The sequence below is a fragment of the Emys orbicularis genome, chromosome 2 (genome assembly GCF_028017835.1).
Source record: "Emys orbicularis isolate rEmyOrb1 chromosome 2, rEmyOrb1.hap1, whole genome shotgun sequence".
NCBI classification, from domain to species: Eukaryota; Metazoa; Chordata; order Testudines; family Emydidae; genus Emys; species Emys orbicularis.
This window is the reverse complement of record NC_088684.1, coordinates 264,608,762-264,848,302: the sequence shown is the minus strand read 5'-3', so window position 1 is coordinate 264,848,302 and position 239,541 is coordinate 264,608,762. Positions and strand designations below refer to the sequence as shown.

Genomic DNA, 239,541 nt, shown 5'->3' with positions numbered 1-239,541 from the left:
TGATCTCAGCTGGCCTCCACCGCCACCGAGGGGCTGGTGGGGGGATGTGCCTCAAATCAGAGAGAACCAACCTCGGGCTATTTCTATGCCTCCCTGATTCAGTTTATTCCTTTACGTGGGGCCCAGCCCCATGCCCACAGTGTCACGGAAACGCAGCTGGAAATGCACGGCCCTTTGTGTGTGGCTCCAGAGAGCGGCTAAAATGTGAGCCGTTTCTGAGCCTGCAATACAGCGAGGCGATAGCCGGAGACAAGGGCTGCAGGATTGTTAATCAGCGGCTCTATTAGCCCAGAAATGCCATCGGTTTGCAGACCGATGTGTCTATTCATCTCCCTTTGGTGACAACCCCCAGATCAGCTGGGTAGCCGCCAGCCAAGTCAATGATCTGGAAGGTGGATCGGTCTCGCTCCAGTTCATCACACCCCGTCTGTCTCCTCGGCTCCACGCAGAGGCTGCCGGGGTAAGTCAGTTCAGACTCAGCGCACACCCCATTGTCTGGGCCCGCCCGCGGAGCCGTCCAGAGCAAAGGCTCGCCGCCGTGCTGGGAAGCAGCACGTAGCCGGCCTTTGTGCGACGCCAAGCGAGGCGTCCAGTGGAGCGCGAGAGGCCCGGCGGGAGCCGAGTTACAGGCGTGCAGCTTCTCCGGCCTGGGCCCTGCCGGCCGCGCAGCCGTGCATCCCCCACGCCCTCCGGCCTTCGCAGGCCTGCAGGGGGGCGCCGAGACTGGAGCCGCCCAAGTCAAAGGAGTGGCTGCCTGTCAGCGCCCAGCGAGGTGTGGGGCAAGGGAGGAGGGCTCCACACTTCCCCGTACTGCTGCTGAGCACGGAGGGAATGAAGCCAGACGTTCACTGTGGGACTTGGTTGCCAGGGCCTTTGGCTCAGGATCCCCCTGTCGAAAAGCCACATGCAAACCAGCCTTCACTGGCGTCCTGCGGCTCAGCCTGCACCTGCGGGGCAAGAGGGAGCGCAAGCAAGGGTGTGTAGCCTTCATCTACCCCGGCCAGGCGCCGCCCGCCTCGGCTGGGATGGAGCAGAGCAAACCTCAGTCCGTACTGAGTATCACCGTCCCTCAGCCCCGCTAGGGTGGCTCGGGTGGCCGCACAGCTCCTCCCTCGTCCCCCCCTTTAAAACCCGCATGTCGAAGGGGCTCCGGGAAAGCGAGCCCTGCCCCCTGGCGCAGCTGCACCAAACAAAGCCGCGCCGGGAAGGCCATAATTGCCGTCATTCATCGCCCGCTGGAGCAGCGCCGAGCGGAGAGACGGGCCCAGGCAGCGCTGGCAAGTCCTGCGCTGTTCGGGTAAGAGGAGCAGCCCCGCTCCCGGGGGGGTTGTTTAGTCTGCGGTGGCCCCTGGTTTTGCAAGTGCCAGGGCCCTTCCTGTGCTCCTGGGCTGGGCGCCTTGTGAAGGAGAATGGGAGGCCAGCCTAGCGCGGAGATGGTGGCTCTCCACAGACCACGCTGGAAATCCCGCCTGGCCGCTGCGGGGCGCGGGCTGGTGGCTCTTCCCAGCGTGCTCCAGGCCTTGGTCTGCTCGAGCCCTGCGAGTTAGGTACAACGCTGAGTGGTCTCCTGTGCGCCGCTGGCGACCTAGGGTTGCACTTGCCAGCTGTCCGGTTTTCCACCAGAAAGGCAGTTGAAAAGGGACCGTGGTAGCGGTGCTGACTGGGCAGTTAGAAGTCCGGTCCCCGGGGCTAAGGCAGGCTCCCTACCTGCCCTGGCTCTGTGGGGTTCCCGGAAGCAGCGTCATATCCTCCCTCCAGTTCCTACGCCTAAGGGCAGCCAGGGGGCTCCAAACACTGCCCCTGCCCCGAGTGCCAGCTCCACAGCACCCATTGGCCAGGAATTGTGGGTGGTGCCTGCAGATGGGGCAGTGCGCAGAGTTGCCTGGCTGTGCCTCTGCTTAGGAGCCAGAGGGGGAAACATGACCCTGCTTCTGGGAGCTGCCTGAAGTAAGCATCACCCGGAGCCTGCACCCCTGACCCCCCCTCCTGCGCCCCAACTCCCTGCCCTAGCCCTGATTCCCCTCCTGCCCTCCAAACCTCTTGGACCCAGCCTGGAGTCTCCTCCTGCACCCCAAACCCTCATTCCCCCACCCTCATCCCCCATAGCCCTCACCCCCTCCTGCATCCCAACCCACTGCCTCAGCCTGGAGTCCTCTCCCACACCCTGAACTCCTCTTTTCTGGCCCCACCCCGGAACCCGCACACCCAGTCCAGAGCCCATACCCCCTCCCGCACCCCAACCCCCGCCTCAGGCCAGAGCCCCCTCCCGCACCCTGAACTCCTCATGTCTGGCCCCTCCCCAGAGGCTGCACCCCCAGCTGGAGCCCTCACCCCCTCCCGACACCAACCCCCTGAGCCAGCTCAGTGAAAATGAGTGAATGAGGGTGGGGAGAGCGAGTGACAGAGGGAGGGGAGATGGAGTGAGTGGGGGTGGGGCCTCAGAGAAGGGGCAGGGCCTCAGAGGAGGGGCAGGGTGGGGGGCAGGGCAAGGGTGTTTGGTTTTATGTGAGTAGAAAGTTGGCAACCTTACGCACGGAGCCAGCCTGTGCCTGCACTGAGTGGTTAGAGATGGGCTCTAACAGACCATGCCAAGGACCCAGCACAATAAAACCTCTGTCCCGCACAACCCAACACTTCTGTAACTCTGTGCGGTTATCATAACTTTGCGCCTTAGTGTTGACTGTCCAGGATAAGGACCGTGGCAAACAGGTACCTCTGAGACAGCGCAGAGCTCACAGCCTAGGGATGATCCGCCTTGTGGCAGCTTTTCGGGCATCTCCTTCTTTCCCCATCTCTTTCTAGGTACAGGCACTTGGGCAGTAAAAGTCCATCTTTAGGAGCGTCCTATGGAAAGCCTCTGTCACAGGCCTTCTTTTCCCTGCCCCTCTTGTTACACTAGCACCTTGCATGGCATTGCAGGTGTGAAATTGACAGCCACCAGCTGTTCTCTACATGGGCAATCAACACAGACATGCACCCTAGTTGTTTCCTGAAGTGTTCTCTAGAATCTTCTTGGGAACAGGCCGACCCGCGCTCTGTTCTAAGGTACATCTCAGGCCCAGCCTTTTAATCCTGCCAGCATGGTAGATAGTTTAAGCAACCCCCCTGTATGTAGGAGACTATGGACAGGGGAGAGGTAGGGTGAAATTGTGTTTAGTCTAAACTGCCCAACATCATGATTTTTCCATCCACAGAGCAAATCTTAGAGAGAACTGGAGTGCGAGCAGGATGGAGACGGTGCCAGGGCTAGAGGCTAAGGCTGATCCTTTGTTGATAGGCCTCACTCACCTAATACTCAGTTCAATGGAGGGTCTTACTGCATCTTGACTTGCACCCACTCCCCTTTTGGTAGACCCGGGTGTTAATCCAAGCAGCGGTGCTAACTAATAACATTCTAGGCGTTGGTCTCACTGAAATGCCTTCATCAGTTTAGAGAATAGCCTGACGAGAAAAGAAGGAATATCAGCCCTGTGGTTTCTTTCTGTGAAATAACAGATCTGCTCTGATCCCTTCCAATTTCCAGCTGATGCCCCCATGTAAGGCAATGTGGAGGAAATACCAAGCGGAGTTTCAATGTAAAGTGACTGCTCTTCTCTCCTCTCCTCCTTTCTCAATCCACCCCCGCCCACACACCCGTGATTGCACCTCTGCTAGGAGTAATTCAAATGCAGCCAAGCCTGTCCCTGACTTTTGTATTGTTGTTTATTTATTTTGCCATTGTAATAATGGAGAGAGCAATTTTAAGAGGACTTTAAAAATCAAACCCAATGTTTTCTAGCACATTGTACACTGCAGCAATTTAAACATGGTTTTTAATCTTTTAACTACTGTAAAAATACGAAGCACCAATTACATGTCTATGGAAAGAGGGCTAAATTAGAGTGCCAGAAGTGTCTAAAGATAGTTTGTGCAGAGCTCTACCCTGCTGGTTTTACTCCCACCAGTAATCACTGCAATGGGACACCTGGCCTGAGTAAGGGACCAGGATTCGGCTCTTACACTGCTCAGAATATTGGCCTGGTAAAATCTGCCATTCTTGCCTGGCAGCTTGGAACATGCAGCTGTTAATCACTGTCAATCACAAATGTGAATGTTCCAGTTATCTACATCCTTTCTCTAAAATAATTTCTTTAAAAATAGGAATTTGGGTGAAATTTTGAACAAAGTGGCGGCTACTTTGTACCCAATACACTTCTGGCGGAATTAAGAACGGTCTTTGCATTTTAGGCAGCAATAGACCAATCCACATTTTCCTAGCCACTTCTCAGTCTCTCTGAGATTAAGAGTCCTAAAAATCCAATGCAAATTTAAAAAGGAGAATAAAGCAAACAAGATTTAAGAGTTCAATGTTTAGCCACAAAGCTCAGAGGTAGAAGAGAGGGTTGTGGTTATATTACCCTGTATATAAACATTTCCAAGGTAAAGAATACACATCCTATATTGTCCTTTAAACACCTTCCCTCAGTAACTTTACTGTAGTTAAAGTCAATAAGAAAATAAATTGATATATAATATACTACCAAACAAAAATTTACATTTGTTTGTATTAAAGGGACACTTGAAACATGCAGATTTGGCCCCAAATTTAGGCATTGTAGACTTAAAACCAAAAGAAATTCTTCTTTGGAATTCTTAAAAAAAATCCAGTGAAGTAATTTGTTTTAAAAAAATCGTTTTGTGCTAGTGTGCTAGCATTGTGCGAGTGCATGGGAACCTGAAAACTCAATTGACTAGGAAATGACTATAAACAAAAGAGAAACTGACTAGTCTATTTTGTATAAGACGAGAGAAATGTAAAAAGGAAAACAATATACAGGAAGTACATTTGTTTTTAAAAATTATTTCAATTTTAGTAATCTAAAGTATATTAATAAGTAACATCAGCAAGATTCTTTTTAAATTTACAATTCTTAACTTGACAGTGTCCCTTTAAAACAGTTTTGGGCTGTAAACTACAATAATTCATATTCACTGTAAACCTGAAATATTAGAGATAATACAAAAAAAAGCATACGGTACAAAATCATAAAAAAAGATTATGCTAATAAAATCCAAATGGCAGCAGCAGCTAAAACTGCTGGATAAGGCGCCGGCGCTGAGAGGTTTTCCGTAGCAGTTTTCTGTAGTCATAGGGATTATCTTCAGTTTTGCTCTCGTCCAGGGGGCTCTCTGCAACCCTTGACCTAGGGATTAAATGCAGAAGCGCTTTAGAAATTAAAGTCAAAACATTTACTTCAGCAAATACTGCTAATCAACTGCTTAACCTTCACCCTCAGCAAAAACAGCTGCCTTCTCCAGGCCTCTCCCCACTCTGCAGAATAGAGCCGGCATCCCAGAGCAAATACATTTTAGCAGAACAGAGGAATGCTCAAAGAAAACATGTTTTTTCAAAAAAGGGAGGAATTATTAAGTACATAGTAAAAATGTCAGGATAACAGGGAAGGCTTTGGAGGTAATTCTTGCCTATTAGACATTGGATCAGATTGTCAGCTGGTGTAAATCAGGTAGCTCCATTGACATAAATGGAGCTACTCCTGTTCTATACCTGCTGAGGGTCTGTTCCACTGTTTCAGACTGGACACTGCAAAGGTCACAGTTTAGAACCCCGCTCATGGTTTTCAGGTGGCAAATTGCATTTTTGAAAGCTGGTCTTCCATTTAGACAGCAGACCTAATTAATTGAACTGAAGTCATTCCTATGTAATGTGATTAAACATAAAACCATTGTTTGGAAAGTATATATTATTTTGAAATAACTATTGAAATGTCTGGTGAGCTACACTTAGGGGTGCAGTGTAGAGTCCCAGATGGCAACAAACAAGTATAAGCGTTCACTTTCTCTAGGACTAAATCGTACTCGCCTTACTCACACAAGAATTCCAACTGAAGTGGCCACTGAATGTTGAACTGTAGTTGATACTTAAGTAATAAACCATGAACAGGGGGTAAATTCTGCTCTCAGTTACACACAGGAGATCTGGAGTTACTCCAGTTACTCCAATACCGTGACTGCAGATTAACATCAGAGCAGAGCATAATAAGGCATGCATTTTATGCCTTGCACCTGTTTCCACTGCATTCAGTGGCAAAATTCTCATTGATTTAAGTGAGAGCACAATCAGGCCCCTAGCCTAGTGGTGCATATCTCAAAAGCATTTTGAGTGAAGAGGCAAAAGGTCACATGCAATTAATGACCTGAAAAATCTATGTAGGGAGAAGGCTGATGAACCAGGTTTTCCCTTCAGGATTTTCCCTTGCTTGTCTGTCATACTGGTATCAAGCAGAGGCTGTAGGGCATGTGTTGGTTCAGTGCAATAGGAAAAAAAAGAAGTTGTCAAGAACCAGGTTTCTCAGCTCCAAAAGTCAGGCTAAAAGTCTGGCCTAGAGCCACACAATCCTAACTGAAACAGAAATTTAACTTTTAGATTTTGCTTTAGTTTGGCAAAAAGTTTGAGATCCAAAGATGTACAGCAAGGAGGTCTGTCCATCTTATCTAGAGCTGTGGAGGCAGAACAAAATTGGCAGGTTCTTCAGCAAAATGGTTGTATGGCTGAGATTGCCTTGCCAGAGTTCTGCTCCCCAAATTGTAAGCAGGCTGAAGACTGTTTGTACTGTCTTTGGACCTTATTTTGAAGAAAGGAATTTTTCAGCTAAGCATATATACATTTTTTTAATTCCTGAATTATTATTTTACAAGATTTCGTAAAAAATAATTAATTGATTTATAGCTAGTTTGAATGCATATACTGTACTTTTGTCTTCAGTATGAAATGTACAAAAATAAGTTTGCATCCATAACTTTTTAAAGTAGGTTACACAGCATTTCTTTTGTTCCTACTATTATTTGGTATTACTTACCCTTCAGTAATAGTTAAAGATGAATCTCTGAGCTCCACTGGTGGCCTCTTTTCTCTTGTGCTAGAATTACTATCATTTGAGATGGAATCACTTGATGAAATTTCTTGGTAATAGAAATCTTCTAAATCTAGCACCTTGCCCAGACTGTAAATACATAAAAGTTCTAAATCACCAATTCTGTTTTGCAACATTTTCCCAGCGAAAATAAAGTAATGAATCACAACCTTCATTTTCCTTATCAGCCAATATCTGAGGACTTTTGATATGTTGACTGTGGTAGAAAATTATATAAGCACAAAACTCTGGTCCTGGAAATGTAACTAATAAAAATGCAGATGGTTATAATTTTGAACTAATAATTTAGGGTTGAATCTACCAGCAAATATATAATCACATACCAAGTACTTTGTAGAATCAGCTTTTATATCTGTGCATGCATGAGTTGTGGCTGATTTTGTTAAGATGTATCAATGTGCACCTGCATATCTCAAGGCAGTTCTGAGATTTAGAGATCTAAGGTTACTGGACAGTTTTCAGCAATGCCATTCTTAATGATATAATTAAGACTCTGTTAGTACTTCCATTATAATCACCTGTTTTCAGGGATTTATTCTTTGACCACAAAAATGTACTCTAGGACACGATTTAATAGGCTGTGTTCAGCTAGTTCAAGAGATTCAAATTCAAGCTCTAGAATTTAGGGATATCAGTAGATTTGTGACACTCTCTGGAGGACTTTGGGCTTAGAAATGAATGGATTACATTGATCCATAAGTAACAAGAAGATAATCATCTGTGTATTTAACACTTTCAGATCATGGGTGACAAAGCAGAAAACTGCTAGGGAATTGGATTTTTCAGGCAATTTGCAAAGTGACACAGGGACTTTCTTTCAATGTCACCTATTTATATATCTTGCTCAGGCTATTTATTTATCTGAAAGTTATTACCCATTGGAAAGGTTTTGTAACATACAGTATATGAAATGAGTTGCCAACCTCAGTACACATCCTAGTGGCCAGGATGGTATTATTCAGCACTCTTCTTGCCAGTCTCAGCAGGTAGACAAAGGATTGAATGGACCTAGAGAGTAATTTCTCCAGGTCAAAAGTGTGTCATGTTATTGGGATGATATGGAAAAAATGCATGGCTTCTTCACAGGCTATTCCTATGCTGTGTACAGAGGCCTTTAGTTTCTAGAGCTGTCAGTCCATCCTCTAGCAAGCCCAAGAATTCTCTTTAAATAAGTTAATATTTAAGAAATGGAAATTTTGTGTAGAGAATATTAGAAAGGACTACTGGGCATCTAGCAGGCCGAAACTTACAGCATCTAGCAGAATGGGACGCTGTTACTGAAAGGGGCCTCAGATACTACTTTAATATAAATAATAATAACAAATAGTATATCAGTGTATTGCTGGAGATTGTATATATGAGAGAGAGCACGAACATTCTTTGCATGCATTGCTTCAGGATGCCTAAGGAAACACACTATTTGAAAACCACAAAGTTTAAAATGACTAGGAAAAAAAAGTCCTAAGGGTGACTTGAAAGATACTGGGCAGTATTCTTCTTTCACACCTAGTGTAAATCAGAAGTAATTCCATTGAATCCAGTAGCAATAGTGGTATAAAACTGGTATAAGTGAGAAGAAATTCAGGTCCAATGAATGAATTTCTTGTCCAGACATGAACTGGTCAAATAACTCACCAGAAGAGGAGCTGACTGGGAGAAACCCTATATTTGGAAATTTCCCAAGATCCAACTGGCACCACAAGCAGATCTGTGATCTAGAGTTGACAGTGTCATGTGGGGACACAGACATAAACCAGAAATGCATAATGGGGCCATTGAGTGAAGAGCTCAGCCTCAAAATACAAAAACTAAACTTACTGCTACACCAAATGGGTCATTCAACATGCAACGTAACTGGTGGCTGAAATACAGCTGAATGCAAGACTGAGCTTAAGCATGTGGTTGCATTTTATTGATTGTAAAGGTGTATGCAGTTCCTGCATGCTACCTTGTGGCTCAGTGTGGCACTGCAGGTGTGCACCACCTTAGTTTCCCCAAGTGGAGCAGCAATAGATTCACTTTAACTGCCCAGCCAAGAAGAAACCAACACATATTAACACAATACCATGTCCCGTTTTTAATCAGACTTCAGGACAGGAACCATTGTAACAAACAGTTCATCAGGACTGTAGATCAAGGCTCCCAAGCCGACAGTCTATGCCCAAGTCTGTGAGTCAGTTTAGGCTTGTCTCATAGTGCCTCAGAGAGTAACTACCACCCCATTGCAGCCTGCCTGGCTTCTATTCCCTCTCTCTCCCGTACTCCACTTCCTGTTCCTGTTTATATGGGTCAGCCCCCAGGGGGACAGGGCCTCCTTGATTATCCCCAGGCTGCAAGCTGTAGCCTCCAGCCTGACTCTTAAAGGGGAGTACCCTTTTTTACCATACATTCTCTCAAATATATATTTGCTGGTTTAGATATATTCTATATGAAGTTTGCATCCTGCAGCTTCAGCTGCAGATTGATGTTTCCAATCATGCGGGGTATTGAGTGTCTCGTGCAAGGTGTTGTGTCCCCATTTCCCACTGCCTTCAATGAGAGCTGAGGGCATTCAGCATCACACAGGACTGAGCCTTATGAATAGGCCACCGCCACCATGCTACTATATATCAAATAAAGGAACAGCTAAGGCCAGGTCTGCACTATAGACTTCTGCTGACAGAGGTACTTCGGTCTGGGGTGTGAAGAGATATGATCCCTGAGTCTGACCAGCAGAAGCCCTTATTCTAATTTTCTGGTAGAGCTTGTTTGCCTTACGGTGGGTGGTTTTACTATACCAGTACAAAGCACAGCTTTGCTGGTAAACCTGTGTCCACCCTAGGACTGCTTTGCCAGTATAGTCTACCAGTATTCCGATACTGGTGAAGTGCTCCTAGTATAGCTGTAGCCTAAGAAGCATATTCAGGAGTGCATGGTCACAGGGAAGCAGCACAAAAAGCATTAAGTACAGGTCCATATATGGGGCAAAGCTGTGGGTTTAATCTTTGCCAGAAGCTATGTGCTGAATATTTGCCAGAACCATAGAGAGATCTGCATATATATAGCTCCAAGAAAATATATGCATGTGGATATCCACCAAAGCATTTCAATTACACAGTGAGAAAAGCTTTACTATTGAATTGGCAGTGGGCATTTTGGTTTTCTTACTTCTTATGAATATATAAACTGTTTCTGTTTGTGGTTTTTATATTTCCAAGAGGTTGTTTCTCAGAAGGGGAGCACCATCCTTCCTTGGATTTTTGCTAATGAAGTGACTGGTTGCTCACCTGTTTTGAACTGGAATTTTAAGCACCCTCAATTATTTCTTTGATTTAGAAAGAATGGTCTTTGTGCTGGACTGTGTCTTCGTTTATTATTATAATGTATTTTGTTCTTTACAATGGTATAATTTTACCTTGCAAATCGTACCTCTCTGTGTACCATCAAATAACGATATCCTTTTCTTAACTCTTGGTTTTACTTTGTTGACAGTGCAGCTTAACACTGTTTCTGGAGCATTATAACAATTACCATGGGATAAGTAAATAGAGAAGAAAAAATTACCTGTTTTTTCTTGGTTTCCGTTTTTCTTCTTGGATTGATTTCTAAGAAAACATCAAGCAATTTTAAAAAAATGGCATCACTTTTTTTTAACACTGGAGCATTTTTACGCAAAGGTCCAATACATGGGCATGTTAAATATAAGACTTTCCTATAATTCTTACTAAGAAAAATATGCCTTGTATAATGGTAGAACATAATTTGTCAAGCAAAAAAAAAAAGTATGTGCTGTAGCAATTTTTAATAATCTTTGTGCTTGTTTATCTGTATAAGAAAATGCCGCTAGTACTGGTAACTATACTGTACACAAATAAAAGAAACTAATCAGAAGAAGGAGGGGAATATCAAACTTCCAAATCCTATATCTGCTTTAATAAAATTGACAAACACTGTCCAATTTAGGCAGACTTTTATATATGCTATGCCAGTTTATATGGATATTAGCTATTCACTGTGAGGAGGCCCAAACTCATTCTCAACAAATGGTTTTACAAAAGGCAGCTCATGCCAGCCCAACCTGATTTCTTTCTTTAAGAAAATAACTCGGGATTTTTTAGACAAAGGAAACGCAGTAGATCTAATCAACCTGGATTTCAGTAAGGCATTTGACACAGTTCCACATGGGAAATTATTAGTTCAACTGGAGAAGATGGGGATAAGGTGGATAAGGAACTGGTTAAAGGGGAGACTACAACAGGTCATACTGAAAGGTGAACTCACAGGTTGGGGGGAGGTTACTAATGGGGTTCCTCAGGGATCGGTCATTAATGACAGTGGCACATAAAGTCGGAGTGTGCCAGTAAAATTTGCGGATGACATAAAGTTGGGAGATATTGCATATAAGGAGGAGGTCCAGAATATCATACAAAAAGATCTGGATGACCTTGAAAACTGGAATAATAGAAATGGGATGAAATTTAATAGTGCAAGTTCATGAACTTAGGGACTAACAACAAGAATTTTTGCTGCAAGCTGGGGACATATCTGTTGGAAGGGACAGAGGAGGAGGAAGACCTGGGTGTATTGGTTGATCACAGGATGACTATGAGCTGCCAATGTGATGAGGCCGTGAAAGAGGCTAATGTAGTCCAAGGTCCATCAGGTGAGGTATTTCAGTAGAGATAAAGACATGTTATTACCATTATACAAGGCACTGGTGAAACCTCATCTTGACTACTGTGTGCAGTTCTGGTCTCCCGCATTTAAGAAAGATAAATTTAAAGCGGAACAGATGCAGAGAAGGGCTACTAGGAGGAAAACCTACGTCATGATAGGAGACTCAAGGAGTTTGGCTTGTTTAGCCTAACCAAAAGAAGGCTGAGGGGAGATATGATTGCTCTCTATAAATACATCAGAGGGATAAATACCAGGGAGGGAGAGGTGTTATTTAAGCTAAGCGCCGAAGTGGACACAAGAACAAAGGGATATAAACTGGCCATCAAGAAGTTTAGGTTTGAAATTAGATAAAGGTTTCTAACAATCAGAGGAGCGAAGTTCTGGAACAGCCTTCCAAGGGAAGCAGTGGGGACAAAAATCCAAAATGACTTCAAGACAGAGCTTGATAAGTTTATGGAGGGAATCGTATGATGAGACTGCCTATAATGGCATGTGGCCCATGTGACTGCTACTATCAAATATCCCCAATGGCCAGAGATGGGACGCTAGATGGGGAGGGCTCTGAGTTACTACAGAGAATTCTTTCCCAGGTGTCTGGCTGGTGGGTCTTGCCCAGATGTTCAGGGACCAACTGACCACCATATTTGGGGTCAGGAAGGAATTTTGCCCCAGTTCAGATTGGCAGAGACCCTCAGGTTTTTTCGCCTTTCTCTGCACCTTGGAGATGGATCACTTCCAGGTTTTAACTAGAGTAAATGGTGGATTCTTTGTAACCTGAAGTCTTTAAATCATGATTTGAGAACTTCAGTAACTCAGCCAGAGGTTATGGGTCTACTAAAGGAGTGGGTAGGTGAGGTTCTGTGGCCTGCAATGTGCAGGAGGTCAGACTAGGTGATCACGATTGTCCCGTCAGGCCTTGAAGTCCGAGTCTAAATTCAATGGGAGTTTTGTCACTGGCTTTACAGAAAAAACTGGACTGGGTCCATATATTATAAGCAGTGTACTCTGCTGAAATATGTTACCATTGGGATACATACCTTCCAAAGATGCAGAGGAGTGAGAGTTATTTGAGAATGTGAATAATTTCTAATCTATAATAGATTTCTCTCTTTTCAGAGAAAGCAATGCTATGCCGCAGCATTTAGAACAGCAAGACTCTTCAAAAGTAATATATTTTAAAGTTTAGAATGTACCTAATTTTGATCTTTCTTATACTGATATAAATCAATAGTAATTCCATGAAAGCTAGCGAATTACACTGGTTTAAAACCAGTGTGAAAAGAAAATCAGGATCCTTTCCTATAACCACCATATTTAGGGTACTGCAACTGATATAGCATAGATCAGTGGTGGGCAACCTGCAGCCCGTCAGGGTAATCCGCTGGCAGACCGCAAGACAGTTTGTTTACACTGACCGTCCACAGGCACGGCCGCCCGCAGCTCCCAGTGGCTGCGGTTCACCGTTCCTGGCCAATGGGAGCTGTGGGAAGCGGATTACCTTGACGGGCTGTGTGTGGCCCACACGCCCCAGGTTGCCCACCACTGGCATAGATTCTTGAGTTCATAACCAAGTACAAAAAGATAGCTTTCCTTTTAATGTGATAGGATGACTATAAATAAATATAGCTTACTAGCATTGTAAAAATCAATGGGCCATATTCTGCCCTCATTTACACCTGTGCAACACTCTGCACTTCTGTGGGGTTGCATGGAGATAAGTGAAGGCGGAATGTGGCTTGTTAATTAATTAATACTGAGAACACTGTGTGAGATATGTACCAGTTCGTGTTGTTGTTCCCACTTTTACAGATGGGGACTGTGAGGCAGAGTGAGTCAGAGCAAAATTTTCAAGGACATCCACCAATATTGTAGGTAGAGCTGGTTGGAAATCATTTTCAGTATTTCAATTATTTTTGTCCCAAGTTGAGAGGAAAAGCCCAAATTTCAAAATTTTTGCAGAACAAAATTATGGAAGAAAAAATGTTTGCTTGCGTTGAAAGATTTCATTCTCATATATTCAAAATGTTTCATTTAGATTTCAATCCTTTTTATTTTATATAGAAAACAAGTAAGTACACCTCTACCTTGATATAACGCTGTCCTCAGGAGCCAAAAAATCTTACCGTGTTATAGGTGAAACCACGTTATATCAAACTTGCTTTGATCCACTGGAGTGCGCAGCCCCACCCCCCTGGAGCACTACTTTACTGCGTTATATCCAAATTCGTGTTATATCGGGTCACGTTATATCGGGGTAGAGGTGTATATTTTGAAATGAAAAGTTGTTTCAAAACAAAACAATTACAACTTTTCATTCCAAACATGTCTAAAAGGGACATTTTCTAAATGTTTTCCCCCAATTATTTAAAATGAAATGTCATCAAAATGATAATGTGAAAAAATTTGGTTTAATCAAAATGACATTTTCTTTTGATGAAATTTTTCAACCAGCTCTAATTTTTGCATGCCCAGTTTGAGACACTTAGAGTGGGTCTACACTGCAGTTAGACACCTGTGGCTGGCCCATGCCAGCTGACTTGGGCTGTTTAATTGTGGTGTAGATGTTTGGGCTCAAACTGCAGCCTGAACTCTGGGACCTTCCCACCTTGCAGGGTCCTAGAGCCTGGGCTCCATCCAAGGCCCAAAGATCTAGACTGCTGGGCCTTAAACTTTGCCACTGTATCCAATGTCAGCAAGAGAGGCTCACTCACTCTTGAAAAATAAACAATTGACTGACAATAATGTTAATTCATATTTTGAAAACTACTACTGAAAACTAGGTTCAAAGATGCCCAGTTTTTGTTGATACCAAGTCAGACAAATAACAAATGAGTTTTCATAAAGTACCAAGATTCTTCACCTAACTGTTTGATCTTTGCTTTGTGGATACACTTTGCACCAATAACACATTTACTTTAAGATGTTAATTTCTTCACATAAAATTCCAAATACAGAATTCTGTGTTACGCTTTACATTTAAAAGTCCTAAACCTCACAAGACTTGTTTTCCAGGAAACAGGTCCTATTCAACATATGCCCATCTCTATTTCAAAATATGAATGTTTCAGTGATAACTTCTTTTATCCTGCTCCTTTGTAATAATTTCCACTGAGAGGGGACCAATTGTGACAGTCAGTTTAATCAACTGTACTCTTACCTGATGTTAAAATAGGCCAGTGAGATACATATGCCTCTAACAAATGTACTTAATTGCTCTCTTTATAGGAACCTTCTGAACTGCTTTTTAAATGTCCCTCTTTCTGCTCACCTGCTTGCCTTTTTCAGTGTTGAATGGCATTACAGTCAAGAGTGGAAAGCAGACACTGATATCTGAATTTGGACCAAAAGCTTTACATGGAGGCAGTCAAATCCATTAGTTTACTGAACTGCTTGTCTTCTCCAGTTCCTTCAAAACAGTGATCTGACATTTGGTAAAGGGAGCTGTATACCAACACTGCATATTTTAATATTTGCTCTCTAGGCAAGATCAGACTCTAAATATATTACAGTGATGGCAGTCATTATAAATACCTAGATAGACAGGTCACATAAATACTTCACCCACCTTGTCTGTCTGTCTAGGTAATATCTTATTACCTCACCCACCCTGTCTCTCTAACATCCTGGGACCAACATGGCTACAACACTGCATACAACAATAATAGAAAGAGTAAGTGTGAATCTTGGGTTGTCTGAAATCTGGCTATGGATTTGAATTTTGTGGCCCATCAGTTTTTACTGGAAGGGAGTGTCTTCTGCCCATTGTAAAGGATAGGCTGGACAAGATATGCCTGGCAGGTTTTGCCCACAAAAGTTAGTCAAGCTTACATGTATTAGAGTATAGTATGTGGAGTCTTCAGGATTATTTAAAGTTTTGGGTTTCCGCGGTCTCCTTGGGGGTCGCTGTAGGGGATGAAAGTCCTCTGATTTGGTGGCAACTGTAAAAAAGAGCGAGAGACACTCATGTTCATTTGTTCACAGAATGAGTGTGCGTCATAAATGTCTCTCTTGTTATGTTTTTATCTGACAATGAAAAAACACTTTCAGCTACTTTTAACACTTAAAAAAAAGTAAGTGTTTTGGACAGTTCCAGGACCATGCTTGGAAGAAATGTAGATCTGTTAAACCCACCTTCAACAATGCCCATGAACACAGATCACATAGAAATTGCCATGTTGGAACAGATCAATGGTCCATCTAGTATGGAACGCTCGTTCTGACACAGGCTAATGCTGGATGTTTCAAGGAAAGGTGCTGGGAGCCAATGATCAGGTATTTCTCTGTGCCCTTTGTCCTTTTCCCTGTCCTGTATGGAAACTTGTCCATTTAATTCCTTATAGCTAAGGCTGTGACTTTGTCACTGAGGTCACAGATTCCGTGACTTTCCATGATCCCCCTGACTTCTGCAGCGGCCGGTGTGGCTGGCTCCAGGGCTGCCTGAGCAGCTTAGACAGCCCCTGGGCCAATTGCACTGGCTGCCGCTGGGGCAGTCTCAGTCCACCGCCTCCCCCACCCCCCAGCAGCAGCAGGAGGAGTTTGGGTGGGGAGCTCAGGGCTGGGGGTTGGGGTGTGGGAGGGGGTGAGGGTTCTGGGTGGTGCTTACCTTGGGGGGACTCCTCAGAAGTGGCAACATGTCCCTCTCTTTCAGCTCCTAGCTCCGCGCGCTGCTTCTGCCCGCAGGCACCGTGCCCGCAGTTCCCGTTGGCCGCGGTTCCCGGTCAATGGGAGCTGCGGAGCTGGCAGTGCGTGGACCTAGGAGCTTAGGGAGGGACATGTCGTTGCTCCCAAGAAGCTGGGTAGGGAGCCTGCCAATCCCACCAACTCCCACCCCCCAGCACCTGCGGGGGGCCCCAGGATTCTCCCACCCGAGCACCCGCGGTGCCCCCTGGACCGCCCCCCCGAGCGCCGGCGCCCCCCCCCGGACCATCTCCCCTGAGCACCTGCACCCCTCCCTACACATCTGTGGCATCCCCCGGGCCACCCCCCAGCGCACTCGCGGCCCAGGCTGCCACCCTCCCAGCACCTGCAGCACCCCCCGGGCCATCCCCCCGCGAGCACCCCTCCCCCCCAGATTTAGTCAGGGATATAGTACAAGTCATGGACAGGTTACTTGCTGTGAATTTTTGTTTACTGCCTATGACCCGTCCATGACTTTTACTAAAAATACACATGACTAAAACATAGCCTTACTTCTAGCCACTGTTTAAGTGCTCAGATTTTTTAGTGTCCTAGTTGGGCGCATTTATCTGTAGATTCAACTGCAATCTCATCTTCCAATCTCCTTAATTATCTGTCACTTAATCTAGTATAATTGAAAATATAGCTAACGGGGATCTGGTTTATTTCACCTCACTGAACAATGGCTTTCCATTCCTTTATCACATACTAAAGTCACGGCTCCCTGTAGTTGTAGCCTGTACCTTACAGGCATTCGCAAGAAATTGAACATTGGTTGGCAAGTAGAAATCATGAGAATGAGAATCAGGCCTAATGTCTTTATTTGTGTTATGCACATTCCTCTTTTATATGAAACCAAACACCTCTAAAGACTTATTCACATATGCTACTGAAAAGCCAGTAACATATAAACATGTCCTCCACTGAATGAGATATTGCTAATGCCAGGAGTCCCATTTTTTACCTATTAAAAGGTTGATTCTTGAAGACAAGAAAAGAGCAGAATTTACACTTGTTAATGATTTTAAATGTAAGAAGTGAGCAACCCTGCATGAAAAAAAATGTTACTTCCAGAACTGTAAAAGCATAAGAAATATCATCAGACATTTATCTTATCTCATTCTCCAGTCTTTCCACCAATGTGAATATGACCAGAGCAACATGCGCCGTATTTAACGGAAAATATTACAGATAGAGCTGGTCAGAATATTTTTAACAAAATGTATTTTCATCAAAAGATGCTGTTTTGTCAAAACCAAAACTTTGCCAGGAGGGATCGGTTTTGACAAAGATTTTGATGGGAAGATTTCCGAGTTCCAGGGCACGGGAGAGACCTCTAAAATCAAAAACTGGCCCTTTTTGTTCCAAAAATGGACATTTTCCACACATTTCTGTTTCATGAAAACATTCAAAAGATTTTGTTTTCATTCCGATGCAGAATGAAACCAAATTTGTAAACATTGAAAGTTGTCATAAAACAGAATTGTCATCCCCTGGCCTGCTCTGATTTCAGAGTTAGATATTGGCATCTGAGCTACACTGGTTGGTAAATATGAAACAAAATAGAAAATAAAAGCTCTCTGGACATCCTGAAATTGCTTCATGAAAAGCACACAGCTTTTATATTGACTCTTCTGTACTGAAGGGTAGTAAGTATTAATACCCGTTGAGGTTCTGCACACCCAATCTAAACACTCACATGCACAATGTGCATCATGGAAGATTAATCCAAAAGCTATGTCAAGGCCAGATCATTTCCTTGGTTCTGTGCAAAGAAGAACCCTTTGTGGATCATAGTCTCTTCACATGGAAAGGGAGAGCCAGGCACCTCTACATCAGTGTTCCCTTTCCTTTAAACCCATGGAGGACTCTGTGGTTGTGGGGAACCAGGAGTATACAGGGAGTGGCTGAGGCAGGAGATGAGCCTCATCCCCCCTGTGCTCAGCATCAACACCAGAGGAAAGTTAATAAAGACAGTGACAGCTGTGGAGCTTCCTTCACACTGGGATGGCCCCAGGATAGGCACTGCTGAGGAGCCTGTAGCAGTGAAGCTGTGTTGGTGCCCTGTTAACAGGGAGCAGGGCAAAGCCAAGGGATAACGTGTGAGTACAGGATCTCTGCACTGATGGCATTGTGTCCCAGTATATCTTCAAGTCTGGCCGGGTTTTAGGCTGGGCCCCTGGTCTTCCCTGCCCCACAACAAAATAATTCAGAGGAAACTCCATGAGGGAAACTTCTGAGTTTCCTGGCCCATACATGGATATTGTACTTGGGGACAGAATCTGCCCCACAATGGCTTATTCACATTGCTAACTACTGAAAGTATATTCTGCTGCAATGGTAATCCATTGAAGTACTGCTGTTCTACCTGAAGTGAGTTTTGCCCATGAACCAGAGTGCTAACAACACTCAGGTGGGTAAGGAAGGAAAGAATACATTTTGTTCTCTAAGGGTATGTCTGCACTGAAATTAAAAACCTGGGGATGGCTCATGCCAGCTGACTTGGGCTCACAGGGCTTGGGCTGCGGGGACATCCGTGCTTGGGCTGCAGCCCTAACTCTGGGACCCTCCTTGCAGGGTCCTAGAGCCTGGGCTCCAGCCCAAGCTCAAATGTCTACACCGCAATTAAACAGCCCTTTAGTCTGACTCCCAAAAGCCTGAGTCACCTGGCATGGGCCAGGTATGGGTGTCTAATTGCAGTGTAGATATATCCTAATAGCTCCCAGAAACTTTTGTTTATTTTACTCTGGGGAAGTAAAATCTATTCTACCTACATCATAACACCTTTTTAATTAAGAATGTGGCACAAGTAGTTATAATGAGAAATGATCATCAGTGTTGGCGCCTGGAAAATTAGCTGTATACGTTTTTTGTTATGTGTGATAAATAAGGCTTGTAAAGGTCACTGGTATATTGAGGAGCCAGAAGGAATAATGTTAATTTAAACTGTAATAGGGTAATGATTCCATTTATTGTTTCAGCTTCTTATCTGAAATGCAAACTGCTCCTAATGTAATGAATGGATTATTATCTCAACATTTTACCTTTAAGAGAACAATGGTATTTTTCAAAGTCAGGGTATAGATAATTCACTTTAGACAATGAAATTTACATACAACTAATTCATTTTACTAAATTGAGATGAAATATGAATCATAGTTTCATTTAAACAGATATACTGGGCCTAATACAGATACATTCTACTTTACTGATTCTACTCTTGTTATGATGCTGGTTTTACACTGGGGCAATTCAATTGGCTTCTGTGGCGTTATGGTTGACTTACACAGAAGATAGAGTAGAGTCAATCCCATTGTATTTTATTTGCAAACACATCAGGAGTATAAATCAGAAATGATAACCTAAAATGATAAAAGTAGTTTAATTAACTATAATAAAAAAACTCTGTTATATGTTTTCAAAAATTGTATCTGAGTGATTGCTATGATCACATGAAAATCTGGAAAAAATGAACAAAAATGTGGAGCACTAGGAAAAGCCCAAGAAAGTAGATCTGTTGTTTTTATATTCACACAAGAGATCATTACCCTACCTGCTATCACATTATTCATTATCTTATCTGACACATCATCACTGTCAAAGACCTAAAGTATACTTTTCTTTCAGATGAAAACTATTCCAGTCGAAATTAGCTGAGAGAGTCACTCCTCTGCATAACTGCGCTGAAAATTACTCTTCCTACACTCAGAAAAATTATTTTAACAATCATAAGGTCTCAGTAAGACAACTTGCTTTGATTACTGAAAATTATATTGCTAACAAGAGCATCTTTTTACCTAGACCTAAATCATTTGGAAAAATCTGCCAACATAAATGTCTATATTATACTTTCCATATACATATCTAAATTTGACTTGCATGCCCTTGCTTCATGGATGAGATGAGGGTTCAATTGGTTCAGGTTACTTCCGCCTTCCTCCATTTTTTCCAACTCCTATAAATCTCCTGCGTCTGGAAATCTTTATTTCCTGGCTTTTCATCAAATGGAGCTCTCCTTCTATATATTCAGCCCCAATGGGATTAAGCACAATTCTTGCAAGTTCCAAGCAGCCTCTGCTAGCTCCACTACCAGCTGCTATAGACATTTTCTCTTTCAATACATCACTTCCTGTTACATACCACAGAGGCTAACTGTGCAATTATTATAATACCTTGGAGATGCAAACTGATAGGCCAAATTCTACTTTCAGTTACACTGGTGTAAATCTGAAGTCGATGGAGTAACTCCAGATTTGAGGAACACCAGTGTAACTGAGAGGAGAACTTGAGTAGTAGTAATTGAGATTAGGAGCCATAGCAGTGATGAAGTTGGTTTCAGGGGCTTTACATGCTGCAGTACGGACACTAGAAACTATGAAAAAAGAAGTTAGGGGGACTGAATTATTATTCTGGAGAACAGCAGGCCCTTTAAGATTATAACCCTAAAACTCTGAATTTCCCTTCTTTGTGAAGTTCCAAAGAAAGCCACAGATGTGTCTGGATTTATTTTTTGAATTATCCAAGATGTAACTCCATTGATTCACATGGAGTTACATCAGAGGTGAATTTAGCCCTACCCAGAATTTAGTTCACTTACCCAGAGAGTCAACTAGTGGTTAATAGATTTCTTTCTGCTCTTAGTTTTGTGTGTTCTTTTCTTATGAAATACAAATACTGTAGTTGGTATTTGTAATATGGGACAACTCATTATGCATAGAGTAATGAAATCTGCTTTTCATTAGTTGTCAATACTACCAGAGAACTTTTACTTACTAGGTTTTGGTTGGAAGGCAAATTAGATTCATAAACCTTAGAGAAGATGAATTTCTGTGTGCTTGTTTTCCAGACATTCAGCACACCATTGCAGTGGGTGATGAGACAGAAAGCAGGAGGAAAATCATCCCTTTCTATCAGGCCCATTAAACTTTGCTTCTAGAGTCTGTTACTCAGAAAAGGGTCTCTCATGGTGCCTGATCTCTCCATAGTAAATTACAAGATGGCATAATTTTGTCCAGGGTTTCACGTGCATCTAGGAGGAGCTGACCAGCTGGGCTTTATTTCTGCATATTTGAAAGGAAAAATAATACTTTATAGCTAATTTAAATATTTCTAAAGCACCTATCTCTCTGGTATTCAGGTGCTACTGGCACTCATATGGTACTTTTAATCTCCAGGTTTCATTACACTTTACAAAGATGGGTGAGCATTATTATCCCTATTTTACTGATGGGGTAACAGAGACACAGAAAGGTTAAGTGACTTGCTCAAGGTTACGTGACAGCAAGTCATTAGCACAGTCAGGAATAGAAGCTACATCTCCTGACTCTCCACTCTATACACCATGGCTGTTATGCAAACAGGCCACCATCAGTGACATACATGGATGTATCAGTAGGGAAAAAATTTAGTGGATAAGGAGAATTTAGAATAAAAAATGTTAATATTACATAAAACATTACATTTATTGAGATTCTACCATTAGGAATACAGCTGAACAGCTAAAAAAAATGATTCTGTTCAGACAGCATGAGTGCACACCATGAATACAATCACAATCAATAGTTAAAACAAGGAGGTTTTGCTTTAGTGACTTAGATTTTTTTTTTTTTTTTTTTTGGAACCTTAACAGTACCGTTCACTATAATCTATGCTCAGGAAGGCAAATCTTTTGTGCTTTATGGGCATGAAACACCCTATCAAAATTTATGTTTGTGCAAGTGATACTCAAATGTTTAAGAAGGACAAGTTTGGATTCCAAAAGTATGGCATAGATTTATATAGGATCAAGGTGGCAAATTCACTGATCGAGTATGTGAGCAGGATGGTTGGCAGTTAATGTTAAGAAATGTTTAACAGTTCTGTTAGGAAATTAAAGATATTAGAATCTACAATTTTGTTGTATTGTCTGGCACCAAGCAACCAAAACTAAACAGAGGTGAGAGAGTTAACTCAAAGGCCTTCCTACTTCATTACTTCGCCCTTATTCAGGCAAAGCACTGACTGACCAAAAAAAAAAAAAAAAAGAATATAGACTTCAGGATTTGGACCATCTACAGGCGCTGACTTTTGTTTTCGCTGGTGGGTGCTCCTTTCTGCCTCCTCAGCCCACACAAGCGGCAGGTGGCGGTTTGAGGGGGGGAAGAGGCCGAGCGGGGCTGGGGCTTTGGGGCGGAGCACAGGCAGAGCAGGGGCGGGGTCACAGTGAGGGCGCTGGGGCCCACAAAAGATTAATCTGGCCCTGCGGGTGCTAAGCATCCCCTATTTTTTTCGGTCGGTGCTTGAGCCCTGGAGCACCCACAGTGTCGGCACCTATGTTCACAGCTATTTGTACGTGTTCTGAGCAAGGCAGCAGGAATTCTCTAGAAATTGGGGTGAGCATCTGTGCATTAGTTTGAAATATTCAAGTACCAACTGCCGAAGTAAGAAAAGCTTGAAGAAGGTCAGTAAATATCACTCCCTCTGCAGGCTCAGCAGTAGCTGCAGATTCCTGGTGTATTGATATTTTGGCAGCGGTCCAGAACTGAGAGCTCAATCCTGCAATGGACTAAGTGCTGTCAACTTCTACTGACTTAAATGGGAGGTGAAGGTGCTGAGCCTCTTTCAGGATCATGCTCTGGGCATACCACATTTAGGACTAGCACAACATTAAATCCCTTGTAGAAACGAATGCCCTGTCTCTGAGCTGCTTGTAATCTGAGATCGGTGAAGCCCAGGATGGGATGGATGGGACAAAGTGGCTGTATACCACCTGTCTGGCCCTCTGGATTCTGTGCCCTGCCAGGGATCTGTCCAGTTCCCAGCATAAACTAGAGCTTCCAGAGGGTTGCTTTCAGGGCTGGTTCTAGGGGTGAGCGAGCAGGTGAGCTGTTGCTTGGGTGAGTGGGGGAACCAACAATGTTTTCCATCAGCAAAACAGCTAGGGTTGCTACTGGCTGCTTTAACTGACACTTGGCTGCCACAGCATCTAAAGGGCCTGTGAAGGGGCGCTAATCTCTGGAGCGCCTCCAAGTGGCAGGGTGTAGCACCACAGTCCTTTTATCACTCCTGGCTTGCCTGCAGGCGGATGTTGGTGTGTCTTCAGTGGGTTGGCCCTCTGGCTGAGTCACAAAGTCCTTCTGGGGTAGTAAAGAGTCCAATGAATAATCTATTTTGCCCTCACTACAGTCTTCAGCCCTGGCTCTGGGCCCATTGAATTCTGCCCTTTCTTCATGCTCCCAAATAAGTCCTGTCCCCTTCTTAGGGTTTCTGCCAATTTACCTGCGGCTGGTAGAGGAATCCAGGCCCACCCAACTCCAGGTTCCACCCCACGGACCCTCTAAACAGCAGCCAGATATGGCTCAATTCAATTAGTTCCTGCTTCTTCCCTGGGCCTCTTCCCACCTAGCCCCTTTTGGCTTTGCCTTTATCTCAGGATTAAGGGTCTTGGGTCCTCTTTCTGCAAACCCAGCTATGCAAAATACAGCCAGATACAAACTCTGGCTGTTCCTTGAGCTTCTGGCCAGAGCAGAGGACCCTTCCTCACACCTCTGGTCCCAACTAGGAACTGACCTTCTAGGCCACTCAACTTCTTTTATCTGGGCCTGCTGGGCTCTGATTGGTTGTCACTAGTCCTTCTGGCCCTTGGAGGATCAGGTCTCTCTAGCTTCCAAGATGGCTGCTTCAGTGAGGTCTCTCTAGGCAAGGTTGGAGGATCTACCTTTACTGCTCTTTTCCTCCCACCTCGCTGCTTTCTGGGGTCTGGTGTAGTAGGACTGCAGGGCCCCCTGTAGGGAGCTGCAAAGGCCAGGTACAGCCCATCACAGGACCATTACAGCAGCCAAAAAATGACTGGACAGCAGAAGGAGTTGGTTGCGTCACTTTCCCTAGCCATGCCCCTCTGCTGGAGGGTTGTTCGGAAGGGGACCGAGCAGGGCTGTTCTGCTGGCCCTATGCCATCTAGAGATTCCCCCTACATCTGGGTAACTCCCGAGAAGCTAGTTATACCTGCATTCTGACAGCTTAAAGCAGAAGGAACATAAGCCCAAATCAGGGCCAAAACACCTGAATCTTCACTCCCTTGCATACTGGGCTAGGTCCTCAGATGTATCAGAGCTCCTCATGCTTTGCCAGGACCAAGAGGGGGTAATCTGGAGTGGATCTTTTGCACCCATTTGAACTTCACCCTAAAAGTAGAAAATTCTTTAGTGGAGCTTTTGCATTTGATCTTCCATTTAGGTACTTGAGGTGATGGGCATCATCGTTTTCCTGGAAAGAGATATATTCTGTAAATCCTGCTAGTGAACAGCCTATGGAGACTGGTTCATTCCAGGAACCTTGCACGGATTGCCTCATGCCTTTTTGTAAAACTGGACCAAAGTTCTTTTACAGCCTATTTAAAAAACCTGCTGAAATAAGATTACTTTGGCCTTCTCGACACAGATGTATTTTGAAAAAAACTGCATATTTTGCATTTTTTTTATTAAATTGAACATACTTTAAAACCTTTTACATTGGCACAACCACATCAGCCAGTTCTCCTGCAGCCCCTTACCTTCTGTGATTAGTAGAAATCATTTTCTGCAAAGTATAAAAATGTTATCTTTGGAGCTGCTAAGCTGTCAAAATGAACAATGCCAGTCTATTCGTAGATAAAGGCAGACGCGTTCCTGTTTGGCATACAAAATGCAATTCTAGATTCATGCATACAGCTGTAAAATGACACATTAAACAAGTGATGTTGAGGAAAATGTGTACAATTATCATTTAAATCATCATAGTAATTATATAAATCTAAATGTCATCTGATTTAAAGACAAGCAAAGGGTCGGCAATCATTGCCATCCACTGATTAATGCCTTTATTGGGGACAGAACAGCAAGGGAGCCACTCAGTGTGAAAACTGCACTAAATAAAAATAAAATCATTGCTTCAAAATGAGTAGGAAAGAAGATGGCAAGGCTTCTTTCCGTATTATAAACAGTATATCACTTAGTGATAGACCATATATGTCTGGCCTAGTTAGCCATATTATAGATAGCTTAGTTTATTGGTTCTGATTTTTTTTTCTAGAGCTGCCCATGATTTTTATGAAGAAAAATTCAGAATTTAGTTTTAGGGATTGTTTCTAGATAACTGATGCTTGTGTGCAGTATCTTTGTTCTGTGGACATGAAGGTCACTACACACCAGAATGGGACACAATAATTCAACAAAAGAAGCAGGTGAAATAGGAGTACATTTCTTACTAATCTACAGTGCATTTTTACATACAGTACATTCAGAAAGAAAAAGTGCAAACCAATTGGTAATGTTTTGTATACAGTAAGTACTTAAATGGAAGCCCATATTTCCCATATGTATTCTGCATGCCCATTTCAGATAATATGCAGCTATAGTAAATGAACACTTATTGGGATGTACAGGGCTATTGTTAAGATACATATCTTACTGAAGCTAGTTCTGCTATGCCTAGATTCAAACTATTTGACTTTCAAGCTTTGTAATTACTCCAGTATTTTCTCTTATTTTAATATATTGCACACTCCTGTTTATGCCCGGCTGACACAGGAGCTTTGCTTGGTGTACAGGACAGGATTCCCAGTCTGCATAAAAACATTCCCCAAGCAAATCTGAACCCCCTCCTCCTCCCTCTCCCTGCTCTTCTCTTCATCACTATTCAAATGTAGCATTAATCATCCTTTAACAAACGTTCTAAGAACTGATGAGGGTTAATTCTCCCTCAAGATTGGAGCAGTATTGCATGGGGTGGAGCCCCGCTGGGCTGTGGAACTCCAGATGGGCTTCACACCAAAAGCACATCAGGTTCAGAAGAATTAATAGAATTTCATACATAATGGGTGAATAGAACTCCGGACTCCCTGGTCCCAGCTTTAGCCCAGTCAAGCTTCCTTTACGCTTATAAAACCACCCTTTGACACTTCATTGTCTGGCAGAAGCTATCTTTGTTAGCTTTATTGTGATTAGTAGCATCACTTAAGTAGGAACTGCTAGTTAGTAGGAACTGCTAGTGTCAACTACACAGAACATGCAAGTTTAGCATATACAATTGAACCTCTGAGTTACGAACACCACAGTTACGAACTAACTGGTCAACCACACACCGCATTTCGAACCAGAAATACGCAGTCAGATAGCAGCAGAAACAAACAAACAAACAAACAAACAAAAGAAAGAAAAAGCAAATACAGTACTGTGTTAAACGTAAACTACTAAAAATAAAGGGAAAGTTTAAAAAAAAGATTTGACAAGGTAAGGAAACTGTTTCAGTGCTTGTTTCATTTAAATTAAGATGGTTAAAAGCAGCATTTTTCTTCTGCATAGTAAAGTTTCAAAGCTGTATTAAGTCAATCTTCAGTTGTAAACTTTTGAAAGAACGATCGTAACGTTTTGTTCAGAGTTATGAACATTTCAGAGTTATGACTACAAAAGTAATTTTCCTCCTTTGGTATTCACCCCTTCTTGTCAACTGTTGAGAACAGGCCACTTCCAGGGCCGGCTCCAGGCACCAGCTCAGCAAATAGGTGCTTGGGGCGGCCAAGGGGAAGGGGCGGCACGTCAGGCTTTTCGCCGGCAATTTGGTGGCGGGTCCCTCGGTCCCTCTCTGAGGGAAGGACCTGCCGCCGAAGAAGAAAGCGGCATGGTGGAGCTGCTGCCGAAGTGCCGCCAATCGCGATCACGGCTGGTTTTTTTTTTTCTGCCGCTTGGGCGGCAAAAACCCTGGAGCCGGCTCTGGCCACTTCCACCTTAACTGAATTGGCCTTGTTAGCACTGACCCCCCAATTGGTAAGGCAACTCCCATCTTTTTATGTGCTGTAATATTTATACTGCTCACTGTATTTTTCACTCCATACATCTGATGAAGTGGGTTTTAGCCCACGAAAGCTTATGCCCAAATAAATTTGTTAGTCTCTAAGGTGCCACAAGGACTCCTTGTTGCTTTTTCTCCATTTCCAAGGTGTTTGTAAATCTGAGGTTGTATAGTACAAACAAATACTGCCAAACTCTGACCTAGTGCAAGTGGTTGCAATGCCAGTCAAGTTACCCTCTTGCTCCAGGTATTAATTTCACCCAGGATGCGTGCTTAGTGACATTATATAAAATAAACAAAATTGCACATAAAGGTAATTTCAATTACTGTAGCATTAAGGAAAGCAGTAACATAGGTACCTACAATGCAAAACATGTTTTGTGCAATATATTGTTCTGGTAATCAATAAAATCCTGGGTAGTCAGCTGACACACATCACAACGTGTTTATGGCATCTCTGAGACAAAGAGCCTCCTCTCAGAGTAACACTTCTCAATATGCTGCATCATTGTCCTCAATAAAAGGAGATACTTGTTTTACAATCAGCAGATATACTTTTTAGATCCCAGGAGTTTGATCTCCCCACTCAGTGATCTCCACACCATATTAGGTTAATCTTTTGTAAAATAAATTTAAAAAAAAATGTTGTTAAAAAAACCCACAACCAAGTGGCAAGGATTCCAAGGCTACAAGCATGGGTGGCGAGTATCAAAGGCCAGGGCAGGCTAAGCCTCCCCTAACCCAGGCCATGGCCTGCCCAGGTTCCACCTGAGGCCTCGCTTTCCTCTCCCTCTCCCCTGAAGCCGGCAGGGCCACAGTTCCAGCCGGTGGCCTGGAACTCGGGCCTACCAGTGGCTCGGCCCGGGAGCTGGGCTAGTGGCTGGGGCTGGCTGGTGGCCTGGTGCTGGGCCCGGCCGGGCTGGGGCTCCTCCGGGAGTGTGTGTGGGAGCCTGGGGGCTCCTCTGGCAGGGTTGGTGGGTTAGGCTCCCCGAAGGAGGGTTTCACCTGCCACCCATGGCTACAAGTTCATAACGATGGGCAGGACCTGGTGTGAAATGGACCAGGAATGCACCAGCAATGGGAGAGGGTTGAGTAGCAGCAGCTGAGCAGCTCTATACCATACCAGGATTCTCATAGGTAGGGAGAATCCTACGCTGGCTGGAGTCACCAGCTTTAAGACAGTTTTGTGACCCATAACAAAGCTACCTTAATGGCCTGGAGAATTGGGCCCTAAATTCATAGCTTTGATCAAAGTGTTGTGTGGTTGTGGGTGGTTAGCACTTATGGGTGGGTAACTTGTAAAGCAATTTTCAAACTTCTTTTACTGGGAAGTAGTCACTGTCTTCCAATCCTGTTGATTGGGGAAGGAGGGTATAGTTTGTTTAGAAACCCTCTTGGAGAAAGTGACAGGGGATTGGTTTGCTGGGGTTTCTCTTTAAAGGAGTAGAGCATTAACTGACATGTTAGTCAGCTGGCTAGGAGTTTATAGGCTAGAATGATCATTTGGTCTGACACGGTAGAAAATACGGTTTCATGTTTGATTAGGCTTAAGGGGCTGTCCATGGTCAGGAGAGCAACTGTGGCTGCGCTTTGCTTTACATTCTTGTTCTGTTCTCAGTAAACTTGTGCCCATTCTCCCAATTTTGCCCTTGAACTGCATCCACTTTAAATAGTATCTCCTCTCCACACGCTGCACTCACCTTGCCTATTTGCTGACCGTAGCAATTTAATCAAAATCCAAGCACAGGAAATCAAACTTCTTTTAGAATCTGACCGTTCTTCTGGAGAATTTGCATGAGCCCACTTGGAAAGGGCATAGCTTGACTATAAAGTATGAATTTCTCTATGTTTATGACCATGAGCTTACAGGCCTTTTATACCATTTTTGCTGTGTCTTGAATGTTTGAAAGGTATGTCTGGCACTTTTCCAAAGGCAGTTAATTGTGCCTTAGTCAAACACACAAGCAAACAAACAAAAAAAGCTTTTACACTTTAAGTAAAAAATAAATAAATTATGTTTTGTTTATGGATCAGAGCTCTCAGATGTATTATTCCTCAAACTATCACATTTGGTGCAAAAAAGGATCAAATGCTGGAATGTCAGAGGTGCCCACATTTGTCTGGAAAGTAGATAGAGGAAATAAATCCTCATTTTGTTAAAAACCACAGTACATTTTTTGGTGAGAAACAGATTTAATTTTATTTGGCAAAGGGCAAAATCATGGTCCTGATAAAATTAAATGGGACTTTTGCCTTTGACTTCAATAGCACCAGGGTCTGACTCAAAGAAATGTGTGACATTCTTTGCACCATGTTCAAAAGGAGGTGATGTAATACTTTTCACCCATCTTGCCGTAGAAAAAACATGGCATTTAAAGGGAAAGTAGAACCACAGATAAGGGCTGCATTATGAGGTTGTATGGACAGAAACCCAGGCCAGGCACGGGGAGTTTTTCAAAGGAACAAAGGGGAGTTAAGTGCCAAACTCCTATTGACTTTCAATGGGAATTGGGTGTCTAACTCCCCTTTGTCCCTTTGAAAGTCTCCTTCTGGACCTCTATCAGGTGTTAAGTATTGTAATTTTATTGGCTTCAGTGGAGCTACTCCAGATTTACACCAGTGTAATTGGATAGAATTTGGCCCATTTTGTAATTCACAGAAACATATTGGCATATATTTCCACCTGGGTTCACTTGAGTTTTTATCACTTTTAAATAAGAAGATCTTTTTCTAATTGGCAAAATAGGTCTTGTATTTTCCTCTCCCTGTCTCTCTTATCTATGTTCTGTAGGGAAATGTTTAAGAAGCATTTGCTATTTTCCAAAGAATGAGCCTTTAATACTATATTATCTAAGGAATTAGCCTCATACTGTCAAAAAATCAGTAAAATGTAATAAAGAAATCAGCATAAACCTGCTAATCATTAACATGTCTAAAATGAAAGTCCTGCCAAAATCCTGGAATGGAGTTTTCCATCTGATGTTTGCTCTCTCTTGCAGAAGTCAGTTGCAGAAGCATGCTGCCAGGAATAACTGGGGATTAACAAGGAGCAGCCTTTACACTTTACACTTACAAGGCCTGACTCTAATCTACACTGAGGTCCCTTTATTGCACTCTGGCAGTGTGAAAGGCCCTTAAAATGGGGGTAAAGTACATGCACATGTACTTTAAGGCCCCTTTCACATTGCCAGAGGTATGTAAAGGGGCCTAGGTGTACATGAGACTCACTTTCACAATATTATAGTGATGATAATGTAGTATGTTTTGAACACTGAAGGGCAAATTCTAAGCCTGGGCTATGGTCTGACCACTTGATGCACCAGGGTTAGAGGAAACCTTCCCACCAGGCTGGGGAACTACTCAGCAGAGCCAACCCTAACCCAAAAGACAAGAGTAGTCTCTACAGCTTCATATGCACCTCTCCATGTTGGGCAGGTCTTGGTGATCTGCATAGCAATCACACCCTTGACTTCACCCTGGCCCTTCCATTGTCTACCCCCATCTGTCCCACATGGGCTAGTATTCAGGGAGCCCTCTGAGGACCAGAGATTCATGGGGTGCTGAGGGTATGTAAGCACTGTGCCTCCCCCAAAGGCTGTCTCCTGTTGCACAGCAGAACTGCACCAGTTATCATGCAGCTGTAACTGATACGGGATTCAATTAATAAATAATTAAAGGGGAGGAATATAATTAATGCCAGTCCACATGGTTTTATGGAAAATAGGTCTTGTCAAACAAATCTGATTTTATTCTTTGATGAGGCAAAAAGTTTGGTAGAGGTAACTTTGTAGATGTAATAGACTTTGCTGAGGTTTTGACTTAGTACGACATGACATTATGATTACAAATTAGCACTATACAATCTCAACAGAGCACATGATCAATGGATTAGGAACTGGCTAGCTGACTGCTCACAAATCTCAATGAAGAATCATCATTGAATGGGAGAGTCCACAGGGATCGATTCTAGGCCTGACAATATTCAACATTTTTATCAATGATTCTGGAAGTAAATATAAAATAACTGCTGATAAAATCTACAGATGAAACAAAGCTGGTGGAGTGGTACATAACGATGAGGACAGGGAATCCACACTGAGTGAGCTAGATCACCTCGTAGCTGAGCTCATTCCACCAATATACATTAACATAATCAAATGTAAGGTCGTACATCTAGGAACAAGGAAGGGAGGTCATACTTACAGAATGGGGGACTGTCTCTTGGAAAGCTGTGACTCTTGTAAAGGATCTAAAGGTCATAGTGGACAACATGAGCTCCCAGTGTGAAGCTGTGGCAAAAAGGGCTAATGCAGGGGTTCTCAAACTGGGAGTCGGGACCCCTCGGGGGTCGCGAGGTTATTACATGGGGGGTCGCGAGCTGTCAGCCTCTATCCCAAACCCCACTTTGCCTCCAGCATTTATAATGGTGTTAAATATATTTTAAAATGTTTTTAATTTATAAGAGGGGGTCACACTCAGAGGCTTGCTATGTGAAAGGGATCACCAGTACAAAAGTTGAGCTAATGTGATCCTTGGATGTATAAATAGGAGAGTAGGAACTGATTTTACTTCTGGATATGGTATTGGGGAGACTGATACTGGAATAAAGCAACCAGTTCTGGTGTCCACATTTTTAAAAGGATGTTGAAAAATTGGAGAGGGAACAGAGAAGAGCCACAAAAGTGAGTCGAGAGCTGGAGAAAATGCCGTACATTGATGAAGGTCAGGAGTTGACTTGATTATGGTGTATAAGTACCTTAAATGGGGAGAAAATACTGGGTACTAAAGGGTTTTGTAATCTAACAGAAAGGCATATCAAGAGCCAATGTCTGGAAGCTGAAGCTGAAGTCAGAAGCCAGACAAATTCTCATTAGAAACAAGGCACTTATTTTTAACAGTGAAGGTGAACAACCATTGGAACAAACTACGAAGGGAAGTGATGGATTCTCCATCTCTTGATGACATCAAATCAAAACTGGATACCTTTCTGGAAGATGCTTTGGTCAAATACAGGTTATTGGGCTCAATGCTGGGGAAACGGGGCAAAGTTTTATGGCCTGTGTTATACAGGAGGTCCAAATAGAATATCTAGTGGTCCCTTCTAACCTTAAAATCTATGACTATGAATCCTTGTCATGGAACCCTCTGTGGCTGCAAGACTTGCCCCTGAGGGACATTAATGTTATTGATAAACATGAAGGTTGAATATTACCTGATTGACACACATGAGGAGAAAGTCGGCCATTTGTTTGTTTATCTTTGGACAGCATCACGGGCCTCAGCTGATGCGACAAAATCATTTCATTCAACTTTTGCTGCAGTGCCAAATAGTCTTCGGATAATTTTGATATCTAAAAAAAATAATACAAGATAGAGATCTCCATGTTTCCAGGTAAATCAAGGGTAAGAAACTGCAGATGGAACAATAAGGTAAACAGAGACTGGACAAACTGCTTTTATGCAGTACACTGCTTTTTTGAAAGCATGAAATAATTCCATCACAGCCCTGTGACAAACACTGCATGTGTAATAATAACTGATCCTGCAAACTGCTCCGTAGAGGCTCACGTCTGTGTCCATGCAGAGCCCCTTTGAAGTCAATGAGAGCAGGGTTCCAACTGTGCAGAACACGCACTAGGAACGGGTATGATAACCTTATTCAGCAAGGTGGTTAAGCATGTGCTTAACTTTAAACAGGCGAGTAAGGACTTCACTACTCTGCTGAATCAGGGCCTTAGTTGGCAAATGTCAGCATTTCAAAAAACCACTTATCTTGACTGGGGCTTCTGGTTTTAGGTTAAAATGGACAATGCCCACCCCCAACCCTGACAGTCTTTCCACTTGTAGCACAAATTGTAGATTTTTATATAATATCCATTAAAATACCTGAATTTTACAGAGTGAAATCTTGGTCTCACTGAAATCAACAGGAGCTTTGCCATTAAATTCCACGGGGCCAGGAGTTCATCCACAACATTTCAGGGAAATGTATTCGTATCAAACTATGCTGCTTCGCTGAAGCCGAACCATTTTGTGGCAATCTAGTGATTTCAATGACGTTTTCAACAGGAAGCTTCCTGAGGTTCAGGGTGGGCTCTGGTCACTTTTGACCAGAGAGAGTGACCTGAATAAAAAAAACCCTACCCCTTTTGATCCAAATCCAGATGTTTTGATACAGTTCATTTCATGAAAATGTCCAAAAGGGTTTGTTTTTTCTCCAATGCAGAACAAAACCAAATTCCAAAATCTTGGAAGTTGTCACGAAACGGAATTGTCATGCTCTGGCCAGCTCTAGTGTACATCATTGGAAAGTATTTGTAGAAGGAACTGGTGAACCCTAAGAATCCCTTGCATTCTGTGGGAGCTCATCTATGCAAGAACAGGGCTTGGAAGGGGGAAATTTTTTGATATAATTTAAGGAAAACAAATTTTAAACAGATTTACCCCCCCACCACACACACACACACACACACACACACACACACACACACACACACACACAAAATTCAACTACTAAGTAAGAGTTTGATTTGCCTAAAAACCCTGCCAGAATAAATTAATATCAAAATCTGTATAAACCCAACTCTTCAATTCCTGACCAGTGATTTAAATGCACAGAATAAAGTGATTTAAAATGTTGCTGACTGGCCTGAACAGAATGCCCCTTATTACAGTTAATTTCGGTGTTTTGTATGTTTTGAAGTAGTATGAGTCAGAGCATCCATTTTCAGTGAGCTATCATCTAATGCATTGCTCTTAGCACATTTCCTACAGTTATCAAGAAATATTTAGCTTAATAAGCTTCTTACCTGTCTTGAAAAGGCTGCCAAATCACAAGCCTCTTTTGCTGAGCCATCCTGTAGATTCTTATGGCCCTCGGCCTGAGGATTAGACCTTTCTCTATCTTTTGTTGTCTTGGAATCATTATTTTGAATATGTGCTACTTCCGTTGGCTCTCCACTAGCTCTCTCTTGACTTTTAGAAGGTAATTTCCCTTCTTTTCTGAGTTGCCCCCTTCTTCTGTAACCTCGATAATTACTCTGAATTACCACTGCTGCCTTGTCTTTGTCTTCTGAACCTTGTTTTTCTGGCTCAGCTTGCTTCTGTGAGCCTCTTACTGAGTCTTTCCTTATATTTCCTTTATTTTCACCAGGTATTATCCCTTCCTGTGTAAGATGTTTTCTCTCCAAGTGACTGTCATACTTATTCTGAACAACAACAGACAGTTGGTTTTGCTCATCTGTGCTGATTGTTTCCTGATGAGTCAAATCTCGGAGGCCTAGTTTTGTCATTTTTTTAGATGACTGCTTCAAAGAGGCCTGTTTTTTACCTTCCTTTGGATGCTGCCATGGAGGGTTTTGTTTCATAGAAGCACTCTCTCTTCTTGGAGGCATTTTCCTTTTTTCCTCTAGGTTCTGTCTGTCTGGGTGTCCAGGGTAGCTGCTCTGACTGAAAATAGCTGCCTTATCTTTTCTGTCTGTTTCAGCCTCAGCTTCCTGCGCTACATTTTGAACTGACTTTACTTCTGGTTTCAAGTTTTCCACTGGAGAAGATACTTGGTCTGCTAGTATTCTGTGTTGCTCCTTTATTTTTTTACACTCTCTGTAGCCTCTGTAGTTACTCTGAACAATAACAGCTGCTTCCTCTTCAGCTGCAGAAGGAGAGTTTGTTATCACAGCTGGGTTTTCTTCATTGTCTTGAGGTTGCTCATCTTTTTCTTTTTCAATAATGGAGGCTGCATTTTTAGTTTGTTCCTTCTTCAGAAGTGATTCCCTGTGTGAGACATATTGCATTTGGGAAATATTATAGCAGACAGATTACCACCTTACAATTTCCTGCAGCAATGTTTGTGTACTAAACGACAATTTGATCAATCAAAAATGAAAATAAAACAGCTAGAGCATCTAGCACAGATTAGGAATGGGGAATGAATATACATATTTGTGAACATGAATGATATTCTAAGTCTGGAAGAATATCCCCGTCAAATGGCCCAAGGGCAACGAGGGTGGCAATCTAGATGATAAAAGAGCAGGTGATAAAGGTTACAGAAGAAATCCACTGAAAGTGTACAGATAGTAAAAAAAGACAGGTATTTTCCTGCAGTGTACAAAAACCTCAGTAATTCACACAGTCCAAAACCCATTCCCCAAAGGAAAAACACTGCCCAAATAGCAATGCAAAAAGAATGTTCATGGATTTGGATCCAGGTCATAAAACTTCATATGGAAAATACTCCCTGACACCAGGGGAATAACTGGCACACTCCTTGGGCCTTCTTTGTCACCATCAGCTGAGGTTAAATGCCAAGCTAGGCCTTTCACCCGGTTCAACCCACTACCACTTGAAAGAGCTTGTGCAGTCCTTCCATAGCTCCTTTCTATCTACCTAAGGTACTTATATGGCTCCCCATTACCATAATATCTGAGTGCCTCCCTATCTTTAATGCATTTGTCCTCACAACACCCCCATTTTACAGATGGTGAACTAGGGTACAGAGAAACTAAGCAACTTGTCCAAGGTCAAACAAGAATCTGTGATGGAGCAGGGAATTGAACTTTGGTCTTCTGAGTCCCAGGACAGCACACTAACCACATCCTTCTACTTCTTTACCCAGCACTGTCTTTACTGGCTGTGAGTGGTCTCCCGAATGGTTTCCTTCTCCTATGGGTAAGACTACCAAACCTTTCTAGCGCCACCTCCCACTAGGCTCACTCATAATCACACCACAAAAGCAAAGCCTAAAAATGTAAAAAAGAAGAAGGCTTCTCAGAGGGGCATTTCAGAGGATGAATGCCTACTTGGCTGAGTTACACTGAGGAGGCCCAGAACAGCCTGTGAAAATACTGGCCATTCAACACAGTGTGCCTGGAAAGAGTCCTAAACTACTTTCATGAACAGAGTCTGTTTTATTGTTGGGTACCCATCTCAACATATGGATAAAAGGAAGCTTCCATGTTTCAGATTGTCAATTTCTTTCCATTTTTACTTTTATTTGATTCAGACAAGAAGTGTATGCAATGTATAGAAATGTCTCAAGAAGAGCTATTCCAAACACAGACCAGGACCTATCAGTAGTATCAGTTTATATTAAAATCACAGGTGGGCAAAATATTGCCAACTAATTTTTTTTTAACCCCATATTTGCCTCTTCTCCCTTTGTGACCTTCTTTTAAGGTCACAAAACTTAAGAAAAATGTTTACTGCCATCTTTTAAAATAAGCAAACAAACTAGACTCCTGGGGGAATTCTGTGTCACTGTGCATGTGCAGAATTCATATCCCCCGCAGATTTCTTTGCTTCCCCACAGAAAAATGACTTCTGATGGGGAAGCAAAGGGAAGCCGCAAAAGCAGTGACGTGCTTCTCCCTGGCAGCTCAGGCAGGTCGGTTCGGGTGCCTGGAGCAGCCAGTAAAAACATAAATCACCACCGAGGGGGGGATGGGCAGTCGTGCTTGTAAAATTCTGTCCCGCTCGCTCACTATTGTGGCACGATCGGCGTGGAAAGCCAAGGCTTCAGGGTGTTTCTGAGGAGGTAAGAGTGGGACAGGCTCTGTCTCCTCAAGCAGAGCATAATGTATACTCTTGGGGGAATTCTGTACCTCTGCGCAGTGCAGAATTTTGCAGAAATTAACGTGTGTGCAGAATTTCTTTTCCCCCACAGAAAAGGGCTGCAGTGCTACTAGCTGCCACTAGGAGCCACACATAGAAGACACTGCTGGGGGGAGGGAGAGGGAGCTAGAGGGATCTTGGCAGCTGCAGTCAGGGCCGGCTCCAGGCACCAGCTTACCAAGCAGGTGCTTGGGGCGGCCACTTCGGAGAGGGGCAGCACGTCCAGCTGTTCGGCGGCAATTTGGCGGACGGTCCCTCACTCCTGCTCGGAGTGAAGGACCTCCCGCCGAATTGCCGCCGCAGATCGCGATCGTGGCTTTTTTTGTTTGTTTGTTTGGCTGCTTGGGACGGCCAAAACCCTGGAGCCGGCCCTGGCTGCAGTTCTCAGCATGCCCTGAGGGAAAGAGAGGGCAGAGCACAGGAAACTCCATGCAAGCCTGGTACTGAGTATCAGTCTGTTTCTCCCCCTGGATCCTTGGGCTCTGGGGGGGAAAGAGTGCTGTTATCTGGGCTGGGGGAGGGCTATGGTTGGGCTCTGGGGGGGAGGGGTTTTGGGTGTATTGGCTGGGGGGGCATGGCTGGGCTCTGTGGGGGAGGGGTTGTGGTTGTCTGGTCCCCCAGCTGGGCTCTGGGGTTAGGGCAGAGAAACAGGAACTGGGCTGTCATAGAGGTTTCTTTCACTCTCTACTCCTGGGGGAATTTTTGTGTGTGTCTGTATTGTTACAGACATACTTGCTGACAGCTATTTTGAAATAAATTACCAAAATAGTTGAAACTGGCGTGATTACGTAGTGTTATTTTGACAAATAAAATTTGCAGAATTTTAAAATATTGTGCACAGAATTTTTAATTTTTTGGTGCAGAATGCCCCCAGGAGTAAAACTATTTGTGCTACACAGAAGCATCCAATTCTGCTTCATTTCCAGAGAATATTGCTGATTCTGACAATGTGTTTACTGAAGCAGGAGACATTTAAGTGATACAATAGAAGGAAAAGATCACTACCTTTTCTTTTTGAAGCTTTTCCTCTCCCTATATCCCCTGTAGTGAGATTGAATTGTTGTTGCTGCTTTGTTCGATGCATCTGTTATTTCTTTCCTTTTCTTTCTGATTAAGTATCCTCTTGCAACTAATACAAATTACAGTACAATACCATTTTAGACAACACCCAAGCTGTATTTCAAACTTTTAACAGAGTTAAATAAAAAAAAGCTGCAGAAGACAGGAACCTGGTAGTAGAGGCAAGGTGGGGAAAGCTGTGTTTTCAAGTGAGATTTTAAATGTGATGGCAAGTCAGTGAAGTGGAGGGATACAGGAAGTTTATTGAGATGACAGAAGCTACAGAGGAGAATGGTCTCACACCTGCAGTGGTGACATTATGTGAAGGATCATAGAAGGAGGCAATGGTAGAAGAACTAGGGAGTGGGGTAGGGAATGGAAGAAGCCAAATTCAGAATTGATATGTAAAGTGGTGTAAATTAGACTCCCCAGCACACATTTACTGATGTGTAAGTGAGTGTAATGGGTTCTAAGATGGTGTGAATTACATACCAAGGAGCCAAATTTCAGGTAGGGGTGGCCTATCTGCCTTAGTTACACCCCCCCATTAGCTGACTTTCTTGCTGCATTCCTCTCTCTGTGAGCTACATCAAGTTGCACTCCAGTAGATGTGCTGGGGGCCAGACTCAGAAGTGCTGTGTAACGGAGACAAATTATAGGTTGAAAAGTGGGTGTGAGTCTAAGGGGGTACAGCGTAGTCTAGAAAGGAATATAAATGGATTTAACATGTACTTTTAGGGGGCCCCAAAGACAGTGGAAATTACATGAACTTAGATTCTTTCTAGAATTTCTTAGGCTTTGTCTACACTAGCACTTTTGTCGGTAAAACTTTTGTTGGTCTGGGGTGTGAAAAAACCACCCCCCTGACCAAGATAAGTTTCACAGACAAAGCGCCGGTGTGGACAGTGCTATGTCGGCGGGAGATGCTCTAGTGCAGACATAGCTACCGCTGCTTGTTGGGGGTGGTTTAATTATGCCAGTGGGAGAGCTCTCTCCCGTTGGCATAGAGTGGCTACACAGGAGACCTTACAGCAATGCAGTTGCAGGGATACAACTGTGCTGCTGTAAGGTCTGTAGTGTAGACATAGCCTTAGACTTTCTGGGCCTGATTCTCCTCTCACTTACATAGGTTCAAATCAGGAGTAACTCCACTGAAGTCAAAGGAGTTATACCAGTGTAAATGTAAGTTTGGACAGCATCTGATCTGTTTCAAGTTACTTAGCTTCACCTGTGAAGTTAGCCCAGATCGTTGGGGTAGGATGGAGCATGTCCAAGGATGGTTTTCAAAACAAGGATGGCAATTTTGAACTGGATTTTGAAACAAATGGGGAGCAGAGCCACTAAAAGTGTGAGAGAATGGGCATCATATGATTTTGCTTCTTTTATGCTGAAGCCACACGTCAGGAAGAGAGAGTGGACACAAAGGAGAATTAAAGATATCATAAGATACAGTGCAGTGGTTAATCAACATGAACGAGCTGTTGCTACATTGTGGCGTTTGAGATTCCCTCTGCTGAGGAGGTAATCGGGGCATCTCAGATATCATCATGTTGGTAAATATTGACTTTCAATGGTGACCTCTTTGGATTTGATTCTGCTCTCAGACCAGTTTTACACTGGTAAAATTCCACTGACTGCAATTGAGTTACTCCTGAATATACACCACCTGAGATCAGTGTCAGGTTGCATACACACAAGTGATGCTGATCAAAATGACCAAGGGGGATAGGGTAGATAGAAAAAAGCAAAGGATCAAGAATTGAATCTTGGGAGATGTCACAGCAGAGATATCTTGGCAAAGAGGAAGAGAAGGAACATTTTGATAGGTAGGAACAGAGCTATGACAGAAGACAACCAGAGACATATGCATAGCTATAGATAAGACTCTTCTCTAAAGTAAATGTTATCTAATATGTAACAAACATATACAAAAATTTAAATGCAAGCAGATATATAGTGTGCATAGAGGTGAAAGTGGGCTGGTACGGCATACAGGCAAGAAGTGGCTGCCGCTATGGGCCCGTACGCAGCCGCCCCAGGGCCCGGCAATTTAAAAGGGCCTGGGGCTCCCGGCCACCACTACCGTGGCAGCGACCAGAGTCCCAGGACTTTTAAATCACCGCCGGAGCCCTGGGAGGTGCAGGCCGGGCAGCGCGGAAGGGCTGGCTGGGGGAGGCTGACCCTCCAGCCCGGCCCCTTCCGCCTGAGGCCCTGCCCCTTCTGGGGGCCTGGAGCTGGGACCCCGTACCGGTAAGTCTTTTATGTTATTTTCACCCCTGAGTGTGCATACATATATACAATATTTACAAGCAGAGATATGTGCATCAGATCGTTGGTGCAATCTGATGTAGCTCCACTGCAGTCAATGTAGCTTTATAGCAGCTGAGGATCTGGCCCACTACATTGAGTATAAGCAGATTGATAAAAACAGTGAATTAAAAGTCTAGAAAGCTAACAGTCCTTACCTGCTTGAAGTCTGGTAATAAATGTTTCCATTTTGTATTTATTTTTTCCATTTTCATATTCTTTACGAGCAACAAAGCCCCTGTAAACTAAAAAGAGGTGGGAAAATTTAAGCTCATCCATTAGGTGATATAGAAGAATATGAAAATAAAGAATTCTTCAAGGAATTATGGCATCAGAATTGAAGTATTCAAACATCATATCTTTCCAGGATGTTTCTACAAAGAAACACACTTTTGAATTGTCAGTCAGGTTTCCAAATTTATGACAAGGAAGCACAAACTGTATAAAATATGTAAAATCTGGGTCCTCCAGATTACAATTATATTGTAATTATAGAATCAATTAGTATATAAAAAATGTAGATGTTAGAACTTCCAAGAGGATGATGCTCAAAGTTATGCTAAAAGGAGACTGTTCAATTAGCGATTTCTCAATCAATAGCTTAATTAGTTTTATTATCCAAAGTGGTTAATACATTAATTTTTCACTGGTATATTATGTGACATTGTCAGAGTATGCTGGAATTTTAGGAATAAAATATTATTTATGTATTCACATTCCTTTGTTGTTAAAATTGCCTTTTAAAAGTAACATTGATAGACAACTGTAGTGAAGAGATTATTGTCATAACCTGATTAACCGATTTATTTTCATAAAAATACATAAAACATCAAACATAGAATGCTTTATCAAGTGCAACAGGTTTAAAAGAACAAAATGTAAGAAGCCATATTTCATCCATATGCACATTTATTCTAAAATGCTGTTGAGCTATTACCTGACTGTATTTTAATAGCACTTTCTTCCCTTTTCTCCTTTAATTTTTTGTATCTCTTTGAACCTAGCCACCCTCTGACATAGGCCTGAATCAAAACAATCCTGTCAACCGTCTCCTTTCTCATTAAATTCAACTGCTCCACATGATAGTATTTAAGGAACACCTTAAAGAGAGTAAACAAACAATGATACACAGAATTAATTAATATGGCCTAGACAGTCTTCTCACAGTGATTCATATATGTATATTAGGCTATTTAGCATCAACAGGAATTCTGTATGACCATCAGAGGAAGAACAAAGCCTTTAGTTCCATTGTTTAAATGATCATTTTTGAAGGTGACAAAGCTGAAATAATTCTGTAATTTGAGTTGGTAACACAAGTGGCCAAAACACTATTTGTATTTTCATTAGAAGATACTTTAATCTCCTCAGTGTTTTCCTGTGATGCATATTTCACAAAACTAACTCCAGTCTGTTAATGCTTTTGTCCAGTACCTTAAACCCATGCCATTTATTTATTTTTTAATTTGCTTTCAGGGAAGCCTACGCCATAGAAAAACAACCCCCAAAGCAAGACTGTCACAAGTGATACAAACATCAGGCCTGATTCTGCTCTCACATTGGAGTAAATCAGGAGTAACTCCATTGATGTTAATGGAGTTGTACTGGTGTGAAACCAGTTGCTGTAGGTAGGAGGAGAATCAGTCCCAGTGTATCTATTTTTTCAGGACTTTTCTGACCTCTCCTCTCTACTCCTTTTGTCATAGTCTCTGTCTGTCAGATCCTGTCTCAGTTACATTGGTGTACATCTGGAGTAACTCCATTTAAGTAAATAGTGGGATATAAATTTCCATACCTCCAGTTATTCTCCTTTCCCCATCCCCATTTTCTCCTTTGGTCCCACCTCACAACATGAGAGAGGTTGGGCGGGGAGGTGCATCCATGGATCCTTGCCCCAGCCTTCTTTAGAAAAACCTGCCCCAGCAATACCCCTCTGCCTTTGAGGAAGATCTTTCTTCTCTTCTCTGGTAGTCCCATTATGAATCCATTTCTGGTTCATTAGACAGGCGTGAACAAGAAGAGGTGTGGCCATGGAGAAAGGTGCCTCAGACAGGTGTCTCTGCACCTCAGACAGCTTCAGTTCTATGTCTCCCCCTCCCTTTGAATCTTCTGTTCTCCCTCCCCCCCCCCCGTTACCTTCAGAGAAGGGGAGACTTGAGGCTGAAGTTGTTTGAGGTATGGAGACACCAGCTTTTCTCCTATGGCACCTTCTCTGTCTAGCAAACCTCCTGTAGTTTCCCAGCAGGGAGGCCCTTTCTGACAAATCAGGCTAGAAAGGCTCAGGTGGGAGGGAGGCTGATAAATTCTACTGGTGCCATGGGGCAATAATGAGGGAGCAGATATTTATCTCCACCCTAATCAGAGGCTACTCAAGTCAATCTGCCACCCTACACAAATCTTCAGTGTGCTGCCCCCCTCCTCATAGGCCTAGGGCAGCAGATTTGGCCTGGCTGCCCCTCAGTCATGATAGAGGGGCAGCCAAGCCAAATTTGAATGAGTGGCATGTAATCCAGTGTAAAGAGTTGCAAAAGCACTCAAATTTGCTCCAGATACCCCCTCCATCATGATGAAAAGGTGACCGGCCAAATCTGCTGCCCTAGGCAGCTGCCTAGTTCATAGGTGCGGGAAGTAGGGGTACAGGGGTGCTGCAGCACCCCCAGGTTTTATGCAGGACCACTGGCCCTGCGCCCTGCTCCCCAGCCGCTGGCTCTGTGCATAAAACCTGGGGGTGTTTCCCGCGCCTATGACCTGCTCCCGGCCCTCCGCCCACACTCCGCTCCCCAACCCCTCATCTCACCTGGGGCTTGGGTCCTGGCCGCCAGCACCCCCACTACTAAATATATTCCAGCGCCACTGGCCTAGTTTGCTTATAGGTGGCCTCTGTCCATAACCAAATCTTCCCCCACTCTCTACATCTGAGATCATCTGCTGCTAACTCCTCTCCCCCCACTGAGGGATCAGGATTTCAGCCTAATTGTCAGTAAGGGGTGTCCAATGAAATAATTTTTTTATGCATGTGAATCAAAAGTAATTCCAGTGGAGTAACCGAGAGCAGAGTTTGCTTAATATCTTTACAAACACATAGTGAAATGTATGCAAAGTATGTGAAAATATTACTTTGGTTTTTCCAAGAACCCAGTTGTCAAGGTGGGCTTTTTCTAAGATAGCAGCACAGGTTTCAGGGCTGACTGGAGGATCATCATTTGTTTTGTAACAGATGAGGTAATACCTAAAAGACAAAAATATGATTATTACAGTAATATGGAATGACTGAAAAATGCAGATGCACGCCATTCATGTAAATGAAACCTAGTTTAAAATGTTTTTGTATGAAGCAATACATAATGTACTAAAAAGAAGAACATGCCAAAAATCACTGTGTGTTTATATACAGAAATTAGAAACACAGTTAAAGGTGCATGAGAGAGATCTTGTACACCCTGGAGGGTTTTTTAGTTCTATTAACATCACTACAGGACTGTAGTGAGCCGGTGTGGCACCCCTCCATCTCTGACAGGGCCGAGCTTCCTCCAACCCCAGCGTGGGCGGAGCCACCGGGTCCGAGGCCCGCCCCTCCGAGGTCACGGCCCCAACCCGGAAGTACAAAAGCCCGCCAGCAGAGCTCAGTGAGAGCCAGACCGCCAGAGAGAGCAGACGTCCCGGGCCGAGCTCCCGCTTGGGAGACAGCCGCAGGCCGCGAGCCGCCTGCTAACGCCCAGCACCGGTCAAGCCTCCCTCTTGCCAGGTACCCCGAGGAGGACTGGCCCAGCCTGCCCCGGACCCGTTACCCCGAGGAGGACTGGCCCAGCCTGCCCCGTGCCAGCTACCCTGAGGAGGACTGGCCCAGCTTGCCCCGGACCAGCTGCCCCGAGGAGGAGTCAAGCCTGCCCCGTGCCAGCTACCCTGGGGGAGAGCTGCCGGACCGGCCCCCAAGCCCCGCACCCGAGGAACCGATGCTCCTGGACTGGCCCGAACCCAGCATCGCCGCCGAGGTAAGCCCCGAGGGGGAATAAGGAAGTAGCCCGGGGATAGCCGACCCCGGTCAGGCTGCAGAGGCCTGTGAGCTGATGTCAGTGTGTTTCGGTCAGGATACCCCACTGACCGGCAGCGACAGTAACCGCTGCTAGGGCCCCGGGCTGGAACGCAGTGGAGTGGGTGGGCCTGCGTTCCCCCCTGCCACCCCGCACGGGTGGCAGGCTTCCCCTTCACCCGACGCTCAGGTAGGAGCCTGGGCTTACCTTAACCGCTTGTCTGCTCAGCCCCTGCACCAGAGGGCCTGAGTTCCTTAACTGCTGGAGTGCTCAACCCCTGCCCCAAAGGGCTTGAGCTGTGACTGTTTGTGCCCCGCCCTGACCCAGGGCCTGGGCCCCTTAACTGCAGGTTTGCTCAACCCCTGCCCCAAAAGGGCTTGAGCTGTGACTGTTTGTGCCCCGCCCTGACTCAGGGCCTGGGCCCCTTAACTGCTTGTCCGCTCAGCCCCTGCACCAGGGGGCCTGAGCTGTGACTGTTTGTGCCCCGCCCTGACCCAGGGCCTGGGCCCCTTAACGGATTGTTTGCTCAACCCCTGCCCCAAAAGGGCTTGAGCTGTGACTGGTTGTGCCCCGCCCTGACCCAGGGCCTGGGCCTGCTTAGACGGTTAGTTAGCGCTCAGCCCCTACCTAAGGGCCTGAGCTCCTGAACTGTGAGCCGCTCAGCCCTTGCGTAAAGGGACCTGAGGTTGGACTGTCTGCACTTTAGTGAGCCGGTGTGGCACCCCTCCATCTCGGAGGGTAGAGCCCCGGCTCAACCCTACTACAAGGACTCTCAGAAAACATGCTGTCTAGTGAGAGTCTTTGCCAATTCGTTGCCTTTACTACTTCTTTGCATGTTGTGGATAATACTTTTGTGACATTCTGTACCTTGGGGGAGCACCCGGTAACCCCCATATTCCTCATTTATATATAATTGTGATCTTGCATATAAAGCAGGCCTTGTGAGGTATCAGGGGGAAAGTTATGATCTGCTGAAGTCATTTTTCTACCCATATATGCACATCATTAATGCACATGAAATTATAAGAATTGTGTTGTATGGTTTTCACTAAAATATGCTGTAGGTTTTGAAGGTGCCCAGATACTAGCTCTACAGAGACAATGACCAGGGAGGTAACCAACACCCGGGTGGGTGCTGTTGAACAGACATCACCAGCTATTGTTCAGCAAGGGAGCTACAATGCAATGACTCAACTGCATGAGGCCACACCAGGGGAATTGCTCAGCCTTGCCTAGAGACTCAGCAGTGCCCACCAGACATGTCTGGACTTGTGTTCTACAAGCACATAGACTAAGGGTATAAAACAAAACACAGTGGCCACATGCTCGGCCTTTTCTCCTCCCCCACCTATGCTGCAAGCAACATGGACACTGAGAAGACTTAAGACTCCAACAGAGGAGACTGGCCCAGGTTTCAAGGGTCAAATCTGTGTACTATGAACTGCAATATACAATGGGGTGAGAAAAACTGCTTAATCTAGATGTTGCTCAGTCTAATAGGGTGGAGAGTTTAGACTGCATGCTTATATTTTATTTTATTTTGGTAACTAACTCTGACTTTTTGCCTATCACTTATAATCACTTAAAATCTATCTTTTGTGGTCAATAAATTTGTTTTACCGTTTATCTTTACCAGTGAGTTTGTCTGAAGTGTGTGATAGATCTGCTCAGGTTTTCAAAGGCTAGTGTATATCCACTTTCCATTGATGAAGTGGTGAACCAATGAATAAATCTGCATGGCTCATCTTGAGCAGTGCAAGACGGTATCTTCCTGAGGTTCAGTGCTGGGAGCTGGGGGGATTCGGCTGCTGCATCTCTTTGTGATTCTTGAGTGGCTCTGGGATCATTCATGCAATCTAGCTGGGTGTGGGGCTCCACATGCGGTTGTTCTGAGTGATAACAGCACTTGGAGGGGTTTGCTGCTGGTCACCAGCAAGGCATTGTGAGAGACAGCCCAGGCTGGAGTCAGTTAAAGGGGCACAGCGGCCCCACAGTCCCAGGCTGCACCCCGGGGATCCTGTCACACCCTTACATCAGTAACAAAGAACATGTCAATCATTTTTACAGTTGTTTTCTGTTTAAAGGTATTCTTTCAAATATTGAATTTTAATATCTCATACCCATGCCTCTGCCACCCCTAGCCTGGGGCCACAAAACTTCAGCTGGTGCAGAAGGTGGCTGCCTACTAACTCCTTGCTGGGAGCATACTGCATGTGTGTTGCAGAGACTATACTGGCTTACAGTTCTTTGCTGAATGCAATTTAAGGTGTTGGTCTGATCTATGAAGCCCTTTACAGTTTGGGTCCTGCATACCTTAGAGCAGTGGTTCTCAAACTTTTGTACTGGTGACCCCTTTCAAATAGCAAGCTTCTGAGTGTGACCCCCTTATAAATTAAAAACAAGTTTTATATATTTAACACCATTATAAATGCTGGATGCAAAGCGGGGTTTGGGGTGGAGGCTGACAGCTCGCAACCCCCCATATAACCCCCCGACCCTTAGTTTGAGAACCCGTGCCTTAGAGGAAGCCTCTCTCTCCTCCTGTTTTAATCGGCATTTGAGATCAGCAGAAATGCTCTAAGATGACAGTTCCCTGGATGCATTCAGCTGAAGACAGAGCATTCTTATGAGAGTGTGTAACCTTAGAATTTGCTCCTCCTTTGCTTCAACAGAGTCTCAGTTTGGCACATTGCAAAGACTATTTACCCAGGCTTTTTCTGAGGAGGTAGAAAGTAGTGTGCAGAATTGCAGGCTGTCTCTAAAATCAGTGAATAAATTCCATGTCCCTCAAGAAATCTGTGTAACTAGCACTGTCTTCTCTTTACCCCTCATCACACCCCATCTTTTGTTTGTTTGAATAGTCACCTAGATATCGCTTTAGATTTAGCTTTGGTAGTCTTTTTATTAAACTTACTCCATATATTTATTATCCTTTACATGCAAAAGCTTTAAATACAATAAAGTTTTCCTAGTTTTCTTAGTTTGAGAACAATTATGTGGACACTATGTGTGCCTCCTTCAAGCTTGGCTGTCTTCTTTTCTTGTCATTCAGCTCCTCTGTACACACAAAGCCTGGATTGCTCAGGTGTAAATGAGGGCAATATTTTGCCCACAGTATAATAAAAAAAGGAGAGACTGCTTATTGGCTTGGCTAATTTTCAGTCCACTTGACCTCCTTTCCCGTTTTCCCAGGTCTCTGACTGTAAGTCTCAATAAAAAACTGCCAGCTATTTAACAAAACTCCTTGTGCTTTGGGCCAGATCCTCCATGGGTGTAAATCAACCCAGCCTTGTTGAAATCAGTGGAGCGAGAGTGATTTACACCCATGGAGGATCTGGCTCACTATGCTCTCCGCTTCCCCCCTTTACACTAGCAGTAAAATCTTTAAAAGCAATAACCAAAGCCCCAGACACACCTTGTTCACTTGAAACTACTTTCAACAGCCTTCATCAAGCTGTGCTTTTCTGACACAGTCATGCCCCCCCGGTATGCTCTCCCGAAACAAACTTATCAAATCATCAGCTTGTTCTTCTGTGTCTCTGTCATCGGCTGTCTACTTCTAGTGCCTATTAGTTTTAAAAGCTTCTGTCAGAGTGGGTGTTATCTGCACAATTTCTTCTATTTTCCCCCTGTAAATCTAAGTTCTTATCCAGGAAAATGTCTGGCTTCTACATTTGTAAAAGAGAAATGCAAAATAACTGCTTAATCTCTTACAAGTGGAGACTTTACTTAACATTCTCCCAGTTATAACAAGGGTGAGACTAGTCTCTTAACAAATGAATATTACTTCTCAACTACACTTTAAAAAACAAAACCATGCATTTATGCACTTCTACCTTAATCTTTAATGTGCAATAACCAGATCATCATGTGCCTCTCTGCAAAGCTAGAGGCTGAACTAAGCTGGCTCTCAGTGGCTAGAGATACAGTAATGTGTTTTTGGAGGATGTCATCATTTGCTCCAAATTCTAAGATTTAATTTAAAATATTAAGTTTCTAGCCCTTATAGTTCTGGAGAAAACTTTCAGACTGAGCAGAGTGGTTTCTGCCTGAGTCTGCAATGAGCCTGAAACAATAGGTCAGAGATGTGTGATCTTTCCCTACAAATCAAAAAGATGTGTTACCCTCATGTCTGAAATATTCTGTCTGTCCAGTCTAGCATGTGATCTTTGACAAGGACTTGGTCTTTATCTTTGTTTTATACAGCTCCAAGCATGCTGATGACATTCAGCAAACATCAGACAACAATCATAGAAATACGCTCATATGTACATGTACTTACCGTTTTATGAAGTTAGCAAACAGTATGCGATGGGAATAACCCTGTCTCCGAATTCTTGCCGTCTCCAGAATTCCCGTATAGCGCAGCTGTACCAGTACCTTCTCTTTGTCATACTTGTGTGCCTGCCGATCATTGTTTGGCTTGATGCAACGGACAAAATGAGGCTGGCCAACCACCATCTTGGATAATAAATCCATCAGAGAATACTTCAAGAAAACGGAGAAACATTTTCTGTTGTGATACATAAAAGCCTCCTATTGTACAAGCACATCTGTGCATTTGAAATTTCATTTCACATGAGTGGTACTGTAGGTATAACTCCAAATCCATTTAAATTCTGCTAGTGGCTTAATTGTAGACAAATCAAGCTGAAATTCTAGTCTCTCTGACATCGACTATACTTGAGCCAAACATTACCTTCAGGCAAGCACGAATAACAAATTCCCAATCAGTATGTTCCCATAAATTGTAGTAATCTACAGTTCTAACAGCTAATTAAGCACCAGTTTTGTTTTTGGAAGCAGCAGTGTTTTTGATCACAGTTAAAAATACTCCAAAACAAAATGTGTATATTTTTTGCAAGTTTCTTTGATGGCCCATTGTGTTGCTATTGATGCTACTGAACTGCATGAGCCATGGCATGGTCCATATCGTTGAGACCTGGCAAGCCAAGTTCACCTAAGGGACATTGATTCTGACCACAGTTGTCAAAACAGAAAGGTATTAAATAAGAAATGCCGCTACAATATGAAATGAATGGTTGTATTGGGATGAGCAAATACTGCAGGATTGGGCCATCTATCGGGGAACTGAATCTCATTATTAGGAAATTAAAAAACATTTTTTTCTATGCTCCTGTATTTAATATTTATATAAAGTCCTCATTCATCTCTGAGACAGGAGCTGATGGAGGATACCAGGGAGTAAGAGGTCAAGCTAAGGATGGGAAGTTGAAGTGTGGCAAGAAAATAAATGTAATCCTTCCTTTGCTGGGGAGGGAATGAAGGTAACTAAACAGCCCCAAAGCACATCTGGCTAGGCCCATCTGATTCAGCATGTTCCTCTGGTTCTGTTATGGAACCACTGGGTGTAAGTAACTATAGCTGCTTTCCCCAGGAGGAACCTGTGGGGAGAGCAGTAGTGGAAACACCAGTTCACAATTCACATTGATCCTTTGCACTGCCCCCACCCAGCCTGTACCCCAGCCTGGCACAGGGAGGTTTGTAGCTTTCCATGCCAGCAGGGCTGAATCTGGACCTTGTGGTCCTGATGGGTTTCTACAGAATTGTTCCATTGCAGGATCCTATTAACACACAAATGAAGAGGCTACTTCCTAATTCAAAGTGACTCAAAGGAAAGTAGTAGCCAGGAGTAGTAAGACAGCTGTGTGATAGTAGGCTAGACACCCAACACCAGTGTAGGACTTCAAAGAGCATATATTCTGCAATAAAATCTGTATTTCCATTCTGGACAGATGCTGCACTGTGTGTATGGTGCTAAATTAACTATCAATAGCTTGGTGATGAAGCTCAGTCAGCTAGGACAAGATAATGAATAAGGAGATTTGCAGATGCATTTCTGAGTCATCTGTAGATTTTTGCATGCGAGTAAGGTAGCAGGATTCAGTCTGAATCCTCTTGTGCCTGCAATGGCAATCACGCTTTGGATAGCAGTTTCCACTGCACCACTGCTGTCAAGATTTAGCTAATCCCAATCCTTGTATCTGTTGCTAGATTTGCTGTATGCAGTGTATCATCAAACAATAACCCATACTCAATGGGGACCCCATCCTGAAAGAAATCTTTCCTGAACTCCCTCTTCTGGCCTTCAAACAACCCCCCAACCTCCAATAGCTCATCACCAGAAGAGGAGGTTACTCACCCTGTGCAGTAACTGACGTTCTTCGAGATGAGTGTCCCTGTGGGTGCTCCACTCCAGGTGTTTGTGCGTCCCTGCGCCTTCGCTCGGAGTTTTTTCGCAGCAGTACTCGTACTGGCCACACATGCGCAGAGGCTGCCCCGCTGTGAGTCTAGGATAATAGTGTGCATGCGTGGCCAATCTCCTCAGTTCCTTCTCTACAACGGAGGCTACCCCAACTCCAAAGTAGAGGGGAGGAGGGTAACCTCCTCTTCTTCTTCGAGAGATGTCCCTGTGGGTGCTCCACTCCAGGTGACTTAAAAGCCATGTGCCTCAAGGAGGTAGGGACTTCGGATCTGATAGGAATGCCGTAGATAGTACCGCCCTGCCCAAGCGTATATCAGATAGAGGGCCTTGAATAAGGGCATAGTGTTTAACAAATGTGTGTTCAGAGGACCAAGTGGCTCCTTTACAGATATCAGCCAGGGGAACTTTGCGTAAGAATGCAACAGAGGCAGCCAGAGATCTCGTGGAGTGCGTTCTGATGCCGTCTGGAGGTGTAACCTTCTTCATCTGATAGCACAGCCGGATGCATTGAGAAATCCAGCTTGAAAGTCTCTGGGTAGAAATAGGGGTACCTTTGGAACGCTCAGCGATCGAGACAAAAAGTTTAGGAGAATTTCTAAAGGGTTTGATTCTATCCAAATAGAAGGACAATGCCCTGCGGACATCTAGTGTATGCACTGAGGCTTCGAACGAGTGCGCATGTGGCTTCGGGAAAAAGGTCGGTAAGTGTATCGGCTCATTAATGTGGAATGACGAGTGTACCTTTGGAAGAAAACTGGGGTGTAACCTGAGGGTAACCTTGTCTTTGAAAAATAGCGTATATGGTGGGTCTGCCATAAGAGCTGCTATTTCTCCTGCCCGTCTGGCAGAGGTAATTGCCACTAAAAATGCTGTTTTCATCAAGAGGTGTAAAAGGGAGCACGTGGCTAGGGGTTCAAATGGTTGTTGAGTTAGGCAAGATAGTACTAGATGAAGGTCCCACAGGGTGGTAGGTGGTTTAATGTCTGGGTATAGGGTTTGGAGTCCCTTGAGGAAGCGCTTGGTGATAGGATGAGCAAATACAGAAGTGTCATCAATTTTGTCATGAAAAGTTGTAATAGCAGCTAAATGGACCCTGATGGAGCTGAAAGAAAGGCCGGATTGCTTAAGGTCCAATAGGTAGACAAGTATGAGCGGAAGAGATGCTGACGTGGGACCAAGTTGTTTAGCTGAACATCAGTGTGTGAATCGTTTCCACTTGCGTAGATAGGTGGTGCAAGTAGATTGTGTTCTGCTATGTAGGAGCACTCTTTGAACTTGTTCAGAGCCATCTAGTTCACTTTGGGAGAACCATGTAGGAACCATGCTTTGAGGTGAAGCATGGACAGGTTGGGGTGGAGAAAACGGCCGTGTTGTTGTGATAGGAGGTTCGGGATGAGAGGCAAGGGGATTGGTGGTCGAATCGACATTTTGGTGAGAAACGGAAACCACGGCTCTCTGGGCCATGACGGGGCAATTAGGATCACCTTGGCCCGATCTGTTCGTATTTTTATCAGGACCCTGTTGAGAACCGGTATTGGGGGAAATGCATAGAGTAAGTTTTGGTGCCATGGGATCATGAATGCGTCTCCCAGGGAATGTTTGCCTAGTCCTGCTCTGGAGCAAAAATTGGGACATTTCTTGTTTTTTGCAGTTGCAAAGAGGTCTATTGCTGGGTAGCCCCAAATGCGGAATACGTTGTGAATGGTGTGCTCGTTTATTTCCCATTCGTGATCCCAGGGGAAACGTCTGCTTAGTTCGTCCGCTGTGGTATTCATCACTCCGGGAAGATAGGCTGCTGATACCCGGATGTTGTTCGCAATGCACCAGTTCCAGAGTTTCATAGCCTCTGTGCACAGCGAATGGGATCGAGCTCCTCCCTGCCTGTTCACATAGAACATGCATGCAATATTGTCTGTCATTATGCGTACGTGTTGATTCTTGATTAGTGGCAGGAATTGACGGCACGCATTGCGAATGGCTCGAAGTTCTAGGACATTTATATGGAGAGAGGTCTCGGTTGAAGACCAAAGTCCCTGGACTGTGTGGTGAGACATGTGTGCACCCCAGCCTGTCAGAGATGCATCGGTCGTCAGTATGAGGGATGGAGCCTGCTGAAGAAAGGGGACTCCAGAGCAGAGGTTGGAGTGAATTGTCCACCACTGTAGGGAATCTTTGACTCGGACAGGTATGGGGAGAGTCTTGTTCAGAGGGTGCACATTCGGTCTGTACACCGTGGCCAACCACGCTTGGAAGCACCTCATGTATAGGCGTGCATTTTGGACCACAGAGGTGCACGAGGCCATGTGACCTAGTATTTGTAGGCAGTCTCGGACAGTCACCTGGGGACTGTTGCGAATCCTTGTGGCCAGTCGGCTTATAGAGTTGAAGCGGTCTGGTGGGAGAGATGCCAACCCCGTCCGGGAGTCGAGGTATGCCCCTATGAACTCCAGATGTTGGGTGGGGTATAATGTGGATTTGTTTTTGTTTATTTGCAGGCCTAAAGATAGGAAACAATCGATGGTAAGTCATATGGATCGGAGAGCTTCGTCGAACGTTGAAGCTTTGAGGAGGCAATCGTCTAGGTAAGGAAATATTACAACCCCTTGTTTTCTGAGGTAGGCTGTAACTACGGCTAGGATCTTGTAAAAAACACGGGGGGCCGTGGACAGTCCGAAGGGGAGAACCCTGTATTGGAAATGTGTGGAGCCGAGAGTAAAACGTAGGAACCGTCTGTGGGAGGGGTGTATAGTCACATGAAAATAGGCGTCCTGTAGGTCGAGGGCTGAAAACCAGTCGCCCTGCTCCAGCGCTGGGGTTATAGTGGTGAGAGTGACCATCTTGAACTTTTGCTTTTTGACAAATTTGTTGAGCCGCCTGAGGTCGAGGATTGGTCGCCATCCCCCATTTTTCTTCTCTGTTAAGAAATAATGGGAGTAAAAACCCTTCCCTCTGTGTCGTTCTGGCACAGTTTCTACTGCTCCCAGTTGAAGGAGATGCTGCACTTCTTGGAAGAGTAGTCGCTCGTGAGATGGGTCCCTGAAGAGGGACGGGGAGGGTGGGTGGGTGGGAGGGAGGGAGAGGAAGGGGATGGCGTATCCAATTGTAACTACCTCTATGACCCACTTGTCGGATGTAATTTTGTGCCATTGATGAGAGAATGGTCGTAGGCGGTGTCCAAAGATAGGTGTGCCGGCTGAAGTGGGAACGCTGTTTTCTAAACCCTCGACCAATGCTTCAAATCTGCCTATTAGTTGGAGGGGGTTGCGGCGCCCCTGTAGAGTTAGGACGACGACACTGGAATCTTGGTCTTTGGCTTTGTTGTTGTTGCTCCTGTGGTCTATAGGAGTGTTGTGTAAATGCGGGGTAGCGTGGACGTTGATAAGGTTGGTATCTATATTGTCGTCTTCTGGTTGCAGGTGGCTGGAGACCTAGGGACCGGAGGGTTGCCCTTGCGTCCTTCATCGAATGAAGCACGTCGTTCGTGGTGGAGGCAAAAAGTTTTTCCCCGTCAAAGGGAAGATCTTCAATGGTGCTCTGAACCTCTCAAGGAAAGAAAGAGGAGGAGAGTCATGAACCCCGTCGCATGACCACTGCTGTGGCGGTCGACCTTGCTGCAGTGTTAGCTACATCGAGGGCCGCTTGAAGAGCGGTACGTGATATGGTTTGTCCTTCGGAACCCAGAGCTGTGAATTGTTGTTTCTTCTGTTCTGGGATGTCATCAATAAAATCCATGAATTTATTATAGTTTTTGTGGTCATATTTTGCAAGGACTGCAGTATAATTAGCTATGCGAAATTGTAGCGTCGAGGATGCATATACTTTACGGCCAAAGAGGTCCAGGTATTTACTGTCCTTGTTGGCTGGAGTGGAGCGGGAGTACTGTTGTTTGGCCCTCTTGTTCGCTGCATCTACTACCAATGAGTTTGGCGCCGGATGGGTAAAAAGGAATTCAGAGCCCTTTGAAGGGATGAAGTACTTCCTGTCCGCTTGTTTACAGGTAGGTAGGCTTGTGGCTGGAGTCTGCCAGATGGATTTAGCGGGTTCTAAAAGGGCTACGTTGATTGGTAATGCCACTCTAGAGGAAGAAGAGGGCTGTAAGATGTCTGTTAGCTCATGCCGTTGTTCAGTGACTTCCTCCAAGTTAATTCTCAAGTCACTGGCAGCTCTTTTAAAGAGGTCTTGGAATTTTGCATAGTCATCCGACGGTGTTGGAGGAAGGGGAGTAAGGCTTCCTCAGGCGTTACGTCGGGCTCTGCTGGAATAGGAGCAGGACTCAGTTGCTCCTGGAAGTGTGACGGTGCTGCCTGGTATCTTGTGTCACTGGCAGGTCCGTCAGGTGGCGGTGCTAGACCGGTGTTGCGCCTGGTCGAGGTGCCGTAGCGCACGTGTTCTCGAGGGTACGATGCCCATGGTGCCCAACATTGCCATGGTGGTGGGTAGGGCATAGGTGGTGCCATCCAGGGGTTCACTCCCCATGGGGCAGGATCCTGAGAATAGGCTGAGGTAGTCTTTTTGTAACCTCTGTTGATTGGGGTCTGGGAGTCTTGATATGGAGAAAAAACTGCCTGTGGATCAGCTTCCTCCTCACTGGAGGAAGGTTGTTCAGATCCTGACTCAGGCATTGGAGAAAAACAGGCATTTATCAGGGGAGACTGCAGAATAGGTGATACCAATAGATCTGCTGTCTGAGTAAATTGAAAAGGTGAGGCTCCTGCGTGAGGTGAAAACTGTGGAGGAGGAGGTTGCCGTGAGGGAACATTCCTCTGAGCAGGGGTTTTGCTTTTGATATCCCTGTCAGTCTGTGCCGTGGCTGCCGGTGCCGTGGTCGGTGCCGGGGGGGCAACATTAGCCTGCAGAGGGTCAGGCAGGGCAGGAAATGTCGGCACCGCGTCCGTCGCGATGCCGAACGGTGCCATAAACGAGGCAGGCAACTGAAAGCCTGAAGCCTCGGCACCGGAGCTTCGCGCCGCCGCCGCATCCTGAGGTGGCTTCCGTGCGGTGCCTGAGGAGCCCGGCTCTTCAAAAGTGCTGAGGCGGGGAAGCATGGGCAGGGAAACTGTTGACCTGCCTGAAGAACTCTTGTGCCTCACCAACTTCTTTGTTGGAGAGGGCTGCCCCTTTTTTGTAGATTTCTTCAGTTTTTTTGAAGCAGGGGGGCTGTGGCGGGCAGCAGAGCCAGAGTCGGTGCCTGGGTCTGAAACTGACCCGATAGACTTTTGCAGGAGGAGCAGTTTCAGTTTAAGCTCCCTGTCCTTCCGTGCCCTGGAACTGAGTTTGCTACAGTGGGCACATTTTTGGGGAATGTGGGTTTCTCCCAAGCACTTTATACATTGAAAATGGCCATCAGAGAGCGGGATAGCATCCTTACACGTAGAGCAGCGCTTAAAGCCTGTGGAGCCAGGCATGGCCGAAGCGGCTGCAGCTGAGAGAATTTTTTTTTTTTTTTTAACAGATAAAAGAACTAATGAACTACACTAACAAGAACTGACAACAAACTAACTACTAGAATAGGTAATTGTAGCAAGAGTGAGGGATTTCCTAACGAGTCTGCTGAGCTCCGTCTCAGGCCGGGGACGGTAGAGAAGAAACTGAGGAGATTGGCCACGCATGCGCACTATTATCCTAGACTCACAGCGGGGCAGCCTCTGCGCATGCGTGGCCAGTACGAGTACTGCTGCGAAAAATCTCCGAGCGAAGGCGCAGGGACGCACCAACACCTGGAGTGGAGCACCCACAGGGACATCTCTCGAAGAAGAAGGAAGCTCCTCACAGACTAGGACTCCCAACTCAAAGCGGCACCAGATGCTGCCAGAACAACAGATGCAAAACCTGCAGACATATCTCCACTGCTACAATCAACACCCCCCACAATACACCTTTCAAGATCCATGGTCTTACACGTGCCTATCACACCATGTGGTGTGCCTCATCCAGTGCACGAAATGCTGCAATAACAACTATGTGGATGAAACCAGACAGTCACTGCTGTCACACAGGAAAATGATAAAAGACAAAAACCACTGTATCACCTGTGGGTGAACATGTCACAAAGCAATCACTTTGTATCTGATCTCTCTGTCATCTCCTCAAAGGAAACCTGCCCAACACTTTCAAAAGACAAACCTGGGAGCTTAAATTCATCACTTTGCTAGAAACTAAATATCATGGTCTTAATAAAGACATTGGAATTATGTCTTATTACAACAATCTGTAACCCACTAGTCCCCTTTTTTTGTCCTATGACTACAAGGGTGTTAATGGGCCACTTCACCTTGAATGGTCCCTTAGAATATGTTCAAACTACTTACTAAACTATCTCTTTGGCCTTGTATTTAGCTGTGACACTCTGAGGGCACATCTACACTTAAAATGCTGCATCAGTGCAGCTGCATTGCTGTAGCGCTTTAATGAAGATGCTCTAAGCTGATGGGAGAGAGAGCTCTCTCGTTGGTGTAGTAAATCCACCTATCCAAGAGGCGGTAGCTAGGTTGACAGGAGAAGCTCTCCTGCTAACATAGCGCTGTCCACACAAGCACTTATGTCAGTGTAATTTATGTGGCTCAGGTGTGTGGGTTTCTCACATCCCGAGTGAGTAGTTATACCGATATAGGGCTGTAGTGTAGACCCAGACCTCAGTACTTTTCCCAGACCTGAGACAGAGCTCTATGTAACTTGAAAGCTAGTGTCTCTCACCAACAGAAGTTGGTGCAATGAAATGTCTTGCTAGATTTGTTGTTAGTTCACAGAATCATAGAAATTAGAGTGGAAAAACTAGGTTCTCTATTACTCTCTGTCCAGAATGTTAAAAAATATCACCCTAAAAATATCATCCTAATATGGCACTAGCACATTATCTAGTTTATCTTCCTGTTAGTAATAGAAGGTGCTTTATTCTGTCTCCTAAACAAAGTGTCTGTTATTCTTTGCTATTCTTTACCCTGAAAGTAAATAAAATATTTTCATAAGAGACAGTAGCATAATCTGAGGCACCTTTATGTTTTTGCTAGAAGACGTGAATCAATGGGAGTTGGGAAAGCAGGATCAGGCCCCAAATTAGCCAGCTCAAAGTGCCATGCTGGAGGAATTAGCATAAAGGAAATATAACTGTACCTGTGGACTTTGGCAGAAGCTGTTTTCAAAGGTAGGTTCTTTATCAGCATTTGGAATATAGCATTTAAGAGCAAAACAACTTGGACTGCATTAACAGCATTTCATTGCAGTGATGCTTAAGGACTATGCGATTGATTATTTTCTTTTATGTTCGATTCTGCATACACTCGTCTTCAGCTCTGGAACATGCTTTACAATAGCAATGCTCTGCAGGGTATATGCATCACCGGCTGTGAATGCCCAGCTTGTTAGTCAATGTTAGGTATTTATACAGCCTCCATTACTGTAGTATCTGAACATCTCACATTTTTTAATGCATTATCCTCCCAACTCCCCTGGGAAATAGGGAAGTGCCATTATCTCCATTTTACACATGGGGAACTCAGGCACAGAGATTAAGTGAGGTCCTACAGGAAGTCTGTGGCAGAGCAGGGAACTGAACTGGGCTCACTCTCGCCCCTGGACTATCCTTGCTCTTTTGTTATTCTGGTGGCATAATGCCTGAGCGTTGCACTGAGGGATTAATACCTAATTGTGATTATTCACAGGATTTCATTTGTTTGCAAAAATTATTATGATTTTGTGACTCCGTGTCATTATAATCTGCAAAGGAAGGGAAGACTCATCATAGCAATGTTCTGTGGAGGGGCTGGAGAGCATGGCCACGTATACGGCAAGGGAATGGCACTGACAGAGGAGAAGCCAGGGAGGTTGATTCAGTGCATCTCCTCTGCAGCCTCATCACTGAAGTTCCTGTGGAGCACCCTGTGGAAATGAAATCTGCCATCCTCTGCTCAGACCCTGAAAGGGGTCCAATACCATGAGTCCCTGTTCTCCCTTGTGTTTGTCATCCTTGAGGAAAAGCAGTCCAGGGTGGCACAGGGAGGTGTAATTTACATCATCTTGCACCTGAAAGCGTGAAGTCTGGGCCTGTGAGTAATTCTACTCCATCAAATGAAACATGAACCATCACATTACTCTAATCTAGGCATGTATACTGCACTCATCACTGTGGTATCTATGAACTTCACGAACTCCAACTGCACCCCTATTGTCTTTGTGATTGGTTGTCGCTAAAATCACGCATGTGTGCACCTGGAGAGGAAAGTGGTTGCATTTTAAAAGCCGAAAAAAATGCTTACCTACCTTTTGTAACTGTTATTCTTCGAGATGTGTTGCTCATGTCAGTTCCAAGTAGGTGCGTACGCCCCGTTTGCATGATCGTTGGAAGGTTTTTCCCTAGCGGTACCCATCGGATTGGCTGTGGAGCCCCCTGGAGTGGCTCCTTCATGGCTGTGTATATGGGTCCCGACCCGCTGCCTCTTCCGTTCCTTCTTGCCGGATACTCTGACAGAGGGGAGGGGGGTGGGTCTTGGAATGGACACGAGCAACACATCTCAAAAAACAACAGTTACAAAAGGTAGGTAACCATTTTTTCTTCTTCAAGTGATTGCTCATGTCAATTCCAAGTAGGTGACTCCCAAGCAGTTCCCCGGAGGAGGGGTCGGTGTTCACCGAGTTGCAGACTGAAGCACTGCTCTACCAAACATGGCATTGTCTCTAGCTTGCTGCGTGATGGCGTAGTGCTACGTAAGGGTATGAATAGATGACCACGTCACCACCCTGCAGATGTCCTGACTGGGGATCTGCGCCAGGAATGCTGCAGATGAAGCTTGCGCTCTCATGGAGTGTGCAGTCAGTGTTGGGGCTGGAATCTTTGCCAGGTTGCCTGATAGAGGCCGTGATCCAAGAAGAGATTCATTGGGATGAGACTGGCAGACCTTTCATTCTCTCTGCAATGGCGATGAAGGGTTGTGTCGACTTCCTAAATGGCTTTGTCCGCTCAATGTAAAAAGCCAGCGCCTGTCTAACATCTAGGGAATGGAGCCGGCATTCCCTGTCATTAGCATGTGGCTTTGAGAAGAACAGTGGTAAAAAGATGTCCTGATTTGCATGAAATAACCTTAGGGAGAAAAGCCAGATGCAGCCGCAATTGTACCTTGTCCTTATAAAACACTGTATAAGGGGGCTCAGACGTTAAAGCTTTGAGCTCAGACACTCTTCTGGCAAACGTGATAGCCATGAGAAACACCACTTTCCAAGAGAGGTAAACCAGAGAACAAGTTGCTAGAGATTTGAAAGGGGGCCCCCCCCATGAGCCTTGAGAGGACCCGGTTAAGGTCCCATGGGGGGACCTGTTGCCGCACCCGGGGGTACAGTCTATCTAGCCCTTTAAGGAAGCGTCCAACCATGGGGTTAACAAATACTGACCGCCCCGCTGCGCCCGGGTGGAAAGCAGAAATATCTGCCAGGTGCACCTTGATTGACGAATCTGTCAGCCCTTGCTGCTTTAAGCAGAGTAAATAGTCCAGTATAAAGGGGACTGAGGACTGCAGCAGAGGGGTGCCCTTCTGTGCGGACCAAATAGAGAACCTTTTCCACTTGGCTAGATAAGTGGCATGAGTGGAGGGCTTTCTACTGCCAAGGAAAACCTCCCTAACCAAATTGGAGCACTGGAGCTTTAAAAGGTTTAGCCATGGATTTTCCATGCAGTGAGGTGGAGAGACGCCAGGCGTGGGTGCTGAAGGCGGCCATGGAACTGCGTGATGAGGTCTGGACTCATGGGCAAGGTCATGGGCGTGTCCACCAAGAGGTTCAACAATGTGGAGAACCAGTGTTGGCGGGGCCATGTCGGCGCTATGAGAATCAATGTAGCCTTGTCCTGCCGGGCCTTGAGGAGGACCTTGTGGATGAGAGGGAATGCATACAGCAGGTACCCCATCCACGAGAGGAGAAAGGCGTCCACTATTGAGCCAGTGCTGTGATTCAGGAAGGAGCAGAACTGCTGGCACTTCCTGTTGCCTTGTGTCGTGAGATCCCCACCTCAGGAAAATATTGCTGATGACGTCTGGTCAGAGGGACCATTCATTGCCATGGAAAGATCTGCTGAGGCAATCAGCCAGTTCATTTTGTGCCCCGGCAGATACGACGCCTCCAACTGTATTGAGTGGGCGATGCAAAAGTCCCACAACCTGAGGGCTTCCTGGCACAGGGGAGAGGAGTGAGCACCATCCTGTTTGTTTATATAGAACATCACTATTGTCTATCAACACTGATACACATTTGCCCTGAAGATGGGCCTGAAATGTCTGGCAAGCTAGATGCACCACCTGTGCTCCCTGACGTTGATGTGTAGTAATACCTCCGCTTGGGACCATGGGCCTTGTGTTCTGAGGTTGCCCAGGTGCACTCCCCACCCCAGTGCTGATGCATCCATGACTAGTGACAGCAACCGCTGAGGTTTGGAAAAAGGTACTCCCACACAGACTGTCTGTGGATCGAGCCACCACTGGAGGGACTCGAGAGCCCGGGGAAAAAGCATGACCAGACTGTCCAGATGGTCCTGGTTTGGTCTATACGCTTGGGCCAGCCACAGCTGGAGGGGACAGAGGCGCAGCCTTGCGTGCTGCACCACATAAGTGCATGCTGCCATATGCCCAAGTAATTTTAGGCAGTTTCTGGCTGTTGTGGTGGGGAACCGGTAGAGACCTTGTATGATGGCGCTCATGGCTAGAAAACGAGACTCAGGCAGGCACGCCTGGCCTGGGTGAAGTCCAGGAGGGCCCCGATGAATTCTATTCTTTGAGTGGGAGCCAGTGTTGACTTCGCCATGTTGAGGATGAGACTGAGATTGAGGAACATTGTACAGACCAGGTTCACGTGTTCCTCCACCTGGGCTCGGGTCTGGCCCTTGATGAGCCAATCGTCTAGGTACAGGAAGACTTGCACCTGACACTTTCGAAGGAAGGCCGCCACGACCGCCATGCACTTGATGAACACCCAAGGTGCTGCCGATAGGCCGAAGGGGAGGACCATGAACTGATAATACGCGCCGCTGACCACAAATCGCAGAAACCGTCTCTGGAAAGGGATTAGGGAGACGTGGAAGTACCCATCCTTCAAGTTGAGGGCAGCGTACCAGTCCCCCAGATCCAGAGAGGGAATGATGGAGGCCAGGGAGACCTTGTGGAACTTCAATTTCTTCATGAATTTGTTGAGGTTTCACAGGTCTAAAATGGGCCTGAGCCCACCTTTGACCTTGGGGATTAAGAAGTAACAGGAGTAGAATCCCCTGCCCCAAACTCCAGGGGAACCTCCTCTACCTCCCCACCCCAACTGTAGGAGTGTTTGCACCTCCTGCACTAGAAGTTGCTCGTGAGAAGGGTCCCTGAAGAGGGACGGAGAGAGTGGGTGGGAGGACAGGAGGGAGCAGAATTGGAGAGAATAACCCAATTCTACCATGCTCAGGACCCAATGGTCTGAGGTTATTTGAGCCCAGGCACGGTAGAAATGGGATAAACAGTTCACAAAGGGAGGGGAAGGATCCAGGTATTGAACTGGTGCTCCGTCTTGGGCACATCTTCAAAAGTTTGGCTTTGCGCTTGAGGGCTGCTTAGCTGAGCCCTGCCCTTGGCTGGAGGAGGCCTGAGATGAGCGCCTCCTATTACTTCTGCCCCGCTTCCTACTGTAGACCTGTCTAGGAGGGGCAGGGTAGAATCATTGGGCAGCCTGGCGCTTAAATGCCTTTCTTTGTGGGGCTGGTGTCTGCAGCCCCAAAGACTTGAGGGTCACCCGTGAGTCCTTAAGGCTATGCAGCCTTGAGTTTGTCTGCTCTGCAAAGAGGCTGGAGCAGTTGAAGAACAGGTCCTGAATTGTGTTCTGGACCTCATGCGGCAGTCTGAGACCTGTAGCCAAGAGCCGCGTTTCATAGCTATGGCCGTGCCCAGAGTGCGGGTGGCCGAGTCAGCTGAGTCCAGGGTGGCCTGAAGAGAGGTCCTGGCGACCTACTCCAGAACCGCCCCAAACTCTGAGCGGGAGTCAGCTGGCAGCAATTCCTGGAATTTGGCCAGAGAGCCGCAGGAATTATAAGCATAGGAGCTCAGGACCACTTGCTGATTTGCTATGCGAAGCTGGAGTCCCCCAGTGGAGTAGACTTTCCAACCAAAGAGGTCCAGCTATTTAGCATCCTTAGATTTGGGGGTAGGCTCTGGTTGCCCCTGGCACTCTTTGTGGTTCGCCGCCTCCACCACCAGGGTCTTGGGCTGTGGGTGGGTGAAGAGGTGCTTGTACCCTTTGGAAGGCACAAAGTGTTTGCACTCTATGCCCTTGGCTATTGGTGGGATAGAGGCGGGTGTGTGCCACAGCACCTTGGTGGTATTCTGTATGGTTCTGATGAGGGGCAGAACCACCCTCGAGGGCCCATCAGGGGCCAGAATATCCACCATGGGATCCGTATCCTCAGAGACCACCTCTGCCTGCAAGTTCAGGTTCTGGGCCACCCTCCTGAACAGGTCTTGATGGGCCCCAGTGTCCATAGCAGCCAGAGTGGTGGAGGTGCCTGCTACTGCCTCATCCAGGGAGGACGAGGACGATGCCCTCGGAGGCACAGGGTCCTCTTGCCCCTCTGGCTCGTGGGGATCTCCTTGCGCTGCTTGAGGTGTGCAGGAAATGGCAGCAGCTGCTTCGGTGCCACTGCCTGTTCTGGTTCTGACGTCCTCGTCAGTCTGGGCTTGTGCATCCCTAACCCGGGGAGGCACCTGTGCTACAGATGTGGCCGATGGTGGGATTTGCGCCTCCGATGTCACCAACAGGGCCATGGAATCTGGGCCTTGGACTTGGCGATAGGCCCACACGGTGTCCAGAAGGGCCACTGCGTCGGTCCCTGTCACTGCGGAGGCCAGGACATTACAGGCCCCGGCTGCCCTTTGTCTTGCCTAGGGTGGTGCTGGAACTGGTGCCGGGAGCGGGGCCAGCTCTGCCTGGAAACATAAGAGTCCGCCTCTGACTCTGAAGAGAAGTCCGAATCTGACAAGGGTGGGGCAGATCGAGATGGTGCCGGGGATCAGTGCCGTGGTGAAGGCGATCGGCACCACATCATAGTGGGCTTGCCCTTATGCCGGATTGGCGTCGGTGCCAAGGATGTTGCCAGTTCTGGAGCCGGAGCCTGAGCTGGCAAGTGTGCACCTGCCGGGGGAGTGGGAAACTGTGCCGTCATGGCGATCAACTCCCTGCCCGCCTTAAATGTGTCCGGTGTGGAGGGCGCATTCAAGTCCTCCTCCAAATCTTTCCGCCCCCTGTCAGCTCTCTTTTTCTTCTGTGGCACTGGTGATTGCAAGCGGTGCCTCACATTAGAGATGGTCCTCGGTGCTGGGGAATGGCAGTGCCGTGGCCCTTTGCATGAGTCCTTCCTCAGTGCCGAGGCTTCCCGTACCGAGACCTGGATGTTGTGCACCGAAGCGCCCGGTCGGACACCGCGTGGGGTGGGTGGGGTTGAACAGCTGACTCCATTAGAAGGAGCTTTAAGCGAAAGTCCTGCTCCGTCTTAGTTCTGGCCTTAAAACCCCTGCAGATTTTACACCTGTCGGACTGGTGTCCCTCCCCGAGACACTTTAGACAGGAACTGTGTGGGTCTCCCTTCGGCATGGCTTCAGGCAGGACCCGCACAGCTTGAAGCCCTGAGACCGAGGCATGCTCCAGTCCCCGGGACGGGAACAAAGTAGTGCGTGTGGGGGGGTAACCCTCAACTAAAACTTAGCTAACTACTACACTTATAACTAACTAAAACTTTCAAACTATTTACAGGGAGAAAAAGAGAGTCCACTACGGAGTCACTTGCTAACACAAGAGAGGAGCTGTTCCAACAACTGTCACTGGTGGTAAGAAGAAACTGAAGATGCAGCGGGTCAGCAGGAACCTATATACACGGCCATGAAGGTGCCACTCCAGAGGGCCCCACAGCCAACCCAACGGGTACCGCTAGGCACGCACACACCTAGTTGGAATTTACATGAGCAAGCACTCGAAGAAGAACAATAAATATTAATTCTACTCCAGCATAACATAAGAAAAGAGCTGGTGTCTTACTCTAAAATAAGAAGCGACTGTCTGTGTTTTCATATTGGTCGTCTCTCTTGGATGAGGTGTAGTATCTTCAGTTTCATTCTATACAGATCAAGAAAGAAAATGACACTTATCTTTACAGAGCCTGAGTTTATTTTGCAACAGCCCAACAAACTGCCCTTTAAAAGAACACCACTAATAAAAAGAAATATGTATTCTACACTGCAAAGGCTATTGAATAATCACTAGCAAAATCAAATTGTTGCACAAGCACGTTACACTACTTTGTCACATGCTACACACACACTCACACACACACAGACACACACACACACACACACTGAGGACACAGTTTGATAACTGAACATCCAGGTAACTGTCACAAATAATGTGATAAGAGGAGACAATTTATTTTTTATATCAAGGACTGCTGATGTCCTGAACATAATTTCAGCATCACTGTTATTTTGGTTATTCTCTACAGAACATGACCATACTCCACACAAATTAGAGAAAATATTTTTAATTTCTCCTTTTAACTATAATAGTAAAGTTAAGGAAATATTTTTTTCTGAAGTAGTTATAAAACTATAGTCAGATAGAAGGGAAATTGTAGGTTTTTACCTCACGGAAGGAATACGAATTGCACAACACAAAGATATCCAGCTAAACAGAAAAGAAAATAGGAGAGGGAGAAAAACCAAGGAAGGGGTTACTTGCTTACTTTCAGTAGCAATAACAACATTGCCTTTGTCTACTTTAAATGAGGGTTCAAAACACTGCCGTGAAATTAGGTTTCTTACCTTCGTACGATTGATTGATTTTTGGGGGGTCCACATCTGGTAGTTTATTGCACTTTTGCTTTTGGTATGTGCCAGGTTACCTAAGGAAAGATGAGAGGAGACAACCTGCTAAAACATTTATATTTCACTTACACTAAAAAAACACATTATCCAAGTACCTGGTGGTATGTCTATATAAACCCTTGCTCCTACGTGTCTCTTTATTTCCCTTCTAGCTTTTGGTACTGAACTTTGAGAAAGCCACAACCGTTCTGAGGAGATGAAACAAGGGCTCTATATTTCTTACTCTGCACTTACATGATCTGCTAAAGCAAACACAAAACAAAACACATCTGCCCCAATCAGGAAGCCACTCACTACAAACCTAATGCTCATAAGGCCCCTTCAGACTGCTGTAGCAGATAAAGTTGCCTTAGAGTAGGTGCAAATGTAATTTACATCCCTTTTAAGGCACTTTTCCACTGGCAGAATGATGCAAAGGGGTTTTAGTGTAAATGGAAACCAGTCCCTCTGGATCAAGCAAAATTCCCATTATGACTTCCAGAACTGGCTGCATTACAACAGTTTAAGCTGACACGGATCTTCTAAAGGAATATGGAAACGCCTTATGAACTTCTAGCAATTGCACTTTTGTGTTGATAGAATCAACCATTCTAGCAACCTGACATTGTTTTAGTTTCCAAAATGCTCTTTCTGGAGTCTGCAATGTACAAATTGTGCTCAGGAACTACAGTGGTGTGTGGACAAAACTTGGGTAGGCAGATACAAACAAAAGTAGATAATTCACTACTGGCTAGTGTGGATTATGTGACCATATCAAGTACTACTAAAGACCCCTTGACCTAACAATGTCAATAGATCTTTTTATTCTCTTTAAAACATTTTTTTAAAAAGCTCTCTCACTTTAAAAAATGGACCCACAATCCATATATGAATAACTCATATCCTGACAAAAGCCAAGGTCACAAAAACATTCAGAGATAAGTCTGCCACATCCTGATACTGCAAAGTTGTGCTTACAACACCGTCAGTCTCTGAACAGAGTGTAATCTTAAGGTCAATGGGCCCAGTTCTACTCCCAGATAGAGAGAGGCAACAGGAGTTGACTCAGAGGAGGTGCACCTTTGCACCTCAGTGGGTTCTGATGCCAGGATAAAATTGCACGTGAAGGATGTTGTGTCACAGTGAACTCTGAATTGTCCTGCTTCTATTGACTTCAAATAGAACTGACTTGCTGTTCTTATTCAGGCAAAATTCCTTCTGTAATCAATAAGAGTTTTGCCTAAGAAAAGACTTCAGGTTACTGTAAGATACAATAAAATTTAGAGCATTATCTGTAAGACCTTCCCTACTATTCAGTCTAGCTTTCCTGTTCAATTATAAATATAGCTCCCACATGATTGTACAGGTAACTGCAGGAGAAAACATATATATTTTCTGGCACAGGTGCATTGGAGCATATACAACACAATGTAAAAATATATCCTGTTTAAAAAATGACAGAACATACTCTGATCATTAGTTCCATGGCACAGTATAAAGAGATGACACGAGATGATATTGGGTTTCTAAACTGTAATTTTGGAGAAACTTACGTATTCTGTTTAGTTTCTAGCATTGGATGAAACCCACCACCGTTGTGTAATATCATTTGAGAGCCAGACAAAAACCAGGAGTGGTCAGTATTGAGAGGTTAGTTATCTGGATTAGAAAGCTCTGCCACAATTACTGGTACATTACCTGTTCTGGTAAGAGGATGGGTTACCAGCTGTCGAGTCAGATTGTTTTCTGATGACCGCAACAGCAGCACAATGTCAGCTGGCAAGGTATTTCTGTTTTTGGCTAAGAATCCACTTGCATTATAAAGAACCTGTTTAAAAAGTGCATTTATAGTTATGCAGCTTTTCTTTATGCATCAGATACTGCTTACTACTGTAGCTTCAGGACTTTCGGAACGGTAGCCTAGTTGTAAGTACTCTAAAATGTGGCCTGTAATATGTCAACAGACATAATAGCTTTTCAGTCATAAGGGGCAGTAATTCAGCCTTCTCTTTTGGCCACTGCTAGCTTTAATTTTTAATATGTAGAGACATTAAGATGATAATCATGAAAGAAAAATGTGAAGATGGTGACTAATCCCCGCAGGCGTCATTTGTTCTTCACAGTGTACAGGTATTTGCAGTACACTTAACATCTCTTCTTAGATGTTAATAGATTCTTAGAGATCTATTAACAGGGGAGATTTTCAAAGGCACCAGGGTCAGTTAAGTGCCCCGTTCTCATTGAAAAAAAATCAATGAGAGCTACGCATCTAACTCAGAGTTGTCTCTGAGAATCTCCCCCAACATTGATAAAACAACAACAAATACATTTACGTTCTCTTACCTTTCCTGCATAATGGTAAATCCCAAAGGTTAGGTCTACTCTTTTGGGTCTCCAAAAGTATTTTGACTTCAAGTTATCTTCAAATTTTTCTGTAAGCAGATACACAGTTTGTCTTACTGGAGTAATTGTACAAAAACAGCAATGAGTCCACAGCAGTTTGGATCAGGACTCAAGTAAGGAAACTAAACTGGCTTTTCAGGCAGATGCAGAAACAGACTCACATTTTTTAAAGAGAAGGAGAAAGAACCATCAGGATGGCTGTATGGCTAAGGCACTGGACAAGGACTCAGTGGTTCTTGTTTCAATTATTGGCTCTGCTACAGACTTTCTGTGTGACCTTGGACAAATCACTTAATCCCTCTTTGCTTTACTTCCCCATTTGTAAAATGAGGATAATAATCCTTTCTATTTTACAGGGATGTTGCGAGGATAAATTAATTGATGGTTTTGGAGGCACTCAGTGATAGGGATTATATAAGTACCAGGATAGACAAAGAGCTCATATTACAGCTGTTGTTTGGCTATAAAAAACACATGGCAGTATTTTTGGCTGTTTTGTTTTGTGGTGATCTGAGATCACACATAACCCTGATCCCACTCTTTATATTTGTGGGTAATGACTGAAGTAAGGGTTTGCCTACACTGAAACTAGAACAAAACTCACTAAATCAGTTGTAACTCACATCTTGAGTTATTTCAGTGCAAGTTTGTGTGCAGACATTCTTATTCCAAAATAAGAGGTGTAAATTACAACAGTTTAGGGATTTTGGTTCCAGTTTGTATGTAGACAAGCCCTGACACAGTATTTGCTTTGTTTTAACATGAGACAGTTTCTGTGCCTTTGTGCCAGATTCATAGCCATTACCTTATAGAGTTAGAACTTCTTGACAAGAGATGGGTCAGACCAAAGCCCCAGATCCAAACACCTCTTTAACCATAATAAAGGGGTATTTGCAATCTGATCCTAGATCTGGACCCAAATTGGTCCTTATCTCCAAAACCTTGGATCCGAACATTCCTGAATTGCGGAGTGTTCGAAATCTGGACCCATCTCTTGTGGCTCAGGCCCATCTCCTGCTTTTCATAAGAAGAAATATTAATTTCAGAGCTGGATCCAGTTCCCCTCTCCCTGAAATGTACGTGGGAAGCTGGAACATGTTCACACTGAAAACATAGCTAACGACCATAAAAATATACTTTAAACAGAACTTTAAAACTTATGCCTTCTAAGACCCTCTGAAGTATAACATACCTACCTACAAGTGTCCGATCAGTTGCTCGCGGGAATCGACTTTCCTCATCAAGGAGAGACAATAAACCCATTGGTTTCTGGAGGAACATATCTAAGAGAGGCCGGTTGTCCTCATACTCTATAACTCTTGCATCAACACCTTCATATAGGTATTCATTCTGTAACAGGTGATAATATGCATGTTTCACCCACAAACACAGAGACGTTTCAGAATATGATTCACAAACTGACAGCTGAGTGGAATCATAATCACATAGAATAAACAATACCCAAGGGGCGAATGCATCAGTGTTTTGTAAGAAAGAATGTCACTTTGAATGTTGCAACACACGGCAATGCTATAAGCTTTAATCTTGCGTGCCTCATGCTGTGTGTTTTGTAAAATCATATGCTTCCCATGTACACACAAGAACAAATAAACATAAACAAAGTCAAAGAGCTCAAGCTACCGCATTTGAGAGCAAGATAGAGACTTTATTGTCCTTCCACTGTTTACTCCACTAGTCTGTATTGTATTAAAATTGTTCTGAAGTCATTTGGGGGCTTCATTTATATTCCTACATTGCTTCATTATTCAGACCTATTGCCAGTACAATGGCCAAGATTTGTAAAAATGACTAGTCATCTTGAGACACCTTAAACGGACCTGATTTTGAGAAGGCTGGAGCTTAGCACTTTCTGAAAATCAAAGCCCTATAAGGTGTCTAATCACTTTTGATAATCTAGGCCAGTGTATTCAATATGGTAGAAAACAAATCTAGTTTCTATGCTCAGGAATACAGAGATCTCAGACTTCTCAAGGTGATGAGAAAATCTACTAAGCAAACTCTGCAAACGTATCATGCCCTCAGCATTTTTAGTGCCTTTTCTTTTGTTTTTAAAGGCTTTTTTATAAATCAGGGAAAAGTAGCCAGATTTTTCTTTAATTCTCTTGCAGTCTGTTCCCTAAATCCACAAAACAGTTAATTAAGCCTTTTGATTCTCTTCACAAATCATTTTTTTATTCTAAAGAACAAAATCCTTTTCAGTTACCTTTAGTTTTACCATGACAGTTTTGTCTTAATAAGTGATGTCACCAATCCAGTGTTGCCTGTTTTCATTGCAAATACATTATCCTAGGGACTACACTGATTCCTGACAGATGGATAACATCCAACAATTGAAGTCCCCTATAACTAAACTGGAAGGTCCCTCTATATATAATTCACCTCAGTCTGAAAGAGTTGGGGAATGGAGAAGGTAACACAGAGCATAGTTTGGAAAGCATTTTGGAAAGCACCACATATTGCATTACAACTAGAACAGCATGTCCTGAGACCTCTGATGACTTCACCTCTCAGTCAGATGGAACCAAAAGTATAATCAACAAAATCAGAAATGCTGATGTGACAAATAAGACCCAGATAAATATGATCTTCAAATACATCTGAAAGAGATTATAGAATGCCTGCTACAATCATACTTTTGGCCAGATTTACTTAATTTCTTCTGGCTTCCTAGACTTTTGGGCTTGATTGTGACTCTGACTACATGCCCGCACAAGGAAATAAGATGTGAACCCCTAATACAGCACTATGTGGGATAGTCATATCTTGGGGCCCACCACATGAGATTAAGCCCTTTTTACCCTGCCCAGGGGCAGGTGGGTGGGGAGCAGTGTGAATATACGGAGTCTTGGCTTCATCCTCTCACTCATTAGTCAGAGTCATGAGGCCAGTGCAGGAGAGGAGCATAATCAGATACCAGTGCAGACTAGCAGTAAATTACTATACCTTCAGGAGCAAGGAGGCTGCAGAGGAGGAATTGTGACTGAGAGGTATGTTTATGAGTCACAATGTCTCCCAAGGATAATCCTGGCATGGGGCAATTTACACACCAATAAAAATATAAGAAAGGTCATACTGGGTCAGATCAATGGTCCATCTACCCAGTACCCTATTGTCCGCCAGTGGCCAATGCCAGAAGCTTCAGAGGGCATGAACAGAACAGGGCAGTTATCGAGTGATCTGATGTCCAGTCCCAGCTTCTGGCAGTGAGAGGTTTAGGGATACCCAGACAATGGGGTTGCATCCCTGACCATCTTGACTAATAGCCATTAATGGACCTATCCTCCAGGAACTTATCTAATTCTTTTTTGGACCAAGTTATACTTTTGACCTTCATAACATCCCCTGGCAATGAGTTCCATGGGTTGACTGTGTGTTGTGCGAAGAATTACTTTCTTATGTTTGTTTTAAACCTGTTGCCTATTAATTTCATTGGGTGACCCCTGGATCTTGTGTTATGTGAGGGGTAAATAACACCTCCTTATTCACTTTCTCCACACCATTCATGATTTTATAGACGTCTATTATATCCCTCAGTCTTCTCTTTTCTAAGCTGAACAATCCCAGTCTTTTTAATGTCTCCTCATATGGAAGCTGTTCCATACCCCTAATCATTTTTGTTGCCCTTCTCTGTACTTTTCCCAAATCTAACGTATCTTTTGTGACCAGAACTGCACGCTGTGTTCAAGGTGTGGGCGTACCATGGATTTAAATAGTGGCATTATGCTATTTTCTGTCTTATTAGCTATCCCTTTCCTAATGGTTCCCAACATTCTGTTAGCTTTTCTGACTGCCACTGCATATTGAGCAGATGTTTCCAGAGAACTATCTACAATGACTACAAGATGTCTTCCTTGAATGGCAACAGCTAATTTAGACTCCATCATTTTGCATGGATAGTTGCGATTATGTTTTCCAATGTGCATTACTTTGCACTTATCAAATTTGAATTTCATTTGCCATTTTGTTGGCCAGTCACCCGGTTTTGTGAGATCCCTTTGTAACTCTTCCCAGTCAGCTTTGGACTTATCTATTTTGAGTAATTTTGTATTGTCGGCCAACTTTGCCACCTCACTGTTTACCTCTTTTTCCAGCTCATTTATGAATATGAACAGCACTGGCCCCAGTACAAATCCTGGGGAGACCTTGCTATTTACCATTCTGAACTGTGAAAACTGACTGTTTATTCCTACCCTTTGTTTCCTATCTTTTAACCAATTACTGATCCATGAGAGGACCTTCCCTCTTATCCCATGACTCCTTATTTTGCTGAAGTACCTTTGATGAGGGACCTTGTCAAGGGCTTTCTGAGAGTGAAAGTACACTATATCCACTGGATCACCCTTGTACACACATTTGTTGAAACACTCCAAGAATTCTAGTAGATTGGTGAAGCATGATTTCCATTTAGACAAGTCATGCTGACTCTTCCCCACCATATTGTGTTCATGAATATGTCTGATAATGCCGTTCTTTGCTATAGTTTCAACAAATTTGCCTGACAGTGAAGTTAGGTATACTGGCCTGTAATTGCCAGGATCACCTCTGGAGTCTTTTAAAAATCAGCATTACGTTAGCTATCCTCCAGTCATCTGGTACAGAGTATTATTTAAACAATAGGTTGCATACACAGTTAGTAGTTCTGGGGCGGAGGGATAGCTCAGTGGTTTGAACATTGGCCTGCTAAACCCAGGGTTGTGAGTTCAGCCCTTAAGGGGGCCACTTAGGGATCTGGGGCAAAATCAGTACTTGGTCCTACTAGTGAAGGCAGGGGGCTGGACTCGATGACCTTTCAAGGTCCCTTCCAGCTCTAGGAGATAGGATAATTTCATATTTGAGTTCCCTCAGAACTGTTGAGTAAATACCATCTGGTATTGGTGACTTATAACTGTTTAATATATCAATCTGTTCCAAAACCTCCTCTACTGAAACCTCAATCTGGGACAGTTCCCCAGATTTGTCACCTAAAAAGAATGGCTCACGTGTGGGAATCGCCCTCCCATCCTCTGCAGTGAAGACTGATGCAAAGAATTAATTTAGCTTTTCTGCAATGTCCCCATCTTCCTTAAGTTTGCTCCTGTAGCACCTCGATTGTCCAGTGGCCCCACCAACTGTTTGTCAGGCTTCCTGCTTCTGATGTACTAAGGAAAAATGTTGCTGTTAGTTTTGTGTCTTTTGCTATTGTGGCAAGGCACCCCCCTTTACTTTGTCAGCATCAGCGTTCCTCTCTTTGGCGGTGGGGGCCTGGAGTAAATCAGTCCAACTCTGAAGGTTTTTAATGATTTGCTCTGGTTTATTTTTTCAGTATTTACAAGGTGGGCCTCAGAGTAGGCCCAACTATTTCAATTAAGCAAAAAACCAAACTCACAACACAAAAGAAATATATTTCCCTGTCCCCTCTCCGGGGCGGAAGGAACAATCAGTTTCATACATACAGAATGGGAAAAGACTGTCTAGGAAGGAGTACGGCAGAAAGGGATCTAGGGGTTATAGTGGACCACAAGCTAAATATGAGTCAACAGTGTGATGCTGTTGCAAAAAAAGCAAACATGATTCTGGGATGCATTAACAGGTGTGTTGTGAGCAAGACACGAGAAGTCATTCTTCTGCTCTACTCTGCGCTGGTTAGGCCTCAACTGGAGTATTGTGTCCAGTTCTGGGCACCGCATTTCAAGAAAGATGTGGAGAAATTGGAGAGGGTCCAGAGAAGAGCAACAAGAATGATTAAAGGTCTTGAGAACAAGACCTATGAAGGAAGGCTGAAAGAATTGGGTTTGTTTAGTTTGGAAAAGAGAAGACTGAGAGGGGACATGATAGCAGTTTTCAGGTATCTAAAAGGGTGTCATAAGAAGGAGGGAGAAAACTTGGGGTACGTCTACACTTACCCGCTGGTTCGGCGGCCAGCAATCGATCTTCTGGGATCGATTTATCGCGTCTTGTCTAGACGCGATAAATCGATCCCGGAAGTGCTCGCCGTCGACACCGGTAATCCTGCTCTGCGAGAGGAGTAGGCGGAGTCGATGGGGGAGCCTACCTGCCGCGTGTGGACCCGCGGTAAGTACTTTTAAGTTCGAACTAAGGTACTTCGACTTCAGCTACGTTATTCACGTAGCTGAAGTTGCGTATCTTAGTTCGAACTGGGGGCTTAGTGTGGACCAGGCCTTGTTCACCTTAGCCTCTAAGGATAGAACAAGAAGCAATGGGCTTAAACTGCAGCAAGGGAGGTTTAGGTTGGACATTAGGAAAAAGTTCCTAACTGTCAGGGTGGTTAAACACTGGAATAAATTGCCTGGGTTGTGGAATCTTCATCTCTGGAGATATTTAAGAGTAGTTTAGATAAATGTCTATCAGGGATGGTCTAGACAGTATTTGGTCCTGCCATGAGGGCAAGGGACTGGACTCGATGACCTCTCAAGGTCCCTTCCAGTCCTAGAATCTATGAATTATGCTGGCTTCTGGTTGCCAGTCCTTCCCCAAACAGAAGTTAACTTGATGTTTCCTCTCAAGGGGGGAAAGCAGCCTTCCACCCAGGAGAAGCCTTTTCTCCCTGCTGCTCCTAACTCTGCTGCAGCTTGTTTCTCATCCCTCCCTCCTTCCTCTTTCTCTCTCTCTCTAGAAGAGAGGTTTTTAAAGGTCACTGGCAGCCTTTAATTGGCCACAGGTATCTCTAATTAACGTGAAGTAACCTCTTTTCAGTTCACCATTCTAGGGCTGATACACTTGCCTTCCACCAGTCTCTTACAGCTGTCACTTCTGACTTTGTCACGCTAGTTGCTCTTCACATTCTTTTTTGACCTGCCTAATTATACTTTTACACTTGACTTGCCAGAGCCTATGCTCTTTTCTGTTTTCCTCAGTAAGATTTTTAAAGGATGTCTTTTTGTCTCTAACCACCTTTTTTGCTCTGTTGTTTAGCCATGGTGGCATTTTTGGGTCCTCTTACTGTTTTGTTTTAATTTGGGGTTTACATTTAGTTTGAGCCTCTATGATGGTGTTTTTAAATAGTTTCCATGCAGCTTGCAGGCATTTCACTCTTGTGACTGTTCTTTTTAATTTCCATTTAACTAACTTCCTCATTTTATGTAGTTCCCCTTTTTAATGTTAAATTCTAGTGTGGTGGGTTTCTTTGGTATTTCCCCCCCTAAAAGATGGATAAATTTAATTACATTATGGTCATCATTAATGAGCGGTTCAGCTATATTCACTTCTTGGACCAGATCCACTATGCCACTTAGGACTAAATCAAGAATTGCTTCTCCCCTTGTGGCTTCCAGGAGTAGCTGCTCCAAGAAGCAGTCATTAATGGTGTCTAGAAATTTTATCTGTGTCCCATCCTAAGGGGATAGTTGAAATTCCTCATCGTTATTGGGTTTTCTGTTTTTGCAGCTTCTCTACTCTCCCATGGAATTTAACAACTACTCTCACCAGGTGGTCTGTAGTACATTCCTACTGCTATACTGTTGTTGTTCAAGCATGGAATTTCTATCCATAGGGACTCTATGGTGTAGTTTGATTAATTTACAATTTTTATTACATTTGACTGTATGCTTTCTTTTACACACAGTACCACTCCCCAACCAGCAGGACCTATTCCATCATTCCTATATATTTTGTATCTTGGTATTACTGTATTCCGCTGATTACCATCATTCCACCAAGGTTCTGTATTGATCAGGCCTGTAGTTGCCCCAAGATTGAGATGTTAGGTTCAAGCACGAGGTGTTATCACTAAGGACGCTTTTACTGTCAACAGTCTATACGTAAATAAATAATAATTATGATAATCTGCTTCTGTTGATTATGACAGTCAGAAAAAGGAGTAAATATTTCATGACACTGATGCATCCTTAGACGAGCATTCCTGGGCAACATCTCCAATTATTAGTTTTTCTAAAACTCTAATGCTCATTAAAGGAGACAGTTTAACAACACTGGAAACTGAACTCTGATTTAAGAGTAAATGGAAGGTCCATAGCTACACAGTATGAGAACAGCAGCACAAGCTTCCCTATACTGCCTTCATATGCCTCAATCCTGACCTGGAAGGACCACATGGGCAGTTTAAGCCTTCGTGATCATTCAGTGTTCTGCTTCTCTATTAAGACTGCCAAATGGAGTGTCAATAAGTGCCAATGGTTTTCGTGATGTCTACCAGGATATGGAACAAATCCATTAAATCACTTCACATAATGAATGATGTCAGGAAGCAAAAAACTTCCAGTCACCATGGAGCTGGGTTAGATTTAAGCCAGTGACCTAACAGTGAAAGACTCTATATTATCAGTCCCTCATGCAATATTGCTCCCTTCACCATATTATGATGAAATATGAGACAGGAGAAAAAACTAATATGACAAGTATTATAAAGCTATAATGAAAGAGATTTTATTTGTATTAATTTCTAACATGCCATAAACCAAGCACTGAGTCAGCTGCAAGCCCCAGTGATGTTTCACAGCATCTGAATTCCCTAAAATAGTTTCTACTCATTGAGAGGATATCACACAATTCACAAGACAATATTCACATAGATAGGATGTCACAAGGAATGACTGCACTATATTGGAGTATGTGGGCTCTTATTTTATGCTGTGTCTACTGTGATCAAACTAGGTAATATTACCCTGTGCAGATTTGCTGCACTTAAATCAACAGGGACAATATTATTAAATGCAGTTGTAATTTTGTTTTGTACTAATAGAAAACAACTGGGTCATGAAGTAATGCCACTTTGTTGATGTGATGATATGAAGTCCCCTTAGTTTAAAGATTAACTTTAGGAACTTATTCAGAACCTGCCTTTTACCATCTTACTAAAGCAAAAGATGCAATTGTAAAATTAAAAATAAATGTGAGCGACAAGGTGGGTGAGGTAGTATCTTTTACTGGACCAACTTCTGTTGGCGAAAGAGTCAAGCTTTCAAGCTACACAGAGCTCTGCAGACCTGAAGAAGAACTCTATGTAGCTTGAAAGCTTGGCTCTTTCGCCAACAGAAGTTGGTCCAATAAAAAAATATTACCTCATCCACCTTGTCTCTCCAATATCCTGGGACTAACACAGCTACAACACCACCTCAAACAAAAATGAATGTTGCACATGCCTTATCCAAAAGCACATTAGGTTAGGGTACTCCTGACCAATGCATTTATCATCTGTATTAGCGTGCATCAAATTCCACTGGCATGCTCATATAATGGGTCACAACGAGTAGGGCAGTCTTCTGAAATATACTGTGCCAAGCATCACAATTCATATCTTTGCTAACACAATACAACCAGGGCTGAAATAACCAGAATTTATGGAAAAACAGAAAAGCTGTCCATCTGGCCAATAACACCTAGATCCCCTCTATGAAGATTCCTATCATTCCTGCATGGAGAGGAAAGTCAGCTCCCTCCACTGTAGTGTCACTTCCCTGGACCACACAGACCCCTTTCTGCAGGGTCAAGTGAAAACATGCTTTGTCCTCCCACAGTCCCAAGGTCCATGGAAATGCTGGCAGCTTGGGCCCGTCTCCGGGCAGGAGAAATGCCCTCTTTAGGGCACTTCTCTAGGCTGCTGAGGCTGTATTTCGCTTCGCAAAGCACAATGGTTTGTGTTAAACAGTAAGTTCTTTTGTTGTCAACTTTACGTCTACCCAGAAGTACACAAACTAGCTGCAGCAGGCAACTCTCTGCTCTAACAGGCATTCTGAGCCCAATGCTGCTAGGTGAAGAGTGACCCTTCAGCCTCACTTACTACCCTTACACAACAAAACAAGCTACTCCACACACAGGCTGGGGGGAAGCTCTGGCAGCACAGTGCCTTCAGAATCATGAAGTTAGAGACCAAGATGTTGGGCCAGAGACACGGTGTTTCTGTGTGGATGGCCCTGCCTCCTGTCAATCCCCAGGACCTGCAGAGTTGAGGGGCAGTTCATTGCACATCTTGCAGGGTTTGTTCCCCTTGATTCAAGACAATTCTATGATTAGACCCTCACAAGGTTTCCCCCTACTTTTTCCCCCCAGCCTCTATCTACCTCAGACCCAAAGCTATATCCTGACTTAAACATAGTGGGATAAATTCATTCTTTATTGTTACCCCATTTATGTCAAAGAGATGGATTTCAATCCAGATTTCCTATTTCTCACCTGTAGATTAGACAAATTCCCCTCTCGCAGTTGCCATACAATTAGTCATGTGTAGAGATGGTGTGAACAGCTACTGTCAGATTGAGTACGTCCTCAGTCTTTGGATGTGCTGAACTAACATTCCCTGGGTCCTTGGCCACATCCCCTCTCTGGCCAGTGACTTCAGCTTTTGGGGCTTTACTAATTGGGTCCATGCTCCCCAGTAGAGTAGTTTTACACCTTACACTGCTGTGATCCTCTCACCCCTGGCTAGACTTTCTGCCAACAGGATGATGTGCATCTGGTGATCCATCGGCAGAATCCAGGAGTGAATCTGGCCCACTATTTGCAGAGAATTTAAAAAAAATGTTCCTCAAAATAAAGAGGCAGCACTTATCCCAATCTTCATTTCTTCCACTCAGAAAGCCTGGGAAAGAGACCAGCCTTACACTGTGCCTGTAGCGTTAACAAATGGAGTCTGTTAGACCGGTGGGAAAAGTGAAGCTCAGAATTGAAGACCTTCTCCCCTTGCTATCAGCCCCACATGGTTACATTTAGGGACTGTTAGCCCAAGTGCCTGTGCTGACCTCAATTTCCATGGCAGCTCATGGAAAGAGAATTGGGGTCTCATAGAAACAGGAATGAAACAAGCCACTTAAAGGAAGAATTAGATCTGTACCTTATTTACATACAGTGCCAAAGATGTGCAATAATATGTACAAAAATATAGGTGGATACTTCCCTGTTATGAGGAGCTTACAATGCACATGGAGGAGGCGCTGCTTTTCAAATGGAAGTATGTTTATATGTAATACCATTTTTCAGTTTTGAAATTTATTTCAGAGCTCATTAAATATGCCAGTGTGACAATGCTAAAAATGCTAAAAACCAAAGCCCAAGTCACTTCATCTTTCTGTGCATGCGTTTCCCTAGCTGGAAAATGGAGATGATACTTCCTTCCTTTGATGTCTAATGATGAAAAGCACTACGCATATAAGAGCTACGTATTATCATTATGATCATCAGCCCTAGTTATTATCCCTGGAATTGGTACAGCATAGGCAAAGGCAGCACAGACTACCCCAGAAATGTGCCACCTCCATCAGCGTAGGAATAATTTAGTCTTCCATGTTCATTCAGTTATTGGCTTCATTTCTCAGATTGCCAAAAAGCAAGCCACTTAAGTCAATTGTGGTGTTGGTTTTTGTTATGAAGATGCCCGTTCAGTGAGAACTGGACTAAGACCAACCCACTTGGCCACCAACCACACAGAGATATGTTCAATTTCAACCACTTTGACCTGGTGTGAAGATGATCAAATAATCTGGGGAAGAGGGAAGGACTCATATATTGACACGGCTGCGCTCCTTTCTTTAGAAGAATGAAGAGAGAAAAACTGTATTGTTTAATTTTGTACAACACGGTGATAAGTGCTATATAAAAGCCTACGATGAAGGGAAATACTCCCACAGATGTTTATAGACCCAACCACCATTCAGTCCCTTTGTATTTTTCATTTGCAAATTGATAAATGTATTCCATTAATTATCTAGGATTATAATTTTAAAAGAAACCACACACATGCACACATAACCACTAAGGATTCACAGTCAAAAAACAATGCTATTCACATTTTACAAAAGATATGGTGGCACATTGCTTTATGCCAAAATTCAGTTGGCTGTAAGCATTCTGGAGGCTCGGAACTCAAAGAGTTGGAGGATTCTAAATGGCCCATGATTACATTATTTATTTCTCCCCCTTTGAATATCTTAAATGAGAAATGAAAGTTGTAGAGCAGATGTGCCTATCATAGCTTAAATGTGTTTAGGAAATGTTACACAAATTATGGTAGTTCAATGTGCAAAACAAAGCACCACTATATACACAAAGGAAATCACAGACATTTAGAAAGATTTACACATCCACATAGCTTTTAGACTGAGGATTTTTTCATGACTTTTGAAATCTATACTTTTCACCACTTTTTTAGATTATTATAGAAGAGACTGAATTTGCATGATTTGTAATAGCATTGAAGGCCACAGTTGAAATCTATAAAGCTTTTAGCTTATGATACGTTCAACTGGAAATGAGAATAAAACACCTCACTTCCAACAAGAGAAGTCAATGCAATGCCCTCAGTTTCTGCTGGTAATAGTCTACTACTAAGCATAACTTCTACATATCAGTATTGAAATCACGTTACAAATTAAGACCTTTGACCATGCAAATCCTTACACATGTGTAAAGTCAGCTGTGTACATAAGTGTAGATTTGGTGTCATACTGACCTATTTGTACAAGTTATTGATTTGTACATGAACATAAACATTGAATTTCTGAACTTTTAATTTTATTCATTAATGAATTTTAAAATGGTATTTTGCTTCTTCCTATGTAGAGATATAAGCAACATAATATTTTATATACTTTTCTTTCTCCTTTTCGTATGCTGACTTCTGAAGAAAGGGATATCGTAAACTTCAGTTAACAATCAGAGCATATCATATCAGTGCTAAACTTAGCAGATCCCATACAATTAACATTTAAGATGCTGAACCACCTACTTTCTACATGATTGTTCTTGTGACATGGAGCTGAAGCAATGTGCATGTCCCAAGCAGGGGAGAAGGGGATGTGTTATAATGGCCATTAATTATATTGTGAACTGTCCTTGAGCAACAGCCTTGCAATCAGTGACAACCTTATACTGAGATCACACTAGTCACTTCCTGGTTTTAAAATGATAGGGTTTGATACTCAACTTTGCACTAATTTTTGTCTGTAGCGTTAGTTATGCATCACTTCAGCAGTAACCCCAGAGACTACTTTGAATACCCTGCAAGATAATGTAAGGAAGTTTGCTATAGTATCAGGCCTGTTCTGATCCCTTTTAAATGTGGAACACACAACACACACACAAGCTTATTAAACTAAGGGTATGTCTACACTACAAAATTAGGTCGATTTTATAGAAGTCGATTTTTAGAAATCGATTTTATACAGTCGATTGCATACATCAACACTAAGCGCATTTAGTCGGCAGAGTGCGTCCTCACTACCGTGGCTAGCATCGACTTACAGAGCGGTGCATTGTGGGTAGCTATCCCACAGTTCCCGCAGTCTCCGTTGCCCATTGGAATTCTGGGTTAAGCTCCCAATGCCTGATGGGGCAAAAACATTGTCGCGGGTGGTTTCGGGTACATGTCATCAGTCGCCCCTCCCTCCATGAAAGCAACAGCAGACAATTGTTTCACGCCTTTTTTCCTGGGTTACCTGTGCAGACGCCATAGCACGGCAAGCATGGAGCCTGCTCAGCTCACCATCACCACTGCTGTTGCAAACTGGAGGTTTCTGGCTCAGGCTGCTCTCCCAGCCGGTAGCACCGCGCGGTCGCACCTACCCCAGCCTACCCCTTACTCTCATGGCTCATGAAGCCTGGACAGTAGTAAGGAGCTTTTCAGCTATAGGCTGAGCAATTGCAGAATGGTGGTAGAATGTGCCTTTGGACGTTTAAAAGCTCGCTGGCGCTGTTGGTCAGACCTCAGCGCAACCAACATTCCCATTGTTATTGCTGCTTGCTGTGCTCTCCATATCTGTGAGAGTAAGGGGGAGATGTTTATGGTGGGGTGGGAGGTTGAGGCAAATTGCCTGGTGTCCAATTTTGAGCAGCCAGACACCAGGGCGATTAGAAGAGAACAGCAAGGTGCGCTGCCCATCAGAGAGCCTTTGAAAACCAGTTTCATGACTGGCCAGGCTTCGGTGTGACAGTTGTGTGTGTTTCTCCTTGATGCAAACCCGCCCCCTTTGTTGATTTTAATTCCCTGTAAGCCAACTACCCTCCCCCCTTCGAAATAAAGTAACTATTGTTTTGAAACCATGTATTCTTTCTTTATTAATAATAATATAAAAAAAGAGATAACAGACAAGGTAGCCGGGGTGGGGTGGGGGTGGAGGGAAGGACAAGGCCACATTGCTTATTGTAGCCACACTAAAAATCAAACTGTTTGAATTACAGCCTTCTGTTGCTTGGCCATCCTCTGGAGTGGAGTGGCTGGGTGCCGGAGCCTCCCCCCGCGTTCTTCGGCATCTGGGTGAGGAGGCTATGGAACATGGGGAGAAGGGTAGGCGGTTATACAGTGGATGCAGCGGGGGTCTGTGATCTTGTTGGCTTTTCTGCAGCTCCAAGAGTGCTTCATCATGTCCGTTTGCTCCCCAACAGACGCTTTATCATGTCCGTTTGCTCCCTCATTAGCCTCAGCATCGCATCCTGCCTCCGCTCTTCATGCTCACTTAATTCTTTCCTGGCCTCTGCCACTGAATGCTTCCATGCATTAAGCTGTGCCCTATCAGTGCGGGAGGACTGCATGAGCTCGGAAAACATGTCATTGCGAGTGCATTTTTTTTTCGCCTTCTAATCTGCGATAACCTCAGGGACGGAGATGATAGGGGGAGCGTAGAAACATTCTACGCTCTACGATTCTGGGGGGACTGTATGGTCACCTGTGCTGCTGAGTTTGCCACGCTGACCAAACAGGAAATTCAAAAGTTCCCAGGGCTTTTCCTGTGTACCTGGCTAGTGCATCGAAGTTCAAAGTGCTGTCCAGAGCGGTCACTATTGAGCACCCTGGGATAGCTCCCGGAGGTCAATACCGTTGATTTGTGTCCGCACTACCCCAAATTCGACCCAGCAAGGTCGATTTTAGCGCTATTCCCCTTGTTGGGGAGGAGTACAGAAGTCGATTTTAAGAGCCCTTTAGGTGGACGGAACAGGGTTGGTTGTGTGGACGCAGTCATTTTTAAATCAACCTAACGCGGCTAAATTCGACCTAACCCGATAGTGTAGACCAGGGCTAAGGGATAACACAAGAACATTTGAGTCAACTCATGCCTGGCCAGCAGTCTACATATAAAGATACCCAAAGGAAACTGAAGGCAGATTACACTTGAATAGAGTGGAGCCCAAGGCAAGGTAAGCACATTAAAGGTGGGTAGTAAAGAAGATGGAGAGAGAGACTGGGAACCTTTGTGTCTGAGCACACCCTAGAACATGGATGTCTGTCAACTGCAAAGCCCTTTGTCCTGCAGTGAACAGAATGATGGTTCAATGCTAATTACAGAAGCGTCTGTGTTAAATAGCTGAGGAGCATCTGCTGTGAAAATTCTGTGTTTGGTTACAAAATTTCTCTTCTCTTATGGCTTTTCTATACTTGATAGTTAACACAGATTAAGGTAGGATGTGAATTTAAAGTGCAGTAGTTTTTTCTGAATAACTCCACTGTGTGGACACTCTTATTCCAGAAAGAAGTGTAGCCTCGTTATCGTTTCCCCAGATGTTGGCTTTTTAATACAGAGAAGTGGCAGATAATGGTTGGCTCCTTTGGTGGACTGAGCTTTGTTGCCTGAGAGTATTACTATTGTGACTGATGCATGGAGATATTCCAGGGTGGGTGATAGAGCCTCCTTTCACAGGATTTTTAAACTGCTTATTCCAGAAAAAGAGTGTCTACACATGGCATTAATTAGGAACAGTTAATCAAGGACAAGCCCTTACATATGGTGGAATGTACTAGTAGTTGCACATTCTGCATGCTTTAATCTGCAGGGCAGGCAATGGCTTTAAGACTTCTTTAATAGTTAATTTTCACATTGCTTTCTAGCATACATTTTCTAGTTATACTTCTAGAAGTTTATTAACCAAGATCTTAAAAAAAACAACCTTTGAGTCAATATACAAAGAAGCAGCTGTTCTTTGTATATTGTTCCAATCTGCTGCTGTTCTCTCTTCACACTGTGGCCATTAAATCCTTTAAGACCCCAAAGGCAGCAGTAGCCAACTACTCAGACTTCTGTGATCTACATCTTGGGTGCATCTGGAGGCTTTGGCACCAAAACTGTTGAAGTGGTTGCCACAGACAAAGTCAAACCATCTTTGGCTTAGAGGAGTCCAAGACAAAAGATGATCCTTCTGGTGTAACTGGAAAATCTTCTTCATGAAGATATACAATCACTCCCAAAAGGCTACATCTAACTCCACATGATTATATTGCCTTTGAAATAATTGGAAACTATCAAATATGTTTGCCACAAAGTACTATTTTCCTTTTATTTATACACAAACACGAGAGAGAGAGAGAGAGAGAGAGAGAGAGAGAGAGAGAGAGAGAGACAGAGCGCGAGAGACAGAGCGCGAGAGAGACATTTTCCCAAACTTACATCTCTATTATCTACAAAACCAACAATGATTAACAATTGGGCAAAACCCTGCATTAGTATTAGTAATTAAAAATTATGAGGGTGGGTGACAAAATGCTTTTCAAAAATATATATCTGAAATTTCATCCAATAATGCAGAGAAAGCATCTTTTCACTCTCTAAACCTAAAATGTGAGGGTTGATTACCCAGGACATACAGTATTGGGCAGTACTTCTGTTTTTTGTTGAAACATGTTTTCTCAAATAAGAGAATTAATTGGCTAGCAATTTAAAACTGTTTAACTTAATTTTCATTTAATCCTTTTATAAACTCCTTATGGTCTTTTTACAGTTTTTCTACTGACCCTTTCAAGTTCATTAGCTTTCATAATTACAACACCTAATTTTTCCTCCATCGTTTAAATCAAATTATATAGTGTAATCAAAGTAAATCTTCCATCAGTTGGTTTAGGAGAACAAATTCCTAAATGAGATCCAAATAATTGCAATTATTCTGATTTTTATTATTGGAATTCAATGTTAAAAAGCTTATTAGCATGCTATTAGGAAAGTCATTCTTCAAAAAATATGTACTATATGGCATTTCTGCTTTTTGCTGTTGAACCATAAATTACATAGTACGTATTATTCCTCAACAAAACAACAATGCATTTGAATCAAACCCATTATTGCTGTGCTCTGTTGCCTAGAAACTGTAAATTTGAAGTTTAATGCATTTTAGATGGACATTTAAATTACAAATAGCAATCCAACAGTTCTTCACATAATGTATAGACAGAAAGCAGTCTGTTATAGACTACTATTCTGTGCTTCTTAAGAAGAAAGAAGAGTTTAGCTTTTTCGGGTCAGATATTTTATGTTCAGTGCTACTAAGCTTGATAAAATATTCCCAAACCTACCTGTTCCCAGGCAAATACATGTTGATTGAAGTAGAACTGAATCTGTTCATTGGCAATGTTGATACACAGTTGTTCGAAAGAATTTTTTTTGAAATTTTCAAAGCCAAAGATATCAAGAATCCCAATGTTCAACCCATCATCATTTTCGCTGAAAAAAGGATTTAAAAAGCTCTTCAGATTTTTATCTCCGTTATTTTACATAATACCTAACTTCATTATTGTTTCAAGAAAATAAATAATGGGCCAAATTGATCACTGACCCTGGGAGTTACATAAGGATGAATTTTGCCCAATCAGATGAATCTTAATAGAATGATCAATTCTAATATGAAATACAATAATACATATAAATCTAAGGATGACTGTATGTGTCAAACATGATTTATTTACTGTAAGGGTGGATAAACTCGGCTGGCAAAGACAAGCAGGATTTCCAATTTTAGGTTTAAACTAATATTAAATACATTTAAGCCTATCACGAAAAAAAAACAGACTATGGTTCACAAATGACACACAGTTGCTCTTTGTTTCTATGGTAATAAAATAGGCTTGTAATTAGATACTAGGTATTTCTTCCCTCAGATTATTTGCTCACAATGTTTAGAGCTGACTTTTCAAAATAGATTGTCTGCAGAGAGGCCCCTACATTCATTTTTATGCACCGATATACCTGTTTTAAATATTAAGATTAAGATAGGAGTTTAAATTTGCAATGAGGTGCATGCAACAGGTATTTAGAAGCCTAGCTTTAGGCACTGAAGTATGAAAATTTGACCTTACATGTTACTAGCAAAAAATCTGAAGAACATGTAATTACACAAATCATACATTTCATATTGCAAAGAGATAATTTTTCTACTGGAAAAATGTCCCTTTACCTTAAAAGTTTGTCTGGCTTGAGTAAAGTATTGATGCGATTGACTATCCAACTAAAGAGACGCCCATATAATGCTTTGGCCATGGCATCTCTGACATCAATAGCTTTTTCCACGGTGTTGGGACGGATAATGGTTTCCCCTCGAGTCACCACGCAGTAGGAAGTGAGAGCTTCTTGCAGTTCATCTGCCTGAATGCACAGCAAGGAAGCACCTAGGAAGTGAACAGATGTACTGTTACGACATACACATAATCCACAGGTATATTTTTGCAGGAAGGAGATATTTCTTAATTTCTAAGAGCTAGATTGTAACAGTACAATGTGTCCTGATTATGGGGCTGAGTGGAATTGTGCTGCCCTAAGAGCAGATGAGGGACTCAGTCATAATCTGTAGCTAATTCCCCTCTTGCTCCAGGGTGGGGAAGTCATGTGCACCAGCCCTTTCCCAGGTGCAGATTACTTTCCCTTAAGTGACAGCTCAGCCATGCTGGCCAATGTGTTGGGGACAACATCAAGGCTCCACCCTCTCTCCACCCATTAGAATCATAGATGATTTGGGTTGGAGGAGACCTCAGGAGGTCATCTAGTCCAACCCCCTGCTCCCCCTCATTCATTCAGGAGGGGGAGTAGCAGCTTCCCTGTGGATGCTTTTCCACTGTAAGCCCATTGTGACCCACAAGGCAGGTAGCCCAGCTCTACCTCCTCTAGATAAACACTGTAGGAGGTAGAGCTGGTAAAAAAATAAAATTCAAAATTTTGATGACTTTTTCACAAAAAGTTTAAATGGTGACAAAAATCATGAAAATTTCATTTTGCTTTGCACACATCCCCGGTAACAGTCACGCTATCTGAATAAACTATGTGGACGGACACAAAAAGTAAATAATTTGTACACACATAAATATGAAAGAAACCCTTCTTTTTACATTTTTATTAATGTGGATTAGGCATGAATTGAACTGTTGTATTTTAATTAGTCTTGCAAAATTTCCATCTGAATACAGTTTTTATAGATAAATCTAATGTGATAAAATCTCCTACCTGCTAAAACATTACAGAATTTCAATCTTAAATCAAAGGAAAGAGAACTCACAATTCTCAAGTGCGACTGGATTGGAAATATTGCTCTTGTCAATCATGTGCTCGGATACCACTGAAGAAAACTCAATGTTACCCACGTTTAAAATTGCAGCAAGAATACTGTACACACTGCCAAGTTCCTAAAAAGGAGATTAAAAATGTAGCCATTTATAGTCTTACATTTGGTACCTGAGGCTGCAATAACGGCCGGGTATTCTATACCCCGTTTCCATATCTTGAAGATAAGCATCTGTCCTGGGCCCTAACATGTTGCTATTGACTGCCTCCTCATTTATAGTGGAGCCTGGACTGTCCTGGCGCGCACACAGCTGAACAGGAGTCACTGGCTGACCAGATCAATGATCAAGGCAGCAGATACACATGAGATCTTATTTTAGTAAATTGATGCAATTGCCTGACAAGGTTGAGAACTCCTGCTCAGGACAAGTACAGTTAAATTAGCCGTAGTATTTTCATCATGCTCTCCTCTCTCCATCAGTAAGACCAAAGCACCCCTATCCTTGAACCACTTCAGAGGCTTCTTCTCTGACATCTAATTCAAGCTCTTTGTTCTCACTTTCAAGGTCCTTCACTATCTTTATCTCCATCTCTATTTTTGCTTTCATTGCCTCTTACTCTCCTCACTCTGTGTTCAGTCTTCTTTCTTTACTGCTCCCTTTCCTCACTCCATGCCTTCTAGCACTCTGCCTCCCAAGCCTGGAGCAGTCTCATTCTTCTTGTCCACCATACACTCTCTTCCAGGAATACATCTATCCCATTCTCCTCATACCATACTCTATTGCTAGTCCCCAGGGGATGCCTGGCACCAAATAGGGGGCAAGGAGGAGGTGGGAATGTGGCCTAACCCCACTTCTGCAATAGCTTAGAACTAGATTAGCATGCAGGGAGGAGCAGGCTGCATCCCATAAAGGGATGCCATAGTGGGTGTGTTTCTCCCTCTGTGCACAAGAGAGTTCAGGAGCAACTCCATACCACCCCTTGCTGTGCCTGAAGGCATGATCTAGCCCTAAGGCTGGAAGCTTCTTGGAACAAAGAATGAGTTTTACAACAGATCGAATCCTGTGCCCACTGAAGTCAATGGAAACAGTGCTTCAATAGGAGAAGAATCAGACCCTATATAGTCCTGATTCAGGGAAACACTTATTCAGGTCCTTAAGCTCATCCACATTCCGGATAACACTTTAAACACACACTTCATTTTAAGCATGTGCCTAAATCCCATTGTTTTCAAGTTAAGCATGTGCTTAAGTGCTGTCCTGAATGAGGATTTTTTCCTGATCTAGGGCCAGTGTTTGTAATCACAATGTAAATTTTAGGTGACATATATAGTAAGTGACCTTAAATAATAATGAATGATAAGTAAAACTGTAATAGTTATAGATAAAGTAATGCTTTCCTTGTGGTTTTGGCTTTGATCTAGCTGTAAACTTGAATACCCATCTCCATATTTGGTAATTTCTGGTCATTTTCTAAGCAGAGTCAGCCAGTTTTAGTTTCTGTAATGTAGACTAGGGTTAAAGTAGAATTTGGGGCTATTATTTTTCTTAAGGGTGCAGAGTATTGGACAAGCATTTTATCAGATGGGCTACTCATCACTCCACAGCATTTTATATCATAATATTTTGTAACATGCTGGCATCAATTATTCAGATAAAATCCTTAATTACCTTTAATTGCTCAAAAATATTTGATCTTATTTTCAACACTTTCAGAATTGAATCCAGCACAAATCCAATACTTAATGAAAATGAATTATTCCAGTTACTCCAAAGCCAACTAAAAAAGCTCACTCTAAAAATTACTCTTAGGATGATTGGCAAACAGTATGTATGTTTGTAAAGTGATTATTTTCATTTCAAGCCTAAGAATGTGGAGGAAATTCAAAGAAATGGATAACTTGACTTTTGCCATTATGTTGTATAATGGGTATAGCAACGGACATTTTTGTGCCCTTTTCCAGTAGGTGTTAAATCTGGTTGATCTGACTAGTACAGAATGATTATTGTGCACCCCAGGCAGTCCTTTCCTCTTACTTTTGTCATGCAGTCTTAAGTAAAACAGTGTGAGTTTAGGACAGAGAGCAAAGTATAGAGTATGTAGTTACCATTACAGCATGCTAGCCAGTTTAAAAGAGAGATTTCATAAAAAACATGTAGGCTGCATTTTAATCAGAATGCACAAGACTATGTTCGCAAAAAGAACAGAAGTACTTGTGGCACCTTAGGGACTAACAAATTTATTAGAGCATAAGCTTTCATGGGCTACAGCCCACTTCTTCGGATGCATCCGAAGAAGTGGGCTGTAGCCCACGAAAGCTTATGCTCTAATAAATTTGTTAGTCTCTAAGGTGCCACAAGTACTCCTGTTCTTTTTGCGGATACAGACTAACACGGCTGCTACTCTGAAGACTATGTTCAGGACTCCTGTTAATAGAACAAGAATTGTGGATATATAGAGAAACTCCTCTGTGCACCATGATGAAACGTCAAAGGTTAGGGGTACGTTATTGCACCTTTCCATGGAGGAGCCTCTTTCTGATGCAGCATCTTTCTCTAGACAAAAAGTAGCAGTCTCTGTGCATACAGAGCTTGATTCCTGGCATATAGCCACAGTTCTGCAAAGGGTATGGTGCGGAGACACACAGCCCCAGTGGCAGTGCTGGGAGACATTATGCCTGGATTAGGTACAAAGATTCCAGGAGCTCTGGGAACCACCACTGCTGTGTCACCCTTCAAAAGAGTGCAGTATCCACACCCCTCTGTACCCAGCCTTCTCTGCTAGCTGGGCTGGAAGTGGGTCAGACAAGAGCCCCACCCTCTTTTGAGAGGCTACCACTTCCACGAGGAATAGCCCCATGGAGTCCTTCATAGGAGGCTCAACAAGCAAGAAAGACTCTTTATGCCTCTCCTTCCCCATCCACTCAGAAACTAAGCGCACCCTGTCCCACAACCTTCTGCAAAGTGACCAGAAGATGCATGCTGGCACTGTACATAGTGTGGCCAATCACATTTCTCAGTGGACTTCCAAAATATCAGAAGTGACACCTCCTCTTTTGGGCCATATAGGGTCATTGCTATATGCAGGTGATGCTCTTATCAATTAAAATGAATGTTTAAGCACGGGGAACAGGAACAGGCTGGTGTAACTGCATAGTACACTTCATGCCCCACAAGGTCCTGTCATGAGGGTGGCTCTGCTGATGACAGTTCTGCAACCTTCACATTCATGTAGGCCAGTTCTGAAGATAGGGAAGTACTGCTGACAGGAGATTTTGGGGCCTTACCATCTGCTATACAGCGCCGGAGTTGTGAATAAGTATCAAAAGGAAAAAGAAGAGAATGGACTTGGGGAAAAAAGATGAAAATTCAGGTTCACTGCTAAAAGGTTTCATCTGCTTTCGCTACATAGTTTTGCAGCAAGGTAGGTAATGGGGCTGATTGAAAGTTTTCTGTCAAAAAAAATTTTCCAACAGAAAATGGATTTTTGAGTAAATGAATTTTTTGGCAAAAGTGTCCACTTCCCATTGAAAAAATTGATATTTTCTATCAAAAAATCAATGCCTAAAAATGAAATATTTGGATTCTGAAATGCCATTTCAGTGCCTCATGGGAGTTGTGTCATGCTCCCATTCTCCTTTATGTGCCAGGCTCTCCAGTCAGACTTCATCTCCCATGATTCCATATAACTGCCATGATGTATCACCTCCCTCAAGAGGGGAAACCACAGTGCATAATGGGAGATACACCTCTACCCCGATATAACGCTGTCCTCGGGAGCCAAAAAATCTTACCGCGTTATAGGTGAAACCGCGTTACATCGAACTTGCTTTGATCCGCCGGAGTGCGCAGCCCCGCCCTCCCCAGAGCACTGCTTTACCGCGTTATATCCGAATTCGTGTTATATCGGGTCGCGTTATATCGGGGTAGAGGTGTACTTTTGATACTTATTGACAACTCCAGTGTCATAAAACAGCAGGTAATGCTGTTTCTGATTTTAATTTTTTTGCAAACAATTCAAAATTTTCCATGGAAAAAAACCATGGAAAAAAAGCTGTAGTAAGTAATAAAGAAATACATCATTAATGGCAAAACAGCCAGGAAAGTATTATTAAAACACAGGGGAAAAGTTTCATACACATTTCTTCATAGCTAAAATATTACCCTTAATGATGGCATGGTGAATGTTAACACGTCATCAGCCATATATATCTTTCCCATCCAAACTAGACCTGTGAAAAGTCTCACACTTGGAATTTTAGAAAACTCTCAGATTTTCTTTTGTAAACTAGTATTCTATTTTTATAGATTTGCCTCTTTTTAGTACCTCCTTCCTGTTGGACTTGCTCCTCCAGAACTAGGCACCAACAGTGTCATGCACAGTATGCTGAGAAATATTAATAACCATGAATAGCAACATTATAATGCAGCTCCTCTACTAATGGCACATGAAATTCCTTGTTTCAAAGCAGCTGATGAAGGGAGACTTTAAAAAGAAACAGGCTGATATTTATTGTAATTATATCTGGTATAGGCTTACAAGAGAGAACCAGTGGCCTGCACATCCGTGAAAAGGGGTAATAAGAAAGAAGAATGGATTAAATTAGTGGTCATTGATAAGACTCACCCTGACATGACAGGTTCGATCCTCTCAATGCATTTCAACTATCCTTGCCAAAGACTCCTTATTTCAAACTCTAATTAAAAAAGTGAATAAAGCTTACACTAACTAGGCTAAAATTATAGGCTTATTAAAAGTTACAAGCATTATTTTCTATGCACTTATTTTGTAAATAACTTTTTTCAAATATTCAGCTGTGTTATGGCCACTGATTTTATAGTATTGTTGACTAATAATACTTTCTTAGTATATAGATGCATAAAAACTTTTAAAAGAATTAAAATATGTAACAATATAATGACAAACTGACCATGGAATATCCAAAAATGTCTAACAATCATAGCCAAAGTGAGCAATACAATGAAGGAAACTGGTTGTATTTTTAGCCAAAATGAGAAAAATAGTGAAGAAAATTAGTTATATTCTTTGTATGCATTTTCCCTTTATTACCTCTTGTCACAGAAAGAAGCATAGGAATGTTTCAGAAAAATGAAAAAGATTGAAATGTTATCAGCACTCACCTCCATTGTAAAACCTATGACTTTGAAGCACTGCTCAATTAATTCAAACTGAGACTTATAGAAATTATTGTTCATAAAATCTTGAGCTGTTCGGAGATGTTCATTTTGCAGATACCTGAAAGGGTTGAGGAACGAAGGGTTATAATCCGAATGAGGTTGAGCCAACTACACTGTATTCCTTAGAAATCAATTTATGTAAAAAGAAACTGTGTTACCTGGGTGGCTTATACTCTGGCAGTTTATAATGTGCCAGTTTTTTCTTTTCTGCTAAACCAGCATAGATGTAATAAAAAATATGGAAATTTCTCTCTCCCCTGAAACAACAAAAGCAATTATTTGTTTAAGTAACAAAGTTGTACTGCTAGATTTATTGATGGCATTGCTGCTATTGTTAAACATCATTAAAAAGAGTGAGCCAGATCTTCAGCTGCTGTAAATTGACATGGCTCCATTGAAGTCAATGGAGTTCCATCAGTTTATACCTGCTGAGTACTTGGTGCAGTGATTTTAAGGAGCTCCATCTTTTTCTGTGCAAGCTTTTCTTGTGTCATGTCTACCAATGCAGATGATGTAGAAGCAGCTAAATGCGGCACTGTGGTGTTTGATACAATAAGTAAATACTGGGTGAGATCTTGGAAATTGCCCACAACCTTAGTAAACTAACTGTGCCCAGAGGAACTCTGTTCAAACGTTCCCTCCCAGACACAGCTGCATTCTCACTATGGGTTTGATCCTGCAAGGTTCTGTGAGATTTGACTGATTCAGAAAAGGATTTAAGTACATGTGTAAATTTAAGCACATTCTACTGACATATCCTGTTTAAGTAATCTCACTGACCTCATCAGAAATCAGCAAGCCCAGGGAAAAAGTTCAATACAAGCCTTATTTTAGGGGAAAAGGCTGATTTTATTCTGAAAAATCCAAGATTCTATAACTGAAGTTCGATTGGGGAAAAAATTGTCAATAACAGCGTTTCCTAAAACTGTACCAAACTTTAAACTGTATTTGCTAAATCAGCTCAGAGGAAACAGAGATAATAAAATAAAATAAATAAATAAAATAAATTAATGGAGATATCCTATCTCCTAGAACTGGAAGGGACCTTGAAAAGTCATCGAGTCCAGCCCCCTGCCTTCACTAGCAGGACCAAGTACTGATTTTGCCCCAGATCCCTAAGTGGCATTTGTGTTACATAGGTACTTCAGGTAACAAGCTCTTACAGAATCAAAACACTTTTAGTTTTAGTCAGTGAGGGAAACATTAGAGTTGGGGGCAAGATTTCCCTGTGCCAAGTTCTAACCTTTTGCCATTAATTATTATTAATGACAAAAATATATCTACTAAAATATTTTTTTGTACTTTAATGTACTATATGTGAAAATAAACAGCTGATATTGTATAGGAATTTACTTTCATATGAATTTATTCTATGAAATGTTGTTTAATTTCTCTATCATTTGTTATTTTATTACACACACACACACACACACACACACACACACACACTTAACAAATATATATGTGTAGTTGGTTCATACTCCTGTATAAGCAAAATTATATTAGAATCTCCAGGATTTAACCAAATATTATGCATACAAGTTACATTACTAAGGGAAAATTAAAGGAAAAGTAATCCAACAATATACTTAACATAATATTAAGGGCTTAATTTAAACTAGGGCTGTCAAGTGATTAAAAAATAATTGTGATTAATCGTGCAATTAATCTGGCTGTTAATAATAAAATACTATTTATTTAAATATTTTTGGATGTTTTCTACATTTTCAAATATATTGATTTCAATTACAACACAGAATACAAAGTGTACAGTGCTCACATTATATTTGCATTGTAAAAAAATAAAATAGTATTCTTCAGTTCACATAATACAAGAACTGTAGTGCAATCTCTTTATCATGAAAGTTGAACTTACAAATGTAAAATTATGTACAAAAAACCTGCATTCAAAAATAAAAAAATGTAAAACTTTAGAGCCTGCAAGTCCACTCAGTCCTACTTCTTGTGCAGCCAATCGCTCAGAAAAGCAAGTTTGTTTACATTTGCAGGAGACAATGCTGCCCGCTTCTTGTTTACAATGTCACCTGAAAGTGAGAACAGGTGTTCTCATGGCACTGTTGTAGCAGGTGTTGCAAGATATTTACGTGCCAGATGCGCTAAAGATTCAGATGTCCCTTCATGCTTTACCCACCATTTCAGGGGGCATGCGTCCATGCTGATGACGGGTTCTGCTCAATAACAATCCAAAGCAGTGTGGACCGATGTATATTCATATTCATTATCTGAGTCAGAAGCCACCAGAAGAAGGTTGATTTTCTTTTTTGGTGGTTCGGGTTCTGTAGTTTCCACATCGGAATGTTGCTTTTTTAAGACTTCTGAAAACATGCTCCACACCTCATCCCTCTCAGATTTTAGAAGGCACTTCAGATTCTTAAACCTTGGGTCGAGTGCTGTAGCTATCTTTAGAACTCTCACATTGGTACCTTCTTTGCGTTTTGTCAAATCTGCTGTGAAGGTGTTCTTAAAATGCACAACATGTGCTGGGTCATCACTGAGACTGCTATAACAAGAAATATATGGCAGAATGCGGATTAAACAGAGCAGGGGACATACATTTCTCCCCCAAAGAATTCAGTCACAAATTTAATTAACACTTCTTTTTTAAACGAGCGTTATCAGCATGGAAGCATGTCCTCTGGAATGGTGGCCAAAGCATAAAGGGGAATACGAATGTTTAGCATATCTGACACGTAAATACCTTACAATGCTGCCTACAAAAGTGCCATGCAAACACCTGTTCTCACTTTCTGGTGACATTGTAAATAAGAAGCGGGCAGCATTATCTCCTGTAAATGTAAACAAACTTGTTTGTCTTAGCAATGGGCTGAACAAGAAGTAGGACTGAGTGGACCTGTAGACTCTGAAGTTTTACATGGTTTTGCTTTTGTGTAAGTTGAACTTTCACGACAAAGGGATTGCACTACAGTACTTGTATGAGGTGAATTGAAAACTACTATTTCTTTTGTTTATCATTTTTACTGTGCAAATATTTGTAATAAAAAAATACACTGATTTCAATTACAACACAGAATACAGTATATATGAAAATGTAGAAAAACATCCAAAGTATTTAATGAATTTCAATTGGTATTCTATTGTTTAACAGTGCGATTAAAACTTGGATTAATCGTGATAGATTTTTTTAATCATGATTAATTTTTTTGAGTTAATTGCATGATTTAACTGTGATAAATCAACAACCCTAAATTAAACCCAGACAAATAAGGAAATGTAGATTTAAAACTATTAGAATATCCTTAGTCCTGCCCACATATGCTTATCCTTTTTGCTATATAATATATGCAAGAATTTTTAAAAAACAGACCTGTTTAAATAAACCAGAATGTAATAAAATATACTGTAAGCTATTTTAATTTAAATTATACCTTTAGAACCTAGCAACCTCTTGTTTATTTGAAAGAAAAAAACCTAGCTAATCTTATACTTGAATATGATAAAAGATTTCCCACATTGCACACCTGCTTTGTTTACTTTTAAAATGGGTCGATTGTTCCTTTTTACTTACACAGCCTGATGGACAACTCTGGATTTTTCAAGGAGGTATTCTGAAATTTGAGCTCCTACTACAGTTCCTCCACAAGTGAATTTCATTTCTAAGTACTTTCCAAATCTGCTGGAGTTATCATTGATAATAGTGCCTGCATTTCCAAATGCCTCTACAAGATTGTTCACTTGGAGTATCTTCTCCTGGAGAGTCCTATTATTAGCCTAGATATAAATGCCAAAATACAGAAAAGTTATTGCTCAAGAATAATACCAAAATAACTTTTCAAATGGGTCTTTCCATTTACATCTGCTATTGAGAGTTATCGTTTGTTTATTCTGTGTACTTCTGGAATCTTTATTTAGGTATCACAATAAACATCAGATCTCTGTAATTTCTTCCTTCTTTTTTTCTCCTGCACCTATGGGCAAAGCCCTTTTCCTTGCCCATACAGGCCCCAATTCAGCAAGGTTCTTAAACACACACCAAGCTTTTAGCACATCAATACAGTACTTAGGTAATGGGACTGTGACGTGCTTAAAGCTAGGGACTTGCCTAAGTACCTTACTGTATTGGGGCCTTAACTTTTATCCATCCAACTATCCATCCCAGGTTTTTATACCTCACCCATCACCATGGTAAAGGAACACCTCAGACTGATTTACTGTATACTTGAAACAAGGGCTTAAGATGTAAAGTGAAATCCTGGATTCACTGATCTCAATGGGAGTCAATGGCATAATTCCCAATTACTTCAGTGGGGCCAAGAATTCACCCATGCACTCATTTTCAGCACAGTCTTCGTGTTTTCACTCTTCTCCTTAGAATAACAGTAGGAAAATGGGTATCTAATGGGGAAAATAATTGGCCCAATATTAAGAGGACACTCCTACAGGCTTAAGAAGACATCCTAGTGCAGTGACCTTTACTTGCTGAATGTGCCACTGCTCACTGCACCCTGCACCCAGTCTTTAATATGCAAAACTCTCAAGCTGTGACCCAAATTCAGACATACTTGTGATTTGCTTTAAGGAGCCAAACCATCAAGTCAGCCTTTCTGGTCTGAATCATATGGAAAGACAGTGACACTGACAACAATCCATTGCTTAAGTGAGGTGAGCATGTCAAAAGGTGAAACAGAATCCTACATGGTACATTTTGGGAAAATTTAGGACAGTCCCTAAGGCAGACGATTGCCCAAGAAGGGTAAAACTTTGACTGTGCTGTGTAATATTTTACAGCATTCCAATATTGTTTCCAAGTGGACTAAGGCAGGGTTGAGCTGGGGGAGGCACATCAGCCCCTCTCTGACACTGGAAAGGTTGTCTGGAGAAGGTAATATAGTCCTGGGCTACATCACCTTTTCCACATCTTATCCTCAACCCTCCACTGGCAGATTCCAATGCAGAATTAGGGTATTTGGGTCTGTAAAAAATACTGCAGGTTTGGGATTATGTTCCAGTCTGTTCAGGTTTCAGGCTTTAGAGAGACTTGTGGGAGCACACACTTTAAAAACATACCTTTCCCAAGACCGTGAGCTGCTGAACCAGGAGGTGGGCACTCTGCGTCTTGCCAGCTCCACTTTCTCCAGAAATGACAATACACTGAAGAAGAAGACAAGAGCAGAAGTCCATTTGTCCTCATTGCATCCCTCTCAGAAGAGAAAAGGGTATGACATATAAATCCGATTGTGTAAATAAATACCTTTACCTGATCCGAGTTGTATGTTACCATGGATTGGTATCCAATGTCAGCCACAGCAAAGATGTGGGGAGGATTGGCAGTCCGCTTTGCTCCAATATACAGTTTGGAATGCTGAGGGTCAGAACACTGCAAATGTTTTCTGAGATCCTTTAATATCTATTTTTGTATTATTTTATCATATTTTCATTATATTTCTTCATAAAGAATTATTAATTATTATTACTATACTGTGGACCAATGGATCCTTTGTATTATATTTTAAATACTATTAAAAAGGAACTGGTATATTTTGAAATCTCATCAGACCTTGATTATGTAAAATATGAAATCAAAATAATTAGATCAAAATTTCATGTTTTCAGGCACAAAGCATTGAATTACCATTTCATACCATTTTCTTTTCATATACCCATTTAGTATTTTGGTATGTTTTAAGGTGGCAACCCTTAGCAGATGTTCTTTTCTTTACTTGCCATAACCGATAACAAACAATAACAAACTTTTATTTGATCCAGACTGTCATATCTGTCACCCATTGCACAAGTAACACCAATTACACTGGTGTACAACTGAAGTAAATGGGAGAACCAGGCTCTTAGTGTGAAGCTCAATGAGGAGTAACATTGGGTGGTATAAGCCTCTATCAGAAAACAAGGTAAGTGGAATTTGGGGAACTTATTGTACACAGGGCTTCACTGTGTGTGTGTGTGCGTGTAAAAAAGAGAGAGAGAGAGAGAGAGGGTGCATGAGAGACAAACTGTCTCATTTATGCTCAGGAATTCAGCATATAGGATTGAAACCATTTATATCAATATATATGCCCATGTGCATGCTACGTGATGATTTATTGATAATTCTGATACTGAGATGCTGTATTAAACATCATGAGTGGTATTACTCAGTATTTAATATGAATTTTCAAATTTCACTGGAAATCACTACAAGCAAAACACAACTGAAACTCTTTCTTCACACCTGTGCAGAATAAAGGTCTAAGTTCCTAAATGGATTGACAGCGATGAGAATGTCTCCTACATATGTGTAGATCTGATCCCTGGCATAGCTCTTCTGCAACTGCTCCGTTACTGTATTCTGTTGTAAAAAAGAATAGGAAAGCCAAGGCACGTTCGAGTTAATGCTTAGAAACATGTTGGTACCTTCAAACATAGTGGCATTTAGAGGCCACAATATTTTTGTATCCCCATCCCCTACGAATCACATAAACACATATCTTCAGATCATTGTACAAATATTAACTAATTAATAACACAGTAACTCAATCAATTTTATTCATTTATGACTCCCTAATCTCTCTTTTTAAACTCTTCACCCCAAGGATTCACATCATTGTTCCATGCAAAGATCACTAGACTGAATTCAGACCTGCCATTCCAAGTTCTCAGATTGTTTCCTCAGTTCTGATCATATAGACATAGAAGTCCATCTGTTTGGATCTCTCTGAAACCTTTTACACTGCATGTTTAAATGTGCACTCCCTGGAGTAGACTAAGCATCTACAAATATAAATAAATAGATACTAGTTTGAACATATTTATATATTAACACGCTCTGGGATCAGCTCTTGATCTGGTCTGATGTCAGTTTTTTTACTGCCTCAGCAGTGAAAAGCAAACAGAAAGTTGCCATAAATTGGAAGCTGATTTCCCCAAGCACAGGAATGGCACAATGCTGGTAAGCCAACTCTTTGCCACTTGTCTCACCCCTATTTTCCACAGAGGAAGCCAAAAAGAGGCAGAAAAGGGTGCTCTGTCAAACCCCTAGCTGAGGCACCAGTTGGCTGTAGCCTGGGGTAACTTAGAGCAGTCCTTGAAGCTACTCTACGTTACACAGGGTGATGTTTCAATTACCTGCTGGACCAGCATCAGGAGTGAAAAGGTTTCTTAAGAGTCACCGTCCCCCTAAACTGTGCTGAGCGTAAATTTGATACAGTTGAGAATTGAACGGTCTGTATTTGAAAGAAGGAAAAATAGGGGGAAACTCCAGAAGCTGCAACAGAGATGGTAACATTTACTCCCACAGGAAAAACACGATGAAAGCATTTCACAGGCTTGGAAATCTATCCTTTTTCTTGATTTGAACCATACCTTTCAATATACTGAATATCATCTCCCTTTATGAGCATGACATGGCTTTCGCTGAATGGACTCCTTGGCAAACAATAGAAATCTTACTGTCAGCATATGGCTATTCTGAGGCCTGGTCCACACTAACCCCCCACTTCGAACTAAGATACGCAACTTCAGCTACGTTAATAACGTAGCTGAAGTCCAAGTACCTTAGTTCGAACTTACCGCGGGTCCAGACGCGGCAGGCAGGCTCCCCCGTCGACTCCGCGTACTCCTCTCGCAGAGCAGGAGTACCGGCGTCGACGGTGAGCACTTCCGGGATCGATCCCAGAAGATCGATTGCTTACCGCCGGACCCGGAGGTAAGTATAGATGTACCCTGAATGTAAAGAAATGTTTGGATGTGAGCTCTACCCATTGGATGAATAGCCTTGATTAGCTGAGCTACTGTCCTATTAATTAGCTAATGTTTGTACAGTGCTTTGAAGATGTACAGCACTCTATAAGTGCTGTTATCACTATGCAGTGCTCACAGTATGTCTACAGAAGAGCCAAGTTCAGGGCTCACTAATGGTTGATGTGTCAGTGAAGTTTAATTTGCAGATAGAGATTATGAATTTTATTCTCTTGTGTAGCAGTCTCTGAACCATTCAGCAGAGCAACATTGGCATTTCATCCACATCCACCCACTGCCTCTGAACTGCAGGTAAAACATTGTGGCCTGATTATTCTCTTTCCCATACACACTAGTATAAATCTGAGGTAACTCCGCTGATGAAAATGGAGTTGCACTATTGTCAAGTTAGAGAAAGAGGAGATTTAAGCCCTATGATTGCATTCCCTAGCAAAAAGGAGGTAAATGAAATGCGTGGAAATAACTGTTTGCACTAAGAATATTGCTAAGTAGCACCCCAGGAGGGAAAGCTTTAAAAGCAGAATTTTTGGTCACAGTGTTCTTTTCCTTTCATGTTGCTTGTCACAAAAGGGATCCACTTTTCAAACTTGGGCAAACAGCACTATTTTAAGTATTTAAAATGCTGCAAAAGTTGGTCTTATGTGGCCAGATCCTGAGCTGGTGTAAACTGGCATAGCACCATTGACTTCAATGACGCTACAGCAGTTTATGCCAGCTAAGAATCTGGCCCACGATGAAGTGTTAATATTAAGCTGGGACAACTCCAGAATAAGATGGAAATGGATATGTTGTATCTAAAGTTGCCCCATCTTAAAGTTAAATCATCATCATGGACCAGATCCTTGGCCGGAGTAAACTGGCCTGGCTCCTGTCAAGGTTCCTTCCCCACTCTGAAGTTTAGGGTACAGACGTGGGGGACCTGCATGAGAAGCTCTAAGCTCAATTAACAGCTTAGATCTGGTCTGGCTGCCACCACTCCCAAGCACTAATTCCCTTCCCTGGGTAGCCTTGAGAGACTCTTCACCAATTCCCTGGTGAACACTGATCCAAAACCCCTTGGATCTTAAAACAAGGAGAAATTAACCATCCCCCCTCCTTTCTCCCACCAACTCCTGGTGGATCCAGATCCAACCCCCTTGGATCTAAAAAACAAGGAAAAATCAATCAGGTATTAAGAAAAAGGCTTTTAATTAAAGAAAAGAAAAGAAAAAGAAAACCCTCTGGGAGAGATTAGCATATCAGCTACTTTCACAGACAACAGATTCCAAACACAGAGGATGTTCCCCTGGGCAAAAACTTAGTTACACAAAAAAAATACACAAATACCCAATTTGACTATTCCTCTAATTGCACAAGACAGGTTACAAAGAAATAAACATAAACCTATTTATTTCCTTCACTAATACTCACTACTTAATAAGAGGCTGAATTCTGGAGCTTTCCCACCCCGGTCCAAAGTGAAACTCAACAGACAAAGGGAACTTCCCTCCTTCCCTTTGAACCATCTTGTCCTCCCATTGGTTCCTCTGGTCAGGTGTCAGCTAGGCTAGGTGAACTTCTTAACCCTTTACAGGTAAAAGAGGCATTAACCCTTAACTATCTGTTTATGACAGCTCCATTGAAGTCAGTGGTGCTATGCCAATTTACACCAGCTCACAATCTTGCCCATGAGGCTGTTTTGGCATTAAGAGGGCACAACTCCAGACACAACTAATCTCATCTCTCGTTCAACAATCTAGCAGAAGTCTGTCAAATACCATGGACTACTATGTAATTAAAGTGTGAGAATGTAGGCTTATCTAAAAAATAAGGTAGGTTAATCTACAAATACAGCAGTATTTTTTGGCTCTTATCTGAACACCAGTTTCCAAGAAGACTTAAATAAATTAAATATCTTACCTCATCCAGTACCTCCAAGGTTGCTAAATCATCCACGTCCTCCTGGTCTGAGAGTAGAGACTTACTGTAGTCCCCTTTCTTAGTATGAATTCGCTCAAATCTACAAAAGAAGAGACGTACGCTTTTCTGATGTGAGAAAACGTTCTTTGCATCTTCAGGCTGTAGACACGTTGAGAGCAACTCCCTAAAGATGTTCAAACATTCTGATGGATTGAATTCAAACAGATGAATGACCAAAATAGCAGGAGAGAATATAACTTTTTACCTCAGTACCCCCGAGGTTCACTACTTAAAAATAAAGAGTTTGATCCTGCAATTGATAGCATGTGGAAAGACTGCTGGACCTGTGTGGAGCTTCATAGAGCTCAACATAAGCATAATAGTCCATTTGTGAATCATCAGTGGCAGGACTGGAGCCATGCTGTATAGAAAAGGTAATAAATTTATAATACCTATAGTAGCTGTGTCCTGGCAGCAGCCTGGAAAAAAGAAAAATTACTCAAATCAGTATTATGGATGGTACAAATCTGGGATTATATGATTGAATAGTATGGGAAGAATGACCACAGAGAGACTCCAGAAGGAAATATATTTTTTAAAAAAATGGTGACTTGTAATTATTTATTGTTCAGTTTATGGTAGTGCCCAGAGGGACTGATTGGGAGAGAGCCCACATTGAGTGAGGTGCTGTATAAACACGGAAGTACTAGACACAATCCTTTTCCCAAATGTGTACAGTCTAAACAGATTTTTTTGGACTATATGGGAAAAGATTGTACAAAGGACAGAATATTTCAAAACTTCCCTTTCTTATGAGCATGACTAAACTGTTAATTTAGTAATCCTAAGAGGTTATTTTTTATTTTTAAATTGAACAAACAAATGGAAATCTACACACCATTGCAGAAATAATGAAGAAAAGCCATAAATGAATGGATCTCATACATGGGAGAAATGGCACATTGAGGAAACTGGAATGGGACCCATCAACACATTAATGAGGGAGTCAACAGAGGATGCAAGGATCAGGATTCAGATTGGGTATACGAGCCAAAAGAGAGCAGGGAAGATCAATGAATGCGAATTCAGGAGCGTAATAGCAGAGGATTACAGACGGAACGGAGTTTAAATGACTAAGAGGGCAACAGCAGCAAAGGTCCATGAACTGGATCAGATCTCATCTCACTTTTTCATACACCTCGGAGAAAGGTAGAATAAAAATTGATTCTAGGGTGCGTCAGCTGCAAAGCAGAGATAAAATGGAGACTGTCCTCTGTGAGCTCGCATCGATAATCATCTCCATTCCAGAGAAGCGAGAGGAGGCCCTTTCATTCACTCTGATGCTGAGGTGCACACCAGGAGACAGGAACCTACTGGGCAGCTCACCCAAAGATGGAAGAGTGGGGCGTGGCCAGCCGGTGCAGTGAAGTATAGGGGGTTGCCTGGCCCCATGACAGAGGTGTGGGAAGTCAGGCACCCACTTAGCAATGATAATGTTAAAGGGGAGTCCCAATACCTGGGGGAAGCTTGGAGGAGATCCTGGGATGGAGGTAAGCAAATTGTGCTATGCTTGGTCTGTGCAACTTCATAGATCTGGGCTCAGGTTCTGACAAATCTTTTCACACAGCTTAGTTAGAAGCATTTGGGCAACCTGAACTCCTAACATGCACAGGCTTCAACCCAAACTCTTAACATGCCTAAGGCAGAAGGAACTGTTATATCCAGGAACCGGTCTAGCGTAGTGTCTAGCAGAGTGCATTGGTGCTTGTACACAGCTGCTTGTAAATCCCTGGAGATGGCACTTTATACAGTCTCTCCAGGCTATTCAGCATTCAAGTCACAAACTCACTCTGCATGCGTGTATACATTTCATTTAGCATTACACTGAAGTTCAATTGAGCATAATGACTATTTTCTGAGGGCGAGCGCGTGAGCAGCCCTGGTGCTGGCACAAGGGCTAGTGGAGAGGCAAGCAGCTTTTCCACCTTGTGCAGGAGCCAGCCACAACTACAGCATTTGCACGCTCTCCAGCACAAGGGCGGGAGGTGAATGCCCTCCACAGCTGAGAAATTCTGCCTGTTTCTTCACCAGCTAGTTTAGTGGCTTGTGAAATTAAGTCTATTAATTCTGAGATAATGGACACAAACTGAGCCATCAGTGAAAATCACCATATACTTAACTGAAACATACAGAGTACTCCATGCTTCGAGCCAGACTGCACCAGTAAAAGCACAGCCCTGCATTGAAGTCAGTGCTCTAGGGGGTAACTCCAGGAAACACGAGCATCCTGGGGAGCACAAGATTTATGCCACTCCTTTGGAGGCTGGGGTATAATAAAAGTCCAATCTGTTTTTCCTACTGATATTCAGAACCCTGTAGGCTATCATCAAACTGTCAATCAGCCGCATGGGAAAGCCATGAGTTTCCCGAGTCCTTTGTAACTGTCCTGAAGGTTTCACCACATCACGGTACAAAATGGCGCATGATTTTTTAGCTGCATTTAAAACACTCTGAAGCTGAAAACATGTAAGAATAACGGCATGCAGCACCCAGATGATCGATCTGAAGATGTAACTACACTTCTCATAGAACGGATATTTTCTGCAATACATTCCCCTTCTGCTTGGAGACTCTTGTGTAGTAATAATTGCCCTAGTCATACATGCTCTGCTATTATAATATTATGAAGACAGTTTTGGTTTTGTGTGTCATGTTATATTGAATATGATGTGAAAATATTAAACTTAATTATAATGCTCATCAATTCCAATGTCTGCTGATGCAGACTTTGTTTTCTTGACTATCTACACGATGTTATTGCATCCAGGGGCAAAATCTGTAATTAATAATAGTAATAACCACAATAATAATAATAAAATAAAAAAGGTTTCATGTAAATACCCTGTAATATACTACACTTGTGTTTATATACCTCCAACATTCTTTACAGATTCAAATACAGAAAGTGCTTTATTTTCAGCAAAACATAATTTGCCCTATTAAATCGGTACATTTGAAGCCGCGTACTTTGTGCAACTACATGAAGGTCATTTTGTTCTTTAGAATACATATCTGACATCACTGTGGTTTTGATGAAGACTGCAAATGCACACATGAAGAAAATATGGAGCAACTGACAGTATTTTATTAAACTACATAAAGTTCTATTTTTTTCCATTGCCCAAGGAGCACCCAAAGCAAAACCTTATGTCAATTCACATTTTCCATTTCTGGTGTAACTATTACTCACTGCATGTTGCTGGGGTTTTAAAAAAAATCTTACTGAATACTGGAAAGCGTGATGTGCCCCTGGATTTGTGTCCAGCACCGTATTTCATTCACCCTAGGAGGTTAGCAGATGAATTGCTGTAGGAAAGAGAAAAATCCCCCCACTCACAGAGAATTTTATGTCCCTCCCCCTCAACATTTTTATCTGACTTTCCTTTTGGAAAATTGGTCTTTATCCTTGCCGCTGTAATGGTGGTTAATTTATATAAAAAAGGAAGAGGGAAATCCACAGATTCCCATGTGATCCTGTTTGGCTGACATCCTGAGAATTGTATAGCTTGTTAAGCCACATTATACTATTCATTTCCTATGTATACCAGAGAGACAGATTTGCAGAACACAAAATATTTTCCTGCTTTGCTGCCAAAGGGCACAGACATCCCTCAAGGGCAGTTATACAGTTTCACTTCCCCAAACTCCAGCCGCCTCCCAGCCACATCAGCACTGAATTTTTGTTATCATCATGCACATAGACACAGGAACCTATAGTTATTTTGGTTCACAATGTTCAGTTCCGAATTCTTTGTTGTAGGCATTAAATCCCATAGCCATGTTCAACAAGCAACTGAAGAAACTAAAGGCCAGAAACATCAACCGAGTATGGAGAAGAAAAGGAGTCAAGGCAGCATTGTTGCTCTTCATTCCCCCACCCGTCTACAAGATTGAATGAAAATAAAATGAGGCCACTGGAGGCTTTTTTTAAAAAAAAAACCTGTCTGAATGTATTTAAGTGATTTCTGATGGTTCCAAAAACAGTGTAAAAATAGGGTGATTCTTTATGCCCTATTGAACTTCTCCACCATTTGTGAGGTAGTGAAACATAAACAAAATAAAATACCTTAGTTAGTGTGGAAAACTCAAACCCAAGCAAAGAATTTTAAAAGACTAAAAAAAGCCTGGCATTAACATAAGGTATGAAGAAGACATTAAAATAGTAAAAATACATTTTCCCAAAGGTATTAACACTTGTAGGCCTCTGAGCAACTAACAAATTATAACTAAAAGCAAAATGTAATAACAGGCAGCATAAACATTGAAACCACTGGGGCTTCTATTTTTCTGACTTAACACAGGGGGCCACATAATGCAAATGGAAAAAGACAACCATATAGGCAATATTAATGCACATTCCTCTTAATTTCCAGTCCTGCTCTGCAACACAGCACTACAAATGGCACAGTGGGTTCTTCTCTTTATTGTTCTCAGGACTTGGTCATGCTTTGTATGCACAGCCCCACATTAGGAGTGGTGGTGGAAAGCTCCAGGAGCTTGTGGTGCAAGGAGTGAGTGGAACCCAAGTGGAAGGAGTGGTGGGCATACTGATGATGCTACTGGTGAGGAGTGGTTGGAGTAGATTCCTCCCAGAGCTCCTTGACATGCAGGAGAAACATCTTTGTAGTTTAATAAACATCCTGCTTCTACTTGCCTTCCAGGCATGCACTATTCTCTCTCGCAGTGCCCTGGGTCTGTTCCACAGGCAGGGGTGGAAGGAGACAGGGACCACAGTCCTGCCTCCTATGGAGAAATGTGTGTCCTAGGAGTGCATGGAGGGAACCTAATGACGGCCATGCAGCGGGGGTGGGGAGGTTGAGAGACTCTTTGAGCTGTCCTGAAACCCACACAAAGGTCAGTCACAACCTGCAAGAACCCTGAGGTAACCAGTTTGGTAGCACAGTGAGACTGTAAAGCCATCCTGAGTAGCACAAAGGGTTGAGAATCTGGCCATGTGCGGTTTGGACATACAGATTCCTACAACAGCAGCATGACTGTCTTCATATTGAAGGCCAATATTATACAGGAAGAGAGTGCTGAAAACCCACCTATCCATTACAAAACTCCATACCCACTATCCAAGTGACCTGTAATAAACTTTGGTATTTTCCTATACTTCAAAGAGGACAGAGGAGAACCATATTGCTGCAGTTACTGGGAGCCATAATACTGTGTTGTTAATAACGCTTACCAGAGCAGTTCCTTTTATTTATTTCATAAAACACGCCCAGTAGAAAGTTTCTTGGGACATGAACAAATATAGAGCAAGGAAATAAACGCGCTATCCAATGTCAACTAAATCCAACCTCTTCAGCACCTGTTCACTCCACCTTTGGGAAAGGATTGAGTATACAGGTATACTTTCTATCAAAGGCTCCCATTACCACATTATCTCAGCGCAATCTTTAGTGCAGTTATCCTGACAACACTTCAGTGAGGTAGAGACAGGACCATCCCTGGGGGGTGCAGTGTGGTGCCCAGGACATTAGAAACTCAGGGCCTATCTGCTGGGGGGTGTGTGTGTGTGCTCCCCCTGGCTCTGCCCAGGTCCCACCCCAACTCCACCCCTTCCCCCAAGGCCCCACCCCACCCGACTTCTTCCCACCCCTGCCCCCTCCCTGCCTCTTCCCTGCTCCCAAGCACGCTGCACCCTTGCTCCTCTCCCCTCACTACAGGGCCCCCCCAAAGCGCAGGGCCTGGGGTGGTCTCCCCAATTTGCTGTACCCTAGGGAAGGTCCTGGGTAGAGAAGTACCATTTTCCCCATGGGGAACTGAGGCTCAGAGAGGCTACGTGACTTCCGAAGGAAACACAGATAGTCTGTAGCATAGCAAGGAATTGAGCATGGGTCTCTCAAATGCCAGGCTAGTTCCTGACCCGCTTGGTCATCCTCCCTCCCATACCCAGAAGCTCAACAAACAGGGGATTTGTTCAGCCAACAAGGGGTGTGAATGCCAGAGTTGAGGACCCTCCACACTCTAGGTTGCCAAAGGTCAAATCTAGGGGTTGTTAGCAGTTGTACCACAGCTGATCCCAACTGCCATGACAGCTATAATGTACTCTCTGTAGCTGCCACTGCTAAATAAATGGGCAGCCACATTCTGTACTAGCTGAAGCTTCTAAATGGTATGAAGGGCATCCCGTTAACAGCTTATCATTAGAGTTCAGTGCAATCCTTTTGTGTTCAGTGTGAATTTTGATTTTGACAGAAAAAATATGAGCAACAATGATGGGCCCAAGCCTGCTTTCCTTGCCCATCCAAAATGCTCAGGGAAGTCATTGTGAAGATCAAGAAAGGATCTAGTCAAAGAATAAATGATGACATTAGCTTCACTGCAAGTTCTGGGTGTGAAGGGAACCACTTATTGGACACCATGTATATAACTAACTCTGAAGTGAGTCACGATTTCCAAGCATTGCTTGTTGTACTAATTGTTGCACATTTCTGCAGAGATTAGAACAGTAAATGTGAAAGCAGTCAAGATTAAGACAGCTGAACAACCAAAGATAAAAGCATTACAAGCATGACAGGCAGACATAAAAGCTGCAGTTAGAAGGCCATTTCAAAGGCAGCAGCTTCTGCTTCACACTATAGCTACAAGCCCTTAAAACACACATTTTCTGTGAAAAACATATTTTTCTCATTTAGCCTTTCAGAAGTATTCTTTCAGAATAGCCATTGTGTACACCTTACAGTGTTGATTTCTAATATATTAAGTTGGGTAGTGATTTCATTTTTTACTCCTATTATGTGACTGCAGGAATGTAGCTATACAATTTAAAATGTGAGTTTATTCATTAAAATCATTGTAAAATTCCTTATGATTATATCTCGATCTGCTGCAGCAAACCAAAATAATCCACATCACAACACACTGTCTTGCTTCCTGGTATTGTACTGGAGCATGCAGCACCAGCAAAGAATTTTAATAATGTTTACTGTACCTGACAGGTCATGCTCAGGACAAAGACAATGCCTTTGAACCTGCTGAAGACCAAGGCCTTGATCCTGCAAGCTAGTCCACCCATATGGAACCCCAGTGACTTCTGACTGGACTCTGTGTGGGTGCAGGGTGCACCTGCATGGAGCTCCTTTGCAGGACTGGGGCCCAAATGTGTATTATTGTCCATTTAAAATAAGGGGGGAAAGTCTAAAATAAGAAAACCTCTCTTTGCTTTTAGTACTATAGCTTACAGAGTTCATTTACTAATTTGACATTTTTCACCTCTTTTGAGATTTAGATGGGCTGCAAGTGAAAAGGATGGCATTGTACTAAAGGGGTGACTGACAAACATCAAAAGCCTTCTTTAAGATGTTCCCATTTTTGTGACTGCAATGAGGAAATTTACATGAAAATGTGTGTATGTGTATGCAGGTATTCGTGTGCACCCCCTTGATAAATTCATAAATTGTAGAGCCAAATGATAAATAACAGTCATGTGATGAAGACTGTTAGCATGCAACTTTGACTGCCTAACCTGCCCTCTGCCTTCTAATCAGTCTCCCTATAACTCACACTAATACTCCAAACCCTGGACTGTCAAGCAGCTTCTAACAAGCTGCCATTCTGAAATATCAATCTGCTAGAGAAATGTTTCCTCATTCACTCACCAAATGTAGAATTTTACACTCAAATGGCCCCAGCCTGAGATCCAAGATGGGCCAAATTCAGTCATAGATCAGTGACAGATTTTCTAAATATAAAAATGTCATGGCTTTAAGGGAAGGTATCTTGCAGCATCAAAGGGCTAGAAACTTGAGCTTTCCATGATGGGGAGGTGTGATATAAAGGTGTAATTGGCACTTCACTGGGATAATCTGAAAAACATACTCATGGCTTCACAACTTGCAAGTAATGGGGACAACCCAATTTTATCCTGATAAAACCTATATACCGCAATATGCTACAGACCCGATCCAAAGCTTAACAAAATCAATGGAAAGACTCCTAGAGACTGCAGTGGGCTTTGAACTGAGCCCTCTAACTCTAACATATCCTATGATGCTTGCACCCATCAAAATACCTATATTAGATGCTACACAATATAGTTAATATTGCTAAAAATAGAAGCTTGCCAAGTCTGCATTCAGAATACACCTATATAAGCCCAACACAATACAATCAAACAGATTAGTCGTTCCAATTTCAGCCAGCTAAATACTCTCCTGTTCCATTAACACAATTGCACTGGTGCAAGTACAGTGCATGAACAAGACGTATGTCTACAAGCATGAGTCTAATTCAGCACTTACTGTATTTATTATTACTTCAGCTCTGGTTTACCATTTTGTCCTTTCATATTTAACATTTGCTGGAGGATTGCCTTCCTGTAGGAGTACACATATCATAAGATTTGCCTTCTATTAAATTTATTGAAAATCCCTTGTTTTAACATCTGCTATTATCGCTGTACAAGCAATAAAAGTAATGATTACTTTCCAATAATTGGAACTGTAACAAAAGATACTCATAAATTCAAGTATGTCACTAGAAGAAATTAGAATTCCAAAACTGAAAATAAAGTTAATGTAGGTCAGCGTTTATTATATTCTCATTGCCCTGTAACAAGATTGTGCAGGCCTCTTTTTAATTCCATAATGTATGCCTCTTAGTTAACATCTTCAGTGCCTTAGCACATAGGTCCCCATCCTGTAATCAGATCCACGTCTACTGACTTTTGACCTGAGGATCCTAAATGGTATCAATGGAATTCCACATGAGTGCGAGGTCCACCACATGGATCAGATTGCAAGATCAAGGTAATAGATTTTCATTCAATGAACAGTGTGTGTGTCTGTGCCATCATTACTTATTTTACACTGGATTTTGTAAATTAATACATTCTTTAAAATTAGCTCTCTCAGTTGGGCCGTTTTCCTTCAATTTTAATGGTAAGTACTGACACAAGTTAATTTATTTCAATTCCAAATCTTTCCTGGTTATCAGAATAGATGGCAGATCTGTGGCATTCAGATTGTATCAATCCGGCATATAATTGAAATGTGGACCAACTGCAATTGTTTTTTGTTTTTGTTTTTTTACTGAAAAGCCAGAAGAGAGAAACAACTAATCATCCACACACATTTCCGGATCATTTTTAGACAGCATTAGTCTAAGAACACTTAAAAGATTGCAAATGCTTTAGAAATATATTTATCGTCATCATCTTCGAAAGGTAAATGGCAAAGCAAAAAATTTCCCAAGATCTGAACTGAAGACTGCAATCTATATTAAGTTTGTGTAAATATAAATAGGAGGAAACGTGGCAGATTTTAATAAGATTTCTCTGTGCAGCTCATATGGGGAAAATGTGACACTGTGAATTGATAATGTCAAAAAAGTCTTTTAGATTTCATGTTCCATTAAAAAAAAAATCTATTATCCCTTACCTTGAAGCACAGGAGAAAAGCAAGAAAAATACATCAATACGAATCATATAGTGCCTTTCACAGCCAGTACATTACTTTGGTGAAGTTGTTGTTTAAAAAAATTGCAACACTGAGCCAAACCATCTTCAGAATTTTATATAAAAGCAGTAAGATCTTGGTGTTCGATGGTGCAGAATTTATATTACTAAATGCCATTAGAAGAAAGAAAATACCCTCCCTGCTCAGAAAGACAGAAAAAAGTCTTTTTAGCAATAAAATATTTTCTTTATTTGCAAGTTAAAGGCCTGATTCTGCCATCCTTACTCATGTTGAGTAGTACCTGACTCCACAAGTAACCGTATTAATTACAGTGTAAGTGCCAGTGTGAAAGAGGGTATGTCTACATTGCAATAGGGGAGAGGGTGTTGGCAGCACATGTAGACATACCCAAGCTAGCTTTACTCTAACTAGCTTGGGTGCCAATAGCAGAGAAACGATGGCAGCATGGGCTTTAGTGCAGACTGCACAAGCCTGCCTGGGACCCTGCATAATTACTCAGGGAGCTAGCCCACGCTAAAGCTTCACTGCTATCAGTACACAAGCTAGCTAGATTAAAGCTACCTCAAATATGACTATCTGTGCTGTAACTGACCCCCTCTCCCCAACTGCAGGGCAGACATTCCCTGAATGTTGCAGAATTGAACCTTCAGTGTTAACTGATTTTAAATGGTAAAAGTTTCAACGGCCTCCAAATTATTCTTTTATTCCATGCAGAAAAGGAAATAATTCAGGTACCTTGCCTTTTCAATGACTCCCATTTGTTGATGAACATCAATAAATTCCATAAGCTGCTTCTGTAATGCTTTCTCCTTGCCCTCAATTTGCTTAATGAAGTTATGCTGCAAAAGATCGAATATTGTTGGGCGCTTCTCGTAATCTTTAGTCAAGCACCTGCATTGGCAGAAAAAGCAGGTGATCGTACACAGAGCTGTACGTTGTTAAGCAGTAAAGTATAATTTTGAATTCATTCATGCCTAAATCACATACCTACAGGACTGTCTCATTAAAGTATGCACATCTTAATCACACCAGCCACAAACAGACATACAGAAGTTATGATAGAATTTGGGATCAAAAGATGTTAAATCGCTGTATTTTAAATCAGAAATATCAGGCAGCTTAAAGAAACTGCTGGAAAAACAGAAAGCCGTTAGTTCTAATTTCATTGTGGCTTCTCAATAGGACACTCAAATTGACACTAGGTATGTAAACTGAGAATGTATATGTTGGTTACCTCTGGGTTAAAAAAAAAAAAGCATGTGATTTTTAGGAACGTTTAGATCCCGACTGTGAGCTTGGGCCCATCGCTAGTGCTGACTTAAATGTCCAAATACAGGTTAAAGATGTAATTTTTAGGTGCCTATTCTTGAAAATTGGATTCCCCATACATTATAAATAGAATTTATGTTCTAAATAGCAGATTCTAAGGGAAAGAATATACTGTACTGTTCACCACTCTCTTTACAAAGCTTTCAAAAGTGACTTCAGATGCAACAGAACCAGTGTGGTTCCCCTAGGGAGAGGAGGGAACCATTTGTAAAGCTTCACAGTCCCGTTCTAGATATGCTCCCTGCACATCCTTATGTAGCAAGGCTAGGAGTTAGGGCCAGCTGGAAGAGAAATGGGAATGGCGTCAATGGGTCTGCTGCTATGCAGAGCCACCAGCTACTGTCCCTGCAAAGGAGGGCCACAGAGCGAGAGGGGCTACTCCCAGCTCAACAGAGCCACACGGCCACGTCCCAATGGGAGACTGTCATAGGTCAAAGGTTTTAGCCCTTAATGGATTCCTTTTCAGGGTCACTAGAACTTTGAGAAATATTTTACTTTAAAATTGTAGGCAACTGTCCATTTATGGGACAAACCCCGAAATCTTGAAACTGTATTTAAAACAATTATTATAGATAAGGGTCACAGGACCTTTCACACCTAAATCACTGGTTCAAAATCCTGACCCTATTGCCTTCAAGTCTCCCATTGATTTAAGTGGGGCCAGGATTTCACGCCAGGCCTTTTGTAGATGATAATTTATTACTGCATCACTCTTTGGTGGCCTATGTGAAATAAGTTTGTGGTCTGAGTCCAGTTACTTCAGGATATACCCCAAACCAGCATGTCAATTTGCACCTGTATTGGAGAGAGGGTGGGAGGAGAGAAAGCTTAAAAGAAATTTAAAAATCATTAGTTCGTACATATCAACTACAAAGTCATAAGAAAGGTTTACATTTATGGGATAGATCCTCAGCTGGTGAAAACTGGTGAAGCTCTGTTGACATCATTTGAACTGTGCCAATATGCTCTTCATAATCCTTTTATTTTTTAATTATTTGTTGTTGGTTTTTTTTTTTTACAGAAATTTGCTTAATAAAAAGTGTGTTAATATGGCATAGCGATCTGGCTAATTAAGAAGCGATATAAGCCCAGGATAGGCATTCCTTGCTAGATAGTTACATAAGTTCGGATCCTGCTCCATCAAAACTGGTCAGGAAATGGTTTTCCCATCCTGTGAAAATTTTTGAGATTTAAAAATTCTCCTACAGGTTTTTGTATATTGCCATTCCTAATATCTGACTTTAATATACAAAAACCCTGTAGGAGAACACTTCAACCTCCCTGGACACACAATAGCAGATTTAAAGGTAGCCATCCTGCAGCAAAAAAACTTCAGGACCAGACTCCAAAGAGAAACTGCTGAACTTCAGTTCATTTGCAAATTTGACACCATCAGCTCAGGATTAAACAAAGACTGTGAATGGCTAGCCAACTACAAAAGCAGTTTCTCCTCCCTTGGTTTTCACACCTCAACGGCTAGAAGAGGGCCTCATCCTCTTGAACTGACCTCGTTATCTCCAGACTGAATCTTGCCTGCATATTTATACCTGCCTCTGGAAATTTCCACCACATGCGTCTGACGAAGTGGGTATTCACCATGAAAGCTTATGCTCCAATACGTCTCTTAGTCTATAAGGTGCCATAGGACTCTTTGTTGGTTTTTACAGATCCAGACTAACACGGCTACCCCTCTGATACTTGACATTGATACCAAATTCACGCTGATTCGTGTTAATAACGTATTTTAGAAACAGTAGTCAGACTGATATTGGAATTGTCACCTGAAGCCTGAGTTTGCAGGAAGCTTAATATAAAACCATATTGCTTATATATTTACAAATAAAAAGAGGAATTTATACAAAGCAAGTTTACTATAATAAATAATGCGGGGGAACAAGGGAGAAATATATTTGTAGTGACAGATTTCCACACAGAATACAAAGATGTAATATTTCAACTACATTTATGCACACATCTTATGTACACATCTTATTTGGTCGAAAGGGTCTCAATTAATGGTCTCAATTCTTACTCACTTGTTAATAAAGTCATTGAACTGCGATGACCACAGCTCCGGTTGGCGTAATGTTGGAGGTGGATTTCTGCGAAGGTCAGTATTACGATAAGTTAATATGTACACACTTGACAAAAACAACAGAAGAAGGCAGGCTGAGTAATGAGTTTTAGGAGGGCTATTGAAAAAAATATTGATTTCCACTGGTTAAAGGAGCATTGTGTAGACAATATAATACTTCATTAACCTCCTATTTTACATAACTAACAAAGCATCACAAAAATCTACCAAATATAACCAAGAATTGCTGTCATTTTTCAAGCATATCGATAAAAGCAAATGAACCTAATGACCTATTATTCACTATTTGTATATCGTGACAGGACCCTTCTTTCTTTCAAAGCATAAGGCAATTGATTTTTTCTTTTAAAATCAGGAGTTCTTTAAGGAATTCTATCTTAAATTTCACAAAAAGGGTCATAGCCTCATTGCATTAACCAGCCCATTAACAAAGTATCAAAATTAATGAACACTCTTATTATCTATTTGTGATTCACTAAGGCATCAAATGACAGCAAAAGGATTACATTCAGACCTGGTATAAATGGGTACCATTGCTTTGCCTTCCATGGAATTGCATCTGCTTACTGTAGGTTTGAATTTGGCTCAAAATATTTTGAATCTGTCTTTTTCCTTTGAAATAAAGTGGACATTTTCCACTTGACATACCCAGTAATGCAAAAAGAAATCATTTAAAAATGAGGCTGTTTTTCAAAACAGTGCTACATCCACTAGGCAATGCTGCCTCTCTTTTGGTAGGAGGAACTTGTAGGCTTCACAAATCAAAGGGCAAATCTGGTAAACTTTGCTAACCCTAACAATGGCTCTCTTCTCTCAGCCGCGAAATTCTAAATCTGTGCAACTTTAATGGCGATGTCAAAGAAACAAGTGCCAACTAGCACGTCACTAAGAGGATGTACCACCCTCTTTTCCTTAGGCTCCCATCTCAACGTGTTGCTCCATGTCAGTATAACAAAAATAGAGTTTGAAGTGGGCTTGGATTTTACAGTCACTCAAGAGGAGGAGGAGGGAGGTTGCCCAGTATCTTTGGTTCTTTGAGATGGAAGTTCCTCAGAATACTGTGTGACGACAAAGCATTGTGGGTTCTTCAGTCTTAAAACTCAAAGAAAGCATTTCAGAAGGAGCGCTGGCTGCATGCAGCGTGTGTGGACAGCAGAGTTGAAACAGGCAGTAGGTGCGCTTGGGGGAGGGTGGGAAAATGTACGTTTGTGACCAGGGGAACATTATTCCACTGCAGGGGGTATGATGGAACCTCACAAGACATTTGATTAGAGAAGTTAACTACATGTTGTCCTGACCTGTTTGTAGGAATCAGACTTGACATTCCAAGCTCAGATCACTGTTTGTAGCAGCACACACAGGACTTGACTGAATTCTGCACCCCTTCAGCATAGGGCAGCAGAACTATCCCCGCAGATGAAATGCATGCTGAATTCTGTCCAAGATGGATGCAGTGCCCAGAATCAGCCCTGCACTTCTGGAAACTTGTATATGCTTGAGGCAGAGTGCAGGGCTGATTGTGGGACTGCATGCTTCTGCACTGCTCCCTGGGCAGAATTAGTTCTTAATATTCAGTTGTTAGATATAAAGGTGCCCAAGTTTGGTAGGAGGGAGTACGAGAAAGTGCTGGGGATTAGACTAATACTGTGAGAAATAAGGGTATGAAGACATTACCTTGGTATTTTGAAAAGTGCTCTCATAGGATGCAAGTCAGCAAGAGGTGGATCTCCATCTCCTAGCTCTATGGCAGTGATACCCAGTGACCATGCATCGCATCTGGCATCATATGAGCTGTCCAGCTGCTGCTCACATGCAATGACCTGTGAGAGGAATACAGTTTTTAGGTTCATATTGTTCATTTATGAAAATGTTCATAAGGATCTACACTGAAAAGCACAGCAATTTGAACAGCCATATGGTGAGAAGCTCACTGCGATAAACTAGAAATCTATTGAAAAGTAAGCATTTAAATTACATTTAGCATATTCAAGTCTCCTGCTGGTGCCTGTCATATTGCAGAAAAGCAGTGCTGAAATCAGAGAGAGCAAACTGGTGATTACATCCTACCCCTGCTTCTCAATTCTGCTATAGGAGTGTTGGGGAGGGGGGAGCTCCTACCGACCTATGTATACACCACACCACATTGTTGCCTGAGTATTAAAGGAGTGTACCAGCACATAACATGTAGTCCAATGCGGCTCTGCCTTCTGGCCCCACCATCCCCACGTGGAATGGCAGTGACAGGGACCTCCTCCCCACTAGAGACATAGGTGCAGTAGTATGCGGCCCTTTCTGCTGCCCTCTTTGCAGGATTCCCCTCTGGAGCAGCAGAGAGGACAGCCAGGGTCCCCTCTTCCCCTCACAGAGCCAAGGGCAGCAAGATTCCCTCAGAACCTATACTCTGGTTGCTGGGATACCTGCTTGGGTGGGTTGGTGGGTGGACTGGGTCCACTGTACTATTCTCTCCTTGTCGTGCACAGAGTCCTCTGCTCAGGTGATATTGGCAGAGCCACCCAAAGCAATGGATCTTGGAATTAACATCCCACTGAGAAGACAGTGGCAAGTCAGACCTTTCAGAACTCTTGTTTCAAACAGTCTGCAGACTCAGGCAGATAGTGCATTGGTTTTCTTCATAACTGTGAGGGCCAGAAATTTCCTTTAAAAAAAAAAGATAGCTGAAGTGACACCTGGAGCTGAGCTCCTAAGAATGGGCATATCTCATCTATGTCTTAGTCCAGGCTTTACTCCCTCCAATTTCTGTTCTGCAGAAAAAAGACATACTTTCAGTCTCTGGTGAGATGGCAGTCTAGTGAGGGAGGGTCTAAAGCAGCTTCCCTCTTTCTTTATTTATTGGATTTTTTTTAAAAAAGTGACTTTCATAACACCTATGGATGCATATACAATACATTTGACAAAAGAATATAAAATATGTTGCCCACATTCAATAGAACTTAAAGACTACCCCAGAATTTTGTAACAATACAGCCCCCACTACTCCTGTCTTGGGCATATTGGTTTATCAACAGAAGAACTGCACTGCATAAACACTATAAACATCTTGTTTAATATTAATAAACACGTAGTGCCCCATGCTTCCCTCTGCATCTGCACACAGAGCCTGAACCTGCAGAAGAGCAGAATTCTGCCTTTTGCAGCATTCATCTCCTTCACCCGACCCCATGGAAACCTCTCCACAGAATCCTGCTCTGTAGAGTTGGAGGAAACAGAGCAGAAGCCAGTCGGGCTCCTTCAGATTCTCCTGCCTGAAGCTCATGAGGGAAAGCGGTGGAAGCCAAAGGTTTATTAAAGTACACTGTTTTCCCTCTGCACTCTGGAACCTCTTTTTAAGGAGGGTCCTAGGCAGCTGCAATAAGGAGAATCCCTGGAAGCCATATTTGCTGCAGGAAGCATGCTTAAAATGGCAGAGCTGTGGCAAGGGGTGTCTGTATGGATGACTCTTGCCTCCTGAAAATGCCAAAATCCATGCAGATGTCAGGTGATCTGAGGGATAAGGGGGTGGAACCCCAGTCTTCTTCTGTAGAGGGGAAGCAAACCATGTCCTACACCAGAGAGAAGAACTTGGAGGAAACTCAGTAAGGTCAAACTTGTGAAGTTTCCGCTCCCTTGTGTGAGTTATTCCTGGGGGGAGGGGGGGGATAATGGCACTGTACAGTTCTTCCTCTGCTATGAAACCAGCATCAAAGAAGAAATTTGGTTTACAGTCTGTCCCACTGGACACCCATTCTGCCAGTTTCACAGAGAGAGAATTTCTCAACAAGATGGCCGCCATTAGCGGCACATTCAGAAATGCCACTTTTAATTAAAAACTTTATTTTCGAATTCATTTCAGCTAATTCACAATGACAGATGAGTCGGGAAATTTCAGCTAATTAGCTACTGGGCTGAACAAACAAAGTACAGTTTTTTCCCCTATAAATAGTACAATTGCATATATTATAAAACATTTTTATTTTCTTGCAAACAATGTATTGCTGCATATGCTTATTTAACAAACTTAATTTGTCCTATTGGAGTTTATAATATCTATTTGTATACTTACTCTAGATATAAAAAGCAATCAAAGTTACGACTAAGCTTCAAATATATATAATACATTTTTACTTATTCACACAAATCTTTTGTTGTTGTTGTCTACTCATGAAGAACATGCTGTATTAAAAGCCTCCTGAGCAGTGAGATACACAAATAAAATATATAAAATCAAGAAAGTAACCTCCTGTTTAGTTCCATTCTGCTGTGAAATCTACAATACTCAAACAGGATCACACTGTTCTCAGTCGCTGACTTTAAAAATAGTCTTGCTGGACTGTCATTTAAAATGAGAGGATTGAAGTCACAATATAACCGTGGGCTCTTTCTACCCCTAGAAAGAAACTGATTTCAAAACATACTTTCTCCTCCAAAGAATTTCAACAAGTGATCTATGCAGCTCCTCTTGCTCTAACCACACAGTATTCAATTAAATACATTTGAATTAACATTGCATAAAAGTAAAACAGCTAAAAGAAAATACAAGCATTTTAAGACTACAGGGTAAAAAGCTTTTACAATTGACATTTCCATTCAGTTTGCTAAAACTACTAAAATAAAAGGGAAGAGACACAGAAGCAGAGAGACAGACAAAAGCAATCTGGAATAAATGTATATTTTCAAATGTAATCTAACCTCTGGAGCCATCCAAAAAGGGGTGCCCACAGACGTGTTCCGACGGAGATGAGTGCTGGTCAGCTGAGCAGACACACCTAAAGGAATAAAGGGAAGCTATATTCAGAGTGGTGGTTACTTTTGTTTAAAGTCCATCTGGACTGTGCCATAATCATCTCATCCTGGGAATAAGGATGTTAAGGCTTTTTCCTTTCAAAAGCTCAATCATATCTTTCCAGTTGCCTTTAAAAGAGTACTAAAGTCTCAGTCCTTCTGCGAAGTGTTGAACATCCTCAACTTCCAGTTATTTCAATGGGAGCAGCATTTAGCCCTAAATGAGGCTTTTATGAGTAATCTGACATCATTTTAATGACTAATTATAGTATTTTGATGTTCTTTTTAGGAGGAAGAAACCACAAGTATTACTTGGAGAAGTAGAACTTTTTTAAAAATATGCTGTACCCTTTAATGCATGTTATTTCTTTTAGAGCTACAATACTGACACTGGTACATCTTTGTTTTATGATTTATTTATTTATTTCAATTTCAATATCAATTTCATAAAAGAGATATATCCCGGGGTTCTGAACTGCCCCACCATCATTGAAAATGTAAACCCTAACCATAGAAACAACAACAACAAGTAAGCAGTCGTAGGATAAGAGGGAAGTCCTTTCATGGATCAGTAACAGGTTAAAAGATAGGAAACAAAGGGCAGGAATAAACAGTCAGTTTACACAGTGCAGAGAGGTAAATTTCAGGGTACCCCAAAATTTGTCCTGGGACCAGCGCTGTTCAACATATTCATAAATGAGCTGGATACAGAGGTAAACAGCGAGGTGGCAAAGTTGGCCGACAATACAAAATTACTCAAAATAGGTAAGCTCAAAACTGACTGTGACGAGTTAGAAAGGAATCTCACAAAACTGGGTTGTTGCCCTGGGTGACTCGGCAACAAAATGGCAGATGAAATTCAAAGTTGATAAGTGCAAAGTATTGAACATTGGAAAACATAATCCCAACTATAAAAATGATGGGGTCTAAATTAGTTGTTACTACTCAAGAAAGATCTTGGAGTCAATGTGAATAGTTCTCTGAAAACATCTGCTCAATGTGCAGCAGCAGTCAAAAAGCTAACAGAATGCTGGGAACCATAAGGAAAGGGATATATAAGAAGTCAGAAAATATCATAATTCAACTATATAAATCCATGGTTTGCTTATACCTTGAATACTGCAGTTCTGGTCACCCCTTCTCACAAAAGATATATTAGATTTGAAAAAAGTAAAGAGAAGGGCAGCAAAAATGACTAGGGGTATGGAACAACTTCCATATGAGGAGAGATTAAAAGACTGGGATTGTTTTGCTTAGAACTAAGTGGGGTCTATAAAATCATGAATGGTGTGGAGAAAGTAAATAAGGAAGGGTTATTTACTCCTTCACATACCACAATAACCAGGACTCAACCAATTAGATTAATAGGCAGCAAGTTTAAAACAAACAAAAGGAAGTACTTCTTCATACACTGCACAGTCAACTTGACGGAATCTGTTGCTAGGGTATGTTGCGAAGGTCAAAAGTATATTTGGGTTCAAAAAGGAATTAGACAAGTTCCTGGATGATAGGTAGGCTATTAGCCAAGATGGTCTGGAATGCATTCCATGCTCTGGGTGTACCTAAAACTCTGACTGCCAAAAGATGGGAAGGATGACAGGAGATGGCTCACTCGATAACTGCCCTGTTCTGTTCATTCCCTCTAAAACATCTGGCACTGGCCACTGTATGAAGACAGTTACTGGGCAAGATGGACCATTGGCCATTCTTAATAATAATAATTATAATAATTTAATAATTTATGGAGATATCCTATCTCCTAGAACTGAAAGGGACCCTGAAAGGTCATCGAGTCCAGCCCCCTGCCTTCACTAGCAGGACCAAGTACTGATTTTTGCCCCAGATCCCTAAGTGGCCCCCTCAAGGACTGAACTCACAACCCTGGGTTTAGTAGGCCAATGCTCAAACCACTGAGCTATCCTCCCCTTAAGCTCTTAACAAAACAAAAACAGTTAATCAGTAAGACATTTTTACAAAACCTAAATCTCCACATGCTGTGTCCAGCCCCAAATCTCCCCCTCCCAAATGCCTGTTAAAAATGGACTTGCAGCATGAACTGAAGATCAGCAAATCCAGGCTACTTCACACCAAAGTATGGGGAGTGAATTGCAAAGTCACAGACCCTTCACGGGGTCTGATCAAGAGTCCATTGAAGTCAAGTATCTTCCAGTTGACTACAATGGATTTTGCATCAGGACCATGGAGAATGTCCTGTCATAGATCATAGAATCATAGAAGATTAGGGTTGGAAGAGCAGCTTCCTCTCATACAAAAGAAGGGAACTCTAGATTGAGTGCCTCCACTAATCACAACAGAAGCAATATCACCTAGCGGGGAGAGGTAGTCTATAAGGTAGGCAGATCCAAAGCCATTTAGGGCTTTAGAAGTCAAAACCAATACCTTAAGTTCCACCCAGAAACCAATAGGTGCAGATCCTGAAGTGTTGGTGTCATGTCTGGTGATTGTGCACTTAACAAGCGGGCTGCCACATTTTGCACTTGCTTCAGCTTCTGAACATATTTAAAGGACACTATTCTCCAGACTACAGGTGACAAAGGCATGGTAACAAGGTCCACATTCAGGAGCAGAGTCTGCAAATTCCTGGACAGACAGAGCTGGAAAAATCTGACCAGGTGACTGATAATCAATGTCTAATAGTAGTATGGAACCTAACCAGAACTCCCACATTGTGAACTTTGATAATAAATGATTAATGCTTATCCTCAGTCAGAAGGGGACAGACCCTCTGGTTACTTCCTTCAACCAGCCATAATCCCCTGAGGCTCAGCTAGATTGAACGGCAACCAAACTCATTTTCATCCAGGGCCCAATCTTGCCTAGCCACCAAGAAAGACGCTTAATCACATGCACTGGGCTGGAAAAGATGTAGCGATAAAGATGGATATCCTCAGCGCATCTCTCTTCATGAACTCTCCTAAAGGCCTCAGATACACATTGAATAAAAGGGGTGACAGCACAGAACCTTGGTAGTAACCCCTGAGAGCATTCTCGGGGCACAGGAGCAAGAATGCCATTGTGTGTGTACCCAGGACAGAACCCCAACTGGCAAGGGTAAATTAAGTCAGAAGCATCAAGATATTGTGAGAGTTCTCTCACCACAATTGTTTCCATAATCTTAACCCAAACTGGAATATCAGATACTGGTCAATCAATAATGGATAGACTGTCAGTGTCTGGGGATGGCTCTTTGAACAGAGGCTGAACACGTTTCTTTTCAACTATTAGCATCCCACCATCCCCAGTGAAGGCATCGGCAATCTCCATCAGCAACGAACTCAGTATTTCCCAATGGCCTTAACTGACCATGAAGGAAAATGGATCCAAAGCGCAGGTCATGGTATTAAATTCTCCTGAAACATCCAGAACTTCAGTGAATAAGACTGACCAAAGCAAGCAGAGATAACGTAGCTTTTGTTCTTTCCAGATATTGCCTGTTCTGAATCCACTTCATTTTATCCACAAGAAAACATGCAGTTTTCTCATAATGGGAGCAATTCACATCAGCAAGTGAGTGGAAATAGGCTGGATTAATCAGGCTGTCCATTACCCAGCGCAAATCCTCAGGTTGAGACTTTGAAGATGCTATGGTGGAGGGAAAGACACTTGAGAGGAGATTATCTGGTTTTTACTTTGAATGCATGTATTCAACTCTGATTCACAGCACAACTATACTTGTCCATCATCTAAAAGTCACTTTGCATAGCTACTAAAAATAAGGTCGCATTAAAGCTCCTGTTTGGCAAATCAGCCTGTTATTTAAAAAGAAACATTCAAAATCATACATTTGTAGTTGCCTCTCTCTGTATTTTGCTATGTGAGATAACGAGTGAAATCTGCCCTTTCTCCATAGCTGTAGAGGCCCAATAAGGAGCAGAGCCATTATGGTTCATTTGCCTAGTGGTGAGCAGGATGTGGGGAGCCTTAACATGGCCTCCACATCCTTTGCACACCGTGGAGATCTGCTGCACAGTGGCTTCATTCCTGCTGCTACTGAAGGGAGTCCGGGAGCCAGGCTCTGGCCCATAGATCTATGGCTACATGAAGCCTCCAGCAAAACACACTGCAGAGAGGTTGTGCAGCAACCACAGATGCTACTACAGCCCTAAAGCTGTTTTAGTGCCCATACAGCGACTGTGCTGCCTTAGGATTAGGGAGGAGGAGGAGGTTTCTGTCCCTTTGCTAACCACCATGGAACCCCCCCGTGCCAAGCTCTTTTACTCAGGCTTGGCACAGGGACCAGGATTTGGACCTAAATGCAAAAGAAAGGCAGTAACTGAGATTTGACATTATGCCAGTGTCAGATTTTATAAATAATCGTAACTTTCTGCACAGATAAGGAGCTAACATAAAAGAAATGTTAAATATGCAAAACTGCTCAGTCTAAGTCTAGTTTCTTCTCACTGAAGTGTAATAATTAAGCAAATCCTAGTTATTTATTCTTAACTTCCATAAAAAGCTGATTTAATTTGAATTGTTCATCACTATTTTCTTTAGGCTGATTTTTTTAGACCCTTTTGCTCTTGGCACTAACCTGGCATTTCAGATTACAGAGTGTACGGCTTATGACAAATGAGATTTCTTTGGGCTCTTTCTGAATGTAGGGGAAAGATGATGTCATGCCACACTTGGCAACATTTCTTCCAGCACTTCAGCAACTAATCAAGCATAAACCCAGCCAGCTCTTTTTAACTTGTACATTTTCTAACAATAACATTTTAGGGTTTTTTCTTTACTACTGCTGTAATGAAAAAAATGGACCAAGTATCTTCCGAAGGAAATCTAAAAATCCACTGCCAACACATTTTTCATACAATGCAAAAGTGAAAAATCTTATGAAGATGAACAATTTGATAAATAAATGCACGAGTTATGCAAATACACGGACTCTCTCTCACACACACATATATAGAAAGGAAGGCACTACACTTAGTGATAAGAAAAATAGATATTATGGGTGTGTTCAGAAAAAGATCAGGCATGTTTCTTGCCTATTATGTCTGGTAACTCTAGGCACTGGCTTACTCATGAAAAGTGGATATTTTTGCATAGTACCCTCAGACAGCAGGTATCATACAAGCTGCACATTGCAAGCATTAGCAGAGAAGAAGTACCTGAGAACTAGAGCTACTCAGTTATGATCTTGGACTTAAATTAAGTAAGAAAATAGTAGTGCAACAATGAGTCCTTTATTAATTATTATTATTAAATATTTATATACTGTGATAGCCCCCCAGCCCTGAGTCAGAGATTGGAGGTACATTACGATAGGCACTTCACACATAACAAAAATGTGGTCCTTGCACCAAAGAGCTTACAATCTAAATATATGACAATGGGCAAGTGTAGTGAGGCGGTGTGGTTCCACGCCACCCTGGAGAGAGACGAGTTCCTCTGGACACCAGAGTGGGCGGAGCCAGGGAGCTCTGAGCCCAGGGCCGGCCCACAACATTTTGGCACCTGAGGCGGGGAGCTCAAAAGACGCCCCCATGCCTCTTCGCTTGGGCCAAAACTTTGAAAGGTCTCAATTCTGCCTTCTTCCTGTTTTACTCCTCTCATGGTACTGCTCTGCTACCTACCCCAATAAAGGAGAACTAACAACTTAAAATGCCTTGTTCAAAAATTTTAAGTAATACTTAACTTTCAGATGCCTGAACAGCAAATGTAACTTTTCTTGTCTGCATAGTAAACACTGGCATTTTTATCAGTTTGAATAATCAAAGTGGTGCTTTCCGTGCCTTCTTGGTTGCAAAGACTTAAACTGCTTCCTGCTGAAGGTCCACAGTCTGGGCCAGCTTATGCTCTATTGAGATGGTTGCAAGGCCGACCAGCCTCTCCTGTGTCATTGTGGAGCGTAGATGTGTTTTTATTAACTTCAGCTTGGAGAAGCTGCATTCTCCACTGGCAACTGTTACAGGAAGTGTTAGAAGTATGCACAGAGCAACAAAAGCATTTGGAAAGAGGGTGGTCATCTTATTTGTGCACATATGTTCCAGAACAGCCTTTGGAGTTGATCCTGCTGAAATATATCTTGAAAGGGCTTTCAGTTCATCACCTAAATCACTCGCATCAATATCACGCATGTCATCATGTGTCAACACTGTCTCTAGTGCCCTGCATTGCTGGTGTAGGTCTTCTTCGGGTATAGTGAGGAGTTTTGGAATATCATACAACATCCCAAATATACTGCTGTGCTCCTTGAACTGCATGAAATGTTCTTCAACTGACTGTATTGCACAATCTAGCACCTGGTTAAAGAATTCAACTTTGAATTGTTGTTTGGGGTCTCTTATGGGATTATCCCGTGCCTCGTAATCAAAATGTCTTCTTCTTCAGTGACTCTTGTATTCTTGAATGGATGGGAAAATATCTTCAGTGTGATGTTCCTCTGCCAACTTCTGTGCACTCTTCAGAATGTTTTGAAATCTCACATCTGACTGGTAAGACTGTAGGTATGACTTTGCTTTGACCAGTTGTTCCATTGCTCCAGATATATCAAGGTCAACACCTTGAAGTCTCTTGCTTACAACATTTATGTCAAACAGTATGTCATGCCACAACACTAAGCCACACAGAAATTTGAAGTTATGTATGTTTCTGGTGATTCCATTTCCCTCTGCCACTGTTCTCCCATGAACAGTTCCTGTCATAGCATTATCCTCCATAATGGCAACTATGGCATCATCTATCTTCCCAATTTGGTGTTTGATAGGCTTTATCGCCTCCACTCGACTTTCCCATCGTGTGGCACTCAGTGGTTTCAGTGTCAGAAAGGATGTTCCCAGATGTTGCTTCAAAATTTGCCATCGATGATTTGATGCAGAGAAAAATACATAGATGCTTTGAATTACATGTCAGCTATCGCAATTCCCGTATCTTCCAGCTTTTTAAGAAGCACATTTGTCATACCAGCTCCTGTAGTATCATCAATGTCAATAAATTCTAGAAAATGCTCTCTGACAGTCACCATTGCAGGGACATTTTCACTAGGTTCTGTTGTTGTTAGAAAACGCACCATTAAGCTCATTTGTTCAGTCTGGCTGATGTCAGGTGTGCGGTCCAGAATAACAGAGTAATATCTTGCTGACTTCAGATCTGCCACAATCTTCTGTTTGACTTTTGTTGCCAATAACTGTATGATCTCATTTTGAATTGTTTTTCCAAGGTAGTGGTGTGTGTACATTTCTTGGGTGGTGACTCTTCTTAGATGCTCCTGGAGTACAGCATCAAACTCAGCCATCAGCTCCACAATTTTAAGGAAGTTTCCATTGTTTGGCACATACAGCTGATCTGAAGTGCCACGCAGTGCTAGGTTTTGGGTGGGTAGCAAGCATTCTCACAATGCCAATCAGCCTTCTCAGAACATTTTACCAGTAAAGAGACTCTGATGCAATCTTCTCTTGATGCTGTTCATCTATGGTGGACTTTAACCTTAGTCTCATCTCAAGCTCTTTCCACCTATGGAATGCTCTCTGGTGATTTGCTGCCTTCTCATGGCATGCCAGATTTATAGCCAGATTTTTCCAGTCTTTTGTTCCTGTAGAACTCAATGTGGCTGGAACATTGGACTGGAAGAGTCTGCAACAAAAACAGTATGCAGCATTCTGGGTTTTTGAGTACATAAGCCATGGCCTCTCCACTTTGTCACCATTGGGGATTTCACGCCAGTAATGCGTTGGATGGAAACTTCTATTTTCATTGTCTTTGGGGAACATGAAGTTTTTCACTTGTTGTGTCCCATGCAGTACAAGGAAGTCCCTCAGGCTATTGCTCAAGTGGGTCCACAGTCCTGGATCATCTAGACTTAAGGAACTAAACTCAGCAGCAGCTGTTTCTTGTGCCTCCACCACATTCTTCTCTGGTCTACACTTTTCTTCAGGAATATGCATGGTTACAGCCATTTGAGATGCAGATATGGATGCTGCAGTACTGCCAGGTCACCTGCACTCTGACTAACTGGAAGATCAGGCACCTCCTCACCACTCACACCCTCACTGGGGCCGGAAGGCTCACTGTGAACATTTGTGTCTATGTATCTCAGGAGAGCTCCTTCCTGCTTAGATAGAAAAGCTTCCTTTGCTTTCTTGCTTTTTCTGAATGCTGCCCCAGAGGGGCATTTTCTTCTTTCACTGCTGTTCTGTGCCAGATATAGTGGCTCTCAACACTCAGCTGAAGGGGACAAATAACCAGGCTGGTAGCAGGGCCTGAGTGAGGGAAGATATCAGTGTCTTAAGGGCCTAACTGGCTCCTACTACTTCAGTTGACTGCCTGTTCTCCTCAAGTGGGTTCAGGGAAGCAGCAGGAAACAGGAAGCTCCCTGAGAAGCTGGTGTTAATCAGTCCAGGCTCCTGGAGGTGCTAGAGAGGTACATAAGAGGCTGCTCCTCCTCCTCTCTCTCCCTGCAGCTCCTGCTGCTTTCTGTTATTCCCTCTCACCTTTTCTCTTGCCTGCCTGTTATGTCTCTTGTGCCCTCCTTCCTCCAGCACAGCACTCCACCATCTCTGTGCATCTAGAGCAGAGAGAATACATATGCACCAGCAGCAGACACAATTTTCTACACTCTTGGTCCTAGTGGCGCCCCCCCCCCCCCCACAGTCTGGCACCTGAGGTGGCCGCCTCAGTTTGCCTCATGGTAAGGCCAGCCCTCTCTGAGCTCGCCCCCCAGAGGGTCAGGCGTTGCCCCGGAAGTACAAAGGCCCGACCTCAGAGCTCACTGAGAGAGCAGCTGCCAAGGAGGCCAGATGCCTCTGGCCTAGCTAGTGATTGGGAAACCCAGCGGCCTGCAGTAAACCCGAGGACTGGCCCGACCTGCCCCGTGCCAGCTACCCGGAGGAGATGCCAAGCCTGCCCCGCGCCAGCTACCCGGAGGAGATGCCAAGCCTGCCCCGCGCCAGCTACCCGGAGGAGATGCCAAGCCTGCCCCGCGCCAGCTACCCGGAGGAGATGCCGAGCTTGCCCCGCGCCAGCTACCCGGAGGAGTTGCCGAGCCTGCCTCGCGCCAGCTACCCGGAGGAGTTGCCGAGCCTGCCCTGCGCCAGCTATCCCGAGGAACCCATGGTGCTGGACCCACCTGAGGACACCACCCCAACCCAGGTACCTCAAGAGGGGGAGTTTGGAAGTAGCCCGGGGGCATACAACCCTAGTCTGGCTGCAGCACTGCCAGAGCCTATGTCAGTGTGTTGCGGCCAAGATCCCCACTAATGCAGCAGCGGGTCTTCTGCCACTTCTAGGGCCCCGGGCTGGGACGCAGTGGAGTGGGAGGGCCTGCGTCCCCCCTGCCACCCACCTCGCGGCTGGCAGTCTCCCCCTCTCCCAGGCTCTTTGGAACCTAGGGCCTGGGCCTACTCTTATATACTGTTACTGCTCAGCCCCTGCCTGAGGGCCTGAGCACCTGACTCACCAGTGCCCTGCCCTGACCTAGGGCCTGGGCTTACTGTGTCATTTCTACCTTCACAAAGGCCGCAGAGGAGGACTCCCACGGCCGGACTAATTCCCCGCAAGAACTATTCCCAAGTTTAGTGAGTCGGTGTGGTTCCCCACTGCCCCGGAGAGAGAGGAGCCTCGGCTAAGCTCTCTACAGCAAGGGAATACAACAAACAGATGGAGGGAGCACAAGGTGACAGTGAGACAATTACTATTAGCATAATAAGCACCAGTCAGAGCACAGCAGCTGCATAACCATTGTCAAGTGTTTTGTAATCATCACAGCATAGGTGGGTATTAAGGAGACATTTAAAGGAGAATAATAACAATAACATAGTTGCTTTGCAGATCTTTGCACAGAACTCCTCCCATGCATAAGGGATGGGTGAAAGAGTGAAGGTGCTTCTTGGGAAGTTTTACTAATTGGCTATAAAGGCTGGCATCACTATGACAGGGTTGATGGCTCTATACCATGTAAAAGATGACAAGAGGGTGGGGTTAAGTCATAAGAGTCTTAAAAGCAGTTTGTGCTTGATGTGATGGAAAAGGGGGAGCCAGGGGAAGAGGGAAAAGGCGCAATGCAGTTGAAATGATGAGCCAGGAAGATGATTTTTGCAGCAGCATTTTGACTCTTTTTTAAAAAAAACTAAAACAGTTTTATGGTTCAGGATTCTAGATCTAGGTATGCTGGAGAAAAGGGATCATGAGGAATGTGGGAATAGGAGGAGAAAGCTGTAGGGAGAGCATCCATGCTCATTTTAAAACAATCTATGATAGAGCTGCAACATTTCAGCTGTCTGATGGTGCAACAGAAGGCAAGCCCCCCCCCCCCCCCCCCCAACCCAGCATAAGAGCCAGAATTAGAACCCAGGAGCTCCAGAATACTAGTCCTGTATAATGAACACACACAGGAGGGTCTCATAAAACTATTATGAATGTAACCACCTGTAAACCAAGAGCTGAGAAAGGACCCGGCCTGAAAGGGGTTTAAAAAAAATCTCATTACACAAAAGTTAATTAATGTATGGAACAGATTGTCAGAGGCAGAAACAGTGAGGGAACATAGGGAAACCTGAGTTACAAAGCTCTTCCAGGAAGAACATGCTTTCCAGGGTACAAATACTGAACATAAAGCTGGAGGGTCCTACGCAGGTTGTATGACTCCAAATCACTCCAAAAATGAAAGGTTAGTATTTAAAAAGGATGAATATAGGAATTATAGGGCTTAGATGGATCTCACTGGAAAAGATCAAGGCATGTTTCATAAAATGTATAGGCCAGATTGAAGATACAGGCAGATTTGCCACCATAGAAATAATTCTAGAACTGTAAGAAGACCCCTGGTGAGCAGAAACAATGACCCCCCCAAAAAATAAAAACAAAACAAAAAAAACCCCACCTAAAAACCAAAACCACAAGCTAAACAAGTCTTACACATTTTAAAACCATTCATAAAGGGGCACCCAGGTGCTTTTGCTACATAGTTCTTGTGTTGATTTACTTCGGAGTACTGAAGGTGACAGAGACATTTTAGATGACTCTTTGTAATTCTGTTTTAATAGGCAACAAATTCTTTTTACATAAGCCCAGAGAAGTAAAGTTATTCAAAGTTCAGACTGAAAATCCTTTGGGCTAAATTCAGACATGAATCTAAACTGGACCAATCTAACCTATGGGGGCTGCTCTAACTTATGCTAGCTGGCTATGATCCCTAAATGATCATATGCCGGTGAGCATAGCTAGTGTGCAGCATGTGGTGGCCGGCCCCTGTCCCTGCCCTCATATGTCCCCTGCTCCAGGGCTGAATGGATGAGTGGCACAGGAACTAACAATGCCCACTCTGTGCCCTGCCAGGTGCCTGAGCACCCCCATATTGGGGAATTCTTTTGCTGGCCAGATCCAGCTACTTTCCAGCCTATTTTGTCTAACATACTTTACAGTACATGACATTAGATTACTGCACTACGCATTATATAACATTTATGGTACCCCATGGCATCTAAATGTGAATTAATAGGGAAAGGTTGTTCAATGATTGTGACTGGACTAGGACAGTAACTATGATCCTGGTCTATAAAAAGGGTTCTCCCCTTTGGAAACTGCAGATGCTTTTATGGGGCTTATATTCAAAGCAGCTTGACAAGCTCTTTACTGAGGAAGCTTTAACTTTGAAGTTCTTTGCTTTTATTGGCTTCTGTTAGAACCTCTCTATTAAATGTCATTTAAAAGTAACACATGAATGTCATGTTATCTGGAATGGAGAAATGACAACACAATTATACCCTGTTCTTGATCTGAATCAGTGAAGCAGACAACTTTATTATGGATGCATGCTAGAATGACTAACGCAAATACTAAGCCTTACTATGACTCACTGCTGAGAATAAGCTGAGGGCAGAGGGATAATTCTTTTTATTTTTGAATACTTTAAAATGAAATCATTTTAATTAATGATTACATTTTGTAGAACGATTCAGACAGAGTTTACAGCTAATGTAGGACAATAAAATTTGAGAATGCAATAGGGTAAAATGGCTTCAGAATAATATGTTTTCTACTACTGTTTGGAAAACTTCTGGAGATCATTTTTGGCTAGATTTTCAGTGTCAATGAGACATGTAAATCAGAAACAACATATCAATGATCAGATTGTCTTTTCCCAAAGCGACTTTGGTCCTGAACCTGAAATCCTCACTAAGGCAAATGGAGATTTATCCAAGGACTGAAAAATGACTTCAGGGTTGGCCTTATTAAGAACATAAGAATGGCCATACTGGGTCAGACAATTGGTCCATCTAGCCCAGTATCCTGTCTTCCGACAGTGGCCAATGCCAGATGATTCAGACAGAATGGACAGAATAGGGCAATTATCAAGTGATCTCTCCTGTCTTGCAGTCCCAGCTTCTGGCAGTCAGAGGTTTAAGGACACCCATGGGGTTGTGTTCCTGACCATCTTGGCTAATAGCTATTGATGGATCTATCTTCCATGAATGATCTAATTCTTTTTTAAGCCCAGTTATACTTTTGGCCTTCACAACATCCCCTGGCAATATGTTCCACAGGTTGACTGTGAGGTGTGTGAAGAAGTACTTCCTTACGCTTTTTAAAATATTCTGCCTATTAATTTCATTGGATGATCCTTAGTTATTGTGTTAGAAAAAGGTTATTTACCCCTATACCTATTCACTTGCTCCAAGCCATTAATGATTTTATAGACCTCTTTCATATCCCCTCTTAGTCATCTCTTTTCTAAGATGAACAGTCCCAATCTTTTTAATCCCTCTTCATATGGAAGTTGTTCCATAGCACTAATAATTTTTGTTGTCCTTCTCTGTACTTTTCCCAATCCTACTATATCTTTTTTTAAGATGGAGTGTCAGAACTGCACACAGTACTTAAGGTGTAGTCATGCCATGGATTTTTGTAGTGGTATTATGATATTTTCTGCCTTATTGTCTATCCTTTTCCTAACATTGTTAGCTTATTTGACTGCCACTGCACATTGAACAGATGTTTTCAGAGAACTATCCACAATCTGCTCCAAGATCTCTTTCTTGAGTGGTAACAGCTGACTTAAATCCCATCATTTACTCTGTATAGTTGAGATTATGTTTTCCAATGTTCATTACTCTGCATTTATCAACTTTGAATTTCATTTGCCATTTTGTTGCCCAGTCAGTCAGTTTTGTGAGTTCCCTTTGTAACTCTTCACAGTCAGCTTTGGAGGCAACTATCTTGAATAATTTTCTATTGTCTGCAAACTTTGCCTTCTCACTGTCTATCCCCTTTTCCAGACCATTTGTGGATATGTTGAACAGCACTGGTCCCAGTTCACATCTTTTGGGAACCCCACCATTTACCTCTCTGCACTGTGAAAACTGGCCATTTATTCCTACCCTTTGTTTCCTATATTTTAACCATTTACCAGTCCATGAGAGGACCTTCCCTCTTATCCCATGACTGTTGACTTTGCTTAAAAGCCTTTGGTGAGGAACCTGGTCAAAGGCTTTCTGAACATCCAAGTACACTATATCCACTAGATCACTCTTGTTCACATGCTTGTTGTCACCCTCCAAGAATTCTAATATATTGATGAAGCATGATTTCCCTTTAGAAAAGTCATGTTGACTCTTCCCCAAGATATTCTGTTCATCTGTTTGATAATTCTGTTCTTTACTATAGTTTCAACCAATTTGTGTGGTTCTGAAGTTAGGCTTATGGGCCTGTATTTGCCAGGATCGCCTCTGGAGCCTTTAAAAAAAATTGGTTTTATTTTATCTACCCTCCAGTCACCTGGTACAGAGGCTGATTTAAATGATAGGTTACATGCCACAGTTAGTTGTTCTGCAATTTCATATTTGAGTTCCTTCAGAAATCTTGGGTGAATATTATCAGGTCCTGGTGACTTATTACTGTTTAATTTATCAATTTGTTCCAAAACCTCCTCTAATGACACCTCAATCTGGGACAGTTCCTCAGATTTGTCACCTAAAAAGAATGGCTCAGGTGTGGAAGTCTCCCTCAATCCTCTGCAGTGAAGACCGATGCAAACAGTACATCTAGCTTCTCTGCGATGGCCATGTCTTCCCTGAGTGCTCCTTTATCCCTTCCATCATCCCGTGGCCCCACTGATTGTTTGGCTGGCTTCCTGCTCCTTATGTACTTAAAAACTAACAGCAAAAATATTTTTGTATCTTTTAATAGTTACTCTTCAAATTCTTTTTGGCCTGCCTCATTATACTTTAACACTTGACTTGTCAGAGTTTATGCTGCTTCCTATTTTTCTCAGTAGGATTTGACATCCAATTTTTAAAGGATGCATTTTTGTCTCTAACAGCCTCTTTTACTCTGTTTAGAAATGGTGGCATTGTTATTGGTCCTCATGGGGTGTGTGTTTTATTTGGGATATACATTTACTTTGCACCTCTGTTGTGGTGTTTTTAAAAGTTTCCATGCAGCTTACAGACATTTCACTCTTGTGACTATTCCTTTTCATTTCCATTTAACTAGCTTCCTCATTTTTATATAGTTCCCCCTATTCACATTAAATAGTATTGGCAGAGGAACAAGCTGAAGTGTTTAGTCCAGTCTTATCATTCTGGTCTTATTATAAGGGGACTAGTGGGGGATCAGCATATTGGAAGTCAGTCTACTTCTTTTAGGTGCCTAAACATGGATTAATTTTAAGCACTCAGTTTTTAAAATTTGGCCTGTATTTCTGGATACAAAAGAGGTGTGAATATCACCCAACAAACTATGACAACTAGCACATCCATATATCCCTAGCTTTCGTAAAACTATGCTAATAGTTTACTACTTCTGATAAAAATGTTAATAAAGCTCAAGCCTTTAATGCAAGAAGCAGTATAGTGTCAATGAGTTACAAACGTCAAAGGAATTACTATGTACCCTTCCTACAAACAAAAAAAGCCAGTCCAGTCAATGTATACGTTAATTTAGTACTACCTAAAATGTCTTCAATCTCACTGATGGTAAAAAGAGATTAAATCTAACAATGCATTACCAAAGAAAGATATTCTCTCACACAACATTCTATATAAAGAAACATATTTTTACCAGGTTAGAGATAGGTTGCAAGACTACTAATTTACAATTCAAAGTAATAAAAGACAATTTTGAAGTATCAACAAAGTTTAGATATGCATGGCTCTTTACTTTGGTTGTTTCAGTCATTTGAAGAATAGAATAATTACTTTCTTATTTTGAAAAAAAATCATTGTCTTATTACATTTTTAAAATTAGAGTTGAGCTAGCTAAGGATATCTGCAACTTCTAATTCTGCTAGGAAGAAAGGTTCACATATTAATCAAAGTAATGCCAATTTCAAATATCTCCCCTCAATTTCTCACTGATGAGTCACAGTCAGGATAAGTCTTTGGTTTAGTCATGCTAACGTGCATCCATCATAAACCTATCTGCTTCCTATATTCTAAATCAAACACAGGGTATTATTGTAATCATTCTGAATGCAAGCCCAGATGACATTCTCATGAAACTTTTAACTATAAAGTTACTAAAAGGTCTGTCGCATCTTACGCGCATTTAACATGCGCGATTTCAACTTTACGCGGTCGGCAAAAAAAAAAAAAAAAAAAAAAAAAAAGAGAAAAACAACAGTTTTAATACTATACCTGTAGTGCGGGCGATTTCGCCCGCCATTGAACTCAATGGGGTTTTGGCTATACGCGGTTTTTGCTTTACGCGCTAACCGCGGAACGGAACCCCTGCGTAAGATGAGACAGACCTGTACTTTGGAATTGCTTTTAAAAAAATTTCATCAGGAAAATACCTTTCTTTTTTCTTTTTTTTTTTTTAAGTGCAATGTACAAAATTAAGACAAATGTTTTACCTTTACAGTTAACACGTGCCATTTGCATTGAAATACAAAGCTATTTCAGGAATACGCAGGTCATAACTCAGCCACTAGTCAGTGCTACCCATGTCCCACTGCTCTGAGGCAAACCTTTCTTGCAATAAATATTATATATTAGACTCAGAACAGTTTTATAAGTTTCCCTCCATCTATTTGCTATGGAGATGTACAATAGTTGGACTGTATTGCCTTCTCTCCATATCTTCCACTTGGAACCCACTTTGTCCACAGCAGAGGTTTAAGAGAATTTCCACTATGCGATTATGTGTCCTCAGGCATATCTAGATATTACGGTGATTAGACATTTTTGATACTTGGGCTGAGAGAACTGAGAGGTTTAGGAACATAGCAATTGCCATAGTATATCAGATCTGAGATATATAGTCCAGTATCAGCTACTTCATAGTCTAATTACACATTGTGTAAAAATTTGCCTCCACCTGATGGCATGGGGGCATGTCCTTCAATAAGAAACAGTGTTATAACAAGGTTGATTAATGTACCTTCCTAGACAATGGAATACTACATATTTTTTCATGGATGTGCACAGTTTGTTTTTCTGGAAACAGCAGCTCATACTAAGAAATATCTAGTCTATAAGCAGCAGGTTTTGGCAACCCTGGGGAAGTGTAGGCCCTTGTGCCCCTGTTAAATTCAGATTAACAACCCAATTGTCCAATCTTTAGCATATTGGTGAAACAACCTTATTTTCACCAAAAAATTAAATTGAATCCAGTAGGACTATTCACAAGTGCTTGTCAATGTCAGTAGGTGCTCCACAAAAACCAGGTGTAAGTAAAATTATACTATATGGATGAATGTGGGGATTTTTGTTGCACATGGAGGTGTAACAATGTATTGTCAGTTCTTCTAGACAGATTTTAATGACAAAGAGCCAGTTTTTTTAAAAGGTATTTAGGCACCTAAAGATGAAGATAGGTGCCTGCTGGAATTGACAGATTTCAATGAGAGTTTGGCATCTCATCGCTTTAGAAAATCCCATTATACATGTTGCTGTGATAATATTCTGAGATTATGTACATATTAACTTGCCTTGCTATAAGCAATATGTTAAGCAAAAATAACAAAATATTTAACCAATTCTAGAAAAGATCACAGTCTAGCAATCTGATTAGTTGGATATCCCTAATATATTCACTAGAAAATATACTCATCTCATAAGATATACCTATTCGTAGCTATGCAAAAAGAGGAAGGCTGGTCCAGTGGTTAGGGTGCTAGCCTGGATCTCAGGAAAGCCAGGTTCAATCCTCTACTCTTCCACAGACTTCCTATGCAACTCATTTAGTCTGTCTCAGACTCAAAGGTCAGAAGGGACTATCGTGTTCATCTAGTCTGACCTCTGGCATATTGCAGGCCACAGAACCTCATCCACCCACTCCTGTAACAGACCCCTAACTCTGGCTGAGTTACTGAAGACCTCAAATCTTGATTTAAAGACTTCAAGTTACAGAGAATCCATCATTTACACTAGTTTAAACCTACAAGTGACTCATGCCCCATGCTTCAGAGGAAGGCGAAACCCCCCCAAAGTCTCTGCCATTCTGACCTGGGGGGAAAACTCCTTCCCGACCCCAAATATGGCATCAGTTAGACTCTGAGCCTGTGGGCAAGACCCACCAGGCAGATACCTGGGAAAGAATTCTCTGTAGTAACTCAGAGCCCTCCCCATCTAGTGTCCCATCTCCAGCAGTTGGGGATTTTTGCTACTGGCAGTTGCCAATGGGCAGGGCCGGCTCCAAGCACCAGCGCAGCAAGCAGGTGCTTGGGGCAGCCAACGGAAAGGGGCGGCATGTCCGGCTCTTCGGCGGCGGGTCCCTCAGTCCCTCTCGGAGGGAAGGACCTGCCGCCGAATTGCCGCTGAAGAATGAAGCGGCGGCGGTAGAGCTGCCGCCGAAGTGCAGCCAATCGCGGCTGCTTTTTTTTTTTTTTTTTTTCCCGCTTGGGGCAGCAAAAACGCTGGAGCCGGCCCTGCCAATGAGTCACATGCCATCGTAGGCAGTCCCATCATACCATCCCCTCCATAAACTTATCAAGTTCAGTCTTGAAGCCAGTTAGGTTTTTTGCCCCCCATTGCTCCCCTTGGAAGGTTGTTCCAGAACTTCACGCCTCTGATGGTCTGTGCTTGAGTCTCCCATCTTTAATACTGGATTAATAGTACATTCCTACCAGACAGGGTTATTGCTAGTGTAAATACATCATAGATTGTGAGGTGCTCAGATGCTAGGGTAACAGGTGCCAGAAAAGTATCCATGTACACAAATTGCATATGCAAATTACAATATACACCAGAATAAGTGATGCTTCTCGAAAGGCAGCACTAATGCTCAAAAGAACAAATTTCGGATGACAGTACAGCATTATGTACTACAAATTTCAGGAGTACAAAAGGCACAAAGTAAAGAAAAGCCACTTCTGCTATTAAAGACCAATTAACTTGTTAATGTTTAGCAGTTATTGTTTGTGACGCCTACTAACACAGAGCTATTTAAGAAAAAAACTATGTTCTAACTCGAAGAAAGGGTAACTTAGGCTATTATATAATCATATAAGTAATTCAGAATGATAATGTGCTCTTCTTTGGAATTATGTTCCATAGTGTCTTTCAGAGGCTCATCTCTCAATCACTGGTTTTCTCTGCCTGTTTACGTAACCAGACAAAGAGCCTCATGAAAGCTCATGGAGAGATTGTTCCCTCACCAACCTGGTGCACCAGGGGACTGCAGAGTCTGCACCATCCTTCAGGAAAGTCATTTGCTTCTCTCCCTCCTTCCCCCCTCTCCTTACCTGCCCATGTGGCCTGCATCAATCTGCAGGCTGATGCAGAGAGGCAACTGGGCCCCGGATCCCCTTTCTCCCTACTCCTCCATGCCTTGGGCAGAGGGTGCAGTTCCTATGTTCCCTTGAGCACAAGGACTTCAATTGTGACAGGCTCTGACACAGGCCTAACAAGGGGTGGGAAGATTCCTTGCTTTTTGATTTAATTCTTTGCAGCCAGACAGGATAATATCACACAGGTAAGCTGAGATCACAGGTTATTATATACACATATATACACACATACAGAACTCCCTCATTGTCCACACTGATAAATTTCATTCACTAGAAGTGGGATAAATGTTGACTACCATAAATCTAATTCTGCATTCTGTTCAAATGAAATGAACCTTTCATTAAGAAATGGGAGAATGTCATTCAAGGCTTCATCCAGCTCCTATTGAAATCAATGGCTAAACTCATTGGGCTGGATTCTCTGGGAGAAACTCCCTTATTCTCCACAATATCCTTTAGTTTTACACCCCATGACATACAGCATTAAAGTTGTGTATCCCTTACTTCTTTGAACTAGCATGAGGTCATTCCAGACCCCATGTACTAACTACAATCTAAATCATACTAACTGGCTTTGTCCCACCTGCCATGAAGGCATCTGGGGTCCATGAGCAACAGACTAACTCCTAATGCTTAGATAATCTAAACACTGTTAGTAAAATAGTTGCCAAGACCATAGTTAGGGATATTCTCTATCCATGAATAATTTGTTTACCTTTATATTATCTCATTTCAAACCAGTTAAGTTGATTTTTTTTAAACAAAGTAGTCCAAATCTAAATCAAAACATTGTCAGCTGTTCTTAACTGTTAACTTTTACACCTCTCCCCCCTCATGTTTTAAAGTTACAACTTTGTCTGTAAAAACATCACATACCAAAATCCACAAGTTTAACTCCTCCTTCAGTGGTCAATAGGATATTATTTCCTTTTACATCACGGTGGATGGTTTTGTTTTCATGCAAATGCTGAAGCCCCTGAAAAATAAGTTATAAATCCATTAACATTATGAGTATTTCATTTGCAGATAGAAAATTGAAATTATTCTATATATTAACTTTACTGATATTTTTGTGGTATGCTTTTTCTATCTTTCTAAACTTAGTTTCAAAATGAGAATAGCCGCCAAGTTCAAGAATGAACTACCATTTGTTTGCCAATAGATGGGCACTTACAAAGTCAGTGTATTTTGATTTTGATTTCTACTTCTCATAGCATTTTTGGTACAGCCCCCCTAGAAATTCTATTCTTATTCAAAGAAAACTGAGTCAACTATCAACCAACTATGTGGGATAAATGGACTTTTTAGTGACTTTTTTTTCTGGTAGACAAGTTGTATGATGACAGAAGTAAAGAAGCATTATTAATCTTGGTTATATATTGGACCATTAAAACAGAAAGACAAAGAAAAGTTCTAAGCTGTAATAATAGTTCCAGTGGAGAAACTCAAACTCTAATTAAATAGCAAGAATAAAGAAAGATACTTTGTCTTGATTAGCTATAGTGATTTTTCTTTTGAGAGAGATTTCAATTTGTTGTAAATTATTTTATTACAAAGTAGATGCTATCCCACAACATGAGTCACAGAACAGTATTTTTGGTATGTTGCACTAGAATCAGGTCAGAAATGGTTTCCCCATCCCATGAACATTTTTGAGATATCAACAACAACAACAAAATCTCTCCCCCCAGTTTGGGGGGAAAGTCAATCTAGAAAATTTTGGCAAACTGAAAATCTGACCTGAACAAAAAAAGAAAACATTTTGTTTTGATGATTTTGAAATGCTTTGTTTCAATTTCAATCATTTTTCCTTTTTTATTACATATTTTTACTATAATTAAGTTAAATTTCAAAATAAGTCATTTCAAACTGGAAATCCAAACTTCTTTGTTTGAAAAATGTTGAAATAAAACGTTTTGACAATTTCAAAGTATTTTTCTCCCAAGATTTTTTTTTAAGTTGAAAAATTTGTGAAAACCAACCCTTTCCGATAAAGAAATTCATTTTCAACAAATCAGCATTTTCCAGTGGAAAAAATGTTTCATTAAAATAATCCCTGACCTGTTGTACATTGCAGTCATGTCTCCAAAAGAAAAACAATTTAGATGCAAAGCTGTATTTATTTAATGCAACGAGGGAGAAGTAATCAATGCCTGAAATAAATGTTCGCCCTTTTGATACCGATGAACTGAACTGCTACTTTACCTGGTAGTATTCAAAAACAAGTTTACAACTTAATCTTAACTTTATTTCATTAAACACTAGTGTAATATAGGAAGAAACATCATGCTTCTAAAATGGAATATATATTCACTGGTTGAAAAAAAATTAAGGACTTGTCTGCATTGCCCCACAGTTTGGACTACAGGGACATGAATAGTAGCGCCCACCAAAGTGCAGTGCAGTAACACCCCGCTTGTGCATGCTGAGGGTACAAACTCAAAGGTTCCTAGTTCGTGTTAAATAGCACTCTTCAAACAGGATTTACCGAAATGTGAACTAGGAACCTTTAAGTTTGCACCCTCAGCTTCCACACAGGTGAATTACAGCACAGCTGTAATTTGATGCACACTGCTATCTGAACCCCTGCAGAATCCAAACTGTGGGACAGTGTAGACATAGCCTGAGATACTCTTTGAATAAACTATCAATTGGACTGTCCATTCATTGACTGTTTTTATCTTACCATAAGCGCTTCATGTAAAATATAAGCAATTACAAGTTCGTCCATCCTTTCACCTCTCTTCAAAAATCCTTTCACCAGATCAGTCACAGATCCTCCATTGCATAGCTATAAAAGATCAAATTGCATTAAGATACACAATGGAAATTAAAGGAGAGAAGTAATCATATCGGTTCTAGTTTTCAGTAGATTCCATTTTCATACCTACACATGATCCCATTAAGCTGATAACCTAGCAATGAAAATTATTTAGTGCTCATAATATCTACTCAAACAATTGATTTTACATTTTATACCCAACATTGTTCCCCTCTTTCTACATCTGTCTCCTCTCTTCCTACAAATACACGTACAACATCTTCTCTCTCTAATTTTTTATGCAGATGTCAACTTTCTTCTGAAGCTAAAATTACTGTCATGCTTTTAAAGAGATATTTTGTGGAGACATTTTGATAGCTCCTAATGCTCATCAAATGCAAGTGTATCAGTGCTACAGATAATTATGGCTTGGATTCTCATGTCTCCTTCAGTACACTTGGCACCACATACACTGCAAAATGGACTTAAGACAGCTGGAGACAGCCAGTGGAGAATTTCCCCTGTACAGAGAAATTTACTGTTGTAGCTGCCATCTACATCAGCTGTCTCCCCAGATACTGATATAGGAAGGGGAAGCAGCATGTCCGGGGCATACTGGGGGGATTATTGGGGCACAGTGGAATGCAGCTCTTCAATGCCTGAACTTCCACTGACATAAGATTCCTCAGGGACATTACCAAGTAACATATGCCTTAGAGATGCAGGGGAGCTGCTACCTTGCACCAGGACCAAGTGGCTCTGGTTTAGGGCGCCATAACTAGCTCCCAACAGCCCCTCTACTATACTGTATCTAAAGTGCCATTTGGACATCAACAATCTGTCTTTATATTTCTCAGACCCTGGAACTAGAAGACTTAATCTACTTTTCAAAATGTAGGTCTTCTAGTGACTTAGTGTAATGCACAATACGAGCTGATTGATTGAGGCTACAATATTTCACATGTTCACTTTAGTCACTTAAAACTCTTCATTAGGATAAATCCATGATGTAATTTTCATAATCCAGTCTGCCTGCAGCTATTATGTACATGGGAAGATTGAGTCAGTACTGTAAGCACTTTTAAAACATTCACAATGATGTCAAACTTGCATGTACATTATCTCTTCCAAAAAGTAGAATACTCTGATAAAACAATGAACTATGTTGTAGGCATTATGCAGTATAGGCTCAGTAGTTTCCCATAATAAAGTGTAAAACTGTAAGATTACATGAACATAACATACAGTAGTAATTCCATTTGACTATAGATCCTGTAGCCTATTCAAATCAAGTACATTGGTTTTCAATAAAACCTTTCGACTCAAGAATTGCAGATGTCAGATACAAAAAGAACAGGAGTACTTGTGGCACCTTAGAGACTAACAAATTTATTTGAGCGTAAGCTTTCGTGGGCTACAGCCCACTTCATCAGATGCATAGAATGGAACACACAGAAAGAAGATATTTATACATACAGAGAACATGAAAAGGTGGAAGTAGCCATACCAACTGTAAGAGGCCAATCAATTGAGATGAACTATCATCAGCAGGAGAAAAAAATTTTTTTGAAGTGATAATCGAGATGACCCATAGAAGGTGTGAGGATACTTAATATGGGGAAATAGATTCAATTAGTGTAATGACCCAACCATTCCCAGTCTCTGTTTAAACCTAAGTTAATTGTATCTAATTTGCATATTAATTCAAGTTCAGCAGTCTCTCTTTGGAGTCGGTTTTTGAAGTTTTTTGGTTGCAAAATTGCCACCTTCAAGTCTGTCACTGAGTAGTTAGAGAGGTTGAAGTGTTCTCCCACTGGTTTTTGAATGTTATGATTCCTGATGTCAGATTTGTGTCCATTTATTCTTTTGTTCCATTCTATGCATCTGATGAAGTGGGCTGTAGCCCACGAAAGCTTATGCTCAAATAAATTTGTTAGTCTCTAATGTGCCACAAGTACTCCTGTTCTTTTTGCGGATACAGACTAACACGGCTGCTACTCTAATATATCTTTTTTGAGATGGGGTGACCACATCGGCACACAGTATTCGAGATGTGGGCGTACCATGGATTTATATAGAGGCAATATGATATTTCAAAAGGTTCTTTTCTAAAGCATATTTTTTCTTCTGCTTAACACAACTGTGACCTCGTACCCCCATGTTCTTTCCACCCTGATCTTCTATTCCTTGCTCATCATTTTATCTATCTCTATATCCTCTATGCCAGGGGTCCCCAACGTGGTGCCCGTGGGTGCCAGGGCGCCCGCCGGGGCGTCTAAGTGCGCCCGCGTACTGGCCGGCGGACGAGCATCTGCTGAAATGCCGCCGAATTTCAGCGGCGATGCCTCTGGATGATGCCGCTTGTCGGCAGCATTTCAGCAGATGCTTGTCCGCCGCCATGGTCCTCCGTGGCTCATCGTCTGGTGCTCGCCAGATGAAAAGGTGGGGACCACTGCTCTATGCACTGAATTCCCTCCCACTCCCCAGATACCAGGGCAACAACCCTTTCCTCAAATCCCTCTGAGAGACCTACTTTTGTTAGGAATCAGCCCCCAAAACAAATGAACAGAATTGAAAGTTTGAGGAAAGTTACCTAAGCAACTCTTCCTCGGGGCCTCACACTATCTACTTTCTATGCTCCTCCTAGACTAAGCTTTTCATAGCATGGGTTGTTAATTGTCTTGCACAGTCGCAAGCACGCTGTCAATATTTGGCAGACAAGAGTAATCCAATCATGATGCAACTCAGGCAGCATAGTCTAGAAGCAGGAATCAGGTAAGGGCCATTATCTTTGAGCTGTTGCTGTCTACAGACTGTTCTTGCTTAATTAGCTCTCACCTCTCCTGACATAGTGAGCAGCTCTCAAAGGGCTCTTCCTAAAAAGTGGGGAGAGGTCCCCTCAGGAGTCCTAAGGTGACCAGCCCAATGCTGGACTGCTGTGCACCATTATCACGATTTTGTGTGTAATTGTGTTCCAGCTGTCCTTTAGACCAGCATTCCAAGCAGGCCACTGCCAGCCTTTGTCCACTAACCCAAACTACAAAACTGCAAGTGCCCTTTGGCTAAGAGAGGTTATTGAACAGGTTTTTTTTTTAACATGGAATTTTAGTGCTTCTGTGCATAGGGATTGGCACTTTGCTCCCCCTTGTCTGTTGATATAAAACATGCAGGCGACGTTGTCCATCATTACTCTTATGGTCTTTGGTCTGAGTATTGGTAGATAGTATAGGTATGCATTGCAGACTGCATGTAATTCCAGGAAGTTGACATGCAATGTGGACTCCAGTGGGGACCACTTGCCCTGCACCCTGTGGGTCTGTAGATGAGCTCCCCAACCAAGTAGGGAGGCGTTGGTCATCAGTATCGAGGACAGTGGTGGTTGGAGGAAGGGAACTCCCATGCAGACATTTTGGGGTTGTTTACACCAGTCTAATGAGTCTTTGACCTTGAGTGGTAATGAGAGAAGTTTTTTTCAGGCTGTGCCTGTGGGGCACATACAGTGTTCGTAGCCATCCCTGGAGGCAGATGAATGTGGCTGCTGCCATATGACTAAGCAACTGTAAGACAAGTTCTGGTGGAGATCTCTGGGCTGGTTCTCATGGTGGAGTTGAGACTGATTATTGCAGAAAGTCTGTGAGCAGGGAGGAGGCTCTGTCAGGCCCCAATAAACTCCAGACATTGGACTGCTGTCAGTGTCGATTTTTGCATGTTTATCTGGAGGCTGAGTTTCGAGAAAAGGTCCATTGTTGTTCTTACAGCTTCGAACGTGTTGACTCTGGATAGAGCCTTGAGGAGGCAGTTGTCTAGATATGGGAATATTATAATCTTGTCTGCAGAGGTACGCCACCACCACTGCATAGACTTTGGAAAATACTCTGGGCGCTGTAGAGAGGCCAAAGGGTAGTACCTTGTACTGGTAATGATCAGACCTCAGGACAAATCTGAGGAATTGCCTGTGGAAAGGGTATATGGTGATATGGAAGTACGTGTCTTTGAGGTCAAGGGCCAATAGGGTGACCAGATGTCCCGATTTTATAGGGACAGTCCCGATATTTGGGGATTTTTCTTATATAGGTGCCTATTATCCCCCACCCCGTCCCGATTTTTCACACTTTCTATCTGGTCACCCTAAGGGCCGAGAACCAGTCCCTTGTTTCACTGGGGAGTGTAGTGGGGTGGTCACCCCATTCCAGTTTGGAAGGGGTTAAAAACAGCCCTGGGAAAGGGCTGCCCCGGGGAGACAATCATGAGCGGGCTTGAGGCAGCCAATCAGGGCCTGGCAGGGCCAGTATAAGAAGGGCACCTGGGGAAAAGGAAGTGAGTCTTGCTCCAGCAGTGGAGCAAGAAGAACCTGGCTGCCTGGGAGAGCAAGCAGGGTACCTGAGGCAGAGCAGGGCTGGGGAAGGGCAGGCAGAGCTGAGGAGCTCTGGCCTGGTGAGTACCCAGGCTGAGGCCTTGCTAAAGGCCAGGGGAGGTACTAGGGCTACAAGGAGGCATCTGGCCAAGAAAAGGCAGCAGGTCCAACCCCCTTGCTAGTGATGAGTGGCCATTTCAGATTGCAGTTTGCCCCTGAGAGAAGGGGCTAGATGACAACTGGCAGTAGCTACTGAGGTAAGGTGGGTATAGGGGGGTTGGGGTTCTAAACTAAACAAACTACTTTGAGTGTGTCAGCACCGACCAAGCCCCCAGCACTGACATGGCACTCGGTGCCATCTACTGGTTGTTCAACAGAACACACTCCACTTTCGGCACCAGCAATATCCACAATCTCTGCACAATCACTGATACCAATGAGGCGGTCGGTGCCGATTTCGAGATCCTTGAAGTGTCCTTCTCGGTCCTGAGGGACAGTGTTCCCTTATGTGGCCTTGTCCACTTAGGGCCCTTGGACCTCTCCATAGCACCGGTATGGAGGTGCCCAGACGGTTATAGGAGCTCAGTCTCGCCCCTGAAGATGTTGAAGCTACTGACCTCGCAGGGGATGCCTTTCTTTGAGGCAGCTCCTTGGTGGGTGAGCTCGGGGCCTGTTTCTTCTAATCTGGGAGGGAGAGCGTAGATTTTCTCTTAGTAGTGGATGGCATGTAAGAGTCAGCCAATGACCGTGATGATGTTGAACACCGTGGAGGAGAGGAATCAGGGTCAGGCTCTGAGGCTGCTCACAGTGAGCTCTCCATTAGTAAAAGTTTTAGTCTCAATTCACTGTCCTTTCTGAAACAAGCCTTCAGTTTGAGGCAGTGGTTGCACTTTTGTGATACATTCCTCTCACCCAAACAGAGTATGCACCGTGAATGACTGTCGCTCACGGGGATGGCCTCATGACAGGAGAGGCACCTCTTAAAGCTGGGTGATCCGTGCATAACTCCAAGTAGGGAGAACTTCCCAGTAGGGAAGTATGTAGAAAAGGAAGCCTGCACTAATCTAATTATGGACTGCACCCTTTTGGATTAGAGCTATTTCACAGGCAAAAGCCTAGTTTTAGCATCCTCTTACCAGAATTATTTGTTTGGAATTTTAGCTTCAAGTTGAGCTAATTGGAATGTTTGCATGACAAGAAATCATGAAGGCAACAGAGCGAAATGAAAAAAGGGAAGATCTTTGATAACAGTCAAGTATCCATAGAAGTGAGGCAATGCGAATTATCAGTCTGTTACAAGGTGGCCCATTGTGAAGTCTCATGGCCAGACAGTTAATTAGCTCATGTCACTATTGTACAGTGTTCTTCTGTAAAAGCTTATTGGAATTTTTGTTGAAAGCTATTATGGTTTAAATGGAAAAAAGAAATGTATGACGATATGAAGAGAAACATACTGTAGAAGCTAAAGGCATGATCCTTCATGGTGCTGAGTGCTCTCAACCCCCACTGACCTCACAGGATCTAGCCCCCTATGCATTAGTCTTGCCTGCTAGAGCTAGGATTGCCAACTTTCTAATCGCAGAAAACCGAACACCCTTGGCCCGCCCTGTTCCCTGAGGATCCGCCCCTTCCCCGAGGCCTGCCCCTGCCCAGCCCCTTCTGAGGCCCCACCCCTCTCCCTCCATCACGTGATCTCCCCCACCCTCACTCACTTGCTCATTTTCACCAGGCTGGGGCAGGGGGTTGGGGTTCAGTAGGGAGCTCAGTGCTGGGGCTGAGGGGTTTGGAGTGTGGGTGGGGGCTCCAGGCTGAGGCGGGGTTGGGGTGTGGGAGGGGATACAGCTCTGGGCTGGGGTAGAAATGAAGGGTTCAGGGTGCAGAAGGGGGCTCTGGGATGGGGGTTGGGGTGCAGGAGGGGGTGAGGGCTCTGGCTAAGGTTGCAGGCTCTGGGGTGGGGCTGGGGATGAGGAGTTTGGGGAGCAGGAAGGGGCTCTGGGTTGGGACCGAGAGGTTCGGAGTGTGGGAGGGGGCTCTGGGCTGGGGCAGGGAGTTGGGGTGTGGGAGGGGGTGAGGGCTCTGGTGGGGGAGCAGGCTCTGGGGTGGGGCCAGTGATGAGTGGTTTGGTGTGTAAGAAGAGCTGCAGGGTGCGGATTCTGGGAGTCTGGGTGTGGGAGGCGGCTCAGGGCGGGGGTTTGGGGTGTGGGCTCCGGGCAGCGCTTAACTAAGGCGGCTCCCAAGGAGAGGCTGGCATGTCCCTCCAGCTCCTAGGGGGAGGTGCAGCCAGGCCACTCTGCACACTGCCGCTGCCGACAGGTGCCACCGCCACCCCCGCTCCCATTGGCCATGGTTCCCGGCCAATGGGAGCTTCGGAGCCAGTGCTCGGGGCGGGGACAGTGTGTGGAGCCCCATGGCTGCCCCTAAGCCTAGGAGCTGGAGGGATATGCTGACTGCTTCCTGGGAGCCTCCAAGTTCCCTTTTTGACAGGGTGTTCCAGTTGAAAACCGGACACCCAGAAACCCTAAGTGAAGTGGGAACTGGTCTCTCCAATAAGGAAACAGCAATTAAAGCCCCTTGTTCCAGGGGAAAAGGTGTGGGGGGGGGAGCATGGATTTTCCTACACCAGCTTCAACAAGCTGGTAATCATGGGGGAAAGTGAGAGGGAAGAAACAGTAGCTGTTGCTGTCTCAATTTCCCAACTCATGTAAGAGAAAAATGTAGATAGAACTGTTTTTTCAGTGGATGGTGTCCTCCCTATGGCTGATTTGTCTGAGTTTTCTGCCTCTCAGAATAAGGTACAAATTGGACTGAAAGGAAGGGGCTTGGGGGAGTTCTCCACTCTCTCTCCCCCCCCCCCCCCCGGTCACCTACTGGGTGGACAGGGAAGGAATATACAGAAGAATGAAGCATAACTGAGCTGCTGGTGTGCAGAGCTGTCTTATGCAATAGATTTATAAAATAGCATTTGATTCCAACACGTGAAATGTCAATTTAAATTGCAAGCACATCAAAGTCTTCCAGCTTATCTTGTATGCTTTACTCATCATTCATCTGACACAGATGACATTTCTATGCACCTGACTATTAGCAAGACATACATATTGTTCTCAAGCCAGATAACCAAGGATTTAACATTAGCTTTGTCTATGAAAATTCAGAGTACCTGAAAGTTTAATAGATTAAACAGATAATATTCCTGCATTAATTCACCCAACTGCTTGAGATTTGTGCTCCGGAACTGAACTGTCAGGTAATATCAAGTAATATCCCTAAGCTCATCAAGATGCCATCATCCTATTTCAATGGCTTTGTTGCTGAATACTTGAGCAAACACATTTATTATCTTGATCAACTATAAAGCTTATATGATCTTGAAAAATTGGTTTGGCACTTCATTTACAGGGGACATATGTGTTACAAGGACACAGATTGTGGGCAAGTAGCCTTCACACTGTCCTGACTTATCACAACATTATCATGCACCAGAGTGATGAAACCAGCCCAGTCGCTAATCTCTGGTTTCCTTGCCCTTATAGTTGGTCAAGAATCAAAGCTATGTTTCTCTCTTTCATTGTGCTCAATATGCAGCATATCAGTATCTTCAGCCCCTTCATTGGCCCTACCTTCTTTCCAGCACTGAATTTGGTAAAACTGAAGGACCCTGTGTTGGTGCTACTTTGTTTTCAGCTGTGTCCCTGGGATATACTGACTGTGGTTCACGATGAACTCCAGTTCCATTGGTAGTGTGCCATTTTCTTACTACTAACGGTCTCATTGATGAATATCATCCCAGTTATAGTAGCAAATATTGACCATGAATACCTTTAGGTTTAACACCTTGCCAAGACTGACAGTAACTTTTGCAGACAGAGCTGTGTCAGCCCTTTCAATTTGCCACGGCAGTTCAATGTGCAGATGAATTCAATAGTGCCAACTGTAGCCCCCAAATAACACCTTCCTTCTCCCAGGGAGTGACTGCAGACTACTTCCCTGAAGCCCCCTTTCTGCTCCCAGCTTCCTGTTTCTATAAACCCAGCCCAGCTTGTTCGTCCTCACCTGGGCTCCCTCGTTATTTAGTCAGTGGATTGCTTAAGCCACCTGATTCTCCTCAGCTGTGTCTGGTTAATTGGCCACTTTCTTAGGGTACATTTACCCCTTCAGGCAAATGTGGGGTGAACACCACATCACAGCATCTTTCCTCAAATTTGATTTAGTTCTGATGGTCTGAGGCAATGATGCATGAAGGAACACTTCTAATGATCTTGTTTCATTCGGGCAACCAGGCCTTGCATTTCTTTGTTGCACTGTTTGTATTTTGCATGCATGCCTGTCTTACCCACAGGTAGAGGAACTTCATTAAAATATTCCCAAACTGGGTCTCTTTTACAGCCTGCTGCCATTATAGGTTTTCCCTTCTAGTGAGAGAATGGTATGGTAGATCTCAAATCAATGAAGGCTACACTCAGAAAGACCTCAAGACTTCTGGAATATGCTGCTCAAACAGTTTCACTTTTGTTTCTACTGCCTGTCCCTCCCTTCTCACATTTATCTCCAGACTTCTTCTCCATGTCCAGATCTATTCCACCCCCAACAATCTTCTATTCACTGAACTTTTTGAAACTTTGCAAATTTGTGTACACAGAATCAATCCCTTACCTCTCTGAAAGTGCAGAGGGACAGTAGGGTTGAGATCTGTTATTTCTCACCTCTATATATTATTTATTTAAAAACATTTTTGCTGTTAACAAGCATGTTATCTCTGGAGACACAAATCCACAGTTTGAGAACTGCAAAACTAAGCATCTCTGATGGTATCTTCTAGACTGAGCACTGAGTCCGATTGGGTAGATAGAAAGATTAACCTAAATAATCTATACAGAAGCCCGTGGAACCCCATAAGATTGGGGGTTCATAATCCATGAACTATTGGGACTCATTTACAAAACTTTTCTTAAACATTACATAAATATGTTGTCTCATACTATAGAATTAGAATTTATAATCCCTATTCCATGATGAGATATCTTTGAGCTATAATGTATCTTAATTAAAACTATCTTTCCTCAAAAAGCATTTTATCAAAAAAATCCGTTTTTTTTTAAAATCATTGATTTTTATCCACCCTGATAAATAATAAAATATGAATGACATCCCATAATGTAGTTTGCATAAATGAAAACTAATACTGATGCACCTAGAAATTTGAACACCTTTCATCATAACTTGGACAGATAGATTAGTGGGATTTTATAATGTCTAAAAATGACCCACAACAAGTCTAAACCCTCTACAGTGATGTCCTTCAAAGTACATCAAAAACCTATTTCAGAGGTCATCAGATAGTTCAAGGTACTTAAACATTTAGATAGTAACAAAGATAATTCATTTGCTATAAACAGTGATACAATATAAATGACATCACATTATTGTTCAGACAGATGATCATAAAATAACAGTCTACAAATGACACCTACTCCACCTACAGCTTCACCATTAGCAGATTCTACATCTAGAAATAAATTTGGAGACAAACAGCCTTTTATAGATGCTTTCTTTCAAAGCATCAAGGCCTATGTATAAATCCATTTCAGAATGACGGCAGAAATGTTTTAAATTTATTGCACATTTCCAATCCAGCAGACTTGCTAATAAACTATACAACATTTGGCTTCAAACCAAAACTAATCTACAGATGTACATGTAGAACCTTTCTGGTATTCATACACTCTCCCAACTCTGCTTGGATCTTAATTTCCTTTAAAATAAAATCATTCATAAAGTCAAAGTGCTGTACTAATACTGAGTAGGTGAGGGACCTTTATTTTTTCTCCTCTGCCAAAAGGGCTCTCACCTTTAAAGATATCAAACACAATATTTATCAGCAATCAACAGTCAGATCTTCAACGTAGAAGCTTCAATTTACACCACCTGAGGATCTGTTCCCAAGAATTAAAGTTCCTGTCAAAAGTGAAGTTTCTAAAATCTACTGCCAAAGTGCTGGTACTGTTCAAAAATAAAAGTTGCAAAATTGTTTTATGAAAAAAAAAAAAGTATTTTCCCCCACTCATTTCATTCTCAGAAACAGCTAAGCTATATGTGCTGAAACATTCTGGGGGAAAATGGTCTCCCAGACTAAGAACAAAAGAACCACTTATCACCCTGAAAGATAAATGACTGAAGAAGTTTTAAGCAACTAAAACTGACTTTAGAATAGAAAAACAAGAGGCATTGATACACCTATAATCTACCACATACACAGAAGGATATCCATATAATAAATTGCAGAGCTATAAGATAAATACTCTTAGCATCTGCCTTTGACTGCCTTATCTGCTTTCTGCCCAGTAATCCATTCCCTGGAATTTATTCACCCCTTGAAAGTAACTTCAAATATTTGCCTTTAAAAAAATATCAGTCTGCCATAGAGCTATTTCCGCCTTTCTTTCCCTCTATTAGACACTGGACCATGGACAGTCAGGCCTAGTGGGTGGAGCAAGAGCCAGGAAGCAGATCCAAACCAATGTCAGGAGTCAGAGCCAGAACCAGGAACTAATAGCAAAGCCAAGGGTCATAGCTGGGATCAGGAACCAGGGTCAGGATGAGGAAGCCAGAACCAGGAGCAAGGTGAGGAAGCAGGAACTAGCAAGAGCCGGGAGAACAAGGCAGAAACAGAACTAGTAGCAGGACTGGGACAATGTGAGGAATAGTAGACACAGGAAGGATGAGAGCTGCAGGCATGAACATATTGAGCAGCCACAGAGCTACTGCTGCTGCTGGGCTTAAAAGCCAGCCAGCTGCCCTGACCAATCAAGTGGTCTAGTCAATCAGGTAGCCTCTTGCAGGCCAGTTGTGCTTGTTGGGTTGCTAGGAGACTGATTCTGCTAAAGGCCGTGACACCTGTCCAAAATGTGGATTTTTTTTCTGAAATTACAACAGCTCAAAAGGCCAGCACAGGCAAGGTTCAGCTTTGGGCCATTAACAGCTTTTCTAGGCATAAAGATGTTACAGCTTCAAAATCTGAGATCCTATGACCCTGCAGTACTAGATATGGGATATTTATCACCTCAGAAAGGGGAATTTCTCAGCTTTGCAATGCGGCCCAGCACTCATTTCCACTTTGGAAAGGCACCAAGACATCCAACCTTAGCCTCATGACATTATGATGTCGAAATAAGCTATTGTAGGTCACGTTTAGGGGGTTTTGAAGTGTGTTATTTTTTTCCCTTTCTTGCTGAATCTTGCACAGTTGTACTAAAAATAACTAAGGCACCTGCCTTTACAGGCATGGGGGAAGGATAATCCCAATACAATTTTTAAAAACTCTCTACATTTATAAATTAGTTTTTCCTTTTAACGTATGTGGCATAAACAAAATAAATAATGATGTGGCATAACAGCTGTATTGACACTCATTTTGGATATGCCCAGGGAAAACTCATTCTGATAAAAAATTATACAACATTATCACATAATCTGTATTATTTATGTATTAGTAAATGTAACCCCTTTGGGGTTTACAGAGCATGGCTCCTTTAAATCTTTCATAGAATCATAGATGATTTGTCCTGAGGGGAGGAAGTGCTGCTTTTTCCAGGAAGTGGAAATGGTGTGGAGTGTGGAGAGAGGGAGAGAGACAGAGTGTGGGTGTCTGGAGCTCCAGACAGAAGGGCTGCAAGTGAAGCAGCCGAGAACCTGCCCAAAGCCTGGGAGGGACCAAGCGGCCAACCGGGGACACCCCAGGAAAGGAGCCAGGAAAAGGTTCAGAGAAGGGCAACTAAAATGATTAGGGTCCCATATGAGGAGAGATTAAAGAGGCTAGGACTTTTCAGCTTGGAAAAGAGGAGACTAAGGAGGGATATGATAGAGGTATATAAAATTATGAGTGATGTGGAGAAAGTAGATAAGGAAAAGTTATTTACTTATTCCCATAATACAAGAACTAGGGGTCACCAAATGAAATTAATAGGCAGCAGGTTTAAAACAAATAAAAGGAAGTTCTTCTTCCCACAGCGCACAGTCAACTTGTGGAACTCCTTACCTGAGGAGGTTGTGAAGGCTAGGACTATAACAGTGTTTAAAAGAGAACTGGATAAATTCATGGAGGTTAAGTCCATTAATGGCTATTAGCCACGATGGGTAAGGAATGGTGTCCCTAGACTCTGTTTGTCAGAGGGTGGAGATGGATGGCAGGAGAGAGATCACTTGATCATTACCTGTTAGGTTCACTCCCTCTGGGACACCCGGCATTGGCCACTGTCGGTAGATGGGATACAGGGCTAGATGGACCTTTGGTCTGACCCAGTATGGCCGTTCTTATGTTCTTATGAGCACTGTGTCAGGGAGGAATCACTCAAGAAGGACAAAACAGAGCTGGACCCAGTATCACTGCTGCCCAGAGCTATATGGGACTATAAGTACTGGGGCTTGTGACTTTGCATTGGGAATAAGGAGGGAGACCATTAGCTAGTTAAGCGGGTAGGCTGTCACTCTGTGTGGCTTTGCAGCGAGCAGCAGAAGAGGGCACCAGAAGGATTTGTTGGGGAAAGTTTACTGGCGCTGATGATGACCAGGAGCAGCCAAGACTCACCACTGGACTGGAACTTTGCCCAGGACTTCTTAACTCTGTGTGCAGACACATTGCTCAATGTCTGCCCCTTTCAGACTGTGGTACCACTGGGTCGGTGGGGCCTTTGTGTTAAATGTAACTCTGTTTTACTGCGCCCCCTATCTTTTCCCCTGTTGTTTTTCTCCATTCATCCCTCTGTGAATAAATATTTCCCTTTCCTATATTCATTGTACTATTCCGGTGTGTGTGTGTTCACTCCAGGGGGTTTGGAACAGGTGTCCATGTGGTGGAAGGGACTTTCCCTGCTGTGTTCCTGCGCACGCCTTCTCTTGGCTGGAACTGCCTGCAGAGCAGATTCCATCTTGACCACAAGGGTGATAAAGTTACAGAAAAATGTCTCAGAGTGGTAGCTGTGTTAGTCTCTATCAGCAAAAACAACGAAGCGTGCTTGTGGCACCTTAGAGACTAACAAATTTATTTGGGCATAAGCTTTCGTGTGCTAAAACCCACTTCATCAGATGCGTAGAGTGGAAACTACAGTAGACAGGTATATATACACATAGTACATGAAAAGATGGGAGTTGCCTTACCAAGTGGGGGGTCAGTGCTAACGAAACAATTCAATTAAAGTGGAAGTGGGATATTCTCAACAGTAGAATACCAAGGGAGGAAAAATCACTTTTGTAGTGGTAATGAGGGCAATGTAATCAGGGTGGCCCATTTCAAACAGTTGATAAGAAGGTGTTAGTAATAGTAGGGGGAAATTAGTACGGGGAAATTAGTTTTTGTAGTGACCCATCCACTCCTAGTCTTTATTCAGGCCTAATTTGATGGTGTCCAGTTTTCAAATTAATTCCAGTTCTGCAGTTTCTCGTTGGAGTTTTTGAAGTTTTTTTGTTGAAGAATTGCCACTTTTAAGCCTGTTATTGAGTGTCCAGGGAGGTTGAAATGTTCTCCGACTGGTTTTTGAATGTTATAATTCTTGACGTCTGATTTGTGTCCATTTATTCTTTTGCGTAGCGACTGTCCGGTTTGGCCAATGTACATGGCAGAGGGGCATTGCTGGCACACGATGGCATGTATCACATTGGTAGATGTGCAGGTGAACGAGCCCCTGATGGGGTGACTGATGTGGTTAGGTCCTATGATGGTGCTCGTTCACCTGCACATCTACCAAAGTGATACATGCCATCGTGTGCCAGCAATGTCCCTCTGCCATGTCCATTGGCCAAACCGGACAGTCGCTACGCAAAAGAATAAATGGACACAAATCAGACGTCTCCAAGGTGCCACAAGTACTCCTTGTTGTTTTTATAAAAATGTCTAAAACCATGGAAAGTCAACAACTAAGAAGTGACTGCATCTTCCCCCACAAGAAAATAAATGTGTGTCCAGGTTACCAGATTAACAAATTGTATACTCTGATTTGGACTAGTACAATTAAAAACCATCAAGATCTACCCCCCCCCCCCCCATGGAAAGGTACTTATACTAGAAAGTCTGAAAGAGCTTTAAGTATAGCTTTGCAACACAGCTGCAGTATACTACTACCTTAATTATCCTTAATCAAACTAAATTGAAGGGTAATTTTATAGAACCAGAGCTAGCATAATTAAAAGGTCAGGAACAGCATTTAGGCCAGAGCTTTATGAATAAATGCAAAAAGAAACTTACAAAAATTCAAGAGTTAGAGAAATTCTGCACTTTTTTACATACAAAAAGCAATATCAAAGGAACTTTAACATTTCAAATTCAAGCACTGAAAAGTTAGGCAACGTCAGAATTAAGGTTGCCCTTACAACATTTAACAAATTTGTTTGTTAGAGCATGATCCGAAGCTAAATGAAGTCAATGACTTGACTTTCATGGGCATCGGATCAGCTGGCTAGAATACACACAAAATGCAGTAAGTAAATTGTGTAGTTGTAGCCATGTCAGTCCCAGGATGTTAGAGAGACAAGGTGGATGACACAATTTGAAGTTGGGCCAATAAAAGATATTCTTTCACTCACCTTGTCTCTCTAGTAAGCCAACATGGCAGCCAGCAGTAATTGTACGCCCTCCTCTAGATTTTATTGCCTATCCATAACAGTATTAGCTTTATCTATTGTCTACCCATTGAGAACTTTTCAAGGGCTCTTTTTCTGTTGCAGTGTCATTCTAACATCCTTAGGAGGGAAAAAGTTAATACGCCAATGTCTTGGATATCTCAGTTGCAATTTGTTTTATGTCCACATATCTAGTATGAAGACTAATTTACTATAATTTATTGTAAGTTAAAATATTGTGATAGGCTTCTCTTCCCCAAAGGCTGGGTTGCAAGTGGGTGTGGTTTGAGAGTGAGGCTGGGGAAATGGGAATTGAAACAAAGTGTTCTTGTGGTGGGTGGGTGCCATGTGTCACCAGCTCTAGGGGAGAAATGTGCTGCTGTCTATCGTAGGTATTTATATGGCCCCCATTACCATAGTATCTGAGCACCTCACTATCTTCAATGTATTTACCCTTAGGGCAGTGCTATTATCCCCATTTTACAGATGGGGAACTGAGGCACAGAGCAGCTTGGTGACTTTCCCAAGGTCACACAGGGAGTCTGCAACAGCGCAGGGAACTAACCTACATCTCCCAAGTCCTAGGCTAGTGCCCTCATTTCTCGACTATCCTTCTTCTCTTGTTGTGCTACGACTCTGATTGCACTAATGTTGGATGGATTTATAGACATATTCAGATACCCCAATGTTAAAATATATAAAATAGTATCAAGATGCTATAATTTAGGGCTTGTCTAGATGAACAGTTAGTGCATGGCAAGCTGGAGTGTAAATCTACAGTGCACTAGTGTGCTGTGCACTAACTATCCATGTGGACCCTGCTACCATGCACTAAAAGGTCCCGAGTGCACTTTGTTCTATTCCACTTCGAAATGGGAGTAGGTCAATGAGGACTAGGGAACACAGTAGCAGAGTCCACAGACAATGTGCTGTAGATTTACAACCCAATTTACCGTGCACTAACTGATCATCTAGACGAGCCCTGAGAATGTTGTGGCTACAGTACCCAGATTTAACTTGTACATATTGAACATTAATATTTAATATTCCCCTGCCGTTTGCTTTACTTCTTGATTAAAAGAACAATGTTAGAGGTCTATTGGATCTAACTTATATGTACAGTAAATGCCTAAGTAAAGTAGGCAATAATGTTGTACATCTGCCTAAAAGATGTGGACTGTGCAAGTCACACTGCAATTTCAAATATCATGTTGCAGAAAAAATGATGAGTATTTACTAGGGCTGTCAAGCAATTAAAAACATTATTTGTGATTAATGGTGTGATAAAAAAAATTAATCGTGATTAATCGCGCTGTTAAACAATAATAGAATATCATTTATTTCAATATTTTGGATGTTTTCTACATTTTCAAATATATTGATTTCAATTAAAACACAGAATACAAAGTGTACAGTGCTCACTTTATATTTATTTTTATTTCAAGTATTTGCACTGTAAAAAACAAAAGAAATAGTATTTTTCAATTCACCTCATACAAGTACTGTACTGCAATCTTTGTATCATGAAAGTTGAACTTACAAATGTAGAATTATGTACAAAAAACCTGCATTCAAAAATAAAACAATGTAAAACTTTAGAACCTACAAGTCCAATTAGTCCTAATTCTTGTTCAGCCAATCACTCAGACAAACAAATTTGTTTATATTTGCAGAAGATAATGCTGCCGGCTTCTTATGTACAATGTCACCTGAAAGAGAGAACAGGCGTTTGCATGGCACTGTTGTAGCCGGCGTCGCAAGATATTTATGTGCCAGATTCATTAAAGATTCACAGGTCCCTTGATGCTTCAACCACCATTCCAGAGGACATGCGTCCATGTTGATGATGGGTTCTGCTCAATAAAGATCCAAAGCTGTGCAGACCGACCCATGTTCATTTTCATCATCTGAATCAGATGCCACCAGCAGAAGGTTGCTTTTTGTTTTTGGTGGTTCGGTTCTGTAGTTTCTGCATCAGAGTGCTGCTCTTTTAAGACTTCTGAAAGCAAGTTCCACACCTCATCCCTCTCAGATTTTGGAAGGCACTTCAGATTCTTAAATCTTGGGCCCAGTGCTGTAGCTATCTTTAGAAATTTCACATTGGTATCTTCTTTGCTTTTTCTCAAATTTGCAGTGAAAGTGTTCTTAAAACGAACAACATGTGCTGGGTCATCATCCGAGTCTGCTATAAGGTGAAATATATGGCAGAATGTGGGTAAAATAGAGCAGGAGACATACAATTCTCCCCCAAGGAGTTCCATCACAAATTTAATTAACGCCTTATTTTTTAACGTGCATCATCAGCATGGAAGCATGTCCTCTGGAATGATGGCCGAAGCATGAAGAGGCATATGCATCTGTAGCGCATCTGGCATATTAAATATCTTGTGATGCCAGTTACAACAGTGCCATGCAAATGCCTGTTCTCACTTTCAGGTGACATTGTAATTAAGAAGTGGGCAGCAGTATCTCCTGTCAATGTAAACAAACTTGTTTCTCTTAGCAACTGGCTGAACAAGAAGTAGGACTGAATGGACTTGTAGGCTCTAAAGTTTTACATTGTTTTGTTTTTGAGTGCAGTTATGTAACAAAAAAACTTTATTTGTAACTTGCACTTTCATGATAAAGAGATTGCACTACAGTACTTGTATGAGGTGAATTGAAAAGTACTATTTCTTTTATCATTTTTATAGTGCAAATATTTGTAATCAAAAATAATATAAAGTGAGCACTGTACACTTTGTATTCTGTGTTGTAATTGAAATTGATACATTTGAAAATGTAGAAAAGCATCCAAAATATTTAATACCTTTCAATTGGTATTCTATTGTTTAATAGTGCGATTAATCGTGATTAATTTATTAAATCACAATTAATTTGTTTGAGTTAATCACGTGAGTTAACTGTGATTAATCGACAGCCCTAGTATTTACTAAACTTTGAAATGCCGAATGCTACTTTTAGCCAAAACAAAAATCTTTGATCTTAGAAAAATAAGGTTTAACTCAGAGGAGAAAATTACTATAATTGGGAAGCAAAAAAGGGCACATTATTAAAAATGGATAAATCAAGTGTGATTCAGAACTGTAATGGATCAAAGTATGAAGGGTTGGTTTGAAAGGAGCAATTATAGCTAAAGAAAAAATACTCCGTGTTGAAGAGTAGGATAAAGTCAATTATGGACTTGGCCATTTATCTTTCATACATGGCATTTTGAAAGACAGAATATTATGTAGCCTAATCAGAGCATACACCCAAAGGAAAGTCAGTATTTATTTTCCTCAGCACTGAACTTCTGAAAAATAATTGTTCTATAGCAGACTCCAATCTTGTGACCATTCACATATCTGCTTTAAAAACTCTACAGTGCTTTATCACATTTTATAGAGTGGTTTCACTTCAAATCTTTTAGTTCATTTTCTTCCTCATATTTGCCTCTTATTTCCATAAAGATGGAAACGTAATAATTTGAACAGTAAATGCTGTAGAATACAGACTAACACGGCTGCTACTCTGAAACAGAATATATTGTATGTATGCAAAAAATTATAACAAATTGCAGCTCATACAAGTAGAACATCTACTACATAAATTACTTCCCTTTATATAGCATTAAACCTTTTAGTATCTCTGAAATAGGCTTGTCTCTTCAAAGCAGTTATAGAAGTTTCCTTTGCAAAGCCTAGAAGAGCCCATAAACTAGTGTTTCTAGCTGTTCTCAGGACTCTAGGAGAGCCTGTGAAAGAGATACTGGGAGCTGGGGATTTGGAATGGGTATGCTTTTGTTTTGCCAGCTTTACATTGATTGGCCTGATAGGGAGGTATAGTTCCAAAGGTTCAGCATTTTGCAGACACAACTTCCTTCCAGCCTGGGTTGTCATAGCAATAGATACAGCCTCCTGCCCTGCCCCCATCTAGTCTCCTGCCTGTGCTTGCTAGCTATCCCTATGGCAGACAAGCTGAAAGGGACACAAGGAAGACAAAATTTTTGAAGCAAAATAACACGGTACATGGGCTGCACAGAGGTGGAAGATGGGAGAGAACCTGGCGGCAGGTGAGAAAGGTGCACTTAGGAGGGCTCTGGCAGCTTGTGTAGGGGGGAAAGGAAACCTGCACCACGCTCTCCTACCCTGCAGAAACACAGCAAGGATGGGAGTGGTTCTTAAGCAGGTTTACTAAACAAGGAGAGACACACCTGATTTTTTTTTTGCAAACGTAATTGGGATGGCCCTCAAAGCCTGTAGGGTTCCCTCTTTTCATGTGCACTACTCCAATGCCAGCAGCAATGTCCTTCATTGCAGTCTCCTTGTCACTCAGAAAGGGGTGCTGGAACAATTTTTTTGGCAGGCATGCTGCTGATGGAAACCATGTATTTGGTGTTTGTTATTACTACTTCAAGCCAGGGGATGTGACAGCACCCCTAATTCCAGCATCACTGCACTCATCCTGTTCGCCCTTCCTCCAGCCATGCCTTCCAGCTGGTCATTTTAAATGATGGGGTTTGGGTTACAGGGATTAGATCTTGCCTCCATATTCTTATCACCTGCTTTTAAAGGGTGATCCCGTCACACCACAACAACTGGGCGATGCTTCCTCCTATTTCAAATTTCCATATTTTCAATTGATGCTGATAAGGGTGAAATCCTGGCACCAGTTGAAGTCAATAGCAAAACTCTTATCAACTTAAGTGGGGCCTGAGTTTCATCCTAAAGCTTTAGTTACATGGATCCAGATTACCCCACCCGCCTCACACCCTAGGGAAGATCCACAAGAAGGGGCCAGGAGGCAGGGAAACTCCACAAGGAGACTCTTACAGCTTTGCTGACACTAATCCCTCTGAGAGGAGTTGGGGCTGGAGGGGCTGTGGATTGCGCTCCCTTCCAAGCCATGCAAAACCTGTAGCCATCTGCAAGGATGACTGGTGTGGGTGTGGCAGTGCCACTGGCTGCCTGCTCAGTAGCATCCTTGGCAGGGGTAGAGATGAAGCTAACAGAGCTCATTAAGCTATATTACCACCCACCTACTTTCCTGCATGGAAACTCAAAACTATAGCAGGGGATAGTGCTGCAGGGACTCTTACATCCCTCGCTCCAACCTCTTCTGCTCTATGCCCAACTTGCCCACAAATGCTAGAGAGAGGGAAGCATGTCATCCACCTCAATGCAGAATGGGAGACAGAGTTGCCAAAGGGTCCTTTCATGTGTGACTCATGTGGGGCTGATCCCCCAGTCTCATTGCAAGGGCCATATAATGCCCTAGGTCCACACATGCATCAGCATTTTGGGAGTCATTGCCCATATTGGTTGCAGCAAGGTCCTAAGTACTGTGAATCTTACTGCTGTGGTCAAAAGCCATTATCCAGACAAACATGTATTTATTTACCTGGCACAGAGAAACCACCAGCCCTCCTACAGAGGTCTTAAAATCCAAGTTAATGAGCTAGAAGCCAAACCACTACCACATTTCTGGCAGAGTGTGATGAGATCATAGAAGTGGAAGTCTCCTTTTTGTCAAACCTAGGTCTAAACTTACCCGGTAGTTCGGCGGCGATCGATCGAACTTCTGGGTTCGACTTATCGCGTCTTGTCTGGACGCGATAAGTCGAACCTGGAAGTGCTCGCCGTCGACTGCGGTACTCCTGCTCGGCGAGAGGAGTACCGCGGAGTCGACGGGGGAGCCTGCCTGCCGCGTGTGGACCGAGGTAAGTTCGAACTAAGGTACTTCGAACTTCAGCTACGTTATTCACGTAGCTGAAGTTGCGTACCTTAGTTCGAATTGGGGGGTTAGTGTAGACCTGCCCTTAGATGCTGTGCTTGCCTTTCTCAGTGTCTGACAGATAGGACTTTGTCTGACAGAAAAATGGCTGACGCTCAATCCTGACAAGAAAAAAGTTATGCTGTTTAGTTGGAGAAACACCAGCAGGAATGGATGGGTGATATGGCTGCACCTTCCCATGGGGAGGCTGCGGGGCCACTTTTTGATGCAGCATAGAGTCATACTGCTCCTAGATTTTCATGTCAAACTGGTGTCTTCTACAGCCTCTCTTATAAAAGGGTCATTACTGCACTGTGTTTAGTGTGGAAAATGGTTAGTCTCTCCCTTCACAGCAAACCACATTCCAGGCTGGAATTGTACTATCAGTGTCTCGACTCTAACTGTGAACAAAAAACCCTATCTAATCCAGCAATTAGACCTGCATTTCCACCATCCCCAGGAGTGATGTCTTTTAAAACGTATAATTATGCTTAAATAGTGGATTATAAAACAATGTTCTGTAGAGTTTTACAAAAATACAATTCAGTGACTTTTACCATTAAATGAAATTATGCACGAAAACTGTAGGTCAGTGAATGATTCTAAACTATTAGCCACCAAAAAGCCATATTTTAATCAGACATGTACCTTTCTTTGTCTGATGCACATGTAAATAATGTTGTTGTGGTTCATTTAAAGGGTTGTTTGAATACTGGGGGGGAAAATTGTAAATATTTGATTAATTCTAAGGCTCCACTTTGTTTTGACCATATTCAAGCTTATTAGGATTGCCAAAGATTTGGAAGTGATCTGGATTATTTGCTGAATATTGATCACGGAATATGTGCATTCTGTCCAACAGCACTGAGGTCCCTCATTCTATATATACTGTGCCTTTGTCACACAGCAGTGTGAGAGTCAGAGGATAGGCAGGGAGTGAACGATTCTGTGAGACAATTAGAAAGCCCTTAGTGTGACTTTACTGCGCGTCATTGTTCAGCAGTCATTCCCTCTGGCATTGTCTAGCCTAGAAAATATTGTACTAATTTTCTAGCAGTGGTGCAGCTTTGTGGCTGCTAACAACAGTGAATGCCTTGACGTATACAGAATTTAGGAGATTTTTAACCACTACGCTCTGAGTTGGTTCTCATGATATGGTGGGCAAAATGCTGTCCATCACGTAGCTTTAGTATTTACAGCATTGCTTGTACTGGTGCAGATTTACCATTTCTGGGAAATAGCTAAGACCGTCTTGAGCGTAGCTGTGCCTTCTATGTGTATGGCACCCTCAGCAGCCAGAAGGAGGGTATGGATGAGCAGTTTCTAAATCAGAATACAGAATACTGATGCTCTAAATCAGCAGTTCTCAAACTTTAGCAACCCAAGGACTCTCATTTTGATTTAAAATTTTTCACAGACCCCCAAACCCTCTGCTCAGCTCTAAAACCCGCCCCCACTCCACCCCTTCCCCTAAGGCCTCACCCCGGCCCCACCTCTTCCCGCCCCCGCTCCACCTCTGCCCCTCCTCTCCCCCACCTCTTTCTGCCCCCTCCCCCGAGCGTGCTCCGTCTCCGCTCCTTCCCTTCCCTCCCAGCCAGGGCCGGCTCCAGGCACCCACTTACCAAGCAGGTGCTTGGGGCGGCCATTTCAGAGAGGGGCGGCACGTCCAGCTGTTCCACGGCAATTCGGCGGACGGTCCCTCACTCCTGCTCGGAGCGAAGGACCTCCCGCCGAATTGCCGCCGCAGATCGCGATTGCGATCGCGGCTTTTTTTGTTTTTTTTTTCTTGTTTGGCTGCTTGGGGTGGCCAAACCCCTGGAGCCGGCCCTGCTCCCAGCCCCTCCTGCACACTGCTGAACAGCTGTTCCCTGGCATGCAGGAGGTGCTGGGAGGGGAGGGGAAAGAGTTGGGGGGGGCGGGTGGTGGAGCAGTTGATCAGCAGGGACTGCGGACCCCCTGGAGTACCCTTGTGGACCCCAGTTTGAGAAACGCTGCTCTAAATAGTATACAAGCAGCCAGCTGTTCATATGGAACACTGGAACATTTTTGAATTCCCAATATATTAGCAATATATAGATCCCTGGATATATAAAAGGGGACTATCAGGAGTAGGAAGTTTATATAATCTCTGTATTGGGCACTTGTGTGACCACTACTGAAATACTGTTTCCAGTTCTGGTTTCTACAATTTAAGAAGGATATTGAAATAATGAAGAGAGGCACAAGAATGATAAAAAGAGGGGAAAACGTGCTTTATAATGAAAGGCTCAAGGAACTCAACTTACTAAGCTTATCGAAGAGAAGGTTAAGGGATAACTTGATTACAGTCTATGGGTGTGTCTACACAGGGATAAAAAAAACATGGCTGGCCTGGGTCAGCTGACTTGGTCTCAGGCTCTGGGGCTGAAAAATTGCTGTGTAGACATTCAGGCTCGGGGTGAAGCCCAAGCTCTGGTACCATGCAAGAGTGGAGGGTCCCAGAGCTCAGGCTTCAGCCCAAGCCCCAAAGCCTACATAGCAATGTTTAACCCCGCAGCCTGAGTCTCGCAAGCCTGAGTCAGCTGACCTGGGTCAGCCATAGCTGTGCCACAGGGCTTTTATCCATGTGTAGACAGTCTCTATAAGTACCTACATGGGGAACAGAAAATGGTAAAAGAGGGCCCTTCAGTCTAGCAGACAAAGGTATAACAAGAACCAATGGCTGGAAGTTGAAGCTAGTCAAATTCAGACTAGAAATAAGGTGGCAAATACCAAAAGTTGTGGGCGATTCTCCATCACTGGAATTTTTAAAATCAAGATTGATTTTTTTTAAAAGATATGCTCTAGTCCAGACAGTGGACCTTAAATAGAAATTGGCCAGACTGGATGATCATCATGGTCGCTTCTAACTTTGGAATCTATGAATGAATACGAAGCCAAAAAGCTCTTGCAATTTGCTACATTTTGCATTAATCAACCATTACTCAATAGTCTCTGTTAGACCTGATCTGCACACAGTTTTTGCATTGTTGTAAGTATTTTGATTAGGGGTCTGATTTTTTTTAACCATTCTAGTGATGCCTAGTGTGGATTCAATTATACTGATACAATGGTGCCTTATATTGGTATGGCTCACTCCTCTTCTTATACAAGAACAGCTAAACCAGTACAAAGCATTTTCACTCTGATATAATTGTATCCAGACTAGGGGGCTTGTACTATTCCAGTAAACACTAGACCAGTATAGCTAAAGCAGTACAAGTTTAGTGTTTAGACAAGCCCTTAGTCCATATTTAACTCCTAGGAACTTCTATTTCCCACTTTTTAAAAAAAGCTTGCATTATAAAGACAGGCCCACCAAGGACATAAAATGAATTTAAATATTTGTACATTTTTAATTTCTTCTGTGGGATCAGCATGAATTAAATGAATGCCCTTGATGTTAACTGTTAAAGATCAAAGTCAAATAATATAACATAGCATCACTCCAGGCAGGTTTTAAATGAGCAAACTTTGCTGCCAAGTGGATCACAATAATCCTTCATGATAATTCTTCCATAATTCTTTGGAATTATCAGTGTGAGGTTATCATTTTTAATTAACTTCCAGAGACAATCTGAAGGAAGAATTCAAAGCACACTAATTTGACTGAAGTACTGTAGAACTATAAAGATGAGTCTTAAATATATATATATATATTTTCAACATGAAAGGGGGTAGGTGGTGCAAAAGTCAATGAAGTTACTCTTCAGAGAGGTAGGCTCAAATCACAAACTGCTCTACGCTCTTGTATGACTGATGGTCTCTGCTCAAGAATACAATACTGGAACAGAAAAGGTTTGCAAATCAGAACAAAGGTGCATTGGCAGAGTTACAATGAATAGCACCCATCCAGACTATGCTTAGCTAGCTTGTCAGTGCTATCAATTCATTACTTTTACTATTTCAGATGTTGTCTGCGCAAGTAGGAGTTGGTCAGAAAATGGAACTTCTGTTCCATGGGAAATTCTGACATTTCAAAATTTGTTTTCATTCTGAATCAGAATGAAAAGTAAAGTTAAAATTCCTAAATTTTAATCCAGAAACACCAAAATATATATTATGTTTCAACATTATTGAAACAATAGTAAATATTTTACAGTGTTGAATACATACAATGTTAAAATTAATGTTATAATAAAGTAAAATAAAATGAAATTAATTGATCAAGTCCAAATGTGACATTTCAGCATTATCAAAATAATAAAGTCATTTTAACAATTCATGTAAACACTTTTCCATCAAACATATTGCCGAAATTGACATGTTTCTGCAAAACATTTTGATTTTGACAAAACAGCATTTTCTGATGGAAAGCTGTTTGGCTGTGATCTTTTCAACCAACTCTACTTATTTGCATAGTCGAAACATCTGTCATTAAGAACAGTCAGTCCCATATTTCCTAAACACTGAAAATATATTGATGATGGGTACAATTTTCAGGAGTCCTTACATGATTTAGGAACTTAAGTATCATTTTCAAAAGTGCTGTAGGCACTTAGCATCCTAAATTACACTGACTCCCAATGAGATTCAGGCTCCTAAGTGCCTGCATCAGTTTTGAAAATGGGACTTGGGTGTTTCTCAAAATTTTTACCAACATTCCCAAATTATTAAAATATGTGCCGTCCAATCTGTTAATCTAATAAAGTAGCTGTAGCAGGACAGTAGCTAAAACAGTTCTGTAATCTCCAGGGGTCTCTGGGGGCAGGCAAGTCTAGCAAGCACAGGAGATGCTTCAGCTGCTGGGCCCTAAGGCTCCAGCACAGGGGAGGGCAAACTACAGCCCACGGGCTGGATCTGGCCCGTCAGGGCTTTCAATGCGGCCCGTGGGATTGCCAGCCCCGTGGCACAGCAGGGCTAAGGCAGGCTCCCAGCCTGCTCTGGCCCCGCGCCGCTCCCGGAAGCGGCCGGCACCACATCCCTGCGGCCCCCGGGGGAGGAGGCTCAGAGGACTCCGTGTGCTGCCCTCGCCTGCAGGCACCACCCCTCACAGTTCCCATTGGCCCTGCACCCCAACCCCCTGCCCTGAGCCCCTTTCTGCATCCCACACCCCCTCCCGCACCCCAACCCTCTGCCCCAGCCCTACATTCATGGCCCTGCATACAATTTCCCCACCCAGATGTGGTCCTCGGGCCAAAAAGTTTGCCCACCCCTGTTCTAGCACCTGGTGTGTCCCAAACAGTGCTCCCTGACTGCCTTCAACCACTATGCCTGTCCCCTGGCTCCTCAGATAACCTGCCTCTGTGATCCATCTCTCACTGACTGCCTTCTAATTGCCTCATAACCTTCCTCTCCTAGCAACCATCACCCTCCCAAACAGGAGGGAAAGAGCTGCAGCAGATTTCACCTTAGCAAATTCATCACACTGACCTCTGCTGACATGAGGCTGCTCAGCCTGTTCATCGCAGTTATAATAGATTTTTAACAAATGAACAGGCAGATTTCTTCTGCGGGCATCTCCAAATACAAACGACAAAGCTTAGTAAGCTTGGCAGAATCCTCTCAAGTACTGTTCCTCATCATGAATTTGACTGTTAGATATACTGAGCAGACACAATTCCCACTGGTGCCAATGCAGGTATTCAGCACCTCTCAGGATTAGGCCAAAGAAGGATATTACTGAGTTTAGGTTCTAGTTTACTTTTATTCTGCACAGACCAGTTACTGTTACGTCATGTTCACTGTTATGGACTATTTCCATCAGAAATGCCAAATTGGGAAACTGAAATTATAAAAAAATGTTATTTATACTATATAAATGAATCACACATTGCTTAAAGATTCCTGCACCATTAGTTTTCCTTTAGCTCTTATATTTTTTAATCTTTATCTTACAGTGTGCTCAGATTTGGATTGTTGGCAGTTTGAGAGGAATGCTAGGCAATAATTTCATACGTATCCTGCAAATACTGTCAGATATGCCACAAATGTACACAGCATAACACACTGAGAAAAGGGAAAGGGTCACTGAACTTTGTTTCAACAAATGTGTTCACTTTTGATACATTTTTCTGGGTCAAATATATTTTTTTGATATTGTACCATCATCCAATACCTTCTAGACAGCTTCTAATTGATTACATCAGCACTGAAGAGGGCACGATTAATTGCACGTGTCTTGCTGCTTCATTATATCTACAAGACGACCCCATTTTGTTTTTTAAGAGGAAACAAATTTTAATGAACAATATTCCTGTGACGGGTTCGGTCACAGAAACCGCCTTGGGACTGCCACCTGATGTGCTGAGACTACCTCTGAACCCATTTTCCCTGCCAGCTTGGGACTTCAGGTGACTTGTCTCATTGAGCCAGACACGCTAACCTGCTGCAAACACAGACCCAGGTCTGAACCACATCCCCCAAAGCTGCAGACTTAATTGAAAATGGCTTAGCAGGTGCTCCTGTCTCTAGCACCCAGACACCCAGCTCCCAATGGGATCCAAACCCCAAATGAATCCGTTTTACTCTGTATAAAGTTTATACGGGATAAACTCAAACTATCCACCCTCTATAACACTGATAGAGAGCTATGCCCAGCTGTTTGCTCCTCCAGGTATTTACTCTGGGTTAATTAATAAGCAAAAAGTAATTTTATTAAGTATAAAAAGTAGGATTTAAGTAGTTCCAAGTAATAACAGACAGAACAAAGTAAGTTACCAAGCAAAATAAAACAAAAACAAGCAATCTAAGCCTAATACATTAAGAAACTGATTACAGATGAAATTTCACCCCCAGAGATGTTCCAATAAGCTTCTTTCACAGACTGGACTCCTTCCTAGTCTGGGTCCAGCAATCACTCACACCCCGTATTTACTGTCCTTTGTTCCAGTGTAACTTTAGCCAAGATGGAGTCTGCTCTGCAGGCAGCTCTGGCCAAGAGAAGGCGCGCGCAGGAATGCAGCAGGGAAAGTCCCTTCCACCCCAGGGGCACCTGTTCCAAACCCCCCAGAGTGAACACCCACACACCAGAAAAGTACAATGGATATAAGAAAGGGAAATATTTATTTACAGAGGGATGAGAGGAGAAAAACAACAAGGGGAAATATAGGGGGAGCAGTAATACAGGGTTGCATCCAAATCAAGGCCTCACAGGCCCAGTGGTAGCACAGTCTGGAAGGACAGACACTGAGCAATGTGTCTGCACACAGAGTTCAGGAGGCCTGAGCAAAGTTCCAGTCCAGTGGTGAGTCTTGGGTGCTCCTGGTTGTCTTCGGCGCCAGTGAACTTTCCCCAACAAACCTCTCCAGTGCCCTCTTCTGCTGCTCTATGCAAAGCCACACAGAGCGACCACCACCCCACTTAACTAGCTAGCAGCCTCTCCTTATTCCCAATGCAGAGTCACAAGCCCCAGTACTCACAGCCCCATGCAGCTCTGGGCAGCAGTGATACTGGGTCCAGCTCTGGCCTGTCCTTCTCAAGCAATTCCCCCCTGGCACAGTGCTCCTCCTGGCTCCTGTCCTGGGGTGTCCCCGCTCAGCCGACCTGTCCTTCCCAGGCTTCAGGCAGGCCTTCTCTCTCTCTCTTGCTCCAGAGCCCCACCTGGAGTTTCCCTCCTTTCTCTCACTGCTCCCCATCCCTCCTTAGGAAAAAGATTTAAAGGGGCCATGCTCTCTAAACCCCAAGGGGTTACACCAGTTTCTTCCAAGCATCTCTTTGGGGTGGAGAGGCCATCTCTTGAGCCAGCTGAAGACAAAATGGAGAGGCTTCCAGGGCCTTTTATGTTCTCTCTCTTGTGGGCAGAAACCCCTTTGTTCTTCTGTGCAAAATCACAGCAACAAGATGGAGTGTGTAGCCACCTGGGCAAGTCACATGTCTATGAATGATTCAGCTTTTTTCAGGCCAACGCCATTGTTTACTTTACATGTTAGTTTGAATGTTTCCAGGAAAGCTCAGATGTGGATTGGCATCTCCCAAAGTCCATTGTCAGTTAAGTGTTTCTTGATCTGGCACTTACTGAGAATAGTCTTTTCTCAAGAAGCTGACCAAATGCTTCACTGAGGCTGCTTAGAATCAAACACATTGAGATACAAGTACATAGCCAATATTCATAACTTCAAATACAAAAATGATACACACATACAGACAGCATAATCATAACCAGCAAACTACAACTTTTCCATAGACACCCCACTTGACCTCCTCTGTACAAGACCTGGTTCAACCATAGGACCCTGGTTGCAACAATGATCCATACAGTCACAGTTCATGTCAATAACGTCACAATTCCCCATTCTCGCAGAGGCTTGTTTCTGATATGTAAACACTTATATAGCACTCTACATCTTCAAAGTGCTTTATGAATATCAACTAACTATTCTGCATGTCATCCTTGGGAAGGAGGGAGGGAGGTACAATGAATATGAATGGAAACCAAACATGACTGAAAATCAGAAATTTCACTTTAACAGAAAAAATAACTGATGAAGTGTACATGCCCTCATGCTTCTGGGCATACGCCAGTCACTAACCAAGGGGGTAAAGGAAGAAACTTCCCCTCTGGGCAGGTTATTTCATAGTTGTTCATTCTGCGGTTTCTTGACTCATCCTCTGAAGCATCTGGTTCTGGACACTGCTGAGACAGGAAACTGGACGAGATGCACTTTTGGTCGGATTCAGTAGGTCAGTTCCTATGTTGCGCAAATTTGGTTATGACACAATTAGAAGTTTAGGCTGACACTTTCAAAGCAACTAAGAGGGATCTGGAAGCCCACGTTCCATTAATTTTAATGGGACTTGGGCCTCCAAATCTCTAGGCAGTTTTAAAAATCAAAATCTCAGCCTCAGTGCTGGCTGAGTCAACCTAATTATAGATGACGTCTAAACTCAACTTCCAGCTGTGCTGTAGCCAAGTCAGGGAATATATATGTTGTCACCAGGTTCCCCAACTCCATTATAGTTGTAGACAAGTATTTCTTAGTGCTCATCTACTTTAATGATTTCGACTCAGAGAACAATATCGTCAGCACAGATCGTTAACATCCTGGGTGTTACTTCATGCATCCCCTTTCAGCTAAATGCTCACAGTAAACAAATAATGAACTGAAGGTGTCAGATCTCATTAAAACTAGAGATGCCCCAAAACTGAACCTCCAACCTTCATCCCTTTGAATGTCAGGGAGCTCAGTTTCACTAGGGGCCTGTTTTCTGCTTAAGGTTCAGATATGGCCAAAGTCATGCAAGAACAGCCATTCTTTTTGATATTCCAGCCCAAGATGACAGCTGAGATCATGAGATTTTCACCATTCAAGATAGTTGAAATATTGTGAGATCAAATGATTTTGTGATATTTCTATTCTATGGGGCTGAAATCTCATGAAAACACCTGCCAAGTCTAGCACTTTCTAATCTACATTTATAAACTAGCTTGGTTTTGGCCTTGAACCTTAACTTCAGTCCTCAACATTAAACTGATTCAGATCTGAACACCACCTTCTTGTCCTAGTGCTAAGGAAAACTAAAATGACAGAAGTGCAATATACACAAAATTATAATTTCACGTATAGATGCTCCCCGGGTTACGCAAGACCCCACTTACGCAAATTCGCCCTTACGCAAAATGTTCCATAAGGCATAAATAAAATGTTCAAGTTGCGGAAAATATTGCATAGCGTACGGAAACGTAAAGTACTGTACTGTAGTTCGGTGTGCGGAGGAATACAGCAGTAGCATCTCCTACAAGGGAAGCCTCTCAGTCTCGTGTTATTTCAGTGATACTCTATTTCTGTTATTTCACCCTTTTATTTCATTCAAATCATTCCTGGAAAGCAACCAAGTGATAGCAAGAGTGCAGGACCAGTTCATAAGCGAAAGAAGATTGATTTAGAGCAGAAAATGTTGTAATTGTTTGTTTTTTATGCTTGCACAATATACGTTTCCAACTTACGTAAAATTCGGGTTACGCAAGGCTTTCCGGAACAGAACGATTGCGTAAGCCGAGGAGCGTCTGTACTTGTGTGGCTATGTCAAACAGTGGCATGGTGGTTAATCATCCCTCTGTGGTTTCAAGTAATAACAGACAGAACAAAGTAAGTTACCAAGCAAAATAAAACAAAACATGCAAGTCTAAGCCTAAAACATTTAAGAAACTGCATACAGGTAAATCTCACCCTCAGAGATGTTCCAATAAGCTTCTTTCACAGACTAGACTCCTTCCTAGTCTGGGCCCAATCCTTTCCCCTGGTACAGTTCTTGTTAGTTCCAGCTCAGGTAGTAACTAGTGGATTTCTCATGACTGGCAGCCCCTTTGTCCTGTTACACCCCCTTTTATAGCTTTGGCACAAGGCGGGAATTTTTTGTCTCTCTGGGTCCCCACCCTCCCTTCTAAATGGAAAAGCACCAGGTTTAAGATGAACTCCAGTACCAGGTGACATGGTCACATGTCCTGTGAGACCCCAAGCCTCCATTATTTCCGGCCTCACTTACAGGAACACAGGAAGGCTTACAAGTAAACAGAGCCTTTTTTTTTTTTTTTTTTTTAAAGGGTTGGAAGGGACCTTAGGAGGTCATCTAGTCCAACCCCCTGCTCAAAGCAGGACCAATCCCCAGACAGATTTTTACCCCAGTTCCCTAAATGGCCCCCTCAAGGATTGAACTCACAACCCTGGGTTTAGCAGACCAATGCTCAAACCACTGAGCTATCCCTCCCCCCAACCAATTGTCCTAGTCAATGGGAGCCATCAAAATTCTAAACCACCATTAATGGCCCACACTTTGCATAATTACAATAGGACCTCAGAGTAATACTTCATATTTCTAGTTTTAGATACAAGAATGATACATTCATACAATTAGGATGAACACACTCAGTAGATTATAAGCTTTGTAATGATACCTTACAAGAGACCTTTTGCATAAAGCATATTCCAGTTACATTATATTCACTCATTAGCATATTTCCATAAAACTTATGAAGTGCAACGTCACACCCTCCCTGAAGTTAGACGTAAAGGGAAATGCTGCAAGCACAAACACAGAATTTGCACTAGGTGGGGGAAGCAGCAGGCCTAAATTCTACCCTAAAAGAAAAATCAATTTTCCCTGAAGAACATTCCAATATAAACAGAGTTCTCTACATCAGGGGTGGGCAAACTTTTTGGCCTGAGGGCCACATCGGGGTATGGAAATTGTATGGCGGGCCTTGAATGCTCCGAAACTGGGGATAAGGGTGTGTGGGGGGGGGTGATGGCTCTGGCTGGGGGTGCAGGCTCTGGTGTGGGGCCAGAAATGAGGAGTTCAAGGTGTGGGAGGGGGCTCCGGGTTGAGGTGCGGGGGGGGGGTGAGGGCTCTGGGGTGGGGCTGGGGATGAGGGGTTTCGGGTGCAAGAGGGTGCTCCGGGCTGGGACCAATGGGTTCAGAGCGTGGGAGAGGGATCAGGGATGTGGCAGGCTGTTGGGGCACAGGCGGGGGGTGCGGGCTCTGGGGTGGGGCTGGGGATGAGGGGCTGGGTGTACAAGAGGGGGCTCTGGGCTTGGATCGAGGGGTTTGAAGGGCGGGACGGGGATCAGGGCTGTGGCAGGGAGTTGGGGCGCGGGGGGAGCTCAGGGGTGCAGGCTCCGGGCGGTGCTTACCGCAAGCAGCTCCCGGAAGCATGTCCCACCTCTGGCTCCGAGGTGCAGCCAGGTGGCTCTGTACGCTGTCCCGTCCGCACGCGCCACCCCTGCAGCTCCCATTGGCCAGGAACCACGGCCAATGGGAGCTGCAGGGGCGGCGCCTGCGAACTGGGCAGGGCACAGAGCCTCCTGGCCACGCCTCAGTGTACTAGGTAGGAGCCGGAGGTGGGGTCATGCCGGCTGCTTCCTGGGAGCCTCACTGAGCGGGGCAAGCCCCCAACCCCACTCCCCAGCTGAAGCACTGGAGTGGGGCAAACCCCTGACCTCAACCCCTGGCGGGAGCTGAGAACCAGATTAAATGGTTTGACGGGCCAGATGTGGCCCGCGAGCCATAGTTTGCCCACCCGTGCTCTACATAGAGTTCATTAGACCAGAGAGACAAGGGAGAATGACTAAACACCACATATAGGAATCTATAAAATTTCTTCCTCCTGGACATATTTTCAGTAATAATTAAAACAAACAGAAGGTATCTTCATTGTTATAACTTGTAAGGTAACTATGCCAAGCTCAAAAACAAGGTAAAATGGCCATAAAAAGCTATGGACAGAATAAAAGTAAGATAACATTTCAACAAAGGCATCTCTTTCATATTACAATCTTTTTCAACATAAACATTTTTTATTAAAAGTAGGAAAGTTTCAGTAACCAACAGGTACAATTATCTGCTCTTTGAAGTTTACATTTCCAAACATACGTAGCTATCCATCTATCCATACAGATATACCCAAACGTTCACATTAACTAGATTCCTTGATTTATTTTAGTCTATGTATATTGACAAGTGACTTGTTTTTCACATGTACAATGAGGGTAATGCGTCCAAAAGAAGTATATACCATAATATGCAAAGTAAAGTGCACACCTATGCATGCCAGGTGTTTACAAAAAATGAAATGCTGCCAAGGCATCAGTTAGTTTTCAAAATTTAGAAGCAACTCCACAGAAAATTAAAAAAAGCTAAATTACTAACTTGACCTAAAATACTTTACATAGACCCTGTCCTACTTTGATTGTTCTACAGCAACGCTATAGGGACCAGAGTTTTCAAAATAGTTCAAAATCAGCGTTTCAAATGCTCAGCACCCACAACTGGGTCTAGACTTTCAGTGATACTCCACATGCAATGTGCTGACTCCTTTTGAAAATCTGGCCAGTCCTTTTGGCCAGTAAATGGGAGCTGAGAACGTCTGAAAATCTGGCTCTCATTATGGACATGAGCTTTTTTGAAACGCTGGCCCTCAATTAATACACTGTAATACCATGAACTAATTTCTTTCTCTTCATTTACAGGATAAGCCTATATTACTTGTTAGGCTTTGTATTGAGGAAATTTTGTATTCCCTAATTTAGCAAGCAAATGGTAAAAGAAATATATTTTTCAACCCGTCCTTACCAAACGCTCATAGAACAACAAGAGCCTAACAAGAGAAATGGAGCATGCTTTGCATAGCCATAAGTGTTCATTTGCATTCCTGGCATCTAAGGTCCAACCCTGCAAATCCTTTCACAGGAAAGTTAATGCGAATTCCATCTGTGAAGAACTTGCAGGACTGGCCTTTGTGGATTTTAATGCCATTTTTCAAATGTACTTTTTATGCCTGAGTTTTTATTAATCATAATTAAAGAAGAAAGGTCTTATTTTCCCTTTGTTCAACATAGAGAACTCCTATTGACATCAACAGCAAATTGGATAGTTTTTTTGTTTTATTGTTATTTTTTTTGCTTTTTATACACACAAACCCTGTGAATTTAATTCACTTCTACTATATTGTGAAAAGCACATCACATTAACTATGGTTTACTGGCATGCTTAGTCCTAACTCCTTGTTGTTTAAACAAATACTTCTGGATAAAGATTTGTATGCCAATCTTCACCAAAGGAAAAAAGTGTTTAGATTAGAAACTAATTAAGATAGGAGCATTGAACAGGGTACAAATGCCAATAAGAACTTAACTGTAAAGACATAAAATTAACATTAAGGGAATAAATATACTAGATGAGCATTCAGGAGCCAGAGAAAAATCAAAGAATGATTTGAGAACACAGGAGGGGCTAGTGACAGCATTTATGGACTGAGCAGCTATACTGGAAAAAAATGTCAAACAAATGTGTTGTGTTTGATATGATGGGTTTGCAAGTGAAGTAAGAATGCTGCCAGGAAGAAAACTGCTTTTAAAAAATAATAAAATTCAATAATTAGAAATTATCTACCTCAAGAACCAGCCAAAGTTGGTCTCCATTCTTCACATCTTTCTTGTAGTACATTCCATAGAACTTGACGACGTTGGGATGATCAGAGAGAGCTTTCAAAATGTTGTACTCGGCTTCAATTTCTTCATCAATATCCTAGTGCCGCATATCACAAAAATAAATAGCAGTCAGCAAACCCAAGCCATATGAAAATTGACACATAGTGTGCAGTCTATTCAAACTTTGTCTAAAGATAAAACAAAGTCAAATGAAATATTAGTGCATCCTTTACAACACTGTAAAACATACTTAGTTCTGTTCAGTCAAAATACCCTATTTAATATATTGAACTATACAGAATTAAGACTAAAGTCATCTTTGGCTTACACTGTCTTCTGTCGATTTGACTCTAACAGGAGTATGGGGGAGGAAGAAACTGTCATAGTTCCAGGTGGTCACAACATCCTCACAACATTCTGTATGAAGCTGGCACAGATCCAAGGGTGGGCAGTACTGATTGTAACTTCCAGAAAAACTGCTATTGAGTCCCTGGGAGAACTTGCAGCTTTTCTTGTCTGGTACCACCATGAGGGAGAACAGACAGTATTCCTACAACTGGCCCTCCCTTCAGTTGTGAATCCCTTCTCTGGGGCTAAGGGCCGGGTTCTGGAAGGTACAATCTGGATTCACCTCCCTCTCTCTGTGCCAGCAGGTGTGAATCCAGCCCCAGTATATTAGCAGCCTTTGCTAAACAAGGCATTTGCTTAGAAGGAAAAGTTACTAAAATATGACAGCATCAAGGTTGAATGAAATAATTTACTAGACAGATTTGTTGAATCTCACTGACAAATATTGTCTCATTCTTTCCTTATGCTCCTCCATCTCTCTGTTGGTGTCTACCTGTTGTCTCTTGCCTTACACTTAGATCTTTAGATTGTTGCTCTTTGGAGCAGTGTCTTTGTTCTCTGTTTCTACACTGGCTAGCAATATGGCACTCTAATCCATGACCAGGGCTCCTGGGCTCTACTGCAATACAAATAATAATAAATAACAATAAGTTAATTAAATGCACTGGAAAACATTTAATACATTTTGAAAACTTACCACCCAGCCAGGCAGAGGCGTAGCGAGCGCCCTCCGTACCCTCCGACCGGAGGGGGCCCCGCAAGGAAGGGGGCCCCTAAAAGTGGCAAAATAAATACCGCATTCCAGTTTCTGCATTGTAAGGGGTCCCGCCCGGACATATGTTCGGAGGGGGCCATGTTCTTTGTTGCTACGGCCCTGCAGCCAGGGGTAATTTTGCAAATACTGTGCATATCAATATCCAGGTATTGCGACAGGCACAGAGACTGAAAATGACAAATATGCCACTTTCTGGTTAAAGTTGATCTTTCTTAGTTTTAATTTCAGTTTCAGTATTCAGCTCTCCCCAAGCTCTTATACTCCAAAGAGTACTAAATAATATAGCTAGCATTCACCAAAGGCACCAGCAGAGTTCACCTCTCTTTATGGTGGGTCCTGAGTGCTCCCTTAATGTGGAGTCAGAATTGCCACTGTTACTCTGTTCACACCCCTCTCCTTGACAGAGTAAAAAATGGGGAGAGGGGAGCCCTAGAAAAATATCATTGCTGTTGAGTCCCCCATCTCTGCAAATGCATGTGGCAAGACCCCACCGCTTCTTTTTTGGGTCTCACTGAACCTCTTTATACTTTTGAAGAAAGTTTCATATTGTTTGGAGTTTCTGAAACAGTGCACCCAGGGATCTCCATACCAGATGACGCCCCAGAGCACATGGGAGTTTTCCAGTACCCAGAGAAGGGTGCTACTGGGCTCTGCTGCAGTCAAGGTGTGAAGGTATTTCATCTGCACTTGGGGACATGGGGATCTTAGCAACAGCCACTCTGGTCACATGTAAGGTATACCTATACTAGTGCACTTCTCCAATTAGTTGTGCATGTACTGCTAGTGTGGGTACCCCATATCTGCACTGTGTCCTCATATGCTGTGCTGGGCATGGGTATACACTGTGCACAAGTGTGTGCCCATGTTCACACCATCCCTTTTCAGTGTGTGACAGTAGCACTACCATTTCTGGGGCAGTATCCCAGAGTCCTGTGCATCACAGGAAACACTCTGGGAACCACCTTGCTGCATATTGCTGGTACTATATGCTGCCTTCACACATTTGGCAATGGCAGCTCCTGCTCAGCCTCCCTCCTGCCCAACTGCATGGAAGACATGGAGAAAGTCCATGAGGATGTGGATCTACTCCTTCTGCTACTCACAGGACAAATGTCCAAGTGATGCAGTACTGGATACTGGACAGAATCCATCCAGAAATATGTGGGACTCTGAAGCCAGGTGACCGAGAAGATGAGTGAAAATCCATTGGGTGCCATGGAACAGGTGTTTTCAATGCTGTGATTGCAATAGTATGGCCATGGGTGGACCGCCGCTTCTGGTCCTGGAGAACCAGCATGGCGTGGTGGGACCACATCATTTTGGAAACCTCGAATGATGACCAGTGGCTGCAGAACTTCAGAATGAGGAAGCAAATCTTCACAGAGTTGTTTGAGCAGCTTGCAGCAACCCTCCAGTTCCAGACCACTCAATTTCAGAAACCAATACCAGTGCAGAAGCTGGTGGCTATCTCCCTTTGGAGCTGGCAATACCTGACAGCTGTGGGTCAGAAGTCTGCTGTCGGGGTGGTGGCTGTACAGGTTTGCCAAGCTATCTATGCTCTCATCTACCCACTGGTGGTTGCAACAACCCAAGTCCATGAAATTATAGCTAGATTTCAGAGGATGGAGTTTTCCAACTGTGCGAGAGCCATCGATGGAGCACACAGCCCGATACTTTGCTCATTGAAAGGGGCAAGTGAATATGTGAACTGAAAAAGCTTCACTTATTCTCCAAGGCTTAGGGGACCAAAGGGGCTGGTTAATGAACACGAACACTGGACACATTGGAAAGCTCCATGAGACCTGGGTGCTCAGAAGATCGATGTTTACTGTAGGGGGGAAGAAGGACTTTATTCCCCAGAAACAATGTGGTTCTTATAGTGTTATTTTGGGGGACCCCACCAACCCACTCAACTTGGCTCATGAAGCCTTATCCTGACATTGCCGGCCCAAGAAAGAGGGAATTCAACCACAGACTGTAGAGTGGTGGCTGAGTATGTGTTTGGGTAGCTAAAAGCCTGTTGGTGATGCTTGTGGACCCGCATGGATGCCAATATGGCAAACATGGTCCTCGGTATAGTGGCATGTTGTGCCTTGCACAACATATGTGAAACCAAATGTGACTACTTCAGAGTGGGCCCAAGATCTGGTTATCAAAGCCTTGACAGGCAGCTGGATGCCACCCATTTGCACACTACTCCTGGTTCCCAGCAGGCAAGGGAAATTTGTGATGCTATTTGCTTGCACATCATGGAACATCTAAGAGAGGTTTTGGAAGGTGCTTCACACATAACTTCTTATCAATGTTCTCTAAACCAGTGCAAACAGTACATAAGAGCTGTTATACATGAATACTCCTATGCTTGCTAGTGGTGACTGTTTGTTGAGGGTGGGGATGAGGGGTCAGTGTTATCTATCTTTATTCTTAACTTTGTTTGGGTTTCCTTTGTTTGTATTGTTAATTAAATCATTTACAAAGCCAGACATTTACCTAATCTTCATTGGGTTTTCCATGGTGCTTCTGAAAGACATCAGTTGCTTCTGAACTTAGTTCACTGTTGTCATCCCTGTTTGTATTTTTAATTAGGAACATTTTTTAGGAGGGATGTGTGATGGGGTGTACCAACCCCACACTCGTAAGGTGAGGGGAATCTCCCGTGCGGGGTTTGGAGGCTGAACACAGGGTGGGGTACAGGGATTGGCTTGGAGTTATTGTCCCCCATAGCATGAGCTGGGGGGTTCCACTGCAAGGAGTTTTGGGTACCAGTAGGAGATAATGTGCTAGCTGTCCACCATGCGTCTTCCCATAACAGGTGTATGTGTGTTTGATCCACTACCTCACCAACAGCCTGGCCAGCAGCTGGAGGAGGAGGAGGAGAAGGTGGTGCTTGTTCCCAGAGACGTGCAGCAGCGATGGTGGCAGGCAGAGCCCAGAAGCATTCTGCCACCAATTGTACTAGGGACTGCATGATTCCTTTACCTCTGGGCATGCTCCTACACCCTGTGCTGTCTCCCCATTTGCAGGAAATGGTTCATGATTGCCTCTTCCTGCCTAAGAGTCCTATCCTCCCGTGGCCTAAGGAAATTAAATTGGCATTGACTAAAGAAGTCAGGAACAATCAAAAAGTCTCCAACGGTCCTTCTCCACTCACTCTGTTCTCTCTGAGGAATGAGCTCCCTGGTAGCAGGTAAGGTCCCACCAAGTCAAAGACAAGGGGTGCATTATGTGACACTACACCCCATATTCCTCATAGAGATATTGTTATGATATGGACTTTGTGGCTGGAGGCAAGCCCAATTCAAAGACGGAGGAGGGCGTAGTGCCTACCAGTGAAAAGACTGTTCTGGCTGTTTGGCTGTGGGCTCACAGCCAAACGGGATAGATCCCACTAGAGAGCACAGAGGTGTGTGTCTTGGAGGGGGGAGCCAGAGAAGGAAGTTGAGAAGGAATTTGGGGGGGCGGGGAGGATATTTTACATGGGCATAGCCCTGGAGATGGAACACAACTCCACAGGGGACTGGCCAGTAACATGCAAGGTCTCCTTACACCCTTTCCTCCCCAAAGCCCCAAATACCTACATGAACAAAGAACATTTACTAAAGGGGAAGAAAGACCAGTATCTGAACACATACTGTGGTTCAAGAAGAGGTTGCAAAACACAATGAATACTGAACAAACCAGACTATCGAAACAGAAGAGGTGGTATGATAAACATACTTGGAAACACCTCCCTGTCACAAAGTTGCTGGTACTGTGGAACCTCATAATACACAGCTTATTGGTTATAACAAAGAATTTGGTACTAATGATAAATTCCTTAAAAATGTGTAACATGCATAATTTTTGGAAAAAACTTTTGAACATGCTAGGAGTGATAATAAGGAAGTCCTATAAGAATACTGCTTCTCAGCCAATACCTGTAAACAGGCTTAGAGTTTGGCACAGCAGAAAAACCTAAACTGCTGTGTGGAAGGGGAAACTGAGGCACACTGTCTCATGGCATTGGTGGCTAAATTCCAAGACACCTACACTTTAAAAGATATTGATATCTGCATTGTGTTAACAATGCTGCACACTAGAATACTTTCAGGCAACATGAAAAAAGAAATTCTGAACTTTGCACAAACACCTATGGATAACACTACAATGTTTGATAACACTTGGAAGTTGTATAACCAAGACCTAAGGAGGACATTAGGCACACTGCCCTCATATTAGTCAGTGACTAACCCTCTGGCAGTAATCAAAGGGGGTAGGTGTGACACTACTCCCCATATTCCTCAGAGATATTATGATATGATTATAGCATATCTGAGACATGTTTTAAGCAAGATGGGCCATGTAAGATATCATTGGAAAGATTGTGATTTACTGAATATGATTATCATATTTGTATGCATGTATAATTTTGTATCTGAAGTTAGGAATATTGTCTATGCGCCTATCACAACTGTGTTTACCCCTGGGGAACGCACACTAGACAGAATGCAATCAGTCTAGATTGTTAGAAGGAAAGGGCCATTAGGAAAAACAATAGGTCTTTGAAGATGCTAATCTCCCACCTTCCTGGAAAGCCTTCCTGTGGACTCTGCAAATAGACTTTGAGTTGTGGCTACAGGGTCATGTGATACTGGACTCCATGATAAATTTAGTACTTTTCCCCTGACCGGGGGTGGGAATCACACTGGAAGACAAAGGATTCCTGCCATATTTAAAACCTATTTAAGGCAGGGGAGTGACATAATCTCTGCAATCTGCCTAAAGCAACATTAGGGTGAGAAATTACTACCTGTAACCAGTTTCTTTAGTATCTTAAGCTTAGATTGCATGTTTGTTTTATTTGCTAAGTAATCAACTTTGATCTGTTTGCTATCCCTTATGATCACTTAAAATCTATCTTTTGTAGTTAATAAAGTTGTTTTTGTTTTCTCTAAAAACAGTTTGTGTAATTCATAACTGGGGGGAGGGGCGGGCAAGAAGCTGTGCATATCTTCCTCCACATTGAGGGAGGGGGCGAATTTCAAATGAGCTGACGCTGTATAGTTCTCTGTGCAGCGCAAGATGATACAATTTTGGATTTACACTCCAGAGGGGGTGTGCACTTGAGTGCTGGGCAATTCCTTAGCTGAGCTTCCCCATACAGAGCTGATCTCACCATCTGTGTAAAATTGCAGCTGGGTGTGTCCCCACCTGTGTGTGTGCTGGAAGGGGGCTTGAGAGCCTGTCACAGCAGCACAGTGTAAAGGGAACCCAGGTTGGTGGGGCAGGAGGGCTCAGTGGTACCCCAGTTTTAAGTGGCACCCAGGGGAACCTGTCACACATTATAGTTAATCTCCTCTGAAGGAAACTAGGACCCCTCCCCCCCGACATAACATCTGAGGAGTGCAATGGGTATAGTCCCCTTCTTTCTTGCACAATGCTACAGCCCCTGAGGAAGAAACTGTGGTTAACAATAGTAAAATATCTGAGGTATTGTTATTAAAATGTTGTAATGTGTACAATGCATCAAAGGGGATGTCTTTCCAGTCCTATCAGGGGAGCTGACAACCTATGCCAGAGAGGTGTTTCTGCTAATAGTCAGCCCTCTATCTATTGCTCAGTGGTGGGGGCTGGTGAGCTACAAACATGGACCAAACATATTTGCCCTGCTGTTGAACCACTCAAACATTCCTCCGACAACCAAACAGTTCCCTTTCCCTTCCTGGACCTAGGTGGGCCTGCACAGAAGACCAGCTCCCATTCATAAAGGGAAGGAAAGAGTGGGTGGGGGGAGGGGGAAAAGGGTGGTAGTTCTGGGTCATGAAACGATTCCTTCCCCATTTGGCCATTTCCAAACCAGTCCCCTCCCTTTACCACCCCCATCAGCATGGCCAGGGACTACTGTTGCCAGAGTGCTTGCCAAGAAATGCATAGCCACAGGGGGACAGAGAGTGCTCATTCATAGTCTTTGTTAAAGCTTCCGCTAAACGCATTGAAGTGGTTCATGTGATCTCAATGAAATCATTAATTTACTGTGTGCGTTTCTAGGGGACTGTGTCAGGCTTAAGGCATATTTCACCAGAGCAAGAGGGGATATTTCTAGGGAGGATGGGGGTGTATTGTAACATACCAGCCTTGGGGTCTGCAGTGTTCCTCAGGCTCCTTGGAGGAAGGGGAGGGAAGGAAAGGAAGTTTCCTCAATCAGATCCGCTGGGTAGAGGTGCAAAATCACATGCTGCTCCTCCTTAGGGGCACCCAGGACTTCCTCTGAGGTTGCTGCTGCCTCCTTATCCTACCCTCATTGGTGCCCCATTGTACAATCAGGCCAACGGGAACAAGTAGGGGATTGCAAGTCACTTCAGTCTCTGTACTTGCAGCACAGGAGAGTGTGTAGTCCAGCTCATCGTAGCATGGGCATGTGCTAGGTCCCCTCCCCGAGCGACTGTTGGGAGTCCTCCACCCTCTGATACAGGAGCCTGAGGTGCTTCACGTGCTTTGAACAACTTTTATTAACATTCTCATTAAGCTATTTGTGAGCAGCTGCCATGGTCTCAAGTGCCAGAAAAACACAGATCTATACTGCCTTTACCTTGGACAGAGAGAGTTATTTTATTATTGCATCCTTCTTGCACCAATGTTGGCGCACAAGGCTGTAAACCAGTCTCTCCCATCTCTCTCTCTGTCATTAGCTGCTGCTTCCATTGGCTCTGTGTTGAGATTGGCTGTTCAGCCCTCCCTGGTAAGGGTTCTTGAGGGTACCCAAGAGAGACCTTGTCCCCTCACACCAGTTAGCTTCCACTTGACAGCTTCATATTGGAGCGTGTGTGTTGGCATCTGGAGTAAATGCCCCAAATATGTCCAAACACTTCCTTGTAGCAGCGACAAACTGCTGGCTGGTGATTTGTCAGATCACTTAGTTGGTGATAAGTTTTCTCCATTCAGTGCCCAGAATCTTTTGTAGACACATATTTTCCAAAGGCATCTAGTTTTCTATCATTTTAATAGCTCTCGCAGCCATACAATAACACTGATATTATGTCTGAGTTGAAAATTCTCCATTTTGCCTACGTTACGGTATATCTTTGATGTCCATACATTGTTGAGTTTAGTGAATGCCTTTCCTATCCTGGATGTCACAAGGTCTCTGCTGGCTAGTATCGTGCTACCCATGCCAAACAACAATTACAGAGTTAGACTATAGCCCGGCTTCACACCATTTTCCAGGTTGAACCATTCTGTTGTCTGGTTGTTCATCCTTACAGCGCAGTTTGCATCATTGTATGTAGCATCAATGACTTTAGCTGGATTCCATAAGACTGAAGAACAGTATTTCTATGCATGCTGTCAAATGCCTTTGGAAAAACAATTAAATGAAGTTGATAAGGGGAAGCTGAAGCGTTCTATACATTCTTCTGTGATGGTCCTTAGTGTGAATATCTGATCTACGTGGGGCCTGAATCCAGCCAGTTTTTCTCCAAGCTTTGCATCCACTGCTCTTTCATTCTTTGTAATATCACAATACAGAAGACTTTCCCTACAATGGCAAGAAGTCACACTACTGTCCAATTGTTACAGTCAGTAAGATCACCCTTTTTTGGATATTCTGACAATTTTCCATGGTCAAGGGGGGGTCTTTTTCCAGACTTCATTGAACAGTTCTGCCAGTTTCATTAGGGTGGTAGCGTCAAGTGCTGTTAGCATTTCTGCTGTGATTTCATCATCTCCCACCGTTTGGGTGTTTTTCAGCTTCTTGACTGCAGCCTGTACTTCTGACATCTCTATTAGACCGCTGTTGGTATCAAGTTGATTTGGTTCATGTTTCATTGAATACTAGTGCTGAGGTAGGGCTGGGTCTGTTGAGGACTTCTTTGAATTGTTCTGCCCATCTGTTATTCTGTTCTACTTCAGTTGTAAGCATTTTTCCATCTATACTTTTCATTGGCTGATTTCCTGTTCTGAAGTTTCAATCACTTGGTAAACGACTAACTTCCTATCATAGCAGCAACTTCAGCTGCTAGGCCTTCAACATCTCTCTGTTTTATCGTCTCATGCTTTTCACCATTTTGTCTGCTTTCTTGTACTCCTCCTTTGCTCTTTCACCCAATAGTCAAATGATCTTAGCATTCAGAAGTTTTCCTGACAGTGCTTTTCCTTCCTCGATATGATGCCACATCTCTTGGCTTATCCAATTCTTGTTGTGTCTGAGGGTATGTCTACACTACGAAATTAAATCGATTTTATAGAAGTTGATTTTTAGAAATCGATTTTATACAGTCAATTGTGTATGTCCCCACTAAGCACATTAAGTCGGCGGAGTGCGTCCTCACTACCGTGGCTAGCATCGACTTACAGAGCGGTGCACAGTGGGTAGCTATCCCACAGTTCCCGCAGTCTCCGCTGCCCATTGGAATTCTGGGTTAAGCTCCCAATGCCTGATGGGGCAAAAACATTGTCGCGGGTGGTTTTGGGTACATGTCGTCAGTCGCCCCTCCCTCCATAAAAGCAACGGCTGTCAATCGTTTCGCGCCTTTTTTCCTGGGTTACCCATGCAGACGCCATGGCAAGCATGGAGCCCACTCAGCTCACCGTCACGCACTTTAAAAGCTTGCTGTTGCTGTTTGCTGACTAGGTCAGACCTCAGCGCAACCAACATTCCCATTGTTATTGCTGCTTGCTGTGTGCTCCATAATATCTGTGAGAGTAAGGGGGAGACGTTTATGGCGGGGTGGGAGGTTGAGGCAAATCGCCTGGCATCCAATTTTGAGCAGCCAGACACCAGGGCAATTAGAAGAGCACAGCAAGGCACGCTGCGCATCAGAGAGGCTTTGAAAACCAGTTTCATGACTGGCCAGGCTATGGTGTGACAGTTGTGTGTGTTTCTCCTTGATGCAAACCCACCCCCTTTGTTGATTTTAATTCCCTGTAAGCCAACCACCCTCCATCCTTTGAAATAAAGTAACTATTGTTTTGAAACCTTGCATTCTTTCTTTATTAATTAAAAAAAATGAGATAATGGACAAGGTAGCCCGGGTGAGGTGGGGGAGGAGGGAAGGACACGGCCACATTGCTTATTGTAGCCACACTAAAAATCAAACTGTTTGAATGACAGCCTTCTGTTGCTTGGGCCATCCTCTGGAGTGGAGTGGCTGGGTGCCCAGAGCCTCCCCCCGAGTTCTTGGGCATCTGAGTGAGGAGGCTATGGACATGGGGTAGGCGGTTATACAGTGGATGCAGCAGGGGTCTGTGCTCTTGCTGGCTTTCCTGCAACTCCAACAGACACTTCATCATGTCCATTTGCTCCCCCATTAGCCTCAGCATCGCATTCTGCCTCCGCTCTTCGCGCTCACTTAATTCTTTCCTGGCCTCTGCCACTGAATGCTTCCATGCATTAAGCTGTGCCCTATCAGTGCGGGAGGACTGCCTGAGCTCGGAAAACATGTCATCGCGAGTGCGGTTTTTTCGCCTTCTAATCTGCGATAACCTCAGGGACGGAGATGATAGGGGGAGCGTAGAAACATTCTACGCTCTATGATTCTGGGGGGACTGCATGGTCACCTGTGCTGCTGAGTTCGCCACGCTGACCAAACAGGAAATTAAATTCAAAAGTTCCCGGAGCTTTTCCTGTGTACCTGGCTAGTGCATCGGAGTTCAAAGTGCTATCCAGAGCGGTCACATTGGAGCACTCTGGGATAGCTCCCAGAGGCCAGTACTGTCGATTTTGCGTCCACACTACCCCAAATTCGACCCAGCAAGGTCGATTTTAGCGCTACTCCCCTCACCAGGGAGGAGTACAGAAGTCCTTTAAGTCGACGGAACGGGGTTGGTTGTGTGGACGCATTCATTTTAAAATCAATCTAACGCGGCTAAATTTGACCTAACCCCGTAGTGTAGACCAGGCCTAAGGCTATGTCTACACCACAGACCTTATAGTGGCACAGCTGTAAGGTCTCCCATCTAGCTGCTCTAGGCTGGTGGGAGAGAGCTCTCCCACTGGGATAATTAAACCACCCTGAATGAGTGGCAGTAGCTATGTCAGCGGAAGAGCATCTCCTGCCGACATAGTGCTGTCCACACTGGTGCTTTTGTTGGTGAAACTTATGTCAGTCACGCCCCGACCAACAAAAGTTTTGCCAACAAAAGTGCTAATGTAAACAAAGCCTAAATCTGTGTTGATATCCAACAGTGACTGCTGCAACTTGTAACATGTTGCGTCTGAGCATTGTCCATTTTTCTTTAGGTCCAGTCTCACTTTCTTCTGCCTCTGGCAGTGACTAGATCTGTTTCTTAGCTCAAGCTGGAATTTCTCACAGTACTCTTTTGTGCTCAGTTCTGTAATGTTGACTTTCTTTGCCACTTTTTATTTAAAGCTGATCTTTTCCCATTTTAATTTCAGTTTGGCAATACAAAGATTGTGATCATTGCTGACATCTGCTGCTCCATATGCCCCTGTGTCTTGGACAGATGACCAGTATCTCGAGCTGATGCAGATTGATTGTGTCTATTTACAAAAGTCTTTAGGAGGGAACAGGGTGTGACAGTTATAGTAATTTCCTTCAATATCATGCACAAACCTCACTGAATTACATTTAATTATTTTAGGAGTTCATTATATTAAAAATGCAAATCTTTAGATTATTGTGAGAATGTATGGAACTTCTTTAAAAGGAAGGCAGGACGAATGCAACCACTGGGAAGTACTGTGAGCTCCAAAAGACTATGCTGAACAATTGGGCAGAGACCAATTATCTTTTGGGACAATATGTGTGAAGCAGAATTCCTAAGAAATACTTAGGAGGAGAGGACTGCAAACTCTGACCTATGGATTCAGCCTTTGAAGCTTCACCCCGAGCTTTTGTCTGCTGATCACCTGCAAACACTTCAAAGACAAACTGTATAAAGGGTTAATTGCGGGCTCGTCTACACTTGAATTGGAGCTGCACTACTTCACTACTGCAGTTCCTGGCCAATGGGAACTGTGAAGCTGGCGCTCTGGGTGGAGGCAGCGTGCACAGCTGCCTGGCCAAGCCTCCACCTAGGAGCTGAGCGAGGGGGATGTTGCCGCTGCCGGGGAGCACCCCAAGTAAGCGCTGCCCAAAGCCCGCCTCACCCCGTCCCGTGCCCCAACCCCCTGCCCCCTCCCACACCCAAACTGCAGCTACTGGGGGGTAGGCGTGCCTGCCAGTCCCCCCCCCCAGCAACAGTGGGGGTCCCGGGCCCCCCGGCCTGCCCCCCCCCCAAGTTTTAGTCAGGGGTATATAGTAAAAGTTATGGACAGGTCCTGGGCCGTGAATTTTTGTTTACTGTCCGTGACTTGTCCATGACTTTTACTACAAATACCCGTGACTAAAACGTAGTCTTAGTCATTGTTAAACTTAGGCCAGTCCCACTAGGGCCTTGAACATATCTCAGAGAGCCTCTCTCTGTGTTATGACAACCGCCCATGACATCTTATGTTCCAAGGGAACTATGAAGTTTTTAATTTTAAGGATGATGCTTATGGAATGGGAGAAAGGTTCTCTTAGCCATAGGACCCAGGCTTTGGATCCCATTACTGGAAGAGGCAAGAATAACCAAAAATCTCCCTGCCTTCCAAATGAAAAAGTGAAACTCACTTCTTCAAATTAGTGTTCTCACAGACACACCTAAAAACAGGAACTCAGCAGAGAAGGAAGAAGGGGGGGGGAAGAAATAAGGGTAAAAAGGGAGAAGAGGGACTGAGTGTGTCTGCTAGGAGAAAGAAAGAAATTAAAAACAAAAAAGTTAAAAGCCACAACAGATACACCATAGCCATGGCTGCCTCAGGGAAATAGAGAGGAAAATTGGACCACTGTCCTACTGTGATTTAATAGAGGTTATTGTCTCCCGAGGAGCATTTGGATATTATGTGGTTTGCTCCATTTATAACAAGAAATGAGAGAGAGAAAGAGAGAGAGAGAGAGAGACTATGAATAGAATATTCATTCCATCTATAACGGAAAGGAAATCTTCCTCTTCATTTTATGGGGAAAGATAAATATATTAACTGGATATATTTGGTTATGTTTACCTTAATAAAACATTGCACAAAACCCAAACTGCTCATAAAAGGTCAAATTTCCCCATAAGCAATAAAAAGGCACCTTTTAATAATAATTGACATTAAGATTTTTAGCCAAATTATCCATCAAGTTTACTGGACTTGATAATTAAGAGAATGAGGAGTTTGTATAGTTTGGACATGAAAATGGCTCTCAAATTATTATTATTTCACATATAAATATTCTCCTTCCTGTTCCACTTTTACACATTTTTAACTGTTATTCAACAAGGAGCATTCAAAAGCTCTTAAGGATTAAAGTTCTTAGTCTCAGATCTCCCAAAATCATGTAATTTATGATAATTATTGAACAATATTTGAAATGTTTTCTCTTATGTAGTCACGATTTTCACCCATCCAAGTTTGTCTCTCAAATTTAGCAATTGTGTAGCTAAGGCAAAAATGTAAAATTAAAAGAAGGGAGCCCATAAGGTGCTTTTTTTTTTTTCTCATCACAATGGCTCCCTCTGCAGCCATTAATAAATCCTTCAGTTTAAACTGCAGAAAGAAGTCTAGTTCATTCCATACACCCTACTTACAATATTCATAGTCACATTAGGGCGAAGTGACTCACAGGTATAGCGGATAATGCCAACATAATGTAGATATAACAACAACATTGTAAGGATCAAGAAGTAGGGCAAGTCCATCCAGAAATTAGGTGATTCAGAGTTATTATTCTACTACATTTCTTGCTGTCCATTTACTGCTGACCACCTAATGGATCACTTGTTTATCCACTTAGTGAAGTGTCTGTTTCTGGGCCAGTGGAAAGTTTCCTGGGTTTGGACAGTAAATTTGGGTTTTGATTAAATGAAGATTTTTTGGAAAAAGTATCTGCTTTTTCTCGACAATTTTCGATTGTTTGTTGGAAAACCAAATATTTTCATTTTTGGCTGAAAATTTCTGAGGTTCCAGTTGAAACTTTTTAGTCCTAGGCAGTTTAGGATGAAAACAAAGAGAAACAAAATAATATTTTTCTTCTACAAAAAGTTGCCTTTTTCCCCTGAAAATTGACAAAAAAGTAAAGTAATTATTTTTGCCTAAATGTTCTGTAAAAAAGTAAAATGAGTAATCATTTTCTGACCAATTCTGTCCTTGTCGCCTCTCACTCATTCCAGCTCCTTCAGACTCTCACTCATTCCAGCTCCTTCAGACTCTCCCCTCTTCCTCTGCTCCAATTCCTCCTCCTTTCTTCTTTCCCCTGACATCAGCTTTAATTCTTCTCTCCCTCCTATCTCTACCCTCCTTCCTTTCCTTCTCCTTTGCAAAGTGGTTTGTGATTTTCTGACATCACTGCTATATTGTTTCCCTGCCTCCTTCAATAATCCAGTTAATACCAAACATTCACGCATTCTTGTGAAATAGATTGGTGCAAAAAAATGTTTTCTGCTATGTAGGCATTCAGCTGACCATGGGTCGCAAGAGAGCCCTGATTATTCAGAGTCTGCAGTAAAATTGAAGGACCCTGTTTACAGAAAACAGTAAGATGCTGTATGATGTTTTGATGCATTTAAATTCATTTCATTAAGATTGTAATCTCTTGGCTGTGAATTATTTTTGCTTTTAAAATGCGACAAGATGATGAATGAAGAATGGGCCCCATTTCTGGCGTGGAAAACACACGTGAAAAACAGAAAGACTAACAAGAACCAGAGTGAAGATAAATTTAATAGCAAGTTTACAACATTAATACATTTCATAGGTTTCAAGGCCAGAAAGAACCATTACGATCACAGGCACCGGCTTTTTCCTTTGCCCGGGGGTGCTCAACCCCCACTCTGCCCCAGCCTCCCCCCCCTTCCCCAAGGCCCCACTCCCACCCCGCTTCTTCCCGCCTCCATTCCGCCCCACCTCTTCCCGCCCAATTCCACCCCCTCCCCTGAGCACCCCTTGTCCCCACTCCTCCCCCTCCCTCCCAGTGCCTCCTGCACACCGCGGAACAGCTGATCGCGGCGGGCGAGAGGCACTGGGAGGGAGGGGGAGGAGTTGATTGGCGGAGCCGCTAACAGGTGAGGGGGGAGGGAGCTGACTGCGCGTGGGTGCTAAGCACCCACTATTTTTTTTCCAAAATAAGTTGGCGCCTATGATTACGATCATCTAATCTGACATTCTATATAGCACAGGCCATTTGAAAGAGATGAGTAGGAATGTCTCATTGTCTATATTTTGTGGTCTACTGCCCACTGCAAGCATATCCAAACCGAAAGGCCCTTGGCACCTATGTAGCTCAACTGAAGACAATGGGGTTCCATAAAAGCACAAAGGTCTGCCCGCTTGGATCTATTTGCAGAAGGACCTGTGGTTACTAACAAGAATGGTCCTGTTGAGTTCTCTTCTCCTCTTTCAAGTCCCTCCTCAGAAAACACTACTTCCATAAGGCCTATTAACTACTAATCTGTCAGTCATCCAAAGAATTTCAGTTTTTTATAAAAAATGTTATGCTGTACAGTGAATCTACCTCCTGGTCATCTGGTGCTGTGTGTGTAAGGATTGTTGCCTTTGTCTTTTTAGATGGTAAATTCATCAAGGAAGTGGAAGACTTGGTCCTTATGTTTTGTTAAGCACAGAACATATTTGGAAATGCTGAACCTATAAATATTTATCATTCTATTTTAGAAGAGTAATGTATTGCATATAATCTAGATAAGCACACTCAAACATGCATTCTATTGTTTTGGAAGGGAATGGCTGATTTATTTGACATTAAGAGACTTTCTCATACCTAGTATGTAAAAAAGAAAAAGGGACTAATGGTGAAACTATATAATTATAAGATAGTTGGAATTCTGTATGTGCAACCCATGAGAGAATTTAGAACTTTTTCTAGAAGAAAAATAAAAGAAAGTGTTTGATCAATACCAAAGAGAATTCAATGCTGAAACTAATTCTAAATTAGAATTAACAAAGTTCATATCCTTGATTGATTGATTACATCTGGTCAATTAAACAGGCGAGTGTCATTCCCAAGAACACAAACCATAAGAAAAATACTAGGGCTGTCGATTAATCAGTTAACTCACGCGATTCACTCAAAAAAATTAATCGCGATTAATTGCAGTTTTAATCACACTGTTAAACAATAAAATACCAATTGAAATGTATTAAATATTTTGGATGTTTTTCTACATTTTCTAATATATTGGTTTCAATTACAACACAGAATACAAAGTGTACAGTGCTCACTTTATATTTATTTTTATTACAAATATTTATACTATAAAAAACAAAACAAATAGTATTTTTCAATTCACCTCATACAAGTACAGTAATACAATCTCTTTATCACGAAAGTTGAACTTACAAATGTAGAATTATGTACAAAAAACCCTGCATTCAAAAATAAAACAATGTAAAACTTTAGAGCCTACAAGTCCACTCAGTCCTACTTCTTGTTCAGTCAGTCACTCAGACAAACACATTTTTTACATTTGCAGGAAATAATGCTACCCAATCTGGCACATAAATATCTTGCGACGCCGGCTACAACAGTGCCATGTGAACACCTGTTTTCGCTTTCAGGTGACATTGTAAATAAGAATTGTCTCCTGTAAATATAAAAAAACGTTTTTGTCTTAGCAATTGGCTGAACAAGAAGTAGCACTGAATGGACTTGTAGGCTCTAAAGTTTTACATTGTTTTGTTTTTGAGTGCAGTTATGTAACAAAAAAAAATTTACATTTGTAAGTTGCGATAAAGAGATTGCATTACGGTATTGTATGAGATGAATTGAAAAATATGATTTTTTATCGTTTTTACAGTTTAAAATTGTTTAAAAACAATTTAATATTAAAGTAGCTTACGTGAACTGGGTCCAAGATTTTGACTGCTGCTTTGCTGCCATTTTTTTTGTTCAACACTTTAAAAACTTTGCCATATGTTCCTTTGCCAATAGTCTCAATTATTTCCCATGTTTCTGAAGGATCAGGAAAACTATCAAATATTATTGTTTTCCCAGTTAATGGAAGCATCTCAGATATCGGTTCCTGGAAAGAAAAAACCTCATTTCAGTTTTCATTTCATATAAGAAGTCAGTTGCTATTAATTGCCTATAAATGTGATAAAACTAAGATATCAGTTCTAATCTCAGATGTAACTGCAGTCTGGAACTGCTCTTGCATACAGTGTGCATATAATCACAGCAATGGAACTCAAAAGGACAAGGACAAAGGAATTTGTGCTAAATATGGATGGTAGGATCAACATGGTATGAAATGGGGAGAAGGTGAACTGCATACTTTTGAGTGAGATCCTGGCCCCATTGAAGTCAATGAGAGTTTTTCCATTGATTTCAAACAGGGCCAGAATTTAAGCTGAGGGTGGAGGGAAAAGGTTATGCCTGCTGAGAATTGGTCTATGAAAGCCATGGATATGGGCTTTGCCCATTACGGATAATGCTTTAAAGGGAACAATGACAAAATCTTACTGACGAATGATGCAATAGTTCCATGCAGCCCAAGTTAAAACTTCAAAGTAGACTGTCAACTTTTAGGACCCTGTGATGTTGCACTCCATATGCTTTATGAAACTATGCTTATAAATGTGAATGTGATGTAACTGGAATATTCTTTATTGTAAGGTATCATTCCAAAGTTTATAATCTACTGAGTGTGTTCATCCTATTTGTTTGCATGTATTATTTCTATGTCTGGAGTTAAGAGAATAAGATATAAACTTGTATTACTAATGTACAGGTCAGTTGCATTTTGCCCGTATTTAACATGCGCGATTTCAGCTTTACGCGGTCGGCAAAAACAAACAAAACAAAAAAAAAGAGAAAAACAACAATTTTAATACTGTACATGTAGTGCGGGCATTCAACTCAATGTAATTTTGACTATACGCGGTTTTCGCTTTACGCGCTAACTGTGGAACGGAACCCCCGCGTAAGATGAGACTCGCCTGTAAACATATTAAGTGGAAGCCATTAAGGGTGCTTCAGAATCAAGGAACTGTAAATGGCTCTGTTTACTTGCAAACCTTCCTGTGTACGTGTGGGCCAGCCCAGGAAGAATGGAGGCTGGGGTCTCACAGGACATATGACCATGTCACATGATGCTGGAATCCATCTTAAATCTGGTACTTTTCCATTTAGAAGGAGGGGTGGGGACCCAGAGAGACAAAAAAGAGTCACGCCTTGTGCCAAAGCGATAAAAGGGGGTGGAGCAGAAGAAAGAGGCGGCCAGTCATGAGAAATCCCCTGCTTAACACCTAAGATGTCTGCTGGAACTAACAAGAACCGTACTGGGGAAAGGATTGGGCCCAGACTAGGAAGGAAAGAAGCTTATTGGAACATCTCTTAGGGTGAGATATTACCTGTAATCAGTTTCTTACTGTATTAGGCTTAGACTTGCGTGTTTTTGCATTATTTTGCTTGGTAACTTACTTTGTTCTGTCTGTTATTACTTGGAACCATTAAATCCTACTTTTTATACTTAATAAAATCACTTTTATTAGTGAACCCAGAGTTAGGCTTGGTCTACACTAAACCCCCAAATCGAACTAAGGTACGCAACTTCAGCTACGTGAATAACGTAGCTGAAGTTCGAAGTACCTTAGTTCGAACTTACCTCGGTCCACACGCGGCAGGCAGGCTTCCCCGTCGACTCCGCGGTACTCCTCTCGTCTAGCTGGAGTACCGCAGTCGACGGCGAGCACTTCCTGGTTCGACTTATCGCGTCCAGACAAGACGCGATAAGTCGAACCCAGAACTTCGATTGCCAGCCGCCAAACTAGCGGCTGGGTGTAGACATACCCTAAGTGATTAATACCTAGGGGAGCAAACAGCTCTGCATATCTCTCTATCAGTGTTCTAGAGGGCAGACAATTTATGAGTTTACCCTGTATAAGCTTTATACAGAGTAAAACAGATTTATTTGGGGTTTGGATCCCAGTGAGAGCTGGGTGTCTCGGTGTTGGAGTCAGGTAACCTGCAGAGTTGTTTTCACTTAAAGCCTGCAGCTTTGGGGACGTGGCCCGAACCCTGAGTCTATGTTGCAGCAGGCTAGCATGTCTGGCTCAACAAGGCAGGGTTCTAGAGTCCCAAGCTGGCAGGGAAAACAGGCTCAGAGGTAATTTCAGCATGTAGGGTGATCAGATGTCCCGATAAAATCGGGACTGTCCCGATATTTAGTTGTTTGTCCCGCATCTCGACAGATGTATGGCCAGGATGCCATTTGTCCCAATATTTTGCACTCCGGCTTTTTTTTTTTTTTTTTTTTGCGCTTCGGTGGCAACCCCCCCCCCCCCCCCAATGTGTCCCGATATTTTGTTCTTGTCATCTCGTAACCCTATCAGCATGTCAGGTGACATTCACAAGGGGGTCTCTGTGACCGAACCCGTCACAGACCCTATTCTTAGAATTTACATGTATGTACATTTCAAATTAAGCTGCATATAACTAACACCGTCCAAGGAGGGGAATCCTTTCACAATATTGTGTCCTTTTGACATATAGCATTCAGTGTCATGGAAGATGTGTTTAGCGGTGAACATTTTTTAATGCTCATTTTAAATACTGTAAAGGGAGGGTTACACTTACATCCAGTTCAATGAAGGATACAATCCACTAAAGCAACCTAAGTCTTTATTTTATATCTGCTAAATGTCCAGCATCTTCAGTGTAAAAATCAGAACACTCCTCACAGAGGTTTGACTCAATCAAAAATCTCATCAGAAATTGCTTTAAAGGCTGTTTTCTCATTTTCCTACATGTAGGGCCATGATTTTCAAAAATGGGTGGCTGAGATGTTAGGTTCTTAAGTCCTTATTGAGACAGCTAAATAAGTACTCTGATTTTCAAAAATGCTTTTTAGACAATCATTTTTAAAATCTTGGGATAATGTTTTTCAAATATGCTACACTAGTCATTTTGTGTCATCAGCCTAAGCCCATGTTAGCAGAGTAAGTTATAGTGTGTTAGCCTGATGTTAGAAACTGCATTGGTATGTTGTACACATTTCTACATTGTGAATAGAACAGTTTCACTAGTGGTTTTCCATCTTATGTTAAGATTTCCAGCATATTGGCACTGCTTTCTTTAATATATTAATCATTTTTATACAGTGTTACCAGTATAAGGATACAGCTGTCCAAATGTGGCTAGATATTTAGAACATATATTGCAGGATTGCTGTAAAAATAGATGTCTTTCAGGTGAGCAAGTAATCTAGATGCCTACACGAGAATTTAGATGTCCACAACATAATGAAAGCGTGTGCAGCATTGTGCAACTAATGCAGAACCTCACTGTTTCAGTCTCACCATCCCAGAGTGTCCCACACAAAAAGACCCAGCACTGTGGCACTTCTGCCTCAGTTTCCCCACTACTATCTTTGGCCTGCTCCTGCCATAGAGGTGACTTGGCCCTCCAACCTAGCCACTTTACAGTGTTCAACCCTGTGACATTGTGCAGTCTATATGGTTTTATAAAAATATGATAAGTGAATATAATGTAACTGGGATATGCTTCATGCAAAAGGTCTCTTGTAAGGTCTCATTACAAAGCTTATAATCTACAGAGTGTGATCATCCTATTTGTATAAATGTACAACTCTTGTATCTGAAACTAGAAATATAAAATATAACTCTGAGGGCCTATTGTAATTATGCAAAGTGTGGGCCATTAATGGTGGTTTGGAATCTTGATAACTCCCATTAATCAGGACCATCGTCTGCAGATGGCTGTGTTTTACCTGTAGTCTTCGGGTATGTCTACACTGCCGCACTAGTTCGGCGGCTGGGGATCGAAGTTCCGAGTTCAATTTATCGCGTCTGGTCTGGACGCGATAAATCGAACCAGGAAGTGCTCGCCGTCGACTGCGGTACTCCAGCTCAACGAGAGGAGTACCGCGGAGTCGACGGGGAGCCTGCCTGCCGCGTGTGGACCGCGTCTGAACCGCGGTAAGTTCGAAGTAAGGTATGTCGAATTCAGCTACGTTATTCACGTAGCTGAATTTGCGTACCTTACTTCGACTTGGGGGGCAAGTGTAGACCAAGCCTTCCTGTATGTGTGTGTGCTGGCAAGTAGGTAATGAAGTCTTGCAGTGACATGTGATCATGTCACCTGAACTGGAATCCATCTTTAACCTGGTGCTTTTCCAGTGAGGGGGGGTGGAAACCCAGAGGGACAAAGGGTTCCCGCCTTATGCAAAAGATATATAAAGGGGTGGAACAGAACAAAGGGAGAGAGGAGCCATCATGAAGAATCCCCTAGCTACCACCTGAGCTGGAACAAGAGCTGTACCAGGGGAAAGAATTGTGCCCAGGCCTGGAAGGTGTCCAGTCTGAGAAAAGAAACTTACTGAAGCATCTCTGAGGGTGAGATTATCTGGATTCAGTTTGACTAGACATAGATGTGCGCATTTTATTTTATTTTGCTTGGTGACTTACTTTGTTCTGTCGGTTACTACTTGGAACCACTTAAATCCTACTTTCTCTATTTAATAAAATCACTTTTTACTTATTAATTAACTCAGAGTATGTATTAATACCTGGGGGAGCAAACAACTGTGCATCTCTCTATCAGTGTTATAGAGGGCGAACAATTTATGAGTTTACCCTGCATAAGCTTTATACAGGGTAAAACGGATTTATTTGGGTTTACACCCCATTGGGAGTCAGGCATCTGAGTGTTAAAGACAAGCACACTTCTGTGAGCTGCTTTCAGGTAAACCTGCAGCTTTGAGGCAAGTAATTCAGACCCTGGGTCTGTGTTGGAGCAGACGGGAGTGTCTGGCTCAGCAAGACAGGGTGCTGGAGTCCTGAGCTGGCAGGGAAAACAGGAGCGGAGGTAGTCTTGGCACATTAGGTGGCAGCTCCCAAGGGGGGTTCTGTGATCCAACCCATCACAAACCCCTTCTGGGGTAACAGAATTCCTTAGTTCAAGTCCAATACAACATCAAAAGACAAGTTTTCTGTCCTGCTGGGCTCAGCCTTCAGCCCCCTTCCCTGCAGGCAGGATCCCAGCAGCAACAGCTTGTCTCGCCAGCTCCTGGACTTCAGTCAGCGCAACCATCCAGGTCAGGTCTACCATCTTACCAAGGGCCTCAGGCAGGCCACAGGCAGTTCCTAGTGCAAGCCCAGCTACTTGCCTCTCATTGGAACAGTCTGTCTGCTCTCCTCCCTAGCCAGCACTCAACTGCTGGGCCTTCCTCCTCTTAAATCCCACACCCTGCACAGATGTAGCAGGGCAGGGCTGACAGGCACAAGGCCTTCTCACCCTTAAAGGGGAAGGCATCCCTCTTACACTCACAAAAATATTGTTAGTATTACAGTAGTGCATAGAGACCCCAACCCAGATCAGGGCCCCATTCTGAGCACCGTACAAAACACAGCAAGAGAAAGTCCCTGACCCACAGAGCTTACTAGACAGAACAGACAAAGGGTGGGAGAAAGGGAGCGGCATTATCTCCACTTTAAAGAGGGAGAACTGAGGCACAGAGATGTGAAGCCCAACATCACATTAGAAGTCTGGGGCAGAGACAAGCCTAGAACCCAGATGTGATGGTGCACTCTATATGATTTTATGAAAATATGCTAATGAGTTTGAATATAATGTATAAATATGCTTCATGCAAAAGGTTTCTTGTAAGGTATCATTACAAAGCTTATAATCTACTGAGTGTGGTCATCCTATTTGTATAAATGTACCACTCTTGTATCTGAAACTAGAAATATGAAATATAACTCTGAGGGCCTACTGTAATTATGCGAAGTATGGGCCATTAATGGTGGTTTGGAATCTTGATGGCTCCCACCAACCAGGACAATCGACTGCAGATGGCTCTGTTTTACTTCTAAGTCTTCCTGTATACCTGTGTGCTGGCATGTGATTATGTCACCTGAACTGGAATCCATCTTTAACCTGGTGCTTTTCCATTGAGAAGGAGGGGGTGGGAAGCCAGAGAGGGACAAAGGATTCCCGCCTTATGCAAAGATATATAAGTGGGTGGAACAGAACAAAGTGAGAAGCCATCATGAGAAATCCCCTAGCTACCACCTGAGCTGGAACAAGGGCTGTACCAGGATTGTGCCCAGACTAGGAAGGCATCCAGTCTGTGAAAGAAACTTATTGAAACATCTCTGAGGGTGAGATTTTATCTGTAATCAGTCTTATTACCGTATTAGGGTTAGATTTGCGTGTTTTATTTTATTTTACTTGGTAATTCACTTTGGTCTGTCTGTTACTACTTGGAACCACTTAAATCCTACTTTCTGTAGTTAATAAAATCACTTTTTACTTATTAATTAACCCAGAGTATGTATTAATACCAGGGGGGGCAAACAGCTGTGCATCTCTCTCTATCAGTGTTATAGAGGGCGAACAAGTTATGAGTTTACTCTGTATAAGCTTTATACAGGGCAAAATGAATTTATTTGGGGTTTAGACCCCATTGGGAGTTGGGCATCTGAGTGTTATAGACAGGAACACTTCTGTAAGCTGCTTTCAGTTAAGTCTGCAGCTGTGGGGCATATGGTTCAGACCCTGGGTCTGTGTTGGAGCAGACTGGCGTGTCTGGCTCAACAAGACAGGGCGCTGGAGTCCCAAGCTGGCAGGGAAAGCAGGGGCAAAAGTAGTCTTGGCACATCAGTTGGCAGCCCCAAGGGGGTTTCTGTGATCCAACCCGTCACACCAGATCTCCTAACTCCCAGCCCAGTACCTTAACCAAAAAGCCATCCTTCTTTGCTAAGGCAAGGGGGGAAATGAAATCTTATAGGAAAAAGCATGTGTATGGAAGTGCCGTCCCAAATGGCTAAATTAAATTTCCTAGACATTAATAAAATGCAGCTGGAATTAACTGATTCATCCATATTTGCCTCTAGGGATTGAGACTAGCAGAAGGCTACCACATTATGGTAGAAGTGATAAAATAGGATTGCCTGGCAGGTGAGAGAGACCCATCACACTCTGTGGTGAGGGATGGAGAACAGGCCACAGGTTACATCAGGGATCAGTAACCTTTGGCACGCGGCCCGTCAGGGAAATCCACTGATGGGCCGCGATGGTTTGTTTACCTGCAGCGTCCACAGGTTCGGCCGATCGCAGCTCCCACGGGCTGCAGTTTGCCATTCCAGGGCAGTGGGGGCTGCGGAAAGCGGTGCGGGCCGAGGGATGTGCTGGCCGCCCTTCCTGTAGCCCCCATTGGCCTGGAGTGGCGAATCGCGGCCCATGGGAGCTGCGATCGGCCGAACCTGCAGACACTGCAGGTAAACAAACCATCCCAGCCCGCCAGCAGATTTCCGTGATGGGCCGCATGCCAAAGGTTGCCGATCCCTGGGTTACATCATGACAGCTCAATGAAATATGTTTATCTCTAATAGAAACTTAGGTCCATAGATTGTAACATTACTATCAAGAAAGCCCACAGCAAAGCTATAAAGTATGTCAAGCTGGAATGAATGACAGCCTGCGAGTAACCTAGCTGGCAAGTGTGACAGAGATTCTAAATTGTGATCACGTTTACTATTCTGCTGATTTTCCAGTGTACTGCACACATAGGTGCTGGGTGCTACCGCACCCCCGACTTGAAGTGGTTTCCATTATATACAGGGTTTACAGTTTGGTTCAATGGTTCTCAGCACCCTTACTATAAAAATTGTTCCAGCGCCCCTGACTGCACATAAAGGACAGATTTTCATCTGATACTTTCAGTATCTAATATAAAAATAAAAACCCTTGTTCAAGCATTCAGTGACTTTTAATCGCTTTACACCGTGGGAATTCATAACGGATACCAGCTCCTTCCCCACCCTCAAAATAACCCCTGGAAATTCAGTCCATGCAGATAAAACACTCCAGTCCAGGCTCATCATCTTGTCTCTTGACTACTATAACCTTCTCCTTTCTGGCCTTGACAAATGCAACGTTGCTCCCTTCAAATTAAATTAAAAATGCTGCCACTAAGATTATCTTCCTGGCTCTTCACTTTCGCATCTTCACTGACTGCAAAAACAAGTAACTTGTCTTTACCACTAAGGCACCGCCACAACTTAGCATCACCCTAGCTGCCACTCTCATACACTAACAGCTGCTAACCCCCTACTTCTACTCTGCCAGCAATGCTAGCCTACAACACCCACTAGTCCAGTTTTCCCTCAGGCACCTTCGCCCTTTCTCCCATGTCACCCCTGCGAATACCTCCTTAAAACGCACTACCTTTGTGATGCCTGTAAACCACTTGGCAGTGGCTATGCTGTGACTGCTGCTCATACCAAACACAAACGTGTCACGATCCTCTCCACAGCAGCTTTTCTCTACCTGTTGCCTCTTGTTGAATGTTTGGCTTGTAAACTCTTTGGGGCAAGGGATGACATATGTGTAGAGTGCCTAGCATAATGGGAGGTGGAAGCCAGATTGGGGCCTCTAAGCACTACCACAATATAACTAATAAAACCACCAAGACAAGCTCCTTAGCTCCTCTTACTGCCCCTGGTTGGTGCTTGTTCTGACAAGCATTTATAAGGAAATTTACTGTAAATGTAAGTGCTTCTTAGGACAAGTCTACCTACAAAATTAAGTTGACCTAAGTTATGTCTACGTACAACCACTGCAGTACTTAAATTGCATTTGCATGTTCACACTATGCTCCTTGTGTTGACGAAGTGTGTCCTCGTCAGGGATGCTTGCTCTGATTTAACGGTCAGTGTGGGGCATTGTGGGACAGCTTCTGAAAGGCAGCAACAGTCGATGCAAGCAACGCAGCATCTACAATGACACTGTCGACCGAACTACATCAACTTAATCACTATACCCTTCCCAGTGGTGGAGTTAAGTTGGTGCAGTGGGCAAGTTACATCAGTGAGAGCTACATTTTAGTGTAAATGCTTACAGAGTTAGGTCGACGTAAGCTGCCTTACATCAACCTAACTCCGTAGCACAGACCAGGGCTTAGAGAAGTCAGGAGCATATGGAGCTCCAGTGTGACATCCATCAAGCTAATAGCTAGCACTTTGGGACAAATGCCCAAATAACTCAATTCTCCAATAAAATATAAATTGGATTGTTTCAGGCATGATTATGGATTGCTACCCATAGCTGGTGTAAATCAGCAGACAATCGTTTGATGGAGCTACACTGATTTATACCAGCACAGGATCTGGTCCAGCACCTATTGAATGAGTGTTCCCAATCCTACTCCCTTTCAAATTCACAGGGATCTCCATTGAGCTCAATAGGAGTAGAATTGACCCCTGAATCAGCATTATATCATGACTACAATTTGTTTTAAAGGACCTCCACTATCTGGATTTCAAGTTTTTCCATAGAAATGAAGATGATGTTGTAGGAGGGGGAAATTTCTGATAGGCCAGAACCCAGTAACATGCCTAGACCACTGCCCACAGCTGGAACAACAATTGTTATGCCCATTGCTGAAAGCAGCAAGAAAGGCTGTTTCTGAAGCCTTAGCACAACTAATAGACCAGGAGGGGATGGGGGAAGTGAGTGAGCATGAGGAGTAAACATGACACCGTGCCTTCCTGATTTAAGCTTTTTGCCGAAGCATGCAGTTTTGCAAGATGGAAAGTATGGCAATAGTTAACTAGTGCTTTGTGAAATATAGCTGGTTAACTTATGGAAAATTCCCTGCTGGACAAGCTAGAAAACTCCACACTTAACTTAGCTTGATCATTTAAAAAAAAAAAAAAAAACAAAAAAAAAAAAAAGAGCTGCTGAGCAGAAGCTATGTAATACTAATAAAATGAGGAAGAAATCTGAGCCTGGTGGACACTTGAACACCTCTCAAGTTCCCCTGCAAACAGAAGACTGGCCACTGGACATCTATAGAAATCCACTCGAGATCTCAAGATCTTGGGCAAATATGAATCCTGAGTTAATTTGGGGTGCTCTTCTAACCTGTTGCAGACACATGTAAGTGCTAGGAACTAAATAGAGTAGACGCTTTGAGCAGGGGTGAAAGTAACTTTAAGGATTTACCGGTATGCCGGAGTCCTGAGCGGGGGCGTGGCCTCAACCAGAAGAGGCGGGGCCTTTAAATCACCCCGGAGCTACCAGCTGCAGAGGTGCCGGGAAGCCCCGGGGCTCAGGGACAAATTAAAGGGCCCGGGGCTTCCTGCAGCGGCCAGAGCTCCGGGCCCTTTAAATCACTGTGGGAGCCCGGCTGCTGGAGCTCCAGGGGGGATTTAAAGGGCCCGGGGCTCCCCGCAGCGGCCAGAACTCTGGGCCCTTTAAATCCCCGCCTGAGGCCGGCTGCCAGAGCTCCGGCGGGGATTTAAAGGGCCTGGGGCTCCCCGCAGCGGCCGGAGCACCGGGCCCTTTAAATCACCACCGCGGAAGCCAGTCCAGGCCGGCATGGCGTACTGGCTTACTTTCACCTCTGGCTTTGAGTGAAAGCACTTTTGGTTTGCCTGTTTGCATCAACTATCTCTTGACTGGATGGGCCATATCCCCATTGATTTATGTCCTGCCACCACCTCGCAAAGAGTAAAAGTACCAACCGCTTTGGGTTCAGCGAAACCCTGGGTAACAATGTCTTTGTTATTGACAAGCAACTTTAAAAAAAAAATATGTAGAAGTTGATATGGAAAAACTAAAAGCTTTGATTGCCGTTCATTTAAAGGACATTATCATTGTGTCATTTTGGCCAAGCAAGTGGCCCATATATTGTACTAGGTCTATAGAGAACTGAGAAGACCTCATCCTGATATTTATTTCCATGATTAAACATGTAAGGCGAAATTCTACCTTCAAAGGCATTCATGGGATACAGGAACTTCTTGTTTACTTATCTGAGATGCTACTGCTGTCGTCAGGCACGAGCAAGGTATACCTGGGGGCACAACTGAGCCCAAAGTATTAGACTTAATTTCAGATGCCCTACCATAGTTTTTGGTCTTTGAAGAAAATAGTTTTAGCCATAATGATCCTTTAAATTATCTTTATTCACTTTTTTAAATGTCCTTTGACTAGACCAACATCTAAATACATCAGCTACTGGGTTGCAGGGGAGGGAATAACTCATGGGATTGGTTGTGAGAACACCACCCTTTATCTCTATTGTACAGATGAGGAAACTGAGGTCCAGAAAAGATTAGTGATTTGCCCAAAGTCACATAGCAAATCAGGAGTCAAAAATTAACAGTTCCCAGAACGCAATCCTATGTTTAGTCCACTAGATTACCATTTGCTTGCATTAAAAGGCAACATACTCCATGGCCGTAATTCAAAAGTTATGAGAGACCAAACCAAATTAACTGAACTGGGTCCACTGCTGAAGGAGATTGCCCAGGCTTCCCTTATGGAAGGCATGGTGCTTGATTCCTTAAAGGAAGCTGTTGTGTGATCTTTACTCAAGAAACCAATGTCTGATGCTGACAATGATAGATGTCATCCAGTGGGCAACCTTCCATTTTTGGTTAATATATAGATAAGGCGGCTGCAAGACAATTCACAGAGTAACAGGGAGGGGGTTCTCACAACAAATTTTTTGGTGACTTCAGAGTGTGGCCATGAACTCTTGCTGGTGGCAGCTCTGACAATTTTTCCTAAAATACTTAATTAATTTTAGGAAAAAACAAATAAATATGCACATATACATGTCCAAATCATTGTAATGTATTTATGTAGGGTTTTTTTTTTCAGACTCAATAATAAAAATAATGTACAGTTGTCTCTATTCTTTAACTGGACCTAAACAAAATAGAAACACAGGGTGCTTTGCATGTTTTGCTTTATTTGGTTGATTTTTTTTTTTTAAATAAAAAGATTGCTAGCTAGTAAATCTGCTACTTTTCACAGCAGACTTACTCAGCCCAGGCAAGCTGGGGGACAAATTAAACCCTAGATGGGGAGGGAGGAGGGGAGGGCCAGGGGTGATGGGGGGGTGAGTCCGGGGCTGGAGCCTGAAGCCCTGTGACTGGGTCACAGAGCCTGCCACCACATGGCCAGAGCCTGCCACCCACCACCCCAGGACTGAAGCCCGAGCACCACCACCCCTAGGAAGGTGGGGAACTCACACTTGTTGCCTGCTCCTACAGTCTTTGTGGCTCCAGAAGGGAGCAAGGACTAGCCCCTGCTGGTGGCCCTGGGGAAGGGCAGCTGCTTTGTCCCCCTCCCCCATCACCACCTAGGAGGCTGTGGCCACAAGAAAAGCCCCTGGTGGCCACATTTGAGAAATGCTGAACTAGATGCTTCTGGTCTCCATGACCCTTGTCAGGGTCCTGCATATGGTTCAGAAACCACACTGGTGACATTGGTACTGATCTTCTCCTACTGATGGATACAGACTGGGTGTCCTGGCTGACACTGTCTCTGCTACCTTCTACCTTCATGAAAAGTTGACTTGCCTGTGGACTGTAGCAGAAGTGGTCAGGGCTGCTCTTGAGTGGCTCCATTTATTTCCTGAGCATTCCCAGAGGACAATTGCTCTTCGCCCCTAAAGGCACTGTCATGAAGGGTTCCATCTTGTCCCCCATTTCCCCCCCCCCCAACTAGAATGGTTGTATTGCACACTAAGGGATAGAATATAGGCCATGCAGGCAGCCTACACATATTCATGCACCTCCATGATAGTGTCCTGGAGGGGGATTCCAAAGTAATGGGGGTCAGAGGTGGCAAGGTCCGTGAGCATGCATATCCACTCATCTAACCTCATGCATGGGGCTGCACAGTGGACAGTCTGATGTCAATTACTGCTACAGCAGGCCCTAAATTAATACATAATTCCCATTTTTAGTCACATTAAGAGTACAGGAAAAACAAAACCAAAGTAAAAAAAAAAATCAATTTTTTTTTGTACTTGTAAAATAAAGTGATTTTAAGACTTCTATGCCAACGGATGCTACAGAGAATGTTTATGCCAGGGCATAAACCCATGAAACTATGGATAATAATGGAAGGCTGGAATGGTGATGTTACCAAATTTATTTGGACCTTGTGCCTCTAGACGCAATGAGGTGACATTAAACAATCAATGAACTGAATCCTATCCTTTTCATTGTGTGGCTCCCAACAGAAAAGTATTGCAAGTGATAAGAGAAATTTTTCAAGGCTTTCAGAGCTAAAGCATTGCTTATTTTTACATAAGAATGGCCGTAATGGGTCAGACCAAAGATCCATCTAGCCCAGTATTCTGTTTTCCGACAGTGGACAATGCCAATGCCAGGCACTTCAGAAGAAATGAACAGAACAGGTAATCATCAAGTGATCCATCCCTTGTCATCCATTCCCAGCTTCTGGCAAACAGAGACTAGGGACACCATCCCTGCCCATCCTGGCTAATAGCCATTGATGGACCTATCCCTCCATGAATTTATCTAGTTCTTTTTTGAACCCTATTCTAGTCTTGGTGTTCACAACATCCTCAGGCAAAGTTTTCCACAGGATGACTTTTTTAAAATCAATAAATGTTTATAATGTCAAAAATCAATATGGTATGAATAACCACACCCATTTGTCTATTTCTCAAAACTTTTGACAAGCACCAATGATTCAAGAAGAATTGGTTAGCTTTATCAGCCACCTCTAGCAAAGCTTGAAATCATTAGACAGCAAAATGGGGAAGACATTAAAGGCAACAAGAAAATGTGCTAGTGATCAATATATAAAGAAATCACGATGTAAACATCTACATGGTATGTAGAGGAAGCAACTGGAAAATAAAATACAATCTCAAAGTTCCAGATTTACATTTAAAATTAATAGTTCCACTAACACACTGCTTGTCTTAATTCGCATACGTGGCCATGCAAAAAAGAGTTTCAGTCTCTCTTGGATCAAAATAATTTGCAAGCCCTTTGGACATTTTTTTCCCCTCCAAATATTTTCTACTTTTTTCCCCTCCAGAAGCTCATTTCCAATAACACCACAGTGACAAAGGGAACAGAACACATCATACAGGGTTCTGATGATAAAAAGTTCAGGAAACAATCCCTTTGACATTGCAGATTACCAGCAGTTAATGACTGATGAGTTAACGATTTAATGCAAAGTCAAGGTCTGTAAACAAGTCATTTGCTGTACTATTTGCAGGGTCAATTCCATTGCTATTATCAGATGACCGGAAAACTTTTCGCACCAGATGTAAAACGCTTTTAAACGTCATTTAACAAGGCTTTTTTCCTCTCTGCTTTTTCACTCTTCCCTGCATTGTGCAAAGGTGCATTCTGTGTATACAGCAACAATCATATTGAAGCCAAAACTGTTTTACAGGCAACTTCAATTCAAAGAAGATTTATCCTTTTAACGTGAGCAGAGGCATTACCTAAGGTGCGTTTGTTGGCTAGGTAGTTTATGTAACGTCATTTACGCTGATTATAAATGCAAAACACCAGGAGCCATTATACTACTTTATCCTCTTAACAGACGTTTATTAAACAAGGGGGCGAGCTCCAGCCCACTCCCGGGCACTCGGTGTATGGAGGCAGCTTTTGCTTCCCCCCTTGCCCTCTGTTCTTCGGGACGGTTTACACTCCTCGAGCATCTTCCCCTCAAGGGAGCTCCCCTGAACAGCCTCACTCCATACCCAGCAGGCTGGGGCTTGCTTGTTTTGCAAGGAGCGACTGAGCCCCTTGCTGCTACTCATTACCTAGCAAGCAAACAATGAGGGTCACTCACCTGTGGGAGAGCAGGGAGCCGGCAGGAGACTCGGCAGCAGCTGCATGCATTGACCTACCCACTGGATTCCTGCACCTGGGCAGCAGCCAGGGTGGGGGGCGGGCTCCTGCTACCTCCTCTTTTGCTCTGGCAGCCCCTGCCTATGCAGCAGCTCCCATGCAAAGACCCCGGGGCCTGGGGTTACTGGAGGAGTGAAACTAGTGTCGGGTTTCCAGGTTGCTTTGCTCTGCGCGCAGCTTCCCTGTGTGGGGCTCTACGCTGCCCCAGACCAGGGCCCCTTCCTGGGCTTCACCAGTCTGCTCCGGGCCCCCACTCCCGCCCCCAGCACGCAGCAGCAGTTCCGCCCGGGGGATGAGCAAACCGCCCCACTAATCTCCTGCAATCCCAAGCAAAGCCGGGGGGCTCCCCTGCTCCCCCCTCTCCGCCGCCTGGGGATAATGAGTCGCTCAACAGCTTGGCAAGGGGCTTGCGCCCTATATAGCTGCTCCCTGCAGTCCACGGGCAGCTCCTAGGTACAGGAGGGCTCTGGCTGGCCGCAGAGCTGTGTGCATGTGAGGCCAGCAGGGCCGGTTGCCACGGTAGGAGCTTTGCACTAATAGCAGCGGATCAGCTCCTCTCTCTAGGTGAGCGGCAGGCGCTGGCTTTATCAGAAAATGGATCTGGGTGAAAACTGGCTCCACCTGGCTCGTGCTGAGCTCTGTACCAATCCAAGCCCCCAGACTGTACTGTCAAAATAGAGAACAAGCGTAAGTGTTCCCATTGCACCTCAAACACCTGCAGTTTGCTGCATCCCCTGGAAACAACACAGCAAAGCCCCAGGTGCAGCACCCGGAATGGGCTCCTGCCAGTTTTAGTCGCTGGCCCCCAAATTCTAATGTCTAATCAGAGAAGAAGTGCAAATACTTCCATTGTGCCAAAAAAAAAAAAAAAAATCATCCTGACCCTGCCATAAATACCCAGAGCTGGCACGTGATTTCTGCTGGCTCCTGCCATTTTTTTCACTACTACCTTCCCAGATTCTACTGCCATAAAAAAAGAACAAGCTTCATTGCCTCTGTTGCACTTTAAAAATCTAGATCCTGATGCGCCCCAGTGCAAAGGTGTACCAAAAACTCAGAGCTGACATACGGATCCAGACAAACTTTCTTTGATCACATACTCCAAAATTGTACCACCAGCCCATAGAACAAGCATTACTTTTGCCATGTCATCAAAAAAAAAAAAAAATCTGGAAGCAACAGATCTTGCTCAGAAAAAGCTGCAAAAACTGGCTTAGCACCTGGATCTGGCAAATTTTTGGCTATTACCACTACACCCATTGTGAAATTTAGTGCATACGTCCCAGAGAGACCAGGCAGGGCCTACAATGAGATCATATGTGCTGCACGGTTCCTTTGGATGATCACAATCGGTTTTCTTCCACGTCATCTCTCTCTGACTCCCACTCTGGGGTAGCATGGGTCCATTAAATGGCCCTACTCTGACCCTAAGTCAGCAGTAGGTGAAACTAACCTCTTTGACATATTGACACTTCCTGAAAATTGGCTAAAGTCAACTCCCCTCTCCTCCCACCCCTCCCAAACTTTGGCTTCACTGATAGCCCAAGCATCCAAATCCCTTGAGCAGCTTTGAAACTCTCATCCTAAATGTTTTATGGAGAAGGGGGTGTGTGTGTTGGAGGAGCAAAGAGGAAAGATAGCAAAGCATGCTGGGATGGGGAAAGAAGAAAATCAGCAGGAAGGGATTAAAATGAGTTTAGGGGAAAGGAAATGTATCATTGACCTGCTGCATGACCTTGGGTGTCACTTTGTCTCTCTGTGCTGCTGTCTCCCCTCCCATCCTTTGTCTGTCTTGTCTGTTTAGACTATAACTCTTCAGGGCAGGGACTGTCTCTTTCTACGTGTTTGCACAGTGCATAACACAATGGGGCCCTGATTTGGTTGGGACTTCTGGGTGCTGCTGTAACACAGGTTTAAATAAACATTATTTCTGCAGCAATGTACAGTATTGTTCAAAGCTGTATGTGGGATCAGTTCAATGAAAACAGTGTTTTTAGGAGGTTCATGGCAGATTGTATCCTAAATAAGCTAAAGTTAAAATAAATTAAAATTAAAATGTAATAAATGCAAAAAAATGCTACCACTAGTGCAGTGTTAATGTTGTAAGATCAAGCATTCAAAAAAATTCGGAAAGCTCCTAAAGTGAAGCTCGCCACAGCAATATTACTTTGGCCATATTATGCATGCTGTATTATTTTATAGCATACATTAATAACATTGATATTTTACAAGGGAAAGAAGAATAGCAAATACAATGTACAAAATGGGAGACAACAACCTGCAATAAATAATAAAGCAACAAAAACAGGATGAGGAGGAAAATAAATATATAACATGCAAAACATACATTTGTGTTAAATGTACTTAGGTGGCCGCATGAAGCACTCAGAAGTTAGGCCATATTTAAGACTGTACAGGCAGCACATATGATCCCACTGTACCTCAGGCCCTGCCTGATCTCTTCGGGGCACAGTGGGATCATATTTGCTGCGCCATTCCTTTGGATGCTCACAGTCGGTTTTCTTCCAAATCACCCTTCTCTGACTCTCAATGCAGTTTATGGATGAGTATAGAAATATAGTTTAGGTAGCTTTTCTTTATTTTAAATGCTCTGTACTTTCTTCAAAACTTCTGATCATTACCTAGGTACATTAGAAGTTCCTAAGACAGATAGAGGGGTGACATTCTCTTAGTTAGCAGGCACACAGCATGCTCTGTATTAGAGAACACCATTTTATAGCTTCTGGATTATTTATTATATACAGACATAGCAAAAGTAACGGTTAAAGACATAAAATAAATAGACTTTTTAACGAAGAAGAAATATTAGGCTTACACTATCCAATCTTTCTTAGAGACTTCTAACATGAGCATCACTAGAATGGTGAAGAGAGGGGATGGATGCTCTTGTGATTAAATCACCAAATTAAGATAATAATTAACAATTATAATCTTAATTTATTTATATTGTGGAAGCAGCTTGTGGCCCCACTCAGGGACTGGAATCCTAGTGCTGGACACTGCACACACACACACAGAACAAGGATCCCTGTCCCAAACTCTAATCATAGCTCTGCCACAGATGTCTTGTGTGACCTTGGACAAGTTATTTAGGATGGGTCTACTCTAGGAGATGGGGGTATGATTCCCAGCTAAGGAGACATTTTTGCATTAGCTCTGATAAAACTAGCACACTAAAAATAGAATGTAGCCACGGCAGCATGAGCTGTGGGATGGGCCAGCTGCCCTGAGTTTGTGCCCACATGACTGACAGGCAGGTACTTGGGGCAACTGGCCCATCCTGCTTTCCCAGCTACATTCCATGTTTAGGGAGCTAGCTCAATGGGAGCGAGTGTGTCTCCTCTAGCTGGGAATCACACCCCCAGCTCCAAGTGTAGACATACCCTTATCTCTGTGCTGCAATTTCCACATGTGTAAAATTGAGATAATACTGCCCTACCTAAAGGGAGGGCTTGTGAGGATTAATTATTTGTGTGGCATTCAAATACCACACTGCCGCGTACCACAGAAAAATCTATAAATAAGCAAATAAATAAATAAGAAATTGCATCTAGGCAGCAGAAGATACACTATTGTGTTAAGAATTAAATACAAAGAGTACACTTATCTCTCTGGATAATTTTTTTCCCCATCCACTCGTTCAGCATAACTCAACAAATTCCTCCCCTTTTGGTGTCTATTACAGGAAACAATACTCATCTCTCTATACCCAAGCAAATATCCTTCAGGAAAACTATCAGCTAGCTTGTCTATGCTATAGACAATTGTTCTTCTGATCACAAGTATCATTTGCCATAATAAATAATCGAGCATAACCCAGTTCCAGAGTTACCCATTGAATGCACAGATTTTTTTGAAACATTTAGGCTCTGCCAGATATTTTCTTTAGAAACTCAAGAAAGCTCCCTAACCCCTGTTGAAGGTCTTAGATGTGTGATCTGTGTCATCACATTTAAGGGGCTAGTTGGGTCAGGAAATTGTTAATAGGATACAGAGCCTTTTGCATCTAGCCTGGATCAGGGGTGATGAAAAGTTGTTTCCATCTAACAGCTCTTTGGGATCATATGTGATTTGAGTTAGTGGCCTCAGTCCAGTTCCTAGTGGAGACATATTTGCATTTATTATTTTAATGTATAGAATGTGTTTATCAGACTTCTCCAATTGCCTGGACAACACTGAAAGACATTTGGTAATTAACAAAATAATTAATGTGCACAATGACCATTAAAAGATTCAGCCAGGTCTATCATCAAAAGGATCCAAAAAATCTCCACTCCAAAATGTATCTCCTTGACCCATGCAAGCCATTGTAAATAGGTGAACATTAAAGTGTTCCTTAGAGATCAATAAACTTGGGATCTGTCAGAAAGCCTGGGGAGTGAGTTAAAGAGTTGAGAGCCCTTCACTGAGATTCCCCTTTTATAAATTCCATGGCATTAAATCTAGGGGCTATTAGACTGAGCACCTAAAAGGATCTCTCTGTCAGGAGAGATTGAGAGGACAGAGGTGGTCTCTAAATTAACTTGGATTCAAACCATAATGGGATTTATATATCAAACCCAACACCTTCAATTGCACTGGGAAATGAACTGGAAGCTTGTGCAGATTATGGAGTACAGATTCCCTGAAAGAAACCCCAGCCGCTTTCTGCTCCAGTTGATGTTTCTGCATGGTCATCAAGTGTAGCCCCTGCATTGTAATAATCCAACCTGGAGTGACAAAGGCACAAATAGCTCTGGAGAGATTCAAAAGGACTGAACACAAGTAGAGCAGATAAACAATATTTTTTAAAATTTGCAACATTTTTGTTTAAATTTCAAAGTTGTTTCCATTTCACAGGGTTCAAAACAGCCTTTTTATTTTCAATTTTTTGGTGCTTTTTTAAAAATCAAAGCCAATTACTGCCTTTTTACATTTACTGAAATCCCAATTTTGAGGACCATTTTGATCATCTATTTTTATGACAAATTCTATAATAAATGTCAGGGAGAGGAGTCTTGGAAAACTGAGGACTCCAAAAATGTCCAGAGCTGCTCACTAACTACAGATGGGAAGGTTAGAGACAAGATGATAATTGAAGAGATTATCTATATCATGATAGGTTTCAGAGTGGTAGCTGTGTTAGTCTGTATCAGCAAAAACAAGGAGGAGTCCTCGTTGCACCTTAGAGACTAGGACATCTTGGGTGTGGGCCTAACAATTGTTTATTTAAGAAATGCTGGTAACACATCCCCACTTTGAAAGTCATTGACTATTTTCACCAAAAACAGACCAAGCCTGGATTTTTGGCACCTAGAAAAATCACAGGAACACTGTGATCCACAAAGCCTGAGTTAAGCATCTAGGCATCCTTTACAATGGATGGGGAGAGACAGACACATTAGAATGGGCTCCATATCCTTAGCAGGCTAGGCAGGGAGCTGCCTAAGATAGCCATTGGGATATGCTAAGGAGAGGGGTATATCCTAAGCTCTGCCTCTCTCATGGAGACAGATACCAAAGTCCAGGCTGCAGGGAGCCACCTCTCTCTGCTAGTGATCAACAGGTGGGAACCCCTTCTTAGAGTCAGGTTGCTTAGGTGCCTAAGTCATTTTTTGTGAGAATGAGTTAAACACCTGTCTCACTCCACACAAAATGGAAGAGAAGGAGGTGTAGGTGGGTAAAAGTTATAGAGTTGGCACCCCGCCACCTTTCTCCTCCTCAATTTTGAACGGGACCTGATCCTATAGGCAGCCTCTGAGCACGCCCACCAGATTGTGCCCCGCACACAAGATACATGATCACCAACCTATCTTTCTCCAGTTCATGGATCACTCTGGGGGTTAGGTGGGAGATGGGCATCCATATGCCTAGAGTAAGGCAGCAGTGTGCATGCCCAGAGGCAGGAACATAGTTGCCTAGGGAATTTTTACCTTGATAATTTAGACACCAAGAAAGTTTAGGTGCCTAAAGGGATTAGCAGAAATTTTGTGGATTGCAGTGGAGGCATAGAAATATCTTTGTGGATCTGGGCCCCAATGTTCTGCACGCCCAAGCACCTCCAGTACCTCAGTGAGTGAAGGTAGCTGAAATCCCTTTACGAGTATATGTATTTTGCATGAAAATGTTAATTTAAAATTATTTAAAAATGATTGTTGAATTAAAAGACAAAAGAAAAAATATTGTCTCAGATTAAAAATACACATTTTTCTGCACCTAGACTATTCCACAGCTAGTCCAAAAATTATGCAGCTGAGTGGTTTGAAATTAAAAAAAAATACACAGGAAACAAATATCTTCTTAAAATAACCATTAACTTCATTAAGTAAAATAGGCTCTCTTACTTAAATATCACTTTGTTAACTAATGAAGCACAGCCTGATATTAATGGTTTGGTTTGGCTACAAAACAAATGTTTTAAATGTAAAACAAATTCTCGTCTGAGTTATTCTGATAGGGAATTATAGGAGTAGTGCAAACATCCTGAACTAAAAAGGGCCCTTTCTGAGAGATTTATAGATCTCTTCCTGCAGACAAAACAAGAGCTAAAATCTAGGCGCTCTTTGGGGCAGGGACTGTTATTTACTATATATTTGTGTAGCACCCAGCACAAAGGGGTCATGGCCTGGTTGCCTACCGTGTGCTACCACAATTTGAATGTTTAATAGGAGGGCAAACAGAGGCCCAATCCATTTAGAATGATGAAGCAAGGCCCAAGCGTTGGTTAATTGCCCCCCGCCCTCCAGAATAGGCCACTGGGCACAAAGGTGGATTCAGCCCAAGGGTAATAGGTGACAGTTTTTCACTGGTGACCAGCCTGAGGGTTTCATCAGGGCAAACCTGTGCCTCTGTGGCCAGGATGCTATACTTCCACTGGAGGATGCTGTACATGAAATCCATTACATACTTTGATACCCTGGCTAATCCTGCCCTGCCCAAACACCAATTCTAGGGCCTGCACTGGTCAAGGGAAAACAGGGGGTTATGGCTGCTTGCACCATTGCAATTCTCCTTCAAGTGTATCTTCTGACACTGAGAACCCTGCAGCCCTAGTTAGGCCAATGTGAAATCTGGGGCTTTTATTAAAGCCCCCACTCCTGGATTCATGTGATCAGAGGAGATTCTCAGTTTTTACTTTAAAAATTAAGTTTCTAGTTCTCGTGATTGCAGAGAAAATCTTGAAAGCATGGGCAGAGTGTGCCCTAAAGGCTAAGGAGTCAGAAGTTAAACTCATCTCATGTTTTATAAGCCAATCTTGTGATTCTTTGAGGCCTGACTCATGATTTTTGCACACTTGGGGTTGGCAGCACTACAATCTCTACATCACCATGTGGGCAAAACAATTCCTTTGCAAATTTCGCATTTAACATTATACACAAAATGTTTTGGCTCAGGTACACAGAAGATCTCCCTGTTCAAATGCTCCCCGTTCTTCTAATTCTGGCCTCCCTTTGAAATACTTACCAACACAGAGAACCATTTGGCCTGGATTCTGCTCCCTCTGAAGTCAAAGAGAGTTTTGCCATTGCCTTCAGTAGGACCAGGCACATTGCCTGACTCTGCACACATCACAAATGCATCTACTAATATCAAATCAATCCCATATTATTTGCTATAAAATATCAAAGACTAAGAATTTTCCCCTCAAGGCAAAATAAAATAGAAGCGGGCTATTTCTAGCTCTTTAATACCAAATGATGAGCAGTGCCTTAATCTGACAATATCTTTACTTGGCAAAGGGAGGTCTAGCCGTCTGTCTCAAACTGTATAACCATTTTTCTAAAGTAATTGGCTTATCCTGTCCATATATCCAACCTGCAGGTACTTCTGAATTCCTTAGTCTCCAAATCCATAGCCACATCCAAAAATAATTCTTATAAATAGTTTTTTTCCTGTGTCTTTCATTAATCTCTGGGGATATTCCCAAGATAGCCATCAGAGGATTTGGATTTGTCTTTCTTTTTTTATCCAATTAGGGAGCATAGCAAACAGTGGCACAAACAGGATTACACTTTCAGGGGGCCCCAGACCTCGAAGGATAGTTATGAGAAGGGAAATGGAAATCTTTTCAGCTCCAGCTCCCTGCTCTGCAAGCTTTTCATGATCTCTTTCTTCTGCATCTTTCTAGTCTATTGACAACACATTTTAAATACATCGCATTTTTTAAAAAGGGCATGCAGTCCTATTGCTGCAGTTTTTAAACCTTATTTGCCCCAATGAGTTGGACCAGTTTAACTAGATGTAGTATTTCCTCTCACTGAATGACAGGAGGTGCTCAGCCCCTCAGTACCAGGAAGTTCTGCATCTATTTGAACCAATCAACACATTGCTGGTTCACCAGAGCACTTCAGACATGCTTGCTAGGGCCTACCTGCAGAGGCAAATCCTTTCAAGGCCAAACTATGAGTAGCAATCACAATAGAAATAAGGCCCAAAGTTTTGAGAGCACGGGTGATTAAACACTGGAACAAACTACCAAGGAAATAGGTAGATTCTCCATCTCTTGATGTCTTCCAGTCAAGACTGAATACCTTTCTAGTAGATATGCTTTAGCCAGACAAGTTATTGGATTCAGTGTAGGGGTAACTGGGTGAAATTCTATGACTTGTGTCATACAGGAGGTCAGCGTAGATGATCTAATTGTCCCTTCTGGCCTTAAAATCTATGAATCAGTAGTAACTGCAAGGGTCCTTCCTTGAAGGAACGCTGGGACTGCTTCCTCCATACACTTCTGGGATGCACATTGGTTTAAATGAACGAGGAACAGGCAGGGTAATGACCCTGTCCATCCAGCCCTTGCTGGTCACTGAGCTGGGTGATTTATCTTCAAAAAAGTGTTGAGCATCCTCAACTCCCATTGAAGTCACTAAGAGGTAAGGGCACTCAGTACTTTGCAGGACCGAGCCCTGGAGAATCCTAAAGGATGGGGTAGCCTGAACAATTGTCTGCACAGTGAGCTGCTCCCCAAAGGCAAAGTCCTCCTCAAACTTCCTCTGGACTGCATTACCACAGCAGGGGGCACAATTTGGCTCCCTGTATTTAAAGCTTCCTAATCTGTGTGACAATCAGTTTACATTAACATAAATGATTATCCTTGGTCAAAAATGATCTAGGCTCATTCTTAAATCAAACTACAGTATTTAACTCTATGATCTGCTATAACAGCAAACATCAGAGACACTAAAACATTTTCAAATGGACCACGTGATTTTGGGTCCCTTAATTCTGGGGTGTCTTTAAGGTCTCTCATACATCGAGGCACCCAAAATCATTGGACACCTTTGAAAATTTCGGACTAAAGCTAATTGGTTTTCTGAAGCATGACTCTGCTCTGAAAAGTAATTCTGCAAAAGTCGCATTGTGTGAGCCCATGTTTATTGTCTCTCAGTAATTCCCAAATCAAATATGCTCCATTTAAAAGTTAAAAAAAAAAAGTTAAGTACCAGCCCTGCCAGTTCAGCCTGGGATCTGAAAGTCAAGCAGGATTCTTTCCTTTTTATACATTATCATCAGGACTGTTTCTTTCAGAGGTGCGTGCACAACCCAGTTGCCCTCAGTGGATTTGTACAGGCATTACTGACTGGAAATTAGCAAACAATTCTGTTCATGCATAAGAAGGTCTGTAGTAATAACCAGTACTTGTTACAAAAAATCTGGTTTGTGCCAGTATATTGTATTTGTTTTTAGAACTCCCAACCCTTCAGATCTTGGAGATCTGAGAATGTAACACGATTCTGCACTGCAACAGGAGCTGTCTTACAGGAATGGCTGATGCTCCCCAAATTCATTTCCATTGGCTCAGTCCCCTGTGACTGCTCAGTAGCTTCCCCGGAGGGAGACCAGAGGGTGGTAATATACTTTCTAGCAGTATTACCTTCTGCCAAGATTTCCATACAGGAAAGTCCATGTTCTGTAAGGGATGGTGTTGAAAATAGAAGCAACTCCCTTGCTCCATTCCCATCTGCCTTTGCTCCACCTCCTGAATTCCCCAGAGCTCTGTCCATGTGCAGTTCCGGTGGGTGGGCAACTACATGGGAGAGCGTATGGCATTGCAGAGTTGACACTCCCTTGCCTTCTGCACAGAAAGAGGAGAATCCATGCACATGGGATCCCTTCCAAATGGGGTGGTTCAACTCTGAATAGGGCCAAATTGTGAGTTCCTTGTTCTTGTCTCTCACCCAAGCCCAACATCCATCAGGGACTCACATTTAAGAACATGTTTGACAATTACTCTTATGTGCGGTCTTGCACATACACAGCAAATAGACAGCGCATGATAAATCACCCTGCTTTTCAAAACAGTGGGTCGACATCTCAATTCCATTACACCAGCTCTAGGTTATGATTGGAGAATGAGGCCCCAAATCATGGGCATTTAAAATGAATATGATGTAGCTCATTTTACAAATGCTTATGTATCAGATAGCATACAATGTAGTTCAATACAAGATGCTGTAAAGCAGAACACCACCTGACTGATCTTCTTGGAATTTTAATTTTCATGAGGAAAGATAATCATTTGAATATGCTATGATCCAGAATGTTATGAACAAAATGTAAAATTAAATCATGAAGCTGCATTTGAAAAACATAGTAATGTTTTAAATTGTCAGTATTTCCCCATTGCCTTGTCTAAGAAGCATGGAAGGTGACTTGGAATGCAGGCTACAATGTGTGTGTTAGTTAAATAATGTACCTTTGTAAAGCTGAGGTAAACTAATACTGCAGTTCCTTAAAACATTTAAGCTGCCAATTAGCATAATGGCCCAGCAGGTATTGTGTCAGGCTGCTGCTCAGTGCCAGAAGGAGAACTTTAGGAAGGAAAAAGCTACTAAAGCAAAACTGAAATGGCCATGACTGAGCTAATTGTAGCTATGATACCCGAGGCTGTAAGGGTGAGATTCTCCAATCCCAGATGTGAAAATGGATTTTCTGAAGCTGTTTTAGGTCAGAGGCTGAGAGGAAGAAGCTCCATGACTCACAACTACTCCACACTCCTTTGTAGGTGTTACTAGCCTACTGAATCCCCTCCAAGGGCCAGATCCTGCAAAGTGGTGTTTGGCCTCAGTTCCCATTGAGGTACTGGGCATTAGTAGGTGGCATTCATCCAGAGGCAGTGCTAGCCCATTGGGCACCCTAAGCAGGTATATTCCCCCCCCACCACCACCATGGAACACATAATAAAAAGTGAATAGGGGCCCCCCAGGAGCTGCTCAGGGCCCTAAGCAATTGCTTAGTCTTCTTATGCCAAGCACCGGCTCTGCAGTCGTCATACTTTCAGACTTACATCCTGCCAGGATTAGCTTTTCCATCACCAATGGGGTCCTGATTGCTGGATCTGTCCCTCAACATAACCTTGACCCGGCCTCTCTCCTGCAAAGAGCTTGCCTCTTTTAAACCTCCAATCCCTGTGGCACTAGTAATGCCCAGCCTCAGAGTTTTATTGGTTTTTATAACTTTTTGCATGGGAGTGATTGGATAGGACCAGCGAGCACCTCTCAATCTGGATTCTCAGCCACAGCATCATACAGAGGCCTTAAAAATAGGCATTACTTTATCCCCAGAGATCTGAGGTGAGTTTTTTGGGGCCTATGATGGCTTTGATGGTTCAGTCATCAAAGTGTGCAGTGGAACCAGCTGATGCCCTTGATATCTAAGTTCCAGTGGCAGCAGCCTCCCTGAAACCATCATCATCCTTCTTGAGGTCAATGGTTTCTTGTGGACAAGGATATCAAGCTGCTCACCTGAGTACACTGGGATTGGGCTATGCATGGGGGTATGGGCTTTGGTGAGCCTTAGCTTTAAAGTGGAAAGGTGAAGCCTGGGACACACATGAGCATCAGAAGCGGGGAGGCTAGCAACAGCTTGTTGTGACTGTTTCTTTCCTTCCTTCCTTCACTGATGCAGGACTGGCCACCTCTTCAAAAGGTTTAATAAGATAATGCAGATGTCAAATATATTATAGGTGGAGCTGATAATACAATGTAATAATAATAATAATAATATGTAATGCCCAACACTTCCCACTATAAACCTCTGTTTACAGTTACTTATAATTAGTCAAAAATTAACCATTAACCAGGCCCAGGCTGAGAAGAGAGAGAGAGAGAGAATGAATGTGTCTGTGTAAAATTTCAGCCAAATGCTTTAGCTGTTTTCTAAGAACTAGGGAAAAATACATCGTTTTGCCCATCGTGGTGGCCTTTTATTTGAAAAACTCAAGTGCCCACATGCTTAGGAGCAGGGACTTTAAATTTGCAGCAGGGACGGGACTTTTGCCATCCTTGTGAAATCCTGCCCACGTTTGGCCAAGTTGTAAGCCTTTGAAAAATTACAGTTCCCATACGTTCAGCAGAGACTTAGATTTTATCAGCTAAATTCCTCAAAGATTCTGTCCTCGCTGAGCAGGACTTTTCCTGCAATTGCAGTTTTGGGCTGCTGCAGGCTATGCTAGGTCTGGGCCTGGGCACATGATCTGAGAGAAGGAGACTGTCTCTTCTCTGTTCTCAGGGGCCTTCCTGCTTGGCTCAGGGTGGAGGGGGAAGCTGCCTGATTTGAATACAGAGGGACAAAAGCTGGACCTGTGGGTGTTGGAAACTGGGACTGGAGGCTGGTAGAAGAGGAGAGGGAAACTGGGATTAGGAGTTGGATTAGGGGTGGAGACAGGGCTGGCTGTATCAAAGAGAGGGCCTGAGAACCAAGGAAGGAAACTGGGAGCCAATAGATTAATAGGGATACTGAGATCGGATGAGGAGCCAAGGGGGAGACTGGGATTGAGAACACACAATTAGTGACCAATTGTGAAAAGTCTGATTTAAGTGATGTACCTAGCATCACATAGCAATGCTGTGGCAGAGGCAGGGACAGAATCCAGTTGTTCACGGCAGCTGTCAACTGCCTAAACCACAAGACCATCCTTTCTCTTCCTGCAGGCCCCTGTCTCATTCACTACACACCTAACTTCTGAAACAAATGAAGCAGGAACTTTCTAGACAACAGTCTATTTCATTACACAACCCTGATCCATCCCAAGAGCAGGTCCATCCTGTGGATTAAATGAGGCAGGTGGCCTGTAGAAAGACAGTATGTGATCATGTAATTGAAGACTATCATAGTCCATATGCCCAAAACCCTAACTGGCTTCAAGACTGAGCTGATAACTTTGTGGAGGGGATGGTATGATGAGACTGCCTACAAGAGCATAACCAATCTGTGACTCCTAGCAGCAAATATCTCCAGCAGCCAGTGATGGGACACTAGATGGGGAGGGCTCTGAGTTACTACAGAGAATTCTTTCCCAGGTGTCTATGGGGTGGGTCTTGCCTCTGTGCTCAGTGTCTAACTGATCGCTGTTTTGGGGGTTGGGAAGGAATTTTCCCCTGGGTCAGATTGGCAGAGACCCTGGGAGTTTTTTTTGCCTTCGTTTGTAGCATGGGGCACAGGTCACTTGCAGGTTTAAACTAGTGTAAATGGTGAATTCTCTGTAACATGACGTCCTTAAACCATGATTTGAGGACTTCAGTAACTCAGCTAGACATTAGGGGTCTATTACAGGAGTGGATGGGTGAGGTTGTGTGGCCTGCGATGTGCAGGAGGTCAGACTAGATGATCCCTTCTGACCTTTGAGTCTATGAGACCCCTGCCATCTGCAGTCTTCCACTTGCAGAACTTCTCCACCACAAACAGTTTAGTTTAGATTGTCCCCTCCTGCTATCACACACCTGTTAATCCTTGACATCACATACAATTAAAGCACCTGAGGTGAGCCAGGGAGTCAGTGTTGCCATTCTATGTGCACTGCCACCATCCAATCAGCCCTTCTCCCACAAAAAGGTTCATTTTATTTCCGTAGGCAGTTTTGTGTCCTCAGGTTCCAGCTGTGATTGCAGCAACTGCCTGATTTAGCAGACACCACAGGACAGGAAGAGAAAAACAAATCTTAATAGCAGGGGGAGGCTAGCACTGCAAGTAAACACACACACGCGCACACACACACACACAGCCACCCACATCTCCCTGCTGTGCAGATCAGACAATTGATCTTTGATTTCTAGCTTAGTTTAGCCTGAATTCAAAGGAGGAAGCTTCATGTAAGAGAAATTGTTTACGATTTTCTGCCTGCAGTAAATACTTTGAAAATATTTTCAAAACAGCAGGACTGCGTCTGACCCGCTCTCCTCTGCGTAAGACAGATCCCACTTCAAACTCGTCCCTGCCCTTTTTGAGGAATGCAGCCCTCCCTGTCTGCTGCATTTACAGAACAAAATACAATGGACTTGATTCTCCTCATTCTAACATCAGTACAAAATGGGAGTGAATTCCTCTGAAATCAAGGGTGTAAAACCTTTGTAAGCGAGAGGAGAATCTGGCCCATTGTTGCTAACCATTACAGCCAAGAGTAATGAGCTTTAATTACCATACTCATATTTGTATTAATTAGTTTAAGTGAGGCCATATGACACTTGTTTCAGGTTGTGTAGTGGACATGGATTACTAGCTACTTCCGATATTATTAGTTTACATTCCCAGGGCCTGATCCTGATCCCACTGAAAGCAATGGCAAAACTCTCATTAACTTCAATGGGGTATGAACCAGCCCCTGATTCACAATCACTGTTTAGGAGACCCAAGATATTTTGCTTGACAAATGCAATTCACTGCTTGTTTATATACAAGATAATAATAATAATCAGTAACAATATTTTACATATAAAGTGCCTTTTCTCCCTTAGGATCCCCAAATGCTCCACAGTTGATATACACAGAATTGATATGCAGCCAGCTCTGGGGTGGAGGGTGGCAGGCAGGCAAATGATACATAACACTGCAAAAGGAAAATTTTAGCTAATTTTAGAGAGTAAGGGGGGAGGGATAGCTCAGTGGTTTGAGCATTGGCCTGCTAAACCCAGGGTTGTGAGTTCAATCCTTGAGGGGGCCACTTAGGGATCTGGGGCAAAATCAGTACTTGGTCCTGCTAGTGAAGGCAGGGGGCTGGACTCGATGACCTTTCAAGGTCCCTTCCAGTTCTAGGAGATAGGATATCGCCATTAATTTAATCAAAGCTGCCCTCTATCCGTCTCTTTAAGCATTTGTAATGTGCCCAACACCACACTATCTGTGCTGCCTTAGGTAGTGGGGAATCTCTAATGCGCACACAGGACCTTAGTTTTTAAGGTCTAATTCAGCAGATCCTCACAAAGGAAACTGTACAACACTCAATCTATCTGCCTCAGTACAATTAAGGGCTGCAATATGTTGTGTTTTGCACTTACTATGCAACAGAGAGCAATTTGCCAATTAATTCAGGTGGTGTTAGAGAGAAGAGCTAACATGTCTTGGATTTCCTGCTTTTAATTTATTGAACAGTCCCCGTGGGACTCTGAAAATAACTCCATCAGCATGTCTATCATTTCTGATACTATACAAAAATACAGCATTTTGGAACAAGCAAAGTACTGACCTGGGGCAAGTCTTGTGTACAGAGCATTCATGATAAACTATGCATATGAACGGCTCCAGTCTATTGTGAGGTATTATCCCTGATGGGCAAAAGGATTACTGCATAACATCTTTTTTACAGGAGGGAGGCACAGGGGAATGAATTTGCTTCACTTCCTGCTCCTCTGTTTCTTCACAATGAACAGGCATGTGGAAACAGAACAAGGTTAGCAATCAAGAACATTTAACCCCCTTTCACAGCTCTGCTGGTAAGATCTAGGCCCCACAGAGGAGTCATGGTGACAGGTGGCTTGCATTGCTTTGGCCCTTCTTAGGCAGAGCTGCAGCCTGAGTTTCTGTCAAAACCCTGGAGTGAATTAGGCCCAAAGCCATCACTAAGGGCATACAGAGGACTCCATCAGCTTGTGAGTTGTAGAATGCATGGGAAATATCTGAATTGTATTGCTTCGAAGAACTGCCTGTAACTTGGCTGTGAATTTCCTGCATCTCTACAGCTTCATTAATAATAATGGGGGGGAACAGGTAGCACACCTGAAAGTCCTTGTGCAGCACAGCAAACTCCTAGAATCTTCTTAGTTTCAGACTAATAAATAAGTCAAACATTTCTTATTCATGAAGATAGCGGTGTCACGTTACAACGTTTGTTGTGATACCAGGAGCAATTTAGCTGGGAGTCAAGGGTCTTGTGAATATTTGCAAATACTTCCCCCCCGGAAGGAAAGATATTGCACAGGGTTTTTCCTGACTGATATACTGGTACCATCTAAAAACAATGCTATATGTATTTACAGAGGAGTATTACAAAATGAAGAGACACTGAGTAAGTGCCCGGTGAAGGACATTTGCATTTCACGAGTTCTGCTTTATTGGGTTTAGGGATGATAGATCATAGAGCCAATATCTAACTTCAGATGAACATGGCTGCAACTTTATTAAATGGGGGCTCAGACTATGGTGATGTGCATGGTATAAGAAAAGAACAGAACAGAGCTCATCATGTTGCCCCACCCATTCCCCCCAAAATAATATTAGTATTTAGTATTTTAGAATTTAAAATGGAATATAATTAGTATTAGTATTTTTCTTTTTTTTTTTCTAAATACCTACAATAGTTCCTTTTCCTACTTGCAAATGAAACATTTCTCCTCCCTTCCCAGGACTATATTCAAGCATTTTAGCAATTTTAGATTTCTAGCTAAGCATTTAAATTCCCGAACCTAGAACAGTTGTGGAAGACAGAAGATTCTCGTCCATTACTCCAACATCTCCGCTAACCTTTTCTTTGGACGTTCTGTTGAGAACACAGTGGAATATTACGGCATATCTGGTCCAATAGGTTGCACCACACGTACTTGCCATACCCAGCCTAGCCAAAATAAGCCTCACTTGCACCGGGTTCCACTCTCACAATTATTTGTAATTAGTGGGAAATTATGAATGTTGTGGTCTGTTCCCATTTTAATCCCTGTTGGCCTCAGAATATCACATCCAAGCTCTGTATTGCTGTACTTATACAAACACTATCAAGTTCACTGCAGGATTCCTAAACCAGGCTTTTCATTTCTATATGAACAATCAAGTAAATTCTACGGCCTGAGTGTGACAACCAAAACCCTAACAAAATCCCCTCATTCAGGGGATCTGTTTCCCCTCCCTGCTCCTCTTAGGGCAGCACACTTACTTGGTATCTCACAAACAGCAAGATCAGCCCTAAAAGGTTCTAATGAGAACTCCCTTCTTACCAAAATGGATGATTTTCAGTCCCTGTGTCTCAACAATAATTTTTGGTTGCTCCACACATGTAGTGAAGAGGACAATACAGGTAAAAATCTCATCTTTAATTTCTGTATGCTGTGGCATTGTTATTGTGGTGTTGTTTTTTCCTCTTTCCCCACAAGTGCTTAGGACCCTACCTTATATAAAAACATGTACCTAGGTTCTGTCCAACACTTCACCAGCAACATCAACAGAGCATCAATTTCATTTTGTAGCACAATATTCAGTTCAGAGATACAGGAACTACAAGTGCATCTGGTTGTGTTTTTCAAAGCCAAATGAAACAATCTGTCTGGGTGGCAAACAGAGAAGGAAATTGTAGCCAGGTCTAAAGAGAGGAGGGAGCAGAGCAGATAAAACAACAGTGAAGTGGACTTTCAATAACCTGTCTGATATGCAGACAAACTCCACTGAGTGCACTGACCCGTTCCTCTATGATTTCAGTGAAGTCACCTCACTGAAATGATGTTCCAAAACTTGTTGATCATGTGAGCCAGGAATTTTTTAAATCCATTTTTATGGTTTTACAACTTCCTGACAAGAATATTCAGAAAATGACAAATTATGTATTTGCACAAGAGGCCAGAATTCTCTCCTGTAGATGCAGTTTTTCTCTCTTCCTCGCTTTAAGTTTATTATCTGTCTTTACCAGATTTTTTGGGTAAACATAGCTTGACTGTCTAGTGACTGGTCCGCAAAGTTACTAGCGACTGAGAGTTTCACTTTGAGATTCGGGTCTGAGTGATTCCCCAAACCTCAAAGCAAAACCTAGTCAAAGTGCCTGGTTGAAACTATCATATTTTACTTACACAAAGAACAGAACATATCCTTCCAGTCTCGGGTAATTTTACTGATATTAAAGAGATCACAACAGATAGAAAATCTCCATGAGACAGAAAGCAAAGTATGGCACAGTCTGTTTGAAATTCTTAGTCTTGAAAGGTCTCATGCTCTAGCTTCTCCCCAGATCCAAAAACAAGGATTTCAGCTGTTTACATTTAAAGGCACAGTACACAATTTAGAATCATATCGTAGCTACAGACATTCTGGGAAACCATAGTGGTTCGTATGGTTTCCAACCAAGTCCCATAAAATATTGCATGCTTGCTTTAAACTTAGCCCAGGATTGCTCTAAATTTGTTCCTGGTTTTGTGAACCTTCTCCAAACTTCCTTCACCCTTTGTGAAGCCTGGGCAGAATCTCATATTTGTAACACAACTAGGCTGATTGTTTCAGAGTCCATTAGCAACATTTCACAGAGTTCAGTATGGAACTGAAACCCCTGTGCCTTTGTATTGCAGATGTCTCAAAATACTGTTTCATCTCACATAACATACATGCTGTAATTCCTAAACCCAGCTGCGTGAATTAGGGTGAGAATTATTTTTATGGATTTTGGTTACCATTATAACACCATTTCAATTTTATTTTCCCCTCTACATTTTTACCTTAGTAGATTCTCATCCAACAGCAATAAAACTACAGACAGAAAGCTGACATTTTCCTCCATTCATGTAAAACACTGATAAGCTTTATGATGTGTCTGTTTTTGTATATTATATTAAATCTTTCCCAGAGAAGACAGTAGCTTCATTCAAGTGATTATGGAACATTTTCATTTACTGTTTTCTTCATCTGTCTTATTTCAAGGCTCAGAATCAGTGGATCTAGGCAAGCAATTCACAAGACAAACCTTTCTGCTGATTTCAGATCACTCTTCTGCCCCATCAAGAGACCTATATTTTCAATTCTTTGAGCATGGAATTCTCATAGAACCTGATGCAAAGCCCACTGACTCCATGGGAGATTTTCCACTGAGTTCTATAAGCTTTGGATCAGGCCCACAGATGACAATGGGAGCTCTGCATGCAGAACAAGATCAGGCCCACATGAGTATGACATTGCTGATGAATGGTCTGGGCCATAATGCATATTTAGAGGTTTATTCTTCCATATGTAGCTGCCATTAATGCTAATGGGAATTGGGCACATAAATCTCCTGTGCATTGATGAGTGAACAAACCCATTTAGTTGCAGAATAAAAATTATCTTCAATATTTAAAGGAAAACTCTAGAAAATTGAATCACATTATTAATGTTTTATACACTTTACTGCTATAAAATCCATAATAAATATGAATATCAAGGCAATCAACACTCACCATCTCTCTCCTTATTGTTTTTTAGATGTTATCACTGTATTATACTGGCAAACTGCAGCCGGGTAATTCAAGCTTCTAAGAAAACCTGGGAAAGAAGACGTGGAAATATCCAGGCTGCAATCTGTGTTATAAGGAGAGAGATCAACTGTTTATATGTCATAAATCAAAACAAAATATTAAGGAAAAACCTCTATCATTTTTATACCCTTCATTTAAAGGGCTCAGGAATGTTCCTTTATGAAACCATGTAATATCAATAGGTTTTACAGAATGATTTAATCTTTAGCTATTTTATGTTGCTTGTGTTTAGAGCTGCTTCACAGTAAGTGATTTATTTACAGAAATCATATTTTAGTTACAATGCAAAGCAACATGAGTGTTCGAATGAAATCCTGTACCTTTATTGCAATTGGTATTCCAGAACCAGTGCTGCTGGGGAATCTTTTTCATTTCTTGCTCCACTGATTTAAAAATGGTAACAGTAGCAGGGAATTGTCACAGTGGTAGTCTGAGAGAAAGCCCCTAATCTCTTAATGGCTAGCAGGCAGCAGTCCAGGATGCTGGGTTATCTGAAGCAGCAGATTGACAATGGAAACATAGATGTTGGGAGATATTTGACCAAGTTGCAAGGCTAGATGAAAATACTAGGTCATTGACGCTTAAATGCTTCATACCTTTCTTTGAAAGCTGAAAGCTATATCATCAGGTTGACACATTCACAGGGAAATCATCATACAATAAAATATTCCTGGTGAATGCTATTACACACCACCACCACCACTAAATCTTTTATATACAGAAAGAGATCTCTACACAGTCAGAAGTCAAAAGGGAACAAACAGTGTTACACTTCCAAAGGATGTATTCCCCACACATTTTATTAGCATTCAATTGTACACCTCTACCCCGATATAACGCGACCCAATATAACACGAATTTGGATATAACGCGGTAAAGCAGTGCTCCGGGGGGGCGGGGCTGTGCACTCCGGCGGATCAAAGCAAGTTCGATATAACGTGGTTTCACCTATAACGCAGTAAGATTTTTTGGCTCCTGAGGACAGCGTTATATCGGGGTAGAGGTGTATAGCAGGGCCCACTATTGTTAAGGGTGCAAAACAGTTTCCACTGTAATGCTGTGTGCAGAAATTTTCCATGCATGCTCCATAAGCAATAATCATGTTTGTTAAGTTAAGAGCAATATCATCAGCAGTTTTTGAGTTATGGGGGAGGGAAGAAAATGGGTTTGTTTTATAATAAACATAACCAGGCTAAGTGTAATCACATTTCCATTTGAACAGAACTGCAGCAAATATGGCTGGAAATTAAACCTTTGCATGGATATAGTCCTCAGTGAGGACTACTACCTTTGCTTGGTTTGAACATTAAAAAGGAAAAGTCATAAGCACATGAAGAGTGTTCAACAGGAAAAACTTTTATGGTTAGTTATGGGTTGAGAGTGGTTTCATGAATATGTCTATATGAATAAACTGTTCAAGGTAACAGTTAAAAACCATTAAGCCATTTACAGAATCCATTGTGCAAAGCACCAGCTAGCACTTGAGAAAAGGATCCCGAAATTGCAAAAGTACTCATTACATGTGAACTACAGATCCCAGTCAGAAGTTTCTCATAAGGAAATATGCTTTCAAGAGTGCCATAAATAGTGAAAGCAAGGAGCTGGAGAAAGTTGTTTGAAGTAAATATAACTCAAGAAACACCCCTTTCCAAAACAAAATCTGGCATGGCTGGCACTAGAAACAACTACTTGAGGGAGTAATTCTGGGTGGATGGCCAATGAAAAAAGCCCAGGCATATCTAAATATAAAGTCTTTGTTGCCCTATCTCTGGATCACTCCCCAATGGTTGTGAAGCCCTTATTCCGCCCTCTTCTGGGGCTCAGTGACCTACTTTAAGGCCAATGGGCTACAAATTCTCTGCCCTCAGTGTCTCCAGCTGGTGGCTGGTTGCATAAACTCACAGAGCAGCACCTTTGACCTCTAGGACATTACAAATTATAGTGACAGGGAACCAAGGACCAACAGATTATAAATGATAAACATTTTATTCCAGCGAAAAACTAAATTAAAAGAAGGGAAAAGGTACAGGGAAGGGAATCAAAGATAACAAATAAAGGAGTGACCAACCAGTCCCACAGTGATAATTAAAATGATTCCTTCCTCAAAAGCCCTCAGCAGAGTAAAATCAAAGAGGATGCCCTCTCTCTCCAAACATCCTCCCCACAGCCCTTAGCTGGGTGATGGAATTGGAGCCTGAAGAAAGACTGTGGTGCTCTTTGCTGGGAAGCTCTGGCCCTCCCCACTGGGAGGCCTCCTGAGTGCTAGTGACTATCAGTTCTTTCTGGCCAGTCTTGGAGCTCAGTCTCTCCTCTGTGGAGCAGTTGGTCTCAGCCCCTGGTGACTCTTGGTTGGTCTCAGCCCCTCAACATCCCCTGGATCCCAGTGCAGGGGAGGACTTGTAGGCTTAGCTGGCAGGTAATCTCTTAGATTGAGAGAGACAATATGCAGTCTCTGGTTCTCTGCTGCAAAGATCACCTCAGGAGTTCACACCTCTCCTGCTGTTGCAGCCTGACTCCCTTTGTCTACAAACACTGTCTCTACTTGGGCTCAATGTCCATGTTGTCCAACCACATGCAGGTATGTTAATCAGGTTCTGGCCCAGTAACTCCTCCTCCTCAACATGGTGTAGATCTAGGCTCAGTTCACATATCTGGGTTGTCCCAGCCCTTTGCAGGCTGCCTGGGGCCTGCAGATGGTTGCCCTGCCAGTTCCTGGCCAGTAACTCCTCCTCTCTTCTCTGGTCCAGCCCTACCATCAGGCAGGTTTCAAGCACAAATTAGGCAAGGAGTTTCAGTTCCCCAGATTTGCCTCTTAGCTGCTCTGTCTGAGCAGGTAGGAATTGGCTCTCTCAAACCGCTGAGCAAAGAGAGGAAAGAGTGCAGATCTCTCCAGGCAGTGGAGAAGTCTGAGGCCTTTCAGCAGAAGGAGCTGCTGCTGGAACCTAGGGACTTTTGTTTTGGGACTTAAGTTTTATCTGGGCTCTGAGGTAAGAGTCTTTAAACCCTTGTACAAGTGCTCCTTTTGGAAGGCTTTATTAAACGGAGACATACTGCTGTAAAGTACAGTGTTTGGCTTCTCCTTGATTGGTCTAAGTGCCCTCATTGTTACCTCATTAAGGAGGGGAAACCGAGGCAGGCCACAGCAGAGCCACGCTCGGACACAACGGAGTGCTCAGGAAGTGACAGTGTCCCTTGCACAAACCACCACTCCAGAGAGACTCATAGGTGGAAGGACAAAATCTAACAAGCTTCTTGAGTCACAGGGCCAGATTTGTAAATGTATTTGGGCACCTAACTCCCATTGAAATCAAATATATTTAGAAATCTGGCTGAAAGACAATATACCCTGAAGTAGTTACAAAAGAGCAATATGCCAGGAAACTAGAACAGAAGAAATATTATGACCAGAATTTGAAACATTGCATCTGAGAAAACATTAGACTGCAAACAGAAAGGGGTAGGCAATCAGCCAAGCTAGCAGCTATCCCATCTGCACCAATGTCCTATGCTATAGTCACATCTTAGAATCAGACCCACGGATTGCATGTAAACAAAACCAAGGAAGAAGGAACTCTTTCTTGAGGATATCCAGTACGTTCCCTGCACCTCTAATGTGCTAATAGAAGGAACACATGCCCACCTGACCCAGTTAATGACCATGAAAAACACCAACAGCAGCAAACACAGGCTAGATGTGGCCAATCTACCACAGTAGCCCAACCGGCCATTGCAGAAGAAAGTGTTTTGTGAACAAGGGACAAGATTTTTAAAAATAGACACCTAAAGTTAGACTCTAAATCCAGTTTTAAGCACTTAAATATGTGGCCTGATTTTCAAAAGTGCCAAGTACCCATTAGCTCCCACTGACTTCAGTGTGGGTTGTTAGAAGCCAGCACTTTTGAAAATCAGGCCATTTGTTTAGATGGGCCATGTGGTCAGAAAGCCTTTGAGGTTCAAAGGTAGCAGTTATTCCAAGAAGAAGAAGAAGAATCCTCTCATCTGTCAGGAGGTTCAGATCATCTGTCCTGATCTCCATCTTAGACATCCCCTCTAATGTATTTATTAGTTACCTGGGCCCAGGCTTATAAAGATCAGACTTCTACAAGCATTTGTGAGTGTCACACCTTTATTAAAGGTGTAGTTCCATAAATCATTAAAATATTCCCAAACGTAATCATGCAGTTTGGTTTTAATAAAACATTAAATTACATAGTTTGTAATGCTGGATGGCACAAGGCAAAGCGTGTGAATTAGTGATGCCTTCTTTCTGGGAAAATTGCTTCATCTTTCAGATGCATAGATACTGCAAAAGGGAATATATCAGAGTAAAGCAGCACACAACGCTTTGGGCATCTCAAAGCTCTCACAGACTCCACATGACAGAAATAACAAACCTCAAGCAAAACATGTATTACTATGCTATCAAGGCTTTTACCTCTGACTTGGACCATGAAAGCTTTTATCTTACTCTTGCCTTCCTGATAGATCTTTCCCATCTGTATAAATAATCATTAAGCAAAGCTAAACCTGTAAACTTCCCTCTTTGTTGAAAAAGAAATTATTTTACATTATTTCTATTCATTTTTATGAGCATGAGAAATATAAGGATTAACCTTAAGCACTGGTAAAATCACTACCCAAGTTGCAAGGCCATGAAGAATCAAACCCAATTACATCAATGAGAGTGCTGCATGGAGGGCTTGTAGAAACCAGACTTCTGGAAACACTGTATCTTGGACTGATCCTGCAGTCGCAGACAAAATTCCCAATGGGCTTGATTCTGCAAGTCCTCCACACAGAACTCCTCTTGAAGCCACTTGGGGCTGATTGTCCTCTCCACTGCCTTGTACCTTGTCCTGTCATTTCGATCTAGGAACATAGGACATAGGTCTGGAAGGGATCTTCTGGGTCATTGAGTCCAGTCCCTGCTATGCAGACAACCCCATTCTGGCTATACATTTATCAAGATGCATCTTAAAACTAGGTAGGTTGTTTGCCCCTACTACACCTAGTGGAAGGCTGTTCCAAATCCTCACTCCTCTGATGGTTAGAAACCTCCTAATTTCCAGCCTAAATTTATTTGTGTTTGGTTTATACCCATTTGTTTTTGTGCCAACATTGTCCTTTAGCTTAAATAGCTTTTCATCCTCCCTGATGTTTACGCCCTCCCCCCCATACCCCGATGTATTTAGAGAGAGAAATCATATTCCCTCTCAGCCTTCATTTGGCTAGGCTTAACAAGTCAAGCTCTTTCAGTCTTCTCTCCAAAGAGAGACTCTCCTTTCCCCTGATCACCCTAGTAGCTCTTTATTGCACCTGTTCCAGTTTGAATTAATCTTTCTTGAACATGAGTGACCAGAACTGTACACAGTACAAGGTGGATGTCGAATGCTACCAAGTCAGAATGGTAGCACTCTCCCTCCACTTAGCACTGGTGTAAAGGACTACGCAGGGTTCAAGGCAGTGAACAACTATCATTGCCCCCAGTCTGTATGAGATCACTGACACAACTGAGGACAAGACAAATAGACAGACAGACAGATCATAGGTGGGGGAAAGGGACACAGCCGACAAATAAAGTGGCCAGGATGCTGTTAGTAATAGAATGTTTGATAACACAATCCTTTTTTAAAGACATGCAGACTGTTTAACCCTCAACCTGGCCTTGCTTAGTCAGCTAGGTTCTGATGGGCATCAGGGTGTAAAAAGTTGGTGTTCAGGAGGGATTTGCATGTGATGAAGACAGTTGCCTAGAGGACCAGCTCAGGAAGGGCATTCCATGCATGGAAGTTGGTGTGGAAGAAGGCACAGAGATGATTGTCAGATGAATGGAATACCAGATGAATGGCATCACTGGTTGAGCAAAGGGATCAGTAGCCAGGGAAGCTACAGAAAGACACAAGGACCAGTGATTAGGGTTGGAGAGAAAGATCCATGGCCTTGATTGCAAGGGCAAGGAGCCTGAACTAGATGAATTGGAAGAGGGAGAAACAGGGATATTCAATTAAGAGGCAGCAAATTCAAAACTGATACAAGGAAATAGTTTTTCACACAACACATAATTAGACTGTGGAACTCATTGCCACAGGAGACTGTTGAGGCCAGGAAGTTAGCAAGATTCAAAAAGGGATTAGAAATATATATGGATAACAAGAATATCCAGAGTTACAGGAGTTAGTACTATTTTGGAAGTGATTTTAAGCCAGAGTTTAATCCAGTCTCGGACTACAAGGGTATGTCTACACTGAAATAAATTGGCCTGGGTCAGCTGACTCAGGCTCAGGGGTTCGGGCTGTGGGGTTAAAAATTGCAGTGTAGATGTTTGAGCTTGGTCTGGAGCCTGGGCTCTGGGACCCTCCCTCTTGCGGAGTCCCAGAGCTCGGGCTCCAGCCTGATCCCAAACATCTACACAGCAATTTTACAGTCCTGGAGCCCAGCGGAGTCAGCTGACCTGGACCAGCTGTGGGTGTTTAATTACAGTGTAGATGTACCCTAAGAGACCAGGATGAGACCTACTGTTGGGGACAGATTATCCCACATCTGCCAACTGTGGGGTTCTGACACCTTCCTGTGAGGTAACTATTGCTGGCCACTGTCAGAGACAGGATATTGGACTAGATCAGGGGTAGGCAACCTTTCAGAAGTGGTGTGCCGAGTCTTCATTTATTCACTTTAATTTAAGGTTTCGCGTGCCGGTAATACATTTTAACGTTTTTTTAGAAGGGGTCTCTCTTTAAGTGTATATTATATAACCAAACTATTGTTGTATGTAAAGTAAACAAGGTTTTCAAAATGTTTAAGAAGCTTCATTTAAAATTAAATTAAAATGCTGATCTTACGCCGCCAGCCTGCTCAGCCCGCTGGGTGGGGGGTTCAGGGCAGAGGGCTGGGTGTTGGGGGGGGACTCGAGGTCAGGGCAGAGGGCTGGGGTGTGTGGACGTGCAGGGCACAAGACTGGGTGTGGGGGGGGTTCAGGGCAGAGGGCTGGGGTGTGTGTGGAGATGCAGGGCAGAAGGCTGGGTGTTGGGGGCAACTCGAGGTCAGGGCAGAGGGCTGGGGTGTGTGTACAAGACATCCGATTAGATGGATGGAAGCAAGTTAGGAGTGGACTGGTAGATTTGTGTCATCAGTAGAAAGATTACCTCCTTTCTCTGTCACCATGGACAGCACACCATACTGCCTGCCACTCAGGCCTGGGACCTGAATGTCATTTTCAACTTGGACCTCTCTTTAGGTCCTCACATCCAGAATATATCTAAATGTTGCAGTTTTTAAGACATCTCTAACATACGGCCTTTCCCATCTATCCATATAGCTAAAACTCTCCTCCAGGCTCTTATCGTCTCATGTCTCAATTACTGAAACATCCTTCTCTCTAGCTTTGACACATGCAACCTTGTCCCGCTCATATCCATTCAGAATGGTGCTTCAAGCACCATTTCCCCAGCCCATTGCTTTGATCACTTCATCCCCCTCTTTGCATCCCTCCATTAGCTCCTCCTTCTCTATCACATCAAACATAAGCTACTTGTCTTCACTTCCTAGTGAAGGTCTATCCCACCCTATCCTCTCTCATTGACTATCAAGATGTTGACTCCTGCCTCTGATCAGTCCATGATACCAGCTTCCATCACTCTCTTGTTACATTTGCACACAAGCACCTTTGTGCTTTCTCCAATGGTGCCTCTCATGCTTGGGGGAAGCTCCTTGTAAATATCCACAAAGCCACCTCATTATCCTTCTTCAAATCCCCACTTAAAGCTCTCATCTGCGGTGATATCTACAAGCAACTTGACAATAGCAAGTCTGTTAATGTGCTGAGGCCCCTACCTATCATGCTGTGCAATATTGTTTCATTGTTTCCTTGCACTCCCCCCTCTATCTATCTGTCATCTCATCTTATAATTAGATTGTAAGCTCTTTGGGGAAGGGACTTTTTGTTCTGTGTTTGTGCAGTGCCTAGCACAACAGGGTCCTGGCCCATGATTTTCACTATGGCAGTACACATAATAAAAAAAATAATAGTAATGGCCATTGAAGACACATGAACAGATGATGTTACCGAAATCTTCCCATATCTTCAGTACCTCTCTCCCCTTCCCAGCTCTTCTGCCTTATTCCTGTCTCTCCTAGACATTCCTCTCTCACTGCTGGAGCCAGGATCTAAGGGCAGCTCCTTTTTCTTCTACTTCTTTCTAGCAACATATAGTAGAGACAGCTAGGTTGGCTCCTCTTCCTTGTTTCTAGCTGCTTAAAGAAACTCCTGCAGGCCCTTTTTTGCAATGAAGATCCTTAACGCCTGCAGAAACCTCTGGAAGCAAAGAGAAGGATCCAGCACCATGTGAACTGCCAGCTCTCCATGGACCACCTGCAAGTGCTCTACAGACCACAGTTTTGGAATTGCTGTTAATGGCCCGATCCAAAGCCCATTGAAATCAATGGAAAGACTTCCATTGACTTCAGTTGGCTTTGGATTAAGGCCTTAGACTGTAAGCCTCTCAATGTAGGGAGTGGCTCTTTATTCTTGTCTATGAAGTACCAGAATACTAAGGGAGCCATATAAAAAAAAATTTGACATTGTATAAAACAGATCCAATTTTCTACACTAGAACTGCATATGCATTTGGAGGTGTTTTATGATCTGTACATTGGTTCTCATTCAAAATCAGAATAAAGAGTAACTGAATTGTTTTTGGTACTGCTTGACTGACCCTCGGCTGTTTTATGATACCTAATCTGAGATATTATACATATTCACTCATTCATTTTTCCCCATTAAAAATTCAGCTTGAATTCTCAAAAGTAGTCAGGTAGAGCAGTGGTTCATATGATGTTTCAAATCCTGTGATCATACCCAGCCAACAATATTTAATGCACTAGCATTTGGGGAAAGTATCCCAAGTTTTTCAGCTGTGAATCAGTATGCAGTAAAACTGCACACCTGAAATATCCTGCATTTGGGCAGGCTGCCATATATCTGTGGGCAAGGGACCTGAAACAGGTTTGGAAACTTAATCACTAAATTCTATAATTTGACTTTTATTACAAAAATATTTCTGGCCATTTACTATCTTTCTTCTCACAAAAATTTTAAAAAGATCAAGTAATCACAACATATAGGTAGAAAATACCACCATATAGTGTAAATCTCCCCCCCCTCTCACACACACACACACACACACACACATACATCCCTTCATCTCCCCCCCACACACACACGCACGCAAAATCTCTGCCACAGGGGCATCATTACAGAAAAATTCAGGGGGTGGTGTGGGGGAAGTTGTGTCAGCACCTAAAACTTTATCTGTGATTATATTATATCCTGCAAAGGAGGGGGGAGGGGGAAGAAATGGAAAACATACAGACCTACTAAAAGTTTTTTGGGGGGCAAACAAAGGTCTGGTGGGGGCAACTACTCCCTCTGCCCCATAGCAAATGACTCCCCTGGCCTGCAGTGAAATTTGGCCCCTGATTAATAATAGATACTGTCACGAACAATTTAGGACTCAAAGTGAAGAAGAACATTGTGTCTATCTGAAACTGCCGGAGGTGCTTCAGTAAGCAGAACGTCATTATTCAAACTGGAACAATTTCAGAGCATGGAGCCTAAAACTCCTTTATTTGTGTGCAAAAAAAGCATGGTATGGGATTAATAATCATAGATGTCAGGATCACAATTTGACATTTTGTCTAGAGTGTTCAGATAGTTTTATAGAACAACAAAAATATTTTTTTCCTAAAAGACAGCATCTCCAGCAGTACAGCATCCATTAATGCCATTCTGAGATCCATGATCAGGACTGACTCTGAGGGTATGTCTACACTACGAGGGTATTTCGATTTCACTTAAATCGAATATGTGGAATCGATATTGCAAAGTCGAACTTGTGTGTCCACACTAAGGACAGTAATTCGACTTTGTGAGTCCACACTAACGGGGAAAGCGTCGACATTGGAAGCGGTGCACTGTGGGCAGCTATCCCACAGTTCCCGCAGTCCCCGCTGCCCATTGGAATTCTGGGTCGAGCCGCCAATGCCTTCTGGGTAAAAAAAAAGGGTCGAGGGTGCTTTTCGGTAATTGTCGTCATCCGTCTGTCAATACCGCCCTCCCTCCCTCCCTGAAAGCGCCGGCGGGAAATCAGTTCGCGCGCTTTTCGGGTCAGTGACAGCGCGGACGCCACAGCACTGCGAGCATGGATCCCGCTGCGACCATCGCTGCAGTTGTGGCACTTGTGAATGCCTCGCAGGTTATCATCCACCTTTCCCAGAGGCAGATGCAGATGAACCAGGCGAGGAGGCTACGGCACCGCGGTGAGGGCCTGAACTCTGAGAGGGGCACAGACCTCTCACAAAGCACGGGACCCAGCTCCGAGGACATCACGGTGACAATGGGTCATCTGGATGTTGTGGAACGGCGATTCTGGGCACGGGAAACAAGCACTGACTGGTGGGACCGCATAGTGCTGCAGGTCTGGGACGAATCCCAGTGGCTGCGAAACTTTCGCATGCGGAAGGGGACTTTCCTGGAACTTTGTGAGTTGCTGTCCCCTGCCCTGAAGTGCAATGACACCCGGATACGAGCAGCCCTGACTGTCCAGAAGCGAGTGGCCATAGCCCTCTGGAAGCTTGCAACGCCGGACAGCTACCGGTCTGTCGCGAACCAGTTTGGCGTGGGCAAATCTACCGTGGGGGTTGTTGTGATGCAAGTAGCCAACGCAATCGTCAAGGTACTGCTCTCAAAGGTAGTGACCCTGGGAAACGTGGAGGTCATCATAGATGGCTTCGCCGCGATGGGATTCCCAAACTGCGGTGGGGCTATAGATGGAACTCACATCCCTATCCTGGGACCGGACCACCAGGCCAGCCAGTACATCAACCGAAAGGGCTACTTTTCAATGGTGCTGCAAGCACTGGTGGACCACAGGGGACGTTTTACCAACATCAACGTCGGATGGCCGGGCAAGGTTCATGACGCTCGCGTCTTCAGGAACTCTGGTCTGTTTAGACGGCTGCAGGAAGGTATTTACTTCCCGGACCACAAAATAACTCTTGGGGATGTGGAGATGCCTACAGTGATCCTTGGGGACCCAGCCTACCCGCTAATGCCCTGGCTCATGAAGCCCTACACTGGCGCCCTGGACTCTGAAAAAGAACTCTTCAACTACCGGCTGAGCAAGTGCAGAATGGTGGTGGAGTGTGCTTTTGGACGTTTCAAGGGGAGATGGAGAAGCTTACTCACTCGCTGTGATCTCAGCGAAACCAATATCCCCATTGTTATAGCTGCTTGCTGTGTGCTCCACAATCTGTGTGAGAGCAAGGGGGAGACCTTTATGGCGGGGTGGGAGGTTGAGGCAAATAGCCTGGCATCTGATTACGCCCAGCCAGACAGCCGGGCGATTAGAAGAGCACAGCGGGACGCGCTGTGCATCCAGGAGGCTTTGAAAGCCTGGTTCCACAGTGAGCAGGGTGACCAGTGACTTTTAAGTTTCTGTACAGAGAAGCTGAACCTGCCCCCGTTTCTTTACCCAGTTAAGGATGACTATCCTCTCCAGTTACAGACCCCCTCCACCCCCTTCCAAAAAAATAAATTCAGTTTTATTTTGTTAATGAACACTGTTGTCTTTATTACTGTTTTCACGAGAATGTTTTAAACCTGGGACGCAGACTGTGGTGGGGAGCGGGTGTAGTGTACTGATGCAAATGATCCTTCTAAACTCCAGGAATGACAGGATTCGCAGTGGCGGACTGGTTGTTTCCACGGAGCCTGCCAGCCCTCCTGAGCGGGACTGCGTGTATGTGGGGGCTATGTGACTTTATGGCAGGGGGAGGAGGGTTACAGATCCCCTGCTGCGTGGCTCTGTGATCCAGGACAAGGACCGCTGCATAACATCTGTAACTGCCCTCCCCCGCCACAAAGTCACAGAGCAACCCCCCCCCCCCACGCACAGAACATGAAAACCACCTCCCAGACTGACCAGGGTAACTAGTCACTGCACTGTGTATGTGCCCTGCTGCTGGACCTGCCCCCGCCTCTGTAGCCTGCTAAAGGTGACTGTCCTGTCCAATTACCAAGCCCCTTCCCCCCCTGCAGACAGTCTCTCCCTCAAAACAGCATGACTGAAACAGTAATGAACAAAAACGTATTTTTTATTAACAACCACACATGAAACTGGGGGGTGAAACTTGGACGGGGGCTTGCTTGAGGCGGCCAGGAAAGGACTTTTCAAATTTTGGGGAATGACAGCCTTCTGGTGCTTGAGCAGTCTGCAGGGGTGGAGTGAGAGTTTTCACGGACTCTTCCGCCCCTCCTTCTTTGGACTTTGGGCCAGGGGGTATGGGACTTGGTGGCGGGGGAGTGCGGTTCCTGATAGACTGCAGCGGGGCTCTGTCCTCCTGCCTCCGTTCCTGCAGAACATCAACAAGGCGCCGGAGCGTGTCCGTTTGCTCCCTCAGAAGTCCAAGCAGCGTTTGAGTCGCCTGCTGGTCTTCCTGCCGCCACCTCTCCTCACGGTCCATGTGTGTCCGGTGCATTTGGGACAAATTCTCCCTCCACTGGTTATGCTGTGCTGCCTGGGCTCGGGAGCAGCCCATAAGTTCAGAGAACATGTCCTCTCGCGTCTTCTTCTTCCTCCGCCTAATGTGCGCTAGCCTCTGGGAGTGTGATTCCAGGCTGGGTTGGGAGACAGTTGCAGATGTGGCTGTGGGAATGAGGAAAAGGCAGTGAATTCCTCCGAAAGATAAATGTAGTTGTGAATCAAGAACCTTGATTCACAAGAACATAGTCTTTCTCCGTGAACAAGACCATGAACCACACCTATCACATGCGCACTGAGGACAAGGTCGAATTTTCGAACCTCGCCTTCAGTGCCTGGGCTTTTGCACTGCCGATCTGGGAACC

At 43.0% G+C, this 239,541-nt stretch overlaps 1 protein-coding gene across 2 annotated transcripts; it reads right to left on the bottom strand.

The window, feature by feature from the left end:
* Positions 1-5,068: 5,068 nt before the first annotated feature.
* On the bottom strand, positions 5,069-192,512 carry MYO3A (myosin IIIA). Of its 2 annotated transcripts, none has more exons than XM_065398708.1 (36): positions 192,336-192,512; positions 175,317-175,451; positions 140,678-140,782; positions 138,868-138,967; positions 119,211-119,287; positions 116,199-116,344; positions 114,466-114,531; positions 111,836-111,991; positions 102,065-102,091; positions 101,613-101,712; positions 98,188-98,304; positions 97,213-97,323; positions 97,029-97,112; positions 95,530-95,732; positions 92,141-92,239; positions 91,926-92,040; positions 86,780-86,906; positions 85,688-85,898; positions 84,810-84,957; positions 68,761-68,914; positions 67,505-67,593; positions 66,860-66,989; positions 65,120-65,199; positions 64,941-64,982; positions 64,341-64,418; positions 48,363-48,568; positions 43,167-43,278; positions 40,987-41,149; positions 40,208-40,294; positions 37,689-37,812; positions 33,881-34,844; positions 32,284-32,422; positions 15,417-15,526; positions 10,476-10,516; positions 6,858-7,001; positions 5,069-5,183 (listed from the first exon to the last, which is right to left on the bottom strand). In XM_065398708.1, the coding sequence occupies exons 1-36, from the start codon at positions 192,501-192,503 to the stop codon at positions 5,069-5,071; spliced, it is 5,073 nt and encodes a 1,690-aa protein (XP_065254780.1). In that variant the 5' UTR covers positions 192,504-192,512. The 2 variants fall into 2 exon arrangements, with proteins under 2 accessions (XP_065254780.1, XP_065254779.1); XM_065398707.1 differs by having other exon boundaries at positions 97,219-97,323; positions 192,336-192,503.
* Positions 192,513-239,541: the final 47,029 nt, after the last annotated feature.

Bases quoted from the DNA above. Each gene is read 5' to 3' on its own strand.
- MYO3A (XM_065398708.1), bottom strand. From the start codon at position 192,503: ATGCTTCCATTAACTGGGAAAACAATAATATTTGATAGTTTTCCTGAT. The intron at 140,783-175,316 runs GTAGATAATTTC...GATCTTTTATAG, and splicing joins AACTTTGGCTGGTTCTTGAG to CTATGCAATGGAGGATCTGT. The intron at 40,295-40,986 runs GTAATAGCTCAA...ACCTCTTTTTAG, and splicing joins TGCTATTAAAATACAGTCAG to TTTACAGGGGCTTTGTTGCT.